General features: G+C 44.4%; 2 protein-coding genes and 2 non-coding genes across 4 annotated transcripts in view; 2 read left to right on the top strand and 2 right to left on the bottom strand.

The window, feature by feature from the left end:
• Positions 1-22,964, top strand: part of LOC126108823 (5'-AMP-activated protein kinase subunit gamma-2) — a 1,182,277-nt gene extending 1,159,313 nt beyond the window's left edge. The window contains exons 15-18 of the mRNA XM_049914186.1: positions 1,785-1,931; positions 5,358-5,451; positions 11,965-12,087; positions 19,756-22,964. Of these exons, the coding sequence (XP_049770143.1) occupies positions 1,785-1,931; positions 5,358-5,451; positions 11,965-12,087; positions 19,756-19,922 (531 nt within the window). The 3' untranslated portion in view covers positions 19,923-22,964. The remainder of the gene's footprint in view (positions 1-1,784; positions 1,932-5,357; positions 5,452-11,964; positions 12,088-19,755) is intronic.
• On the top strand, positions 13,500-13,573 carry Trnal-caa (transfer RNA leucine (anticodon CAA)). Its single transcript has one exon. It is a non-coding gene; the product is annotated as a tRNA-Leu (tRNA).
• A 44,954-nt stretch (positions 22,965-67,918) lies between the features above and the next one.
• On the bottom strand, positions 67,919-243,319 carry LOC126108825 (uncharacterized). Its single transcript, XM_049914189.1, has 19 exons — positions 243,177-243,319; positions 234,516-234,644; positions 220,778-221,012; positions 215,965-216,041; positions 214,021-214,143; positions 204,529-204,669; positions 182,987-183,189; positions 174,835-174,867; positions 171,126-171,274; positions 166,150-166,303; positions 161,564-161,660; positions 161,389-161,488; positions 147,332-147,553; positions 134,852-134,965; positions 84,233-84,544; positions 80,459-80,655; positions 76,920-76,968; positions 76,624-76,805; positions 67,919-67,943 (listed from the first exon to the last, which is right to left on the bottom strand). Exons 1-19 carry the CDS (start codon positions 243,317-243,319, stop codon positions 67,919-67,921), a joined length of 2,685 nt encoding a protein of 894 aa, XP_049770146.1.
• On the bottom strand, positions 187,322-187,396 carry Trnat-ugu (transfer RNA threonine (anticodon UGU)). Its single transcript has one exon. It is a non-coding gene; the product is annotated as a tRNA-Thr (tRNA).
• Positions 243,320-283,086: the final 39,767 nt, after the last annotated feature.

Below are 283,086 nucleotides of genomic sequence, written 5' to 3' on the forward strand. Positions count from 1 at the left end.
TGAACAAAATAATTATTGCTCGAACAGTCCACGGGTGTACTGCCGGTCCACAGTGTCAAACGGGCACAATATTTCGGCGATCAGACGTGTCGCCATCGTCAGGTGCGCTGACGAACTGAGCTCCTGAGGGCGGGCGGCCGATTTAAATCCCCCCTCCCCGCGGGGCGCTCTCTTTGCCATCTGCGCCCCGCCTGTGTGCTGGCGGTCGCGAGGATGTGGGCGTCGGGATCTGTCATAGCGTCGATGTACTCGCTGCGTCCGCCCTGGTCGCCAGTTCGTACTTCTTGCCGAGAGTCTTCTTAATTACATTCAGTGGCGGGTCCCGAGCCTTGCTGAGATTGTAGCCGCAATCTCGGTTGATAAGATCTTCCCTGGTGCGAATTTCGATAGCCTCGCTTATAACGCTATCCCAATATTTAGAGGTCTGAGCCAGGATCTTGGGATGCTCGTAATCCATCTCGTGTTTCTCGGACAAACAGTGCTCTGCTACTGCCGACGTATTTGGATATTTCGGTCGAGTGTGCCTTTGATGTTCTCGGCAACAATCTTCAGTGGTGCTCAGTTCGTCAGCTCAGTTTGTCAGTGCACCTGATGAAGGTGACATGTCTGATGGCCGAAATATTGTGCCCGTTGGACACTATGAACCGGCAGTATACCCGTGGACTGTTCGACCAACAAATATGCCGGGAGAAACTGAAGAATCACAAAATAATTGTTCATCTTTCATTCACTTGTTTATTTGCGTATGTGTGTTTCGAAGCATAAACTCCGTCTTCTGCATTCACAAGTTTCATTCAGAGGTTTTGATTACGGACCGGTGCAATCGTCACACCTGAGTGATATAAAAATGCACCTGATTGTTAGTCGCTGGTGAAATTTCTCTAAATGTTGCAGCAACCGTATATGTATTATCAAGTTCAAACAACACGGAGGATTTCCCCATTTACAAACAGTGTTGCCGAATTTTGCAACATTCTTGTTTGTCCTGTTCTCCAGACTGTAGGAAACTTCTAAATACTGGATATGTAACGTCCTCTTAAACTACATGCAAGCAAATAAAAACACAAAATACAGGAAGTTAACATACTTTTTAGCCATAAACTAGGTGTATTTCACAACCTGTAGTTATCATGTGAAAAGTGCTTCTTTTCCATTATAGGTGCATTCTGACTGTTGCCTGCAGTCTGAAGACTGGTTTCACGTCTCTCTCCACACTAGTCTAGCCTCTGAAATTCCCTTTTTTTTCTCTGCGTAGCTACTGGAATCTACATCTATTTCAATCTGCAATCTGCTTACTTTATTTGTCCTTGGCGCCCCCCCCCCCCCCACACACACACACATACATACATACATACATGCAAAACTTTTCTCCCCAATTCAGTTGAGTACCTCCTCATCAATTACTCATCTACCCATGTATCCCTACTCTTTTCTTCACCGAACTGTTTATGCTATACTAAATTCACCAACACACATACCTTAAATTTATGTCAGACATTAAGAAGTTCTTCTTAGAATAGCTTTTCTTGCAGTAGCTAGCCTGCATTGTACATCCTCTGTACTTCAGTTGCCACCAGTCATTTTACTTCACAAATAACATACAAGATCTGCTATTTTTGGGGCCTCATTTTGTAATCTACTTCTCTGAGAATTGTCTGATTTATTTGAATACAGAGTGGATTGGCTCGTGATTTGTTCAAAACTACCCTGATGTATTGCACAAGTCACTCGTGAAATGTGCATGTGTGATTAACTAACTGACAAATGTATTTCTGTCCTCCCAGAACCTGGCAGCAGAAAAGACGTACAACAACCTGGACGTGTCGCTGCGCGAGGCGAACGAGCACCGCAACGAGTGGTTCGAGGGCGTCCACAAGTGCCGACTGGACGAGGCGCTGGCCACCGTCATGGAGAGGATAGTTCGTGCTGAGGTGAGTCGGTGAGGGAGAGGAGGAGAAGATCGAGTTGTGCCGATCGAGTAACGTTTTATGGCCCGTTCGGATGTTGTCGTTCGTCCACGTGGCACGTATTACACACGTTAAACGTCAAGTGGTTTATCTGAGAAAAATTAAAAGATGACTTTTTCGTCGGTCTCAGTTGCACATTTATTTTTACGACAATTAGTTTCAGCCAGTAGTACGATTCTGGTTGTGATGGTTATGTTATTTTATGTGGGACATTGTAATGTCTAGTAGTGTATAGATACAACTGGTTGTGTGTACGACTTTGTATAGCTGGAGGTTATCAAATATCGATTGAAATTAGACATCGTAAAAATAAGTGTGGAACTGAGATGGTGAATTATAGGAAAAATGAAAACATAATTCATGTTTAGGATTAAGTGCACACTTTTGAGCAGCACTAGAAATAATTAGTAATTGACACAATAGATTACTGCTACCTTGTATTGGCCTATTGAAGAGTGAAGTCATTGTAATTATTCTTCGCTAAACCACATTTTTACACATTACAAGTTGGCACTACAGCTCAATTTACATTTTCTGTTCCACTCTAATCTGCGGTCCTCTCGCGACACGATGCTGTCGACAGATACTGTTCGGTTTACGTTGTTAACAAAACTAGGAATTGTAGGCATTAACTGCAGTGGTAAAGTAACTTTTAAGAATAAATGCACAGATATTGTTTGCTTTATTAATAGTTTTTCTCATCAGGCAAAGAACATTCGTGGCTCTAATACTGACATATATATGGCATAAAAATTTAAAACATCTTGCCTTTACGGCGGTGCTAAATGTAGCACCTTGGGATTACTGTCAGTGCAGTGAACATCTGATGGTGCTTGCATCTGATGAAAGGAAACAAGTAATAAATAAAGTAGTAGTAAAGTAAAGGTTTGTCTGCACGTTGTCCGTTAACAAAGCTCCCCTATGTCCGTTAACAAAGCTCCCCTATAAATCATTTGGCTATCGACCTTCACACGAAACGGCATAGGCTCCTAAGCAAAACACTAAGTCAGAATTTGTTTGAATAGAGGTTAGTTAAAACCTGATTTACTTAGTGCTGTGTATGCAACACTGTTTCGCATTCATTTAACTGATTTTTACGTTTAGCCATTGTTTGTCTATAGAAGATTTGTGTATGACGATTCTGAGTTTCCATTCGTGCTTTAATCTTTTACAAATTCAAATTTGCTGGTGTGCTTATTCTCTTCCACCAAATGTCCCACTGTTAAGATTTCCATCTTCGACCGCGAAGCAGAACTTAAATGGTTAAAAACAAACTTTCTAAAGCCGAGTTCATCCGTATCCCTTTCTATCTCCTCTGTTATTGTTTTCACGAGTTACTCTGTTATTTGATGTATCGCTCTCCCGTGGTCCTTGCTAAGGATGTGCCCAAAGAACATGTCCCTTCTTTCCCTGATTCTGTCATTCAGTCTATCTATAATCCATTCATCATAAGAATAAACCTGACATGTAAACATTGCGCAATGTATTGTTCCGCATTTGCCGGAACCCCGTCGGATTTCCGTTTCACGTGGGACTACAGCCGAGCTGTCTCGAGTACTGTCCAGTACGATAATGGAGGATCGTTTTGTGCTGTGCATTTCGCGCACTTCGACTTGGGGATAATATGGGACAACAGCTTTACCGGTGCATTTGACTCGGAGAGCACTGGCCAGTCAGCTGGTACAGCTAGCCTACAGTGACGTTGCCAGCTGCAGTTCACAAGTAAAAAGACACGAGCTTCGAATGTTATTTAATTTTTAATCAGAATCAAATAATACACTGCAGATCTCCCACAATACGCTCCTTAGACAGCTAGATGAAAACTGCAACATGTTATCGTTTTTATATAGTGTACTGTTGTAATTAAAAACGAGAATGATGGAAAATTCCTGAGTTAACCACAGGGTAATTTTTCTTTGTAAGCTGTGTGTAATGTGACAGAGTACTGAAGGATTTCACCGTATAGTTAAATATTGAAGCCACCGAAGGTATTGCTTCCGGTCAGTCATCTGGTAATCGCTCAGCTCCCTCCTTATCCGAATCCAATAAATACATTTCAGTTCTGGAAGTGTCACCTGCTACGGTGATAACGAGCCTGTCAACAACAGAATCCACGAAGCCGACCGGGCGCAGCATTTGCTCTCCTTCTTTTATGACGAGTCGTTCCGTATTCTGCCAGCGTTCGGCAGTGACGTGTGAAAAAGCTGCATACCTTTAGTTCCAGTATGTGTGACAGCTTAACAGTCTTGTTACGTTTTGGCCCAAATCCTGCAGCTCGGGCTCCACATCAGTTCTGTCGGGTTCAGATTGTCACGGTACAGTAGCAAATTTAAAAATGCGGCATTTGTTTGATGTGCTCTGTGGTGTGGTATAAAACGATGGACGTAGACCAAAAAGTGACTTAGAAGTAAGAAAGTGCTATGTTTCTTTACCTTCAACATTAAATCGTTCCTAAAAGCTAGAAAACCTTACAGATATATTATCTAAACAGGAAATCATTCATACAGTATTAAAAAAGCTGAGATGCACAGGCCGAGCAGGTATTTAAATTTGTATTTTTTATGAAATTGAAATACTGACCGTCGTGCAGGTGCCACAGTGTATAAAGTTCGCCAAACACGAATAACGTTGACTTGTACCATTCTATACACAATTACCTTGATAACATAAGGACAGCTATTCTTTACATGTGTGTGAAGTGCGCTGCACACCATAAAAAATGCCACACCTGCTCGAGACTTAATTCTCGAATACTGGCATCATTATTTTTTTTAGAGATAGAAATAACATTTTTTATTTAAAAATACTCTTCCAGTCTGACTTAGCAGCTAATATTTTGACAGTATGTTAAATTAGGTATATTCTGCCAATGAAAAAAAAAGAAAGAAAGAAAAATTAATGGCAGGTTCGCCATGTGGAAGTAGTCCACTCCCATGTTAGTGCTGCCATGTAGCACACTGTCCAGGATCTGAAATCTCTTCCTCTCTCCCTCCCTCGCCTACTTTCCTTTCGCAGGCTCTCCTGAGCCCCTCCTCATTTTTTAATATGGATCTTATCTCATTCCTTTTCTTCTCTATATTATACTCAGTAATTGTCTCTACTCTCACACTCTTCTCAGCATCTCCTCATTTCTTAGTCTCTGCATCCATGAGCCACATCTTCCACATCTCAAAAGCCTCCAACTTTGCTCTGCCTTTCACCCTCACTGTCCACGTTTCAGCCCTGTACTTGAATTATTGGACTCAGCATCGATGACCTGGAAAGTAGCACATGTTCCAGAGACAGATCTCGTACATCTCACTGTGCGGCCACGTAGCACTGTTTCTTATTTAGCTGCTCGTGTGAGTCTGTGAGCTGCAGCGGAGTGACGTGTTTTGCGTGTTGCGGCAGGTGCACCGGCTGGTGGTGGTGGACGAGGAGGACAAGGTCATCGGCATCATCTCGCTGTCCGACCTGCTGCTCTTCCTGGTGCTGCGGCCCTGCGGTGAGTGCTGCGAGCTCACAGCAGGCGACCCAATTGCTCTGACTGGCCAATAATTAGGGACAGGCAGAAAATCGACTCATTTTGTGGACAAAATTGGGTTTTTTTTTTTTTTTTTTTTTTTTTTTTTTTTTTTTTTTTTTTTGCCAGATTAGTTATTTTTTCCAAATTAGTTAATACTTTTGCCAAATTCGTTATTATTTATTTGCCAAATCTGATTTATTTTTTGCCACATTTGGTATCATTTTGTGCCGAATGCAGTGTAATTTTTTTGCCAAATTCAGTGTTATTTTTGGCTAAATTTGGTGTTATTTTTTGCCAAATTCGATGTTATTTTTGGCTAAATTTAGTGTTACTTTTTATGAACTTAGTGCTACTTTTTTCCCAAATTTTATTGTTTATTTCTCAAATTTGGTGTTTTTCGTCAAGTTTGATGTTGTTTGTCAAGTTTGATGGTGTTTGTCAAATTTAGTGTTTTTTGTCAAATTCAGTTTTGTTCTAAATTCATTTCTTTGAGGAATTGGATAACATTTTTCCAAAATTCGTTTGTTTCTCAAATGGGATAATTTTTTTCCAAATTCGATGTTTTTTGAACACATTTCTTCTTGTTTTGGTTGATTTTGGGGCAATTTTTGTCATCACATCGAAGTTTGTAATGTAGAAAATGAAGTGTCAGTTTAAGATTATACATTAACCTCAAAAATGACGGGATTAGATATTAAAATAAAGTTTTAATATTTAACAATTATCAGTTATGAATATTAGTGAACTGCCATCCTCAAATTTATAATTACCAAATTTGTTGTATCTCACAAAAACTGCCAGTTTTGGATTGTTTTGCAAAAATGCACTAATTTTGATTATTTTTCATGTAATCACTTTTGGGAAGTTTTCTGGTCCCTACCAATAATCAAGAGAATGCACTGACACAAGTCCTTCTCCGGTTGAAACCTGAGAAGTGCATTTTTATCTGTGCCATTCCACTAGAAACTAGTTCCTGCAGTCCCACTTCCGAACTGGCACCAACTTGACCCAGAGCAGATTGTCAGTCAGTTCATGTGGGTCTGATGTCAAGTGACTAGGACAGTTATAGTCATCCTGTATGGTGGTTTACACATGTGCAATCATTCGCTTTGCTGTACTTGACATCCATCGTATACACTATTGGCCTGGGCAACCAAATTTTTGTGTGATCTCTGATACGCCGTCGCCTAAGCTGAGGTTATGCACCTCTGTCAGTGAGATTAAATAATTGCCTATTGTTCACTGATTACTTTGATTGAAATCGACAATTGCTGTGCGGGGGAAGGACCGTGCACCTGTCAAAGGGATGGAGGTGTGGGTGGAAAAGAGCGTAGCCTGTGACGCATGAATTCGCAGACTTCATTGCTCCAGTATTTGTAAATGAGAGCACTTAATGATGTGCAACAAACTTTACACCCAATTTCAAACCCTTATGAAAACTTTTTCTCACTGACAGCCCCAACAAATGATGAAAGGAAAATCAGTTACTACTTCCCCGTTATTTGTGTAGTAAAAGTACCATATGAGATACAACGTTGTAAGTTATTACTAATTCACTACCAACTGTTTTTGTGACAAATTTTAGTCAGTTTGTATAAATATTACTAATTGTAAGTGCAAAATTAAATCATTTTACGGCTCACAGTTTAGGGGATAGTATGTCATAAACGGCATCCACGTAGGCCGCTGAATGTACTTGCAGAATTATATCATTGTACAGTAAACAGTTCAGGAGTAATCATTGAATGAAAATGGTTATGTTTGGCTACTTGGAGAACATTTGTAGCTATTCGTGGACTTCATGTTCCCAAACGACAGTGGAACCTTTGTGGATGACAGTACACCAAGTCACGAGTCCACAGTTGTTTGTGATAGGTTTGAAGAACGTTCCGGACAATTTGACGGACCGATTCGACCGTCCGGAACACTCGACGTGAATACTGTCGAACATTTGTGAGGCACAATTGAGACCTCAGTTTGTGCACAACATTCTGCACGGGCAACACTTTCCGGAATAACGGATAATTAGAGAGGCAGCAGGGGTCGATATTTCTGACGACTTGCTGAGTACGTGCCGTGTCGACTGGCTGCACTGTGACGGTGAAAAGGTGGTCTGACACGTCGGGCAGTGTCCCGTGACCTCTGTGACCCCATTGTGTTATGATCTATAGATGGCAGATAGCGAAAGAAATGACAATAAAAAAGTGCAAATGGATTCATTAGTAATGCCAGTTGCGTACTATTAACCATTACTTGTCACTCTGAATTGGTTAGTTCATTATTTGCGCTTTGAGTTTCTAGATTAAATTCTGGATTCTGTTATACCACAGTGGCACAATACTTGTACGAGAGTCACTCCAAAAGAAATGCACACTATTTTTATAAAAATACAGTTTTCATTCTGCATATGTGAAAGTTTTACTGTGTGTAGATACATCCTTCCCACTTGTTTTAAAACTTAGTTCAACCTGTTCCCGTGAGTGGCACCGATACAGCATGTGTTCGAGATGGCTGCTACACTTGACGTTCGTCAGAAGCGGCGTGCTGTTATAGAATTCCTGTCCCGTGAAAACGAGAAAGTGGGAAACATCCACAAGAGGTTGAAAAAGGTGTACGGAGATGCTGCTGTCGATCGCAGTACAGTTAGTCGATGGGCGAGCAGGTTACGTGGCGAAAGCGGGCACGGCAATGTTGAGGATTGTCCTCGCAGCGGCAGGCCTCGTACTGCACACACTGCGGACAGTGTGCAGGGAGTTGACGAACTGGTGACTGCCTGACAGACGCATCACAGTAAACGAAACGTCACGCTGTGCTGGGATAGGGGAAGGAAGTGTTTGCAGAGTACTGAAAGCGTTGGCGTTAAAAAAGGTGTGTGCCAGGTGGGTTCCCAGGATGTAGACAGTGGCTCACAAAGAAATAAGAAAAACGGTACGCAGCGAACTTTTGGAACAGTACGAGATGGTGGAGATGAATTTCTTGGAAGAATTGTGACAGGTGATGAAACACGGCTCCGTCATTTTTCACCACAGACGAAGAGAGAATCAATGGAGTGGCATCGTGCAAATTCACCCAAGGAAAAAAAAATTCAAAACCACACCTTCTGCTGGGAAAGTTAGGGCTACGGTGTTTTTCGGTTCCGAAGGACTCTCGCTTGTCGACAATGTGCCAAGTGGAACCACCATTAATCCTGATACGTATGTCACGACACTGAAGAAACTGCCAGGTCGACTGAGTCGTGTTCGACCACATCGGCAAAAGCGGGATGTTTTGCTGTTGCACTACAATGCACGGGGGCATGTCAGTCAAAAAACCGTGGAAGCGATCACAAAACTCGGATGGACAACACTGAAACAGCCACCTTACAGTCCTGGCTTGACTCCCCGTATGACTGTCATCTCTTTGGGAAACTGAAAGACTCTCTTCGTGGAACAAGGTTTGAAGATGATGACTCCCATGTGAATGCTGCCAAACAGTGGCTCCAACAGGCTGGTCCAGAATTTTACCGTGCGGGAATACAGGTGCCAGTTCCAACATGGCGTAAGGAAGTTGGGAGGGATGGAAATTATGTGGAGAAATTAAAATATTGTTCCTAAAGGATGTATCTACACACAGTAAAACTTTCAAACATGTAGACTAAAAGATGGATTTAAAAAAAATAGTGTGCATTTCTTTTGGAGTGATCTTAGTATTTCTTTAAGAGAAAATATAAATGTCTGGTATTTATATATATTTTGATTCTCTAACCTGCCTCCTGTATTACCGTATTTACTTGAATCTAAGCCGCACTCGAATCTGAAAATTGAGACTTGAAATCAAGGAAAAAAAAAAATTCCCGAATCTAAGCCGCACCTTAAATTTGAGACTCGAAATTTAAGGGGGGAGAAAAGTTTTTGGTGGTCCATTGTAATATGAGAAACAATTTAGGTTGAATGGATGAAGATACAGCTACAGTAGTTTGGTTCGAGTCTTAAGCTTAGCAGCCACTGCTATGCGTCACGCGCTCCGTCCATATTTGTAAGGGTACCCTTCCATTTTCACGTGCTTCGTCTGGTTTGAATTGATTGCTTATTTTTCTTTGATCTGATAAGTGCCATTCTCTTTGTTATAGATGTTTACGTCACTCTAAGCTGAAAATGCGTTATTGTACTGTGTCGTGCATTGTTTGTCGCATTCTGATAATGTGTGTTTACGGCCTGTCGCCGCTCGCAGCATGGCTTGCTTTTGTGCACACTACCGACGCTTACAGTAAAAAAAAAGGAATCTTCTCATTAATGAAACGATGGCAAGAGACTGCTATTTGTTGTTACTTACACTACTGCTTTCTTTGATAGTGATCAACAAGAACCCAATAATAGACTGTGTTTGATAGAAGGTGTTCTGAACGAGAGTTTATCGAAAATGTTTCTCCGTTTGAAAATCTTTGTAGTCTCCTCTTTAGTACATTACATTCTGCACAGAAATTAGAGTCATCTTAGATTTAAAAATCTAGTCAATTGCTGTGCTTCATTTCTGAGTGTATCACTGTTAGGCATAAGAATAATACGAATATAAACGTGACATGATATGTATATTCTTCCGCGTTTGCTGTTGTCTCACTCTAGTTTCGTAGTTTATTAGGCAGTCAGGATTTAAATGAGATAGCAGCAAACACGAAAGAATACATGGCAAAATGTTTATATTCATACGGTATTATTCTTATGGTGAAGAGAATACCAGATGTGATTCACAATTCATAAATGTTCCTATTAGCAACCATTTCTTCTCACAGGTAGGAAAAAAATCAGAACGTAGAGTTGGCCATATTGACAAACATCCCAAACAGTCTTGCCAGTCGGATTTTCGTAGTACACTGAAATGCTGCTACATTCGAAGATGAACAATACGGAATTTGTATTTACTTCGTTGGATAATGTATGAAAATGCAGTGGTCGAAACTCGGGGCGGAGAAAAAAAGCTCGTCTTCAACCCTTTTTTAATTCAGAGTTTTTGGCGCCAGTATTTATCTTTGTGCCTGCAAAGCATGCCTGTGTAGTGCTACATATATTCGACAGCAGAAGTTGGTTCTGGCGGCACCTACCAACGTTTTTCAGAACTTCCGCTTACTTTGCACTCGATTCTAATCCGCAAGCAGTTTTTTGGGTCACAAAAACGGGAAAAAAAGTGCGGCTTAGATTCGAGTAAATACGGTACTTTTCTGTAATGACTGTTTAGAAATGCCATTTTATTTTTAAAACCTTACTAGGAAAAGTTGGATCATTCACAGATCTAAATCGTAGTTACAATAAATGAGATGTGTTGTTACATATCTAGTGTTGGTTGTCCATTAGTATTCATTGTCGTTGTTGGCACATTTTCTGTAGCAGGGAGATGCTACTTACCAAAAATATGCCAGAGTTCCCGTTAGAACCTATACATTATTAAATGGAATGTTGCAGGCTGTCAAATTAACCCTTCCATGTGTTTGTTTGGTGTCTCCGCATTACATTTGTCTTTAGTCACATCCAAATGACATCAGGTCAGACTTAGAAGACACTCCTCATACAACCTGGTCGTACTAAAATTCCTGACGAAACTTTGCATCAAAGAGTTTATGATAAAAACTGTTCAAAATATTTTAAAAACAGACATTTTTATTGTAAACAAATTAATTTACTTTACATATTTGTTGTGATTGTGTGTTACAAATGTTTGCAAAATAATAATAATAATAGTAATAATAAAAGTAGATCACATCACAAGTGGATGTACAATACTAGCAAATACAGAGTACACCAGAAGACATAACAGCGTAGCAAAAACAATACATCAACAACTTGCGATACAACATAAACTTATAAAACAACACGTACCCACATACAAGTGTGCACCACAAAATGTACTGGAGAATGATGAATACAAATTATACTGGAACAGAACCATTATAACAGATAAAACAACACCACATAACAAACCTGACATCACACTCACCAATAAAAAGAAGAAATTAACACAATTAATCGAAATATTCATACCCAATACGACAAATATACAGAAGAAAACGGGAGAAAAAATTGAAAAATACATCCGACTGGCTGAGGAAGTCAAGCACATGTGGCATCAGTTGACATTATACCAATTATACTATCAACCACGGGAGTCATACCACACAATATCCACCAGTACATGAACGCAATACAGCTACATCCAAACATATATACACAACTACAGAAATCTGTAATTGTTGATACGTGTTCAATTACCCGAAAGTTCCTAAGTGCAGTGTAACATATACCGTACAGTTAAAAGGAAGTCACGCTTGATCAAGGTCCACTTCACATTCCATTTTTAACCAGACATAACGTCTGAGAAAGTAGAGAAATAATAATAATAACAATTATTATTATTATTATAAGTGTAAAAGATTTTGAACGTGAAATATAATTGCATCGTGTTTCTTATTAGATTAGTGTACTGTTAATTAAACACTGACCAATTTAATTACAACTCATGCAGGAGAGGAGATCGCGGCGGGCATGAGCGGCACGTCGCTGCGCCAGCACCAGCACCAACTGCAGCAGTCGTCGTCGGCCGCGTCAACATCGGAGGCCTCCATACCGGAGGAAGACGACTGCAGCGGTACGTCTGCTGCCCGGTCACTGAAGAGGGGTCTGTGGCAGATGGCCATACATGTTGGGGGGGGGGGGGCATTAGTAGTGATTTCAGTTGTTTACACACTCTCCGGGGTGTTTTGCAAGTGTTATATGTACCCTCCGCTGTTTGGGCAGTTCTGGGGGTGGTTAAACCTGTGTGCCAGAACTCGTGACTCGATTTCCACACGGAGCACTCTATCGCCTGTGCCGTTCTGTTTGTAAAGTAGTCGAGAACTACTGCAGGAGATAGATCGCGAGTAGTGTCTGTAAAGCTCGGCAGGTGAGAGCGTTACCCACAAAAAGCGAGGTCGTGGGTTTCACTGTTGGCCTGACACAGATGCGGTCTGAAATATGCATTGTTTGTATTTTCATTTTGTATTTAATTTTAAAATCTGTGTAGTTGTAGAAGACCTTCTGTAGTTTTGAGTATGTCAGTAGGTTTCTGTGTAGGACACCTGAGCCAATGATGAATGTTTACATCTCTACCTACATCCGCACTCTGCAAAGCGCTGTCAGTCGTACAGCAGTGAGTACGTCCCGTCACTCCACTTATTACGGCTTCTTCCTTTAATAATTATTTTGTGTGGGTTAACGGCCGGTTGCAAATCTTTCAGTCAGACACCACTTTGGCAACTTGCGTGTCCCGAACACGTACCTCAGTTAAACCGGTGAAACGAACACCGAGCAAGGTGGCACGGTGGTTATACCCTGGACTCGCATTCGGGAGGACGACGGTTCAATCCCGCATCCGACCGTCCCGATTTAGGTTTTCTGTGATTTCCCTAAATCGTTCCAGGCAAATGCCGGGATGGTTCTTCTCAAAGGGCACGGCCACCTTCCTTCCCTAATCCGATGACCTCGCTCTCTGATCTCCTTCCCCAAAACAACCAACCAACCAGTGAAACGAGACCTACAGTCTGACACGGAATTTGAGCTGTGTGTCATTTCTGGCGAATCTCCACATCGTTGAGAGGTGAATGCTAAGTTGAAAGGCAAATTGATAAATCCGTGGTCTGTTCAGAATCTGATCCTGTGACATTCTTTCCAAGCTTGTACTTTTTTGCTAGACAGCTGTGTCCAACGGCTTTTTCCTATTGCATTTGCTTAGGAAATCCAGGAAGAACGATTGGTTCGGTTTCTCTGTACAGGAAGTAACAAAGTGAATCTTGAAACTTCCTGGCAGATTAAAACTGTGTGCCGGACCGAGACTTGAACTCGGGAACTTTGCCTTTCATTCTGGAAACATCCCCCAGGCTGTGGCTAAGCCATCTCTCCGCAATATCCTTTCTTTCAGGAGTGCTAGTTCTGCAAGGTTTGCAGGAGAGTTTCTGTAAAGTTTGGAAGGTAGGAGTCTGAAGTACTGGAAGAAGTAAAGCTGTGAGGGCGGGGCGTGAGGCGTGCTCGGGTAGCTCAGTGGTAGAGCACTTGCCCGCAAAAGGCAAAGGTCCCGAGTTCGAGTCTCGGTCCGGCACACCGTTTTAATCTGCCGGGAAGTTTCAAATCGGCGCACACTCTGCTGCAGGGTGAGAATCTCGTTCTGAAAGTGAATCTTGTCTTCTCAGTCTGTCTGGGACCGAAATGTTGTGGGTTCTGTTATATTCCTACATTCAATTTCAAGAGGTGGTCAGTACCTATTTTCGATTGTTTGTCGAGAGTCTTCAGCATCTCTGTGATGCTTTCGTTGGATCCGAATAAACCTGTGACCATTTGTGTTGCCTTCTTTCTGTACTTTAAATGTCTGTCTGTACTCATATTTGGAATGGGTCCCACACACTTGAGCAGTATGCTAAAACGGGCCACAGAAGTGAGTTGTAAGCTGTCTCCTCGGCAAACTGCCTGTATTTCCCCAGTGCCCTCGCTGCGAATTGAAGTTGCCACTTGCCTTACATACGACCGAGCCCCTGTGTGATTGTTCCATCTACCCTACTAATTGGTTCGTCCCACTATTTATGCAAGTCGACTGTTTACAGATTATGTGAGAGCAGTTTCACACTTCTCAATATTTGCAGCAAGCTGCCACTATTTCCACCACAGATCACTGGCTCAGATTCGTGTGCTGCAAGACGTGTTTAAGGCTGGTTATCACATTACTTCATGCTTTATGAAATTTGGTAAGGAAAGAACAAAATCGTAGTTGAGCCAAATACTTCACTTCCATTTCCATCTTGACAGTACTAGAGTTTCCCACTGGAAACATGATGAGCATTGTGGTATGTCTATTTGTTGCCATATCTAACATTATAGTCTGTAAAAAAAATTGGTGTTTGTCTGACAGCCTCTTTCTACTCTTTCTACGGACTCACAAATCTGCTTGGGGCAGCTGTCATTTTCAGTATCTTCATTTTTTATCAAATTGCATTCACACTCAAATTTATTTGATACACTGTTCATCTCGAATCATCACCCAACTTGCAGCAATGGGTATCGTAATGAAGTAATTAAACAGTTGTTATCATTAATACATTTCATATGTCTATCTGTGAAAAGGAAAGTTGCCCACTCACCATATAGCAAATAGGCACAAGAGAAAGATTGTCACAAATATAGCTTTCGGCCAGTAAGACCTCGATCAAAATTATACGACAATCACGCATTCACGCAAACACAACTCACACAAATGACTCCGGCAACTGAGTGGATTTTTCCATTGTTTAATTCGCGTGTCTATCTTTATGAGCGCCTGTACTCTCAGCTCATCGGAGTCTTCCTTGAAAAACTTCCGAACACTCCGGTTTGTATTCAGTGTCAACAAATTTCTCTTCATCAGAAATGATTTCTTGCTATTGCTACTTTGCGTTCTCTCTGCTGTAGCTATAGTTAGTGATATTGTTGCCCAAGTAGCAGAACTCACCATTTCCTAATTCCTTAGACACCACCTGATTCGATTCTCCTGCATTCCACTACTCTTTGTGGCTTTCGTTGAACAGCTATTGTGAGATAAACAACATTGTTTATCTTGCAACCTATTTTTCAGTGTGCTATTAGCTCCGTTCAGCTGCTCTTCGAAGTCCTTTGCCATCTTTGACAGAATTACAGTGCCTGGAAGTCCTCTGTTCACACTGAACTTCAATTGGTTTCCCTTACTCTATGCTCATTGTGCAGATTGATAAAATTTGGGATAGGCTACAACCCTATCTCACTCCCTTCACAACTACTGGTTTCCTTTCATGTCCTCAGACTCTAACTGCAGCCTAATTTATGTACAAACTGTTGATAACCTTTCTCTAGTGGTGGTTCCACACTCTAACTTTCTTATTTTAATCCAAAATAACATAACTACTGAAGAAAATACAGTTCAGGTAGAGTCTGGAGCTCTTAAAGAAGAAAATTAAGTTCTAAAGTCTCGTGTCAGTTCATATTTGCGTCGAGTACAAATGTCGTCCTCTTGCTGAGTTACAGTGGATGTGACCGGATTGGCAATGTGATTTTCACTCCCTCAGTTCTTTTCAGAGGTTCCGTTGTTATCCTCGTCACATTCCCTGTCAGACGGAGTACTTGTCATCCTTCAGTAACTGCAGCAACCAGTCTGGTGTGCCCAGCAATGTGTAACACTTAATCTTCCACCATTCCCTTTACCATTTCAGCTGTACGACTCCAGCATAAATGACTGTTTTGCTACGTCCCATCGAAAAGCACTCTGCATCCAATAGGACAGTAAAGTCTTATCCAGTTATTTTCTTCTCTAGGCTTGATCGATTCTGTGTTGCACCATGCCTCTGTATCAGTATTCCCCATCTTACTCTAACTATTAACGTTACTTAGATCAATGTACATTAGACTGACATTACTGTATTACCACTTATTAGCTATCAGTCATTACTTTTTTCCTTATTTTCTTTTGTTGTGGCCTCCTCATTTGATTTTCCTTTTTCCTCCTCTCATCTTTTACACAATGTATCTTTCAATCCTTTCTTTAGATTACATCAAACACATTTTCATACTGTTCTGCTATGGAATCCTTGTGATTTTAACACATCTCATGTAAAATCATTTCCTTCTCCTGCTATTGCTTCTTCATTTATGAACTGAGTTTAAAAATCTTTTTTAACTTCATGGGTCCGGCCTGATTTGAAGGGCATGTGCAAACATCCATTTTTTTTCCAGAATGAGATTTTCACTCTGCACCGGAGTGTGCGCTGATATGAAACTTCCTGGCAGATTAAAATTGTGTTGCAGACTGAGACTCGAACTCGGGACCTTTGCCTTTCGCAGGCAAGTGCTCTACCATCTGTGCTACCCAAACTGTGTCCGGCACACAGTTTTAATTTGCCAGGAAGTTTCGTATCAGCGCACACTCCACTGCAGAGTGAAAATCTCATTCTGGAAACATCCCCCAGGCTGCGGTTAAGCCATGTCTCCGCAATATCCTTTCTTCCGGGACTGCTAGTTCTGCAAGTTTTGCAGGAGAGCTTCTGTGAAGTTTGGAAGGTAGGAGACGAGGTACTGGCGGAAGTAAAGCTGTGAGGATGGGGCGTGAGCCGTGCTTGGGTAGCTCAGTTGTAAACCACTTGCCCGCAAAAGGCAAAGGTCCCGAGTTCGAGTCTCGGTCCGGTACACAGTTTTAATATGCCAGGAAGTTTCATCTGGTTTTTTTAGCATAATCATTCTGCACAAATGTTGAAAAGACAACAATCTTCTTTTTCTCAGTTTCTGCTATTTTTTCTTTGTTTTGATATGTTTCATACTTGATTTTTAATCTCCGGGCTTCTGTGCTGCATATTCAGCCTCAAATTTAACTCATTATTCTTCTATCTGATACGTCTTGTTTGTCGAATTTATAATTCTGTGCTATGCATTTGCTCGTGGAGTTCCACTACTGTGTCCTAGACACTTGAACTTCCTAACCTTTTCTGTTTTACCAGTGTCAGTTACTAACATTTTGTGTGCATTTTTTAAGTTGGGGAAAAAATTAACTTTTCTCTGTGGAGTGTCTCATAATCACTCAAGTTAAGTATCCACTCCAACTGTAACTCCCTATTGTTATTATATGTATCTCTTGTACTGTGCACAATGCAGTGTTAACTCTCTGAGGAAGTCTGTTCGGATGTCTCAAAAACTGTGAAGATCCGCACTGTGCGACATCAAATAAATGCGATGTCAGGATTGTTCTGCCTACCTGCAGTTTCGGTACTGAACTTGCCGACCCATTTCTGCCTCGTGCTTTTTTCTTTAGATCTGCTTAGAACTCACTTTCCCCTTGACACTGTCTGTTACCTGATACCTTCCACATCCTTTTTCTGTGCCCCTTCAGCTCCTTGCTGGAGTAGACACTGTCTTTTCAATATATGGCGTTGCCAAGTTTCCTGTCTCTTTCCTATCTCGAAAAGATTCCTGTACTCTCCAACTCTTTTCAACTCCACCTCATTCCTCAGCATGTTTTCGCAAATCTCATCTTACACTTTTCTCAGTTCACACATTTTCAGTGAGTTCTTCTGTAATAATCTTTTGGTAATATCTCTGCCACACGTAAAGCTGTCCTCCATATACGAGGTGAGTGCAAACTCGACCTGCAAAATGTTTGGGATTTGAGAGAGATTTTTTGAGTGTCGTCGTATAAAGGATTGTGTTTTGTTTGGTTTCTTGTCCTTGTGTATCATTGTTTCTTTTATTGCAGTGAAAATAAATGCACAACAGTGCAAATGTTGGTGGCACGAAATGTGTGCCTCATTTGGAAACAAACTTGTTCGACTTATGACCACAGCAGTTGAGTCCCATAGTGCTCAGAGCCATTTGAACAAACTTGTTCCAGATAAATCTGCATACGTACTCTGCAAGCCACCGTACAGTGCACGGCAAATGGTTCTTCGTACCTAGTCTATCCTGTTTCACTCACAAATAGGCTTAGGGAATGAAGACTGTCTACATACAGGGTGGAGCAAATAAAGGTGGCCCGGAGAACAGGTCCACTCAGGGTATTCGTCACCACGATTGACGTGATATGCCGGTATCTTGCGACAGGCGTCAGGTCTATTTGGTAGGACTCTGAAACATTTTCTGGTGAAATGCAGCCACATTTTTGGTGTGTGGCACATTTCGGTACGTTTTTTGACTCGTTCAAACTGATCCCGGCTGACGCCATTTTCAAACTGAGTGTTGCACGGCACTCTTCGCTGGCACTTTGACACTATTAAACTTCTCAGCAAACAGATGACCACACTGAATCCACAACTCTGTTGTGTAACTTCCCACAGTGAACACTGGGAGTACCCTTGTCCCCTTTGTACCGCTCCAATCACACTGAAGCCCACACTCCACTCTGAACCTGTGAGGATCGTGTGTCGGGCGTAATGTGGTGCGAACATCACGGGGAGTGGTTATATGCGTACATTCACATCCAGTCGTATACACTCGCCTGGGCCACTTCTATTTGCCCCGCCGTGTATTTCCGTATGAGCCCTAATTTCTTGTGTCTTTTTCCTCACGGTCCTTATGTGTAGCAGTAGGATCGTTTTGCAATCCCTAAAATTTCTCAATATTGTTTCACGAAAAGAACGTTGTTGACATTCCGAGGATTCCGATGAGTTTGTGAAGTGTCTCGGCAATATATGTGTGTGATGGTCAAACCTGTCAGTAACAAATCTTGCGGCCCACCTCTGAAATGCTTCAATATCTTCCTTTAATCCGATTTGGCAGGAAACCCAAACACTCCACCATTACTCAAGAATGGGTGGCACGAGTGTTCTAAAAATTATCCCAAAATTTCCCCAATATGCCAAAATCGACTATTCCCTTTCGCTACCGCTGTCCTTAAATGCTCGTTCCATTTCCTACCACTTTGCAAGGTTACATCGAGATGTTTAATCAATCTGAATGTGGTGAACAGTGCAGCACGACACTGTATTCAGACATCACAGGATGTGTTTTCCTACTGATATGCATTAAATTGCATTTTTCTACATCACAAGCTAGCTCCCATTCATCACACTATTTTCTGTAAACTGATAAAGCATCGATACAAGCATTGTAAAACTGACGTCTGGTCCAACAAGATACAGTATATCCAGAGTAGATGATATAAAATCTTTTTTGCAAGCTCTTATAAATGACAACATTCAGAATATTATGGTGGAAATGTTTATATTGAGATGACAGCTGGGAAGAATTAGATCAGATTACGCATTTTTTAATTTTTTATATTTTTTTTTGACACTGGGTGGGGTGTATAGATGATATGGGGAATCAACAAGCAATCTGTGTGATGCAGAAACAGGCAAGCCGTATTTCCTGCCGTAGAGTCACAGAAGGAATTTTGTTGCGTTTCATGCGTTTTGTTTAGAATCACAGAACGTAACAGTCTGCAGAAGACTTTTAATCTTCAGAGATGGTCTCTCTCTCTCTCTCTCTCTCTCTCTCTCTCTCTCTCCCTCTCCCCCTCCCCCTTTCCCTCTCCCTCCCCCCCTCCCTCCCCCCTCCTCCTCTCTCTGCCCCTCTCCCCCTCCCACTCCCTCTCCCCCCCTCTCCCCCCCTCTCCCCATCCTTTTCTCCCTCTCCCCCTCCTTCTCTCCCTCTCCCTCATTGTTTTACTGTATCACATTTTTACTTGTTCCGCTTCTGTCTGGCTCAGTCTGCCTACATAATCCGTTATTTATATTCACTTACTTTCTTTCCATGTATCAATGAACAATTAAATAAACTGAAATTGTACTCCTTGCAGGTGGCCTCGGTTCGGACGACGCTACTCCGGCAACCACGTCTGGTGCAGAAGAGGAGGGTGGCGGTGGGGGCAGCGAGGTCTCCGACACCCCTCCTCCCGCACCCACGCCTGCGGCAGTGACGGCCTCTGCCGGCTGGAGGGAGGTCACCGTCTCCGGCGGGGAGTGAAGGGGACCTCCGTAGCCCACCTGCCGCACGTCTCGCCGGTCGGTCCGTGGCGAGTCATTCGCGTGCCGGGCACTCCGCCGGTGGCTGACACCTCGTTCAGATTCTCCGCATCCGAATCGGGATGCAGTGCCGGGCCGACTCGCAGCCCTGGAAAATTTCTCGTCGAACCGAGTGTGTTTCGTCGGAACTGGGTCTACACTGACGGACAGCGGGCGTGGAGACTCGGGTTCTCAGCCACGGGTGACAGGCGAGAACTGTGGCACAGACTGAACACCTCCGAAGATTTGTACGTTACTCCTGCGCATTAAGTTTCCGATTCTTAGCGGGCAGCTGACTGTGCATTCACTCGTAGCGAGTACCAGGGACGCCCCTACTACAGTGGAGACCAGTGCCGCCTTTTTGTGTACGCGAGGTGTCTCCCTGGGGTGTGGTCGGAGCTGAGGAGGTGCTACAGTCGGAGTAGAGGTCGAACCCCAAAAATTGCCACACGGACTCGGTGACACTTAAACCGCCACGTGATACCGGGTGAGGGGGCGGACGTGTACAACTGGAATTTCACCGGTACCTCAGGATCTCTTGTACAAACACTAGCTTAATTCTGTACCTTAGCTCTGCACGTCTTTTTTGCCCACTGTACCGAATTGGCAAGAGACGTGTAATACGTCACTTTTCTCCACGAGGCTTCGCATCTGTGGCCGGCACGTGTCGGACGTACGCTGCGCCCGTGGTAGTCGCCGACCCCGGCCGAGCGATTCTGACACGAGACTGATCCTTGTCCTTGTGCAGGGAGCTGCTCTCTCCCCACAATAAAAACGTCTGCCCGAGCGTCGGACAGATCTGTCGTCCTCTCTGGAAAATGACGCTTACTTACCTGGTCTGACACGTCTGACATTCACGACATTGCAATTTTTCGAAATAGCTTTGCCGGTAGCAACTACGAAGTTCACCACGGTGTAAGACAAACTGCATATTGGCATCACTGTCACGTTCTGCTCAGGTTTGTCTTTTGCAGTCATCGACAATTATTTGGTCCGTTCGTATTGCCGTGAGGTGAAAAATATTGTTGCAATGCGCTGTACTTTATAATTCTCCCTTTAATCGCAAGCAATTCTCTTTATTACTATAGTCTTACTCCGTGCTAGACTTTATTGTGTGGGGAGCAGTTCCCTTAAAAATGTGATTAAAAATAAATTAAAAGTGGAAAATTGATTTTCCTGGTAGTTTTTTTAGGCTGGCCTCACATGTTGCATTATTATGGTAGTTTAATTTTTCTGTCAAAAAAAAAGAGTTTATTTTTCAAGCAGTTGTTTCCGTAAGAGCAAGCGTAATGTGTTTTTGATGTAGTCCGTGCTCTGGTTTGCAGAATATAAGTACCTGTGTGTGTGTGTGTGTGTGTGTGTGTGTGTGTGTGTGTGTGTGTGTGCGTGCGCTAATATTGAAGTCTGTATAGAAAAAATTAAATTTTGTAGTTTGTAGCTCCAGGCAGTGTTTATCAACATACCTGGCGGCAATACACTTGTGTACGCTAAAAAACAAATCTGTATATAGTCTCACTCGATTGTTAGAAGTAGTTAGTGTGTAAGGTTAGGCAGGGAGCCCAAGGTTCTCACAAAGCAGAACTTCGCGCTTACCGCTTGCTGCTGTCTGTCGGGGCGTGGCAGGTCTTTCGCTGTCCGTATTATTTTGGAAAGTTTTTCAGTGTTCCAGCTGCACTTGATACCTGGCCCGTGCTCAGGGAAGTTTAATGAGGAATGCGTGTGTGTAACACGGAAGGTAGTTAGTCTCTCATTTTTCCGTAATCCACCGTATACTGTGGTGGCGCCTTTGCCGTCTAGGCAGAGATTTTAGTATTGTATGTTAATTTTAAGGCAAAACTGTCACCTCGAGTCTTATTGTGTTCACACCTTTTCAGTGTGTTTCTTAATGATTTCTTTTAAAAGTGCTGCTCTATGTATCACTGCTCGATACCAGCAATGGCAGTTACGTGCGTATGTTACAAAAGGCGATCTTGTAAGTTTATTGTATGTGGAATCCTGTGTTATTGTACAATTCTCATATATTGCTTTGAGCAGGGAATAACAAAAAATCTAAATTCCTGTTACATTTGTGACTGCCACAATAGTGAGGGGGAAAATGTGATGCGGAAGGGAAAAAAGTGCTTAATTCGGTTTACATTAGTGAATAGATTGTGGGGGAAAAGCATGTGATGGGGCACAAGAGTCCTTTTGCAATGTATGTCGCTGTTGATTCGAAAGGAAGTCATTTGTCATTAACAGCGCAGTTGGTGCAGAGAGACAGAATATGTAATGTATTGTGCATATATAGAGTGTGTTTGTGTGTGTGTGTGTGTGTGTGTGTGTGTGTGTGTGTGTGTGTGTGTGTGTGTTTTGTGACATCGGCATGATCGTTGATAATTATTTATTTTATTATGAAATATCGAGCAGTGAGGCTGTTTTCCCATGTTGATGGTAGTGAAGATGAGTCTTGACAAAATGTAAGCTGGCATTAATAAGATTATTGTAGCTGTAGTGAACCACGCATGTGATAGTTGACTAATTATTTTTTAGGACACCGATTGCAATAAGGTACTGTACATTAACACGTGGACACATTCGAGGCAGTGCGTGCTGTCGTAAGCTCGTGTGTGTCAAACTGAACTCCGAAGCTGCCACTTTTTGCACCGCTTCAGTTCTTGCGCTGTTTGCATTGCCACAGTGGTAGTTTGTGACGTGGAGCGGGGGGAGGAGGACGGAGAGCAGCCCACGCCGAGCCACGTGCGCGTCCGGATCTCCGTACGCCACGGACGAGTCTGCGAGCAGCCCGGGAGCACTTTACGGAAATGCAGTGTGTCGCCTCTCAGGGCCTTTTCTTAATTTTATTTTTAGTGTTTGCCTCCTACGTTTGCGCAGAGTCGGGCACTGCTGAGCCACTAGTAACTAAAGTTGCCACAGCCCACTGCTGTTGTTTTCTGTATTGCTGAGGCCGAGGTGTATACTGCCCGGTCAGAGAGATGTGTAATAATAAACACTGCAGAATTTTGAACTTGTCGTTGTCAGTTCACTTTCTCCTGTCACCACCTCCCGCGTCTTTCATTCCCGTGAAGAATACGGCACGTAAACAGGTGAGACAATATTGATGATGATAATAATAATAATAATAATAATAATAATGGTTTATATGTCCATAATAACTTTTACAGTCATGGACATAATACTTTAGTAGTGGAAATAAAGTACATACAACATTAAAAATCCTTGATGGAGTACAAACATTTAGCAATTAAGAACTGCTTTAATTTTATTTTAAATATGTTTCCCTTTAACATTTTTATGGTATTTGGCAGTCTGTTGTAAAAAAAATCTTCCACCAGAAAATGGATTATGATCGGTTGCTTTTTTATTTCTGAATTTTATGTGGTAATCCTCTTTCTTCCTTGTATTATAACTGTGGATATCACTATTTATTATACTGTGCTGCATATTTTCTTTTACAAACAGTATAGTCCGTAGAACATATAATGAATACACTGTTAGTATATTATACTAAATGAAGTATTCTCTACAGGATTGATGTTTACTAATATTTCCTATTATCCTAATTGCTCTCTTCTGGGCTCTAAAAGCCCTATCCACTTATACTGTTGGTGCCCCGTCCCAAATCTCAATACCGTATTGTAGGTGGGAGTGTATAATACCAAAATAGATTTGTCTTAAGACTGGTGCACTATTATGCCAGAAAGGCATTCCAGCAGGTAGGTATTACATGAGATTTTTTTACACATGTAGCTGATGTGTTCCTTCCGTGTAAGATGTTCATCAGCTATAATATCCAGGAATTTATGTTTATCAGTTGTTTCAATTGTAACTCTGGCTCAGTGTCCACTTGTCTTGATTTGTAATTTAGCATAAACTCCATTAGAATTGTCTTTTCCTTATTTAATGCCAAGTATCCTCTGTTATACAAAATATGGGTAACTCCTAGCATAAAGAAACGCAGCTGTATACAAATGTTGTGTGTAGCTGACGGGGGAGGTAGATAATTTAGATAATTGTCTTGAGGTCGAAGCTGTCTGTGTTGCTTTAGCAATACATATGTTTTGGGGTGGGTGCGCCTTCAGCAAAACACGATTTTGTTTTCTATCCAGAACGTGTTTCGCTGCAGTTGCAGCATCGTCAGTATTTTTTATTTGAAGGCTGTCAGGCATAAAGAATGTTCTTTACTGATTATATACACGTAAGTATTAGTTTTCAAATAGTAATTACAGATTTTTAAGAGCACATAATTTTATGTATTTGTACCTTTTTACCATATGGTATGAATACGTAACTTTATGCGCTCTTCAAAATCTGTAATTACGATTTAAAAACTAATATTTACATGTACATGAACAGTAAAGAACATTCTTTATGTGTAACAGTCATAAAAAAAGACCACTGATGATGGTGCAACTGCAGTGAAACATGTCTGGGATAGAAAACAAAATCGTGTTTTGCTAAAGGCGGACCCACCCGAAAACATAATTTATGTATGTTGAAATATGAACAGGCATCGTAAACAAGGTTGAAAACTTCTCTCTCACACCAAACCCTGTTAGAGCTAGAACACACACACACACACACACACACACACACACACACACACACACACACACACACACACACCCCTACCTGTATACCTACATTACCAGCGACCATCTCAATACCTTTACTCGTAAATTATTCACATTCAACCAAGACTTCGCATTACCGTGTATACAGTGTGTTCACAATGTATTGATAATTTCAAATACAAATAATGCATGCTAAGATATACACTCCTGGAAATTGAAATAAGAACACCGTGAATTCATTGTCCCAGGAAGGGGAAACTTTATTGACAAATTCCTGGGGTCAGATACATCACATGATCACACTGACAGAACCACAGGCGCATAGACACAGGCAACAGAGCATGCACAATGTCGGCACTAGTACAGTGTATATCCACCTTTTGCAGCAATGCAGGCTGCTATTCTCCCATGGAGACGATCGTAGAGATGCTGGATGTAGTCCTGTGGAACGGCTTGCCATACCATTTCCACCTGGCGCCTCAGTTGGACCAGCGTTCGTGCTGGACGCGCAGACCGCGTGAGACGACGCTTCATCCAGTCCCAAACATGCTCAATGGGGGACAGATCCGGAGATCTTGCTGGCCAGGGTAGTTGACTTACACCTTCTAGAGCACGTTGGGTGGCACGGGATACATGCGGACGTGCATTGTCCTGTTGGAACAGCAAGTTCCCTTGCCGGTCTAGGAATGGTAGAACGATGGGTTCGATGACGGTTTGGATGTACCGTGCACTATTCAGTGTCCCCTCGACGATCACCAGTGGTGTACGGCCAGTGTAGGAGATCGCTCCCCACACCATGATGCCGGGTGTTGGCCCTGTGTGCCTCGGTCGTATGCAGTCCTGATTGTGGCGCTCACCTGCACGGCGCCAAACACGCATACGACCATCATTGGCACTAAGGCAGAAGCGACTCTCATCGCTGAAGACGACACGTCTCCATTCGTCCCTCCATTCACGCCTGTCGCGACAACACTGGAGGCGGGCTGCACGATGTTGGGGCGTGAGCAGAAGACGGCCTAACGGTGTGCGGGACCGTAGCCCAGCTTCACGGAGACGGTTGCGAATGGTCCTCGCCGATACCCCAGGAGCAACAGTGTCCCTAATTTGCTGGGAAGTGGCGGTGCGGTCCCCTACGGCACTGCGTAGGATCCTACGGTCTCGGCGTGCATCCGTGCGTTGCTGCGGTCCGGTCCCAGGTCGACGGGCACGTGCACCTTCCGCCGACCACTGGCGACAACATCGATGTACTGTGGAGACCTCACGCCCCACGTGTTGAGCAATTCGGCGGTACGTCCACCCGGCCTCCCGCATGCCCACTATACGCCCTCGCTCAAAGTCCGTCAACTGCACATACGGTTCACGTCCATGCTGTCGCGGCATGCTACCAGTGTTAAAGACTGCGATGGAGCTCCGTATGCCACGGCAAACTGGCTGACACTGACGGCGGCGGTGCACAAATGCTGCGCAGCTAGCGCCATTCGATGGCCAACACCGCGGTTCCTGGTGTGTCCGCTGTGCCCTGCGTGTGATCATTGCTTGTACAGCCCTCTCGCAGTGTCCGGAGCAAGTATGGTGGGTCTGACACACCGGTGTCAATGTGTTCTTTTTTCCATTTCCAGGAGTGTAGTTTGTCTGTAAACTCAAGAGCGAGCAGTGCTTTTGGTGGGGGAAGTGGCTTTTCAGGGAAGAACGCTGCCACCGGCCTACAGGGGCACCCAGAATCTGTTGCCCGTTACCTGTCTAGCGGTGTAGATCGGTGTGCACTGATATACATCGTTTCTGTTCGTGGGATCCTAGTTGTCAGTGCCAGTGAGTTAACTTTGTGTACTTACTGATATACTTCGATATCCGAAAGTGATAGATAATAGTATAGCATTGCAAGTAAATGTGCAGAATACTAAGATAAGGACGTATTTGCGGAGTAACGAGCGTTCGATTGTCTCTAATGTTATTACATCGTGTATTAAAAAGGCGACCCAAAAAGAACTGTTGGCTAATATTACCAGTCCCACTAAAAGGGCTGCAATTTATGCAAACGTCAGCCTCTCCCAATAGGACGCATAATGAAGGAACACAAAAATAAGCCACACGGTTTACTGGAACCGCCACGAAGGAAAGCTAATAAGTTTGGGAGGAAACCCATCATTACAGACAGTTTCAAAATCACGTAAAACCTTTGATGCTTATGGAACACTAAATCTCCATCTTGGTCACTATTCATCTGATTCTAAGACATAGTGCTTAAAACATGTGCGCAGTAGCTACTCTTAGACACTGGTGAAATTTCCTTCGAAACGTACACCGATTCTGGACTTCTAAGAAAAAAGCTTGACATACGAGTTACGTTCGCATATCAATTTTTATTTTTTCGTAAGAACTTTATTTGTTAATCTACAGCAATGTTACCTTCAAAATATTCCTCATTACATACTATACACTTATGCCAGTCCTTTTTACAATTTCCAAAACACTTTTAGGAACTGTTTCTTCAGGATAGTTTATAGCCTCTTAACTGTGCATTTTTAATCTCATTCATGCTTGTAAAACCGCTGTCCTAAAAGGCCTGCTTTGAAATGTTTGTAGGCCCTACCACTTGTCTTCCCTCGGTTTACCGTAACAGGCTCACCAAAAGGAATATTTAACATTTCTAAAAATTCCATACACTTTATTCGATTCTTATAACAAAATTTAATACAGTTTCTCTAATTTATTTTTATACAAAACAAATACTTGTTGATACTGCCAAAACACATGTAACCTTTCTGACAGCTCACAACAGTGTAAATACCCAATATGGATAACGTTGTACACACATTTTTGAGGCATGTTTATGAAGATAGTGACAAAAAAGTAGTGCAAATCACACTAATACAACACACAAAATTATAAATTTCTGCTTACCTTTTAAACACTCTTGATGTTGGAAGAATTATTAAGTTTCAATGCAGTCCTTCAAAGAAAACTACTATATTTTAGTAGGGACACAAAGTAAGAACAAGCCTTAAATTCTACAGACTGATTACATTATATGGGGTTCGTTTTACCAATAGCAATAGAGCAACATACATTCACATGAGCAGGCATTCGGTTCTATGTTTGTAGTAGAATCCTGACTTCCATTCTTATGTTAATATTATTTATTCTATAATGTTGTGTTTTGGAAGAAGCTATAGTTTTTTTTGTATTCCTTATCGTCTTAATGCATTTGCATAAAAATAAATGCAGCCGAGGTGTATCTATCTGTACAAGGCGTCGCCCCAGATTTGAAGCGCGTGCCGCGGCGGGTCCGGTACTACGTTGTGAAACAGCCTGTAGAAACGGCTCGTGACGTAGCTGGGTAGGCAGAGCTCTGTCTTCAGTTTACCGACTGACTATACAGCAGCTGCAGAGTGTCAAGTTCCCTCACATATAGAGGTCAGTAATGATGTGGTGGTATTGGTCAAAGCAACATCGTGCTGTGGGGGTGGAGTGTTGTATTCACTAAGGCAAACCTGTTTTTGTGTGTGTGTGTGTGTGTGTGTGTGTGTGTGTGTGTGTGTGTGTGTGTGTGTGCAATGTGCCTTTTGTAAGCATTTCAAGATTCAGCCACGGTATCCAGTTCCTGCTCATGGAACAATATTGAATTGAGTAAGAAACTTCTGGTCAGCTTTCGTTGCAGCGAATTGGAAGTCTACTAGCACTCGGAAAACTCTCTGAACCCTGAGATCGTCAGATGTTTGTGTAGCAATTTACAGGGGAGCCTGCATCATTCGTTACAGAAACATTCCGACAATACGACATGACGTGCCACACATCCGACGAGGCCTCACGAGTTCTCCGTGAAGAATTTGGTAACCGCATAATTTCCGAGCGTGCTTGTGTCGGATGGCTGTCCCGCTCAGCTGATCTAACTGTGCTAGATGCTTGCCTGTGCGGATATTAGAAGGTGATAGTGTACTCCGGCCGGCGATGAAATTTCCAGAACTCTTCTGGCAGTTACTAAAGATGTGTTCAAAAACAAGGTGAAACTCCTCGACTGTTTTGTAGCTACAGATGGTCATCATTTGTCCGAAGTAACATTTAGTAAGTAAACGTAAATAAATGTTGCATCTATGTAAAAATATTCAAATTTGTTTTGCAGTTTGTGTGTTATCCAGTTTCGAAATTGTCAAAGCATTGCAAAGCACCGTGTACAATGAAGGCTTTCACAGCCAATGCTTATTTCTCTTAAAAGATTGCTCATATAGCTCAATGCCCTTTGCCCTACCTTGCGAGGCAGAGAGCTGAGCCTGTGGCCCGGGTTGAATCTATCCCGTGGATTAATGACAGTTGGTACAGTACACGGGCCAGCCCGAGAGAGTGTTTTTTAGGGGTTTTCCTCACCTTTTTAGACAAACGATGCACTGGTCCCCAATCTCTGGCTCGATACATAAACAGTTGGAGTACAGTCTTTATATCGTGTGTGCTCTCACAAGCCCTGAGATACACACGACAAAATCTGATGTTGCCAGATGACTGGGTGGCTATAAGTAAGGGTTTTACTTAGCCTTTTTCAGCATCATCATCTGCAGTTTGATTTGTGTTTTTCTCACAGGTTCAACAGTTCTGAAAAGTGTTCTTCCGGTAATTTTTTCTGTTTTCATTTAATTCAGTGACAAAATTGTGAAAAGGAAAGTTGCTACCACACACACACACACACACACACACACACACACACAAACAAATGCATGTGTATGTGTGTTTGTCGTCTAATTTTGACAAAGGTCTTTCCGGCCAGCTGATTGTTCGCAGTATTAATTACTGATATAAGTGTTACCTACAAATCAATACAGCTCTAAAAGTTAGTATATATATTGATGTGTTGTGCACATAAATCAGTTGTTACAGTGCTTAAATATGGAGTACGATTTTGCAAGTACTTTTTGTAAGTAGTTCATGTACAAGGGTATTTCAGAAAGTAAAGATACACCGTACACCAGAGGAACAGAAGAGTTTTGGCGAGCAAGTTGGCAACACTGGTGTTAACCTCGAACCGTTAGCTTTCTCCTCGCGGTCGTTCAGCAGTTGAACGTTGCTTCTGGTTGGAGTAGGTCGTGTCTAAAATGGCTGCGCCGATTCAGAATCCCACCAAATGCGAAGTGCGCTCCATCATACGTTTTCTACATGCAAAAGGTCAGCGACCAGCGGATATTCACAAAGAACTGTTTCTGTTTATCGGAAAATTATGAATCGACAAAATGTAACGAAATGGTGTCATTTCTCTGAAGGTACAAAGAACAGGTTGGTGATCTGTGATCTCTGATGCCCTTCTTCGGAGAATGGAGGAAGCAGTTTGTGCGAATAGACTTCTCACATTGAAAGAATTGCATCAGATCATACCGGACGTGTCAATGAGAACTCTTTATGATGTTGTGACTGTCAAGTTAGTGTACAGGAAACTGTGCGTGCGTTGGGTTCCAAAACTGTTAACGGAAGAACACAAAAAGAAAAGGATGGGCTTTGCACTCGACTTCCTCACACGCTGTGCTGAAGCAGGTGACGAGTTCCTTGATCACACTGTGACAGGTGACGAGATGTGGGTTCATCACCGTACACCTGAATCCGAGCAACAGTCAATGAAATGGCGCCATTCGGATTCACCAAATGCCGAGAAATGCATAACGTAGATTTCAGCGAAGAAAATCGTGGCTTCTGTTTTTTGGGACAGACAAGTCATTCTTCTGTCGGAATTTATGCCTCCTTGAACGACAATTAATGCTGCTGCATATTGCCAGACTTTGAAACATCTTCGAAGGGAAATTCAAAACAAACTCGGGGGGGAATGCTGAACTGGAGTCCGCTTGCTTCGTGACAACACTCGGCCCCACACAGCGCTCGTAACGAAAGCACTACTCAGACAATTCAAATGGGACGTATTGGACCATCCGCCATACAGCCCGGACCTTGCTCCCACCAATTTCCGTGTCTTCTGTTACCTGAAGTCACATCTTGGTGGAAAATCATTCCACGACAATGAAGAGATCGAAGATGAAGTTGAAATGTGGTTCCGACAACAGGCGGCAACCTTCTATGACTGCGGGATACAAAAGCCTGTGCACCGACTTAACAAATGTTTGGATAACGCGGGAGATAATGTCGAAAAATAACAAATAATCCAGTTAATAAGATGTAACTGACATTTTCTAAATAAATGTTATATTTAAGGACTGCAAGCCATCGTATCTTTTCGAAATGCCTTTGTAATTTGACTTGGGCATTGCACTTAAAGTGATCTTCTCAGCATAATAACTTTACTGTCTGTTTTTGAAAACCTATGGTGTTTCTTGTGTAATTTAATTAATTTGACAGTGTAAAATTATACACAGGTTTTGAACACGACAACGAAATTAATCGGTTGCATTTCGTTTACATCATTTATGATGCAGTTAAATTCTTACGTGTGTTGAATAATCCCCAATGTAGTGAGTTTGATGAAAAGCTGAAGTTCTACCAGATTCACCGTCACTATTGTTTTCTAGTGAGAGATAAACTTCTGGAAAGGTAAGTAACTTTTGGTAAATGTTGTGTTACTTCAAAGTTGCTTCCATGTTTTGGTGACTTGGGTGATTGTTTACTATTTGGGGTTTATCACAGACTGTTTTGAGTATCATTAAGCTATGCTGTCCATTGGTATTTGTTTTGTTACAGTGTTTTAATTATGGTAGGAATTTCAGCTTGTCATTAAATGCCAGTAAACGGAAAAGAGTAATTTGTTTATCATGACAGTAACTACATTTGATCATCCCATACAGTACTGAGAACATTCTTATTCCAGTTTAGAGTGTTAACCTTCACTCCATAGTGGAAATTTGTCAATCAAACTGAATGATACTACATGCGACAGGATTTGTTGTTCAGCCTGATTGTAAAGTACAGAGATCGGAAACATGCAAAAAGTGTTAAACACTGCATGCTACACCACCTGATCCCGTATCCACCACCCTTCTGACTGGTCTGATGCGATACCGTGTAAGTTCCACTATTGTGCCAACTTCATCTCAAAGTATCACTTGCACCTAACATCCCCTCAGTTACTTGTTGAATGCATTCCAGTCCCTGCCTTCCCCTACAGTTTTTACCATCCATCTGCAGGTTCGTCTAGTAATTCAGTAGTTATTACCCGATGTCTCGACACACGTCCTATTGTCCTATCCGCGCACACGTGCATTTGTGTACGTGTGTGTGTGTGTGTGTGTGTGTGTGTGTGTGTGTGTGTGTGTGCATGTGGTTTCAGAGTTAATGCTATGTTGATCATTATTAGGTAACAAGGATGTAGAATGGATGGCCAGAAAGTGTAATTCCAGCTCTGCTGATAGAGGCATTTAAAAGTAGGAAAGATCCTACTCCTTCACACCATTGCAAGCAATACACATCAGACAAGTTGTATGTCTTAGAAGTTCTGGCCACAAACCCGTTGAACACAGCTAATGTTTAAATATTTTAAGTTCCAAGTATGGTATATGTAGTTTAATTTTGGTGTTAGGGTAAAAACAGTCGAACATCAAATCTAGGATGCGATAATGACAATACTATGAGGAGGAGAGAGAGCTACTCGCCACATAGCGGAGATGCTGAGTCACAGATAGGCACAATGAAAAGACTGTCAAATGAGTAGCCTTTTTGACCAAAAAGGCTTGCATCGGAAGTAGACAAAACACAGACACACACACACACACACCCACCAGACTGACTGAGTGTGTGTGTGTGTGTGTGTGTGTGTGTGTGTGTGTGTGTGTTTTGTCTGATTTCTGAAGAAGGCCTATTCGGTCAAAAGCCTACTTTGGCACTCATTTTTTGTGCCTATCTGCGAGGCAGCATTTCTGCTATATGGCGAGTAGCTCTCTCTCCTCTTCATAATATTGAGATGAATAAGAATTGCACATTCAGTACATTAAGTGCTATCTTTTGTTTGAAGTGTTCATTCTTTTGGCTTGCAAAAGGTGGCAACCGTAATTATGGTATGGCCTTCTGTGGCACTGCCACCGAGGTGAAAAAATTGTTCGTCATATAGAAATGAACAACGACAATACTGTGCGAAGTTTTCTACCGGTCATCTTGTGTGACCCTCTGTAATTCCCTAGGGATTATTCTATACAGGGTGAGTCACCTAATGTTACCGCTGGATATGTTTCGTAAACCACATCAAATACTGACGAATCGATTCCACAGACCGAACGTGAGGAGAGGGGCTTGTGTAATTGTTTAAAACAAACCATAAAAAAATGGACGGAAGTATGTTTGTTAACACAAACCTACGTTTTTTTAAACGGAATCGCGTTAGTTTTGTTAGCACATCTGAACATATAAACAAATACGCCATCAGTGCCGTTTGTTGCATTGTAAAATGTTAATTACATCCGGAGATATTGTAACCTAAAGTTGACGCTTGAGTACCACTCCTCCGCTGTTCGATCGTGTGTATCGGAGAGCACCGAATTACGTAGGGATCCAAAGGGAACGGTGATGGACCTTAGGTACAGAAGAGACTGGAACAGCACATTACGTCCACATGCTAACACCTTTTTATTGGTCTTTTTCACTGACGCACATGTACATTACCATGAGGGGTGAGGTACACGTACACACGTGGTTTCCGTTTTTGATTACGGAGTGGAATACAGTGTGTGCCGACATGTCAGGCCAATAGATGTTCAATGTGGTGGCCATCATCTGCTGCACACAATTGCAATCTCTGGCGTAATGAATGTCGTACACGCCGCAGTACATCTGGTGTAATGTCGCCACAGGCTGCCACAATATGTTGTTTCATATCCTCTGGGGTTGTAGGCACATCACGGTACACTTTCTCCTTGAACGTACCCCACAGAAAGAAGTCCAGAGATGTAAGATCAGGAGAACGGGCTGGCCAATTTATGCGTCCTCCACGTCCTATGTGCGTCCTCCACGTCCTATGAAACGCCCGTCGAACGTGTACCTCACCCCTCATGGTTTATGAAATATATCCAGTGGTAACTTTAGGTGACTCACCCGGTATACATATGAAAACATATCCTCCCAAGTGGTAGTTTTGGTTGATAACAAAAGTGACAAGAATGACAGTGTAAAATGGTGCAAAATTCTCAGGAAAACATGAGAATCCACAAGGGGCAATGAAATGAAAATGAGACAGATGGGGAGAGACGTAAGAAAATTGCTTATTATTCTGAAAATAATCGCCTTAACTGTCCATACACTATCCCACTGTGAGAGAAGATGGTCAGTGTCTTCATAGAAAAATGTCTGAATTTGTCTATGGAACCATAACTGTTCCCAGGTGCTCACATCTTTGTCCAAAGCAAATTCACAGCCGTGAATGACTCCCTTCAGGACTCCAAAAATATGGAAATCGCACGAGGTGGTGGGGGGGGGGGGGTGATTGGTGATTGGGAAGATATGTTACGGCTTCCAATGAAACTTGTTCATTGTAGTTGAAACAATCTTGGCAGCATGTAGGTGAACATTACTCTGCTACAGAATGATGCAATCCATCAACAAAGGTATCACGAAGTGGGGGGTGCACCTAAGGTTTTGCAGTGTGTCTCAAGTACTGCTGTGCTTTAATCAAAGCACGCCATCAAGTCCAAATGCCCGGGAACGTCAATGGATGGCATAATTCTATTTCGTGATAATGCCTGCCTACATGTCGTCAACGTTGTTTAGAGTATGGTGCTTAGATTTTTCTGGGAAGCCCGTACACATACTCCATAGCCATGTGATTTCCATATTTTTGGACCCCTGAAGAAATACATTTGTGACTGTCGATTTGCTTCAGATGGCGATGTGCACGCATGTGTATGACTGTGGTTCTGAGGGCAACCGCAAACATTTTTCTGTGAAGGCACTGCCAGATTTGTCTTACACTGGAATATAGTTACAGTGAATACTGCCATTTGTTTGGCCCTTGTACTAGACTGAACAAACAGCTGACTCGAACACATTTTGCGTGCCAGATCTAAAATGGAACTCCTGTCCACGCACAACGAAGTGTCCGTGCAGAACCCATTTGTGCTCACAGACTTCAGTAACTTTGCTTAAACCTCCAACTCCGACTTCCGGGTTTGCGCACATCACATCTGTGAAGATGAAGATGTCCGGTCCGTACCCTACTGTCTGTCTGCCCAGATGCGATGTGTGCAGACAAATTGCTGTGTGTGTGGGTCAGTTAACAATGCAACAATGATAAATAACAGTCCTCATCTCAAGTCAGAAATCCCCGCTGAGAACTGATATGAAATTATTTGAATCTACGAGTGTGTTCAACGAAATGCAATGACACATTTCAACCACAATTGCAACCAATTAGGTTATCGAGGTCTCTGGGCAGTCGAAACTGTCAACTAACTATTCTTAAAGTAGGTGAAATTTACCTAGCATTTATTTTCAGTTTAGTGTGAAAATTACCTTTTTAAGCAGTGTAATAATTTTAATAATTGATAATGGAAAATTCAAGAAGAATATAATCATTCCAATCCCAAAGAAAGCAGGTGTTGACAGATGTGAAAATTACCGAACAATCAGCTTAATAAGCCACAGCTGCAAAATACTAACACGAATTCTTTACAGACGAATGGAAAAACTAGTAGAAGCTGACCTCGGGGAAGATCAGTTTGGATTCCGTAGAAATACTGGAACACGTGAGGCAATACTGACCTTACGACTTATCTTAGAAGAAAGATTAAGGAAAGGCAAACCTACGTTTATAGCATTTGTAGACTTAGAGAAAGCTTTTGACAATGTTGACTGGAATACTCTGTTTCAAATTCTAAAGGTGGCAGGGGTAAAATACAGGGAGCGAAAGGCTATTTACAATTTGTACAGAAACCAGATGGCAGTTATAAGAGTCGAGGGGCATGAGAGGGAAGCAGCGGTTGGGAAGGGAGTGAGACAGGGTTGTAGCCTCTCCCCAATGTTATTCAATCTGTATATTGAGCAAGCAGTCAAGGAAACAAAAGAAAAATTTGGAGTAGGTATTAAAATCCATGGAGAAGAAATAAAAACTTTGAGGTTCGCCGATGACATTGTAATTCTGTCAGAGACAGCAAAGGACTTGGAAGAGCAGTTGAACGGAATGGATGGTGTCTTGAAGGGAGGATATAAGATGAACATCAACAAAAGCAAAACGAGGATAATGGAATGTAGTCGAATTAAGTCTGGTGATGCTGAGGGTATTAGATTAGGAAATGAGACACTTAAAGTAGTAAAAGAGTTTTGCTATTTGGGGAGCAAAATAACTGATGATGGTCGAAGTAGAGAGGATATAAAATGTAGACTGGCAATGGCAAGGAAAGCGTTTCTGAAGAAGAGAAATTTGTTAACATCGAGCATAGATTTAAGTGTCAGGAAGTCGTTTCTGAAAGTATTTGTATGGTGTGTAGCCATGTATGGAAGTGAAACGTGGACGATAAATAGTTTGGACAAGAAGAGAATAGAAGCTTTCGAAATGTGGTGCTACAGAAGAATGCTGAAGATTAGATGGGTAGATCACATAACTAATGAGGAAGTATTGAATAGGATTGGGGAGAAGAGAAGTTTGTGGCACAACTTGACCAGAAGAAGGGATCGGTTGGTAGGACATGTTCTGAGGCATCAAGGGATCACCAATTTAGTATTGGAAGGCAGCGTGGAGGGTAAAAATCGTAGGGGGAGACCAAGAGATGAATACACTAAGCAGATTCAGAAGGATGTAGATTGCAGTAGGTACTGGGAGATGAAGCAGCTTGCACAGGATAGAGTAGCATGGAGAGCTGCATCAAACCAGTCTCAGGACTGAAGACAACAACAACAACAATGGAAAATTATGAAAAATGTTCTCAAACATAGTTTTGAACTTCAGTGGTGAAGTATTTTCTTCTTCTCGAGGTGCTCCATTGCGTCCTATCCAGAGCTTCTTCGTTCTCCTCCTGTTTGTATGTCCATCCTTTTTAATGTTATCCATCATTCCTGGTGTCTTCTTTCTTCCTCCTCTCATTCCTTCAACTTTCCCCTCTGTAATTCTTTGTTGCAGAAAATTCCTTCAGATTATACACCCCAGCCTAGATTTTTCCTTTTTCTGATCACTTCCAATAATTTTCCTTCTTCCCTTATTTTCCTTTTTAACTCTTATTTCTATCAGTCCACTGCAACCTAAGCATTCCTCTCCATAGGCAAATTTCAGAACACTCTATGAGTATTTCTTCTTTCTTATTAACAGGCAGTGATTCACTGCTGTATAACACTATACTCCACACATAAGATTTAGCAAATCCTTCCCTCAGCTCTGTAGGAACATTTGTACATGTTCGTAAGTAAATGCTTCACCTTTTAAAATGCTTGCTTTCCCATAGATATCCTCCTCCTTACCTTATCTGTGCAGCTTCCAGAGAGGATTTCGCTTTTTCTATCATTTTTCCATTTACCAATATGTTTACACCAGGAGTACCTTGTGGGTCATTTTTGACCCAGAAGGATTTGTCGAAGGTCCCTTCCCACCTCCACAATCATTGCAGGACCAAACGCTTATGTTACTTTTGATCATTAATGGGGCAGTACAAGTCAGAAAAAATTTCATTCAACTAGCCCACCTAGAAGTATAAAAAAACTCACCTCTTACACCTGAAGTACCACGTGGGTCATTTTTGACCCATGACCCACGCAATTTGATACCAATAACACCACTTTTCAGTCTCAAAATAGTTTGTTTGTGGCTCGATGTTATTCATGAGATGTTGGAGTATATTACAACAGTTCAAGAGAAATATAGCTTTAAATATGAAGAATTCGGTTGCAGGAGACACCTGGGCCGACAGGACACGGCAAATCATGGTTAGTGAATGACGTGCCTCTTTTTGCATTGCGGGTATTTGTCAGCAATCCAATCCTGAAACTGATAAAAATGTACACTGAAGAAAAGGCTCACAGCACCCTTGATGATGATGATGATGATGATGATGATGATGATGATGATGATGATGAGTGGTCCCTAGCCTGGAAGAAAAAGATGCTTTCACTGGATCACTTTATGCTCATGGAGCGGATCATTTTATGCTCATGGAGCATATGGTACTTAGGTTATTTCATATGAAGACTTATGGAGCAATACACAGGGACATCCTTTCTTTCAAAGAACCATGTCAAGGAACAAATTTTCAGAAATAGACATTTGTCTTAGGTTTGATTCTATGTTATCAAGGAGACAACATAAGGAAACTGATAAATTTTACTTTGCTGCAGAAACATGAAATGTATTTACTGCCTTGCATGTGCAGGTGCCCATTCGTACAGTAGACACTGAGTAAACCTAAGAAGTTGGGGATAAAATACTGGCTTTTGCGTGATGCTGACAAGCCCTATTTCCAGGACGGTTTCTTTTACCAAGGCAGACATGAAACTCGTGATCCGAGCTATTGTCTCGGTCACCATCTCGGTACTGAAATTGACGCAGCTAACTCCTTCAGTGGATAAACTAAAACAAAGGTAACAGTCCATAGGGCAGTCTTCGGAGATCACTAAAAGATGTCCCTCTTGCTGTGTAGAGTGGAGACGATGTGTCTTATTCTGAGTGACACGCATGCTGGATGTCAGGTCGATGAGAATACTGAGAAGAAATTGTTGTCAAGTTTTATAATGAAACTAACGGCAGAGTCAACATAGACTAGATTCTATAGTGTTAGAGGTGGCATACGCCAATGGCCTGTGCGTGCCTTTTAGAATTTTCTTGACCTTGCCGTGATCAATTCTTACATAATTTTTAAGTTGATTATCTCCAAGATGATTTCATGGCGAGACTTTGTCCTCAGAGTAACAGACCGGCTTGCTACCCTCTACAAACTGCAGAGGGAAGTCGATCGCCCCTTGCGGGCAATTGGTAACGGTGCTGGTCAACCTAGAAGTAGAAAGCATCGTAAAATTCAGGTTTCTGCAAAGAACAGAAGGAGAATAAATGATCCCACATATGTTTCGAGTGCAGAAAGTATGTGTGCAAAAGCTGCCATGCCGAAACTCTTGTCCAATGTCTGGACTGTAGGCCTATCCCAGATCAGACGATTCTGTCCACTCCTTTGTTCCTAAATATTTCCAAATATTGGAATTGTTGAGTGAAATTGTGTGTTCTCATGGTTTTGTTCATTGATTGCAATAAGCAAAAAAACATGCAGATTATTTTAGTCACATGCTGCATTTTAGAATGTTTTACAAATGCTCGGTACTCATGTTGTTTACCGTAAAAGTAAAAATACTATCAGTGCTCGCATAAACTGTATTTTCTGTCTCTGTTTCAAACTTTTGGGAAGAGAAACTGTGTAACATTGTTTTACTTACTTTTTATTATAATGTTTGATGAGACTGAGGAATTTCTTCTCTAAAATCTAACAAACTATATATTCCTGCAAAATTATTTTTGGCAGTGTACTGTTCATTTTAGAAAAGTTATTATCATTTGCTTACGCTTTGGAGTCCTCCTGAAAGTATTATTAACATGGGGACCCCGAAAATACCACCCACATGCCAATAAAACAGTGGTTTCCTACTGTGGTTAAAAAAAGGCCCACATGGTACTTCAAGGGGTATGGCAGAGCTTGGTACTTCTGGTGTTAACTGAAGCTTCCTTCTTGATTTTGCGCAAAATTATTGTCTTCCCTATATTTATCTTCATTCCACTGTCGTTGCCTCTTCTTGCTATACTCTTTGACATCTGCTGTAGCTTCTGTTATGATGCTGCCAGCACTGCTAAGTCATCCACGTGTTCTGTAGTCTTTACCCCATCTCCTCCAGTTACAATGGCTCTTGCATCCTCTATACCGTTATCTATCAATCCTCCTCCATATGCAGGGTGTTACAAAAAGGTACGGCCAGACTTTCAGGAAACATTCCTCAGACACAAAGAAAGAAAATGTTATGTGGACATGTGTCCGGAAACGGTTACTTTCCATGTTAGAGCTGATTTTATTACTTCTCTTCAAATCACATTAATCATGGAATGGAAACACACAGCAACAGAACGTACCAGCGTGACTTTAAACAGCTTGTTACAGGAAGTTGCATCCACCCTCCGTCGCATGGAATCCCTGATCCGCTGATGCAGCCCTGGAGAATGGCGTATTGTATCACAGCCGTCCGCAATACGAGCACGAAGAGTCTCTACATTTGGTACCGGGGTTGCGTAGTCAAGAGCTTTCAAATGCCCCCATAAATGAAAGTCAAGAGGGTTGAGGTCAGGAGAGCGTGGAGGCCACGGAATTGGTCCGCCTCTACCAATCCGTCGGTCACCGAATCTGTTGTTGAGAAGCGTACGAACACTTCGCCTGAAATGTGCAGGAGCTCCATCGTGCACGAACCACGTATTGTGTCGTACTTGTAAAGGCACTTGTTCTAGCAGCACAGGTAGAGTATCACGTACGAAATCATGATGACGTGCTCCACTGAGCGTAGGTGGAAGAACGTTGAGGCCAATCGAGACATCACCGACAATGCCTGCCCAAACGTTCACAGAAAATCAGTGTCGATGACGCGATTGCACAATTGCGTGCGGATTCTCGTCAGCCCACACATGTCGATTGTGAAAATTTACAATTTGATCACGTCGGAATGAAGCCTCATCCGTAAAGAGAACATTTGCACTGAAGTGAGGATTGACACTGTCAGATGAACCATTCGCAGAAGTGTACCCGTGGAGGCCAATCAGCTGCTGATAGTGCCTGCACACGCTGTACACGGTACGGAAACAACTGGTTCTCCCGTAGCACTCTCCGTACCGTGACGTGGTCAACGTTACCTTGCACAGCAGCAACTTCTCTGACGCTGACATTACGGTTATAGTCAACTGTACGAAGAATTGCCTCGTCCATTGGAGGTGTCCTCGTCGTTCTAGGTCTTCCCCAGTCGCGAGTCGTAGGCTGGAATGTTCCGTGCTCCCTAAGACGCCGATCGATTGCTTCGAACGTCTTCCTGTCGGGACACCTTCGTTCTGGAAATCTGTCTCGATACAAACGTACCGCGCCACGGCTATTGCCCCGTGCTAATCCGTACATCAAATGGGCATCTGCCAACTCCGCATTTGTAAACATTGCACTGACTGCAAAACCACGTTCGTGACGAACACTAACCTGTTGGTGCTACGTACTGGTGTGCTCGATGCCTAGTACTGTAGAGCAATGAGTCGCATGTCAACACAAGCACCGAAGTCAACATTACCTTCCTTCAATTCGGCCAACTGTCGGTGAATCGTGGAAGTACAGTACATACTGACGAAACTGAAATGAGCTCTAACGTGGAAATTAAGCGTTTCCGGACACATGTCCACGTAACATACACGGAAAAAAGAACACATTGACACCGGTGTGTCAGACCCACCATACTTGCTCCGGACACTGCGAGAGGGCTGTACAAGCAATGATCACACGCACGGCACAGCGGACACACCAGGAACCGCGGTGTTGGCCGTCGAATGGCGCTAGCTGCGCAGCATTTGTGCACCGCCGCCGTCAGTGTCAGCCAGTTAGCCGCGGCATACGGAGCTCCATCGCAGTCTTTAACACTGGTAGCATGCCGCGACAGCGTGGACGTGAACCGTATGTGCAGTTGACGGACTTTGAGCGAGGGCGTATAGTGGGCATGCGGGAGGCCGGGTGGACGTACCGCCGAATTGCTCAACACGTGGGGCGTGAGGTCTCCACAGTACATCGATGTTGTCGCCAGTGGTCGGCGGAAGGTGCACGTGCCCGTCGACCTGGGACCGGACCGCAGCGACGCACGGATGCACGCCGAGACCGTAGGATCCTACGCAGTGCCGTAGGGGACCGCACCGCCACTTCCCAGCAAATTAGGGACACTGTTGCTCCTGGGGTATCGGCGAGGACCATTCGCAACCGTCCCCATGAAGCTGGGCTACGGTCCTGCACACCGTTAGGCCGTCTTCCGCTCACGCCCCAACATCGTGCAGCCCGCCTCCAGTGGTGTCGCGACAGGCGTGAATGGAGGGACGAATGGAGACGTGTCGTCTTCAGCGATTAGAGTCGCTTCTGCCTTGGTGCCAATGATGGTCGTATGCGTGTTTGGCGCCGTGCAGGTGAGCGCCACAATCAGGACTGCATACGACCGAGGCACACAGGGCCAACACCCGGCATCATGGTGTGGGGAGCGATCTCCTACACTGGCCGTACACCACTGGTGATCGTCGAGGGGACACTGAATAGTGCACGGTACATCCAAACCGTCATCGAACCCGTCGTTCTACCATTCCTAGACCGGCAAGGGAACTTGCTGTTCCAACAGGACGATGCACGTCCGCATGTATCCCGTGCCACCCAACGTGCTCTAGAAGGTGTAAGTCGACTACCCTGGCCAGCAAGATCTCCGGATCTGTCCCCCATTGAGCATGTTTGGGACTGGATGAAGCGTCGTCTCACGCGGTCTGCACGTCCAGCACGAACGCTGGTCCAACTGAGGCGCCAGGTGGAAATGGCATGGCAAGACGTTCCACAGGACTACATCCAGCATCTCTACGATCGTCTCCATGGGAGAATAGCAGCCTGCATTGCTGCGAAAGGTGGATATACACTGTACTAGTGCCGACATTGTGCATGCTCTGTTGCCTGTGTCTATGTGCCTGTGGTTCTGTCAGTGTGATCATGTGATGTATCTGACCCCAGGAATGTGTCAATAAAGTTTCCCCTTCCTGGGACAATGAATTCACGGTGTTCTTATTTCAATTTCCAGGAGTGTATTTTCGTTCTTTGTGTGTGAGGAATGTTTCCTGAAAGTTTGGCCGTACCTTTTTGTAACACCCTGTATACGGAGTAGCTTCGGCGACAGTAAGTGTCTTCGCCATACACTCCTTCCAGTGTTCTTCTATTCTGTCGCCTCATTCCCTACTCTGTCAATTATTGCTCTGATAAATCTACTTCAGTAACCAGACTATACCCGCATCTCAGCATTGTACTGCAGTTGACCCCATCAACAGCCTTCTCCTAGACTACATGTACGTATATAGCTCCGTGCAAACTAGCCTCGGAAGGACCGGTGGTGCTGACCGACTGCCGTGTCACCCTCAGCCCGAAGGCATCGCGAGATGTTGATATGAGGTCACACACCGCTCTCCCGCCCACTGACAGTTTTCGTGCCCTGGAGATGCCACTTCTGAATTGAGTAGCTCCTCAAATCACGCAACAAGTGCTGAATGCACCCCACCCTCTCCACACCTGGGCCATCACCCATCTCAATGCTAGCCGTGCCCGACAGTGCTTAACTTCGGTGATCTGACGGGGACAAATAGGGTAAGTCGTGGGAGAGTTGGACCACTTTTTTTCTTTAGGATATAATTTGTGTGTGTTTCAACTTTTTTTGTGAATTGTGGCAACACATTTGTGGCTAGTGTCCTATAAACATGTCACCCATAGGTGCATGGGTGAGATGGATCAGTGTGGGAGAGATGGACCATATAAAGTACACGAAAAAAGGAGTCAGTTGGAATTGCAGATTTTTATTTGGAATGTGTTGTAATGAATACAGAATTGTACTAATAAATATTTTAGTCCAAAACAATATTTTAGTCCAAAACAATATTATCAATTTATTATAAATCTTGATAAAACATTAGAAAAGCCAATGAGTTACTGGTTTTGATCAAGCATTAGCCTGTATTTCTGTCACCACAGCAGTTACACTTTTTACCAAGTACTCAGAACGTTTGCGTGTCCATTGTGAATGGGAAACACGGTGAATCCGATTGTCACTTTTGTCAGTTTCGTAATAGATTTCAAAACACCCGACACAGTCATATTCACATGATTCATCAAAGCTACTGTCGTAATCTTTTACAGTGTCTGCATCTGATGAACTCGATGAGCTATTTGGGGTATTTTTTTTTTTTTTACCTTCTCCAGTCCATTTTTCTCTTCACTAATATTTGCCTTTGTTTATTTTTTGTGCCTTTTTTTCTGTTTCTTTTCTTGTCGCCCTTTTCTTTACAGTTTCAGTAGTTTGAGCAGATATTAGCCTTCTGGAGACAGTTGCTGCCTTCCTCTTAAAATTCATGGTTTTATCAATCAGGTGACATTTCTTCCAAAGTTTTGTCTATGTTGTCTTTTAGGAGTAGTCAGTGGTTATCTTGGAAATTTTAGTTGTAGTAGAAGTCCAAAGTTGTATCAGTGAAGGAATTTGATTTGTACAGGTAACTCTGTTCTTCAATAGATCTGTTGACAAGCTTTGAAGTGGTCGGTAAGCCTGCTCTTCCATTTATTACCAAAGACGTATCGTCCGACAAATAAGCATGGTCTTGGAATGCAGCCATCTTAAGTGGGATTAATTCACATGCCTCTAAGCTAAATTTAATTGCGCTCCATGTTTCCCACATTAAAACAAATAGTCCATCTTTATCAAAACTAGACATGGTTGTCTCACTGGGAATTCCGCGAGCGTTCATTAAATAAAATATGGCGTTTCAGTCTTCGATCGCTATTCTTTATTTTCAATTACCGGTTTCGGGCTAGCTGCCCATCTTCAGATCATGTGTTGTAGTTACAGAGTAACTTGTCCGTACAGAACACACAGTTCACTGTCACAAGTCATATGACGCCATATTTTATTTAAATAGACCATCTCTCCAAAAACAACTCCTGTCCATCTCTACCGATTGTCTAGGATAGACGGACCACCACGACTTCTATGTGAAGGTAGCGAACTCTGTGCCCATTTAGGTTTGTTTCGTGTCTTTGTCAAGCTTGCAGCTATAAAAGTGCATCAATGTTCAAAATAAGCCCTAATACTAAAATTACGTAACTACATAATACAGCATTTCGGTTTACCAAGGCAGAGAATTTGCTTTTTCTCCATAAGTTACATGAAAATAATAGCATGACGACAATGGCACGAAACTGAGTATCGAAAAGTTTGGTTAGAGTACGTACTTCTGTTCAAATTTCACTGACCACGTTCTTCTACGAATGCATGATAGCGAAAGGATACTGACAGTGTTCTGGAAACTGTCATAAATGTCACATTATGTCATTTTATTCTCATTGACATCGACGTTTTGTTTTGGATTTTACGTTTCGAAATATGAGTTTGGAATGGAGTGTAGTACCGCATTGTACAAATACATCTGTAGAAACATCCGACAAATCTTTTCTGTTTTCCGTCATTCCTTAGTTGCTTCAAAATTATTACTACGTCTATGCAACTAATTGGAGGCAGTTTCTTTATTGCCATACGCGTTTCGCGTGCATAGAATGTGGTTGTAACTAGCTCCTAGAGATCCGAACGATGAAACAGCCTACTTCCCTATACGATACAGCAACGATTGGTTCATAAAAACAAAATTTAAAAAACGCCTTTTCGAGAGCGTGTGGTGAGTGCAGCTGCTGAATTTCGTTGTAGTTTATAACATGCATCTGATGAATCAAAATATGTTATGGCACCACCTATACAAATGCCATTGCATAATCGAAAATTGTATTATTGATTGGTATTTTTAGATGTGCAAGCCTTTTTCTAATTATTTCTACTGCCTTTGTTGTAGTTTCCAAAATTTTAATTCTTAGTTGCTGCATTTGTTTTCAAGCTTCTACAGAGATCATTGAAAATATTTTTATTTTTTGGGAGTTACTGTGTGGTTGTCTACAGTTAATAATGGTCGCAACATTGTGTTTCTGTCAATTTTTATTGCGAATAGATTTGTTTTTCTCCAGGGAGTGTATGGTAAATATTAAGTACCTACCTCCCACAAATCATGCGCCTTGATAGGGGTGGTTGTTCGTAACAGCTGTGTGATAGATGCAACCACAACGGATGGGTATCTGTCGAGGGGCCAGACAAACGTATGGTTCGTGACGAGGTTTCAGCAGTTGGAGTGTCAACAGGCTGGATAATTGACTAATCTGGCCTTTCTAACATCATTTAACATGGCATGTTGTGCTGGTACTGCAAACAGCTGAAAGCAAGGGGAAACTACAGCTGGGGATACTTTTATGCATACGTTTTGTGAATACTGTAAATTAGTCATGTACTTTACATATTTAAATCTTGAAAGAAATACTTAATTTTTTTTAATGAATTATTACCAGATTCTGTAACTGTTTCAAAATTTTTTCAGTTTAATCTTACGAAAAATTCAAGTCTAACTATAAGGTGGTCATGAAGTCTTCCCTCCTCCCCCCCCCCCCCCCCCCAATAAGAGATATTTCAAGTTCAGTATCACTTACATATCAGTATCTATTTAAACAGGATTTGCTGTCTGCAATGCAATATTTTTTTTTTCAGTGATGTCTGAAAGTTGTTCGACAATTTGCTGTGAAAGATGTTAAAATACGTTTTTTAATCATTTGATGGTCACAAAAATTAAAATTTGACAGCTAGTTGTTTACTTCAAGAAAAGTATCTTTGAGTAAACAACTAGCTGTCAAACTTTAATTTTTATGACTGTCAAATAATTAAAAAAATTTGTTATACGTTTCATAGCAAGTAATCAAACGACTTTAAAACATTGCTGGAAATGATACTACAACCAACAACTAGAGACAGAATAATGGTTTACTCAGTGTTGACATGTGTCCATCTACAATGTCAGGACATGTACTGATGAAGGCAAAAAAGCGGAAAAATCTTATACACTAAAATAAAGTATCAAGCAGCATACCGTCTACCAATTTTCTGTATAATGCCGTATAGTTATGTAGTGCTGCAGGTCCAACAATAAACAATCAGAAAAATTTGTGTTTCTTTTGTGGTGGTCATAAAGTGCTAAGTGCCACCTCCCCCCAAGGTATATATTAATAGTAATACCAAAGTTTTTTAAATAATATATAATGATGATCATCATCATTCACCATTTATTGTCCATAAACAGGACATTGCAGCCTATGACAGATGACAAAAATTCACAAATACATAAAGACAAAAATAATGAAGTCCACAAATCATGAGTGAATAGAACTATAGCTCCACAAGAACTGGTTCTGCAAGTTTAGCCCCCTTTCCTTCTGTCTCAGGCATCCTCAATGCTGGTTCTTGGATCTGTTCTTCCAGGGGCACGAACGTTCTGGCTTTTCACCTCGTTTGTGGATGACTTGTTGGACTCTACCTTCTGGATGATGTACTAACATGTGGCCAGAGAGAGAGTAATGTATATTTCCCAAAGGAGAGGTGGAACATCACTCCCTGTACACTTGATGACTGGTGGTCTGAATGAGAAAGAATGGACATTCTGAAAACTATCACTGGTAACGGAAGATAGGGAAAATCATCAGACTTGAAAAAGACACATGACACAACAGTTAATTGGACTATAAACAAAAGAATGAAGATGGTAAAATAATGAATACACAGATTAGGAACATACTCATTTTAAAGCTTTACATTACTATGGACCTTGCATAATAGCTGCACTTCGAAGTTTTATCACTGAGCCTGGCGCTCGTGGGTGAAAGAACTTCTTTGCACTTTTCACTAGCAATGGCGGGTATCCCTGCAATTTAATTTTGAAAATAATTACTTCAGTGAAATATGCTGCATGAGAAGCTTCACTTCAGTTGAACTTCTGGAGAGGTATGAAGCACCCTCATCCAACGCTCCAGGGTATGCTGCTGAAGAAACAGTTTTGGAAAAATAGAGCTCCTTCATCGCTTCCTTCAGAGGTTTTTTTTCATTTTTTCAGAGACAAAGTTTCGCCATTCTTCGTCCTGCAGGTCGTAAGTAGTTCTTGCTTTAACAAAGAAACAGCTTCCTCATCCTTGTGTTCTTCCAACACAGAAAATTTTAGTGCTTTAATCAAACCTGCTGCTATGGTTAGCTTATCATCTGGCATGATGGGGTCGAACCGTGTGAAGCTTTTGACAGAAGGGTTGTAAAACAATAAGGAAGCTTTTGTGTGTGTGTGTGTGTGTGTGTGTGTGTGTGTGTGTGTGTGTGTGTATGTTTTCATGAAGTTGTGTTGCGAGATTGCCGGCCGGAGTGGCCGAGCGGTTAAAGGCGCTACGGTCTGGAACCGCACGACCACTACGCTCGCAGGTTCGAATCCTGCCTCGGGCATGGATGTGTATGATGTCCTTCGGTTAGTTAGGTTTAAGTAGTTCTAAGTTCTAGGGGACTTATGACCACAGCAGTTGAGTCCCATAGTGCTCAGAGCCATTTGAAACATTTTTTGTGTTGCGAGATTGTTGCAGCAAACATTGATAGTAGAAAACAAGCACCTTGTGTACGTATGCTTTTCAGCTTGCAAAATATTCAGTGGCACCGCAATTGGTTTCATGACCTGATACAAAATTTATTACTTTAAAATTCATTAAATCCGTAAAACACTAATGCGTAAATTGTGTATGTTTTATATTACAATATGGGGGAGAAACCCTCTCCCTCCCCCCCCCCCCCAAAAAAAAAGAAGACTAAGAGGGTGCTCCCATTCGTAGACGTAGAACAGAGTTCTCCTGCTAGATGTGGTTAGTAGAGACCTTCATGAAACTTCTGTGCAGTCGGCGCCAGTGTGTAAGTGAATGCGAAAGTGTAGTGTTGTGTTTGCGAAATCGTTATGGTATCTTTAGAAGAACAATGTGTGAGTGTAGAATTTTGTTTTCTGCTTTTGAAAAAAATCTGCACCGGAGACTCACCAAATGCTTCTACAGGATTTTACAGTAGGATGCTACGGGCTGCACACAAATTTTCTACTGAATTGGGTGCTTTCACTGTGGTGGAACGAATGTTGAAGACCAACTTTCTGCAGCATCGCGAAACGAGGAAAACGTGGAAAAAAAACGCCAGAAAATCAACGAGGATCATCGTATCACGATCGACCAATTATCAACAGATAGAGGCGTGAGTTGGAGCTCGTGCCAACGGATTTTGAGTGAGGATCTGCACACGACATGTGTTGCCACTAAATTTGTTCCGCACCTTCTCACACAGGAGCGAAAAAGCTGTGTGCATGAACATGTGCCAAGACTTGAAAACAGACTGATAGTGAGCCAAGCTTTTTGAGCAAAGTCGCTGCAGGCGATGAGAATTGCGGGTACGACCCAGAAACCAAATAAGCGCCAACCCAGTGGACTACTCCCATCTCTCCCAGACCAAAATATGCAAGACAGCCGAGGCCGAGTGTGGAGACGATGATCATTGTTTTTTTTTATGTTCGTGGGGAATTGTGCATCGAGAAATATTACCCGTTTGGCCAGACAGTTAATCAGCAGTTTTATATGGAAATAGTAAGACGCCTGCGAGAGGATGTGTGGAGGAAACGCCCAGAACTGTGGTTATCTGGTGACTTGTTCATTCATCACAAGGCCCCCGCACACACAGCCTTACAAGTGACCCACTGGTGGGCATCCCAGGGATAGTCTTTCGTTCCCCACTGGCCGTAGTCGCCAGATCTAACCCCGTGGAACTTCTTCCTATTCCCGCGAATACAGAAAACTCTCAAGGGAAGTGTTATGATGATATAGAGGCAGCAAAAACAGCTTCACAGAGAGCACTCGACAATATGAAAGTTGATAAGTTGCAGATGTGCTTCAGATACTAGGAAAAAGGCTCAAAAAGTGGATCGCATCTAATAGAGACTACTTTAAAGGCGACTGAAGAAGTTTTGTAGAAATGTTCATGAATAAATTTTTTATAATCAAAACCGGCTTTTTCCGTCTCCCCTCGTAAATTTAAAAGTTGCTGCAATATATATCCATTCAGAAATGCCACATCAACCAGTCAGAAACGTACTAGCTGTCCAAAAGGCTGCACTTTACTTCTGCGAACAACAGACATTAAGAACTGCCATATGTATTGTTCCAGTCTTGTTGCAACAGTATTCGGAATTAAGATATGAATCGTAACATGAATGGAATTAGCAACCATAGTACTTCTTTATTCCACTAGGTTTGTCAACATGCAACTGTCGCTCTTGCTATCTTTTTAAAATGAGAATCGTCTTCTGCTTTTTCACTATTCTGCAGTGAAAGCAGATGCAAGCATGTAACATGCAGATAGTCTGTTATAAAGAAGAGAAATCCTGTTTATCTGCATAGCTGTCAGATGAAGTGTGTGCTGTGTATAGTCAGAAAACAATTGATAAGGCGGCAAGTTACGCTGGAATTCATTCACACCCTCACCAAAATAGGTGCTACTAAAAGAATTCCAGATCTTCTAGTTCATCAGATGACTCAGCTTCAGGTTTCAAGACAAATAGTCACACATTTATAAATATTCTGGCGTAAGATGCATATTTTTTTGAAAATTCTCAGATTTAAAAACAATATTTTAGTTGTCATTTACCCAATTTAAAAATTCAACTAAATCTGCAAACAAAATTTTCATTTAAAGAAAAATATAAATTTATTCGATTAAAATTCAATATTACAAAACTAAATTCTGAAATTTATGCAAATTCAATAACATGAATCAAACGACGTTTCTTTTGTTATTTACGTCAATAAATAAAATGTAATCCATTAATTTTCTCTAATTTATCACTGTTTACTGAAAAGATTTTGGTGTAGCTATCTGGAAGAGGGCTCTTACATTTATCATCTAAAGATAAAAAACTTTTTGACCATATTTAGTCACCAAAATTGCATCTTTTGAAATATTGTAACATTTATTACATTTCAGCCCAGTAACTTAGTCAACAGTTCTGAATAACCATTACTAATTATAAATAAAGTCGTTCATGCTCATTTTGTTTTGCTGTTATTTATACAGAAGGTAATAAGATTTCCAAATTTTTAAAATAAAAAATTTTGAAATAAAAAATTTTGAAATTAAAAATTTTAATTAAAAAAATATCTATCATACTTTCGAATTTTGAAAATCGAAAATTTTTCAGTTATACCGTCTCTATTTTCCTAAAAAAATTTCAAAATGAAATGCAAAAATGGAGTTCACACTTTTATAACTTTTAAATTTATGTAATCAAAAATTTTTCAGTTAATTATGTGTTGTGAATCAGGAATTAAATTCTTGATTCCATACATAACTATACACACAATTTTTATCATTAGGTGTATTTTCATTAAAAATGCGCATAATTTTATACTTGTTTATTGAACAGGTAAAACATTCATTCTTCTAGTAGTATTTATGAGATAGATAACATAATTTTAAAATATAATTGAATGAATGTATATTTGGATCATTATTAGTGTTAGTCTTTTAAATTCTCTAAAACTTTTGTATGATTTTAAAAATTATTCAAGGATCAAGATTCTGTAACTCGTGAGGAAAAACTACATTCTTCCATTTTTTATATGAATATTTTGTAATTTAACATGATCGAATAACAAATAATAATTTAACTGATTATTTTTTTCGATTACATTGGAAATAAATGAAAATAATGTAAGGCATATTAAATTCCACAGAAATATAATTAGTAATATTTGGTTCAAAATTGTTTTTTCATTTATCCCGCAAATTTAGTTGTTTGTAGTTCAAAGAGAAAAATTGAAATTTTTGGATTTTTCAATCTTTCTTGTTCTAGTTCAAGTGAATATTCTGATTCATGTTTAACAACTGGAACACGAATTACCACACATTTTACAACAATTTTACCTCATTTCAGAAGTTTACTATTAACATATAGGTAAGAAAATCATTTCACTTTTATTTTCAACTACCCAGTTTCAACTACTTAAATTCTAACTACTTTCACACAGATCTAATGTTTTTTTTCCTCTGTAAATGGAGGTTGAAAATAAAATGTCTGTTACTCATAAACACAAATATTCTGTAACAGAACTATTTGGAAATTAAGTAAAAGCAACAAACGAAAATTTTGGCTTGTGATTAATTACAGAAAATACAAATAATACTAATCTTATCACAAAAATTGGGGAAATAATTTACACAAATAGAGATCAAAAATTACAAGATTGAAACCGGTTACAGAATCATTTTGTGATAATATTATGGTTGTTAAAATAACAGATTTGCTAAATTGCGAAGTAGAAACGAAAAATGGAAAAATTCTTGTGAAAAAGGAGGAATGTGTTAGTTTTAATTGTATTTTGAGATCTAGATTTTCTAATTTTAATTTGGCAAGACTTGGAGTTACAGCAAAAATTCCATATTTATTAAATTCTAATGTACAAACAATTAAAGGTACTAAACAATTTACTAATAAAGAAATAAAAATCATTAAACAAAAATACAAAAACCCGGCAGTGTTCCTTATAAAATAGAACTTACAGATATTAAATTTGATACACTTTTAAGAAAATCAGTAGAAGTTTTGGCCTCAATTAAAAGCGAACTTTATTATATACTGGATTTAGACGTAACACAAGATTTTGTAGGAATTTTTAGTAAAGAAGAAATGATCGAATACTTTAGAAATAATTTTAATTTTCGAAAACAAGGAGAATATAAAGGAAATTGTAATGTTGCAGTAAACAACAATAATTCTGTTGGAAAAGATTGTTTAAGTTTGGTGAATTCTAATTCTAGACTAAAAATATACAATATATTTAGTTTTCAAATAACAAATCCATGGCTAAATAAAAATATATTATAGTTTATATTTGTCCACATAAAAGATTAAAGGAAACATTTGGTTCTAATTTAGCTAAAGAAAATGGAATTAAAAGGTTAGAAGCAACAATTCATAATTGTATTAATCCAGGTATTCAAAAAGAACAAGAATTTCATCCGTTAGCATATTGTTTACAAATAGTAACTTATAACAGCAAATATTGCGAAAAAGCTCCTTTTTATTCTGTTCCCCTTGCTAAAATGTGGCAAAAATTAACACACTCCACAAAAGTAGTTTTTTCCTTGTTTACAACAGTCTTGCAATACGTCTCTTGGGGTAATAAAAATTCTGAAAAAATTAGCTGAAATACAAATAAAAATGGAAACATACAATAAAGAAGAAACAGAAATATTAAATTAGTTTTATCTGCTTTTAGTTTTTACTCATTACCTATTAACCAAATAGAAACCTTTGAAGAGACAGAGAATATAATTTCTGTAAATCGAACATGTTTTATAATATCTGGAGGAACATATTTTTCTAAATACAAGACAGTGGATTCTACAAAACCGAAATAAATAAATATTGAAGAGTTGGCACTAATAAACACAGAATTTTCTTCCATTTGTGTGTAGAAAAAGAATAAACTTTCTCCTTGCATTATTCGAGAAATAAAACGAAATAATAAAAATAGAATCTACTAAAAAGAGAGGGCAAGAAGTAGAAAATTTAAATATACCAGAAAGAAAACTAGAATATTTGAATAATACACGTCTTTGAAGGAAGGACACAAAAATAAAATGGAGAAGGATCAAAAATTAAAGCAGAAGAAGAAATAAATTCTTTTAAACAAAAATGGATAAATTTTTATACAAGTGATGTTTACAAAATTTATGCATTTGTGGTAAATGATAAAAACAAGTGTACAAATGCTGGTGTATTGTGTGAAGAAAATGTTAAAAAAATCTATATATATTGTTAAAGGCCCCAATAAAAGTAAATTTTTAGAAATGAAAAATAATAGCGATGTCCCTAAAAAGGATTTATTTGCATTCCATACAGTAGTCTTTGACAAGAATTAGAAATTTTTTACTATCTGATTTATGAACCATATTTGGGAATAAAAACAGATGGATTTTGTTCTTACACACATTAAGAAAATTTCTGCATCACCCCAGTTCCCCAAATCCTTGAAGAAGTTGACTGTGGGTATTGTGTCACAGCCACAATCCCTTTGACTGTTCAGAGATACCACTAAACCTGTCCATAGATGAAAACAACCATGCATGAGCAGCGCCTATTAGACGGAAGGGGTCAGACAACGGATCAGTTCCTGTCATTCCATCAGGAAGGTGTTATGTGGCTCGTATTGTCTGTAGTTCAACTGTCAATACTGTTGTTCGATCACCTCCGCTTTGTTACTTTGGTACTTTGTGCCACGAAGGGTTCTCAACAAGAGAATTGTCGTGACGTCTCAGGGTGAACCAAAGCAGTGTTGTTAGGGCCATGGAGAAGATACAGAGAGACAGTAGTTGTCGATGACATGCCTCACTCAGGCCTCCTAAGAGCTACTACTGCAGTGGAAGACTACTTGCTCCCTATGGATTATGGCTCGGAGGAATCCTGACAGCAATGCCACCATGCCCAATAATGCTTCTCATGCAGCCACAGGAAGTTGTGCTACGGCTCAAACTGTGCGGAATAGGCTGCATGATGCGCAACTTCACTCCTGATGTCTGTGGCGAGGTCCATCTTTGCGACCATGACACCGTGCAGTGCGTTGCAGATGGGGCCCAACAACATGCTGAATGGATCACTCAGGACTGGCATCACATTTTCTTCACCGATGAGTGTCGCATATAGCTTCAACCAGACAATCGTTGGAGACATGTCTGGAGGCAAACTGGTCAGGCTGAACTCCTTAGACACACTGTCCAGCGAGTGCAGCAAGAGGGAGGTTCCCTAATGTTTTCAGGTGTTTTTATGTGGGACTGACATACACCGCAAGTGGTCACAGAAGGTGCTGTGATGGTTGTATGATACGTGAATGCCGTCCCCTGACTGGTAGTACAACCAATCGGCAGCATATTGGTGAGGAATTCGTCTTCATTTACGACAATTTGCGTCCCCATGTGCACATCTTGTGTATAACTTCCTTCAGGATAACAACATCGCTCGACTTATTGCACATGTGTTGGATAGATTGAAAAGGGATGTTTATGAATGACGTCACTCATCAACCACTGTGAGGGATCTACGCCGAATCGCTGTTGAGGAGTAGGACAACTGGGACAAACAGTGCATTGATGATCTTGTGGATAGTATGCAATGATGAGAACAAGCATGCATCAATGCAAGAGGACATGCTACTGGCTGTTAGATGTATTGGTGTGCACAGCAGCCTGGACCACCACCTCTAAAGGTCTCGCTGTATGGTGGTACGTCACGAAATGTGTGGTTTTCATGATCAATAAGAAGGGCAGAAATGATGTTTATGTTGATCTCTATTCCAATTTTCTGTACAGGTTCCGGAACTCTCGGAATCAAGGCGATGCAAAACTTGTTTTCATGTGTGTGTGTAATGTTAATTCTTTCTCAGGATACTTTACTTAAAAATACATCCACTTTTCGGAAACAAAAATATGTTGTATAAAGAAAAAGATAAAGAAAGAACACAAAATATAAAAATTCGTCAACGATTAGGAATAATAAAATGTAAATAAAGAGAAGATCTATAAGAATGTTTAGAATCAATTATTTCCAATATTACAATCAAAAATTTTCATGGAAATTTTCAAATTTGAATATATAGTAGTGTTATTGTTCTAATTCTTGGCTTGAGAAATTTGGAATAACAAGATAGATATGAATTACAAGATTAAAGTTAAATTAGATGAAACCAACATCAAATATGAATAAAGCAAGATTAGTCTTTGTTATTTAATTTTTTATCTGCATGTGTTTGCATTTGATTCTTTTTTAACTGTCTCGAATTTCTCTGGAATAACTATATTATTATGTTTGAAAAATCTAACATCATGGCGGATATTCTAAATTATGTCCAACTAAACTTACTATATATTTAGTAATATAATAATCTCCAAAAATATAAGGACAAATTGAATTTCTATCTTCTGCAGAATAAATACGGTGAACATTATATCCTAAATTACTCAATAGTAACAGAAACCATTCTTTTCCTATAATTTCCATACTCATTAAACAAACAGATCCTTTTTCTAATTGTATTATGTTTAGTAATAATAGGTTTTTCCATGGTTAAATTAAATTATGTACACTAAAAAATTGTAGAAATCAATGGAGGAAGACAGAAACGCTATCATGTTAGAGATATTATACAATAATAAAATACATTACCAAGGTATGAGAGAGAAATTAAAGTTTTGTAAACAAATTACAGTTCATGATAAAGAAAAAGATACTTTTGTAGAATTAAGAGATTTAAATAACTAGTGAAAACAAACATATAAAAAGGATTCTTAAAGCAATTAACAAATGTTATTTGGAAGAAAACGATTCGGATTATAGCACAGAAGGCGAAACACATACCGATAAATGACATAAACTTGAATTTGCTATTTAATTTTTTTTGGGTAAAATATAAATTTAAAATTTTTTATCGAGTTCAGGAAAAAGAGACAGCTAAAAGTAAACTCTAAATGGAGATAAAGTGATTAACCATAAGTTCCTCTTATTGGAATAGAGACATAATTAGTGAACCGTAAAAATGGAGGTAAGTTTACTAAATACCAAACAAAGATAAAATTAAAAATTTTGTTCTGTTGAACGAAGATCGATTAAATTCGAAATGATGATAGAACAATAAACCAAGCAAATATATATCAAACGAATGTTAGAGGTTAAACAACCGAATTTTATATGTTAAAGTTTATGTTAATTATTTCGTAGTTATTTTTATGGTTAGGTCAACGCATAAGGTTCGTTTGTTTAACCACTAACGTTCATGTAATGTTTGGTTGCTTGTTTTATTGTTCTATCGACATTTCGGATTTTATCGCTGCTCATTCAATAGAAATTTTTTAAAATTTTATCTTACATTCGATTTTAATTAAATTATCTTCGATTCAAGTTCCAGTAATTTACCTCCATTTTTAAAGTTTATTAATTTTGTCTGTAATCTAGTAAAAGAAATTTATGATTAACCACTTTACCTCCCTTCCGAGTCTATTTTTTACAACTTTATTCCCAACCACTACAAAAAGTTTGTAGAATTGTGTGTAAGCAATAAACAACAATTAAACTGCAAAATCATGTTTATAATATTTATTCCCTAGAATCTGAATCGTCCTCTTCCACACAACATTTGTTAATTGTTTTAAGGATCTTTTTTATATGTTTATTTTTACTATAATTATTTAAATCTCTTAATTCTACAAAACATATTTTTCTTTATCATTAACTGTAATTTTTATACAAACATATTTAAGTGCAATTGAATCCAAACATTCTACTTGTTTTTCTTTGTGTAACAATCTGCTTAATTTTTCTCTCATATCTTGGTTATAATTTTATTCTTGTCAAATAGATCTAAAAATTTAGCATTTGTCTTCCCCCATTGATTACTACAAATTTTTAATATAAATAACTTTAATTAAAAAATTGAAAAACATATTATTCCTAAACATAATGCACCTTGGAAAATGAGTTTATTTGTTTATATATGTATGGAAATTATAGAAAAGCAACTGTTTGTGAAAATTTCCAATTTTTGTCAGAGAAATACAAATAAATCCTTCTTTTTTAAGAATACTGTCATTGCTCCTCATTTCTATAAATTAATTATTATTGGGTCCTTTAAACACACACACACACACACACACACACACACACACACACACACACACACACACACACACACACACACGTGTGTGTGTGTGTGTGTGTGTGTGTGTGTGTGTGTGTGTGTGTGTGTGTGTGTCTGTGTGTGTGTGTACATATACAGGGTGTTACAAAAAGTTACTGCCAAACTTTCAGGAAACATTCCTCACACACAAATAAAGAAAAGATGTTATGTGGACATGTGTCCGGAAACGCTTAAATTCCAATTTAGAGCTCATTTTAGTTTCGTCAGTATGTACTTCCACCTACGCTCAATGGAGCACGTTGTCATAATTTCATATGGGATACTCTACTTGTGCTGCTAGAACATGTGCCTTTATAAGTACGACACAACATGTGGTTCATGAACGATGGAGCTCCTGCACATTTCAGTCGAAGTCTTCGTACACTTCTCAACAACAGATTCGGTGACCGATGGATTGGTAGAGGTGGATCAATTCCGTGGCCTCCACGCTCTCCTGACCTCAACCCTCTTCACTTTCATTTATGGGGGCATTTGAATGCTCTTGTCTATGCAACCCAGGTACCAAATGTAGAGACTCTTCGTGCTCGTATTGTGGACGGCTGTGATATAATACGCCATTCTCCAGGACTGCATCAGCACATCAGGGATTCCATGTGACAGAGGGTGGATGCACGTATCCTCGCTAACGGAGGACATTTTGAACATTTCCTTTAACAAAGTGTTTGAAGTCACGCTGGTATGTTCTGTTGCTGTGTGTTTCCATTCCACGATTAATGTGATTTGAAGAGAAGTAATAAAATGAGCTCTAACATGGAAAGTAAGCATTTCCGGACACATGTCCACATAACATATTTTCTTTCTTTCTTTGTGTGTGAGGAACGTTTCCTGAAAGTTTGGCCGTACCTTTTTGTAACACCCTGTATATATACACACATGATTTTTTATCATTACGTTCACCCAATACAGAGACAAATGGAAACTTCTTTTTTTTTCATTTTCCACAAAACATAAATCTTATAAACTCCACTTGCAGGAAATTTTTTTCTGTTTCTTTTCAAAAATATTTTTGTGTTCTTACCCAAATATTCTAGTTTTTCTGGTGTATTTAAATTTTGTAGTGCGTGCTCTCTCTTTTTAGTAGATTGTAAATAAAGTTTATTATTTGCTATTATTTCTCAAATAGTAGATGGAGAAAGATTATTGGTTGTATTTATTATATTTCTACACACAAATGGTGCAATAATATTTCCTTTATTAGTGTCAATTCCTCGATATTTCTTTATTTCGGTATTGTAAAAAAGACACTCTTGGATTTACGAAAATGTTTCTCTAGAATGTGAATAGCATGTTTGTCTTACAGAAATTATACTCGCTGTCTCTTCAGAGATTTCTGTATGGTTAATAGGTAATAAGTTAAAACTAAAAGCAGATAAAACAAATGTAACTAATTTGTCTCTTTCTTCTAATTTGTATTTCAAGTAATTTTTCAGATTTTTTATTGCCCCAATAGATAGACTGCAAGAGAATGTTGTAAACAAGGAAACAACTATTTTTGAGAGTATCTGTTAATTTTTGCCACATTTAAGAAGTGGAAGAGAATAAAAAGGAGCTTTTTCGAAATATTTGCTGTTATTAGTTATTAATTCTAAACAATATGCTAATGCAATTCTTCTCGAATAGCCCATGGGTGTACTGCCAGTCCACAATGTCCAATGGGCACAATATTTCGGCGATCAGACGTGTCGCCATCGTCAGGTGCGCTGACAAACTGAGCTCTTGCGTCTTCCGCCCTAGTCGCCTGTTCGTTTCCTTTGCTGAGTGTCTTTTTAATTAGACTCAATGCCGGTTCCGATGCCCTGCTGAGGTTGTAGCCGCAGTCTCGGTTGATGAGTCCGTCCCTGGTACGAATTTCGATTGAGTCTCTAACGTCACTGTCCCAGTATTTAGATGTATTCCGGAAAAAACGGGTACTCGAAATGGCAGATCAGACGCGTTCTCTGCCCCACCTCTCCAGTAGAGCGTGTGGAGACGGAAGAAGTTACAGAGAAAGATATAGCCACTGTCCATATGCCATATACTGGCGCACTATCGGGGAAAATAGGACGAACACCGAGTAGGAACTCTCTTTTGCCCACCAAATACGACGACAGCATTATTGGGGAGTGTCGTAGATGATCTCAGTTTGCGGGAGGCAGGTATATACGAGATTCCGTGTCAATGTGGGAAGACTCATATTGGACAGACAGTGCGCAACATCAAAGGTAGTTGCCAAGAACAGTTGGACATTATGGACCAGCAGTACACCCGTGGACTGATCGGAAATATGCTAATGGACGAAATTCTTGTCCTTTTTCAAAATCTGGATTGTTATAAATTATTGCTTCTAAGCTTTTGAACTCCATTTTCTTTAGCTAAATTAGAACCAAATGTTTCTTTTACTCTTAAAAATCTATAATATATTTTTATCTACCCATGGACTTGTTATTTGAGAACTGAATATATTGTATATTTTTACTCTAGAAATAGAATCCATCGAACTTAAACAATCTTTTCCAACAGAATTATTGTTGTTTGCTATTACATTACAATTTCGCTATATTTTTCTTACTAAAACTTCCTCCAAAATCTTATGTCTAAATCCAATAAATAAGGAAGTTCCTTTTTGCATTCATCCACAACTTCTGATGATACTCTTAAAAGTGTATCTAATTTAACATCTACAAATTCTATTTTATAAGGAACAACAGGATTTTTATATTTTTGTTTTATGATTTTTATATCTTTATGAATAACTTGTTTACTGCCTTTAATTGTTTGTACATTAGATTTCAATAAATATGAAATTTTTACTTTAACTCCAAGTCTCGCTAAATTAAAGTTAGAAAATCTAGATCTTAAAATACGATTAAAAGAACCACGTTCCTCCTTTTTTACAAGAATTTTTGCATTTTTCATTTCTCCTTCACAATTTAGAAAAACTTTTATTTTAACAACCGTAATATTATCGCAAATTGAATCTGTAACTGGTTTAAATTCTTGTAATTTTTGATCTTGATTTATGTGAAGAACTTCCCCAATTCTTGTGATAATATTAGTATTGTTTGTATTTTGTGTAAGTAATAATAAGTCAAAATTTTCATTTGTTGGTTTTACTTTATTTCCAAAAAGTTCTCTTACAGAATACTTGTATTTATGAGTAACGGACAGTTTATTTTCAACCTGAATTTGCAAATGAAAGAAACATTAGATTTGTGTGAAAGTGGTTTGAATTTAAAATTTAAAAAGTAGTTGAAACTGGGTAGTTGAAAATAAAGTGAAGTGATTTTCTTACCTATATGATAAAAGTAGACTTCCGAAAGAAGGGAAATTTGTTGTAAAATGTGTGGAAATTCGTATTCCTGTTGCTAAACATGAGCCAGATTATTCGCCTGACCTAGAACAAGAAAGACTGAAAAATCCGAACATTCAAATTTTATTTCTTTGAACTACAAACAACTGAATTTGCAGGGTTAAATGAAAAAAGGAATTTGGAACTAAATATTAGTAATTATAATTCTGTGGCAATAAATATAACTTACATTATTTCAATTTATTTCCAACCTAATCGAAAGAAAGAATCAGTTATATGATTTTTTTATTGGATCATGTCAAATTAAAAAATATTTATGTAAAAAATGGGAGATATGTATTTTTTCGTCATGAGTTACGGAGTCTTGATCCTTGAATAATTTTTAAAAGCTTGCAAAAGTTTTAGGGATTTTAAAAGAATAACACAATTAAATAACGATCTAAATGTACATCCATTCAATTTCATTTTAGAATTATGTTATCTATGTCATAAGTACAACTAGAAGAATGAATATTGTAACTGTTCAAAATCAACTATAAAATTATGTACATTTTTAATGAAAATATACCTAATGATACAATTGTGTGTATAATTATGTATGGAAAAGAGTTTAACTTATGATTCAGATCACAGAATAGCAACTAAAAATATTTAATTGTATAAATGAATAAAAAATTTAAGAAGTTATAAAAGTGTGATCTCAAAAATAATTCTAGAAATTTTTACCAAATCTTTAAACGCAAACTTAAAGGATATCAGGCACTGAGTATTTGTTTCAAAGATGAAAATGGCAAAATAGGATTAAATAGTAATGAAAATTGTGAAATTTTAGCAAATTTTTTTGAAAAGTTGTTAAACTGTCCCGTTCCAACAGATAAATTAGAATTTACAGTGACACCCCAAAATCTAGAGGAAGATTTCCCGCCAACAGAGCTAGAAATTCATGAAGCCATCAAAACACTCAAAAACAATAAAGCAAGTGGTGAAGACTCCATTACAACAGAATTATTGAAGTTGTCAGAACCAAAAATCATAAAGGATCTACAGTTGCTTTTTGAGAACATTTGGAAAACTGATAAGATTCCAGCTGAATGGAAAACAGCATTAATCCACCTGCTACATAAAAATGGAGACAAACAAAATGTCAGTAATTACAGAGGAGTGTCACTTCTGCCACTGGCATACAAAATATTATCAAAAACTCTCCTCAACAGAGTGGTGGATACTTTAGACAAACAACTAGAAGAATATCAGGGTGGTTTTCAAACGGGAAGATCCTGTGCAGAACAAATTTTTAACTTATAGTCAATAATTCGCCACAGAATGTTAACCAGCAAACCAATACTAGTGTCGTTTATAGATTTCAAGAAAGCATTTGATTGTATAGACAGAGAAACAATAGATAAGGTTATTAGAGAATTTGGTGTTATATGAAAACTAGCAAACATAATTCGTGAAACACCAACAGGTACAGTACCTAAAGTCAAATTTATGGGAGAAGTATCTCAGCCTTTTGAAATAAAAACTGGTGTTAGACAAGGTGACGGTTTATCACCTTTACTGTTTGTTTTCTAGAAAAAATTGTAAGGATCTGGATTTCAGAGTTAAAAATTCACAAAATTGATCTAATAACTCTGGGAAGGAAGACAAATGGAATTAAGGTAAACTGCTTTGGCTTTTGCGGATGATTTTGTAATACTTTCAGAAAACCTGACAGAAGGAGTTACTCAAATAAACATTCTGGAAAAATTAGCAAACAGAACTGGTCTCAAAATTTCAACTGAAAAAACAAAATTCATGACAAATATAAAAAATGCACCAAAATACATAGAAACACAAATAGGTAAAATAGAGTGAGTAAATAAATTTAAATATCTTGGAGAAACTATACAACAGAGTGGCCTAGACAAACCTGCAATATATGTAAGAAATTACAAAATGGAAAGAGCAAATGGTTTGACCAAAAATATTTACAACAAGGAATGTATATCTAGAAAAACAAAACTCAAACACTACACCACAGTGGTACGACCAGAATGTTTATATGGATCTGAATGCCTAACGATGAGCTATAAGATGGACAAACAAAAGGTACTGGAAAGAAGGATTATTAGAAAAATAATAATAGGTGCAATGAAAACTGCAGATAATTGGAAAATAAGAAGTAATGAGAAGATCTACAAAAATATACAGAAAATATCTGAAATAACGGCCAAACGAAGATTAACCTGTTTTGGACATCTCTACCAAATGAATGGAAATAGACTAACAAAAGAAATACTCCTATATTTGTGGAAGCTGAAATCGACAATAGCGTGGATTACAGAAGTAAGAAAAGATCTTGAAAGAAATCGACAATAGTGTGGATTACAGAAGTAAGAAATGATCTTGAAAGAAACAACATCAAAGAATCAGAAATAGCAGAAGGAAACCGTTTAAAAAAGGCTTTCAAAGCAGAAGAAATAAAAAAGCGGGAACAAAATGGACAGTAGAAAGGAAGAGACTTCATGGGGAGAAAATGAGGGAATACTGGGAAAATAGGAAACAACAACAAAGGAAGAAGAGGAACAGATGTTGTTAATGTGATCTTAGTTGGTCAATAAGATTCCAAAAAAAAAGTGTGATCTTCATTTTTATATTTCCTTTTCAGGTATTTTGAGGAAGGCAGATAACATAAAAATCGAAAAAATTTCGATTTTCAAAAATAAAAATGTTTGCTAAAATTTTCCGTTTAATTTTCCAGTTTCAAAATCTTGAAATTTTTAATTAAAAATATTATAAAAATTTAAATGTTTCTATATACAATTAAAAGCAAAACAAGATGAAAATGAAGGACTTTGTTAAAAATCTGGTAAATCACCATAACAGTTAGGCTATGCAGAAGTGTTCACTAAATTATCAGAGCTGAGAGAAATAAATCTTACAAAAATTTCAGCTTTTGTAATATTGTAACTACATATGGCCAAAAAGTTTTATTGCTTTTAGATGATAAATATGATATCCCTCTTCCAGATCGTTACACTAAAATCTTTTCAGGAGACTATGATAAATTGGAGAAAATCTGTGGTTTAAATTTTATTTATGATGATAAATAACAGAATAAAGGTCATTCGATTCGTGTTATTGAATTTGCATAAATTTTAGAACTTTTAATTGAGTTTGTTGAATATAAAATATTGTAATGGAATAATTTTTTTAATTAAATGAAAATTTGTTCACAAACATAAATTTTTTAATGGCGGGAAACGACAAAACCAGAATCTTGTTTATAAACCTGAGAATTCTGATAAAAATATACTGTTCGTGCCCCAATTGTCGTTAATATACTACTCCAGGTATCCTTAAAAAGAGGAATTGGTAAACCATTAGTTGTAAAAGTGTAACAGACTTCTTATGTTTGAAAAATCAGTCAGAAGGAGTAGTAAATTAACTTACATTAAAACTATGACAAAATTGTTGCCATTGTCTGCTTCACAATGCTCAGAGGTGTTTGGTGTCCCTAAAGCCTCTCGATGGTAAACATAACAGATTTTCTTTCTACCTAGTGTTCCATGGTTGACACAGTGCACTGTGACCACAAGGAAAGTACTACTAAAACGTCTCTGGCGTTCTGCAGTTGTATCTGCATAACTCTTGACACCTTTTCTATGAATTTAATATGTGTGTTTTATACTGTACCTTTCCTTCACTCGTGCCGCAACAGTCCTGAACATCACTGTCCAGTTTGGTGTACACCCTTTATTAAATTTATGAACCACTTTTCTGTGACTACTAAAAAGGGCTGTACATAATGGCAAAGAAAATCTAAACTGTCTTGTTGGCAGCGTTTTGATTGGTAGTGTAGAGCTATTTGTGAAGGAAAGTGTAGATTTTGTTGTATTTGCACCTGGACTTTGTTTGAAGAACAGACTTCCTCTGTTTTTCACTAATTACATGGTATGTTCTATTTCAGATAGCCTTGATGGATGAAATCATTGCAGTGAAAACAGAGACTGTGCAACGTAAAAGGCAGTGATGTGGCTGGCTAACTTTTCACCACTCAGCCCCCAATTGCGTAGGACAGTCTTGATATTTGGAGAAGATGTGAATCTTATACTGCAGACTTCGTTTAACAAGGGAGATTTCGAAATTCCAACCTTAAGAGGTTCAAATATGACATGGTTTTTTCCAAAATGTGGCTGTGAAGGCAATTTTGAAGCCAGGCATACGAAAATTTGTATTTGGTTTCTCAGACAGTAATGAAGAAATTCATGTTTCAGCATATTTGGAATTTAACCCTATGGGAGTGAAATAGCGGGTGAAAGCTTCTTCTGAAAAATACATCACTATTAAATAACTACTGAAGTATTTTTAAAGTTGCATCTATAAACAGTCACATTTGACTTCTCAGTTATAAATTAAAAAAAAATGTATTTTGTTGTTTATGGAAATTCATCACCTGTGGGAGTGAAATAGGTGATGACAATCTGTAAGAAAATACTTTGTTACATTGAAAAAATTTTAAAGCTAAATTTATGAAAACTGGTATTTCACTTCTTGGTTACATATAAAGAAATATTTGTTAGTGGATGGATGTTGCTATGGAAATATTTCCACAAGGACACAAAAAGCACGATTATCAAAAACTTTACCAGAATCACTTTTTGGTCAAAATTTCATTTAGAAAAGACCATGCTTCTGTCTCCTTAATTAGTTTGAAAAGGTTATAAGGTGTTGCAGTTTGTGAACGTCTTCAAAATTGGATTACATACAAACAAAATCTCTGCTGGCCACGGAATCTATATGGCGAAGCTAGTTATTCATAAAATTGTTAAATTTTTCCATTTGTTATAGCTGTACTGTGATAAATTGATAACTCAACTGTAAATCAACAAACAAGCCTTGAGAAGCCAGACTAGAAATCAATGTATTAATAATCATTCAATAACATTTGCAGTTATTTATTTCCTTGGATGGCAACAGATTTATTGGAAGATGGTGGGACTCTTAGCAACCGAGTGTACATGTGCTTTAATTTATAAGTTCGTTAAATTATACATTTTGGAATTGTAAGTGACTACATGAATATGTTCCCTCAAATCAGACTTTCAAAAATTATTTCTGAGATGGAGCTTATATTCAATGGTAATTTTTCCTTTACTTTGTGCACCATTTAACTTAAAATAATTTTTCAAGTAAGAAAATATAAATACTCTGTAATATCAGTTTTGTAACTATGCTGTACATCAAAGAAACAAACAACCTTAGAGTTCACTCAAAGTGCTCATCTTTGACAAAAAATTAATGAAGATTGCGCAGACGAATATGTAGGTAACACGTCTGTCATTGCTTGTGTTATTTGTTCAAGAGAGTTTGGCTTTTAACTATTACAAAGTAACGATTCTAATGTTTTGATGGTCATTATTTTATTCCAATAATTGAATTAAAAGTGCAAATTACATTTTTTAAATCTTAATATTTGATGCCAGGAATGGAATCACAGTTATGATTATGGCTATTAAAGATCCTCAAACCCATTTAAGTGGAGTATTACAGGTGAGGATGTAATTAGTAACTTGTTTCATAGCAGACAGAATGGTAAAACCCATTACTCCACAATTTCACACATGTACCAAATGCAACTCTGTTCGTCTGATTTCCACTGTGACATGGCAAATGTGGTATACATGTGACTCTAGAGCACACATTTGTGTACTTTTTTTGTTAAATCGAAAATGCACCATCTTATTACAGCCATAAGCTGTGAGAATACTTGTATAATGACTTCTTCGTAAACTTAATTTCTGTTTGGCACTATTAAGTATTTTGTCCAATATCTGTTACTGATTATTGTGGAGCCTACAAATATTTCCTTTTGATCTTTTTAATGCATTAATTTGAATATTTTAAATTACTGTTGATAAGCAATATGAATTAAATTTGTTTTGGCTAACTATTTGAGGTCCATGAATAAGAAATGTTACTTTATTCCCTTTTGCACGTAATGTTATACACCACATTGCACTAGTGTGGATTTAATGATAACTTTGGTCACCTTTCATGTATAAATGAGGTAAAAAACGTCTCTTAATAATCTATTTTGCAGTTGCAATGTTAAGTGTTCTTGTACGAATGGTTTAAAACTGAATGACCTTATTTGTAGTAACTCATTTGTTGTGCCTGTTGCTTGTTCACACATGTAATTTTATTTAAGAGTAATTTTTCAGTAAGAGGTGCATGATTTGCAACTTACAGTGTGTGTATTAGCATACAAATCCTGTGTATTAGACAAGTCTGATGTCTAAATTTCTTTAGCACTGTAAAAGTTCATTGGAGAGCATGATTCATCAATAGTAGTCCTTTTATTTTCATCGCAATTCAGACATGTATAACTAAAACTTCTAAATGCTTTGAGAGTTTCTATATCTATGAAATTTCATATGTTTAAACTGCATTTTTTAATTGGAACTATTCGTGATAATCCCTTTCTTGATACATGTTGTTACTTGTGAAACACACTGTACAGCTATTAAGATAATATTTGTAATCATTGTGCAGATGTTACATTTGAGAGGACAATGTTCATCATGAATATGAGGCACTGAATATCTAACCAGCAGAACTCAGCCATTCTATTGAGTCATTGAGAAAGAGTGGTTATGAAATGGATCATGTGTTTGGTAACATTATCCTTAGGTTAACACATTTGAACATCCCCATTCAGTTATTGTATAATGTGAAATATTTTTTTGGGAAGCATATGACTTGGCAACATAAAATTGAGAGCTTATCTCTTCTCTTAACATAAACTCTTTAAAAATTTGCTATATAAATGAAATTACAGAATTATATGGTCCAGAAAATAAAGTAATAATGAACAAATATTCTTGAGAAATAAATACGTTTCATTATCATAATTGAAACATGGTTAAGTATCGTGAAGCCAAATAAAATCAAACCAGAATACTGCTTTGTCCCTTAAAAAAGAAGTAATGTAGTTTTGTGTACTGCTCATTTTGTATTGATTAAATTTATATAATAAGCAGTGATCTGGAGTTGCAGAATTACATTAATAATAATAAATATTCTCATGTACTTTTCCTTTAGATATGACAGGGGCCTTAGGAAAGGTATACCTGTTCTACAAAACTCTTCCATTTCCTTCTATCGAATGTGTTGCTTGTCCATTTGGTGTTGATTTTCATTGTATGTATGTCCTCCTCCATCTTACCGTGCCACCCAGTTCTGGGTCTTCTTCTTCTTCTCCTCCTCTAGTTACATCTGTTGTCCTGTAGAATACTGTTCTAGGTAGTCTGTTCCCAATCATTCTCACTATATGGCCTGCCTATTTCTACTTTCCCTCCTTTAACACTTTGATGATATTATGGTGTACGTACAGCTCTCATAACTATTTTTAATAGCCTTTGTTCTACATTATATTCATCATATATAGATCCAAAAATTTTCTATATTACTTTTCTTTCAAATATTGACACTTTTTCTTCATCTTTGTCCCCACATGTTAGTGCTTCACATACATATTATATTGCAGTGTAATAGCTGATTGGTACAAGTGGATTTTGAAGTTAGAACTAAGCGATCTTTTCTTTGGAATTTTGACGAATCTGCTGCTAGGCTGGCATCTATTTATGTAACAGTTTCTGCTATTTTCATATTTTGCAACCAAAATAAGTAACATTGTAAACATTCGATGATTAAATTTTTAAGATGAAGTTAGGAGGGAGAGGGAAATATTTAATGCAGCATGTGTGTTTCATTGTCAGACAGTAACAGAATCACTTATTCTTAAAAAGAAAAGACATGACACATTATGATTATATGAAAATATGGAACAATACATTTGTGTAACATATAACACAACTTTATTATCATTGTCATTTGTCATGAGGACATATGTTGCAAACATAATGGTTCAATTTTTTATATACATTTTCCATATAATAAAGAACCTTTCCATCCTAAGTATAGTAATACTTGCAAGCTACTATCCTGATACAATTTTACTTATCTTACTAAATACACTAGCTCATAATAATTTGTCTTCTGACAGTAGTGTTATGTAACTACAATGTGCAGTACTTAAAACCAGGCAAACAAACTGTCTACAGCAACATTTGTCAAGAAAATTGTTGAGAAACTATTACAATAACCTCCAAAAAACCGGGTCAATTCTGTTTACAACTAGGCACAATTTTGTTCACAGTAAACATGTTAATGCAGCCTTTCATCCAATTCTGATCTTACAAAAAGAAAAAACAAATGGCAATCAACACCTACATTTAAGACACTTTTCCTAACCATTATAAAAAGTCTGCGTGTTATACTGTTAATGGCAAAAGGGCTTCAAATAAATATCTGTCCCTAGTTGTAATAGAAGAGGAAAGTTTGTGAACAAAAATTTATGTTGTTGGGGAAACATGATATTCTCGTAAGGAGTAATGAATATTGGTATGGAGAGGCATGAGGTAATATGTAATAGAATGCAAGATTAAAGCATTGCTTATATGAACTACTGAAGAACATATAAATCTACATACACATTTGAGTGCATTTAGTGACAATTTAAATAATTTTGGAGATTAATAAGGTTAACTAAAATTGAATTTTTATGTCAGCTGTCTGTGACATGTTTTCACTCGTAACAAATATAAAGTGATTTACAGAAGTATTACAGGAAATTTATAGCTGTTAGTGACACTTAAATAGCTCTTTCAGATATAAACGTTTGTCTTGTATCCTTGAAGTTATCCTTGTAACACTACAAGTCAGACTGGATATTGTTGTTATGAAATACTTTTTTGTGCACTTTTGTGTTGTTTTATAGGTGGTAGGTCTAAATATCCTATACAGAAATCATTTAGAATGCAGTGCCCATCAAGGAGCACAAAATTTAAGAAAATTGTTTATTCGGTGTTCCATTGATACACTTCATTAACATTTTCCACTAACTCCAGTTTAGTATGTTCACAGTCAATCACATTTGTTTTATTATTTTAAACAAATGAATGTAGTTGAGTAAATGAAATTTCTGTACCTTGTATATTCTCAGAACTAATTTCCATTGTAGCATCAACTGATCATTATCAATAATATCCCCAGTTCTGTTCTGCATATTACAGTTAAATATCAGCAACATGTAAAAATTATTTCTGTGACTATTCAGCTAAATTGCCAGTAAATTAATACAGCACATTTAAGCTATAACTACTTTGTAATTTTTGGAACAACAAGAAAAACAATTTACGTACATACTATGTTCAGAGGAACAACTCACGAAGACAACAATCCTATTGAAACGTCCTGAACCTGTGGTAACTTTTTTAGCACTTGACTTTATTTAGGCCTATCTGCTTACCACCAAGTAACAGAATGTTTCTTCATTTTGAAAATTTTTGAACTATATTCATTTGTTCTACTATGGTGGAATTCTGTACTTATATATAGTTGTCAATCAAAGACAAGTTTTTACTAAGCCTCCATAAGCAGTTCATTACCTTTGAAGTATTTCACTCAAAAAATTCAAATAAAAAAATTATCCCGTTAATGTGGATCGTTAAAAATTCAGGCATCAAATATCCCCCCCCACCAAATCTATTTTTTTTACCTCATTCAACTATAGCTGTTTCTTGTACTCATACCTAACTGCAGATTTGATTTGTACTTGCAGACAAATTGTGTCTCAAATGTGAACTATTACATTTGAAACACAAAAAAAGGAACAAAATTTGGAAATGTGGTAATCAGATCGTTTTGGCATACATTTGATTCAGTTTGAACTATTTGTTTTTAAACAAATTAATGTGGGGAGGGTGGTGAATTAATCAAAAAAGAGGGGAAAAATGTTGCATGGAGACAGTTATTTGCATCTGGAAACTTCTTGGTTTTTAATGGGCAAAGGAGGAAACTGTTGCTTTGGTTATAGTCTTATACACATAAATATATTATATCTTATGTTTTACATATATATATAATCAGCACTGTACATCATATATTTGGCACTGTTAATAACATTTACATCAGAAAACATTCAACATTGTCTAAAATACTGAGATTTAGTTTGGAAAAAAAGCCTTTTTCGACACTACTTCCAATTTTAAAACTAGTTTCTTTTGAGTTTCCATTTTTAAAAATATGAAAATAAGTTCATTTCAGAAAAAAACGAGTCTAGTAACAGTTTACTGAAGGACTGAGTATCTTATTTTTCATCAAATTCAATTTTAAACCACATTCTACAATGAGGCCTATTTCTACTACAAAGACCAGGGACACTGTTTTATGAAAGTTTGTTCCCCTCCAGTATTGTATAATATCAATATAAAAATGGGGGAACACTAACATTAGTTAAAATTTGTGCAGTTTGTTAATAAGGTAATATTTTATATTCCTTGTGTAAGTCATTCTCAAGTTGAAAAAACTGGTATTACCAAACACAAAATGTAGAAAACAACATTTTAATTAAATTCAAAATGTGGCTCTACCATTTCATGTATTATTGAAGTGACAAATGTTTTGGAGTGATACTGTAACCAAGCTCAGATATGCTCACTATCAGAAGCGACCAACAAGTGTTTCAGATCTCATTGTGTGTTTAACTGTGGCACCTTGTGAGCTCAGTAACAAATCATGTGTAGCTCACATTGTTTCATCATACCCTGTTTCAAAAAACTAAGTATAGTAAGATTGAGAGGACACTATACACATATAGCAGGCTGCATAGCTTACAAGATTTTTTCGTTGACTGGTGATACTTTTTTTCTGACAATTTTTGAAATTAGTAACAAAAACCAAGCTGTTATTGAAGCTGAAATCTTTTTTTCTTGTTGGAAAGAATCAGTTAATTCTATTAAGTTACTGGACATCAAACGTTCTGATGACATAAATACTGTGTGATATAACTTTTAAAAAATGTATTAGCTTCTGTCCAGTAACTGCAAACAACTCATCAAAATTATAATTTAAAAGCTGAATTACCAATACTTTGTATGTTGTGGGTACTTACTGACTTTTCTTAAAACACACAATGACATATTGACATGTGTAGCATGGTGTGGCTATTGGTAATTGTGACGACAATGAGAAAACAAGGGTAGACGGTTTCCCTCTCAAAATAGTGAGCATATATGATTGTCGGCAGAGCCACAATGAATCAAAAAATCTTCCTGAGTTTCCCCTCATGTGCTGCGACACCAGCACACAGACCATTCAAAAGTATGTATGTCTGCTTGCAAGAAATGCAGTTTCACAAGTAACAGCAACATGTATTAAGTACAGTTTATTATATATATATAAATATACTTAAAGCTAACTTCTTTCTCTATAAGTCAAGGTTACCTTTGCAAGGAATGTATCTGCATATTCCTCCAAATTCTTAGAAAATTCTCAGATTTAACTGTTATTACACATGTAAATATACATATACATAGGCAATTGCAGTGCAACATATACATTATTTTATCTATATACATATATATTAAAACAATCTGTCAGAGATGTGTATAATTTAACTTTGGTAACATCACATAAAAGAGGCAAAGCACATAATTAAGAAATCATGGAAAACTATAAAATGCACAACTACCTTCTTGGACCTATAGTACAGTTCAAAAACATGAAGAGTTGGCAAGAGATGACTGTCAGAGAGAGATTATGACAACAGAATTTCATCAAATGTGAAATCCAGAAGTCACTTACATCTGGAATTCTGTGGGGAAAATAAATTGGTAAAATAACTAAACAATGGTAATTACTGATGTAATGCACAAAATTCCTGGCCCTAAAACAAGTAGCTTCATTCACCAGTATTTTGGAATCTGAATGGGAATATTTATTTTCTGAATCAACTTCTTTCCTGACAAACACAGAACATTTCAGTTATGATGGTGGACTACATTTTTACAGCAAGCATTCTTGACCAGGTTTTACAGTTGTTAAATAAAAGAAAGGACAAAATAAAAGGTAATACAATTATGTTTCACAGTCTTAGAAAAGTAAGATTAACCTTGGTTGACATGTTATAGTTCTTTACAAACGTTCATGTTTTAGGAAAGCACTTAATTTTTAATTTATACTCTAAATCTCAAAGTACTTCATAACCTGAGCATTACATTTCAGTTCATACAATAGCTTCCTGCATAAAATGAAACATTAAATTGTATGTATATACTGGAGCTTCATACTATGTTATTCAGTTTGGTTTTCTGTTATCTCAAATATTTTAACTATCAAGACATTTCCCAAGAATTTATATGTTGAAATCAGAAAAATTTTCTGAACAGTGTGAACACTTTCAAAATAATTTGATAGGTTAATCGTGCTCCAAACAGAGAAGGGTATATTACTTATTTTATGTATGTTTCACAAAAAACTTAACTAAAAGCACCGGGTGAATTTTTGTCCACATCATCACATAAACCAGTTTAACATTTTTCGTCTTTGCATAATGCTTTGACAGCGAAAACCAACAAAGCTGTCTGACACCTAAATTGTATTCTAATTTGGGAGATGCCACGTGAAGTACATACATTCCTCAGAGAAGTAAGCTCTGCTGTAAAGTCTCTGCACAAAAACAACCTGTTGGAGCAACAGGTGGTTTCAAATCCTTTTTGATAGCACAATTACAAAACAGAAGGTGAAACACAAAACAATATCACTGCAATATCTTTGGCAGATACATACAAATCACATAAATAAAAAAAGGCACCTTTATAACTTCCATGATTAGCAACAACTGCCCATCCTTCACATTATCCAACAACCATTCATCACCAACAACAAATATGGTACCATTCAACATTCATTATTATGTGCTATATATAAAAATATTTCAGTTGTAGTAATAATAATACTTGGAAAGACAATTTTCGCACAAATCTCCAATTGCTTGGAGCCTGTCTATTTAAAAAAGTTCATGCCTTATGTAGAAATCCATCACAGTTCCATTTTTTTTAAGAAAAAACCAGATTCAACTTCAAAGACAACACAGTCGTACAACTGCAATCTGATGATGCAGTTACAAACACTTGTGCAAAGAGCATGGAGACCATAGTCTATCTAAATAATACTTTACAGACATAAACTGGATGTAATCAGTAAGGGGTTCTACTGCATTAAATTATCTTTTCGCTTCATAACAACCTTGGTACAAATCTTTGGGCTGGTTACAATTTGTCCACTTCTAACACATAAATAATAATACAATAAATTACAGATATGTCTCCAACATATGGAGGCAAACTGATCAAACACAGGAAAGGCTATTTGTCTATCACTAACACAACACCTAATCCAACTGCATCATTTTGATAACCTAGTAGTTTTTTTAAGTACATTGAGAGCATCACGTTAGGCTTTCACTGAGTATATAAACCTCTGTGGCTACCATATTCCTGTTAAAACATACAAGAAGTTAAATAACCATAAACTAGACAAGGAAGCTACACATTTTCGTTGTGTACATTGTTTTTTGTAATGCTAATATGGAAATATCTTCCCCCCTCATCTTTTTTTTTGCACACTTGCCTTTGATCACGCAATACTGTCGTATAACAAACTACTAATCACAGCACTATGCTTCACACTTAAATTCTTCTGAAAGTCAGAATGATTGAAAGGCAAATAATACCTACTATATTATTTGTTGTTACTTTTACTAATCACAACATTAATTCTAAAACAGCATTTATTTAGTACATATATTATACATATGGAAGCATTGCTTCCTTAAATTTGTTTTCAAATCCTCCTGTTTTTATTTAACTGGGTCACCTAGAACTTCCACTTAAATATCTCATCAACAGGAACCACACAAAGCAAACTACTACATTGTAACAACAAATAATAATACATTCTAGGGTTTTTACATTTGTTTGCTTACACTAAGCCTTATTTACTTATATATCAAAGACATTCACTTAATTTCTAAAGTACGACAGTGAATTAACATAGCTACACAGCTGTTCTGCAGAGTTTGTAGATACCACTTTTCTTTCTTTGATTTCTGTCCATGACAAAGCACTGGTAATATGTACAGTTTTCATTTTATTTCATTTTCATATCTGTGAAGGTAGGATCGACATGGATCTTTCACCTGCTCATCGGTTAACTTCTGTATGAATGAAGAAATTAACCTGTTGTCCTTTTTTTCTAATTAACTACTATTCAACAAACTCAGAAACTATTTACTTAACAGTTATGCAATAATTTGCTAACTTTTGATACATTTTTGTGTCAGGAGATCGGAATTTAAAATGTTACGCAATCTCTGATGATATCGATTTATCTGAGTTCATCCCCTCCATTTCTGCATACATTTCAGGAGTGTACCACTATTTGTTATTCGCAAAAGAAAGCCCTGAGCCACAAAGTGGCTTTTGGAACGAGCTCTTTCTCTGTTTGAAATAAACATTTCTGCTCCTAATAACCACTCTATATTAGCTGGAGCCAAAATAACGGCAGTTTGTGTGTCAGACGTACATGTAGAACAATTGCCATTTATAAAGGGAAATTAGGAGAATATCAGTGCCCTATGTCACAGGACTTTCAACGTGATACCTGTCATTCTTCCCTGTGCATGTTGTAGAATAGACAATAGTGTACTCAGAGACGAAAAGATATTACACCCTGATTAAAACAAGACATAACAGAAAAGGTGCGCCTCGAAGGATAGCGTTTCAAGTGCAGTATCTGTTTTCAGGGGAAGACACAGGGGAATCTCTGGGGATGTAAAATGTTAGATTCGACATTTTCATTTATTTCACTAATTCCTTCCGGTGTGCAGTGTTGATCTCGCTATCAGACCAACACTCCATTCTGTCCAGCTGTACATGGTTTTCACTTCTGGTCCACGTTGTTTCCTCTTCTGAAACAGCATGAGTGGTAGTGAGTTACGAACTATCCTGTATTTCAAGGCCGTCTGGGACTTGCCCAAGGGTGAGCATTTGATTCTTGGTCCTACAATAGGCCAGTGCACTACAGTATGAAGCAAATTTAATAGTCTCTAGCAGGGCTGGTGATATCAGGACACGTATATTCGTCACTGGAGTTGACAAGTCAGGTGAGCCATTGGTTATGTTCTCCTGCTCAGTTTCACAAAGTGATGCAGAGCAGTGGCATAGCTCAGTGTGGGATGAAGTTTGTGCGGTTTTCATGTGAGTCCAGATTTACAATAATGGATGTTGCGAGCCAGGCTACTAAAGAAACTGATTCAGAGAAATCACTAGTTTCCTCACACTCCCCCTTTCAGTGGTAACTGGGTACAAGGACTCGCACTGCTCGAGTTGCCGACTGAGTTTCGATTGGTCGAATGAGGTCATCAGTTGGCTACTCCCTTAAATAAACAAAGCCGGCAGCGTATTTTATCTTTTGTTGTTTCATCTGAGGTCTGAGCTCCATTACAGAGGTAAGAGGAAGGTCAAATGCGAAGCAGCCACAGAATAGTAATAAAATGCAGAGGGGTAGGGTGGGCGAGGTGTAAAAGTGACGTCTGAAAGCAGTGGGGACTGTATTTCAAGAAGCACTCAGGACCTTCACTCAGCTTGTCATATGTGGGCATAATGGTAGAAACAAGGACGCAACAAGCACTTTCGAGAGTGGAATGCTTGAAATAGGAAGTTTGCACAGGCCACGGGTCAGGCCGACCCACTGTTCAGACAGACAGTTCAGCGTTTAGCAAATCCATCTGAGGCACACCTCCAGGTTGGATGCAGAGTCTGAGGAGCTCAGAAACTGTATGGTGCTCAGGAGAGAGCAGTTTCTTTGAGACTTCTAATGAAGGTTTTACGGAAACACACACAATTCTTTTGGTAGGAAATGAAGTGGGTACCAGCAGTACGGGCCGGCTTTACACGGAATGAACTTGTGGTGTCATATGTGCAGTTTGACATTTGGAGGAGAAGGGCACACAAATCCAGACCATTCTATAACTGAATGCGGAATTGTCGCTAGCCTCAGTGCACACCTCCATATGTTATGAGGAGTGAGAGATACAATATTGGTGCAGTGGTCGACCGAATCCCGGAGACCCACCAAACCTCTGAGGTGAAAAGATTTCTCTGCGATTGGATTCAGTTTGTTAATGTGTCTCTGAATGTTACTACATTTGCTGGTCATTGTCCTCTGTTAGAACTGTGATATACTAATTGCTCGATAATGGTTGTTTCCTACAGTTTTATAACAGATGGGAATATTTTGGTACGTTTGTTTTAAGTCTTGTTTTTCTCTGCTGTGCATGTCACATTTTCTACAGTTTTGCCGTACATTAAATAAAGCGAGGGGAGTAAGTGGTGACAAGCGGATAGGCGGTCAACGAGTCTGCAAGATAGCGAGGAACAGCCACCAGTTCTCGGCAGATCTGTCCCTCAGACATTCATCGCGTAGTACACTGCCGTCTGCGGTGCGGCCGTGATAGGCTGTGGCTGCAGAGGCTGCTGCTGCTGCTGTTGTTCCGGTTGTTGCTGTTGTTGTTGCTGCTGCTGCTGCTGTGGCGGCAGGGCGTCCTGCGGGAGCTGGGCAGCGCATCCCTCGGGAACCCCCCTCTCCTGCTTGGCCGGCGGCCGCGTGGGTGACGACGCACACGACGAAGACGAGGAGCCCGCGACACAGGCGCGAACTGCCGCCGGTTGTTGCGGCTGCGGCTGCTGCTGCTGCTGCTGCGCGGCTGGTGGTGGCGGTTGTTGCTGCTGCTGCTGCTGCTGCTGCTGCTGCTGTTGATGTTGCTGTTGTTGTTGTTGCTGTTGCTGCTGAGGCATCGGCGGCTTCTGCACATTCGGCACTGAAGCCGGTGTGGTGTGCACCGGTGGAGGGGGCGTGAACCTGCAGACAAGGCAGTAGAGTGACACACTGCAGCAAGTGTGGTAATGAAAGACAGTAGACGCTTTTCACTGTTCACAATGACAGATAAAACAGTCCCTTTTCATTCATTGGCTTTCGGGATATGCCCAAACAACCGTCTCAACAGTGTAAGGACAGTTACATTGATACAAATGTGAAGACAACAGAATACCCAGTCCCCAAATGAATAAAATCTCCGATACTAAAATGTAGACTTTCACGGCCGGAAATATCATGTCCATTATAATTATCCGGGCTGTTATGCCGTGGTCGGTTGATGAATTCTGTGGTGATTCCCAACGTCTCGTCTCCGACTGCGGGAGACATCTTCAAGGGGGTCCGTAGCTTGATGGAAGGTCCAACACACACACTGGCTCGCTACTGGCTCAGTGTATGTGTTGGACCTTCCATCAAGCTACGGACCCACTTGAAGATGTCTCCCGCAGTCGAGACGTTGGGAATCACCACAGAATTCATCAACCGACCACGGCATAACAGCCCGGATAATTATAATGGACATAAAATCTCTGACCCAGTCAGGAATCGAACCCAGGCCCCTTCGCTTAGTTGTCCGCTGTGGTAACTATGCAGATATGAAGGCAGATGAATAAAACAATCAGAAAATTAGGAAAGGGGGAAGAATGAGGAGGAGAAGTGATAAAAAAACACTTAAGTATCCAATGATGGCAAAGTCAACAGAGAGCTACAGGTTTTCAGTCAGGAAAGCAAAATTAAAAACCAAAAATATTACATCAACTGGTATCACCATTTAGAAATAATACAGACAATTTGTCTAAAATTGCAAAAAAAGTGCAAGCTTACTAGACAGGGAAGCATAGGACGTCAAAGGACAAGACAGTTTCTGCTGTGCGGCCTACTCTGTGAAGTGATGAAGATTATCATTTTAAGTTTATCTCTAGATTTAACAAACACACAAACCAAAAACATGGGCAATGCTCCTTTGCATCAGCGAATCTAAAAATTGATGATAAAGTTCTGGAGAGCAAACACTACTGCACCCAGGTTATATACAGGGTGTTACAAAAAGGTACGGCCAAACTTTCAGGAAACATTCCTCACACACAAAGAAAGAAAATATGTTATGTGGACATGTGTCCGGAAACGCTTACTTTCCATGTCAGAGCTCATTTTTATTACTTCTCTTCAAATCACATTACTCACGGAATGGAAACACACAGCAACAGAACGTGCCAGCGTGACTTCAAACACTTTGTTACAGGAAATGTTCAAAATGTCCTCCGTTAGCGAGGATACGTGCATCCACCCTCCGTCGCACGGAATCCTTGATGCGCTGATGCAGCCCTGGAGAATGGCGTATTGTATCACAGCCGTCCACAATACGAGCACGAAGAGTCTCAACATTTGGTACCTGGGTTGCATAGACGAGAGCTTTCAAATGCCCCCATAAATGAAAGTCGAGAGGGTTGAGGTCAGGAGAGCGTGGAGGCCACGGAATTGGTCCGCCTCTACCAATCCGTCGGTCACCGAATCTGTTTTTGAGAAGCGTACGAACACTTGGACTGAAATGTGCAGGAGCTCCATCGTGCACGAACCACATGTTGTGTCGTACTTGTAAAGGCACATGTTGTAGCAGCACAGGTAGAGTATGCCGTATGAAATCATAACTGCTCCATTGAGCGTAAGTGGAAGAACGTGGGGCCCAATCGAGTCATCACCAACAATGCCTGCCCAAACGTTCACAGAAAATCTGTGTCGATGACGTGATTGCACAATCGAACATTACCTTCCTTCAATTGGGCCAAGAGGCGGCGAATCGAGGAAGTAAAGTACATACTGACGAAACTAAAATGAGCTCTAACATGGAAATTAAGCGTTTCCGGAGACATGTCCACATAACATCTTTTCTTTATTTGTGTGTGAGGAATGTTTCCTGAAAGTTTGGCCGTACCTTTATATATATATTTTACATTTTGCTTTAATCTGGCTATTATATATATATATCAACCCTATCTGGTACAGGTCCCACACTGCTGCAGTATTCAAGCAGTGGGCGAACAAGCGTACTGTAACCTACTTCCTTTGTTTTCGGATTGCATTTCCTTAGGATTCTTCCAATGAATCTCAGTCTGGCATCTGCTTTACCGACGATCAACTTTATATGGTCATTCCATTTTAAATCACTCCTAATGTGTACTCCCAGATAATTTATGGAATTAACTGCTTCCAGTTGCTGACCTGCTATATTGTAGCTAAATGATAAGGGGTCTTTCTTTCTACGTATTCGCAGCACATTACACTTGTCTACATTGAGATTCAATTGCCATTCCTTGCACCATGCGTCAATTCGTTGCAGATCCTTCTGCATTTCAGTACAATTTTCCATCGTTCCAACCTCTCGATATACCACAGCATCATCCGCAAAAAGCCTCAGTGAACTTCCGATGTCATCCAGAAGGTCATTTATGTATATTGTGAATAGCAACAGCCCTACAACAGTCCCCTGCGGCACACCTGAAATCACTCTTACTTCGGAAGACTTCTCTCCATTGACAATGACATGCTGCGTTCTGTTATCTAGGAACTCTTCAATCCAATCACACAATTGATCTGAAGTCCAGAAACACGGCATCTACCTGTGAACCCGTGTCTATGGCCCTCTGAGTCTCGTGGACGAATAGCGCAAGCTGGGTTTCACACGATCGTCTTTTTCGAAACCCATGCTCGTTCCTGCAGAGTAGGTTTCTAGTCTCCAGAAAAGTCATTATACTCGAACACAATACGTGTTCCAAAATTCTACAACTCATCGACATTGGAGATATAGGTCTATAGTTCTGCACATCTGTTCGACGTCCCTTCTTGAAAAGGGGGATGACCTGTGCCCTTTTCCAATCCTTTGGAACGCTACGCTCTTCTAGAGACCTACGGTACACCGCTGCAAGGAGGGGGGCAAGTTCCTTCGCGTACTGTGTGTAAAATCGAACTGGTATCCCGTCAGGTCCAGCGGCCTTTCCCCTTTTGAGCTATTTTAATTGTTTCTCTATCCCTCTATCGTCTATTTAGATATCTACCATTTTGTCATCTGTGCGACAATCTAGAGAAGGAACTACAGTGCAGTCTTCCTCTGTGAAACAGCTTTGGAAGAATACATTTAGTATTTCGGCCTTTAGTCTGTCATCCTCTGTTTCAGTACCATTTTGGTCACAGAGTGTCTGGATATTTTGTTTTGATCCACCTACCCCTTTGACATAAGACCAAAATTTCTTAGGATTTTAGGATCTCATTTAGGCCTACATAACTGTTACTTCCACTTCTGTTGCATATTAATGTGATGCTCCCACTGAGATCTATGCACACACCTATTTCTCTTTTCCAGACATCTATGCTATTTATCATACAGGTAAAAAACCGTTTATTCCGACACAAAGAAAATTTTGTAGCGATTAAATACTGAGAGAGAGAGAGAGAGAGAGAGAGAGAGAGAGAGACGGACCTGGGAGGCGGCAGCGTCTGCGTGCCCCGCGTGGCCACCATGTAGGGCGGCGGCGCGACGCCCACCCCCAGCCCGACGCCGACGCCGAGCTGCGCGCCGGTGGGGCTGCCCCTCTGCACGTGCAGCTGCGGGGAGTCGCTGCGGCCCGCCCCCGCTGCCCCCGCCCCCGCGCCGGCCCGGCCCGCCGTCAGGTGCACCTGCAACACCAGCGGCTGCGCGCCCTGCAACCCACTGTCGGCAGCACTCTGCATCTCTAACGGGGGCAGCGTGCGCGATAGTGGTGTTGGAAAGAGAGTTACAGAGCCGAGACAAAAGGAAAGTAGAGGAGGAGGAGGAGGGGAGAAAGACAATGCAAGGAGAGGAAGAAGACGTTGAGACACTCGAAATGGAAAGTGGAGACAATGGAAGGCGAATGTAGAGACTAGGAAGAGAAGGTGGGGAGTGACAGAAGAGAATTTGGCAGAAGAGTACGTGGACAGTGAAAAAAAGAGTACGTGGACAGTGAAAAAAAAGAGTACGTGGACAGTGAAAAAAAAGAGTACGTGGACAGTGAAAAAAAGAGTACGTGGACAGTGAAAAAAAGAGTACGTGGACAGTGAAAAAAAAGAGTACGTGGACAGTGAAAAAAAAGAGTACGTGGACAGTGAAAAAAAGAGTACGTGGACAGTGAAAAAAAGAGTACGTGGACAGTGAAAAAAAGAGTACGTGGACAGTGAAAAAAAAGAGTACGTGGACAGTGAAAAAAAGAGTACGTGGACAGTGAAAAAAAGAGTACGTGGACAGTGAAAAAAAGAGTACGTGGACAGTGAAAAAAAAGAGTACGTGGACAGTGAAAAAAGGAGTAAGTGGACAGTGAAAAAAGGAGTAAGTGGACAGCGAAAAAAGAAGTGGACAGTCAAAAAAGGAGTAAGTGGACAGTGAAAAAAAGAGTAAGTGGACAGTGAAAAAAAGAGTAAGTGGACAGTGAAAGAAAGAGTAAGTGGACAGTGAAAAAAAGAGTAAGTGGACAGTGAAAAAAAGCATAAGTGAACAGTGAAAAAAAGCATAAGTGGACAGTGAAAAAAGAAGCATAAGTGGACAGTGAAAAAAGAAGCATAAGTGGACAGTGAAAAAAAAAGCATAAGTGGACAGTGAAAAAAGAAGCATAAGTGGACAGTGAAAAAAGAAGCATAAGTGGACAGTGAAAAAAGAAGCATAAGTGGACAGTGAAAAAAGAAGCATAAGTGGACAGTGAAAAAAAAAGCATAAGTGGACAGTGAAAAAAAAAGCATAAGTGGACAGTGAAAAAAAAAGCATAAGTGGACAGTGAAAAAAAAGCATAAGTGGACAGTGAAAAAAAAGCATAATTGGACAGTGAAAAAAGAAGCATAAGTGGACAGTGAAAAAAGAAGCATAAGTGGACAGTGAAAAAAGGAGTAAGTGGACAGTGAAAAAAGGAGTAAGTGGACAGTGAAAAAAGAAGTAAGTGGACAGTGAAAAAAGGAGTAACTGGACAGTGAAAAAGGAGTAAGTGGACAGTGAAAAAAGGAGTAAGTGGACAGTGAAAAAAGGAGTAAGTGGACAGTGAAAAAAGGAGTAAGTGGACAGTGAAAAAAGAAGTGGACAGTCAAAAAAGGAGTAAGTGGACAGTGAAAAAAAGAGTAAGTGGACAGTGAAAAAAAGAGTAAGTGAACAGTGAAAAAAGGAGTAACTGGACAGTGAAAAAGGAGTAAGTGGACAGTGAAAAAAGGAGTAAGTGGACAGTGAAAAAAGGAGTAAGTGGACAGTGAAAAAAGGAGTAAGTGGACAGTGAAAAAAGAAGTGGACAGTCAAAAAAGGAGTAAGTGGACAGTGAAAAAAAGAGTAAGTGGACAGTGAAAAAAAGAGTAAGTGAACAGTGAAAAAAAGAGTAAGTGGACAGTGGGAAAAGAAAATGTGTTTTAAAATGGTAAGGGAATGTGCACAGTGTAAGACGACGACTTGAAGAATGTGATGAAGAAGCCCGAGACAGAGAGGATTAAGTTGGGAGCTATAAAAAAAAGAGTGTTGAGAAAAACACTCAAAGATTACGTTTTAAATTTGTGTCCATAATTACGTCATTAAAGGTGGATCACGAACTCAAAATGATGAAGGAAATACTCTGTCACATTTAAAAGGAACACCGTGGAATTTAACTTACGTAATTTAGGAAAATCGCGGAAAACGTAAATGTAGATTGTAGGATATGTATTTGAACCACTACCGTGCCAAATAAGATGGAGAGTTACAGAAGAAAACAAGAAGAGGAAGGAGGAGGTCGCGAATTGAAAAGTTGGAGAGAGGAAAGGTGGAGGAAAAGAAAAGGGGATTGTGTTTCAACGTCCTGTTGATGGTGAGGTTTCAGATTTGTTTTACAAACTTTGTTTATGTGAACAATGGGGAATGGCAAAGGAAATGGCTGTGCTCATAACCATAACAATACCAAGGCATGTTCCATAGCACACATTACCAAGGAGGGGGGGGGGACGCTTTATGTCCAGCCTAAAAAGTTAAAAACAAACTTTGTTAATTGTTATTGAATTATTTTAACAATTTACTTTTCCAAAAGGTACTGATGTTTAAGGGTCCAGAAACTTAAAATACCATATAGCACAGTCTCAGCAGTATCAATGTACTTTCAATAACACGTACCACCCTCATGACAACCACTAACAAAAATTTAAAAAATGCAAATTTAGTTCATTGTTGTTGACGTTTAACTGCCAACATACTTTTCAAAGAGATACGTGTATATAAGGTCTTGAAGTTGGAAATACTGAATAAAATATTCACTGGGGAAAATGACATCCGCTAGTAAGACGTACCTTTTTGGTGTAAGTTTAAGTGAAAAACTGAAAATGTATATGGAATCTGGTAGAAGAATTTGTTAAGAACAATAAATGATTTTTCTGAATTTTAAAACTCAAGGTAACTGACAAGATAACGATATTTTCAAGACGTGGAAATTAACTACACCCCTCTCGGCATTGTGACTGTTAAGCAATTTCAAAAAGTCGCAGAAAACCTAAATATAAATATCTGGTCATGTATTAGATCTGCTGCATTCCTGATGAGGCTGGAATGTGAGAGAACAGAATGCGGACAGAGGGAGAAGAGAAAGTGGTTACTAGGAGAGGAGGAAGTGGGATGAGAGGTGTAAGAAGAGAAAGTGGACAGCAAGGGAAGCGGAAAGTGTGCCACATGACAAGTGCTTCAGAGGGGCTTTAGTGACAGATGACAAAATGGACAGTGGAATTAGGAAGTGTGAGAAGAGAGGAAGAGGAAGTGTGAGAAGAGAGGAAGAGGAAGTGTGAGAAGAGAGGAAGAGGAAGTGTGAGAAGAGAGGAAGAGGAAGTGTGAGAAGAGAGGAAGAGGAAGTGTGAGAAGAGAGGAAGTGTGAGAAGAGAGGAAGAGGAAGAATGAAAGAAATAGTCATTTAGTTGGAGAAGCGATAGTGGTTAGTAGGAAAGGAGAGTGCGGATTACAGAAGATAATGTTGTGAGAGAAGTGAAAGTGGGGAGTGAGGGAAGTGAAGGTGGGGAGTGAGGGAAGTGAAAGTGGGGAGTGAGGGAAGTGAAAGTGGGGAGTGTAAGAAGAGAAAGTGGGGAGAGAAAGGAGAAAAACTGAAGACCAAAAGAAGAGAAAGTAGAAAGAAGGCGGTCAAGAGATGCAGAGGGTAAATGAAGAGGAAGAGAAAATAAATATAGAAAGTGTTGAGAGTAGAAGACAAAGTGCAGGAGGAATGAAGAGAACGTGGTGAGGTGGAGTTGGGCCTACCTGCAGCTGCGGCGAGTAGGGCAGCCGGACCGTCCTGACGAGCCGCTGCTGCTGCTGCCCGGGGGCGGCGTAGTAGTCCGGGGGCGGCGGCTGGTCGTAGGCCGGGGGCAGCAGCGGCTGCTGCGGGGGCGGCGTGCCGGCGCCGGACCCCGGCGACAGCAGGCGCATCTGCACCAGCGGCGGGGGCGGCGGCGCCGGAGGCGGGCCGCCGGCGGGCGCGCGGTGGGGGCGGTAGACGGCGCCCGGCTGCTGCACCAGCACGTGGTGCGGGTGCGGGGGTGGCACCGCGTGCGGGTGGTGGTGGTGGTGCGGCTGGTGGTGGTGGTGGTGGTGCGGGTGGTGGTAGGCGGCGTAGGCGTGGTGCGGGTCCGCCACCATCCGGCCGTGGGGGTGGGGGTGGGCGTGGCCGTGGGGCGCCACGGTCAGCGGCGGCGAACCGCTCGGCGGCGTGAACACCTGCCGCGCAGAAATGGGGTGTAAAACCTCCTGCTAACAAAAGAATTTGGCCATGTGCGAGTAGCACTAGCGCATTCAGGGTTCCAAACAAACTTATCAAAGTTAAAATCTTGTGGGTGGTTAGGGCGCATCATATTTCCTTCCGAAGTAATCGACGTTTCGACCTCTCCACTGGGATCTTCTTCAGGATGGTACGGTGTCCACTATTGCTAGAACGCTGTAAGAGGCCAGTGTCGCGTTCTGTTATAAAGGGGAGTTTTCCCGCGTTTGTGCTAGAGAAGTGGTAATATGGGTTAAAATTCTCGTGGCTACTATTGGTGGGCCATCATCACAGGCTAATATTCCCGCGCTGATGCGGATGAAGGTGACTTAATGGCTGAACTCTTATGAATACTATCCGTGGCCCATCGTAATTGGATAGAAAGGCACTGTTCCACACTTACACTGGAGAAGATTTTTGGTCGAAATTCCTCCTACTGCTCTTGGTTGGCCATTTTCACTGTCTAGATGCGAGGAGGACAGAGCAAGACGGGCAATATTTACCCAAACGAATATTGTCCGCAGAGGTGACTTTCAGCGCGTTGTTTGTATTACCCGCACAACGTGATCGCATAATTAAAGAGACAAATTCGTCTGGAGAAAAAAGTGTTTATTTTTCAAAACGATACTTTTTGTACTTTTCAACATAATCCCCTAGAGCATTTATGCACTTGTTCCAACGTGCAAGAAGCTTTCTTTTATTCCGGCTGCAAAGAAATCTTCATCTTGATGTTTAAACCAATTTCCCACAAATTTTTCCATGTCCTCGTTGTCCTGGAACCTCTTCGCACGTAATGCCTCCTTCAGTGCACCAAACAAATGGAAATCACGAGGTGCTGAATCAGGACTGTAACGGGGATGAGACAGTACTTTCCAGCCCATTTCGTCGACGGTTTCACGGGTTATTTGAGCAAAATTGTCTTGCTGGAGAATCACACCTCTGCTCTGAGACCCACGATGCCTCTGTCTCGTGGCTGGCTTCACCTTGTTTAAAAGCAAATCCGACTGGCTGTTCACTGTACACTGCTCTTCCACATCACCACAAAAACTGGACCTTCAGCATCCCAAAACAACGTCAACATGTCTTTTTTTCCTGCTGTTTGAGTTTTGAATTTTTTCTTGACAGGTGAGTTGGTGTGCTTCCATTGCATGGATTGCCTTTTTGATTCCGGCTCGTAATAGTGAACTCAAATTTCATGACAAGTTAAAAATTTTGTTGAGGAAGTGCTCACCTTCTCTCTCGTAACGATCCTTTAGCTGTGTGCACACTCTCAAACTTGTTTCCTTGTGTTGCCGCATCAACTCCTTTAGGACCCATTTTGCACATATTTCGCGGTACTTCAGCTTGTTACAGATAATGTTACGAACTGTACCAGTACTAACTTGAACCTTATCAACTATCAATTCCACAGTCACACGGCGGTCGGCACGAATGATGTCATCAATTCGACTTTCAAGTGAGGGAGTTGAAACTGGTCGGCCAGAAGAGTGTTCGTCAGTCACTGAGTCGCGAGCACTCTTGAACGTCTCTACCCACTTGTAAAAATTTGCACGATTCGTACAATCTTCACGATAAATTTTAGACATTCTACACTATACACGGTGATTCAAAAAGAATACCACAACTTTAAAAATGTGTATTTAATGAAAGAAACATAATATAACCTTCTGTTATACATCATTAAAGAGTATTTAAAAAGGTTTTTTTCACTCAAAAACAAGTTCAGAGATGTTCAATATGGCCCCCTCCAGACACTCGAGCAATATCAACCCGATATCCAACTCGTTCCACACTCTCTGTAGCATATCAGGCGTAACAGTTTGGATAGCTGCTGTTATTTCTCGTTTCAAATCATCAATGGTGGCTGGGAGAGGTGGCCGAAACACCGTATCCTTAACATATCCCCATAAGAAAAAATCGCAGGGGGTAAGATCAGGGCTTGTTGGAGGTCAGTGATGAAGTGCTCTGTCACGGGCTGCCTGGCGGCCGATCCATCGCCTCGGGTAGTTGACGTTCAGGTAGTTACGGACAGATAAGCGCCAATGTGGTGGCGCTCCATCCTACTGAAATATGAATTGTTGTGCTTCTTGTTCGAGCTGAGGGAACAGCCAATTCTCTAACATCTCCAGATACTGTAGTCCAGTTACAGTAGCACCTTCGAAGAAAAAGGGACCAAAAACTTTATTGGCTGAAATGGCACAGAAAACGTTCACATAGGCGAGTCACGTTCATACTGAGTTGTTTCCCGCGGATTCTCAGTGCCCCATATACAGACGTTGTGACGGTTGACTTTCCCGTTAGTGTGGAAAGTTGCTTCATCACTAAACACAATCTTTGAAACGAAAGATTCATCTGTTTCCATTTGAGCAAGGATAAAATCACAGAAATCGATTCTTTTAATCTTATCAGCTGCAGACAGTGCTTGAACCAATTTCAGACGATAAGGTTTCATAACTGACCTTTTTCGTAGGACTCTCCATACAGTTGATTGTGGAATTTGCAGCTCTCTGCTAGCTCTGCGAGTCGATTTTCCTGGGCTGCGAACAAATGCTTGCTGGATGCGTGCTACATTTTCATCACTCGTTCTCGGCCGTCCAGAACTTTTCCCTTTGCACAAACACCCATTCTCTGTAAACTGTTTATACCAACGTTTAATACAACACCTATCAGGAGGTTTAACACCATACTTCGTTCGAAATGCACGCTGAACAACTGTCGTCGATTCACTTCTGCCGTACTCAATAACACAAAAAGCTTTCTGTTGAGCAGTCGCCATCTTAGCATCAACTGACGCTGACGCCTAGTCAACAGCGCCTTAAGCGAACAAATGTACAACTAAATGAAACTTTATAGCTCCCTTAATACGCCGACAGATAGTGCTTAGCTCTGCCTTTTGTCGATGCAGAGTTTTAAATTCCTAAAGTTGTGGTATTCTTTTTGAATCACCCTGTATGTTCACTAGTTTCTCGCCTTCGGCAAGTAAAAAACGTTGTTCAACTAATGTGGACGTTTCAAACGGACTCGCGACCTTGAAATGTTTTTTGAGGTTATAAACAAAACAATGTTGATACATCAGCTCATCAGGGCTCATCCCAGTGATGCCAACTTACAGCCATAAAAGTACCAAACTTGTCCTATTAACAGTTTTTTCCCCCAGACCAATTTGTGTCTTTAATTATTCAATGACCCTCGCACAGTAGTTCTGCATTCAGGCTGAGTGGGTCGCAATGGTAAAAGTCAGACATCAGGCAAAGAACGACTTTATAGTTAATATGACGCGCTTCGAATTTATCAGACACCAGATTTCCAGGAGCGATTGCTGCACGTAGAAATGGCTCTGAATTTTACGATATAGGGAACTATAGTGCGTTTGAAATTAGTTGTGACCTTTGGCTCTCCAGAGGGGAGGTGACGCCGTTGCTGAAGTAACACCAATGGCGAACCGGCTTTTCCTACCACACTGGCAGCAGTTCGATTGGTGAAACGCCGCTGTTGCCACGCCTTGCATAAACAGTACAACGTGGCGTCGATGCACCTACATTCATTAGCTCTCGTTGTGAAGTGGTACACTCCTGGAAATTGAAATAAGAACACCGTGAATTCATTGTCCCAGGAAGGGGAAACTTTATTGACACATTCCTGGGGTCAGATACATCACATGATCACACTGACAGAACCACAGGCACATAGACACAGGCAACAGAGCATGCACAATGTCGGCACTAGTACAGTGTATATCCACCTTTCGCAGCAATGCAGGCTGCTATTCTCCCATGGAGACGATCGTAGAGATGTTGGATGTAGCCCTGTGAAACGGCTTGCCATGCCATTTCCACCTGGCGCCTCAGTTGGACCAGCGTTCGTGCTGGACGTGCAGACCGCGTGAGACGACGCTTCATCCAGTCCCAAACATGCTCAATGGGGGACAGATCCGGAGATCTTGCTGGCCAGGGTAGTTGACTTACACCTTCTAGAGCACGTTGGGTGGCACGGGATACATGTGGACGTGCATTGTCCTGTTGGAACAGCAAGTTCCCTTGCCGGTCTAGGAATGGTAGAACGATGGGTTCGATGACGGTTTGGATGTACCGTGCACTATTCAGTATCCCCTCGACGATCACCAGTGGTGTACGGCCAGTCTAGGAGATCGCTCCCCACACCATGATGCCGGGTGTTGGCCCTGTGTGCCTCGGTCGTATGCAGTCCTGATTGTGGCGCTCACCTGCACGGCGCCAAACACGCATACGACCATCATTGGCACCGAGGCAGAAGCGACTCTCATCGCTGAAGACGACACGTCTCCATTCGTCCCTCCATTCACGCCTGTTGCGACACCACTGGAGGCGGGCTGCACGATGTTGGGGCGTGAGCGGAAGACGGCCTAACGGTGTGCGGGACCGTAGCCCAGCTTCATGGAGACGGTTGCGAATGGTCCTCGCCGATACCCCAGGAGCAACAGTGTCCCTAATTTGCTGGGAAGTGGCGGTGCGGTCCCCTACGGCACTGCGTAGGATCCTACGGTCTTGGCGTGCATCCGTGCGTCACTGCGGTCCGGTCCCAGGTCGACGGGCACGTGCACCTTCCGCCGACCACTGGCGACAACATCGATGTACTGTGGAGACCTCACGCCCCACGTGTTGAGCAATTCGGCGGTACGTCCACCCGGCCTCCCGCATGCCCACTATACGCCCTCGCTCAAAGTCCGTCAACTGCACATACGGTTCACGTCCACGCTGTCGCGGCATGCTACCAGTGTTAAAGACTGCGATGGAGCTCCGTATGCCACGGCAAACTGGCTGACACTGACGGCGGCGGTGTACAAATGCTGCGCAGCTAGCGCCATTCGACGGCCAACACCGCGGTTCCTGGTGTGTCCGCTGTGCCGTGCGTGTGATCATTGCTTGTACAGCCCTCTCGCAGTGTCCGGAGCAAGTATGGTGGGTCTGACACACCGGTGTCAATGTGTTCTTTTTTCCATTTCCAGGAGTGTATAAAGCAGCTATTACATTTAATCTTGCTCGACATTTTCTCATGAAGCGCCCAAAAAAGTCTTTATCTGCCAAGTGAAACATTATTTGTTGTATTAATGGAATGAAAACTAGGGCTACCAACGAAATGCAGTCCAATTTTATGTACCTTTTAAAATTTAATCCAAAATACAATGAGTTTGTTTACCACCGCCACAAAGTCTATATACCTACATTAAGTAATTATTCAGAAGTTTTCCTATAATTTTACTTTTGTTGAGAATAATAACCCTCTTGCTTCAAAACGTAAACTGTCACCTGTAGTCATTGGTACGATTTCAGGTAAAATCCCTCTTTCAGTGTTATTTACAAACCTTTTATTTTCATGTTGGCTGTGCGTGCTCACACAGCCAGCCTCTTCGTTTGTATCTTTAATATTTATTTGTCTGCAAGCGCTGCCAACGGTAGATGCGAAGTTTAACTGCACAAATAGTCACGGGTAATGATGTCAGCACTGCAGGAAGCAACTGACGCTGCTTTCGCCTCGCCCCTAACTTCCCCAACCCCTCGTAAACCTATCGTTCGCCACAACACCGCGCGATTCGTCGACAGGCAGTAGAGGTATTTTTTTTTACGGACCTTGAGTAGAGGGAGGACTGAAGTGAAGGGAGGATGAGTGACGTAGCGCCGATGTAGTGGGAGAGGGAGAGGGGAAGAGAGTGAGTGAACTAGAAAAAAGTGTGGAGCGTGCTATCTGTGAAGAGTTTGAAGTACCAGTTCACTGAAATTGAGTGGTTAGTTCACACTTCACTGGAGTGAAGCGTTCATTTGAACGACTCATTCACGAGCTCCCCATAACTAAGTGAAACGACATTTTCCAGTTTATCATGAATTCTCAGGTGTGCTATAGTATTAATAAAAGCGGATTATCTGACACATTCATAGAGTTTTCAGTTAACGTTATTACCATCAGTTTTCCAAACTTAAATTCTCTACAACTTCTGTTAAACTTCGTGTAGTTGTCTGGAATTAAAAAAAAAAAAAAAACAAATTGGACCAAGTAGTTAATAAATTAAAAATTTTACGAAATTACTACTTTGCTTCTCCGCGTGTTCTGGAAAACTGTTGCAGATACACGTCTGGGACATATTTTAATAGATTCACCGTATCAATTGCAACAAAAGAAATGGAAATCGTTCTTTACTTTAACCTCCTACAGTTTCGTGATGGCTTCATATTAGCGTAGTTGCTAAATTTCGCCAGCCGCTGTGGCCGAGCGGCTCTAGGCGCTTCAGTCCGGACCACGCGACTGCTACGGTCGCAGGTTCGAATTCTGCCTCGGGCATGGATGTGTGTGATGTCCTTAGGTTAGTTAGGTTTAAGTAGTTCTAAGTTCTAGGGGACTGATGACCTCAGATGTTAAGTCCCATAGTGCTCAGAGCCATTTGAACCATTTTTTGCTAAATTTCAGCCAAAATCTTTTGTTGTCCGTAACTCTGAAGGTGGCAGGGGTAAAATACAGGGAGCGAAAGGCTATTTACAGTTTGTACAGAAACCAGATGGCAGTTATAAGAGTCGAGGGGCATGAAAGGGAAGCAGTGGTTGGGAAAGGAGTAAGACAGGGTTGTAGCCTCTCCCCGATGTTATTGAATCTGTATATTGAGCAAGCAGTAAAGGAAACAAAAGAAAAATTCGGAGTAGGTATTAAAATTCATGGAGAAGAAGTAAAAACTTTGAGGTTCGCCGATGACATTGTAATTCTGTCAGAGACAGCAAAGGACTTGGAAGAGCAGTTGAACGTAATGGACAGTGTCTTGAAAGGAGGATATAAGATGAACATCAACAAAAGCAAAACGAGGATAATGGAATGTAGTCAAATTAAGTCGGGTGATGCTGAGGGAATTAGATTAGGAAATGAGACACTTAAAGTAGTAAAGGAGATTTGCTATTTAGGGAGTAAAATAACTAATGATGGTCGAAGTAGAGAGGATATAAAATGTAGACTGGCAATGGCAAGGAAAGCGTTTCTCAAGAAGAGGAATTTGTTAACATCGAGTATAGATTTGTCAGGAAGTCGTTTCTGAAAGTATTTGTATGGAGTGTAGCCATGTATGGAAGTGAAACATGGACGATAACTAGCTTGGACAAGAAGAGAATAGAAGCTTTCGAAATGTGGTGCTACAGAAGAATGCTGAAGATAAGGTGGGTAGATCATGTATCTAATGAGGAGGTATTGAATAGGATTGGGGAGAAGAGAAGTTTGTGGCACAACTTGACTAGAAGAAGGGATCGGTTGGTAGGACATGTTTTGAGGCATCAAGGGACCACAAATTTAGCATTGGAGGGCAGTGTGGGGGGTAAAAATCGTAGAGGGAGACCAAGAGATGAATACACTAAGCAGATTCGGAAGGATGTAGGTTGCAGTAGATACTGGGAGATGAAGAAGCTTGCACAGGATAGAGTAGCATGGAGAGCTGCATCAAACCAGTCTCAGGACTGAAGACCACAACAACAACAACAACTAAATATTTGCGGACCTTTGTTTATATGAACTTTTTTTCTTTAGTTTTATTTGTAGAATAACATATTAAAATATTAGCATATCTTCGTGAATCACCCTGTATTGTCTAGCATCCAGACACAATATTGCCTGATAACGGCAACAGGGGGCGGGATCGGAGATATCCAATGTTTACGTGGTAGAGTAATTATGGTGTACGCGTACGTGGAGAAAGTGTTTGCACAGCGATCGCCGACACAGTGTAACTGAGGCGGAATAAGGGGAACCGGTCCACTTTCGCCGAGGCAGATGGAAAACCGCCTAAAAGGCCCATCCACAGGCTGGCCGGCTCACCGGACATGGACACTAACCCGCCGGGCGGATTCGTGCTGGGGACCGGCACGCCTCCCCCCCCCCCCCCCCCCCAACCGTTATATGCAGTGCGTTAGACCGCTTGGCTAAATGGGCGGCCTCCTTTAGAGTTAACTATTTCTCCTGTAAAAAGTGAGACGTTGCAATTCCTGTCATCTGGACGCACTGGGCAAATTCACCCTCTGGGTATTCGTTTTTCCGATTCCCCCCCCCCCCCCTTACTTGTGCTCTGAAACCTTGATTCTTGTCAAATTTGGTGGCTAGTCCAAGGTGAAATACCCTATAGCTTTTGATGAGTGAATTTGTATCACAATATGTCAAACGATGCTATCTTTTGACTGCACTGACTTACAAGCGTGAATTTGTTACATCGCCGAGGGGCCACTGAAGTTGGTCGCACCGACAAAGTGGTCCTATAAGGCTTCCGTGCTCGTCAGATTGCGGTACGGAAGCATAAAAACATCCACAACTGGTTTCGCTCTAAATGATCACCTTCAGGTTTGAAGCATTTTGTAATATAGCTGGCGATTCCGCAGCCATATCGATAGTCACCTCTCTAGAGAGCGCATGGTTTATTGGGAGTTAATAGGTTCAGGAAAGGCAAACATGTTACTAGCATTTGTCGATTTAGAGAATGGTTCCAATGGGTCTGAGCACTATGGGACTCAACTGCTGTGGTCATAAGTCCCCTAGAACTTAGAACTACTTAAACCGAACTAACCTAAGGGCATCACACAACACCCAGCCATCACGAGGCAGAGAAAATCCCTGACCCCGCCGGGAATCGAACCCGGGAGTGGGAAGCGAGAACGCTACCGCACGATTTAGAGAATGCTTTTGACATTGTTGATAGGAATAGTCTTTCAAATTCTGAAGGTGGCAGGGGTAAAATACAGGGAGCGAAAGACCACTTACATTTTGTAAAGAAATCAGACAGCAGGTGTAAAGGTCAAGGGGTACGAAAGGGAAGCAGTAGTTGGGAACGGAGTGAGACAGGGTTGTAACCGATCCCCGATGTTATTCAATCTGTATATTGAGCAAGCAGTAAAGGAAACAAAAGAAAAATTCGGAGTAGGAATTAAAATCCAGGGAGAAGAAATAAAAACGAAGTTTGCCAACGACATTGTAATTCTGTCAGAGACAGCAAAGGACTTGGAAGAGCAGTTGAAAGGAGGATATAAGATGAACATCAACAAAAGCTAAACGAGGATGGAATGTAGCCGAATTAAATCAGAAGATGCTGAGAGAATTAGATTAGGATACGAGACAAAGCAGTAGATGAATTTTGCTATTTGGGAAGCAAAATAACTGATGATCGTCGAAGTCGAGAGGGCATACAATGTAGACTAGCTATACCAAAGAAAACGTTTCTGAAGCAGAGAAATTTGTTGACGTGGTGTACAGATTTAAGTGTCCGGTAGTCCTTCCTGAGTGTATTTGTGTGGAGTGTATGGCATGTATGGATGTGAAACATGGACGATAAATAGTTTAGACAAGAAGAGAACAGAAGCTTTCGAAATGTGGTGCTACAAAAGAATGCTGAAGATTGATGGGTAGATAACGTAACTTAGGTGGAGGTAGTGAATGGAATTTGGGAGGAGTCTGTGACAACTTGACTAGAAGAAGGGATCGGTCGATGGGGCACGTTCTGACGCATCAAAGGATCACAAATTTAGATTGGAGGAAAGCATTGAGGGTAAAAATCGTAGAGGGAGACCAAGAGATGAGTACACTAAGCAGATTCAGAAGGATGTAGGTTGCAGTAAGTTCTGGGAGATGAAGCAGCTTGCACAGGATAGAACAGCATGGAGAGCCGCATCAACACATCAACATCGTACTCACCACCGAAGTTGTGCGCTTTACATCTGTGTTGACGGCTCGGCGTTAGAGGGCCGTTTCAGCGGCTGAAATTCCTAACCCGTGTGTCGTGGCTAACGGTGACAAATCCAATATTCCAAATTCCACAAAAATCTAGAAGAAAATCCCCAAATTCGCGGAGAATTCCGCAAAGTCCCCACATAATAGGACACTTGTGTTTTTTTCTGGTTCAAATGGCTCTTAGCACTATGGGACGTAACACCTGTGGTCATCAGTCCCCTATAACTTAGAACAGCTTAAACCTAACTAACCTAAGGACATCACACACATTCATTCCCGAGGCAGGACTCGAACCTGCGACCGTAGCAGTTACGCGGTTCCAGACTGAAGCGCCCAGAACCGCACTTTCCTCTGGTACTCGTCTTGAATAAATTTTTGATTACATTATTTAATGCTCATAATACACTTTTATTCTTCATAAATTTAAGTATTTACAAGAAAAAAACAGACGTTCAAGTAATTCGAAAAGCCACTAAAACTTTGTCTATGTGGCATGGTCGTACCCAGCGAGGGGCAGGGGGGTGGGGTGGGGCAGCTTGCCCCCCCCCCCCCCCAGAAGATATTTGAACTCGTTCGCGCAGATCCGGGAGTAATTTTTTCGTCTTCGGCACGTTACTGTCGGCAAATCCTAGAAGATTATTACTGAATTAAAAACTTGTACTTTTAAACAAGTGCATTCTTATATTTAAAATGTTTATTTAAAGCAGTTTTTCACTAGTTTACTGTTTTATTTAATAAGAAGTGCTGTATGTTGTCTCGAGTCCTTGTTTCCTGAGACTAGTATGACCCGCCTCCCTCCCCTAGTTCAGATCCTGGGTACGCCCTTGCTATGTGGTATGACGATTTGCTCTACGTAAGCACTCGACAGCTTTGTCTCGCATGCACTCAGCCACTTACGTAATACCAGTATATAAGAGTATTTAGATAATATATTTATATGATATTGCTTGAAATCTTCTGTACGAAAGTCATTCTAAGCTTGAGGTCTTGAAAATCATTAGAATCATCACCAGAAAAAAAAAATCATCAACTACACTCCTGGAAATTGAAATAAGAACACCGTGAATTCATTGTCCCAGGAAGGGGAAACTTTATTGACACATTCCTGGGGTCAGATACATCACATGATCACACTGACAGAACCACAGGCACATAGACACAGGCAACAGAGCATGCACAATGTCGGCACTAGTACAGTGTATATCCACCTTTCGCAGCAATGCAGGCTGCTATTCTCCCATGGAGACGATCGTAGAGATGCTGGATGTAGTCCTGTGGAACGGCTTGCCATGCCATTTCCACCTGGCGCCTCAGTTGGACCAGCGTTCGTGCTGGACGTGCAGACCGCGTGAGACGACGCTTCATCCAGTCCCAAACATGCTCGATGGGGGACAGATCCGGAGATCTTGCTGGCCAGGGTAGTTGACTTACACCTTCTAGAGCACGTTGGGTGGCACGGGATACATGCGGACGTGCATTGTCCTGTTGGAACAGCAAGTTCCCTTGCCGGTCTAGGAATGGTAGAACGATGGGTTCGATGACGGTTTGGATGTACCGTGCACTATTAAGTGTCCCCTCGACGATCACCAGTGGTGTACGGCCAGTGTAGGAGATCGCTCCCCACACCATGATGCCGGGTGTTGGCCCTGTGTGCCTCGGTCGTATGCAGTCCTGATTGTGGCGCTCACCTGCACGGCGCCAAACACGCATACGACCATCATTGGCACCAAGGCAGAAGCGACTCTCATCGCTGAAGACGACACGTCTCCATTCGTCCCTCCATTCACGCCTGTCGCTACACCACTGGAGGCGGGCTGCGCGATGTTGGGGCGTGAGCGGAAGACGGCCTAACGGTGTGCGGGACCGTAGCCCAGCTTCATGGAGACGGTTGCGAATGGTCCTCGCCGATACCCCAGGAGCAACAGTGTCCCTAATTTGCTGGGAAGTGGCGGTGCGGTCCCCTACGGCACTGCGTAGGATCCTACGGTCTTGGCGTGCATCCGTGCGTCGCTGCGGTCCGGTCCCAGGTCGACGGGCACGTGCACCTTCCGCCGACCACTGGCGACAACATCGATGTACTGTGGAGACCTCACGCCCCACGTGTTGAGCAATTCGGCGGTACGTCCACCCGGCCTCCCGCATGCCCACTATATGCCCTCGCTCAAAGTCCGTCAACTGCACATACGGTTCACGTCCACGCTGTCGCGGCATGCTACCAGTGTTAAAGACTGCGATGGAGCTCCGTATGCCACGGCAAACTGGCTGACACTGACGGCGGCGGTGCACAAATGCTGCGCAGCTAGCGCCATTCGACGGCCAACACCGCGGTTCCTGGTGTGTCCGCTGTGCCGTGCGTGTGATCATTGCTTGTACAGCCCTCTCGCAGTGTCCGGAGCAAGTATGGTGGGTCTGACACACCGGTGTCAATGTGTTCTTTTTTCCATTTCCAGGAGTGTATGAAATTATCAATGTAACAGCTACGATATATTAATAAAGACTAAAACACTAAAACCCTCGCATATTCCGCACATAATGCCAGTGCTAAAAAAAATCCCCAATCGAGATTTCCCACAGTTTGATGAATTCCCCACGAATTGCCACGCTGGTCAACAATCACCAGCGCCAAGACGGCTACGATACAAACAATCGCCTTCGAGCGATGTTTCTAAGTGAAAGAGGGGCAAAAAATCGGTCCGGCTAACATACAGACCGCGACCAATCTGATTTTTATAACCTATATAAATAAAAAGCAGTTGCCGCATGCATGAAACATCGTCACTTGAGAACGACTCGACTGTGTTGGCTTACACTTTTTGTTGCTTCGTAATTGTCAGGATGAGGCCTGTAAAAAAGAAAATTTTTGGAAACTGCACTAGAAAAGTCGAAAATTTGGACGATAATTTGTATGGAAATCTCAAGAAAGAAATGTGGCGTTCAGTTTGACAGTCCAGCTGTTTCAGGTTTTTATACTATGCGGACACTACATCGTGGAAGTTTTGGGTGAGGAGTGTTTTGAAGTATAGTTGCGTAAGTTACTGGTAGAGGTCAGCCTGAACTACCAATGATGCTAACCGCAGCAAACAGTTGCGCTGTTGCCACTACCAAATGTTTTGCGTGCTCCAATTTGCTTTCTGTTGAGGATTGCCGTTTTCCCTTATTTTGAAATTAGAGAAGAGACTAATCCTGGTGCAGAAAGGGATTCGAACGCGACTCCACCCCAACAAATCGAATCGACCATCCCCTATGACCGTTACGCCAGTTCTGCTGTCGCGGAAGCACAGAACGCGGACGCAAAATGGCGGCCCTTCGAGAGGGAGGCGAAGCTTACTCCTCCACACCGTTCCTTTCCCCACGGACAGTCCAAGTTCTCGTTTGTTTATGGTCGCGACCGACTGCCAAGATATAGTGTCGGCATAATAATAACAACAATAACAAATTCCGCACTGAATACTGATATTTTCCGAAAAAAAAGTACAACTGTAAAGTGTGTTATCGGTGGTGATCATATCTTTGGTGTGTTGCATAGAGTAAATATCTCTGGAGTGAGCATTCACATACGCAGAACGGATTTTGTGTTGTCAACATACATTGCCGGCCTGGTCACGTGTTCTCGGGACGTCGTGTGTTTGTCCGTATAGCGCCCTGTATATTTAGGGAAATACGGAAGCGTCCGATCTAACCCGTCGGCTTTGACCCATGACGTCACAAATATAGCGGAAACGACAATTCCAATATGGCGGATATAGAAACGTTGCATACGTATCACAAAGACGAAAACACATAGAAAAAGAACACACACAAAGGTTTCACAAGAACAATCTGCTAACATTGATAGCAAACAAAGATAATAATAAACAAGTGGTACTCAAGGCCAGGCAGGGGAGGGGCTGCGCCCCCCCCCCCTGACCCCCCCCCCCGCCAAAAAAAACTCCCAACCTAACCTCGTATTCAGGGCTACGCTACAGATCAATGTGTAGGTCAATCAAAAGATAAAAAAAGAAACAAATAAAAAAAGAAAAGAAAAAAACAATATTGATTCATTAGACATAACGAGTAGCGACAAAACATATAGACCATAAAGATTGAAATGACGTCACACACCACAACACCCTTACGTCACGGGTCAAAGCCGACGCGTGAGATCGGATGTTTCTGTTGACCCATATTTAGAATGTCACTGCATCCCTAGTACAGACGGATTCTTTTCGTACGTGTCGTGGATTATTTATGTATGTTGCGCAGACATTGTAACAGTATTCATTTGATACCGGGAATAAACCAGTTACGTAACTTTTAAGGTCAAGTGATATTGCATTCTGCGTCTTTGCGATAGGTGTCGCAGTTCAGATGCACTCGATTTTTGGTAGTTTTCGGTATGATACAGGACTTTCTAGTTATTACAGAGCCTGACGAACATTTTTGCAGTGATAGTCTCGCAAAACGACTCGACAGTACGCTAGTACTTTTGCAAGTGTCCGAAAAACACCGACTTTGCCACACATTAGCGATTATATCCCTGCCAATTCGACCTTTTTTCTGCTGTTTCTGCGTATCTATTTTCTCGTTTTTGCGACCTAATGCACAATTTTTCTTTAACGCATTTTACGTACTTGCTCCCAGTTTATTAAATAAATAGTAGACTGAGTAAGAAGGGGGGGGAAAGGCGATCGGAGAATAAATGTACTGTAAAGCAAATACAGTTTGTCATATAACAGTCAACCCATATAACACCATTAACGGAAGTGGAAAATGACACAAATGAAAGAGTTTGGGGACATGTTTACTAATACTTTACGCTTCTTAATCAAATGGCGAAGAAAATAAAGGTAAAATACACTAAAGAAGATGAATGTGCACTTTGATTAGCTACCTTCAGCCACATACGTCCAAATTTTTCTCTGTCTAAACATTCCTCTTAAAGTGTTTTGAACATACTTTGGAATATTTTGTGGGGACAAAATTACTACTCCTCATTTTCTGGAGCCACATCTTTACTCGTTGTTCATCCTTTGGGAAACTAAAATATAAATCACACAATCATTCTCCGTGTCCTAGACACTCTTAACATGGTCTCCTACTGTAACTTTATAGTAAACAAAAACGTCTGAGCACACACATTATACGAAGACAATTACAGACTCCCATACTATTGAATTTATCTGTCTCCCGTCTTTCAAATCTATATACATAATCGATAAGTCATTGATAAATGCATGGAGGATAGTATTTGCTGAAACAACTAACCACTCCCTTTCCTGTTCCACTAGAAAATTTACGAGAGGAAGCGATTGTTTGTAAGCTTTTGTACGAGCCGTAATATCTACACTCCTGGAAATGGAAAAAAGAACACATTGACACCGGTGTGCCAGACCCACCATACTTGCTCCGGACACTGCGAGAGGGCTGTACAAGCAATGATCACACGCACGGCACAGCGGACACACCAGGAACCGCGGTGTTGGCCGTCGAATGGCGCTAGCTGCGCAGCATTTGTGCACCGCCGCCGTCAGTGTCAGCCAGTTTGCCGTGGCATACGGAGCTCCATCGCAGTCTTTAACACTGGTAGCATGCCGCGACAGCGTGGACGTGAACCGTATGTGCAGTTGACGGACTTTGAGCGAGGGCGTATAGTGGGCATGAGGGAGGCCGGGTGGACGTATCGCCGAATTGCTCAACACGTGGGGCGTGAGGTCTCCACAGTACATCGATGTTGTCGCCAGTGGTCGGCGGAAGGTGCACGTGCCCGTCGACCTGGGACCGGACCGCAGCGACGCACGGATGCACGCCGAGACCGTAGGATCCTACGCAGTGCCGTAGGGGACCGCACCGCCACTTCCCAGCAAATTAGGGACACTGTTGCTCCTGGGGTATCGGCGAGGACCATTCGCAACCGTCTCCATGAAGCTGGGCTACGGTCCCGCACACCGTTAGGCCGTCTTCCGCTCACGCCCCAACATCGTGCAGCCCACCTCCAGTGGTGTCGCGACAGGCGTGAATGGAGGGACGAATGGAGACGTGTCGTCTTCAGCGATGAGAGTCGCTTCTGCCTCGGTGCCAATGATGGTCGTATGCGTGTTTGGCGCCGTGCAGGTGAGCGCCACAATCAGGACTGCATACGACCGAGGCACACAGGGCCAACACCCGGCATCATGGTGTGGGGAGCGATCTCCTACACTGGCCGTACACCACTGGTGATCGTCGAGGGGACACTGAATAGTGCACGGTGCATCCAAACCGTCATCGAACCCATCGTTCTACCATTCCTAGACCGGCAAGGGAACTTGCTGTTCCAACAGGACAATGCACGTCCGCATGTATCCCGTGCCACCCAACGTGCTCTAGAAGGTGTAAGTCAACTACCCTGGCCAGCAAGATCTCCGGATCTGTCCCCCATTGAGCATGTTTGGGACTGGATGAAGCGTCGTCTCACGCGGTCTGCACGTCCAGCACGAACGCTGGTCCAACTGAGGCGCCAGGTGGAAATGGCATGGCAAGCCGTTCCACAGGACTACATCCAGCATCTCTACGATCGTCTTCATGGGTGAATAGCAGCCTGCATTGCTGCGAAAGGTGGATATACACTGTACTAGTGCCGACATTGTGCATGCTCTGTTGCCTGTGTCTATGTGCCTGTGGTTCTGTCAGTGTGATCATGTGATGTATCTGACCCCAGGAATGTGTCAATAAAGTTTCCCCTTCCTGGGACAATGAATTCACGGTGTTCTTATTTCAATTTCCAGGAGTGTATTATATAGCCATAAAATCGGAGAAAAAGAGGTCTACAGAATCAAGCCTTAATTATAATGCGAAATTTTTAAACATATACAGTGCATCTTACTAATATGATAACTATAATGAGAGCCACATGGTATGTACCCATCAAAAGTTACTATCCCTCCTTTCACATATTTTTCTTTGCATCCGTAGCAACAACAGCAATTCACCATCGCTATTACACTATCAAAAACGGTGACAACACAACAAAACTCTTGATATTGTAAACTTCAAACCCTGCAGAAAGCACACACGCACAGCAAAGTCCCGAAAACACGTGGCAATCCTGGTTTAATGTTGACAACATGCGCACAACGCAATGTTCACTCCAGAGATATTTTGTCTATGGTGTGTTGCAAAGATTATATTGCTGAGAGTTCGTGGCAATTTTCTGTAATGCGAACATTCAGTTGATACCAGATCGTGGTTTACCCCTTTGGAAACAATGCCACCAATGAGGCGTCGAAATATCGGTCGGCGTACGCGAAACACGCGCCAACTGCACGGCTATCTACTCAGTTATATGTGAGCATCGTGGCGAAGTGCCCATCATCTCGCTAATGGTCATACTTATTGTGGTGTACACATTTTATAAGTCGCTACGCAAATTTCGAAAAGTTTGCAATGAAAAATAGGGGACGCTATGATTTAATACTAACACGAATTCTTTACAGACGAATGGAAAAACTGGTAGAAGCCGACCTCGGGGAAGATCAGTTTGGATTCCGTAGAAATGTTGGAACACGTGAGGCAATACTGACCTTACGACTTATCTTAGAAGAAAGATTAAGGAAAGGCAAACCTACGTTTCTAGCATTTGTAGACTTAGAGAAAGCTTTTGACAATGTTGACTGGAATACTCTCTTTCAAATTTTAAAGGTGGCAGGGGTAAAATACAGGGAGCGAAAGGCTATTTACAATTTGTACAGAAACCAGATGGCAGTTATAAGAGTCGAGGGGCATGAAAGGGAAGCAGTGGTTAAGAAGAGAGTAAGACAGGGTTGTAGCCTCTCCCCGATGTTATTCAATCTGTATATTGAGCAAGCAGTAAAGGAAACAAAAGAAAAATTTGGAGTAGGTATTAAAATCCATGGAGAAGAAATAAAAACGTTGAGGTTCGGCGATGACATTGTAATTCTGTCAGAGACAGCAAAGGACTTGGAAGAGCAGTTGAATGGAATGGATGGTGTGTTGAAGGGAGGATATAAGATGAACATCAACAAAAGCAAAACGAGGATAATGGAATGTAGTCGAATTCAGTCTGGTGATGCTAAGGGAATTAGATTAGGAAATGAGACACTTAAAGTAGTAAAGGAGTTTTGCTATTTGGGGAGCAAAATAACTGATGATGGTCGAAGTAGAGAGGATATAAAATGTAGACTGGCAATGGCAAGGAAAGCGTTTCTGAAGAAGAGAAATTTGTTAACATCGAGTATAGATTTAAGTGTCAGGAAGTCATTTCTGAAAGTATTTGTATGGAGTGTAGCCATGTATGGAAGTGAAACATGGACGATAAATAGTTTGGACAAGAAGAGAATAGAAGCTTTCGAAATGTGGTGCTACAGAAGAATGCTTAAGATTAGATGGGTAGATCACATAACCAATGAGGAAGTATTGAATAGGATTGGGGAGAAGAGAAGTTTGTGGCACAACTTGACCAGAAGAAGGGATCGGTTGGTAGGACATGTTTTGAGGCATCAAGGGATCACCAATTTAGTATTGGATGGCAGCGTGGAGGGTAAAAATCGTAGGGGGAGACCAAGAGATGAATACACTAAGCAGATTCAGAAGGATGTAGGTTGCAGTAGGTACTGGGAGATGAAGAAGCTTGCACAGGATAGAGTAGCATGGAGAGCTGCATCAAACCAGTCTCAGGACTGAAGACCATAACAACATGATTTTACGTTCGGTGCGTATGAAATTTAGCCAAAATATTGAACTTTTGTTTAGACTTGGGAGGAGGTCGCTATCTGTCTCCGATCTCGAGAAATTGGATCTTATGTAGCGCGTACACTCCCAATCTCACGCCCCGCGGGAATGAAATATTTGCAACATACCTCATCTCTCTTAAACCGCTCGAGACCTCGAAACGAGATTTTGGCGAATAATGGCACACAGGGACTCCTTTGCCAGTCCGTACGTAAACACACTGAACTTTTAGATCTATGGCGATATATCAGAATTTGTACTTCCTATTTTATTTTTTAAATTCCAGTGACTGTAATTCTTTAAGAGTTACTGAAAGGTAGTGAAACAAAAGCTTTGAAATTTGTGGTAAGGTCTTATGGGACGAAACTACTAAGGTCATCGGTCCCTAAGGCTACACACCACTCAATCTAACTTACGCTATGGACAACACACACACACACACACACACACACACACACACACACACACACACACACGACGAAGGACTCGAACTTCCGACAGGAAGAGCCCCACGGAGCACTCGCCGGCCGCTGTGGAACCGCGCGATCGCTACGGCCGCTGGTTCGAATCCTGCCTCGGGCATGGATGTGTGTAATGTCCTTAGGTTAGTTAGGTTTAAGTAGTTCTAAGTTCTAGGGGACGGATGACCTCAGATGTTAAGTCCCATAGTGCTCAGAGCCATTTGAACTCACGGACCGCTACAAGCCGACAAATAAGAGTTTCCTAGTAAGAAAATAAACATGAAATTTCTTCTTTTACTATCGAAAACTGACACAATGAGGCTTTTCTTCAGCTATTGGGCTGTCTGGTCGTGAATTACTTGTTTAATGAGACACACTGTTTCGGAATTCTGTCACAATAGCTGCTGCAAAAGTGAGTTTGTGCAAATTATACCGTGTTTTGGCACATGAAGTACAATTAAACCTGTCAACAAGAGGGATGTGGCCGTTACTCACAAATGGTGATGCTTCTTCGAATGAGAAAAGGTTAACAATTCACACAAAAATAATTCGCCAATTCTGTTGGAATTTTGGTTGAATCCCATAACCCATCGTATTTTTAACACTCAGCGACTGGAATGGAAACTTGCCAAAGGATTTTACTACTTTTCTCCATCTGGGCAGTATTAAAATAACTGAACTTCAGGCAGAATGATAGGCACATACCAGATGCTGGTTACTCACCTACGGCTTGCCAAACTGATAATGTGTGAACGCGAATAAAATAGTTGAAACTTCCTGGCAGATTAAAACTGTGCGCCGGACCGAGACTCAAACTCAGGACCTCAGGCAAGTGCTCTACCATTTCCTTTTTTTCTTAATTTTGTTCGTTGCGGTTCGTTGTATTCTGCCGTATCGGACGTCACATGACATCCGTCGAAGCTCGTTGTTGATCCTTTCACTCAGTTTCTTTATTACAGAGACCAGTCAGCTCTGACCGAACACGCCGAGATACCGTGCCGGCATCACTGCGCTACCCGAGCACGAATCACACCACGTCCTCACAGCTTTACTTCTGACAGTACCTCGTCTCCTGCCCTCCAAACTTTACAGAAGCTCTCCTGCGAACCTTGCAGAACTAACACTCCTTAAAGAAAGGATATTGCGGAGACGTGGTTCAGCCACAGCATGGGGGATGTTCCCAGAATGAAATTTTCACTCTGCTGCGGAGTGTGCGCTGATATGAAACTTCCTGGCGGATTAAAACTGTGTGCCGGACCGAGACTCGAACTCGGGGCCTTTGCAACGTATTTTGAATAAAATAGTTGTTATTGAGAAAAGTAAACAATTGTCACGTGGCACAACACAATGACCACTGTATCGTCAGTAGGTGAGAACAACGCGCGTGACAGGTTAGATCTAACTTTGGCTCCGAGGGGGGTAAAGTATGCTGCCACAAAATAGCCATATAGCATTTAAAAGGAAATTAAAAGAATTTCTTAATGGCAACTCCTTCTACTAAAAAAAAAAAAAAAAATGTGTGTCATGTAATATTTTGTGTAATGTAATATCTTGTACAGACACCTTTTATTAACCTGACACGTTCCACATCATTACGAAGTGTCGTATTCATGATCTATGGAACAAGTACTAATCTAATCTAATGCGGACACTAGCCAAGTGTGCCTTGTGAGAAGAATGATTCACATCGTTCGAAAAACTTTCTCATGTAATTACATCTGCGTCAGCAATACATTTCAACAAATTAAATATATCAGATCACCACACTCTTTCAGGACACTCACACTTTCGGAATAATACCTATCACTACTTCATTTATGTAGCCTGTTGTATAATTAGTTTATTAATGTTGATGGTGTGCATGCGATCACTGAAATGCTTTCTCTAGTCATCACGGGCGTTTAAAACATTGAGGGCTTCTCGACTGTTTGTAGCTTGCAGTGGAAATGTGTCGTCCACACGTACGTAGTATAACATCTGTTATTACATCCATATCCAAATAACGATAGTGAAACTTGTGTACTTCATATCTTGGACACTTTTTACCAGGACCACAAAGGGGTCATACCTGTGGAAATAACGCCTTTTCGATTTTTTGCAACAGATCGTAGAGATACGTCAGCATAACAGGCAGTAAGTACATAATCTCGTTTTACTTTACTGCCTAGTTTCTACATCACGTGATTTTATAATATTTCTTACTTCCTTATTCAATAGCCTCACAGTGAATCATCTGTCCCTTCTTACGATCTGAAAACATCGTGGAGGCAGAAGACATAATCGCACTGGCTAATGGCTCACCCGTTACTGAACTCTGCATTCTTCTTGACAAAAGAGTAAAAAAACGAAAAAGTGTACAGAATACGTAATTAGAAAATATTATGTACTAACGAAAAGAGCGAACTATCAGTTTAATAAGTCACAGCTGCAAAATACTAACGCGAATTCTTTACAGACGAATGGAAAAACTGGTAGAAGCCGACCTCGGGGAAGATCAGTTTGGATTCCGTAGAAATGTTGGAACATTTGAGGTAATACTGACTCTACGACTTGTCTTAGAAAATAGATTATGGAAAGGCAAATCTATGTTTGTAGCATTTGTAGACTTAGCGACAGTTTTTGACAATGTTGACTGGAATACTCTCTTTCAAATTCTGAAGGTGGCAGGGTAAAATACAGGGAGCGAAAGGCTATTTACAATTTGTACAGAAACCAGATGGCAGTTATAAGAGTCGAGGGGCATGAAAGGGAAGCAGCGGTTGGGAAGGGAGTGAGGCAGGGTTGTAGCCTCTCCCCGATGTTGTTCAATCTGTATATTGAGCAAGCAGTAAATGAAACAAAAGAAAAATTCGGAGTAGGTATTAATATCCATGGAGAAGAAATAAAAACGTTGAGGTTCGCCGATGACATTGTAATTCTGTCAGAGACAGCAAAGGACATGGAAGAGCAGCTGAACGGAAAGGACAGTGTCTTGAAAGGAGGATATAAGATGAACATCAACAAAAGCAAAACGAGGATAATGGAATGTAGTGGAATTAAGTTGGGTGATGCTGAGGGAAGTAGATTAGGAAATGAGACACTTAAAGTAGTAAAGGAGTTTTGCTATTTAGGGAGTAAAATAACCGATGATGGTCGAAGTAGAGAGGATATAAAATGTAGAATGGCAATGGCAAGGAAAGCGTTTCTGAAGAAGAGAAATTTGTTAACATCGAGTATAGATTTAAGTGTCAGGAAGCCGTTTCTGAAAGTGTTTGTATGGAGTGTAGCCATGTATGGAAGTGAAACATGGGCGATAAATAGTTTGGACGAGAAGAGAATGGAAGCTTCCGAAATTTGGTGCTACAGAAGAATGCATCGAAATTTATACGACGATCATTCAATAATTAGAGAGACAAATTGGTCTGGGGAAAAAAAAAACTGTTAGTAGGGCAAGTTTGTTACTTTTATCGCTCTAAGTTGGCATCCCTGTGATGAGTCCTGTTCAGCTGAAAGTATCAACATTGTTTTGTTTATAACCTCAAAAATACGTTTCAAGATGGCGACTCCGCTTGAAACGTCCACATTAGTTGAACGACGTTCTGTTATTCGGTTTTTATTTGCTGAAGACGAGAAACAAGCGAATATATACTGTAGAAAGTCGAAAGTTTATGGTGAAGGTTTTACGAATCGTGCTAATTTTTAAAACTGTGTAGAGCATTCCAAAAATGGTCGCGACACCGTTCTGGCCGACCAGTTGCAGTTTCAACTCCTTCACTTGAAGGTCCAATTGATGACATTATTCCTGCCGATCGCCGTGTGACTGTGCAAATGACAGTTGATAAGGTTCAAGTTAGTACTGGTACAGTTCATTACATTACCTGTGGTACAGTTCATTACATTACCTGTGACAACCCGAAGTACCGCAAAATACGTGCAAGATGGGTCCCAAAGTAGTTGACGCGGCTACACAAGGAAATAAGGTTGAGAGTGTGCACACAGCTAAAGGAACGTTATGAGACAGAAGGTGAGCACTTCCCCAACAAAATTTTAACTTGTGATGAATCTTGGGTTCACTATTATCAGCCGGAATCAAAAAGACAAAGCATGGAGTGGAAGTGCACCAGCTCACTTGTCAAGAAAAAAATTCAAAGCCCAAGCATCAGCAGGAAAAGTTATATTGCCAGTGTTTTGGGACGCTGAAGGTCCAATGCTTTGCGATTATACCGAAGAGGAGCGTACAATGAAAAGCCAGTAGTACTCGGATTTGATTATAAACAAGGCGAAGCCAGCCATGAGAGAGAGACGTCGTGTATCTCAGAGGAGAGGTGTGATTCTCCAGCAAGACAACGCACAACTAACCAGTGGAACCAAATGGGCTGGGAAGTACTGCCTCATCCCCCTTACCGTTCTGATTTAGCACCTCTTGATTTCCATTTGTTTGGCGCACCGAAGCAGGCATTACGTGGGAAGAGGTTCAAATGGCTCTGAGCACTATGGGACTGGTCATCAGTCCCCTAGAACTTAGAACTACTTAAACCTAACTAACCTAAGGACATCACACACATCCATGCCCGAGGCAGGATTCGAACCTGCGACCGTAGCAGTCGCGCGGTTCCGGACTGAGCGCCTAGAACGGCGAGACCACCGCGGCCGGCGTGGGAAGAGGTTCCAGGACTACAACAAATGTGAAAAAGTTTGTGGGAAATTGGTTCAAACATCAAGATAAAGAGTTCTTTGCAGCTGGAATAGAAATCTTGTAGCCCGATGGAACAAGTGCATAGACGTTCAACAGGGTTATGTTGAAAAGTAGAAAAAGTATTGTTTTGTACAAATGAACGCTTTTTTTGTTCAGGTCAATTCGTCCAATTACTGAATGACCCTCCTATAAATAATTGCCGGCATTGTAAGATGTTAGGGTAGGTGAGTACAAAAACAGAGGTTTTACGAATGAATCTTATGACTTGTTCCTCAGAAAATAGGGGAAATCTCACCGAGGACGATCTTTTAATGGGAAATTAGGAATAAAAGTGAGTCATAAAGGACTTTAAAATTTTGAATGATACAGAAATTTATTGAGATAACTTGCAGAATTGGTAGACGTGTCATTTTGTAGCGCACAGCCTCAGGTTTGATTTACGTAGTGCATCAGTACCCTATTCCGCCACCAGGAGCGCCAGTGTAGTCCACAGTTAAAAATGGCTACTTTCATTGGCGGATTGCCCGTGAAGGGCCAACAGCATGGCCACCTCGCTCCCCAGACTTGTCAACACTGAATTTCTTTCTTCGGGGTTTCATTGAAGAGCCTACGTACGTTCCTCCGCCACCAAACAACTTCGCCGTTCTGAGAAGTCGAACCTACGCTGCCGATGCACAAGTTAACGCCAGATGTGTTGCAACGAGTGCGGGAAGAAATTGCATACCGGTGGGGTGTTTGCCGCATCACACTGAACCAAAATCACACTTGACACTTATGTGAAACTCGAGGTGGTTTGCTACAAAATGTCATCTGCCGAGTGTGAGAGTTATCTTAGCAAGTTTCTATTCGATTTCAAAGTAGCAAAATGCAAAATCCATTTGTGTGTGTGTGTGTGTGTGTGTGTGTGTGTGAGAGAGAGAGAGAGAGAGAGAGAGAGAGAGAGAACATTACCTACGCGAATAAAATTATTTAGTGCCTGTATTATCTCATAACACGGCACGTTTCCATTAGTGTGTCTCATATACTTTAAGGTGAACAACTGCCAGTGGCAAGGTATTGTACATAACAGATAAACGATGATTTGGTGGGATTACATCTCTCGTTTTAGTGTTTTGTTTTTTGATCGTGTGCATATGGACATTCGCAGAAAATTACCCTGGCGAGGAGTCGTTTGGGGGGGGGGGGGGAGAGAGAAGGGAGAGAGTGCAAGACTCTTTACCACTGTCATTTTTGATGTAACTGATTTGGTCAGTTTTAAGATGTATCATGCCACTAAATTTTATAGGTGACACAAAAAACGTTATATCCCACAGAATTGGTGGTTATCCGCGCACTTTACTTCGATACTTAAAACAACGAACAATTATACAGCAGTTGCTGAAGGCATTAGTATTGTCTCACTGCGACCATCCACGTGGTGTTACACACGGGGGTGAAAGCTATACGGGAGAAGAGGCCACAAGCCAGGTAGTTCCTTCCAGACCACTAGGGGCGCTACAGGTCAAACGCAGCTGGAATTGACCAATGAGAGCAGTCAAATGGCGGTTGTTGATATTATATCATCTTGCTCTGTACTGAAGCCAACGGTATCAATCGTCTTTGCATATGTTTCCTATTTAAATAGTACTGATCTTCATTATAAACAGGTTTTTTTCTTTAAATTTCATAAAGTTCACCGTAGAATTGAAGACATTTCCTGCTGAAAAAAATGTCCGCAAAATTAATCCTAAGGTAAGACATTTAATTTTCAGTAAATAATCTCGTAGCCTATAAATGAAATGTATTTTCTTCTATCGTGAATGAAGCTGTGTGATTTGTTTTCTTACTTAAATAACTTTGGTATGTCAGTAGTAGTTTTATTTAACGAAGAATTTTTTTTTTTTTTTTTTCAGAATATTCAACATAACAAATTGACGTTGAAATACTCCTGTAAATTCCCCGGCTGTTCATCTGGATATTACGTCGGTTCAACGGAGAAAGTTAGCAACAAGCATTTCTACAGGTTTCCAAAATAACTTCAAGAGTTGCTTCTGAAATGGACAAGTGTGAACTGTCACCTGATGTGAATTGTGCTACTTATTTTGTCTGTGAAGATCATTTTTTCGAGGAAGATTCTATGAATAAAACTAGGCATAGGCTAAACAGGGATGTGTTTCCGAAACATGTGGCAGGTGTTCCATGTGAAATTTCTAATATCACTAGTGAATCAGGTGAAACTGTTGTTCATAGTGAAATTTTTATTGTCTGCTTGAAAATTAAACTTTTGTTTTCTTTCACTGTTTTTATCCACCTTTCCTATTTTTGCTACTTAATATTTATGTCTTCTTTTTTGTGTTGAAACATTTACAATCTTAAGATGTAGGAACATTTTTTAAGAAATTAATGGTCATTAGTGCAAGTTTCCTGGGCAATTATTCAGAAATTACAGTCCTGAAATACAGTTGTAACGATTTTAGAATTCTTCATTAATTAATACTGTGATAAAGATTTCTTAATTGAAGCTCTTTAACTGCCAATTATTCTCTTAATTATACTTTTTTTTTCTCCATTCACCCCATAGTTTATAAGATGTCAAAGTATGAAATTATTCAGGAATTAGCTGCAACAATTTTATTTAGCTTCAGCTATTTAAGCTACAAGCTGGTTTCGACTTACTGTCAGTTTCAAGTGTTGCATCTAGTTTTTATGACGCACAAAACATCCTGGAGCTCTTATATGTCGATAGAAATCAATACAGGGTTATTACAAATGATTGAAGCGATTTCACAGCTCTACAAACCTTCATTATTTGAGATATTTTCACAATGCTTTGCACACACATACAAAAACTCAAAAAGTTTTTTAGGCATTCACAAATGTTCGATATGTGCTCCTTTAGTGATTCGGCAGACATCAAGCCGATAATCAAGTTCCTCCCACACTCGGCGCAGCATGTCCCCATCAATGAGTTCGAAAGCATCGTTGATGCGAGCTCGCAGTTCTGGCACGTTTCTTGGTGGAGGAGGTTTAAACACTGAATCTTTCACATAACCCCACAGAAAGAAATCGCATGGGGTTAAGTCGGGAGAGCGTGGAGGCCATGACTTGAATTGCTGATCATGATCTCCACCACGACCGATCCATCGGTTTTCCAATCTCCTGTTTAAGAAATGCCGAACATCGTGATGGAAGTGCGGTGGAGCACCATCCTGTTGAAAGATGAAGTCGGCGCTGTCGGTCTCCAGTTGTGGCATGAGCAAATTTTCCGTGGACTACGCGTGAAACTTGCCCGCACGCGTTCAACCGTTTCTTCGCTCACTGCAGGCCGACCCGTCGATTTCCCCTTACAGAGGCATCCAGAAGCTTTAAACTGCGCATACCGTCGCCGAATGGAGTTAGCAGTTGGTGGATCTTTGTTGAACTTCGTCCTGAAGTGTCGTTGCACTGTTATGACTGACTGATGTGAGTGCATTTCCAGCACGACATACGCTTTCTCGGCTCCTGTCGCCATTTTGTCTCACTGCGCTCTCGAGCGCTCTGGCGGCAGAAACCTGAAGTGCAGCTTCAGCCGAACAAAACTTTATGAGTTTTTCTACGTATCTGTAGTGCGTCGTGACCATATGTCAATGAATGGAGCTACAGTGAATTTATGAAATCGCTTCAATCATTTGTAATAGCCCTGTATAAGTGCGTCAGTTTACAAGTCTGTTTTTGACGTTTGCGCCTGACAGTTGATGCTCAAGAAAACATCATTGGAGCAGCGACAGTCAGACGCAAACGTCAAAAATAGACTTGTAAACTGACGCACTTATACTGATTTCTATCAACATACAAAAGCTCCAGGGTGTTTTGTGCGTCGTAAAAACTAGATGCAATACTTGAAACTGACAGTAAGTCGAAACAAGCTTGTAGCTTAAATAGCTGAAGCTAAATAAAATTGTTGCAGCTAAATTGGACTACAATTATTTCTGAATAATAGGTTTGTCACTGTTGTACTGCAATGTACTATACCCGTTTCAGTTATTTTATTACGATGCTAGCCAAAATAATTACGTAGCACGCCCAGAAGAAGAGAAAAAAAAACAGCGTACATAAGCTAGGAGGGATGCAACCTGCAATGTTTATCCTTTTTTTAGTTCATCTCCATTCCACTAGAGGCGCTGCTATCGGCCTGTGTTTTTGCGTTTACCTTGCCTTGTTGTTTTGTGGTGTTACATTTGGCTAAACGGGAGGGTTAGCGGAATCGTGGGAAATCACTTCTGGAAGCGTGTAAGGATCTACGGAGTATCGTCTCAGATGTGTGACTGGATTCGCGATTTCTTATCAGAGAAGTCACAATTCGTAATAACTGACGGAAAGTCATCGAGTGAAACAGAAGTTACATCTGGCGTTGCCCGAGGAAGTGTTATAGGCCATCTTTTGTAGTGATCTACGTAAACGATTAAGGAGGCAATCTGAGCAGTGCTCTTGGGCTGGTTGCAGACGATGCTGTCATTTGCCGTCTCGAAAAGTCACCAGATGATCGAAATGACCTGCACGATGATTTAGATAAGATACGGTGTAAGAAGCGGCAATTGAAATCGCGAAAAGCGTGTACAGCATCCCCAGTGCTATATTACGAAAAGACTTAAAAAACGGTATTTATAAATAAGAGAGACATTTAAAAAATTGAATAATATATATTTTATAATGTCCCAGTAAAATAATAATTTCTCTGTGCAAAGAAATATAACAAAATGATCTAAAGAGACGACAAGATGCGTTCTTTTGTTAATTTTTTAGTCGTCTTCACTTCTTCTCTTGTCTTGATTGCGTGTAGACGGACATCTCGCGTGTGCTCGCAAATGTACGCATATTTGTACTAATTAAGCAGATAATATATTCATTTAATATTATTGTGATCCCGATTTCATGTCCGCCTTCCTTGGAATTAACCTGCATTCGAGTAATTTACAGTTCAACAATCGTAGCGGCCGATGCAGCCTACGACGCCATTACGTGGCGATATTAACTTATAAAATTTAGCGGAAGCGAAAAACTCGCCCGCTATTAACGTAATATACATTTTTCTCCACAGCCGCCCGACGCTGCAGAAAAATACGTAGCTTAAGATTCTTATTTTCAGTACAACAGCCCAGAGCCAGGACTCTGACTACGAGGCAATGTCCAATGGTTAACGGAGCTAAGAAAAAATAATCTCGCGCGTGTGTGGGCCGCAATTGTAATTAATAACTAAGGGTTTTTTGTTTTAAAGCGAGCTGACTAGCCGAGGAAATTAATATGAAAAGTTTATTTCATGGTTCAACTTATATGCTCATGTCTTAAGATTCAGCGAGTCAAACATACATTAACGTAACAAATAATTTAAGATTAATATTGTTAAAAAGGAGAACTTCACAAAAGCATTTAATCGTAAATCAAAAATAAATGAAATATTTTTATTAAGGCCCACCACGTAGGTCGGCAACAATCAAAATAATAACAACAATAATAATATATTAACGCGAGACGTGGTTATCCACATTAGCGCTAGAACGAACCCGCTAAATTTCTGTTACACAAATCTAAAGGCTGCAAATTCAAATAAATAGTTAGGGGTGAGAAATACGAATAGTTTAAATTGGAACCATCACATTGATACTGTCGTGGGGAAAGCAGCGAACAGGAGAGTACGTTTTGTTGGCAGAACACTTAGAAGAAGCTACAGTTGTACTGAAGAGATTGCCCACATACAGTTGTTCGACCTCTTCTGGTGTGTGTGTGGGGAGGGGGGGGGGAGGAGAGACTGCATCAGATAGGATTCACAGAGGACATTGAAAACATCAAAGCCGGGCAGCTCTGCCTATATTATCGCGAAATGGAGGAGAGAGTGTTACGGATATGATACCCGAATTGGAGTGGCAATCATGGAAACAAGTGCGTTTTTCTATGTGGCGGAAACTTCTAGAGAGATTTCAATCGCCAACTTTCTCCTCAGAGTGTGAAAATATTTCGTTGGCGCCCACCTACATAGGGAGAAATGATCGGCATAACAAAATAAAGAGTACCCGAAAGCGGAATCGTTGCCAAATTGCTCGAAGGTGGTTCGAAGGACCCTCTGCCAGGCACTTAACTGTTATTGCAGAGTAACCGTGTAGATTTACGCGAAGAATTCTGTAACGAATAAAAACGTTGTACTCAACTTTTTTTTTGTTCAACTTCAGTTCTCTCTCAAGAAGTTTTCGAGAGTGATCCTCGAGACTGTTTGACCCAGTTTTTGATCCACCAACATTGTTGTTGTTGTTGTTGTTGTGGTCTTCAGTCCAGTGACCGGTTTGATGCAGCACTCCATGCTACTCTATCCTGTGCAAGCCTCTTCATCTCCCAGTACCTACTGCAACCTACATCCTTCTGAATCTGCTTAGTGTATCCATCTCTTGGTCTCCCTCTACGATTTTTACCCCACACGCTGCCCTCCAATACTAACTTGGCAATCCCTTGATGCCTCAGAACGTGTCCTACCAACCAATCTCTTCTTCTAGTCAAGTTGTGCCACAAATTTCTCTTCTCCCCAATTCTATTCAGTACCTCCTCATTAGTTATGTGATCTACCCATCTAATCTTCAGCATTCTTCTGTAGCACCACATTTCGAAAGCTTCAATTCTCTTCTTGTCTACACTGTTTATCATCCATGTTTCACTTCCATACATGGCTACACTCCATACAAATACTTCCAGAAACGACTTCCTGACAAATCTATACTCGATGTTAACAAATTTCTCTTCTTCAGAAACGCCTTCCTTGCAATAGCCAGTCTACATATTATATCCTCTCTATTTCGACTATCAGTTATTTTGCTTCCAAAATAGCAAAACTTATTTACTGCTTTAAGTGTCTTATTTCATAACCCAATTCTCTCAGCATCACCTGATTTAATTCGAGTACATTCCATTATCCGTTTTCTGCATTTGCTGATGTTCATCTCATATCGTCCTTTGAAGACACTGTTCATTTCACTTAACTGTTCTTCCGAGTCCTTTGCTGTCTCTGACAGAATTACAATATCATCGGCAAATGTGAAGGTTTTTATTTCTTCTCCCTGGACTTCAACTCGTACTCCCAATTTTTTTTTGTGTTTCCTTTACTGCCTGCTCAATATATAAACTGAATAACATCGGGGATACGCTACAACCTTCTCTCACTCCTTCTCAACCACTGCTTCCCATTCGTGCTCCTCGACTCTTAGGTTACTGTAGAAATCGTAAACAGGCTTTTACTCCCTGTATTTTACCCCAGCCACCTTCAGAATTTTGAAAGACAGTATTCCAGTCAACATTGTCAAAAGCTATTTCTAGGTCTACAAACGCTAGAAACGTAGGTTTGCCTTTCCTTAACCCATCTTCTAAGACAAGTCGTACGGTCAGTACTGCTTCGCGTGTTGCAACATTTCTACGGAATCCAAACTGATCTTCCCCGAGGTCGGCTTCTATCAGTTTTTCCATTCGCCTGTAGAGAATTCGCGTTAGTATTTTGCAGCTGTGACTTATTAAACTGATAGTTAGGTAATTTTCACATCTGTCAACACCTGCTTTCTTTGGGATTGGAATTATTCTATTCTTCATGAAGTCTGAGGGTATTTCGCCTGTCTCATACATCTTGCTCACCAGATAGTAGAGTTTTGTCAGGACTTGCTCTCCCAAGGCTGCCAGTAGTTCTAATGGCTCCAACCAATTATTCCACTTGTTTCTAAATAATCCACCAATATTATTGTGCATTACTACTGACCACCGCTTAACCCTGAAACCTCATGAAATACGCGAGTAGTGACGGAAAATTCAGTTAAAGTTAGAAACTGAAGACCGTCGCAGGTTTTAGATTTTATCCACGCCCCCTTAACCCTCACCCCCTCCACCCCACGACCTGACCGACGCCTACTGCGCAATCTCCCCCTACACCTCCCCCCCCCCCCCAAACAGCTCACGTCACACCCCTAATGACACGGGCCCTGCATCTCGCCAATTAGGGTCGGTAATCACTTTAACGTGGACGCCTCGCGCCCGCTAATTCCGACACGGGCGCTGCGAGAGCTGCATTTCCCCCACCACCTCCCCCAACGTAAACCACCCCCACCCCCCCCCCCCCGCCAATTAAACAATTCCGCCACCGGCAACCTGATGCTGCTTCGCTACCCTAGCATTAGCACTCTCGTATTCATTATCGGGGTTGCCACTTTGTATTTTTAGAACGGCAGCTCTCCGAAATTACCTTCCCGCTGGCTAATTCCGCTAATAAACACCGCATCCAGACGGGCACGAATAGTTTCCGCTCTGCGCTTATCTTCAAGCGGAAGCGATACCTAAAGGCGGTAAGCCACACCCAACGGCTCGTCTTCTCTCGTGAAACTCTGCAACCCAACTCCGACAACCAAGTGTAGCGGGACTTTGAATTTCGCCGCACTACACTCGTTCCCTCAGATATAAATTATACCGTCGCAGTGGTATGAGCGCTCGACGGCAGAAAATGAAGGTACAAAAAAAAAAAAAAAAAAAAAAAAAAATTAACTCCTTTTTTTTTCTATCCGTTTTTTGTCTCTCGAGAGCGGAAGCTTAATGCAGACGTAAAAAAACCTATTAGCTAGTCTTGATCTGATTTAAGACGAAAAAACGTATTAATGTGTGTGACATATTGTGGAAGTTGTTATGAAATTCGGAGCATGGAAGGAGCAACGGAAAAAAAAATTGCATTCAGTGTCAAGATGATTTTGATTTGTATAAATTAGTGATTCCTGGACGGTTGCAAGATTTTGGAGCAGCTACTACTTTTCATGCAGAACGGAAGTAGAAGATTTTTTGAAGACCTGGACGCCGCACGAAAGACATGTTAACATGGTAAAGGATGAATTATCTACGCCATTTCCCCCTGTTAATCACATTTTCTTATTCTCTGTTCTCCTTCAAATATTTTTTGTAGTGGAAATTGGTTTGACTTTTGCTCAGAAACGCCACAAGGACAATCCCCAACAATAGCTTTTCCGAATCACGAAGTCCGGTAACTTTTCTGTAATACGAAGTCCGATTTGCATTTCATTCTTTCCCTTTTTTCACGGTCATTAACGATTTTAAAACCCCCATTTTATTCACCATTTCTTCCCACATTTTCAACCTTTTCTTTTCTTCTCATTTTATTTTTTACTAACCACTACACAAGATTCGGATGTATGTACGAGGTCTCTTCAAAAAGTAATGTCTTTATACTTTTATGAAAAAAATATATATTAGAATGAGATTTTCACTCTGCAGCGGAGTGTGCGCTGATATGAAACTTCCTGGCAGATTAAAACTGTGTGCGGGACCGAGACTCGAACTCGGGACCTTTGCCTTTCGCGGGCAAGTGCTCTACCAACTGAGCTACCCAAGCATGACTCACGCCCCATCCTCACAGCTTTACTTCTGCCAGTACCTCGCCTCCTACCTTGCAAACTTTACAGAAGCTCTCCTGCGAACCATGCAGAACTAGCACTCCTGAAAGAAAGGATACTGCGGAGACATGGCTTAGGCCAGTATTACATTGTCCAATGTCTACATCTACATCTACATCTATACTCCGCGAGCCACCTTACGGTGTGTGGCGGAGGGTACTTATTGCACCACTATCTGATCCCCCCTTCCCTGTTCCATTCACGAATTGTGCGTGGGAAGAACGACTGCTTGTAAGTCTCCGTATTTGCTCTAATTTCTCGGATTTTTTCGTTGTGATCATTACGCGAGATATATGTGGGCGGTAGTAATATGTTGCCCATCTCTTCCCGGAATGTGCTCTCTCGTAATTTCGATAATAAACCTCTCCGTATTGCGTAACGCCTTTCTTGAAGTGTCCGCCACTGGAGCTTGTTCAGCATCTCCGTAACGCTCTCGCGCTGACTAAATGTCCCCATGACGAATCGCGCTGCTTTTCGCTGGATCATGTCTATCTCTTCTATTAATCCAACCTGGTAAGGGTCCCATACTGATGAGCAATACTCAAGAATCGGACGAACAAGCGTTTTGTAAGCTACTTCTTTCGTCGATGAGTCACATTTTCTTAGAATTCTTCCTATGAATCTCAACCTGGCGCCTGCTTTTCCCACTATTTGTTTTATGTGATCATTCCACTTCAGATCGCTCCGTATAGTAACTCCTAAGTATTTTACGGTCGTTACCGCTTCCAATGATTTACCACCTATGTCATAATCGTACTGGAATGGATTTCTGCCCCTATGTATGCGCATTATATTACATTTATCTACGTTTAGGGAAAGCTGCCAGCTGTCGCACCATGCATTAATCCTCTGCAGGTCTTCCTGGAGTACGTACGAGTCTTCTGATGTTGCTACTTTCTTGTAGACAACCGTGTCATCTGCAAATAGCCTCACGGAGCTACCGATGTTGTCAACTAAGTCATTTATGTATATTGTAAACAATAAAGGTCCTATCACGCTTCCTTGCGGTACTCCCGAAATTACCTCTACATCTGCAGATTTTGAACCGTTAAGAATGACATGTTGTGTTCTTTCTTCTAGGAAATCCTGAATCCAATCACAAACCTGGTCCGATATTCCGTAAGCTCGTATTTTTTTCATTAAACGTAAGTGCGGAACCGTATCAAATGCCTTCCTGAAGTCCAGGAATACGGCATCAATCTGTTCGCCAGTGTCTACGGCACTGTGAATTTCTTGGGCAAATAGGGCGAGCTGAGTTTCACATGATCTCTGTTTGCGGAATCCATGTTGGTTATGATGAAGGAGATTTGTATTATCTAAGAACGTCATAATACGAGAACACAAAACATGTTCCATTATTCTACAACAGATTGACGTAAGCGAAATAGGCCTATAATTATTCGCATCTGATTTATGACCCTTCTTGAAAATGGGAACGACCTGCGCTTTCTTCCAGTCGCTAGGTACTTTACGTTCTTCCAGCGATCTACGATAAATTGCTGATAGAAAGGGGGCAAGTTCTTTAGCATAATCACTGTAGAATCTTAAGGGTATCTCGTCTGGTCCGGATGCTTTTCCGCTACTAAGTGATAGCAGTTGTTTTTCAATTCCGATATCGTTTATTTCAATATTTTCCATTTTGGCGTCCGTGCGACGGCTGAAGTCAGGGACCGTGTTACGATTTTCCGCAGTGAAACAGTTTCGGAACACTGAATTCAGTATTTCTGCCTTTCTTCGGTCGTCCTCTGTTTCGGTGCCATCGTAGTCAACGAGTGACTGAATAGGGGATTTAGATCCGCTTACCGATTTTACATATGACCAAAACTTTTTAGGGTTCTTGTTTAGATTGTTTGCCAATGTTTTATGTTCGAATTCGTTGAATGCTTCTCTCATTGCTCTCTTTACGCTCTTTTTCGCTTCGTTCAGCTTTTCCTTATAGCTATGATTCGACTACTCTTAAACCTATGATGAAGCTTTCTTTGTTTCCGTAGTACCTTTCGTACATGATTGTTATACCACGGTGGATCTTTCCCCTCGCTTTGGACCTTAGTCGGTACGAACTTATCTAAGGCGTACTGGACGATGTTTCTGAATTTTTTCCATTTTTGTTCCACATCCTCTTCCTCAGAAATGAACGTTTGATGGTGGTCACTCAGATATTCTGCGATTTGTGCCCTATCACTCTTGTTAAGCAAATATATTTTCCTTCCTTTCTTGGCATTTCTTATTACACTTGTAGTGATTGATGCAACCACTGACTTATGATCACTGATACCCTCTTCTACATTCACGGAGTCGAAAAGTTCCGGTCTATTTGTTGCTATGAGGTCTAAAACGTTAGCTTCACGAGTTGGTTCTCTAACTATCTGCTCGAAGTAATTCTCGGACAAGGCAGTCAGGATAATGTCACAAGAGTCTCTGTCCCTGGCTCCAGTTCTGATTGTGTGACTATCCCATTCTATACCTGGTAGATTGAAGTCTCCCCCTATTACAATAGTATGATCACGAAACTTCTTCACGACGTTCTGCAGGTTCTCTCTGAGGCGCTCAACTACTACGGTTGCTGATGCAGGTGGTCTATAGAAGCATCCGACTATCATATCTGACCCACCTTTGATACTTAGCTTAACCCAGATTATTTCACATTCGCATTCGCTAATAACTTCACTGCATATTATTGAATTCTTTACTGCTATAAATACTCCTCCACCATTGGCGTTTATCCTATCCTTGCGGTATATATTCCATTCTGTGTCTAGGATTTCGTTACTGTTCACTTCCGGTTTTAACCAACTTTCCGTTCCTAATACTATATGCGCACTATTTCCTTCAATAAGAGATACTAATTCAGGAACCTTACCCTGGATACTCCTGCAGTTTACCAATATTACGTTAACTTTTCCTGTTTTTGGTCTCTGAGGACGGACGTTCTTTATCAACGATGATAATGTCCTCTCTGGTAAGCCGTCAGGTATTTTATCGTTTCGCCCAAGGGGGGGTCCCCCTAACCTAAAAAACCCCAATGTCTTTGTCCAATGTCTTTGATGGTGTAATAGGGAACTTTGTCAAATGTTGTCCAATATTTGATCAAATCTAGGGCCTCGCTGTAGATTTGATCAAAGAAGTCGATTGTCTTCTGTTCACAGCAATGTGACATGTTACCACATGGAGCGCTAGCATCGCTGCATTCTGCCGTCTGTAGTGTTTTTATAAACATTGCCAGTAAATACAATTGGTGTGTGCCAACAACTACAGAATTAATAGAGATGTGTGAAGCTGATGAGGCGCTTTACAACGTGAGGCACGCTGAATACAAAAATAGATTACGAAGATTGGAGACCTGACCTGACCTAACCTAACCTAACCTAACCTAACCTAACCTAACCTAACCCTCTCCTGTAGCAAGGAATCCGAGTGTTACAGTGAGCCTGTCTTCTGAAGATGTGCAGTTCTTAAGTGAATATTGTGCTTTGTTATATGAGGATACACTTCACTTCATTGAGCACATACAGAAATGTATGCTCATCCATTCTTCAGTAATTGATGTACGACTTGATGTCCTCCACTATAACTATAAGCTCACATAAGTTTTGTTGAATGCTTTTATCTTGTCGTCGTAAAACCCACAGCTTTACCCAGGTTTGTTTCCTTCCCCCCTCTCCCCCCCCCCCCCGCTTCTGTTCTGCATATGCACACAGTGCAATTCTAGTACATGCAGCTGCTGCAGTTAATAACAAGTTGTTGTTGTCAGCCATCTTGAACTTTGACGAAAAATATGACAACAGTATAATACCCCTTCTATCGCTACGTCAAGGATCTTTGTCAAATATATTTGATGGAATATTTGATCTGATCTTTGATTAAATCTTTGACAAAGAGATTTGATAGTGTAATACCGGCATTATCCACAGCCTAGGTGATGTTTCCAGAATGTGTGCTGTGAGGACGGGGCGTGAGTCGTGCTTGGGTAGCTCAGCTGGTAGAGCACTTGCCCACGACAGGCAAGAGTCTCGAGTTCGAGTCTCAGTCTGGTACACAGTTTTAATCTGCCAGGAAGTTTGAAAATATTTATTACTTCATCAATATTCATGTTATCCCATTCAAAGTAATCCCCCTCAGATACAATACACTTGTGCCAACGCTTCTTCCAATCCTCGACACACTTCTCACAGGCTCTTTTTAGTGCAGCCTTGAGTACGTCCAGCCATGCAGTTTTTAGTTCCTCAATCGTTGAAAATCTTCGTCCTATCATAGGTTTCTTCAATTTTGGGAACGGGGAAAAAGTCGCACGGGAGCCATATCTGGTGAATACGGTGGCTGAGGCATGATTGTCGTGTTGGTTTTGGCCAAAAAAATCTCTCACAAGCAACGATGAATGACAAGGTGCATTGTCGTGGTGGAAAAGCCACAATTCCGGACGGATTTTGCGTATTGCTTCTCGCAAATGGCGCATAACGTCAAGGTAATACCCCTTACTGACCGTACGACCTTGAGGCAAAAAAGTCACGATGCACTATGCCACAGTAAATGAAAAAAAGTGAGCAAAACTGTAACATTTGATAGAACTTGGCGTGCTTTTTTCGGTCTTGGTTCTCCGGGATTCTTCCGTTGGGGCGATTGGGCTTTTGTTTCGGCGTCATAACCGTAGAACCATGTTTCGTCACCAGTTATGGGCGCTTTTGAGCAAATCAAGATCATCGTTGACGTCATTCAACAGCTCCTGAGCGATGCTCGTGCGACGGTTCCTTTCATCAAAATTGAGAAGTTTTGCGACAAACTTCGCCCACACACGTCTCGTGCCCAAAACATGCGAAAAAATTGAATGACAGGAGCCGACCGATATGCCAACATCCTCAGCAACGTCTCTTGCGGTAATTCGACGATTATCAAAACAATTTTCTTCACAGCTTCGACATTATCATCTGTTGACGTGCTGGGGCGTCCAGTGCCAGGTTCTTCACTGGCATCTTCTCGGCCATCCTGGAAGAGCTTGTACCACTTGTAAACATTTATTTATTTATTTATTTTTACTTAGAGCAGACTCACCGTATGCCACTGTCAACGTTTCAAGTGTTTTCTACATCTACATGATTACTCTGCATTTAAGTGCTTGGCAGAGGGTTCATCGAACCACAATCATACTATCTCTCTACCATTCCACTCCCGAACAGTGCGCGGGAAAAACGAACACCTAAACCTTTCTGTTCGAGCTCTGATTTCTCTTGTTTTATTTTGATGATCATTCCTACCTATGTAGTAGGTTGGGCTCAACAAAATATTTTCGCATTCGGAAGAGAAAGTCGGTGACTGAAATTTCGTAAATAGATCTCGCCGCGACGAAAAACGTCTTTGCTTTAATGACTTCCATCCCGACTCGCGTATCATATCTGCCACACTCTCTCCCCTATTACTTGATAATACAAAACGAGCTGCCCTTTTTTTGCACCCTTTCGATGTCCTCCGTCAAACCCACCCGGTAAGGATCCCACACCGCGCAGCAATACTCTCACATAGGACGAACGAGTGTAGTGTAAGCTGTCTCTTTAGTGGACTTGTTGCATCTTCTAAGTGTCCTGCCAATGAAACGCAACCTTTGGCTCGCCTTGCCCACAATATTACCTATTTTTCACACAAAATTTGATGCAAATTCTGTGCTCCATTTTTATAATACTCGAAAATCGCCGAGCACATTAAAACACGTGTAGTATTTCTGTCTGTCAAAAACAAACGAAGCATGCTGTACACTTGAAACTGGGAACGTACGTTTGGTTCATGTGTACCAACATAACAAAAAAAAAGTTTCATGAACGAATGAACGTTCCCCGTGCAACATGGATAGTCCCCATCCGCGGGTGGTACGCGTAAACAACCGCTGACCACGCTATGCAACCTTTCAATGAACCTGAAGGCGACACGCCTATGAAATGTTGTCGCTGGCTGTCGTGAGATAACAATGTATGACCCAATACTAACGAGACGAGAGTGTCATCCAGTTGCAGAAATGACTGTGTTTTTGTACATTACGACCACGTCACCGCTCGCTGCTTCGCTCGCTTAGACTGTATTATCAGCCTAGGTTTTGTTTTCCTTTAATCGAATTTTAGTGTTATGCACAAATTGCGGCCGTATATCACCTTATCACGCTAATTAAGCCATGTACTCTTCCGAATGTACTTCTGACCGAAACGGGCTTCTAGCAGCCGGAGTCCAAAGTTTCTGTTAATCATACCTTTTGCGTTCTCGTGATGATATTTCCGTACGAACTTTCATCGCCTCACACGTATTTTTTTTAAATATTTAACCGAGAATCACTTCTCGGTGATACCAGTTTTCATAGATTCATCTCTAAAAATTAGATAATACAGCGAAATATTTTCTTAAAAAGTTTCACCCCCTATTTGCCCACCTGCGGGATTGAATTTCCAAAAACAGCCAAGAACCTACTTTTTAAATTTCTACCAGAGAAGCCAAAATAAAATTGTAAGTAGGCTGTTTAGGTTTTAATGTTGGTAACGCCACGTAGCGCTCTGTATGAAAATCACTGACTGTGCTGTGTGCAGTCTGTGGCTGGGTGGCATTGTTGGAATATTCGCTATTGTAGTGTTGGGCAGCTGGATGTGAATAGCGCGTAGCGTTGCGCAGTTGGAGGTGAGCCGCCAGCAGTGGTGGATGTGGGGAGAGAGATGGCGGAGTTTTGAGAGCGGACGATCTGGACGTGTGTCCATCAGAGAGAGTAAATTTGTAAGACTGGATGTCATGATCTGCTATGTATATTATGACTTTTCAACACTATTAAGGTAAATACATTGTTTGTTCTCTATTGAAATCTTTCATTTGATGACTATGCCTAACAGTAGTTAGTGCCTTCAGTAGTTAGAATCTTTTATTTAGCTGGCAGTATTGGCGCTCGCTGTATTGCAGTAGTTCGAGTAACGAAGATTTTTGTGAGGTAAGTGATTAATGAAGGGTATAGGTTATTGTTAGTCACGGCCATTCTTTTGTTGGGATTTTTGAAAGTCAGATTGTGTTGCGCTAAAAATATTGTATGTCAGTTTAGTGTTGATCAGAATAAGTAAAGAGAGAAATGTCTGAGTACGTTCAGTTTTGTTCACCTGTTTCAAAATCAAATAACGTTGGGGTTTATCAGCACAGTAATTCATTAATTTTTAAAAGCGATGTTTCAAAATTTTCACAGACTTGGCTTAAAAACTGCTTTTATAATGAAATAGTTTCATAAAACTTTGCATTCCTTATTTCACTCCTTTAGGAGGCTGAATTCCCAAAAAACGCTGAAACACGAGCTTTCTTATTTCTAACCGAAAAGTAAAATACCAATTTTCATACATGTAGACTTAAGAATACATTTTTTTTAATGCTGATTTATTTCCACCTACTATTTTACCCTCTTAATGACTGAATTTCCAAAAAATGCTGAAACATGTACATTTTTTATTTCAAACCAAAAAAGAAATACCAATTTTCGCAAATTATCTTCAAGATTGCCTTAATAGCTACATATTTTCAAAAAGCCTTTAATCCCGCGTTTTATCCCCTCAGCAGTGGAATTTCGAACAATCACCTGATCGAACGTATGCTTGCGAGAGTGGAAGCTGTCATCAAGGCTAAGGGTGGGCCAACACCATACCAAATTCCATCATTGCCGATGGAGGGCGCCACGAACGTGTAAGTCATTTCCAGCCAGGTGTCCGGATACTTTTGATCACATAGCCTATTTCAGTCGGCCAGCGGCACAGACTGCGGTCAGGCGCTAGGTGGATCTGAGCACGGGGGATGACTGTTTCCACAGCCCACACACCACCCATTCCGGGAAGAAATGAAATGGTTGAAATGCCTCTGAGCACTATGGGACTTCTAAGGTCATCAGTCCCGTAGAACTTAGAACTACTTAAACCTAACTAACCTAAGGACATCACACATATCCATGCCCCAGGCAGGTTTCGAACCTGCGACCGTAGCGGTCGCGCGGTTCCAGATTATAGCGCCTAGAACCGCTCGGCCACCTCGGCCGGCATTCCAGGAAGGGGAAAGGCGCCTAACATGAGACACACTTTTGTAAACCTATTTGAAAGGCCTAAAAGTAAGTGTAATTGTATTTTTAATGATGGTAATAATATCTTGCATTATTTAATTTTATCACACAATTATCGTATTTGCAATAATAAACAATATTTCAGACTAGATATTAAATCGTCACAAACAAGGCATTTCGTAGAAATAAGATCAAGGTTTCCCAATATGAGACAGTAGTAATATTTTGGTTTAATTATTTTATTACAGAAAAATGACATATGAATATACACTCCTGGAAATGGAAAAAAGAACACATTGACACCGGTGTGTCAGACCCACCATACTTGCTCCGGACACTGCGAGAGGGCTGTACAAGCAATGATCACACGCACGGCACAGCGGACACACCAGGAACCGCGGTGTTGGCCGTCGAATGGCGCTAGCTGCGCAGCATTTGTGCACCGCCGCCGTCAGTGTCAGCCAGTTTGCCGTGGCATACGGAGCTCCATCGCAGTCTTTAACACTGGTAGCATGTCGCGACAGCGTGGACGTGAACCGTATGTGCAATTGACGGACTGAGCGAGGGCGTATAGTGGGCATGCGGGAGGCCGGGTGAACGTACCGCCGAATTGCTCAATACGTGAGGCGTGAGGTCTCCACAGTACATCGATGTTGTCGCCAGTGGTCGGCGGAAGGTGCACGTGCCCGTCGACCTGGGACCGGACCGCAGCGACGCACGGATGCACGCCAAGACCGTAGGATCCTACGCAGTGCCGTAGGGGACCGCACCGCCACTTCCCAGCAAATTAGGGACACTGTTGCTCCTGGGGTATCGGCGAGGACCATTCGCAACGGTCTCCACGAAGCTGGGCTACGGTCCCGCACACCGTTAGGCCGTCTTCCGCTCACGCCCCCACATCGTGCAGCCCGCCTCCAGTGGTGTCGCGACAGGCGTGAATGGAGGGACGAATGGAGACGTGTCGTCTTCAGCGATGAGAGTCGCTTCTGCCTCGGTGCTAATGATGGTCGTATGCGTGTTTGGCGCCGTGCAGGTGAGCGCCACAATCAGGACTGCATACGACCGAGGCACACAGGGCCAACACCCCGCATCATGGTGTGGGGAGTGATCTCCTACACTGGCCGTACACCACTGGTGACCGTCGAGGGGACACTGAATAGTGCACGGTACATCCAAACCGTCATCGAACCCATCGTTCTACCATTGCTACACCGGCAAGGGAACTTGCTGTTCCATCAGGACAATGCACGTCCGCATGTATCCCGTGCCACCCAACGTGCTCTAGAAGGTGTAAGTCAACTACCCTGGCCAGCAAGATCTCCGGATCTGTCCCCCATTGAGCATGTTTGGGACTGGATGAAGCGTCGTCTCACGCGGTCTGCACGTCCAGCACGAACGCTGGTCCAACTGAGGCGCCAGGTGGAAATGGCATGGCAAGCCGTTCCACAGGACTACATCCAGCATCTCTACGATCGTCTTCATGGGAGAATAGCAGCCTGCATTGCTGCGAAAGGTGGATATACACTGTACTAGTGCCGACATTGTGCATGCTCTGTTGCCTGTGTCTATGTGCCTGTGGTTCTGTCAGTGTGATCATGTGATGTATCTGACCCCAGGAATGTGTCAATAAAGTTTCCCCTTCCTGGGACAACGAATTCACGGTGTTCTTATTTCAATTTTGCTGGAGTGTACAATTTTTACATGTTCATTCAGTTCTGTTGTCCTTCACTCATTTCACACTACTTAGGTTTATATTTACGACATCCGGGGCAAACAAAATAATTGCCTACTGTGTCACCGCAATGTTCACGAGCCCAGCGATAACATTTCGTGCACTGTGCCCATTTCTCCCTGTGTTCGTCTTCAGAAAAGCGCCCAGTACAGAACAGACACTCTGCGCCATCGTCATCATCACTGCTGTCTGAATCCCCACTGTCATCAAGATGTGGACATCGGGTGCCGAGTCACTAGACGATTCTTCCGCTTTTGGTCTACGATTGGAAGATTTTCCACTCTTCTCCCCAAATAACTTTCTGGCTGCTTTCTTAGCGTCAGCCTCTGATTTCTTCTGCCTAGATTCTTGCAGTTGCTTCACATAAGGAGAACACGAACGCGATGTTTGACCTATTTGACTATCTCCAGGTGGTTCTGGGGTAGTATCGCAATATGCGACACTGTCGCGTATTTGGATCCCCATACTATCGCATATTAAGAATTTCGCCATCTTACACAAAGAATCACGCACTTGCTAACAACGTTCGTTGGAAAATGAACCTAATTGTCAATGATTATATGTAATACCGTCAGAAATAACAACAATAAAAGAGTGCAGTAATATCCACCCACCTTCAAGTGAAATATTGTTGAACACCGATGTCGCAAAAACTCCAAACACAGGAAAATTTGTATCAACCTCTACGTACTGTGTCCGGCTCAACTATGGCGTCCTACTAAAGTGCGCGTCATTTACGACGGCGGCCGAGTTTAGGTTCGTTCTGCGCATCTGACGTCACGAAACACAGTCGGCCAATGAACGGAGGACGACGTTGCCAGTGCTCGACTGCAGTGCAGACCACGGACGAGTGTCTCCAGTTTCAGAAACGTTCAGTCATAAATAAAGCAACTGCACAAAAGCAGTGTCTTGATAGACTTTCTTTTACAGACAGTTTGGAAAAAGCATTCTTTACACCAATTGCTTCATATTATATTAATTAATTAAACCAAACAAGCAGTAAGCCTCATAATTCAGGCGATAGCAAGGAAAGGTGATTGTATCATTCTCACGAACCACTTTTTCGCAGTAATTATTTGTTTCCTACTGTACTTCGACGAAATGTGAGTAATTCATAGTCATACCAACAGTATTTGTCGGTATTTTGCGTGGTAGTTTAGAGTCCTTCTAGACATCCATTAAATGGCGAGCTGCATTAGCGTAATGGTTAACGTGTTTCGGTGCTATCCCAAAGGCTCTGCATTCAAAACTTCTGCAGCGTTTAATATTTTCTTTATTTAAAAACAATTTCGAAGTGTCTTACTTCATGAATTTTATTCGTTTGAATGTAATTTTTTGTAATTTCTAGTGCTTTGTCTCTTCATTATAACCATAATAAGTTTTCGGTTTTTCTAATTTTGTCCTCCAATATTTCTTTTCACAGCAATTAAAAACAATGAAAAGGCACACATCCAATATTCATGTTATCTGTTTTGTTTGTATATCTTCTCTTCCGCAGTCGCTGTTTTACTATTCATATTGAGATATATTCTTTTGCGATAGTATTAAAAGTATTATTTAGAGCAGAATTTTAGCTCGTACGTTACCGAGCTACTTGATTGACGCAATTCTTTGCTTCGCTGCTTTGGCAACATCATATTCGATGTTTTCGTCGACTGATACTTTTCACAAGTATTTGCTGTCCGTTGTGACAAACACAAATTGTTTGTGCACTGCGTCTCGCTGACAGCATATTTTAGTTCCTATGCTTTATTAGGTCCACAATTCAGTTTCGTGTACTTCGCCAACTTTGTTTTAATCAGAACGTTTTAGAAAAAAGCGAAATGACTCCGGTATAAATAAAAGTTTTATTACAGTCGCGAAAGACGGAATATTTCTCAATATTACATACGACACCTATCTGGGTACTTGAAATAAATGAGATAATGTTATGTAGTAAATTTTATATGAAATGAAGGTATTTGTCCACATTTCATTCTCAACATTGTGTCAACTAAAATCGACCATACGGAAAGTATACACAATAGACTTCTACCTCTGCAAACGCTTCAAAATTTCGTGCAATGGTTTGCTACATTTAATGCTGCACAATAATTGCGTTGAACATCGAAACAAAATTAAGTCACTTATGGGGGGGGGGGAGATATCAGTCAAGAGAATGGGTTGTTGTTGTTGTGGTCTTCAGTCCTGAGACTGGTTTGATGCAGCTCTCCATGCTACTCTATCCTGTGCAAGCTTCTTCATCTCCCAGTACCTACTGCAACCTACATCCTTCTGAATCTGCTTAGTGTATTCATCTCTTGGTCTCCCCCTACGATTTTTACCCTCCACGCTGCCCTCCAATACTAAATTGGTGATCCCTTGATGCCTCAGAACATGTCCTACCAAGCGATCCCTTCTTCTGGTCAAGTTGTGCCACAAACTTCTCTTCTCCCCAATCCTATTCAATACTTCCTCATTAGTTATGTGATCTACCCACCTAATCTTCAGCATTCTTCTGTAGCACCACATTTCGAAAGCTTCAATTCTCTTCTTGTCCAAACTATTTATCGTCCATGTTTCACTTCCATACATGGCTACACTCCATACAAATACTTTCAGAAATGACTTCCTGACACTTAAATCTATACTCGATGTTAACAAACTTCTCCTCTTCAGAAACGCCTTCCTTGCCATTGCCAGTCTACATTTTATATCCTCTCTACTTCGACCATCATCAGTTATTTTGCTCCCCAAATAGCAAAACTCCTTTACTACTTTAAGTGTCTCATTTACTAATCTAATTCCCTCAGCATCACCCGACTTAATTCGACTACATTCCATTATCCTCGTTTTGCTTTTGTTGATGTTCATCTTATATCCTCCTTTCAAGACACTGTCCATTCCGTTCAACTGCTCTTCCAGGTCCTTTGCTGTCTCTGACAGAATTACAATGTCACCAGCAAACCTCAAGGTTCTTATTTCTTCTCCATGGATTTTAATACCTACTCCGAATTTTTCTTTTGTTTCCTTTACTGCTTGCTCAATATACAGATTGAATAGCATCGGGGAGAGGCTACAACCCTGTCTTACTCCCTTCCCAACCACTGCTTCCCTTTCATGTCCCTCGACTCTTATAACTGCCAACTGGTTTCTGTACAAATTGTAAATAGCCTTTCGCTCCCTGTATTTTACCCCTGCCACCTTTAGAATTTGAAAGAGAGTATTCCAGTCAACATTGTCAAAAGCTTTCTCTAAGTCTACAAATGCTAGAAACGTAGGTTTGCCTTTCCTTAATCTTTCTTCTAAGATAAGTCGTAAGGTCAGTATTGCCTCACGTGTTCCAGTATTTCTACGGAATCCAAACTGATCTTCCCCGAGGTCGGCTTCTACTAGTTTTTCCATTCGTCTGTAAAGAATTCGTGTTAGTATTTTGCAGCTGTGGCTTATTAAACTGATTGTTCGATAATTTTCACATCTGTCAACACCTGCTTTCTTTGGGATTGGAATTATTATATTCTTCTTGAAGTCTGATGGTATTTCGCCTGTTTCATACATCTTGCTCACCAGATGGTAGAGTTTTGTCAGGACTGGCTCTCCCAAGGCTGTCAGTAGTTCCAATGGAATGTTGTCTACTCCGGGGGCCTTGTTTCGACTCAGGTCTTTCAGTGCTCTGTCAAACTCTTCACGCAGTATCGTCTCTCCCATTTCATCTACATCTACGTCCTCTTCCATTTCCATAATATTGTCCTCAAGTACATCGCCCTTGTATAGACCCTCTATATACTCCTTCCACCTTTCTGCTTTCCCTTCCTTGCTTAGAACTGGGTTTCCATCTGAGCTCTTGATGTTCATACAAGTGGTTCTCTTATCTCCAAAGGTCTCTTTAATTTTCCTGTAGGCAGTATCTATCTTACCCCTAGTGAGATAAGCCTCTACATCCTTACATTTGTCCTCTAACCATCCCTGCTTAGCCATTTTGCACTTCCTGTCGATCTCATTTTTGAGACGTTTGTATTCCTCTTTGCCTGCTTCATTTACTGCATTTTTATATTTTCTCTTTCATCAATTAAATTCAATATTTCTTCTGTTACCCAAGGATTTCTAAGAGCCCTGGTCTTTTTACCTACTTGATCCTCTGCTGCCTTCACTATTTCATCCCTCAAAGCTACCCATTCTTCTTCTACTGTATTTCTTTCCCCCCTTCCTGTCAATTGTTCCCTTATGCTCTCCCTAAAACTCTGTACAACCTCTGGTTCTTTCAGTTTATCCAGGTCCCATCTCCTTAAATTCCCACCTTTTTGCAGTTTCTTCAGTTTTAATCTACAGGTCATAACCAATAGATTGTGTTCAGAGTCCACATCTGCCCCTGGAAATGTCTTACAATTTAAAACCTGGTTCCTAAATCTCTGTCTTACCATTATATAATCTATCTGATACCTTTTAGTATATCCAGGGTTCTTCCATGTATACAACCTTCTATCATGATTCTTAAACCAAGTGTTAGCTATAATTAAGTTGTGCTCTGTGCAAAATTCTACCAGGCGGCTTCCTCTTTCATTTCTTAGCCCCAATCCATATTCACCTACTACGTCTCCTTCTCTCCCTTTTCCTACACTCGAATTCCAGTCACCCATAACTATTAAATTTTCGTCTCCCTTCACTATCTGAATAATTTCTTTTATATCATCATACATTTCTTCAATTTCTTCGTCATCTGCAGAGCTAGTTGGCATATAAACTTGAACTACTGTAGTAGGCGTGGGTTTCGTGTCTATCTTGGCCACAATAATGCGTTCACTATGCTGTTTGTAGTAGCTTACCCGCATTCCTATTTTCCTATTCATTATTAAACCTACTCCTGCATTACCCCTATTTGACTTTGTGTTTATAACCCTGTAGTCACCTGACCAGAAGTCTTGTTCCTCCTGCCACCGAACTTCACTAATTCCCACTATATCTAACTTTAACCTATCCATTTCCCTTTTTAAATTTTCTAACCTACCTGCCCGATTAAGGGATCTGACGTTCCACGCTCCGATCCGTAGGACGCCAGTTTTCTTTCTCCTGATAACGACATCCTCTTGAGTAGTCCCCGCCCGGAGATCCGAATGGGGGACAATTTTACCTCCGGAATATTTTACCCAAGAGGACGCCATCATCATTTAATCATACAGTAAAGCTGCATGCCCTCGGGAAAAATTACGGCCGTAGTTTCCCCTTGCTTTCAGCCGTTCGCAGTACCAGCACAGCAATGCCGTTTTGGTTATTGTTACAAGGCCAGATCAGTCAATCATCCAGACTGTTGCCCTTGCAACTACTGAAAAGGCTGCTGCCCCTCTTCAGGAACCACACGTTTGTCTGGCCTCTCAACAGATACCCCTCTGTTGTGGTTGTACCTACGGTACGGCCATCTGTATCGCTGAGGCACGCAAGCCTCCCCACCAACGGCAAGGTCCATGGTTCATGGGGGGGAAGAGAATGGGTAAAAAATCAAATTTTTGGACCAAATAGTTTTTCTGAAATCGAATGATAAGTGTGTCAAAGCAGTCGGAACACCGTGTGTCTGCACAGGCAAGCAGTGCGCACAGCGCGGAATGCAGGGAGCACGTCTCTGTAGCAGTGAAAGGGTTAATGGGGCCGTGGTGGCTTTACTTCATAAAGTGCGCGCTCCCCCCTAAACGTAAGTTTGTGAACTATACTATGCTATGGCGCTGCTTCTCTTGGCGCGTACAACTGGCAACGCAGCAATCTCCCGCGTCTGGGCGGGCATGCGCGAGCCGCCAAGATAAAAGCTGTGTCGTCGTGTGGCACGCAACAGACGTGTTTAAGAAGCTCTCCACCAGAGTGCAGCCCCTAACATGACCACATTTGGGGTGTCTCATATTACGGAACTATCGCATAATAGGCACCTTCCCTCTACTGCAACGGTCTCCAAACTTCTTAGTTCGCGGGCCACATTGACTCCTCCACGATGTCGTAAGGGCCGAGATCTGCCTAGTGGGATTAAGCACCCTAGCTCTCCATGATCACCGTTAATGTTAGGATAAAGGAAAGATCGCAAAAATCTAAGGTTGTGGGAATAGCTAGCACTGAAACGAACCACGATTTTTATTTAATTACATAAGTTTGATTGGTGGACGTACCTGACCGAATTTATGGTGTATTTTATTCTGGCGAATTTCACCGACAAAAAGTATGTCACTGCACAATCTTCACGAAAGCGTCCTGCAAAGTTAACGAAATCTCAAAATCATTGTTAGCAACACTATTACTGCAAGACGTATCAGAGGTAGAGTATGCCAACGCATTGTTATTTTAAACGGCGCAACAATAAGTTATGTAGTCTTGTAGTGAGTAGCAGAGCCAGAGCATATGTTTGATAGTTCTGTTGCGTGATCGGGTCTATGTTGCGAGTGTCTCACGAGTTTTTTTTAGTGTTTTATACACTGTACTAGTAGGTGAGACGACGAAGTGTGGGACAATTCTAAGTTTAAATTCGAAGAGATAAGGAAAATCGAAATACGTATAGCACGACTTGAGTAGTTTTTCACTGTATTTTTTTTAGTGGAACTGCAGTGTAATTGTATTTAATTTAGTAATTAAAGTACATTAAAAATAAATTCATTGCATTTTGCTTAGGCAGACTACTCCCTAGTTTTATTAGTATTAAATAGCACAATTTTACTTTCAGGTTACAATCTTTTGTGAAGTTCTGTACAAATATGGAAAAGAAACGAAAGGTTGACAATGAATGTAGAATTTTTAAAGAGCAGTGCGGATGTCAATATTTCGTGGTGGAGTCAAGCAACAAACCAGGTGTATTATTTGCAATGAAGCAATAGTCTTCAAAAAATACAATATTAAACGTCATTATGAGCCAGATAATGCGGGCCGGTTTGCCGGCCCTCGGGCTGTAGTTTGGAGACCCCTGGTCTACTGTATTGTTCTCAGTTGCCTAGTATAGAGAGTAAAAGACAAATTATTGGTAAGAGAGAGAGAATTACGAAGTATGAGGAAGGTGGAGAGAAAAATGAGAGAAGACAGAGAGATGAAACTGAGTGAAAATGAGATGGTCAGTGGAATGATGAACAATCTACAGATGAGTTGAAGAGGAGAAGGAAATAGGAAGGACAGAATTATGAGGTGGACAGTGAAAGCAGAAGGAAGCGATAAGAGAGGAGGTGGGCAAAACTTTACGAGTCGATTTCCGAAAGTATCTGGTGGTGATCCTGACCTGGTGGTGGACGACGGGTGTCCGGTAGATGTCGTGGGGCGGCGCGCCGGGGGCGGCAGCGGCGCTGGGGGCCACCCTCACCACGGCGGCGGGGGCGGCGCTGGAGACGGCGGGGGCGGCGCCGGAGGCGGCCGGGGGCGGCAGCGCCTGGTAGAGGTCGCCCGTGCTGGCGTACAGCAGCTGCGAGCCCCCGCGGGGGCGGTAGCAGCAGGCCAGCTCCTCCTCTCGCAGCACCGGCATCGCGGGCTGCCCACACACACTTCGTTTCAATACCCTGCTGGGAACTAAAATTGCATCACCAGACATGACAGCGAATACAATTGCTCACTGCACTCATTGAACTGTGTCAGGGTATTTTAAGTATACGGAGGTGCCATCTCCATCAAAGAGCGTCGTGCTTCTGTAGCATCCTGCACCGGCGACGACACTATACACCTGTCCTCTCGGGCGCTAGTCGCGTGGGGAGGCTCAGATCGTGCATATACGAGGGTCGTTCAGTAAGTAATGCCCCACATTTTTTTTTAAAGGCCATTAATATATACAGATCTTGTTGGTGCTTCACATTTGATGTCTGTTCTGTGCGCCGGTGGTATCTACATTTGTACTCCGCAAGCCACCCAACGGTGTGTGGCGGAGGGCACTTTACATGCCACTGTCATTACCTCCCTTTCCTGTTCCAGTCGCGTACGGGTCGCGGGAAGAACCGACTGCCGGAAAGCCTCCGTGATCTCCTCGGGAGGTATAAGTAGGGGGAAGCAATATATTCGATACCTCATCCAGAAACGCACCCTCTCGAAACCTGGACAGCAAGCAACACCGCGATGCAGAGCGCCTCTCTTGCAGAGTCTGACACTCGAGTTTGCTAAACATCTCCGTAGCGCTGTCACACTTACCAAATAACCCTGTGACGAAACGCGCCGCTCTTCTTTGGATCTTCTCTATCTCCTCCGTCAACCAGACCTGGTACTGATCCCACACTCATGAGCAATACTCGAGTATAGGTCGAACGAGTGTTTTGTAAGCCACCTCCTTTGTTGATGGACTACATTTTCTAAGGACTCTCCCAATGAATCTCAACCTGGTACCCGCCTTACCAACAATTAATTTCGTACGATCATTCCACTTCAAATCGTTCCGTAGGCATACTCCCAGATATTTTACAGAAGTAACTGCTACCAGTGTTTGTTCCGCTATCATATAATCATACAATAAAGGATCCTTCTTTCTACGTATTCACAATACATTACATTTGTCTACGTTAAGGGTCAGTTGCCACTCCCTGCACCAAGTGCCTATCCGCTGCAGATCTTCCTGCATTTCGCTGCAACTTCTCTGTATACAACAGCATCATCCGCGAAAAGCCGCATGGAACTCCGACACTATCTACTAGGTCATTTATACATATTGTGAAAAGTACCAGTCCCATAACACTCCCCTGTGGCACGCCAGAGGTTACTTTAACGTCTGTAGATGTCTCTCCATTGAGAACAACATGCTGTGTTCTGTTTGCTAAAAACTCTTCAATTCAGCCCCACAGCTGGTCTAACATTCCGTAGGCTCTTACTTTGTTTATCAGGCGACAGTGCGGAACTGTATCGAACGCCTTCCGGAAGTCAAGGAAAATGGCATCTACCTGGGAGACTGTATCTAATATTTTCTAGGTCTCGTGAACAAATAAAGCGAGTTGGGTCTCACACGATCGCTGTTTCCGGAATCCATGTTGATTGAAACCGTTCCGGCAGATGGCAGCCCACGTTACGAGCTGCATCCTGTTACTGACTTCTTATCTGCAGAAAAATAAACCGTGGTGAACATCCATAAACGTCTGTGTGCAGTGTATGGCGGTGCCGCAGCGGAGAGGCGTGCAGTTGGGTGATGTGTAAAGAAAGTTACAGCCTCGGCTAATGATTAGATTAGATTAGATTAATACTACACTCCTGGAAATTGAAATAAGAACACCGTGAATTCATTGTCCCAGGAAGGGGAAACTTTATTGACACATTCCTGGGGTCAGATACATCACATGATCACACTGACAGAACCACAGGCACATAGACACAGGCAACAGAGCATGCACAATGTCGGCACTAGTACAGTGTATATCCACCTTTCGCAGCAATGCAGGCTGCTATTCTCCCATGGAGACGATCGTAGAGATGCTGGATGTAGTCCTGTGGAACGGCTTGCCATGCCATTTCCACCTGGCGCCTCAGTTGGACCAGCGTTCGTGCTGGACGTGCAGACCGCGTGAGACGACGCTTCATCCAGTCCCAAACATGCTCAATGGGGGACAGATCCGGAGATCTTGCTGGCCAGGGTAGTTGACTTACACCTTCTAGAGCACGTTGGGTGGCACGGGATACATGCGGACGTGCATTGTCCTGTTGGAACAGCAAGTTCCCTTGCCGGTCTAGGAATGGTAGAACGATGGGTTCGATGACGGTTTGGATGTACCGTGCACTATTCAGTGTCCCCTCGACGATTACCAGTGGTGTACGGCCAGTGTAGGAGATCGCTCCCCACACCATGATGCCGGGTGTTGGCCCTGTGTGCCTCGGTCGTATGCAGTCCTGATTGTGGCGCTCACCTGCACGGCGCCAAACACGCATACGACCATCATTGGCACCGAGGCAGAAGCGACTCTCATCGCTGAAGACGACACGTCTCCATTCGTCCCTCCATTCACGCCTGTCGCGACACCACTGGAGGCGGGCTGCACGATGTTGGGGCGTGAGCGGAAGACGGCCTAACGGTGTGCGGGACCGTAGCCCAGCTTCGTGGAGACCGTTGCGAATGGTCCTCGCCGATACCCCAGGAGCAACAGTGTCCCTAATTTGCTGGGAAGTGGCGGTGCGGTCCCCTACGGCACTGCGTATGATCCTACGGTCTTGGCGTGCATCCGTGCGTCGCTGCGGTCCGGTCCCAGGTCGACGGGCACGTGCACCTTCCGCCGACCACTGGCGACAACATCGATGTACTGTGGAGACCTCATGCCCCACGTGTTGAGCAATTCGGCGGTACGTACACCCGGCCTCCCGCATGCCCACTATACGCCCTCGCTCAAAGTCCGTCAACTGCACATACGGTTCACGTCCACGCTGTCGCGGCATGCTACCAGTGTTAAAGACTGCGATGGAGCTCCGTATGCCACGGCAAACTGGCTGACACTGACGGCGGCGGTGCACAAATGCTGCGCAGCTAGCGCCATTCGACGGCCAACACCGCGGTTCCTGGTGTGTCCGCTGTGCCGTGCGTGTGATCGTTGCTTGTACAGCCCTCTCGCAGTGTCCGGAGCAAGTATGGTGGGTCTGACACACCGGTGTCAATGTGTTCTTTTTTCCATTTCCAGGAGTGTATTTGGTAAGTGACCAGACTTTAGTGCCAGTATAATTCACCCCTTTCTGTGCCAAAGTTAGATTTAATCTTGAATAGTGAAGATCATCCTTTCTCCTAGTATTGTAGTTATGCACACTGCTATTACTTTTGAATTGAGTTTGGTTGTTAATAACAAATTTCATAAGAGAGTATATATACTGAGAAGCTACTGTGAATATCCCTAGATCCTTAAATAAATGTCTGCAGGATGATCTTGGGTGGACTCCAGCTATTATTCTGATTACACGCTTTTGTGCAATAAATACTTTATTCCTCAGTGATGAATTACCCCAAAATATGATGCCATATGAAAGCAACGAGTGAAAATAGGCGTAGTAAGCTAATTTACTAAGATGTTTATCACCAAAATTCGCAATGCAGGAACAGAGCTTCACGATCAACCACGCTCGGAACGACCTGTCACAGCCACTGCTCCAGATATGCCAAATCGCCATTATTCGTGCCGACCGGCGCATCACAACTCGACAATTGCCTCTACAGTCGTCGGTGAGCATTGGAAGTGCGTCTGCAATGATAATGATCGAGACTCTCTGATACTCAAAGCGGTGCTCACAGTGGGTTCCACGAATGCTCACTGCGGACCACCAGATTCTAAGGAAGGCGGTTTCATCTGAATTGTCGGAGGGTTTTGAGACCGACGGACAGCTCTTTCTCTCACGGATCATTACAGGGATACGTAAGCTGGTTGCACTACTTTGTGCCGGAAACAAGCAGGCAGTCCATGGCGTGGCAGCATCCTCGCTTACCACAAAAGAAGAAATTAAAGGCAGTCCCCCCTCTGCCAGAACAGTCATGGTGCCAGTCTGCTGGGATTATGATGGTCAGACCTGAGTCGAAACAAGGCCCCGGGAGTAGACGACATTCCATTTGAACTACTGATGGCCTCGGGAGAGCCAGTCATGACAAAACTCTACCATCTGGTGAGCACGATGTATGAGACAGGCGAAATACCCTCAGACTTCAAGAAGAATATAATAATTCCAATCCCAAAGAAAGCAGGTGTTGACAGATGTGAAAATTACCGAACTATCAGTTTAGTAAGTCACAGCTGCTAAATACTAACGCGAATTCTTTACAGACGAATGGAAAAACTGGTAGAAGCCGACCTCGGGGAAGATCAGTTTGGATTCCGTAGAAATGTTGGAACACGTGAGGCAATACTGACCTTACGATTTATCTTGGAAGAAAGATTAAGAAAAGGCAAACCTACGTTTCTAGCATTTGTAGACTTAGAGAAAGCTTTTGACAATGTTAACTGGAATACTCTCTTTCAAATTCTGAAGGTGGCAGGGGTAAAATACAGGGAGCGAAAGGCTATTTACAGTTTGCACAGAAACCAGATGGCAGTTATAAGAGTCGAGGGGCATGAAAGGGAAGCAGTGGTTGGGAAAGGAGTAAGACAGGGTTGTAGCCTCTCCCCGATGTTGTTCAATCTGTATATTGAGCAAGCAGTAAAGGAAACAAAAGAAAAATGCGGAGTAGGTATTAAAATTCACGGAGAAGAAGTAAAAACTTTGAGGTTCGCCGATGACATTGTAATTCTGTCAGAGACAGCAAATGACTTGGAAGAGCAGTTGAACGGAATGGACAGTGTCTTGAAAGGAGGATATAAGTTGAACATCAACAAAAGCAAAACGAGGGTAATGGAATGTAGTCAAATTAAGTCGGGTGATGCTGAGGGAATTAGATTAGGAAATGAGATACTTAAAGTAGTAAAGGAGTTTTGCTATTTAGGGAGTAAAATAACCGATGATGGTCGAAGTAGAGAGGATATAAAATGTAGACTGGCAATGGCAAGGAAAGCTTTTGTCAAGAAGAGGACTTTGTTGACATCGAGTATAGATTTAAGTGTCAGGAAGTCGTTTCTGAAAGTATTTGTATGGAGTGTAGCCATGTATGGAAGTGAAACATGGACGATAACTAGTTTGGACAAGAAGAGAATAGAAGCTTTCGAAATGTGGTGCTACAGAAGAATGCTGAAGATAAGGTGGGTAGATCACGTAACTAATGAGGAGGTATTGAATAGGATTGGGGAGAAGAGAAGTTTGTGGCACAACTTGACTAGAAGAAGGGATCGGTTGGTAGGACATGTTTTGAGGCATCAAGGGATCACAAATTTAGCATTGGAGGGCAGTGTGGAGGTTAAAAATCGTAGAGGGAGACCAAGAGATGAATACACTAAGCAGATTCAGAAGGATGTAGGTTGCAGTAGGTACTGGGAGATGAAGAAGCTTGCACAGGATAGAGTAGCATGGAGAGCTGCATCAAACCAGTCTCAAAACTGAAGACCACAACAACAACATGATGATATTTGGCTTGTGGGGCTCTCAACTTCACGGTAATCAGTACCCATACAAAGTCCCAATTTTCACACAGTCCAATCTTTTTCCACAGTCCAATCGAGCCGCTGTCACGAATGATGATGATGATGATGATCAATTCATCAGGAGAGCACAAACACTCACTTTGTGGGCAGAGAAAATCCCCAACCCAGCTGGTAATCGAACCCGGGACCCCGTGATCCCGAGGCAGCAACACTAGCCGCTAGACCACGAGCTGGAGCTGCGATGGAGTTATTCTCGTGGATGTGATACCAAGGGTCAACCATCAATTCAGAGGCGTACGTGAAGACTCAGAATAAGAACTGTTTCCGACCTGTTCGATTGGACAGGAATCCAGCAGAAATCTTGCTCCAACACAATAATGCACGCTCACACTCAAGTCTGAGAACCTGGGAACACATTGCCAAATTGGGTAGGACATCATTGCCTCAGCCCCTCTACAGTCGAGACTTGGCACCCTCGGACTCCCATCTGTTTGGGCCGCTTAAGCATTCTCTATGGGGAACACACTTTGAAGGTGACGAGAGTGTCAGTTGCGAAGTGAAAACACGGCCACGCCTACAGGACGAGAGCTTTTACCAGCAGGGAATACACGCTCTTTCACAATGTTGGCGTACGGCTATAGAACGTGATGGAGACTATGTTGTTTTCTACATGGACATGACATGTTGATGTACATCGCCAGCAAATTCTGACTCCAACAATAAATATGTTGTGAGACAGAAAATTGTGAGGCATTACTTACTCAACGATATATATATAAGGTGTTTCAAAAATGACCGGTATATTTGAAACGGTAATAAAAACTAAACGAGCAGCGATAGAAATACACCGTTTGTTGCAATATGCTTGGGACAACAGTACATTTTCAGGCAGCAAACTTTCGAAATTACAGTAGTTACAATTTTCAACAACAGATGGCGCTGCGGTCTGGGAAACTCTATAGTACGATATTTTCCACATATCCACCATGCGTAGCAATAATATGGCGTAGTCTCTGAATGAAATTACCCGAAACCTTTGACAACGTGTCTGGCGGAATGGCTTCACATGCAGATGAGATGTACTGCTTCAGCTGTTCAATTGTTTCTGGATTCTGGCGGTACACCTGGTCTTTCAAGTGTCCCCACAGAAAGAAGTCACAGGGGTTCATGTCTGGCGAATAGGGAGGCCAATCCACGCCGCCTCCTGTATGTTTCGGATAGCCCAAAGCAATCACACGATCATCGAAATATTCATTCAGGAAATTAAAGACGTCGGCCGTGCGATGTGGCCGGGCACCATCTTGCATAAACCACGAGGTGTTCGCAGTGTCGTCTAAGGCAGTTTGTACCGCCACAAATTCACGAAGAATGTCCAGACAGCGTGATGCAGTAATCGTTTCAGATCTGAAAAATGGGCCAATGATTCCTTTGGAAGACATGGCGGCCCAGACCAGTACTTTTTGAGGATGCAGGGACGATGGGACTGCAACATGGGGCTTTTCGGTTCCCCATATGTGCCAGTTCTGTTTATTAACGAAGCCGTCCAGGTAAAAATAAGCTTCGTCAGTAAACCAAATGCTGCCCACATGCATATCGCCGTCATCAATCCTGTGCACTATATCGTTAGCGAATGTCTCTCGTGCAGCAATGGTAGCGGCGCTGAGGGGTTGCCGCGTTTCAATTTTGTATGGATAGAGGTGTAAACTCCGGCGCACGAGACGATACGTGGACGTTGGCGTCATTTGGACCGCAGCTGCAACACGGCAAATGGAAACCTGAGGCCGCTGTCGGATCACCTGCTGCACTAGCTGCGCGTTGCCCTCTGTGGTTGCCGTACGCGGTCGCCCTACCTTTCCGGCACGTTCGTCCGTCACGTTCCCAGTCCGTTGAAATTTTTCAAACAGATCCTTTATTGTATCGCTTTTCGGTCCTTTGGTTACATTAAACCTCCGTTGAAAACTTCGTCTTGTTGCAACAACACTGTGTTCTAGGCGGTGGAATTCCAATACCAGAAAAATCCTCTGTTCTAAGGAATAAACCATGTTGTCCACAGCACACTTGCACGTTGTGAACAGCACACGCTTACAGCAGAAAGACGACGTACAGAATGGCGCACCCACAGACTGTGTTGTCTTCTATATCTTTCACATCACTTGCAGCGCCATCTGTTGTTGAAAATTGTAACTACTGTAATTTCGAAAGTTTGTCCGCCTGAAAATGTACTGTTGTCCCAAGCATATTGCAACAAACGGTGTATTTCTATCGCTGCTCGTTTAGTTTTTATTGCCGTTTCAAATATACCGGTCATTTTTGAAACACCCTGTATATATATATATATATATATATATATATATATATATATATATATATATATATATATATATATATATACACCTAAAAACAAAGATGATGTGACTTACCAAATGAAAGTGCTGGCAGGTCGACAGACACACAAACGAACACAAACATACACACAAAATTCAAGCTTTCGCAACAAACTGTTGCCTCGTCAGGAAAGAGGGAAGGAGAGGGAAAGACGAAAGGATGTGGGTTTTAAGGGAGAGGGTAAGGAGTCATTCCAGTCCCGGGAGCGGAAAGACTTACCTTAGGGGGAAAAAAGGACGGGTATACACTCGCACACACACACACACATATCCATCCACACATGTACAGATACAAGCAGACATATTTCAAGACAAAGAGTTTGGGCAGAGATGTCAGTCGAGGCAGAAGTGCAGAGGCAAAGATGTTGTTGAATGACAGGTGAGGTATGAGTGGCGGCAACTTGAAATTAGCGGAGATTGAGGCCTGGTGGATAACGGGAAGAGAGGATATATTGAAGAGCAAGTTCCCATCTCCGGAGTTCGGATAGGTTGGTGTTAGTAGGAAGTATCCAGATAACCCGGACGGTGTAACACTGCGCCAAGATGTGCTGGCCATGCACCAAGGCATGTTTAGCCACAGGGTGATCCTCATTACCAACAAACACTGTCTGCCTGTGTCCATTCATGCGAATGGACAGTTTGTTGCTGGTCATTCCCACATAGAATGCATCACAGTGTAGGCAGGTCAGTTGGTAGATCACGTGGGTGCTTTCACACGTGGCTCTGCCTTTGATTGTGTACACCTTCCGGGTTACAGGACTGGAGTAGGTGGTGGTGGGAGGGTGCATGGGACAGGTTTTACACTGGGGGCGGTTACAAGGGTAGGAGCCAGAGGGTAGGGAAGGTGGTTTGGGGATTTCATAGGGATGAACTAAGAGGTTACGAAGGTTAGGTGGACGGCAGAAAGACACTCTTGGTGGAGTGGGGAGGATTTCATGAAGGACGGATCTCGTTTCAGGGCAGGATTTGAGGAAGTCGTATCCCTGCTGGAGAGCCACATTCAGAATCTGATCCAGTCCCGGAAAGTATCCTGTCACAAGTGGGGCACTCTTGTGGTTCTTCTGTGGGAGGTTCTGGGTTTGAGAGGATGAGGAAGTGGCTTTGGTTATTTGCTTCTGTACCAGGTCGGGAGGGTAGTTGCGGGATGCGAAAGCTGTTGTCAGGTTGTTGGTGTAATGCTTCAGGGATTCCGGACTGGAGCAGATTCGTTTGCCACGAAGACCTAGGCTGTAGGGAAGGGACCGTTTGATGTGGAATGGGTGGCAGCTGTCGTAATGGAGGTACTGTTGCTTGTTGGTGGGTTTGATGTGGACGGACGTGTGAAGCTGGCCATTGGACAGGTGAAGGTCAACATCAAGGAAAGTGGCATGGGATTTGGAGTAGGACCAGGTGAATCTGATGGAACCAAAGGAGTTGAGGTTGGAGAGGAAATTCTGGAGTTCTTCTTCACTGTGAGTCCAGATCATGAAGATATCATCAATAAATCTGTACCAAACTTTGGGTTGGCAGGCCTGGGTAACCAAGAAGGCTTCCTCTAAGCGACCCATGAATAGGTTGGCGTACGAGGGGGCCATCCTGGTACCCATGGCTGTTCCCTTTAATTGTTGGTATGTCTGGTTTTCAAAAGTGAAGAAGTTGTGGGTCAGGATGAAGCTGGCTAAGGTAATGAGGAAAGAGGTTTTAGGTAGGGTGGCAGGTGATCGGCGTGAAAGGAAGTGCTCCATCGCAGCGAGGCCCTGGACGTGCGGGATATTTGTGTATAAGGAAGTGGCATCAATGATTGCAAGGATGGTTTCTGGGGGTAACGGATTGGGTAAGGATTCCAGGCGTTCGAGAAAGTGGTTGGTGTCTTTGATGAAGGATGGGAGACTGCATGTAATGGGTTGAAGGTGTTGATCTACGTAGGCAGAGATACGTTCTGTGGGGGCTTGGTAACCAGCTACAATGGGGCGGCCTGTATGATTGGGTTTGTGAATTTTAGGAAGAAGGTAGAAGGTAGGGGTGCGGGGTGTCGGTGGGGTCAGGAGGTTGATGGAGTCAGGTGAAAGGTTTTGTAGGGGGTCTAAGGTTCTGAGGATTCCTTGAAGCTCTGCCTGGACATCAGGAATGATATTACCTTGGCAAACTTTGTATGTGGTGTTGTCTGAAAGCTGACGCAGTCCCTCAGCCACATACTCCTGACGATCAAGTACCACGGTCGTGGAACCCTTGTCCGCCGGAAGAATGACGATGGACCGGTCAGCCTTCAGATCACGGATAGCCTGGGCTTCAGCAGTGGTGATGTTGGGAGTAGGATTAAGGTTTCTTAAGAAGGATTGAGAGGCAAGGCTGGAAGTCAGAAATTCCTGGAAGGTTTGGAGAGGGTGATTTTGAGGAAGAGGAGGTGGGTCCTGCTGTGACGGAGGACGGAACTGTTCCAGGCAGGGTTCAATTTGGATAGTGTCTTGGGGAGTTGGATCATTAGGGGTAGGATTAGGATCATTTTTCTTCGTGGCAAAGTGATACTTCCAGCAGAGAGTACGAGTGTAGGACAGTAAGCCGGCCGCAGTGGTCTAGCGGTTCTGGCACTGCAGTCCGTAACCGCGGGACTGCTACGGTCGCAGCTTCGAATCCTGCCTTGGGCATGGGTGTGTGTGATGTCCTTAGGTTAGTTAGGTTTAAGTAGTTCTAAGTTCTAGGGGACTTATGACCTAAGATGTTGAGTCCCATAGTGCTCAGAGCCATTTGACTCATTTTGTAGGACAGTAAATCTTTGACGAGGGCTGTTTGGTTGAATCTGGGAGTGAGGCTGAAGGTGAGGCCTTTGGATAGGACAGAGGTTTCGGGTTGGGAGAGAGGTTTGGAGGAAAGGTTAACTACTGAATTAGGGTGTTGTGGTACCAGATTGTGTTGATCGGAATTATGAGGTTTTGGAGGGAGTGGAGCTGGAAGTGGGAGATTGAGTAGATGGGAGAGACTGGGTTTGTGTGCAATGAGAGGTGGTTGAGGTTTGCTGGAAAGGTTGTGAAGGGTGAGTGAGTTGCCTTTCCGGAGGTGGGAAACCAGGAGATTGGCTGGTTTTTTGAGGTGAAGGGTGGCATGCTGTTCTAATTGGCGGTTGGCCTGTAGGAGGATGCTCTGAATAGCCGGTGTGGATGTGGGAGAGGAAAAATTGAGGACTTTTATTAAGGATAGGAGTTGACGGGTGTGTTCATTGGCTGAGTTGATGTGTAGGTGAAGGATTAGGTGGGTGAGGGCAATGGATTGTCCAGTTTGGAACTGGTATAGGGACTGATGGAAAGAAGGGTTGCAGCCAGAGATGGGAACTTTAAGTGTGAAGCCTTTGGGGGTTATGCCAAATGTCAGACAAGCCTGAGAAAATAAAATATGTGAGCGTAATCTGGCTAGGGTGAAGGCATGTTTGCGGAGGGAATGTAAATAAAACTTAATGGGGTCGTTGTGGGGGTGTTGTGAGGGTGACATGGTATTACATCAGGTTTCTCATGATGAGCAGAGCATAGCAGGTATTTCTTCAGCAGGATGACTAGGTGATTCTCGTCGTCGAAGTTTTTCTGAACAGAGAAAATGCAGACTTGTACATCGTCCACCATTGCGCAAAATGTGTTGCGCATATAGAGAAGAGTCAGCCGTGCAGGGGAGCTGGGTTCAATTCCCAATACAGCCAGAAACTGGTATGGCGTACTGGTATAGTGACATGGTGACATCAGGGTGACATGGCGGTCGGTAGCTCCCTACAGGGTGACATGGCGGTCGGTCGCTCACTACTGTTCTGCCTGTGACGACGACGGTGTTTATATCTAGAGAATACTGACACAGTGACAACGTTTCAAGGTCGCAGCTATATTTTTCCAAAGTGATCAGGGTGACATGGCGGTCGGTCGCTCCCTTCCGGGGGACATGGCGGTCGGTCGCTCCCTACTGTTCTGCCTGTGACAACGGTGTTTATATCTAGAGAATACTGACACAGCGACAACGTTTCACGGTCGCAGCTATATTTCTTCGAAGTGATCAGTGTGACATGGCGGTCGGTCGTTCCCTTCCGGGGGACATGGCGGTCGGTCGCTCCCTACTGTTCCGCCTGTGACGACGACGGTGTTTATATCTAGAGAATACTGACATAGCGACAACGTTTCACGGTCGCAGCTATATTTCTTCGAAGTGATCAGTGTGACATGGCGGTCGGTCGCTCCCTTCCGGGGGACATAGCGGTCGGTCGCTCCCTACTGTTCCGCCTGTGACGACGACGGTGTTTATATCTAGAGAATACTGACATAGCTACAACGTTTGACGGTCGCAGCTATATTTCTTCGAAGTGATCAGTGTGACATGGCGGTCGGTCGCTCCCTACAGGGTGACATGGCGGTCGGTCGCTCCCTACTGTTCCGCCTGTGACGACGACGGTGCTTATATCTAGAGAATACTGCCACAGCGACAACGTTTCAGGGTCGCAGCTCTATTTTTCCGAAGTGGTCACTATAGCTTCGCACATGCCCTCGGCCGACTCACCTGGTAGGCGTGGGCGGGATGCTGCAGCGGCCTGCTCGTGCCCGTCAGAAGCACCCCCGCCCTCCTGCCGGGCTGCGGCAGCGGCGCGGGGGCGGCCCCGGGGGCGGCGTCGTGCGGGGAGGCGGCGCCGCTGGGGGCGGCCGTGGAGGCGGCGGGAGCGGCCGCGGGCAGCCAGCCGGCGCGCGACATCTGCGGGGGCGGCGCGCCGGGGCCGGGGCACACCTGCTGGCGAGAGGGGCGCACCCCAATCACCCCGACGTCGACAGGACGAGAAACCTACCGGCCCTGTCACTTCCACGACAATACGGACACGAGCTGGACATTATAACAGGGATGGCGGTTATCGCTGAAACAACCAGTTTTCGGTTATATCCGTTTTTCCAACTCCAGTTTATCCCGAGTGTTACAACCGCTCAAAATGACCGTGGTCTGAAAAAAAAAAAACGATTTTTCCGTTTTTTATTCCTATCATTTTCTGTAATAAAAGTAGAAATCGAACAAACAACGCAAAATATTGACTCTCTCAATTTTAGCGTATACAGGTTGGTCCATTGATAGTGACCGGCCCACGTATCTCACGAAATAAGCATCAAACGAAAAAACTACAAAGAACGAAACTTGTCTAGCTTGAAGGGGCAAACCAGATGGCGCTATGGTTGGCCCGCTAGATGGCGCTGCCATAGGTCAAACGGATATCAACTGCGTTTTTTTTTTTAGATAGGAACCAGCATTATGTATTATATATTCGTGTAGTACGTAAAGAAATATGAATGTTTTAGTTGGACCACTTTTTTCGCTTTGTGGTAGATGACTCTGTAATAGTTACGAACACGTGGCTCACAATTTTAGACGAACAGTTAGTAACAGGTAGGTTTTTTAAATTAAAATACAGAACGTAGGTACCTTTGAACATTTTATTTCGGTTGTTCCAATGTGATACATGTACCCTTGTGAACTTATCATTTCTGAGAACGCATGCTGTAACAGCGTGATTACCTGTAAATACCACATTAATGCAATAAATGCTCAAAATTTAAAAGAGCTTTGGAGGACTTACGGTCAAATAAGGCAGAAAGGATGGATAACATTCCATAAGAATTTCTAAAATCATTGGGCGAAGAGGCAACAAAACAACTATTCACGTTGGTGTGTAGAATGTATGAGTGTAGCGACTTACCAGCTGACTTTCGGAAAAGCATCATCCACACAATTCCGAAGACGGCAAGAGCTGGCAAGTGCGAAAATTACCGCACAATCAGCTTAACAGCTCGTGCATTCAAGTTGCTTACAAGAATAATATACAGAAGAATGGAAAAGAATATAGAGGGTGCGCTGTATGACGATCAGTTTGGCTTTAGGAAAAGTAAAGGGACGACAGAGGCAATTATGAAGTTGCGGTTAATAGTGGAAGCAAGACTACAGAAAAATTAAGAAACGGTCATAGGATTTGTCGACCTGGAAAAAGCGTTCGACAATATAAAATGGTGCAAGCTGTTCGAGATTCTGAAAAAGGTAGGGGTAAGCTATAGGGAGAGACGGGTCATATACAATATGTACAACAACCAAGAGGGAATAATAAGAGTGGACGATGAAGAACGAAGTGCTCGTATTAAGAAGGGTGTAAGACAAGGCTGTAGCCTTTCGCCCCTACTCTTCAATCTGTACATCGAAGAAGCAATGATGGAAATAAAAGAAAGGTTTAGGAGTGGAATTAAAATACAAGGTGAAAGGATATCAATGATACGATTCGTTGATGACATTGCTATCCTGAGTGAAAGTGAAGAAGAATTAAATGATCTGCTGAACGGAATGAACTGTCTAATGAGTACACAGTATGGTTTGAGAGTAAATCGGAGAAAGACGAAGGTAATGAGAAGTAGTAGAAATGAGAACAGCGAGAAACTTAACATCAGGATTGATGGTCACGAAGTCAGTGAAGTTAAGGAATTCTGCTACCTAGGCAGTAAAATAACCAATGACGGACGGAGCAAGGAGGACATCAAAAGCAGACTCGCTATGGCAAAAAAGGCATTTCTGGCCAAGAGAAGTCTACTAGTATCAAATACCGGCCTTAATTTAAGGAAGAAATTTCTGAGGATGTACGTCTGGAGTACAGCATTGTATGGTAGTGAAACATGGACTGTGGGAAAACCGGAACAGAAGAGAATCGAAGCATTTGAGATGTGGTGCTATAGACGAATGTTGAAAATTAGGTGGACTGATACGGTAAGGAATGAGGAGGTTCTACGCAGAATCTGAGAGGAAAGGAATATGTGGAAGACACTGATAAGAAGAAGGGACAGGATGATAGGACATCTGCTAAGACATGAGGGAATGACTACCATGGTACTAGAGGGAGCTGTAGAGGGCAAAAACTGTAGAGGAAGACAGAGATTGGAATACGTCAGGCAAATAATTGAGGACGTAGGTTGCAAGTGCTACCCTGAGATGAAGAGGTTAGCACAGGAAAGGAATTTGTGGCGGGCCGCATCAAACCAGTCAGGTATATATATATATCCCTCTTCTTCAGTGGTTTGTAAACCGATTCACATGTTTTTGGAATTATTTTGGCTGATGTGCAAAGTGCTATTCGAGTGCTGTGTTGTAAACTAGTGAATCTCTCTCCTGCATCAAGAAATCCCAGTGTCACAGTTTGCCCGTCTTCCGTACGTATGCCATTTCTCAAGAGAGTATTCTGTTTTGTAATATGAGAAGACGTTTTACTGAGCAAATACTGAAATACACTCTCATCCACTCGTACGTAATTTATACGTAAGACTTGACGTCATCCACTAGGAGCTGTCGTAACAAATTTTGCTGAATGCTTTTACCATCTCGACGTAAAACCTATGGCTTCATCCATGTACTTTTCGATTTTTTCTCTCGCTCTTCTTCCAAACACACACACACACACACAATGCAATTTTGGTACTATCAACTGCAGTGCACAGTAAAAAGCTGTTATACGCCATCTTGAAATTTGACGAAAAATATGACGACAGTGTGATGCCCCATTTGAGCGCCACATCAGAGATCTTTGTCAGAGAAATTTGACGAATATCTGACCATATTTCTTGGTCAAAACACGCGGTAGTGTAAAACGAGCCTATTCTCCTACTGATTTAAAACTCTGCTCAAAAATCGTGTTGTAATCGGGCACCACACCAGAATTTGGGCATTACGAAGACTCAGTCCTAAAGGCTGAAAACTGAGACTGAAGGACACTATTTTTCGTGTCGATTTGTTCATTTCTACGGGCTACAAACAGATAAAGGGGATATTGTGCAGACACAGGTAGAAAATCAGCTACTTTCTATTTTTTTTTTTTTGTATAGTGTGAATGAACTGTTAAGTTTTATGTTTTCTCCTCATAAAACGTCGCAGGTTTGTTGCGGCTGCACCTGTTCGTAATGGTCTAAAGCAGATGGAGTACTGGACTTGATCGATACTGCACTTTGTGAAGTACTTGGGGACCAGGAATGGTGCTGTTCTATAATACGACCGACATCCGGCCACAACAGCAAGTAACTGCCGTATAGATCAGGTGGGAAAAGCGCACCATCCACATGCTAACAGGCGCATAATTCTCGCAACAGTGCTGTACCAATTCTCGAGAAATTACTTCGTTGCTCGTTTCTGTCGGTATTGATATTAGAACAGTACTAATCGTTTTTCCCCTTTTCTATAATAACGCCGTATTTCAAAGTAATAGAAACTTTACAAATTAAAATTAATCGTGTTTTTTTAAAAAAAATGTTTCTATAAAAACCAAAAACTTCAGCACTGCTTCTATGGCTACCGTACCTGATATTTCGGCTTTTTTACCTGGTTAGAGGTAAAAAGCAAGAAAAATACCTGTTGCAACCGAGACCGAACAAATACCGAAAAATACCAGTTATTCAGAACCAAAATACCGATATGGTCTTCAACCAGTCTGTTTCTTTCATCACTACATTATAGTGTTTCTTAGTTCTTTTTCTTACTCAGGAGTTTGCTACTTTCTCTTTCTTTAAATATATTTCTTTAGCACTTACAGGTGAAGCTTTCCAAGCTAAAAGTCAGTATAAATTTGAAAACTTAATAAACAACGGAATAATGTAGATAGACAGGTAAAAATTGACACACATGCTTGGAATGACATGGGAAAAAAAAGTATTGCTAGACGCGTGAAAGATCTCTTGCGGGCATCGTTTGGTGATGATGATCGTGTGCTCAGCCGCCACTTTCGTCACGCTCGGCCTCCCAGGTCCCCAGACCTCAGTCCGTGCGATTATTGGCTTTGGGGTTACCTGAAGTCGCAAGTGTATCGTGATCGACCAACATCTCTAGGGATGCTGAAAGACAACATCCGACGCCAATGCCTCACCGTAACTCCGGACGTGCTTTACAGTGCTGTTCACAACATTATTCCTCGACTACAGCTATTGTTGAGGAATGATGGTGGACATATTGAGCATTTCCTATAAAGAATATCATCTTTGCTTTGTCTTACTTTGTTATGCTAATTATTGCTATTCTGATCAGATGAAGCGCCATCTGTTGGACATTTCTTGAACTTTTGTATTTTTTTGGTTCTAATAAAACCCCATGTCATTCCAAGCATGTGTGACAATTTGTACCTCTCTATCTACATTATTCCGTGATTTATTCAGTTTTCAAATTTATACTGACTTTTTGATCACCCGGTACTTCAGTTATGGTCGGTTTTAATATCGTTTAGTGTAGAGCGAAATAGGACACAATTGTATTAGTGCTACACAGCTGTTAAGGGGGTGAAACATCCCCTACAAAAATACTGAGTTTCATACTTCTGAATGAGCAGCTGAAATGGTAATAGATACAAAATACACTTCAAATGAAACTTCAAATGTTTTTAATGTACGTTACAACAGTGCACCCAAATTTGTCGGAAAAGTAATTTTCTTCGGAAAACTGCTGTGCTTATTTATCTTTTCTTGACCCAAACAATTCTGTACTTCCTCATTATTGTACAGATTTGTAATAACGTTACAATAATAATGTAGAAACAAATTCAAATATGAAGTAATTAAATCTATAAATTTTACAACTGGAAAACAAAGCAATATGGCAAGTGCAAAAAGAAAAGACAAATACAACACAAGATTAAAAAAATAAATAAAATTAAAAGATGATATATACACAACAATATATGAAGGATATACGTTTAGAATACATTTACCTGGGGAATAATAAACAACCCAACATCATAACTAGCAGTGGAGCGGAAACATATCGAGCGCATCTTCAGCTGTATAGCCATATTTCCAGCTAATTTCTGACAAATGCGTTTTCACCGTGTATCACTGAATTTAGTATTAACAATCCTATACGTCTGGCTATTCATCAAATGTTGAAATCAAAAGCAAAATACTGACGGGAGGGGGGTTACGAAAAAAATGGCTTTTTCGACAAAGACAGGTGCACTACTGTAACGTAAATTAAAAACGATAGAACTTTTACTTGAATTTTTTTTTTAATCGGTTACCGTTTCAACGGTATTCATTCATAAATATTAAATTGAATTTTTTTAATAGGATGTTTCACCCTCTTGACGAACGTCTGGGCAAGTATAAAAAGAAAGAAAACAAACAAGATATCTCTCACTTTGATCTACACTAGAAGCCTATCAAAACCTATGTGTATCCTTTGGAGAAGTTTACTTGTTAGTCGTATTCATAATTATAAAACCAGCGGAAAAATACTCCTGTCGCAGCGCAGACTAGGCGAATATGTTCCTCTTTGTAAGACTCAGAAGTGGGGAACAGGTTGCCCGAATTCTCATTATTCCTTCCTCGCCAAAAGTTATTCGTTCAGCTTTCACACGGAACATTCTTTCACCCAGTCTCTCTTTGTAGTTAAGCATCTCCCTCTCGCTGCCCTTGTCTGCATATGTACACTCCTGGAAATGGAAAAAAGAACACATTGACACCGGTGTGTCAGACCCACCATACTTGCTCCGGACACTGCGAGAGGGCTGTACAAGCAATGATCACACGCACGGCACAGCGGACACACCAGGAACCGCGGTGTTGGCCGTCGAATGGCGCTAGCTGCGCAGCATTTGTGCACCGCCGCCGTCAGTGTCAGCCAATTTGCCGTGGCATACGGAGCTCCATCGCAGTCTTTAACACTGGTAGCATGCCGCGACAGCGTGGACGTGAACCGTATGTGCAGTTGACGGACTTTGAGCGAGGGCGTATAGTGGGCATGCGGGAGGCCGGGTGGGCGTACCGCCGAATTGCTCAACACGTGGGGCGTGAGGTCTCCACAGTACATCGATGTTGTCGCCAGTGGTCGGCGGAAAGGTGCACGTGCCCGTCGACCTGGGACCGGACCGCAGCGACGCACGGATGCACGCCAAGACTGTAGGATCCTACGCAGTGCCGTAGGGCACCGCACCGCCACTTCCCAGCAAATTAGGGACACTGTTGCTCCTGGGGTATCGGCGAGGACCATTCGCAACCGTCTCCATGAAGCTGGGCTACGGTCCCGCACACCGTTAGGCCGTCTTCCGCTCACGCCCCAACATCGTGCAGCCCGCCTGCAGTGGTGTCGCGACAGGCGTGAATGGAGGGACGAATGGAGACGTGTCGTCTTCAGCAATGAGAGTCGCTTCTGCCTCGGTGCCAATGATGGTCGTATGCGTGTTTGGCGCCGTGCAGGTGAGCGCCACAATCAGGACTGCATACGACCGAGGCACACAGGGCCAACACCCTGCATCATGGTGTGGGGAGCGATCTCCTACACTGGCCGTACACCACTGGTGATCGTCGAGGGGACACTGAATAGTGCACGGTACATCCAAACCGTCATCGAACCCATCGTTCTACCATTCCTAGACCGGCAAGGGAACTTGCTGTTCCAACAGGACAATGCACGTCCGCATGTATCCCGTGCCACCCAACGTGCTCTAGAAGGTGTAAGTCAACTACCCTGGCCAGCAAGAGCTCCGGATCTGTCCCCCATTGAGCATGTTTGGGACTGGATGAAGCGTCGTCTCACGCGGTCTGCACGTCCAGCACGAACGCTGGTCCAACTGAGGCGCCAGGTGGAAATGGCATGGCAAGCCGTTCCACAGGACTACATCCAGCATCTCTACGATCGTCTCCATGGGAGAATAGCAGCCTGCATTGCTGCGAAAGGTGGATATACACTGTACTAGTGCCGACATTGTGCATGCTCTGTTGCCTGTGTCTATGTGCCTGTGGTTCTGTCAGTGTGATCATGTGATGTATCTGACCCCAGGAATGTGTCAATAAAGTTTCCCCTTCCTGGGACAATGAATTCACGGTGTTCTTACTTCAATTTCCAGGAGTGTATATGGAAAACGCTAACAAGAGGGTGGGACAGAATGATAGGACAGGTGTTGACACATCACGAAATAACTTGTATGGAACTAGAGGGAGCTTTAAAGGGTAAAAACTGTAGAGGAAGACAGAGATTGGAGTACGGTCACTGAGCAATATAGGACGTAGGATGCAAGTGCTACTCTGAGATGAAGAGGTTGGCACATGAGATTAACTTGTGGCACATAGCAACAAACAAGCCAGGGGAGTGATGGCTAAGGAAAAAAGTTAATCTAGCAAATCATGTGGTATAAAATGATCAATTATCCTTACATAAACAGCCTTTTCAATAACTTTAGCAAACACTGATGCCACAGAAATAAGTCTAAAATTATCTATATTATCCCTTTCTCCCTTTTTATAAAGTGGCTTTACTACTGAGTAATTTCATCGTTCAGGAAACTGTCCATTCTAAAGGAAAAATTAGAAATATGGCTAAATACAGTGCTAACATGCGGAGCACAGTACTTTAATATTCTGCTAGGCACTCCATCATAACCATGAGAGTCCCTAGTCTTCAGTTATTTAATTATTGACTCAATATCCCCCATCTGAATCACAGAGGAGTATTGCAGACATCAGTCTCAAAAAGGCATTTGCCAACAACATTATATGATTCCCTGCAGAAACTAAATTTTTATTTAATTCACCAGCAATACTCAGAAAATTATTGTTAAATACTGTACATGTATCTGATTGATCAGTAACAGAAGAATTTTTACGATGAACTGACTTTGTATCGTCGATCAGACACTTCCTTCACAATTTTAATTTTAACTGTGAATTAGGTATTCTATTTGCATACCACATACTCTTTGCCTTCTTAATAACATTTTTAAGTACCTCACAGTACTGTATTTTGATACAATTCCCACTTTGTTCAACAAAATATCTTATTCCACTAAACCATCTGGTCACTATAAACATCCTGCCACTCTTGTTTCTTGACAAGGTTTAAAAAACTCTCTAGTGCTGTTGGATTAACTTTCCTACATAGTTTATAATTGTATGTGACATTTGTTTGAGGACAGAAGCCTTTTAGTGTTAAAATTTGTGCATCATGGTCTGAAAGGCCATTCACCCTTTTACTAACAGAATGCCCATCTAGTAATGACAAATGAATAAAAATATTGTCTATGGCGCTGCTACTGTTCCCCTGCACCCTAGTTGGAAGAAACATAGTCCGTATCTGATCATATGAATTTAGGATATCAACCAATATCCTTTTTCTTGCTCCAACACATACAACATTTATATTGAAGTCGCCACGTATAACTAATTTTTGGTACTTCCTACAAAGTGAAACAAGAACCCTCTCTAGCTTGAACAGAAATGCTCTGAAGTCAGAGTTAGGGAACCTATAAACAACAACAATTAGAAGTTTAGTTTCACTAAATTCAGGTGCTCCTGAAGGACATTCAAGTATCAGTTCAGCGCACTGCCCTGATACGTCAATGTACTCAAATGGAATAATGTTTATTTACGTACATAGCCACTCTCCCACCCTGCAAGGAACTCTTTGAAAAACAGCCAGCTAATCTGTATCCTGTTAAAGGAGGCCTCTGAATTGCCAAATTATTTAAGTGGTGCTCCGACTTACCAATAATTTCAAAGTCAACATCTATAAGCAGTTCACTAACTATCTTTAACTCCTCTTATACTGATGAAATATGCTAATTCCTTCTCTACTTGGAAACATGATGTACTCTGAAGGTGATCCCTTAGTTAGAGAGACTTCCTTTAAACAGGTATACCTATCAGCTGACTTCAGTCTAAAAAAGGTACAGCTCTAAAACCAACTACTACAGGAATTTTTCCATGAGTGATACCACCACCACCACCACCACCACCACCACCACCACCACCTACACTGTCACCTAAAGGCTTTGTCGGCTACCTATTGAGGTGCAGGCCATGCCTAGTGAAACCTGATCTACTGATAGACCCAATTGGCACCACTGAAATGTGACCCATGCCCTCTGCCATCAGTGCCCTCCCCATCTCCACGTTAACACCCCTAACAGCTGCAACAAGGTGAGGCCGATCATGAAACAGCTGCACGAAATGCACATTAGTGCCACCAGTTTGAGTAGCTGTCTTTACCATGTCACCACCTAAATCATATTCCCCGTCCCTATCGAGACTGTTCCCCGCTCCACCCACTATCACTACCTGATCCTCCTCCATAAAATTCCAACATAACTTCCCTATGCTGTCAGTCACCTGAGCCAACCCTGCACTAGGCTTCACAACGCTGGCGAACGCTCTGAACCACAAGTTACTTCTGTATAAATTAGAGATTTTAGGTTTTCAAAACAGTGAGTTGGGTATTCTTAGGTCTTTTTTTTGGAGCACTGTAAACAGATTGTTTGTATTAATGAAGATAGATCCAATGTAGCCAATGTCCTGTGTGGTGTGCCTCAGGGCTCGGTGCTTGGCTCACTGCTTTTTCTGGTTATGATTAATGATTTACCGTCTATAATAAGTTCCCATTCAATCTTATATGCCAATGATGCAACCTTTATCAACAGTGACCCAGACATTGAATTGTTGAAAAATATAACAGAAAATACCACCAGTGAAGCATCAAAATTGTTCAGAGCAAACGGTTTTTTATTAAAGGAAAATAAAACACAGTTCATGTTTTTCAGCTTAAGAGATACCTTATTTCTGAATGTTTCAAATAATGTTAAATTTCTTGGTATATATTTAGATAGTAAACTTAAATGGAATTAACATATTAACTATGTAACTGCTAGGCTTCCTATAGTAATCTATTTGTTGAGAAGGTTAAAAGGTTGTGTATCAGATCAGTATATTAAATCAGCATATTTTACCTTCTTTCAGAGCATTATTTCTTATGGTTCATTATTATGCGGAAACTGTAGCCATGTATATGATATTCTTCTACTGCAAGAAAAATCTGTAAGAATTATCACTGATTCTGGTAGACTAGATTCCTGCAAGCCATTGTTTGTGAAACTTATTATCTAACTGTATGAGTGGCTGACTGAGGATCCTTTTTATTCATTTGATGTATTTCTTGATTGCAGTCGAAAACAAATAATATTATAAACTTTGGCTGCTCCTGATATAGTATATTAATTATTTCATTAGCTGGTAATACGCATTAATATGTTTTTCTCTGCACAGTTGCAAAGGGCAGTTGTTATAATCTGATGTAATATTTCTTTGTATATTGTAGGTTTTCCTGTCTTGGTATTCTGACCTTTTCCTACATTTTGTACTGGTATATTCTGATTTATTTGGTTGTACTACCTCACTTTATATATTGTATCTCCTGTCTATCGACTATTTATAAAACTATTGTAATATTGTACTTATAACTCCTGTATATAATTTTGTTTATATTTTCTAATTTGACGTTGACTATTTCTTCTGTAAGCTTAACGACAATAAAATATTATTATTATTATTCTTTCTTTCTTTTCTCAGACGTTATGTCTGGTCAAAAATGGAAAGTGACACGGACCTTGATCAAGCGTGACTTTCTTTTAAGTGTACGGTATATGTTATATTGCATTTAGGAACTTTCGGGCGATTGAACACGTATCAATAATTACAGATTTCTGTAGTTGTATATATATAAGTTTGGATGTAGCTGTATTGCACTGATGTACTGGTGGATATTGTGTGGTATGACTCCTGTAGTTGATAGTATAATTGGTATAATGTCAACTTTATCCTGATGCGACAGGTCCTTGACTTCATTATTATTATTATTACTACTACTACTACTACTACTACTACTACTACTACTAACTCCACACCACTTAGAGACCTAGGCCTCCTAACTGCTGCACATCCCCTAAATTTACAGCTACATGAGGCTCCTCTCCACTCAAATCTGACAGTTGGTCAAATCTATTGCATACACGCAAAGTATAAACTGTCTGAATACCTCCTCCTCCTAGCTTCCTTCTTTCCAACTGCCATTTCTCATTCCTCACCACCCTTCACTCTCCTCAACCTACCTAGTTCCTCCTTTGCACATCGTAACTGCACTTCAAGGGCACAGATCTAGAAGCTCCTTGATCAACTTATTTCTACTACAGATTCTGCATTCGCATGAGAGGATCTTGCTAGAATGCCCACTGGCTTTCCCACTGCATTCCCCCCCCCCCCCCAATGTAAATACTTTGAACAAATCCCATACATTAACCCATTAGAACAAACCTATGACAAGAGCCCACACTTCTCATTCATACTAAAATTTTATAGTTACTGAAAAAACTACATCTACATTACCTAAGTTCAGTTACACCAGTAGAACTAACAGTAGTGGTCTCGAAATTCTCTGTCTACTAAGAAAACAACTACTTGTATTAATACTACTACACCACAGCTAATACCAATACTAACAAAACTTCACAAAATTATTAGCTAAAACCAAAAATTCAAGTGCCCACTGTAACACTCGATGAAGTTAAAACACAATGAAAATTTTACTGAAATATTTCACTAGAAACAATAAAAAACGTCAATGGAAACTAAACCATAAAATTTATTAAACGACTTCAACGCACAAAAACCACCCACAGCGAGCGAACGTTTCCAAAAGTTTATTGAATCGTTATTTCGCCATAAACAGCACTAAAAACGGCTGAAAACTATTAAATTTAATAACTGTATAACAGTGCACAAATAACTTTGTCAGTACTTAGCTTTATCACCGCCACAGCTGCAACTGCACGCCGCGAAATGTAAACAAACTACTGAGGCGCGAGGCTTGGACAAACGATGTAAGCACATTTTCGAACGACAGACCACTCGAGTCAACAATACAGGAAGAAAGCCTGATATTAATGAAAATCCACTAATAAGTTACTTTTACAGCAAATATTAACACGAATAAACTTTAAAATAAGTAACTGAAGAATAAAACTTCATAAAATATTGACGAGCAATTTTAACAGCATTCCAGCACACGTGACGTCACACCAAAGATCATCTGAGAACAGGTATGGATGCATGGATGCCAGTGTCATTCACATTACAGTAGCTGTCTCGTACTCGCGTCTAGACTGATGTGACGTCCATATTGCGTCGTTAGTGGTCTGTTTTGTACTGTCACCGCTTTAATAAGATCGTAATTTGTGTCAAGATGTTGAAATTAAATGTTAATTACGACGTGACAGCAGTTTGACAGTTCGACTCTTATGACGCTACATGTTTACAAAGTGTGTGCGGACGAACAGCGATATTATTTTATTAATTAAAATTTGGTTGTTGCGTATGTTACTTCTGTTTTACCCATTTTCGTGTTCTAATTGAGAAAGACAATACCATTAACTATCTAGATCTCACAATTGGCAAACATAATAATCGCTACACATTTGATGTCTACAGATAAAATACGGCTTCTGACAATACTATAAATGCCAATTCCTGTCACCCAATGGCTCATAAACTAGCATTTTTCCATTCAATGATTAATACATTAAATAACGTCGCATTAGAAAAGCAGCCATTCAAAACGAACTTAATATACTTCGTTATATAGCCTATACAACTGATTTTGACCGCAACACAATCACAAAATTATATTAACAAATGTAAAACACGAAAGCAGAAGACAATACATAGCGAGATATGCATAACTCCAGAAACATCACCGAGATAGAAAATAAGATTCATACCAGCACTCTAGCTTGGAAGAATCTCCAACAGAATTAACACACATTTTTAAACTCATAAATATCCAACTAGCCTTCCGAAACCAATAACAACTTTCAATAAAATTGCGTTCCGCCACCACTAGTACGTCGAAATACGATAACCCACGCGTATATAAAATCACATGTGGCAGTTGTAATAGTTTTTAAATTGGCCAAACAGGAAGAAATTTTAACGTGAGATATAAGGAACACACGAGAGAGAGAGAGACAGAGAGAGAGAGAGAGAGAGAGAGAGAGAGAGAGAGAGAGAGAGAGAGCGAATATAATCGGTCGAGCTGCTTTCTACACCTGAAAAATCAAAATCACGCAGCTGATGCCATCGAAAATGCACTACAGATTCCACACAGAATACCAAAAAGTTTTACAACGAACATTCTTGAGGAATTAGAAATTTGCACGTGCACGAGAAAACACCCACAAAAATATTAAACGAACACACAGAATTTAGACACAAGTACTATCTTAAAAACTTTCTTGAATTTTTAGAACACGACAATGGATAAATCGGAAGCAACATATGCAACAACCAAAGATAATCGTAACAAATTTTAGTTAATAAAATAATATCGCTGTTGATCTGCACAACTTTGTAAGCGTCTAGCTTGGTAAGAGTGGAGCTGTCTAACTGCTGGTTGTAATTAACATTTAATTTCAACATCTTGACACCATTTAAGATCTTGTTAAAGCAGTGGCAGTTACAAAACGGTCCACTAAAGACGCAATATGGACGTCGCATCAATCTAGTAGTGAGTACAAGACAGCTACTTTAATATGAATGACACTGGCATTGCAGGTACGCATTTAAAGGTAATTGTAGGTACTTGAAAATGGGCATTAAGCCGAAACAGTCTGTCATAAATAAAGATTACTTATTATAAGTGTGTATTTGGTGTATTTACTCTGACAATCATGTCGTTATCAGACATGTATTACGCTGCTGGGCCTCAAGAAGAAAAAGTGTAAGAAAACACCATGGGGCGGTGCGACGTACCTGGCTCACGATTTCCGAAGTGGAACCGAAGCGCGGCTTGATGCCTCGGACGGACGGCCGCCGCTGGAAGCCGTAGTCGTCATCGCGGTCCTCGTCGCCCACGCCCCCGGTGCCGCCACCGGGACTGGGCGTCGCGGGGGCGGACCCTCCGCCCCCGCCGCCCCCAGGGCCGCCTCCGCCGTAGCGCCGCCGCAGCCGCTCTATGCGGCCGGCGTCCTGCTGCACGAACAGCGCCAACTCGTCCACTGCCCCTGGGGGTGGCATGCCGCCCCCTGTCGACAGCAGAGATGGAGGCGGTCAAGCAGCTGATGGTGAAGATGATCATGATGATCGGTTTGTGAGGTACTCAACTGTGCGGTCATCAGCACCCGTACTAAATCGCAATATTTACGCAGCCCGGTTCTTACGCAGCCCGACTCTTACGCAGCCCGACTCTTACGCAGCCCGACTCTTACGCAGCCCGACTCTTACGCAGCCCGACTCTTACGCAGCCCGACTCTTACGCAGCCCGACTCTTACGCAGCCCGACTCTTACGCAGCCCGACTCTTACGCAGCCCGACTCTTACGCAGCCCGACTCTTACGCAGCCCGACTCTTACGCAGCCCGACTCTTACGCAGCCCGACTCTTACGCAGCCCGACTCTTACGCAGCCCGACTCTTACGCAGCCCAAGCTAGTCACTGTCACTAATGATGATGCTGACGATGAAATGATGAGGGCAACACAAATACCCTGTCCCTGGACAAAGAAAATGTCCACCCTGGCCGGGAATCGAACCTGGGACCCTACGATCCAGAGGCAGCAATGCTACCCACTAGACCACGAGCTGTGGACCAAGTCGTTGACGCATGCTGCTTTCTCAGACGGATGCCTGCATCCACAGACTGTCCATCGAGTGTCCTTACCAACTACAACTGTCTTCCATGTCACCCGTACTCACAGTGTTTGAAGCTCGATGCCTGGACATCAGTCACCTAATGCATTAGGACAAATTTCTCAAAACCCAAAAAATCGCGTTTGAAGGAAATCCACTACTGTACAGCCACACTGTTTATGACAAACAGCTCGAGACAGCGTCTGCTGTAAAATATCTAGGCGTAACTATCCAGAGTGAACTTATGTGGAATGACCACATAGTGGGAAAGGCAGATGCCAGACACTGATTCATGGGAACAACCTTCAGGAAATGTAACTCATCCACGAAAGACGTGGCTTATAAGGCGCTTGTTCGCCCGATTCTTGAGTAGTGCTTTACCTGGGATCCCTATCACGTAGGACAAATGGAGGAGATAGAAAAGATCCAACGAAGAGCAGCGTGTTTCCTCATGGGATCGTTTAGCTGGGGAGAGAGCGTTACGGAGATGCTAAAGAAACTCCACTGGCAGGCATTACAAGAGAAGCGTTGTGCATCACGGAGAGATTTACTGCTGAAATTTCGGGACAGCACTGTTCAGGAGGAGTTGGACAACGTATTACTTCCCGCCCACATACATATCGCATATTGACCATGAGGAGAAAATTCGAGAAATTAGAACCAACGCAGAGAGTTACTGGCAATCATTCTTCCCATGCACTATTCGCGAGTGGAACAGGGTTGGAGGCATGAGATAGTGACACCGAAAGTACCCTCCGCCACACGCCATTAGGTGGCTTGTGGAGTAAACGTGGAGATGCGATGTAGATGAAAATTTGAAGATTTCCGAACACTGTTCAAAATGAAGAACATCGACAGTATTGTCATAGTCGCCAGTAGTTAAGTGCAAATTGTATGGGCACCAAATATCGCCTGCCATAATTACACAGATATTTGGTGCCCATACAATTTGCACTCAACTACTGGTCGACTATGACAATACTGTCGATGTTCTTCATTTTGAACTGTGTTCGGAAATCTTCTAATTTTCATCTACATCGCATCTCCATGTTTACTCCACAAGCCACCTAATGGCGTGTGGCGGAGGGTACTTTCGGTGTGGACTCCGGGATGGACAGAGAAACTGTGACAGTGCAAAGAAATTAGTGACACACAAATACAGGGTGTTTGAAAAAGAACTCCCTGGGTTTAATGTGTCCTAGGATCTGTACAAAGTGACATACACTAATCTAGTTTGTGGTGTTTGATTCATCAGCTCTCCAAGTTTGGTTCCCCTGCAGTTGTCAGGTCTGCTTGACATTGAGACAGCACCAGTGCTGCTTTTTTCCCTCTGTTCCCTCAGTTCAAGTCCGGGCATGCTTGCAATCCACGGCAGAGCAACTCCGCAACAAATGGGGATGTCAACATGTTGACAGAGTACGACAGTCCCCAAATGGATGATATTGAGCCGGAAAAACAGTCTTGTGCTTTTCCAACAAGATGGCGCCCCACCTCATTACAACAACCATGTGCATGTGGCTCTTGACACTTGCCTTCCAGGAAGGTGGATAGGCAGGGCTGGCCCAATACCTTAGACACCACGAAGCCCAGACTTAACTGCACTGGACTTTTTCTTTTGGGGCCACATAAAAATGTTCTGTACAGTGAGAAGATCAGAGCCATGAGTCATTTATGGGCGGTTGGGACAGTTACACCTGAAATGCTGGTGAGTACGTGGCGAGAAATGGAATAGTGTGCAGGGCAACAAATGGATCTCACATTGAAGTCTACTAACATTAAACAAAACTTAAAGGAATTCTCTTTGATGATATGTACTAATTAACGTAATTTTTCATTAATTTCCTCATTAAATTTATACTTAAAATTAGGGAGTTCCTTTTCAAACACCACATATACAGAGTGTTACAAAAAGGTACGGCCAAACTTTCAGGAAACATTCCTCACACACAAATAAAGAAAAGATGTTATGTGGACATGTGTCCGGAAACGCTTAATTTCCATGTTAGAGCTCATTTTAGTTTGTTCTTCCACCTAAGCTCAATGGAGCACGTTACCATGATTTCATACGGGATACTCTACCTGTGCTGCTAGAACATGTGCCTTTACAAGTAAGACACAACATGTGGTTCATGCACGATGGAGCTCCTGCACATTTCAGTAGAAGTGTTCGTACGCTTCTCGACAACAACAGATTCGGTGACCGACGGCCTCCGCGCTCTCCTGACCTCAACCCTCTCGACTTTCATTTATGGGGGCATTTGAAAGCTCTCGTCTACGCAACCCCGGTACCAAATGTAGAGACCCTTCGTGCTCGTATTGTGGACGGCTGTGATACAACACGCCATTCTCCAGGGCTGCATCAGCGCATCAGGGATTCCGTGTGAGTGGAGGGTGGATGCATGTATCCTCGCTAACGGACGACATTTTGAACATTTCCTGTAACAAAGTGTTTGAAGTCACGCTGGTACGTTCTGTTGCTGTGTGTTCCCATTCCACGATTAATGTGATTTGAAGAGAAGTAGTAAAATGAGCTCTAACATGGAAAGTAAGCGTTTCTGGACACATGTCCACATAACATATTTTCTTTCTTTGTGTGTGAGGAATGTTTCCTGAAAGTTTGGCCGTACCTTTTTATAACACCCTGTATACTTTATTGTGCGGTGATAGTTAAGTTGTACAGCAACTTGTCAGATCTGCTTGAAGACAGATGCAACTAAGCAATGGCCTATCAAGGTGTGCATAACTGAATACAATGTCAACAACACTGTGTCTGTCCCAGATGCCACTCTGTCAATCACTGTAGTAAACGTGTGTCGCTAAGAGAAGGCTACCACTTGTAGACTAAGTCTCACTGGCTGATCTCCACTAATTAGTGTAGCTACGAACAGCAACTTTGGAACTCTGTACTACAACTGTCATACGCCAATGTCGAACATGAACCATCTGTTGTTGCTTGTGGCTGCTGCTTACCACAACGTGGAAGTCCACCTGACTGGTGGCAGTGCGGAGGTTGCTGACTGGACCACACTTGGCGGGGAACTCCAAAGCGCCGGCTGTGCCGCCAGTTAGAAACTGTTTCAGCATGCCACCTCTGGTTGTGCCCGTTTGTGGGGATACAACGCCACTTTGTGCTTGCCAAAATCTACCTCGGCCAGCAAGGTCGCTGGACCACTCCCCAAGTGAGAATGTTTGGAGCATTATGGGCAGTGACCACCAACGAGCTCTGGATTTTGAGGTTGGTTGGTTTGGGGAAGGAGACCAGACAGCGTGGTCATCGGTCTCATCGGATTAGGGAAGGACGGGGAAGGAAGTCGGCCGTGCCCTTTCAGAGGAACCATCCCAGCATTTGCCTGGAGTGATTTAGGGAAATCACGGAAAACCTAAATCAGGATGGCCGGACGCGGGATTGAACCGTCGTCCTCCCGAATGCGAGTCCAGTGTCTAACCACTACGCCACACCGCTCGGTCTGGATTTTGAGGGTCTAGCACGCCAACTGGGCAGAATTTGGCATGATATCCCTCAAGCGGAGATCCAACCACTCTTTCAGTCAATAGCATGCCCAAGAACTACTTTCATAAGGGCCAAAAGTGGACCAACGCATTGCTGCCTTGCCCTATTTGTGAAGCTCTTTCTCGCGAGTAAACAATTGATTTTTCTGAAAGCGCAGTGATTCGTTTGCCTGTACTTGTACATCATATTTACCGATTTCCACCCCCTTCAGATAATTGCTTTGTGGTGCATCCTTTTTTTGTCTTAAGAGTGTGTAGTCTGAAGACAATGTGTTCTTCATTCGTATAGCACAGCACAAAATTTCCTCCATTGAAAAAAGCTTTCACTCAAGGCAGTTTACAACAGAAAAGACTGCAGCTGGGCCTCTGGTGCTCACCCTCTGTAGTGGTGGTGGCAGTTGTGGTGGTGCCGGCGACCAGGTCTGGCTGTGGTTGGGTGCCGTCGAGTGCCTCGTCGATGTCGCCCAGGCTGTAGGCGGTGGCGCAGCTGCTCGCCACAGAGCTGCGGTCCCCGGGCTGACCTCTGTACACCTGTTGGCCAGAAAATGCAACAAATAGATTCTCAGTGTACAACTGTATGGACGTACAACACATACCCATTGTACAGCTGCCAGGAAAATACAACACGTATCTACTGTACACCTACCAGAAAATGCAACACATACCCATTCTACACCTGCAAGAAAAAGCAAAACATACTAATTGTACATTTAACATAAAAAAAGACATATACCCACTGTATGCCTACCATAAAATACCACACATACCCACTGTATGCCTACCAGAAAATACCACACATACCCACTGTATGCCTACCAGAAAATACCACACATACCCACTGTATGCCTACCAGAAAATACAACACATACCCACTGTACACTTGCCAGTGAATGCAATAAACACATCGGTTAATTGTCTCTAGTCAAACAGCTTGTAAAGTGGCAGCACTGTCTCTAAATTTGGCTCCACTGCATTTTATCGGAAAGGTTGAGTGCAGCTGTATGTTTGTGTATCATTTTTTGTGAGAATCTCACATTGTTGAGTTGTTATACAAATGGTGCACTTTGCATTAGACCAGCGAATTGATAGTGTGGAATGTTAAATAAAGACATGCTCCATCAGGGAACGTAAAGAAATGTTTGAAGCAAAGTATCACCGAGCAAGGTGGCGCAGTGGCTAGCACACTGGACTCGCATTTGGGAGGACGACGGTTCAATCCCGGGTCCAGCCATCCTCATTTAGGTTTTCCGTGATTTGCCTAAATCACTCCAGGCAAATGCCGGGACGGTTCCTTTGAAAGGGCACGGCCGACTTCCTTCCCCGTCCTTCGCTAATCCGATGAGACCGATGACCTCGCTCTCTGGTCTCCTTCCCCAAACAAACCAACTAAGCAGAGTATCCTAGTAGGAGACTCCCTACGAGCACCACTATTCAAGATCAGTACAGGAAATGGGAGCTGCAGGATCCATCCAGAATGTGCAGAGAAATGTGTGGCAGACAGTTAGGACTCGTGTAGCAAATCCAACAAATTATTTAACCATTAGGGAACATTTTTCAATAATTATTTTTACTGTAGTGAGGGTCAATAAATTAAAACGTTTTCGTGCATGGCTTAACATTATCATTAGCGCCGTTTAGGTAACAGAACTGTTTTCAGCACTCTAGTCAGTCATAAGAAATTCTGAAATTCTTTTTTATCGTTCCATAAAATTTCAGATGAACTGCCAGGTGTCTGCAACTTTCTGCCACGATATTTTGGCACCATGTCTTCTGGCCACATTTGGCTGAATGCCAACGAAAATGCACTGAGCTCACATATTTAGGACACTGCCAGGACAACATGCACAGCGTATCCAGTTGTCGATTGAGCATCTGCTGCCAGAGCACATGCTCTCCCAGAGCGCATGTGCAAGTCTGCGTGCTGTGCCACTCGTCCTTTGTGGTGAAAGCTCGCCTCACCGATACCAAACTGATTGTCTGTGTACGGTAAAATCGCAGAACGACGCCGGCTATGTACAAAGTTTTTCTAAGGCAGGATTGCCGTCTGGGGCACAATCGTTTTTTCACTGTAGCTCATCAAATAACCAGTGGAAATACACTCCTGGAAATTGACATAAGAACACCGTGAATTCATTGTCCGAGGAAGGGGAAACTTTATTGACACATTCCTGGGGTCAGATACATCACATGATCACACTGACAGAACCACAGGCACATAGACACAGGCACAATGTCGGCACTAGTACAGTGTATATCCACCTTTCGCAGCAATGCAGGCTGCTATTCTCCTATGGAGACGATCGTAGAGATGCTGGATGTAGTCCTGTGGAACGGCTTGCCATGCCATTTCCACCTGGCGCCTCAGTTGGACCAGCGTTCGTGCTGGACGTGCAGACCGCGTGAGACGACGCTTCATCCAGTCCCAAACATGCTCAATGGGGGACAGATCCGGAGATCTTGCTGGCCAGGGTAGTTGACTTACACCTTCTAGAGCACGTTGGGTGGCACGGGATACATGCGGACGTGCACTGTCGTGTTGGAACAGCAAGTTCCCTTGCCGGTCTAGGAATGGTAGAACGATGGGTTCGATGACAGTTTGGATGTACCGTGCACTATTCAGTGTCCCCTCGACGATCACCAGTGGTGTACGGCCAGTGTAGGAGATCGCTCCCCACACCATGATGCCGGGTGTTGGCCCTGTGTGCCTCGGTCGTATGCAGTCCTGATTGTGGCGCTCACCTGCACGGCGCCAAACACGCATACGACCATCATTGGCACCGAGGCAGAAGCGACTCTCATCGCTGAAGACGACACGTCTCCATTCGTCCCTCCATTCACGCCTGTCGCGACACCACTGGAGGCGGGCTGCACGATGTTGGGGCGTGAGCGGAAGACGGCCTAACGGTGTGCGGGACCGTAGCCCAGCTTCGTGGAGACGGTTGCGAATGGTTCTCGCCGATACCTCAGGAGCAACAGTGTCCCTAATTTGCTGGGAAGTGGCGGTGCGGTCCCCGACGGCACTGCGTAGGATCCTACGGTCTCGGTGTGCATCCGTGCGTCGCTGCGGTCCGGTCCCAGGTCGACGGGCACGTGCACCTTCCGCCGACCACTGGCGACAACATCGATGTACTGTGGAGACCTCACGCCCCACGTGTTGAGCAATTCGGCGGTACGTCCACCCGGCCTCCCGCATACCCACTATACACCCTCGCTCAAAGTCCGTCAACTGCACATACGGTTCACGTCCACGCTGTCGCGGCATGCTACCAGTGTTAAAGACTGCGATGGAGCTCCGTATGCCACGGCAAACTGGCTGACACTGACGGCGGCGGTGCACAAATGCTGTGCAGCTAGCGCCATTCGACGGCCAACACCGCGGTTCCTGGTGTGTCCGCTGTGCCGTGCGTGTGATCATTGCTTGTACAGCCCTCTCGCAGTGTCCGGAGCAAGTATGGTGGGTCTGACACACCGGTGTCAATGTGTTCTTTTTTCCATTTCCAGGAGTGCAGCTTGTTCAGCGATAGCTTACATATTGGCATTGGCGGGGCGGGGGGGTGGGGGTGGGAGGAGGGGCGAGTATGCCGCTGATGATGTATTAGGTTGGTGTATAAGTTTGTAACATTTTTGTTTTGCATTTTGGTATTCTGATCGCTATGGGATTATTTGTAGTTCACTGTTGTTGTTCGAGTTTAGTTATTGTCATTTTGTCATTTGGAGATAGCGAGTCGGGCTGTGGTCGCTGGAAAATGGAGTGCCAGATGGCGAAAACGGAACATTTCCGCCATACTCTCCTCTTTGAGTCCAACAGAGGCGTGACAGCAGCAGAAGCAACGGGAAACATATGCGCCATGTGTGGGGATAACGCGGTTGGACAGAGCACCGGAAGAAAACGGTTTTCTCAACCCCCCACGTCCAGGGAGACCTTCGGGGTTTGAGGAATATCGTTTAAACGCGTAAACCCACTGAGATCAACCTCAGTGTATTCGAGGACGCATTAATGTGATGAACTCTGATAATTCCACCATCGGGCAACATTTGCATGCAATCCAGAATGTTCAAAATCTGGGTGTAAGGGGACTGCATGTCGTTAGCCGAAATCACAAAAATCAGAGCGTGGCCAGCCAAATACACCCATTCACAGTCAATGATCAATTCACCTGGACCTAAGGACCCAGTCCATTCGATGCATGCACAACCCACATCATTATGAAGTTACTACCAGAATGAGATTTTCATTCTGCAGCGAAGTATGCGCTGATATGAAACTTCCCGGCAGATTAAAACTGTGTGCCGGGCTGAGACTCGAACTCGGGACCTTTGCCTTTCACGGGCAAGTGCTCTACCGACTGAGCTATCCAAGCATGACTCACACCCTGTCCAAGGTAGGAGACGAGGTAGTGGCAGAAGTAAAGCTGTGAGGACGGGGCAGGAGTCGCGCTCGGGTAGCTCAGTTGGTAGAGCACTTGCCCGCGAAAGGCAAAGGTCCCGAGTTCGAGTCTCGGTCTGGCACACAGTTTTAATCTGCCAGGAAGTTTCAAGTTACTAACAGATTGTACAGTGCCTTGTCGACAATTTAGGTCCATGGCTTCATGGGGTCTGCACCACACTCGACCTGTATCATCAGATCTTACCAACTGAAATTGTTGGGATTCATCTGACTAGGCCACAGTTTTTCATCTGCTGCCGTAGCCCATTAGCACCACATTTCGCCTCACTGTACTAATGGATACATTCGTCGTGTGTCGCACACTGATTCCTCAGTGTTGCTTGTCTGTTAGCACTGACAAGACTGTGCAAACGCCGCTGCTCTCGGTCGTTAAGTGAAGGATGTCAGCCATTGTGTTGTCTGTGGTGAGAGGTAATGCCTGAAATTTGATATTCTTGGCCCACTCTTCACACTGTGGATCTAGCAGTATTGATGTCACTGACAATACCCCAAATGGAACGTCCCATGTATCTAGCTCCAATTACCACACCATGTTTAATGTCTTAATCCCCACCAAGCAACCATAATTAGGTCGGAAATATTTTGACATGAATCAACTAAGCACAAATGACAGCTTCAACAATGCACTGCCCTTTTTATACGGTCTGTATGCGATACTACTGCCTACTGTATATTGTATACGTGCATATTGCTATTGCATAACTTGTCACCTCAGTGCATGCATATGGTATTTTTCCTTTTGGATATGTCCAAAGAACAGACACGACACGACACGACACATATTATATAACTTACTGTAATCACTATGCCTGCCGTGAATCAAAGGGAAGCTTGCTGACAGAGACAGCAGCAGCGACCTATCTTTGCAACAGGGAACAGTGGAGGCGGCTGTGGAGGAGCACTCACCCCATGCAGAGAGTGCAGGTCCGGCTGCTGGTGCGTGGCGGAGGGTGCGTAGAGCTCGGCGTCAGCAGCTCCGGCGGACACGCACGCCGCCAGCGGCGCTAGTGTCGACAGGAACTGCTTGCGGCCTTCAGAGGTCGACGACGACGCGGCTGTCGACGCCGCGCTCGCCCGCACTGCCACTCCGGCCGGCGCCGCCGCCATAGCGCGCCCGTTGCCCAGGTCCGGGTACTGCTGGCCGTGCCATTCTGCAACGGATGCAACTGAATTCACGCGACCGCCTGTCTAGTGCTAGTCACACCAGAGGTAATTGCAGACTTTCAACCTTGTCGCTGCTGTGGGTGTGTACACATGTCCTGCAACACGGTTCTCCAGCTGCTGTGGGCATGTGTACACATCATACTATGCCATTCCCTAGGTGCTGTGGATGTGTATACACGTAATGCTACTACATTCCCCCAGTGCTGCGGATGTGTATACATGTCATACTATGCCGTTCCCCAAGTGCTGTGGATGTGTATACACGACCTGCTACCCTGTTCCCCATGTGTGTGGATGTGTATACACGTCCTGCTATGCAGTTCCCAAGGTGCTGTGGGTGTGTATACACATCATGCTATGCCATTCCCTAGGTGCTGTGGATGTGTATACATGTCATACTATGCCGTTCCCCAAGTGCTGTGGATGTGTATACACGTCCTGGTGCCCTGTTCACCATGTGTGTGGATGTGTATACACATCCTGCTATGCAGTTCCCAAGGTGCTGTGGGTGTGTATACACATCATGTTATGCCATTACCTAGGTGCTGTGGATGTGTATACATGTCCAGGCATGCGACTCCCCAGGTGCTGTGGGCATTTATACATGTCATGCTCTGCCATTCCGCAGCAGGTGCTGTGGGCATGTATATACGTCATGCTACCCCATTCCCCAGGTGCTGTGGGTGTGTATACACGTCATATTATGCCGTTCCCCAAGTGCTGTGGATGTGTATATACGTCCTGGTACCCTGTTCCCCATGTAAGTGGATGTGTATACATGTCCTGCTATGCCGCTCTCCAGGTGCTGTGGGTGTGTATACATGTCCAGCCATGCCACTCGCCAGGTGCTGTGGGCGTTTATACACGTCATGCTCTGCCATTCCCCAGGTGCTGTGGGCATGTGTACATGTCACGCTACCCCATTCCCCAGGCGCTGTGGATGTGTACACACATTATACTACGCCCTCCCCAGGTGCTGTGGGCGTTTATACATGTCATACTATGCCGTTCCCCAAGTGCTGTGGATGTGTATACACGTCCTGCTACCCTGTTCCCCATGTAAGTGGATGTGTACACATGTCCTGCTATGCCATTCCCCAGGTGCTGTGGGTGTGTATACACGTCCAGCCATGCCACTCGCGAGGTGCTGTGGGCGTTTATACACATCATGCTCTGCCATTCCCCAGGTGCTGTCAGCATGTGTACATGTCATGTTACCCCATTCCCCAGGTGCTGTTGATGTGTACACACATTATACTATGCCATCCCCAGGTGCTGTGGGTGTGTATACATGCCATATGCCGTTCTCCAAGTGCTGTGGATATGTATACACGTCCTGGTACCCTGTTCCCCATGTGTGTGGATGTGTATACACGTTCTGCTACACTGTTCCTATGTGTGTGGATGTGTGTACACCTCCTGCTACCCTGTTCCCATGTGTGTGGGTGTGTGTACACATCCTGCTACCCTGTTCCCCATGTGTTGTGGGCATATATGCACGTCGTGCTACACAGTTCCCCAGGTGCTGTGAGCGTGTATACACACACCGCTTGGATCTTCTTACAGTGCTATGGACATTTGAATGCGTCCTGCGCTGCCGACGTCTCACTGCAGTGATCGAGTTACGTCGATATTTCGGCGAATAACACAGTTTCGAGTATTTATCGTACAACATGCATGCCCCACTGTGTGCTATCATTTGCAGAAAACCTCGTTTCGATAACTTCAACCGTTTATGAGATTTGGCGATTGTTATGACCACATGATTCGGAATGTGCAAGGCTGTTAATTGGTGTATTGTGCGTGACTCTCCTTCGAATATAAAACCGAATAACTCTGGAACGAAACGAATTATCATTCTGCTCTCAATTATAAATAAAATTTCGATATATTATCTACATTTCATTTCTTGCAACGTAGGAGCTAAAATCTATCATACACGAAGTTAACGCTATATATTTTCACCTCTGCAAAGCCTTTAAAATTTCGTGTAATGTATTACTTAATTTTAATCATGTGAAGATATCAGACTGTAAGACATGTAAAAATAAAATTTTTTCAGATTTTTTTCACCTAATAGTTTACGAAAAATTAGACCTAAGTACATCAGCTGGAACGCCATCTGTCAGTACAGGCAATAATATTCGGTGAGCAGCACAGCCATAACAAAAGCAATCTCAGTACACACGTAGCAGCAGGTGGTTTGTGTAAGGAGTCAGCGACATACTTTGCATGACATAGCAACACTTTACAGATCAATTTGACTTGTGTTGTAGAAGGATTTTAGGGAATCACATTTCCTGCAACGTATATTCTGAAAAAAAAAATTATTTATAAAATTAATTTGTTGGTTATATTTGTACTGTATTTGTATTTGCTCCCCAAATAGCAAAACTCATTTACTACTTTAAGTGTTTCCTAATCTAATTCCCTCAGCATGACCGGATTTAATTCGACTACATTCCATTATCGTCGTTTTGCTTTTGCTCATGTTCATCTTATATCCTCCTTTCAGGACACTGTCCATTCCTTTCAACTGCTCTTCCAGGTCCTTTGCACATATAAATATCTGTTAATGGAAATGTTAAACACACGACCTGATGATTATATCAACTTTCTGCAAATGGACAGTGAAATGTTTGATAAGTTGTTTAGAGTTACTTCGCGCGCACTCTGAAAAAAAAAAGACGCAAGTATGCGAAAATTTATTCTCTTCTTCTTGGTCCTCTAACGACGGTTCAGTATAATATCACAGCGTGGGGATATACGGCCCACATCGTCTGTAGAAGAAGCAGAGATCTTAGATTTTTTTTTCCATTTCATTTCACTTACGCTTGTATGTCATGCGTATTATGTAGATTTTGTTCATAACCTGTTCCTGCGTAAAGTTGTGGCTACGAAACATGTGGTACGTATACCATTTTGGTAACTGTCTGCGGTGTTTTGTTTTTATGCTTAATCGTAGTTTCCGTAATTGTGGAAACTCGCCATATATTGAGAAGTACTGTAATGGAAGAATTTTTCACCAAACACATACGGCGAATCATCGACACAAACAACGTCTGCTATTTTGTCAACTTTTTCGTCAGTCAAAATTTCTCGCAAACACGTCAAATACCCTCTATGCTTGACAAGCACGTCGAGCAGCGCCGCGCGCGTCAAATGTTTGACAAGCACTGTTAAGTTTGACAAAAAGGTGTGATTGTTTACGGGGGCCTTTAACGTTACTGACCTGCTGCGGCGGCAGGCAGGTGTTCGGCGGAGGGTGACTTCGACGCTGTGGCAGACGCGATGCCGGAACCAGTGTCATGTTGCTGTTGGTGTTGCTGTTGTTGTTGTTGTTGTTGTTGTTGTTGCTGCTGCTGCTGCTGCTGCTGTTGCGATCGACGGGCAAACAAGTCCGTCAGCTTGCGGTACGTAGAAGTCGACGATGACGAAGACGTCGACCCACTTGAGGGCGATGAGGCAGCTTTGGTGACGACAGCTGCACAGGAAACAAAGGCGTTGTTCGACCTCCAACAGGGTTCACGACCGCTCGCAGTATTTCATTAACTAAGAGACCGGGAGAGGAATAACGTGTGACGGAGTATGCACTACGCTCATTTTCCGCGTAATGAAAGCTGCTCTAGAACGATTTACTTCGAGAAATCGAAGCTAAAAGTTTTGCGAGCCTGTTGCATTGGATACGAATAATAATAATAATAATAATAATAATAATACTGTATGATTAAATGATGATGGCGTCCTCTTGGGTAAAATATTCCGGAGGTAAAATAGTCCCCCATTCGGATCTCCGGGCGGGGACTACTCAAGAGGACGTCGTTATCAGGAGAAAGAAAACTGGCGTTCTACGGATCGGAGCGTGGAATGTCAGATCCCTTAACTGGGCAGGTAGATTAGAAAATTTAAAAAGGGAAATGGGTAGGTTAAAGTTAGATATAGTGGGAATTAGTGTAGTTCGGTGGCAGGAGGAACAAGACTTCGGGTCAGATGAATATAGGGTTATAAATACAAAATCAAATAGGGGTAATGCAGGAGTAGGTTTAATACTGAATAAAAAAATAGGAGTGCGGTTAGGCTACTACAAACAGCATAGCGAACGCATTATTGTGGCCAAGATAGATACGAAGCCCACACCTACTACAGTAGTACAAGTTTATATGCCAACTAGCTCTGCAGATGATGAAGAAATAGATGAAATGTATGATGAGATAAAAGAAATTATTCAGGTAGTGAAGGGAGACGAAAATTTGATAGTCATGGGTGACTGGAATTCGAGTGTAGGAAAAGGGAGAGAAGGAAACGTAGTAAGGTGAATATGGATTGGGGCTAAGAAATGAAAGAGGAAGCCGCCTGGTAGAATTTTGCACAGAGCAAAACTTAATCATAGCTAACACTTGGTTTAAGAATCATGATAGAAGGTTGTATACATGGAAGAAGCCTGGAGATACTAAAAGGTATCAGATAGATTATATAATGCTAAGACAGAGATTTAGGAACCAGGTTATAAATTGCAAGACATTTCCAGGGGCAGATGTGGACTCTGACCACAATCTATTGGTTATGAGCTGTAGATTAAAACTGAAGAAACTACAAAAAGGTGCTAATTTAAGGAGATGGGACCTGGATAAACCGACTAAACCAGAGGTTGTACAGAGTTTCAGGGAGAGCATAGGGGAACAATTGACAAGAATGGGGGACAGAAATACAGTAGAAGAAGAATGGGTAGCTCTGAGCGATGAAGTAGTGAAGGCAGCAGACGATCAAGTACCCACTGCACCCCTGAAAAGGCGGACATACTGGTGCAAAATGACGTCCCGATTCACATGACCTGTTACAGTTCCTCTGCCAAACACATGCAGGGGTGTACGTTCACCAATCATAACCCCACCTCACACCATCAAACCACGACCTCCATACTGGTCCCTTTCAAGGACATTAAGAGGTTGGTATCTGGTTCCTGGTTCACGCCAGATGAAAACCCGACGAGAATGACTGTTTAGACTATACCTGGATTGGTCGGTGAACCTGGGACCACTGTTCCAGTGACCATGTACGGTGTTCTTGACACCAGGCTTTACGGGCTCTCCTGTGACCAGGGGCCAGTGGAATGCAACTTGCAGGTCTCCAGGGGAATAAACCGTGTCAGTACAGTCGTCTGTAGACTGTGTGTCTGGAGACAAGTGTTCCAGTGGCTGCGGTACTCTGCGGGCACTGATGGTGAGATATCGGTCTTCTTGTGGTCTTGTACACTGTGGACGTCCCGTACTGTAGCGCCTGGACACGTTTCCTGTCTGCTGGAACCGTTGCCACAATCTTGAGATCACACTTTGTGGCACACGGAGGGCCCGTGATACGACCTGCTGTGTTTGACCAGCCTCCAGTCTCCCTAGTACTCTACCCCTCATAACGTCATGAATACGCGTTCTTTGAGCCATTTTCAACACACAGTCACCATCAGCACGTCTGTAAACGTCTGCACACTTACTCGCCGCACCGTACTCTGACATGCACCGACACACCTCTGCGTGTGTGGACTGCTGCCAGCGCCACCGTGCGACGACCGCAGGTCAAACGCACCGCACGGTCATAGCCCGAGGTGATTTGAACCCGCCCAGCAGAGCGTTGTTTCACCAGGTATCAGCATTATCCTCAATTTATGAGCACGGGTGTATATACAGGAAGCAGACTAAGGAATCGTGATGAAATGATCCATCCAGAAAGCAGAGAAACTGTCAGACATAAAAGTAAGTTTATGGGCGCACCGTAAGGGAATGTTTTAGGATCATTACGCTTCACAATAGACTACATCATCACAAAAGGCATGGGATAGAAACATCGATGGCGGTAGTGCTGCGTACGCACGGAATAAAAGGGCAGAGCACTGGCAGAGCTACCGTTTGTTCTCAAGTGATTCATGTAGAGAGGTTTCCGACGTGATTCTGGTCGCACGACGGGAATTAACTGACTACGAAGATGGAGCAGTTGTTTGAGCTACACGCATGAGACATTCCAGTTTGGAAATTTATTTATTTATTTACACGTCAAGTTCCGTTGGAGCAAATTGAGGAGCAAATCTCCAAGGTCATGGAACATGTCAGTATACTATCGTCAGGGAATCCAAAATTACGAGATCCAAAAGTGTCAAGAGTGTGCCGAGAATACGAGATTTCAGGCAGTACCTCCCACCACGGACAACACAGTGACCGACCGGCCTCCACTTAACGACCGACAACAGCGGCGTTTGCGCACAGTTGTAAGTGCTGACAGACAAGCAACGCCGCGTGAAATAACCGCAGAAATCAGTGTGGGGCGTACGACGAACGTATTCAGTAGGACAGTGCTGCGTAATTTGGCGTTAACGGTCTGTGGCAGCATCGCCTGCCGCCGCTCTCCTGGGGTCGTGACCGTATCGCTTGGACCCTGGACGACTGGAAAACCGTGGCACGGTCAGACGAGTCCCGACCTCAGCTAGTAGGAGCTGCCGATAGGGTTAGAGTGTACCGCAGACCCTACGAAGCCCAATTTGTCAACAAGGTACTGTGCAAGCTGATGGAGTTTGCACAATGGTGAGATGGTGATTGGTTGGTGGGGCACCCAAGTGCGCGGTCATCAGCCCCCATACGAAGTACCAATTTTCACACAGTCCATTTTTTTACAATCCAATCTTAAGCACTGTCATGAGTGCTGATGATGACCATGATGATGATGGCCATGACGACCATGATCATGGCGACGACGGCCAAAATGACGACGACGACGACGGCCATGACGGTGACGACGACGACGGCCATGACGACGACGACGGCCATGACGACGACGACAACGGCCATGATGACGACGACGACGACGACGGCCATGATGACGACGACGACGACGACGACGACGGCGGCAGCCATAATGACGACGACGACGACGGCCATGACGACGACGACGGCGGCCATGACGACGACGACGGCGGCCATAATGACGACGACGACGATGGCCATGACGACGACAACGAAGACGACGGCCATGACGACGACGACGACGACGACGGCCATGACGACGACGACGACGACGGCCATGACGACGACGACGGCGGCCATGACGACGACGACGACGGCCATGACGACGACGACGACGACGACGACGACGACGACGGCCATGACGACGACGACGGCCATGACGACGACGGCCATGACGACGACGACAACGGCCATGATGACGACGACAACGGGCATGATGAAGACGACGACGACGACGGCCATGACGACGACGACGACGGCTATGACGACAACGACGACGACGGCGGCCATAATGACGACGACGACGACGACGGCCATGACGACGACGACGGCGGCCATAATGACGACGACGACGACGACCATGACGACGACGACGACGACCATGACGACGACGACGACGGCCATGACGACGACGACGACGACGGCCTTGACGACGACGACGACGACGGCCATGACGACGACGACGGCCATGACGACGACGACGGCCATGACGACGACGACGACGACGGCCATGACGACGACGACGACGGCCATGACGATGACGACGACGGCCATGATGATGACGACGACGGCCATGATGACGACGACGGCCATGATGACGACGACGACGGCCATGATGACGACGACGACGGCCATGATGACGACGACGACGGCCATGATGACGACGACGACGGCCATGATGACGACGACGACGGCCATGATGACGACGACGACGGCCATGATGACGACGACGGCGGCCATAATGACGACGACGACGACGGCCATGATGATGACAACCACCATGGTGATGACGACGACCACCACGTTAAGCGTCTGGAAGACCCTCGCCTGGTCAGACAAGTCCCAATTGCAGTTTGTAAGACTGTTAATGAAGTTTAGGAATTCTGCTACCTAGGCAGTAAAATAACCCAATGACGGACGGAGCAAGGAGGACATCAAAAGCAGACTCACTATGGCAAAAAAGGCATTTCTGGCCAAGAGAAGTCTACTAGTATCAAATACCGGCCTTAATTTCAGGAAGAAATTCGTGAGGATGTACGTCTGGAGTACAGCATTGTATGGTAGTGAAACATGGACTGTGGGAAAACCGGAACAGAAGAGAATCGAAGCATTTGAGATGTGGTGCTATAGACGAATGTTGAAAATTAGGTGGACCGATAAGGTAAGGAATGAGGTGGTTCTACGCAGAATCGGAGAGGAAAGGAATATGTGGAAAACACTGATAAGGAGAAGGGACAGAATGATAGGACATCTGCTAAGACATGGTACTAGAGGGAGCTGTAGAGGGCAAAAACTGTAGAGCTAATAATTGAGGACGTAGGTTGCAAGTGCTACTCTGAGACAAAGAGGATAGCACAGGAAAGGAATTCGTGGTGGGCCGCATCAAACCGGTCAGTAGACTGATGACAAAAAAAAAAGAAAAAAAAAGAAAAAAGAGACTGATGGTAGGGTCAGAGTGTGGCGCAGAGCCCACGAAGACATGGATCCAGGTTGTCTACGAGGCACTCCGACTGAACGGGTCAGTTACTGGAGATGGTTATGTTCGGCTACTTGGTGACCGTTTACAGCCGTTCATGGGCTTTATCTTAGTGAGCAAAGGTGGAATTTTAATGGATGACAATGCGGCATGGCACCAGGCCACAGCTGATCGCGACTGGAAGAAGAACATTCCGGAGAATTATATCGAATAATCTGGCCACCCAGATCGGCCGTCACAAATCCCATCGAACATTTATTGGGAAATAATCGACAGGTTTGTTCGTGCCCATTACCGCCATCACTTTTGCAATTTATGGACGGCCATAGAGGCAGCACGGCTCAGTATCCAGAGGACTTCCAACAACTTGCTGACTCTGTACCACATCGAGTCGCTGGACTACGGTGGCAGAGGAAGGTCCGACACAGTATTAGGACTAGAGATGGGCAAAACTGTTCTTTTCAGAGATTGGATCAGAACTGTTCACTCCCTGAAATGAATTAGCTCTTTTTCATGACTCACCACTCATTTACAATAGAAAATAAATGGAAGGCACATTGCCCTTTAAACTTGGTTTATTCCAGTACTATACCTGTATTTTGATCTTATTTGATCCTATTTTGAAGTAACACAGATAATGAGTAAGAATTTTGTATTGTTTATTGAAATTTCCACGATATGACAAAGTTTTTGATTATTGATTTATTTTGCACTATCGTGGTTTTTTGGGTGATCGGAAAATGTTGTAACTTGAGATTTACATTAACAATATATTTGGCTATAATGTATTAAAATTTCATTAACCTCATACAAATACATCGCAAGCCATATATTTTTAAAGTGAACGTTTCCTCCCGAAGACGCCTAAAATCGCAAAATCCGTACCAGAATAAGAAAATAAAATATAAATTTGACTGTAAAACGAAAGTGCTGCATATAGCCTTACACAGAATAAAACAAGGAAAATATTGGTGTATCACATTTTGTGATACGTTTATCGGTTCGCTCGTAATTAAAGCGTAAATTCGAGTGTCCCTAATAAAAATCCTATAGTAAGAGGAGTCATCAGGAACCTAATCTGATCAGTTTAAACAAATATAAATAAAATAAAAACAAATGATGTATACATAACATAATAATGTAATATACATAGCGGTATTACTACGAAGAACAATATCCAGTAGGGACGAACTCCGATGCAGAGGCGCTGAGTCGAGCAGGTCGAGCCACGAGCTGTATTACTGCGTGACCTGAGACCGCAGAGACCAGAGTGACACCTGAGTCGCTTTGCTCGACGCTCTGGCTAGAGTCGAGACGGTGGGGTGAGCATCGAGCAGGCGAGTTCCGAGGGTGGGGGGAACGGTGAACTCACCCGCTCCGAGACAAATCGTCTGTTCCCTTGCGAGCTTTTGTTGCAAGTAGTTCCTATGTTATCCGCTAGGTGGCTCTATGTCCTGTTGCTCGCATCAACTGCCCAGAGGGCAGGACGTGCGACTGAAACGATCGCCGACAGAGTGCGATGCGAAGTTAAGCTGCGCCAGACACTGCACAGTGCACACGGCAGACGACGCACAGAGACGGCAAGGCATATGTGGAACACAAAATCCAGTGGGGCACTGCACAATGCAGGCAGCCAAGGTAGAAGCAGGGCAGAGGCCAGCGCTGGCTGTGTTGTGTGGTGCGCACTGTGCTCTGACCAGCAGAGGCGCTGCTGATATGCTCCGTCTCTCTCTCTCTCTCTCTCTCTCTCTCTCTCTCTCTCTCTCTCTGCATGCCGTGGGAAACGTTTGGAGCTACTGTTCTTTTTTTCTGAATCACTGATTGTTCACCCATTTGAAAGATTCAACTCTATGAATTAGTTCACGAGCGGATCCCCCATCTCTAATTAGGACGTATCTCGTGACTCCCGCCACCTCAGTAAGTACTGAGAGTTTCAAAATGAATATCGGGGTCTTAAGGCTTTTCAGCATTTATTAGACTAAAATGACAATTGTAAATAATGCATCGAATAAAAGAGCAACTCAGCTTTGTTTGCACGCTGTGTCATCAAAAGTATCTGGACCCCTGGCTGGAAATGACTTCCAAGTTCGTGGTGCCCTCCATCGCTAATGCTGGAATTCAATATGGTGTTGCCTCACCCCTAGCCTCGATGACAGCTCCCACTCCCGCAGGCATACGTTCAGTCAGGTGCTGGAAGGTTTCTCGGGGAATGGCAGCCCATTCTGCACGGAGTGCTGCACTGAGGAGAGGTGTCGATGTCGGTCGGTGAGGTCTGGCACGAAGTCGGCGTTCCAAAACATCCCCAACTTGTTCTATAGGATTCAGGTCAGGACTCTGTGCAGGTCAGTCCATTACAGCAATGTTATTGTCGGGTAACCACTCCGCCACAGGCCGTGCGTTATGAACAGGTACTTCCTTGTGTTGAAAGATGCAGCCGCCATCCCCGAACTGGTCTTCGACAGTGGGAACCGAGAAAGTGCTTAAAACATAAATGTAGGCCTGTGCTGTGAGAGTGCTACGCAAAACAACAAGGGATGCAAGCACACCGTAACACCACCGCCTCATAATTTTACTGCTGGCACTACACAGGCTGGCAGGTGACGTTCACCGGACATTCCCCATACCCACACCCTGCCATCGGGTCGCCACATTGTGTACCGTGATCCGTCACTCCACACAACGTTCTTCGACTGTTCAGTCGTCCAATGTTTACTGTCCTTACACTGAGCGAAGCGTCGTTTGCCTTTATGCCGAACAAATCCTCCTTGGCATTGTGATTTCCTTTCTGTCAATGCACAAATCGCAAAGAGACTGTCAAGATAAAATTAGAGAGATTTTAGTCCACTTGCAGGCTTACCAGCATTCCGTCTTCCCGCACACCATTTGCGACTGGAACAGGGAGGATGGTGGGGAGAGGAAGGCGGGAAATGGCAGTGGCACAGAAAGTACCCTCCGCCACACAGCATGAAGTAGCTGGCCGAGTACGGTGGTAGTTGCAGTTGGGGGTTTGTGTGGAGGAGACAGGATTTGGGTGCACGGTTGGCACTTGTGCCGATTCCAGTCCACGGGGGCCAGCGGTGGCGGTAACTTGGACAGGCAGTACAAAGGGCAGTACTCACCATTGGTGATGGGGTGAGGCGGTACTGCTTTGGTGCTGGGGGCGGCTGGGGCGGCGGGGACTGCGGGGGCGTCCGGTGGGGGCGGCGTGTGGCGGGCCTCCGCCCCCGGGGGGCTCGCCCTTGGCGGCATCACCCTCCCTGCAGACACCTCCTCCAGCTCGTCCAGTTCGTCCATCTCCGCCGTGTCCGTCGCCGCGTCCTTGCTGTGGGATGGGAACAGTGTTACCTGGTTTGGATACTTCATTACATGATATCAACACCTAGTGGATCATAGAAGCTATTAAAGAGTGACCACGACCAAGCTCCTGCATCTAGTCCATATCGATCCTGTTCTTTGGCATAGCCTTCATAGGGGTGATGATGATGATGATGTTTGATTTCTGTGGCGCTCAATTGCGCGGTCATTAGCGCCTGTACACAGTCCGACATCTGCACAGTCCGACATCTGCACAGTCCGACATCTGCACAGTGAGACATCTGCACAGTCCGACAGTTGGACAGTCCGACATCTGCACAGTCCGACATCTGCACAGTCCGACAACTGCACAGTCCGACATCTGCACAGTCCGACAGTTGCACAGTCCGACATCTGCACAGTCCGACAGTTGCACAGTCCGACAGTTGCACAGTCCGACAGTTGCACAGTCCGACAGTTGCACAGTCCGACAGTTGCACAGTCCGACAGTTGCACAGTCCGACAGTTGCACAGTCCGACAGTTGCACAGTGCAATCCAGCCAGTCACGAATGATGATGAAATGGTGAGGACAACACAAACACCCAGTCCCCAGGCATAGAAAATCCCTAACCCAGCTGGGAATCGAACTTGCTCCAGAGGCAGAAATGCTAGCCACTAGACCATGATACTTGTTAGGGATCGTGTGCTTCACTAAAGAATGCAGAGGCAGTGGATCGCATCGGGCACTAAAAAGTGCCTATCTTCCGACAACAGGTACCTCACACTACCTGTCCGTCTGTGCTGTATCCATCGACGTATCCTTACTGTGATGTGTAATATCAAATTTTCAAAAAATTAATTTTTTATTGGCTTAAGGGGAATAGGGAAATACAGGGAGCGAAAGGCTATTTACAATTTGTACAGAAACCAGATGGCAGTTATACGAGTCGAGGGACATGAAAGCGAAGCAGTGGTTGGGAAGGGAGTAAGACAGGGTTGTAGCCTCTCCCCGATGTTATTCAATCTGTATATTGAGCAAGCAGTAAAGGAAACAAAAGAAAAATTCGGGGTAGGTATTAAAATCCATGGAGAAGAATAAAAACTTTGAGGTTCGCCGATGACATTGTAATTCTGTCAGAGACAGCAAAGGACTTGGAAGAGCAGTTGAACGGAATGGATGGTGTCTTGAAGGGAGGATATAAGATGAACATCAACAAAAACAAAACGAGAATAATGGAATGTAGTCGAATTAAGTCGGGTGATGTTGAGGGTATTAGATTAGGAAATGAGACACTTAAAGTAGTAAAGGAGTTTTGCTATTTGGGGAGCAAAATAACCGATGATGGTCGAAGTAGAGAGGATATAAAATGTAGACTGGCAATGGCAAGGAAAGCGTTTCTGAAGAAGAGAAATTTGTTAACATCGAGTATAGATTTAAGGGTCAGGAAGTCATTTCTGAAAGTATTTGTATGGAGTGTAGACATGTATGGAAGTGAAACATGGATGGTAAATAATTTGGACAAGAAGAGAATAGAAGCTTTCGAAATGTGGTGCTACAGAAGAATGCTGAAGATTAGATGGGTAGATCACATAACTAATGAGGAAGTATTGAATAGGATTGGGGAGAAGAGAAGTTTGTGGCACAACTTGACCAGAAGAAGGGATCGGTTGGTAGGACATGTTCTGAGGCATCAAGGGATCACCAATTTAGTATTGGAGGGCAGCGTGGAGCGTAAAAATCGTAGGGGGAGACCCAGAGATGAATACACTAAGCAGATTCAGAAGGATGTAGGTTGCAGTAGGTACTGGGAGATGAAGAAGCTTGCACAGGATAGAGTAGCATGGAGAGCTGCATCAAACCAGCCTCAGGACTGAAGACCACAACAACAACAACAAGGGGAATAGGACATCAAACGGGCCGACTTGGAGCAGGAGAGTCACCACAGGACATTTTAATTTCCACTGTCTATACTTTTACAAATAATTTCATAAAACTTTGTCAGCGTGACCAGGAAGGATTCAGAATTCACACACATAGCAGTGGAAGTTCGAAAACACAACGAAATGATGTTTTTTACATATGAAATTTCACTCTTTTTTCACTTACTAATGTCAGTATTTGTTGCTATAGGTACACTTTTCTTCATAAGTAAGAGAGATTCTTCGATGAATTGTGCAGAGCATACAAAACATACTTGAAGGTATATGGAACTCTAGAATTCTCGAATTCCATTAAAAACTGTGGCAAAAATTGAGGTAATTAACTATACATGTTTGGGTTTTCCCTAAACATGAAGTTTAAAATATAACAGTTCATTCGTTTTTTCATAAATTAAATAAATTCTAGAGTTTCATACACCTGTGAATATGGTATGTATGATGTGCTCGAAGAATCTCTCTAACTTATGAAGAAAAGTGTACCTATAGCAACAAATGCAGCCATTAGTAAGTGAAAAAAATGATGAAATTTCGCACTTAAAAAAATTATTTTGATACGTTTTCGAACTTCTACTGCAATGACTGTGAATCCTGAATCGTTCCTGGTGATGCTGGCAAAGTTTTATGAATTTATTTGTAAAAGTATAGACAGTAGAAAATAAAATGTCCTGTGATGCCTCTCCGGCAAGTCGGCCCGTTTGAGGTCCTACCCCCCTGAAGAGTTTTCGAACCTTCCACAACACGTGACAAAAAAATCTAGAACTTTTTCCACTTCATAACAGGGTTGCCACAGCAACCAGTATGTACTATATTAAGAAACAAGCAGTGTTAGTTGCAGTGATAAGAATTTTTATTAGCTACCAGTGATGCGTTTCGCCATTATTTACGCACCTTTGAATTGGTCTACAGAGAAATACAAAATGTCATAATAGTAGCATTTAGTGAGATTGGATTGTTTTTTTTTTTTTTGTTGTGGGCTTCAGTCCAAGGACTGGTTTGACGCAGCTCTCCATGCTACCCTCTTCTCTGCAAGCCTCTTCATCTCCAAATAACTACTGCACCCTACATCCCTATGAATCTACTTACTGTATTCATCCCTTGGCCTCCCTCTACGATTTTTACCTGCCCTTCCCCCCCCCCCCCCCCCGCCCCCCAACTTCCCACCAATACTAAATTGGTGACGCCGTAATGAGCCAGTCTTGATCTACTTCGACCATCATCAGTTATTTTGCTCTCCAAACAGCAAAACTCACCTAATACTTTAAGTGTCTCATTTCCAAATCTAATTCCCTCAGTATAACCTGATTTAATTCGACTACATTCCATCATCCTCGTTTTGCTTTTGTTGATGTTCATCTTACATCTCCCTTTCAAGACACTGTCCACTCCGTTCCGTGTCCTTTGCTGTCTCTGACAGAATTAAAATGTCACTGGCAAAGTCCGTGGTTTTTATTTCTTCTCCCTGAAGTTTAATTCCTTCTCCACATTTTTTTCTTTAATTTTCTTTAGTGCTTGTTCAGTGTACAGACTGAGTAACATCGGGGATAGGCTACAACCCTGTCTCACTCCCTTCCCAACCACTGCTTCCCTTTCATGTCCCTCGACTCTTATAACTGCCATCTGCTTTCTGTACAAATTATAAATAGCCTTTCGCTCCCTGTATTTTACCGCTGTCACTTTCACAATTTCGAAGACTGTAGTCCATTGTCAAAAGCTTTCTCCAAGTCTACAAATGCTATAACGTACAACCTATCTTCTAAGATAAGTCATAGGGTCAGTAACGCCTCGCGCGTTCCTACGGAATCCAAACTGATCTTCCCCGACGTCGGCTTCTACCAGTTTTTCCATTTGTCTGTAAATAATTCCATTTAGCGTTTTGCAACCATGACTTATTAAAATGATAATCTTTACACCTACTGGAGAGTAATTACTCAGTTATCAATGGCGTCCCGCGACACTACAAGGGCTTCGCCGTCATCTCTGCTCAAGAGTTGTCGAGATGGTCTGAAGATAAGTTTCGATCGAAAAGAAAACAGTTGGCATCTGACGTGTACTTCTAAGTTTCCAATAAGTCCTTGCGATAAAGACTGACTAGTATATCAATTATCCACCAGATCGCCATCGATTTCCGACAATATTGTCAATAAATGATAATTAATCCAAACCCTCAGCTGCCGACAGGTGTTGTCGATATACCTCGATGGGGACAGCTGAAAACGTGTGCCCCGACCGGGACTCGAACCCGGGACCTCCTGCTTACACGGCAGACGCTCTATCCATCTGAGGCACCGAGGGCACAGATGGATAGCGCGACTGCAGGGACTTATCCCTTGCACTCCTACCGTGACACCCACATTCCCAACTGTCCACAATCTACATACGTAATGGGCCTAATTGCTGTCCGCAGCTGAGGGTTTGGATTAATTATCATTTATTGTAGATAAGCTGCACGGTCATCAATGGTATCTGTTCTTTCGGGAACAGTTACTATCTTCATATATAATATTTTCAATAGTTATTAATAATACGTTAGCTTGGCGTTAGCAAAAGTAGGAAAACGACAAGGTACGATGCTTGATTTTTGTGTGCAGTATTGACAGGAAACATAGTAGGTGAATATGGATTGGGGGGAAGGAATGAAAGAGGAAGCCGCCTTGTAGAATTTTGCACCGAGCATAACTTAATCATAGCCAACACTTGGTTCAAGAATCATAAAAGAAGGTTGTATACCTGGAAGAATCCTGGAGATACTAAAAGGTATCAGATAGATTATATAATGGTAAGACAGAGATTTAGGAACCAGGTTTTAAATTGTAAGACATTTCCAGGGGCAGATGTGGACTCTGACCACAATCTATTGGTTATGACCTGTAGATTAAAACTGAAGAAACTGCAAAAAGGTGGGAATTTAAGGAGATGGGACCTGGATAAACTGAAAGAACCAGAGGTTGTACAGAGTTTCACGGAGAGCATAAGGGAACAATTGACAGGAATGGGGGAAAGAAATACAGTAGAAGAAGAATGGGTAGCTTTGAGGGATGAAGTAGTGAAGGCAGCAGAGGATCAAGTAGGTAAAAAGACGAGGGCTAATAGAAATCCTTGGGTAACAGAAGAAATATTGAATTTAATTGATGAAAGGAGAAAATATAAAAATGCAGTAAATGAAGCAGGCAAAAAGGAATACAAACGTCTCAAAAATGATATCGACAGGAAGTGCAAAATGGCTAAGCAGGGATGGCTAGAGGACAAATGTAAGGATGTGGAGGCTTGTCTCACTAGGGGTAAGATAGATACTGCCTTGAGGAAAATTAAAGAGACCTTTGGAGAGAAGAGAACCACTTGTATGAATATCAAGAGCTCAGATGTCAACCCAGTTCTAAGCAAAGAAGGGAAGGCAGAAAGGTGGAAGGAGTATATAGAGGGTTTATACAAGGGCGATGTACTTGAGGACAATATTATGGAAATGGAAGAGGATGTAGATGAAGACGAAATGGGAGATAAGATACTGCGTGAAGAGTTTGACAGAGCACTGAAAGACCTGAGTCGAAACAAGGCCCCGGGAGTAGACAACATTCCATTTGAACTACTGATGTCCTCGGGAAAGCCAGTCATGACAAAACTCTACCATCTGGTGAGCACGATGTATGAGACAGGCGAAATACCCTCAGACTTCAAGAAGAATATAATAATTCCAATCCCAAAGAAAGCAGGTGTTGACAGATGTGAAAATTACCGAACTATCAGTTTAATAAGTCACAGCTGCAAAATACTAACGCGAATTCTTTACAGACGAATGGAAAAACTGGTAGAAGCCGACCTCGGGGAAGATCAGTTTGGATTCCGTAGAAATGTTGGAACACGTGAGGCAATACTGACCTTACGACTTATCTTAGAAGAAAGATTAAGAAAAGGCAAACCTACGTTTCTAGCATTTGTAGACTTAGAGAAAGCTTTTGACAATGTTAACTGGAATACTCTCTTTCAAATTCTGAAGGTGGCAGGGGTAAAATACAGGGAGCGAAAGGCTATTTACAGTTTGTACAGAAACCAGATGGCAATTATAAGAGTCGAGGGGCATGAAAGGGAAGCAGTGGTTGGGAAAGGAGTAAGACAGGGTTGTAGCCTCTCCCCGATGTTATTCAATCTGTATATTGAGCAAGCAGTAAAGGAAACAAAAGAAAAATTCGGAGTAGGTATTAAAATTCATGGAGAAGAAGTAAAAACTTTGAGGTTCGCCGATGACATTGTAATTCTGTCAGAGACAGCAACGGACTTGGAAGAGCAGTTGAGCGGAATGGACAGTGTCTTGAAGGGAGGATATAAGATGAACATCAACAAAAGCAAAACGAGGATAATGGAATGTAGTCAAATTAAGTCGGGTGATGCTGAGGGAATTAGATTAGGAAATGAGACACTTAAAGTAGTAAAGGAGTTTTGCTATTTGGGGAGTAAAATAACCGATGATGCTCGAAGTAGAGAGGATATAAAATGTAGACTGGCAATGGCAAGGAAAGCGTTGCTGAAGAAGAGGAATTTGTTAACATCGAGTATAGATTTAAGTGTCAGGAAGTCGTTTCTGAAAGTATTTGTATGGAGTGTAGCCATGTATGGAAGTGAAACATGGACGATAACTAGTTTGGACAAGAAGAGAATAGAAGCTTTCGAAATGTGGTGCTACAGAAGAATGCTGAAGATAAGGTGGGTAGATCACGTAACTAATGAGGAGGTATTGAATAGGATTGGGGAGAAGAGAAGTTTGTGGCACAACTTGACTAGAAGAAGGGATCGGTTGGTAGGACATGTTTTGAGGCATCAAGGGATCACAAATTTAGCATTGGAGGGCAGTGTGGAGGGTAAAAATCGTAGAGGGAGACCAAGAGATGAATACACTAAGCAGATTCAGAAGGATGTAGGTTGCAGTAGATACTGGGAGATGAAGAAGCTTGCACAGGATAGAGTAGCATGGAGAGCTGCATCAAACCAGTCTCAGGACTGAAGACCACAACAACAACATTGACTTTCGATAGCTTATCTTACAGTATATACACTCCTGGAAATGGAAAAAAGAACACATTGACACCGGTGTGTCAGACCCACCATACTTGCTCCGGACACTGCGAGAGGGCTGTACAAGCAATGATCACACGCACGGCACAGCGGACACACCAGGAACCGCGGTGTTGGCCGTCGAATGGCGCTAGCTGCGCAGCATTTGTGCACCGCCGCCGTCAGTGTCAGCCAGTTTGCCGTGGCATACGGAGCTCCATCGCAGTCTTTAACACTGGTAGCATGCCGCGACAGCGTGGACGTGAACCGTATGTGCAGTTGACGGACTTTGAGCGAGGGCGTATAGTGGGCATGCGGGAGGCCGGATGGACGTACCGCCGAATTGCTCAACACGTGGGGGCGTGAGGTCTCCACAGTACATCGATGTTGTCGCCAGTGGTCGGCGGAAGGTGCACGTGCCCGTCGACCTGGGACCGGACCGCAGCGACGCACGGATGCACGCCGAGACCGTAGGATCCTACGCAGTGCCGTAGGGGACCGCACCGCCACTTCCCAGCAAATTAGGGACACTGTTGCTCCTGGGGTATCGGCGAGGACCATTCGCAACCGTCTCCACGAAGCTGGGCTACGGTCCCGCACACCGTTAGGCCGTCTTCCGCTCACGCCCCAACATCGTGCAGCCCGCCTCCAGTGGTGTCGCGACAGGCGTGAATGGAGGGACGAATGGAGACGTGTCGTCTTCAGCGATGAGAGTCGCTTCTGCCTCGGTGCCAATGATGGTCGTATGCGTGTTTGGCGCCGTGCAGGTGAGCGCCACAATCAGGACTGCATACGACCGAGGCACACAGGGCCAACACCCGGCATCATGGTGTGGGGAGCGATCTCCTACACTGGCCGTACACCACTGGTGATCGTCGAGGGGACACTGAATAGTGCACGGTACATCCAAACCGTCATCGAACCCATCGTTCTACCATTCCTAGACCGGCAAGGGAACTTGCTGTTCCAACAGGACAATGCACGTCCGCATGTATCCCGTACCACCCGACGTGCTCTAGAAGGTGTAAGTCAACTACCCTGGCCAGCAAGATCTCCGGATCTGTCCCCCATTGAGCATGTTTGGGACTGGATGAAGCGTCGTCTCACGCGGTCTGCACGTCCAGCACGAACGCTGGTCCAACTGAGGCGCCAGGTGGAAATGGCATGGCAAGCCGTTCCACAGGACTACATCCAGCATCTCTACGATCGTCTCCATGGGAGAATAGCAGCCTGCATTGCTGCGAAAGGTGGATACACACTGTACTAGTGCCGACATTGTGCATGCTCTGTTGCCTGTGTCTATGTGCCTGTGGTTCTGTCAGTGTGATCATGTGATGTATCTGACCCCAGGAATGTGTCAATAAAGTTTCCCCTTCCTGGGACAATGAATTCACGGTGTTCTTATTTCAATTTCCAGGAGTGTAGTTAAGAGTGAGTGGTAAGAAAGTGTACTCGGGCAGAAACATTACGAAAACGTAGAATCGAACGCAGCTACGAAACACTGGGTCATCAAAGGGTCCAAGGAAGATATATGAGGCGGAGAGCAGTTCGGAAGGACTCGCTGATTCTGCTAAGAACTTTAAAAGACAGTGGCCAGGATTCTGATGTGAATTACGGATTCAGCTAGAGGATTATAAAATTTTCTTCGCGTTTTCTCTATTAGTTCTCAACACGTGACTCGTAAAACGTGCAGGGCACACGTTTCGTTGCTGGTACAAAGTCCTCGAGGCTTGCGCTTCGCAATAATTATTGCTTCTCCAAACAGCCCAGGAGATGTTCCACCAAGTAGTAAGTTTATACGGAACGCATATGAAATCAGTTGTCAAATCGTTCTAGCAATGCGCCTGTTTGTAGTAACACTAAAACCGAATTGTGAAGTTTAGTGCGTTCGTGGAATTGCAACGACTGCTACACTACTGGCCATTAACATTGCTACACCACGAAGATGACGTGCTACAGACGCGAAATTTAATCGACAGGAAGGAGATCCTATGATACGCAAATGATCAGCTTCTCAGAGCATTCACACAAGGTAGATGCCGGTGGCGACACCTACAACGTGCTGACATGAGGAAAGTTTCCAACCGATTTCTCATACACAAACAACAGTTGACCGGCGTTGCCTGGTGAAACGTTGTTGTGATGCCTCGTGAAAGGAGAAGAAATGCGTACCATCACGCTTCCGACTTTGATAAAGGTCGGATTGCAGGCTATCGCGATTGCGGTTTATCGTATCGCGACATTGCTGCTCGCGTCGGTCGAGATCCAATGACTGTTAGCAGAATATGGAATCAGTGGGTTCAGGAGGGTAATACGGAACGCCGTGCTGGATCCCAACGGCCTCGTATCACTAGCAGTCGAGATGACAGACATCCGCACGGCTGTAACGGATCGTGCAGCCACGTCTCGATCGCCGAGTCAACAGATGTGGACGTTTGCAAGACAACAACCGTCTGCACGAACAGTTCGACGACGTTTGCAGCAGCACGGACTATCAGCTCGGAGACCGTGGCTGCGGTTACCCTTGACGCTGCATCACAGACAGGAGCGCCTGCGATGGTGTACTCGACGACGAACCTGGGTGCACGAATGGCGAAACGTCATTGTTTCGGACGAATCCAGGTTCTGCTTACAGCATGACGATGGTCGCATCCGCGTTTGGCGACATCGCGGTGAACGCACATTGGAAGCGTGTATTCGTCATCGCCATACTGGCGTATCACCCAGCGTGATGGTATGGGGTGCCATCGGTTACACGTCTCGGTCACCTCTTGTTCGCATTGACGGCACTTTGAACAGTGGACGTTACATTTGAGATGTGTTACGACCCGTGGCTCTACCCTCCATTCGATCCCTGCGAAACCCTACATTTCAGCAGGATAATGCACGGCCGCATGTTCCAGGTCCTGTACGGGCCTTTCTGGATACAGAAAATGTTCGACTGCCGCCCTGGCCAGCACATTCTCCCGATCTCTCACCAACTGAAAACGTCTGGCCAATGGTGGCCGAGCAACTGGCTCGTCACAATACGCCAGTCACTACTCTTGATGAACTGTGGTATCGTGTTGAAGCTGCACAGGCAGCTGTACCTGTACACGCCATCCGAGCTCTGTTTGACTCAATGTCCAGGCGTATCGAGGCCGTTATTACGGCCAGAGGTGGTTGTTCTGGCTACTGATTTCTCAGGATCTATGCACCCATATTGTGTGAAAATGTAATCACACCTCAGGTGTAGTATAATATATTTGTCCAACGAAAATGGCTCTGAGCACTATGGGACTTAACATCTATAGTCATCAGTCCCCTAGAACTTAGAACTACTTAAACCTAAGTAACCTAAGGGCATCACACAACACCCAGTCATCACGTGGCAGAGAAAATCCCTGACCCCGCCGGGAATCGAACCCGGGAACCCGGGCGCGGGAAGCGAGAACGCTACCTCACGACCACGAGCTGCGGACTATTTGTCCAACGAATACCCGTTTACCATCTGCATTTCTTCTTGGTGTAGCAGTTTTAATGACCAGTAGTGTATTTCAATCGTCCTACGAGAAAATAGTGGATACGATATCAGTCGCAACGGTACTGTACGACAGGTCAGTCCTGCGATAGCAGATTAATGCGAGAGTTTGCAAAGAGTAGAATTCCTTCTTTTGTTCATGTCCGGAACTTGAAACGCGTTGTCCTCGAAATACGATTTCTCAAATCGGCATGCAGTGAAACTCCGACCATTTTCAGTCTTTTTATTTGAAAATGTAACCACAACTTTGAAATAACACCACGAAGGGGATTTTAGATTACTTAAACAATATTTACTAACAAATGCTCTCGTTTCTTTTCGCGAGAATTGAACGACTTTATTCAAACGCCAATTACACAAAAATCCATTGCTTTAAAAATTCGCTGTGAGGTTCGCTATCTACACTCATGTAGATTACACAGACTTCTCCTCCCCCCCCCCCCCCCCCCACTTTTTCCAGATTCAGACTGGAGCCATTTATAGTGCGTGTCACAGATCGACTCAAATTCAACATTTCTCGGGAGAACTTATGCATTGTCGCCATTTTCTTATACTATCCGACAAAACTTTTTTGTAACACACTTAAATATAAGCTCAATAACTACCCGACGTATTGCGTCTCTACCACCTTTCCTTCTGCCCAAAAAATTATCGAAAAAAAGCTTGTTTTAAAGGACGTCACAGTGACGATACCCCAAATGGATCAGGAAGTTTCCTAATGGATGTGGAGAACCAGTGGATCGTGTCAGTAGTAAATAGACGTTCTGATGAGGTTCATCTACATCTACATTTATACTCCGCAAGCCACCCAACGGTGTGTGGCGGAGGGCACTTTACGTGTCACTGTCATTGCCTCCCTTTCCTGTTCCAGTCGCGTACGGTTCGCGGGAAGAACGACTGCCGGAAAGCCTCCGTGCGCGCTCGAATATCTCTAATTTTACATTCGTGATCTTCTCGGGAGGTATAAGTACGGGGAAGCAATATATTCGATACCTCATCCAGAAACGCACCCTCTCGAAACCTGGCGAGCAAGCTACACCGCGATGCAGAGCGTCTCTCTTGCAGAGTCTGCCACTCGAGTTTGCTAAACATCTCCGTAACGCTGTCACGCTTACCAAATAACCCCGTGACGAAACGCGCCGCTCTTCTTTGGATCCTCTCCATCTCCTCCGTTAACCCGACCTGGTACGGATCCCACACTGATGAGCAATACTCGAGTATAGGTCGAACGTTGTAAGCCACCTGCTTTGTTGATGGACTACATTTTCTAAGGACTCTCCCAATGAATCTCAACCTGGCACCCGCCTTACCAACAATTAATTTTATATGATCATTCCACTTCAAATCGTTCCGCACGCATACTCCCAGATATTTTACACTGCTACCAGTGTTTGTTCCGCTATCATATAATCATACAATAAAAGATCCTTGTTTCTACGTATTCGCAATACATTGCATTTGTCTATGTTCAAGTTCGTACATATCCACCGTCCCCATCGCAGAGTCCTTGCTTTGGGATGCAATACAATGCGATCGAAAAAAGTCGTACACATGCAAAAAGCTGTCTCTGTGAACAGGAGTTGCATTACAGCCGTCCGCAGCTCGTGGTCGTGCGGTAGCGTTCTCGCTTCCCACGCCCGGGTTCCCGGGTTCGATTCCCGGCGGGGTCAGGGATTTTCTCTGCCTCGTGATGACTGGGTGTTGTGTGTTGTCCTTAGGTTAGATAGGTTTAAGTAGTTCTAAGTTCTATGGGACTGATGACCATAGATGTTAAGTCCCATAGTGCTCAGAACCATTTGAACCATTTTTTTGCATTACAGCCGTTCTGTCAACCACCTCAGAATAGCATTGTTGTTGCTATCGACAACAAATGGAGAACTTGCTGTAACGGTCAGAGCTCAGATGACGTCGACACCATTGCGCAGTTCAGTGCTTGGTACGAATGACGTTTTCCTAAGAGCAAAAACTTTTCATCGTTGTACAGTATTTTGACAGTTGCTGGCGTGCACGCGCCCGTTGACGCCTCCAGTTCGCTGCCATCCACTCGACGCCATCCGATTTTCAACAGCGTGCGAAACTTGAAAGAACAGCTTCGAGGGCTTCACTTCGCTAATGATGAATCGGCGCAAGCAGATGCGAGGCGACGGCTGCGTCAACAAACATTCTACCGTGACAGGCACGAAGAGTCTGGTCTCTCTCCCTGCGAGGCATGTGTCCGCCTTCAGGATTACTAGGTTAACAAACAAACACGTAAACATAAACAATAAAGTTGTGTAACGTTAACAAAGTTCGAAGCACGTGTGGACTAAAAAATCTTACCTCAAAACGGCAAATATTTTGTACTGATTATAGAGGTTCCGCCTCATTGCCGAGCCATCCTCAGATCTAAAATGGTAGAAAACTGCGTGTAAAATATGAACAGTAAAAATATATATTCTATACTGGAATTTCTATTACGCAACGCATACCAATAGGAAAGTAGTTTACTGCGTTACATTGGTATGTATTCCATAACGGAAATTGGGGTACTGAAAATGATTTTTATTGAACTTGCTGGCAGATTAAAACTGTATGCCGCACCGAGACTCGAACTCGGGACCTTTGTCTTTCCGAGTCTCGGTCCGGCACAAAGTTTTAATCTGCCAGGAAGTTTCATGTCAGCGCACACTCCGCTGCAGGGTGAAAATCTCATTCTGGAATAATTTTTGTTGTATATTTATATGCAATTTTTTTGTATTTTTAGATCTGAAGATCGCTCGGTTATGAGCCGAAAGCGGTAACCAGTGAAGGGAACTTAGGATTTTGACGGAAAATTTTTATCCACAGTCAAATCAACAAACCACATATCTCCCCTCACTTACAACATCAAAGAATGACATTAATAAAGATTGTCTTGTTTAAAAAGCTTTACCATTTTCACGTAAAAATTTCGGAGGCGTTACCTTTAGCACGGTCTAGTACTAAGATACAAGGTCTTTAGGCGGCGTGAAAAATTTAAGCTTCTAAGTCAATGAAATGAAAAGATGCGATCATTTACACGTGGACCACATATTTCGACACTCACAAACTCATTCATCAAAATCAGTAGGGTATTTCCCAATAAGTTCTAGAATCATAAAATTTGACAAGAAGCAAGGTATCACAGACAAGTGAAGGAAAAGCTCCGTAAAATACTAATTTGCAATTCTATCACACTAAAAAAAAAAAAATACTTTTTTGTCCATTTGTTGCCCGCGTGTCTGTCTGTCAAGACTCCTTTTTCTCAGGAACGGGTACAAATATCAAGTTGCAATTAATGTAAAAATACTAAGGTCTTCGGTCCCTCGGCGGTGTAAATAATTTAAGCTTCTAAGTCAGTGCAATCAAAAGATGCTAATCAAAGCCTATTGAGGAACTATTTACGAGGGGGCATTCAATAAGTAATGCAACATTTTCATTCTCGACCAACGTCGGTGGAGGGGGGGTGAAAGCAGAATTAGTTGTGGCGCATCGAGGAATATTCCCTGTTCAGCCCCTATAGTTTCAAGAAGTTCCAGCAGATGGCGATTCTATACGTAACACTCAAAATGGCGTCTGTGACGGCGGTGCGTTCAAAGCAGAGAGCCGTCACGGGGTTTCTTTCGGCGGAAAACCTGAGCATCGCAGATGTCCATGGGCGCTTGCAGAATGTCTACGGAGAAGTGCGAGTGAACAAAAGCACGGTGAGTCGTTGGGCGAGGCAAGCCCGGACAAAATCTGTCCGATCTGCCGCTATGACTCCTGTAATGGTCGAACGTGCGCAGACTTCTCATTTGAGGTGATAACTCGGATCACAATTTAACTTCGCCGGGAGCGGTATGTGGATGATTGAGAGGTTATTGATACAGCAAGTCGCTGGCTCCTAGGTCCACCAGTAGAGTTGTGGCGTGGGGCCATCACCTTCAACTCTGAAACTATGCACTGCACTGTAGTTCCCTCTCTAGGTTGTCGCACAGATGACAAAATGGTAGATATCGAAATAGACGACAGAGGGATAGAGAAACAAAATCGCTCAAAAGAGGAAAGGCCGCTGGACCTGATGGGATACCAGTTCGGTTTCACACAGAGTACGCGAAGGAACTTGCCCCCCTTCTTGCAGCGGTGTACCGTAGGTCTCTAGAAGAGCGTAGCGTTCCAAAGGATTGGAAAAGGGCACAGGTCATCCCCGTTTTCAAGAAGGGACGTCGAACAGATGTGCAGAACTATAGACCTATATCTCTAACGTCGATCAGTTGTAGAATTTTGGAACACGTATTATGTCCGAGTATTATGACTTTTCTGGAGACTAGAAATCTACCCTGTAGGAATCAGCACGGGTTTCGAAAAAGACGGTCGTGTGAAACCCAGCTCGCGCTATTCGTCCACGAGACTCAGAGGGCCATAGACACAGGTTCACAGGTAGATGCCGTGTTTCTTCACTTCCGCAAGGCGTTCGGTACAGTTCGCCACAGTCGTTTAATGAACAAAGTAAGAGCATATGGACTATCAGACCAATTGCGTGTCTTCCGAAGTAAAAGTGATTTCAGGTGTGCCGAAGGGGAGTGTCGTAAGACCGTTGCTATTCACAATATACATAAATGACCTTGTCGATGACATCGGAAGTTCACTGAGGCTTTTTGCGGATGATGCTGTAGTATACCGAGAGGTTGTAACAATGGAAAATTGTACTGAAATGCAGGAGGATCTGCAGCGAATTGACGCACGGTGCAGGGAATGGCAATTGAATCACAATGTAGACAAGTGTAATGTGCTGCGAATACACAGAAAGAAAGATCCTTTATCATTTAGCTACAATATAGCAGGTCAGTAACTGGAAGCAGTTAATTCCATAAATTATCTGGGAGTAGGCATTAGGAGTGATTTAAAATGGAATGATCATATAAAGTTGATCGTCGGTAAAGCAGATGCCAGACTGAGATTCATTCGAAGAATCCTAAGGAAATGCAATCCGAAAACAAAGGAAGTAGGTTACAGTACACTTGTCCGCCCACTGCTCGAATACTGCTCAGCAGTGTGGGATCCGGTACCAGATAGGGTCGATAGAAGAGATAGAGAAGATCCAACGGAGAGCAGCGCGCTTCGTTACAGGATCATATAGTAATCGCGAAAGCGTTACGGAGATGATAGATAAACTCCAGTGGAAGACTCTGCAAGAGAGACGCTCAGTAGCTCGGTACGGGCTTTTGTTAAAGTTTCGAGAACATACCTTCACCGAGGAGTCGAGCAGTATATTACTCCCTCCTACGTATACCTCGCGAAGAGACCGTGAGGATAAAATCAGAGAGATTAGAGCCCACACAGAGGCATATCGACAATCCTTCTTTCCACGAACAATACGAGACTGGAATAGAAGGGAGAACCGATAGAGGTACTCAAAGTACCCTCCTCCACACACCGTCAGGTGGCTTGCCGAGTATGGAAGTAGAAGTAGATACACTCCTGGAAATTGAAATAAGAACACCGTGAATTCATTGTCCCAGGAAGGGGAAACTTTATTGACACATTCCTGGGGTCAGATACATCACATGATCACACTGACAGAACCACAGGCACATAGACACAGGCAACAGAGCATGCACAATGTCGGCACTAGTACAGTGTATATCCACCTTTCGCAGCAATGCAGGCTGCTATTCTCCCATGGAGACGATCGTAGAGATGCTGGATGTAGTCCTGTGGAACGGCTTGCCATGCCATTTCCACCTGGCGCCTCAGTTGGACCAGCGTTCGTGCTGGACGTGCAGACCGCGTGAGACGACGCTTCATACAGTCCCAAACATGCTCAATGGGGGACAGATCCGGAGATCTTGTTGGCCAGGGTAGTTGACTTACACCTTCTAGAGCACGTTGGGTGGCACGGGATACATGCGGACGTGCATTGTCCTGTTGGAACAGCAAGTTCCCTTGCCGGTCTAGGAATGGTAGAACGATGGGTTCGATGACGGTTTGGATGTACCGTGCACTGTTCAGTGTCCCCTCGACGATCACCAGTGGTGTACGGCCAGTGTAGGAGATCGCTCCCCACACCATGATGCCGGGTGTTGGCCCTGTGTGCCTCGGTCGTATGCAGTCCTGATTGTGGCGCTCACCTGCACGGCGCCAAACACGCATACGACCATCATTGGCACCAAGGCAGAAGCGACTCTCATCGCTGAAGACGACACGTCTCCATTCGTCCCTCCATTCACGCCTGTCGCGACACCACTGGTGGCGGGCTGCACGATGTTGGGGCGTGAGCGGAAGACGGCCTAACGGTGTGCGGGACCGTAGCCCAGCTTCATGGAGACGGTTGCGAATGGTCCTCGCCGATACCCCAGGAGCAACAGTGTCCCTAATTTGCTGGGAAGTGGCGGTGCGGTCCCCTACGGCACTGCGTAGGATCCTACGGTCTCGGCGTGCATCCGTGCGTCGCTGCGGTCCGGTCCCAGGTCGACGGGCACGTGCACCTTCCGCCGACCACTGGCGACAACATCGATGTACTGTGGAGACCTCACGCCCCACGTGTTGAGCAATTCGGCGGTACGTCTACCCGGCCTCCCGCATGCCCACTATACGCCCTCGCTCAAAGTCCGTCAACTGCACATACGGTTCACGTCCACGCTGTCGCGGCATGCTACCAGTGTTAAAGACTGCGATGGAGCTCCGTATGCCACGGCAAACTGGCTGACACTGACGGCGGCGGTGCACAAATGCTGCGCAGCTAGCGCCATTCGACGGCCAACACCGCGGTTCCTGGTGTGTCCGCTGTGCCGTGCGTGTGATCATTGCTTGTACAGCCCTCTCGCAGTGTCCGGAGCAAGTATGGTGGGTCTGACACACCGGTGTCCATGTGTTCTTTTTTCCATTTCCAGGAGTGTATGTTGGAAAATAAGGTTTTGTAGCCAAAACAGTGGGGAATGATATGGTGTACTGGAATACTGAATAAAATCAATTTGCTTTCGTAAAAAAACGTATTGTGTTACTTACTGAACGTCCCTTTTACATACCTGTTCGTCTAGCAGTAGAGCAAATGTGCCTGAAAAGGCAGAGGTCACGGAATCGACTCCACTTTGGAACACAGGTTTACCAGTCTTCGTTTTAACCTCGTCTTCACCTCTCAACATGTGAGAAGGCGCCAGAAATGACACGTATTTTGGATTCCAAATTCAACTGCAGCTCCTTTTCTTCTGGCCGGGTAACTGAGGAAGTTTAGGGACATGCAAGTCGCCAAAGTGACGTCAAAACAAAGACTTGCATCCAATCCGCTGGCCCTGACGACATTATCATTATTACTACCTAAAACTAAAACCCCTCCCCAACAGTCCATGAAGGCCGAACGGCACCGACCGACCGCCATGTCATCCTAAGACCATAGGCGTCAGATATGGAGGGTCACGTGGTCAGCACACCGCACTCCCGGCCGTATGTCAGTTTACGAGGCCGGAGCCGCTACTCCTCAGTCGAGCAGCTCCTCAGTCTGCCTCGCAAGGGCTGAGTGCAGCCCGCTTGCCAACAGCGCTCGGCAGACGGGACGGTCACCCATCCGAGTACTAGCCCAGCCCGACAGCGCTTAACTACGGTGGTCTGACGGAAGCCGGTGTTACCACTGCGGCAAGGCCGTTGGCATTATTACTACCTACATATACAATCAAGTCTAAAGATTTTTTTACACATGGCTGGGATTAAAAACCGGACCATATTTAGCTGTGTACAAATTTAAAAATCAAGAAAATGGCAAAAAGTAATAAGTTACCATTCTGGTAAAAGCATAATTATGTGAACTGTCAGATAGCGGAAATAGAAAACAATAGCAAAAAGACTGGGGGGGGGGGGGAGGATAGAAGGGAGAAAGGGGGATTCGATCTTTCAAATGACTACTGGATAAGTCATTTTCCGCGTCTGTACATACTAACGGTACATGCGTTTCTTCTGCATTGTGATGACGTTTTGGTGTTCACAGTATATGTTATATTTGTTGGTTATTTACATTTTTTATCATCTCTACCTCCCTTCTTTCTCCACTCACTCTACTCCCACATTATCCCAGTCCCTCCTTCTCCACCTCGCCCCCTTGTCTTTCCCAGTCTTTTTACTGTAGTTTTCTATTTATACTCTCTCACAATTTACGTAATTTGTTGTTGCCAGAATGACCTTTCTACACACCAATTTAATTCCTGTTGTCGTTTTCTTAATTTTAACTATGTACACAGCTCAATATGATCCGGTTTTTAACGCCATAGTTCTAACTTTAACGTTTTAAACAGGTTAATCAACATGAAATTTCATAAACCATTGGACACCCTCTTTCCGCAAACCACCACTGAACTGTCTTGCAGCCGGCCGCGGTGGCCGTGCGGTTCTAGGCACTTCAGTCCGGAACCGGCTGACTGCTACGGTCGCAGGTTCGATTCCTGCCTCGGGCATGGATGTGTGTGATGTCCTTAGGTTAGCTAGGTTTAAGTAGTTCTAAGTTTTATGGGGCTGATGGCCTCAGATGTTGAGTCCCATAGTGCTCAGAGCCATTTGAACCATTTTCGAACTCTCTTGCCAAAATCTTCCCTTAGCTTACGTGACGCTAGTGCAGTAGCCGTATATTGGTGAGGAAACACTAAATAGCAACCACCATCCTCTGGATGGTTTAATTTTTATGGAGGTGAAATTTTATATTTCACTGACACCTTTGGGCTATAATTTTACGTACCTCCGCCACACAACATGTAACACTACAAGTATGAATAATTTTTTGTGTTCGTAACTAGATATTACTCACTGTTAACCTGTGAAGGTTACCACTATTTCCTTCCGAAGACGGTGTTTTTATAACCGCTGATATCATGGTCAATAAACTCTCTGTTTTGCAACTGACTGGTTGTTTATTATTTCTCCAAGAAGACTTTGTCTCTAAACCTGGCAGAAAATCCAAGGAGTTTCTGGTCGTATGTGAAGTATGTTAGCGGCAAGAAACAATCAATGCCTTCTCTGCGGGATAACAATGGAGATGCTATCGACGATAGTGCTGCCACACCAGAGTTACAAAACAGAGCCTTCCGAAACGCCCTCACGAAAAAATACGAAGTAAATATTCCAGAATTCGAATCGAGAACAGCTGCCAACATGAGTAACGTAGAAGTAGCAACTTAAATGATTTTAAAAAAAAGCATGTCTTCTGGTCCAGACTGTATACCAATTAGGTTCCTTTCAGAGTATGCTCATGCATTAGCTCCATACTTAACAATCGTACATAACCGTTCGCTCGACATACACAAAGACCGGAAAGTTGCACAGATCACATTGATATTCAAGAAAGTTAGCAGGAGTAATCCACTAAATTACAGGTCCGTATCATTAACGTCAATATGCAGCAGGATTGTGGATCATACCTTGCGTTCGATCATCATGAATTACCTCGAAGAAAACGGCCTATTGACACACAGTCACACGGATTTAGAAAAAAATCGTCCTTGTGACACACTACTAGCTCTTTACTCGCATGAAGTGTTGAGTGCTATTGACATGGCATCTCAAACTGATTCCATATTTTTGGTTTTCCAGAAGGCTTTTGACACTGTACCACACAAGCGGCTTGTAGCGAAAGTGCTTGCTTACGGAATATCGTCTCAGTTGTGTGACTGGATTTGTCATTTCCAGTCAGAGAGGTTCGTAGTAACTGGCGGAAAGTAATCGAGTACAACAGAAGTGATTTCTGGCGTTCCCCAAGGTAGTGTTATAGGCCCTTTGCTGTTCCTTATCTATATAAACTATTTGTGAGACAATCTGAGCAGCCGTCTTCGGTTGTTTGTAGATGACGCTGTTGCTTGTCGACTAGTAAAGTCGTCAGAAGATCAAAAACAAATTGCAAAACGATTTACAAAAGATATCTCTATGGTGCGAAAATTGGCAGTTGACCCTAAATAACAAAGTGTGAGGTCATCCACATGATTATTAAAAGGAATCCGTTAAACATCAGTTACACGATAAATCAGTCAAATCTAAAGGCCGTAAATTTAACAATATTTAGGAATTACAATTGCGAATAACATAAATTGGAAGGAACACACAGAAAATGTTGTGGGGAAGGCTAACCAAAGACTGCGTTTCATTGGCAGGACACTTGGAAAATGTAACAGACCTACTAAGGAGACTGCCTACACTAAGCTTGTCCGTCCTCTTTTAGAATACTGCTGCGCGGTGTGGGATCCTTACCAGGTAGGACTGACGGAGTACATCGAGTAAGTTCAAAGAAGGGCGGCACGTATTGTATTATCGCGAAATAAGGGAGAGAGAGTAACTGAAATGATAGAAGATTTGGGTTTAAAACAAAGGCGTTTTCCGTTGCGGAGGAATCTTGTCACGAAATTCCAGTCATCAACTTTCTCCTCGGAATGCGGAATGTTGACGCCGACCTACATAGGGAGAAACCATCACCATGATAGAATAAGGCAAATCAGAGCGCATACGGAAAGGTATAGGTTTTCGTTCTGTCCGCGCGCCATAGGAGACTGGAATATCACAGAATTGTGAAGCTGGTTCGACGAACCCTCTGCACGGTACTTAAATGTAATTTGCGGAGTATCGATGTAGATGTAGATATCAATTACGTTCGTACAGAAACTCTTGGAGGGCGAGTCAGGTATTTTAGTGTAGATTCCTACTGGTAACTTACGTAATGAACAATTACGGATGACCGTGTATTTCGGTAAGATTCGGGTTACACACCCCATCGGTGACGAGGTCATTAGAGATGGAGGAAGACTGGGCGGCACTTCTGTGTTTCACCACGTTTGCCGCTATCTTCCTTTTTTTTTTTTTTTTTTTTAACAAACTGCAGTTTCGGCTGCTCGAAACTCATCATCAGGGGTACGAACCTGGCAGGCGGCGCGGACTCCTCGCCGTCCAGGTCGCAGGTGAGGCGGCGAATGCGCTCCACCAGAGACTCCTCGGAGGCGCCGTGGCTCGAACCGTGGGCCCGCCGGCTGGGGTGCACGCCGCGCGACCCGGGCTCGTACCTGAAGGTGAACCGCAACACACGTTAGAAACGTCACAGGCAACTTTCCAATTTTGTACGGGACATCTATTCGCCATTACCAATACGAATCAGCATCGAGTATGTGTTAGAATGACGACAATGAAAACTGCGACGGACCGGGGCTCGAACCCGGACATCCCGCTTTACACGAGCGGTGGCGGTCACCTCAACCGCTTCGGCTATCCGTGCACGAATCACGGCCGGACCCAAACTCCCGTAAGTCGTGGTCTGTGTGCCACACCCTGCACTCCGACGTTACATATATTCGCGTACAGGAAGGCCACATTTATTGAGAGTCTAAAGTCTGGCATTGGCGAATAAATACGAAATAACTGCAAAAAGGTGGGAATTTAAGGAGATGGGACCTGGATAAACTGACTAAACCAGAGGTTGTACAGAGTTTCAGGGAGAGCATAAGGGAACAATTGACAGGAATGGGGGAAATAAATACAGTAGAAGAAGAATGGGTAGCTTTGAGGAATGAAATAGTGAAGGCAGCAGAGGATCAAGTAGGTAAAAAGACGAGGGCTAGTAGAAATCCTTGGGTAACAGAAGAAAAATTGAATTTCACTGATGAAGGAGAAAATATGAAAACGGGGTAAATAAAGCAGGCGAAAAGGAATAAAACGTCCAAAAAAGTGATTGCCAGGAAGGGCAAAATGGCTTAGTAAGGATGGCCAGAGGACAGATGGAAGGATGTAGAGGCATATGTCACTAGGGGTAAGACAGATACTGCCTGCAGGAAAGTTAATGAGACCTTTGGAGAAAAGAGAACCACCTGTATGAATATCAGGAGCTCAGATGGAAAACCAGTCCTAAGCGCAGAACGGAAAGTGGAAAGGTGGAAGGAGTATATAGAGGGTCTATACAAGGGCGATTTACTTGAAGGCAAAATTATGAAAATGGAAGAGGGCGCATATGAAGATGAAATGGATACTGCGTGAAGAATATGACAGAGCACGGAAAGACCAAAGTCGAAACAAGGGCCCAGGAGTAGACAACATTCCATTATAAAAACTCGTAGCCTTGGAAGAGCCAGTCATGACGAAACTCTACCATCTGGTGAGCAAGATGTATGAGACAGGCGGAGTATCCTCAGACTTCAAGAAGAATATAATAATTCCAATCCCAAAGAAAGCAGGTGTTGACAGATGTGAAAATTACCGGACTATCAGTTTAATAAATCACGGCTGCAAAATACTAACGCGAATTCTTTGCAGATGAATGGAAAAACTCGTACAAGCCGACCTCGGGGAAGATCATTTTGGATTCTGTAGAAATGTTGGAATACACGAAGCAGTACTGACCCTACGATTAATCTAAGAAGATAAGTCAGTGAAGGCAAACTTACGTTTATAGCATTTGTAGACTTGGAGAAAGTTTTTCACTATGTCGACTAGAATACTCTCTCTGAAATTCTGAAGGTGGCAGGGGTAAAATAAAGTGTCGAGGGGCACGGAAAGGAAGCAGTGGTTGGGAAGGGAGTAAGACAGGGTTGCAGCCTCTCCCCGATGTTATTCAATCTGTATATTGAGCAAGCAGCGAACGAAAGAAAAGAAAAATTCGGTGTGGGAATTAAAATCCATGGAGAAGAAATAAAAACTTTGACGTTCGCCGATGACATTGCAATTCTATCAGAGAGAGCAAAGCACCTGGAAGAGAAGTTGAACGGAATGGGCAGTGTCTTGAAAGGAGGATATAAGATGAACATCAACAAAAGCAGAACGAGGGTAGTGGAATGTAGTCGAATTAAGTTGGGTGATGCTGAGGGAATTAGATTAGGAAATGAGACAATTAAAGTAGGAGATGAGCTTCGCTGTTTATGATGGTCGAAGTAGAGAGGATATAAAATGTAGACTGGCAATGGCAAGGAAAACGTTTCTGAAGAAGAGAAATTTGTTAACATCGAGTATAGATTTAAGTGTTAGAGAGTCTTTTCTGAAAGTGTTTATATGGAGTGTAGCCATGTATGGAAGTGAGACATGGACGATAAATACACTCCTGGAAATGGAAAAAAGAACACATTGACACCGGTGTGTCAGACCCACCATACTTGCTCCGGACACTGCGAGAGGGCTGTACAAGCAATGATCACACGCACGGCACAGCGGACACACCAGGAACTGCGGTGTTGGCCGTCGAATGGCGCTAGCTGCACAGCATTTGTGCACCGCCGCTGTCAGTGTCAGCCAGTTTGCCGTGGCATACGGAGCTCCATCGCAGTCTTTAACACTGGTAGCATGCCGCGACAGCGTGGACGTGAACCGTATGTGCAGTTGACGGACTTTGAGCGAGGGCATATAGTGGGCATGCGGGAGGCTGGGTGGATGTACCGCCGAATTGCTCAACACATGGGGCGTGAGGTCTCCACAGTACATCGATGTTGTCGCCAGTGGTCGGCGGAAGGTGCACGTGCCCGTCGACCTGGGACCGGACCGCAGCGACACACGGATGCACGCCAAGACCGTAGGATCCTACGCAGTGCCGTAGGGGACCGCACCGCCACTTCCCAGCAAATTAGGGACACTGTTGCTCCTGGGGTATCGGCGAGGACCATTCGCAACCGTCTCCATGAAGCTGGGCTACGGTCCCGCACACCGTTAGGCCGTCTTCCGCTCACGCCCCAACATCGTGCAGCCCGCCTCCAGTGGTGTCGCGACAGGCGTGAATGGAGGGACGAATGGAGACGTGTCGTCTTCAGCGATGAGAGTCGCTTCTGCCTTGGTGCCAATGATGGTCGTATGCGTGTTTGGCGCCGTGCAGGTGAGCGCCACAATCAGGACTGCATACGACCGAGGCACACAGGGCCAACACCTGGCATCATGGTGTGGGGAGCGGTCTCCTACACTGGCCGTACACCACTGGTGATCGTCGAGGGGACACTGAATAGTGCACGGTACATCCAAACCGTCATCGAACCCATCGTTCTACCATTCCTAGACCGGCAAGGGAACTTGCTGTTCCAACAGGACAATGCACGTCCGCATGTATCCCGTGCCACCCAACGTGCTCTAGAAGGTGTAAGTCAACTACCCTGGCCAGCAAGATCTCCGGATCTGTCCCCCATTGAGCATGTTTGGGACTGGATGAAGCGTCGTCTCACGCGGTCTGCACGTCCAGCACGAACGCTGGTCCAACTGAGGCACCAGGTGGAAATGGCATGGCAAGCCGTTCCACAGGACTACATCCAGCATCTCTACGATCGTCTCCATGGGAGAATAGCAGCCTGCATTGCTGGGAAAGGTGGATATACACTGTACTAGTGCCGACATTGTGCATGCTCTGTTGCCTGTGTCTATGTGCCTGTGGTTCTGTCAGTGTGATCATGTGATGTATCTGTCCCCAGGAATGTGTCAATAAAGTTTCCCCTTCCTGGGACAATGAATTCACGGTGTTCTTATTTCAGTTTCCAGGAGTGTAGTTTGGACAAGATGAGAATAGAAGCCTTCGAAATATGGTGCTACAGAAGAATGCTGAAGATTAGATCGGTAGATCACGTAACTAATGAGGAGGTATTGAATAGGATTGGGGAGAAGAGAAGTTTGTGGCACAGTTTGACTAGAAGAAGGGATCTGTTGGTAGGATACGTTCTGAGGTATCAAGTGATCACCAATTTAGTATTGGAGGGCAGCGTTGAGGGTAAAAATCGTAGAGGGAGACCAAGAGATGAATACACTAAGCAGATTCAGAAGGATGTAGGCTGCAGTAGGTACTGGGAGATGAAGAAGATTGCACAGGATAGAGTAGCATGGAGAGCTGCATCAAACCAGTCTCAGGACTGAAGACCACATCAACAACAACAACAAATTTACACCCAGTGATCCAGAAAATCGTAATGGTCTCATGAACATGACGACATCTAAAAGTCGACATAGCATATGAAGGTTTTTCGTCCCAAATTTATTGTAAGGTCAGAGTGCCTAATATCACCCTTGCTACTAATTTTGTACCTTTAGGAATTTTTGGGTTCCACAGTTGGTAACTGCTCTGAGGTGACGAAAGTTTGTTCAAATGGCTCTGAGCACTATGCTATTTAACTTCTGAGGTCATCAGTCCCCTAGAACGTAGAACTACTTAAACCTAACTAACCTAAGGACATCACACACATCCATGCCCGAGACAGGATTCGAACCTGCGACCGTAGCGGTCGCGCGGTTCCAGGCTGTAGCGCCTAGAACCGCTTGGCCACTCCGGCCGGCGTGACGAAAGTCATTGGATAGCGATACTGACATATACAGATGGCGTAGTATCGCATACACGAAGTATAAATGGACAGTGGTGTGTGGCTGAACTGTTGCTTGTACTCATGTGATTCACGTATGAAGGTTTCCAACGTGGCCGCATGACAACTGAACCACTAATTGGGGGATGGAAATCAATTGGAATTAAGGCAAACTTTCCGCCTTTTGTGCCTTACTTTGCAACACTTCCATAAAATATGGCAGAAGCAGTTACTCAAATAAATCTTCTGGGAAAAATAGAATTGGAGACACAATGGCAGCTAAAAGGACAGAATTCGAAAGAAAAAAAATGCAACAAAATACATAGAAGCAAATAAGTAAATAGAGCAGCTTCGTTAATTTAAAAATCTTGGAGAAAATACGCAGAAGGAGTGACTAGAAAAATTTGCACACAAGAGAGAGCAGCTGGTTTGAGTAAACAGTATCTACAACATGAAACGTTATCTAGAATCTCTAAACTAAAACAGTTTAGCACAGTGGCAAGATCAGGGTGTTTAGATGTATGTGAACAGTAAGCTGAACAAATAGATTGTAAAAAGACGCATTACTACAAAAAACGAAGGAGTAATACGCATTACAGACAACTGGGAAAAGAGATGTTAAGAGAAGAGCTAGCGAAATATACAGGAAATACCTGAAGCAATGACAAATTGAAGATTAATAATCCTCTTTCGGTGGTGCCGCTAAATTTAGGAATTATTACTCTTTTTATCACTTTAGATAAAAAGCCTCTAAGGATATCTGCGAACAGATTCGCACTAAATGATGAAATATTTGTGGTGATCGCCAAAATAAATTCACTATCATCTCACGATGAGTTCCAGGAGGACCCATCATCAATTTTATTAAAATGAGGATCAAAATTGCTACACCACGAAGATGACGTGCTATAGACGCGAAATTTAACCGACAGGAAGAAGATGCTGTGATATGCAAATGATTAGTTTTTCAGAGCATTCACACAAGGTTGACGCCGGTGGCGACACCTACAACGTGCTGACGTGAGGAAAGTTTCCAAACGATTTCTCATACACAAACAGCAGTTGACCGGCGTTGCCTGGTGAAACATTGTTGTGATGCCTCGTGTAAGGAGGAGAGATGCGTACCATCACGTTTCCGACTTTGATAAAGGTCGGATTGTAGCCTATCGCGATTGCGGTTTACCGTGTCGCGACATTGCTGCTCGCGTCGGTCGAGATCCAATGACTGTTAGCAGAATACGGAATCGGTGGATTCAGGAGGGTAATACGGAACGCCTTGCCGCATCCCAACGGCCTCGTATCACTAGCAGTCGAGATGACAGGCATCTTATCCACACGGCTGTAACGGATCGTGCAGCCAAGTCTCGATCCCTGAGTCAACAGATGGGGACGTTTGCAAGACGACAACCGTCTGCACGAACAGTTCGACGACGTTTGCAGCAGCACGGAGTATCAGCTCGGAGACCGTGGCTGCGGTTACCCTTGACGCTGCATCACAGACAGGAGCGCCTGCGATGGTGTACTCTACGACGAACCTTGGTGCGCGAATAGCAAAACGTCATTTATTCGGATGAATCCAGGTTGTGTTCACAGCAACACGATGGTCGCATCCGTGTTTGGCGACATCGCGGTGAACGCACATTGGAAGCGTGTATTCGTCATTTGCCATACTGGCGTATCACCCGGCGTGATGGTATGGGGTGCCATTGGTTACACGTCTCGGTCACCTCTTGTTCGCATTGACGGCACTTTGAACAGTGGACGTTACATTTCAGATGTGTTACGACCCGTGGCTCTGCCCTTCATTCGATCCCTGCGAAACCCTACATTTCAGCAGGATAATGCACGACCGCATGTTGCAGGTCTTGTACGGGCCTTTCTGGATACAGAAAATGTTCGACTGCTGCCCTGGCCAGCACATTCTCCAGATCTCTCACCAACTGAAAACGTCTGGTCAATGGTGGCCGAGCAACTGGTTCGTCATAATATGCCAGTCACTACTCTTGATGAACTGCGGTATCGTGTTGAAGCTGCATGGGCAGCTGTACCTGTACACGCCATCCGAGCTCTGTTTGACTCAATGCCCAGGCGTATCGAGGCCGTTATTACGGCCGGAGGTGGTTGTTCTGCATAGTGATTTCTCAGGATCTAAGCACCCAAATTGCACGAAAATGTAATCACATGTCAGTTCTAGTATAATATATTGGTCCAATGAATACCCGTTTATCATCTACATTTCTTGTTGGTGTAGCAATTTTAATGGCCAGTACTGTATTTATTGATATACATTTGATTGTGCCATGTAACGTTGCTTTTAAACACTTTGGCTGAAATTTTTATACTCAGCTATCTCGCTGTGTCTCTCTTTCTATGTTCAAATTCCCGCAGCTATGGAATTTTGGAGCTAGGGTCCTTATAGTATAGCATGATTTGTTTGGTAAGAAGTTCCTTGATTTATAAGTATGGCGATCACAAGAATCAGTACGCCAATCAGGCGAAATGGCCGCGAGTATTGAGGCTATGTCACCACCGACACCCGGTTTGAGGATACCCATTTGGTGATACTCCGTGTCCTGTTGCGTGAAAATGTCCAAAACTGCCTGCAGCACATCGATCAGGAATCGTCGACATCCAAGGCCCATCTTTAAGGGACTGAAGGCGTGATAATCGCCTGGGAAGAGGTCAGGACTACGGACTGGGTGCTCGAATGTATACCAGTTGAGTTGTCAGCAATGGACGGAGCTGGCCTGCTTCCCAGATGAAGCGGTGCCTCAGGTCGAATTGCAAACGGGGCGGAACTTGGCGCACCATTCCACAACGGTGCTTTTTGACAGACTTCCTATCCCATACACTTTCTTCAGTATTCGGTGGATGTCTACATGTATCTGTTCTTCGGCAGCTGAGACAGCAATAACAGTAGGCTGGGCCTGCTTAGACGCATTCGGTAATTAAGTTGCTATAGCTCATGTTTCTGCGTTTACTGCAAGCACACTGGAAAGACAAGAATGCCACACTGAGCCATTCCTACATGTCGGTGCTTATATACCCGCACTGGAGTAGCGCTACGTTGCATTACGCTGCAGCAACAACCTGAATTGGAAACTTTTTGAGCGTCTCTTATAAATAACACGAGTGGCGCTCAGTAAGTGATGTAACACTTTGTTTTCCCTGGGCAATTTCGGCTGAAAAAAGATGCGAAATTTGTTGTGAGACATCTCGGAATATTTCCACTTCAGCGCCTACAGTTTCATGAAGTTCCAGTAGCTGCCGGTGCTATACGCAGCCTCCGAAATGGCATCTGTAACAGGGGGGCACACAAGTAGAGGCCTGGCAATGAGTCTGTTTTGGCAGAAAAGCAGAGCATCGCAGATACTCTTAGGCGCTCGAGGAATGTCCACAGGGAACTGGCAGTGAACAAAAGCACGGTGAGTCGTTGGGCGAAGTGTCCGTCTTCATCACAACAAGGTCGCGTAAACCTGCCCCACCTCCCCCAGCCGGCCAGCCGTACAGTGGTGACTCCCGGAACGTGTGGACACTCTCGTCCGATGTTATCGATGGATCACAATGAAACACCTCGATGCATGACTCGACCTCTCTGTTGGAAGTGCTGACACGCTTCTGCCTTCTGGCTTCCATCTGTTCAGCCCAACGAAGGATACACTCTGTGAGAAGCGGTACGTTGATGATGGGGAGGTTACTGATGGAGCAGGACGTTGACTCTGACGTCATCCAGTAGAGTAGTGCCGTATGGTTATACAGGCTCTCCCAGTAAGGTGGTGTAAGGCCATCGCAATGAACGGAGGTTACGTTGAAAAATAGGGTTTTGTAGCTGAAAGAATTGGCAATGCTGTATTGGAATCCTGAATGAAACCAACTTGCTCCCCGAAAAAAAATTATGCTGAAATACTTATTGAACCCCCTCTCATAGAAATGTGTTTCCCACTTAACAATAATTACGCCCAATGTTATTGGCGCTACTATCACTAACACCACTTACTGGCATAATTGTTTACCTCGTACAGTGTCAACTTGTGTATGTCAGTTGGGCACTGATAGTGTTACAGAGTGGAGCAGAAAGACACCCCGTACTTATTTTGAGAGACCTGATGATGGGATTTTTCCCGAAACGCATCATGAGATGATAAGTAACATCATTTTGGAGATCAAGATAAGTGTGCACCATTTACATATTCCTGTAATTCTGGAAAAAGAAGTGGAGCACAGAATGGATTACAGAAATAAGGAAAGAGCTAGAAAGAAACAACATCTACGAATACGAAGTAACAGAGAAAAACTTTTTTACGAATCAGATACTCAATTTACAAGACTTTAGGGACAGGTGAACTGAGAAGTCGGGAACAACATGGATAGAAGGAAGGAAAAAACAGAATGGTGAGAAGTTAAAGGGATACTGGAAAAACATGAAGAAAAAAACAACATGTGGTATACCTGAGCAGACAACATGGACAGAAGGAAGGGAAAAACAGGATGATGAGAATATGAAGGAATACTGGAAAAACATGAAGATTAAAAAAAATAGTGGGTGAGGTATACCTGTGCACACAACATGGAGAGAAGGAAGGAAGAAAACTGAGTGGTGAGAAGGTGAAGAAGTACTTCAGAAACACTGAGATTAAACTAACTGTATTTCTGGAAAAAGAAATGGAGCACAGAATGGATTACAGAAATAAGGAAAGGACTAGAAAGAAACAACATCTATGAATACGAAGTAACAGAGAAAAACTTTTTTACGAATCAAATACTCAATTTACAAGACTTTAGGGACAGGTGAACTGAGAAGTCGAGAACAACATGGACAGAAGGAAGGGAAAAACAGAATGGTGAGAAGTTGAAGGAATACTGGAAAAACATGAAGAAAAAAACAATGGGTGAGGTATACCTGAGCAGACAACATGGACAGAAGGAAGGGAAAAACAGGATGATGAGATTATGAAGGAATACTGGAAAAACATGAAGATTAAAAAAAAATAGTGGGTGAGGTATACCTGAGCACACAACATGGAGAGAAGGAAGGAAGAAAACTGAATGGTGAGAAGGTGAAGAAGTACTGCAGAAACACTGAGATTAAACTAAACTGTCGATGCGTACCTGAGCAGACTCCTCCTCAGCGCATTCCTCTCGATGGTCCTGCGAATACTGGCCGTGCTGCTGATGCTTGCCTCGTCATCATCATCTGTCTCGCTCTGGACACAGCACAGTTCGCCCTCCGACCTGGAAGAGGAAAACAACGTCCAATTGTTGATGATGAGGTTTGGTTTGTGAGGCACTGAATTGCGCGGTCGTCAGTGCCCGTACAAAGTCTCAGTCTCCATACAGTCCAATTTAGCCACTTTCACGAATCATGACGACGAAATGATGAGGACAACACAAACACCTAGTCCCCGGGCACAGAAAATACCCAACCTAGCCGGAAGACGAACCCGAGTCCCTGTGATCCAGAGGCAGCAACTCTACCCCTCCAGAATGACATTTTCACTCTGCAGCGGAGTGTGCGCCGATTTTGAAACTTCCTGGCAGATTAAAACGGTGTGCCGGACTGAGACTCGAACTCGGGACCTTTGCCTTTCGCGGGCAAGTGCTCTATCGACTGAGCTACCCAACCACGACTCACGACCTGTCCTCACAATTTTACTTCCGCCAGTACCTCGTCTCAGTTGGTAGAGCACTTGCCCGCGAACGGCAAAGGTCCCGAGTTCGAGTCTCGGCCCGGCACACAGTTTCAATATGCCAGGAAGTTTCAGCTCTACACCTGTTGAGCTGACTTTATGGGCAGCACCAAAAGCCAATAAAGAACCTTCAACATCGCAGCGAGAATCCGATACTAGGTCCTCAATTTTTTTGGGTCTCACTTTAACTGTGGTTGACAACAGCATTGAATTTAATATTTTTCGGAAAAACACGTTTTCTGACAGTATTATACCTGCAGACTCGGCCCATCCGTACGCCCATAAGATGGCCTTTTTTCATTCTAATATTCATCGAGTTACAGCTATCCCTCTTGCACCAGATGCGGTAGAAACTGAACTGCTCACACTTGAGAATATTGCTACTTATAATGGCTATAGGCCACAGTTGGTAAGACAGATGTATAACAAGAAAATAAATAATAATAATATTACGTCTTCCACCCTAGGGGATGCGTTAGATGACAAGTGGCAACGATATCTATCCCTTACATACGCAATATAAGTTACAAATTGGCGTGTTTACTCAAAGCTCATAATTTCAGAGTCGCCTATTCTACTAATAATAGTTTACACAGGAATTTAATTCACTCCTTGTAGAGTAAGAGCGATAAACTTTCCGAATCAGGAGTATAAAAAATTACATTATTACTGGAGTTGTGCCATTTACTGTACGGAACTGTATATACTGTGTTTTATCAAAATTTAAAGAGGGTCCCTTAACTGAGAACCACTTAATAATTTTGTGAAAAACATCATTTACATCACTTAGTTCTCGGTTTTTGGATGTTATTACTATACTTGTATCATCAGCAAACAGAACTAACTTTGCATCTTCATCAATGTGGAATGGTAAGTCATTATGTATATCAAGAACAGTGAAGGACCTAAGACCAAACCCTGTGGGACCCCATACTTGATAGCCCCCCCAGTTTGAGGAATCAGCTGTTGTTTTAACATTACGTGAACCACTTATTTCAACTTTCTGCAATCTTCCAGTTAAGTATGAATTAAACCATTTGTGAACTGCCCCCCTCAAACCACAATGATTAGGTTATCTAAAAGAAGTGGTTTTGACTTTGTACATACGTACTGTTTGTGTTTTCCTTTTCTTTTTCGTTTACAAATGTACAGCTGTGGTGTTCTTTTAATCATTGACAAGGTCTTCTTAGACACTTGTGGGTTTTATTGTTGTTCTGAAGAAGGTGTAGTTATCTGCGCCGAAACCTGGGTTAACACCACTAGGTGCTTTTCCGCAATCGAGGCGGGTTTCTAATTTTTTAATATAAAAACCCAATAAATTGCAAAAAAAAGGAAAGCAGGAGGTCGGCCAGTGAGGCGGGAGTACCTGGCGGCCGAGATGAGCCTGTTGTCCCGGCGGAGCGCCGTCGACGCCGCGTCATCGTCGTCGTCCGAGTGCCTGCCGTCGCCGGCGCTGTGGTGGTTGTGGTTGTGGTTGTGGAAGCGCTGCTGTTGCTGCTGCAGCTCGCTGTAGTACTGCGACAGCTTGGCGCGCTTCGCCTCCTCGAACTGGCGCAGCACCGTCGTTGCCGGCAGTTCGCCATTCCTGAAGATGGCGCGAGCACCGGTCAGCCGAAACGCATCACGCACCTCCGTACTTACAAAACTACGTCTGTATCCTACGACTACGATATCGACGGACGTGACTGGCTCACATGCGCGAGTACCACATTTCAAATTAAAAATTCCTTTCAAAAAAATTTTTGTCGCACCATGATTGGAGGATTTCTTAATTTTTCTTAATTTTCCTCTTCATCTTAAACCTCTTGACTTTCTATATTTCCCAGTCATTTTACGCTACATCTTTTTTTGTATTTTTAGTTCCGATGAAAACTCATGAGGGACGAAATTGTAAAACTACTGAGGGTGCACTGCAAGATTATTATTGTTCTCCCTCTCTTCCACTCTCTCTCTCTCTCTCTCTCTCTCTCTCTCTCTCTCTCTCACACACACACACACACACACACACACACACACACAAGTGCACGGGCGCCATATTTTGTTCCACTGTTTCAAATGGTTCAAATGGCTCTGAGCACTGTGCGACTGAACTGCTACGGTCATCAGTCCCCTAGAACTTAGAACTACTTAAACCTAACTAACCTAAGGACAGCACACAACACCCAGCCATCACGAGGCAGAGAAAATCCCTGACCCCGCCGGGAATCGAACCCGGGAACCCGGGCGTGGGAAGCGAGAACGCTACGGCACGACCACGAGATGCGGGCTCCACTGTTTCATCTGAATCCCACGCAAACTACACTACTGGCCATTAAAATTACTGCATCACGAAGATGACGTGCTACAGACGCGAAATTTAACCGGCAGGAAGAAGATGCTGTGATATCCAAATCATCAGCTTTTCAGATCATTCACACAAAGTTGGCGCCTGTGGCGACACCTACAACTTGCTGACATGAGGAAAGTTTCCAACCGATTTCTCATACACAGACAGCAGTTGACCGGCATTACATGGTGAACCGTTGTTGTGATGCCTCGCGTAAGGAGGAGAAATGCGTACCGTCACGTTTCCGACATTGATAAAGGTCGGATTGCAGCCTCTCGCGATTGCGGTTTATCGCATCACGACATTGCTGCTCGCGTCGGTCGAGATCCGATGACTGTTAGCAGCAGCAAGGACTATCAGCTCTGAGACCGTGGCTGCGGTTACCCTTGACGCTGCATCACAGACAGGAGCGCCTGCGATGGTGTACTCGACGACAAACCTGGGTGCACGAATGGGAAAACGTCATTTTTTTCGGATGAATGCACGTTCTGTTTACAGCATCACGATGGTCGCATCCGTGTTTGGCGACATCGCGGTGAACGCACATTGGAAGCGCGTATTCGTCATCGCCATACTGGCGCATCACCCGGCGTGATGGTATGGGGTGCCATTGGTTACACGTCTCTGTCACCTCTTGTTCGCGTTGACGGCACTTTGAACAGTGGACGTCACATTTCAGATGTGTTACGACCCGTGGCTCTACCCTTAATTCGATCCCTGCGAAACCTTACGTTTCATCAGGCTAATGCACGACCGCATGTTGCAGGTCCTGTACGGGCCTTTCTGGATACAGAAAATGTTCGACTGCTGCCCTGGCCAGCACATTCTCCAGATCTCTCACCAATTGAAAACGTCTGGTCAATGGTGGTCGAACAATTGGCTCGTCACAATACGCCAGTCACTACTCTTGATGGACTGTGGTATCGTGTTGAAGCTGCACGGGCAGCTGTACCTGTACACGCCATCCGAGCTCTGTTTGACTCGATGCCCAGGCGTATCGAGGCCGTTATTACGGCCAGAGGTGGTTGTTCTGGGTACTGATTTCTCAGGATCTATGCACGTAAATTGCGTGAAATTGTAATCACATGTCAGTTCTAGTATAACATATTTGTCGAATGAATAACCGTTTATCATCTGCATTTCTTCTTGGTGTAGCAATTTTAATTGCCAGTAGTGTAGTAATCATACCTGGAAAAGAGTGACGTGAAAGGTCGTGTATAACGATTCAACTTAATTGCTTGACAAAATGGATCTAACACTTTTTGTATTTGTAATATGGTAAGTATGCCACCTCATTCCTTCACATTCACGCACATTCCTCGTTTCTTTCACAGTTTGGTTTGTCTCACGAATCTCTCATCTCTTCTCATCTAAGAACCCCCGGTCCGGTAATACGTAGGCGTAGCTATTTTTATAGTTAGACCAGGTACCCCAATTCCGCAATACTAGAGGTCATAGATTTTTTTCCATCAGTCTTTTGACTGGTTTTATGTGGCCCGTCACGAATTTCTCTCCTGTGCCAACCTCTTGACCTCAAAGTAGCACTAGCAACCCACAACCTCAGTTATTTGCTGGATGTATTCTAATCTCTACAGCTCCCTCTACTAGCAAGAAAGTTATTCCCTGGTGTCTTAACAGATGTCCTACCTCCTTCTTTCCAGTTGTCTCCTTATATTCCTTTCCTAGCCGATTGTGCGCAGAATCTCCGTATTCCTTACCTCATCTTCAACATTCTTTATAGCATCGCGTCTCAAATGCTTTAGTTCCGGTTTTCCCACAGTCCATGTATACTACCATACAACGCTGTACTCCAAACGTACATTCTCAGAAAATTCTTCCTCAAATTATTGCCTATGTCTGACACTAATAGCCTTCTGATGGCGAGAAATGCCCTTTTTGTCAGTGCTAGTCTCCTTTCGATGTCCTCGTTGCTCTGTCTGTCATTGGTTATTTTGCTGCCCCTGTAGTAGAATTCCTCAACTTCATTCACTTCATCATCCCATCCATAAGTTTCTCGCTGACCACGTTTCTGCTACTTCTCATTACTTTCGTCTTTCTTCGATTTACTCTCAGTCCTGTACTCAATTAGACTGAACATTCGATGCATCAGATCCTGTAATTCTTCTTTACTTGCACTGAAGACAGCAAATCTTACTACTGACAGGCTTTCATGTTAAATTTTAATCCCACTCTTGAACTTTTCTTTTCTTTTCTTCGATGTACAGATTGAGCAACAGGCTACATCCCTGTCTTACACACTTTTTAAAACGACCATTTCGTTCTTGGTGTTCCAGTCCTCAGATCTTCTACATATTGTATATTTCCCATTTTTCCCTACTGCTCACCCCAACTTTCCTCAGGATATCAAACATTTTGCAATATTTTATGAATGCTTTCTCCGGGCCCACAAATCGTATGAGTGTCTCTTAATTTTTCTTCCGTCTTACTGCTACATGGTGAGTTAAATGTGGCGGTACACTCTGTTATCTCAAAAACCCACCAGGAATGGGGAAATCTGAATATTCCAGTAAAGTACAGGTGAGGTGGTCTATCTATTACGACATTTACTGAACATAGGCCATCTTGAATTTAAGTCAATTTTTTTAAACGGAAAGTGGGTGTTGTGATATATCAGATAACATCAGCAGAGGAAATAGGAAACAGACAGCACCTCGAGCGATGCACTAAAGGAGCGTGTGACAGCATTTCTGCTGGATCCTCCTACGCGTGCACGATGACTGGATTCAGCACCTTCACATTTGCGTTAACCAGGGACGATCAGAATCGCCGTGTTGAACACACTAAATGACTGTCCTTTATGGAGAACAGTCCAGCCTGTAATTCCATTCAAAATGTGTTGTAGCGTTTGAACCGTAACTGCTATTTCGCATCTGATTACAGTAATGAACCTGTACAAGTGCTGATGTTATCTGATGATATCACTCGATCCCCTTTCCACTTAGATTCAAGATGGCCGATTTCTTCAAGGTGGCCGATTTCTTCAAGATGGCCGATTTCTTCAAGATGGCCGATTTCTTCAAGATGGCCGATTTCTTCAAGATGGCCGATTTCTTCAAGATGGCCGATTTCTTCAAGATGACCGATTTCTTTCTAGTTGGCCGATTTCTTTCTAGTTGGCCGATTTCTTTCTAGTTGGCCGATCTCTTGGCCGATTTCTCCAGGATGGCCGATTTCTCCAGGGTGGCCGATTTCTTTCTAGTTGGCCGATCTCTTGGCCGATTTCTCCAGGATGGCCGATTTCTCCAAGGTGGCCGATTTCTCCAAGGTGGCCGATTTCTCCCAGGTGGCCGATTTCTCCCAGGTGGCCGATTTCTCCAAGATGGCCGATTTCTCCAAGGTGGCCGATTTCTACAAAGGTGACCGATTTCTACAAGGTGGCCGATTTCTCCAAGGTGACCGATTTCTACAAGGTGGCCGATTTCTCCCAGGTGGCCGATTTCTCCAAGATGGCCGATTTCAAGATGGTGCCCATGTTCAGTACATATCATACCTCACACATACTGTACAGGAATATTCCACATTCCTACAGGGTTTTTGATATAGTATAGTGTACTGCTACTTTTTGAATTACCCTGCATTTTCAACTGCAGCGAAAAACTGCCTCTCTATTGCCTTTATCTTTTCTGAAGCAAAACTGATCGTCATCTAACAGATCCTCAATTTTCTTTTCCATTCTTCTGTGTACTGTACCCGTCTCGGATACGCACCTGTAGTTATCCCCGAAGAGCTGCCTGGCCGCAGACGGTTTCGCCCCCAGCCTGCCCGCATCGGGGGCGGCGAAAGCGTGCTCGTCCGCCTCCGCCTCCAGCTGCGCGTCACGCGCCGCCTCCACCGCCTCCACGGCCAGCTCCTCCTCTGGGGGCGGCGGGATGGTCGCTGGGACTGGGGGAGGCGACGACGGGAAGAACTTAGTGACGCCGCCCCCGGCGCCGCCGCCGTCGTCGCTGGTGGCCGAGTCTGGCGTCGGGATGGGGGGCGGCGTGATCATCTCCGGGGGCGGAGGCAGCAGCGGCGAGTCCGGGGGCAGCACTGTGCTCTCGGAGAAGCGCACCGTGCGGCGCACCTCGCTGCAACACGCAGGCCGTAGTGCCCTGATGATGCGCTCCGACAAGTGGCCGAAACGTCACACACACCGCAAATGAGGTGTGTTCAGGAAGTGACGGCTATTTCGTAGTTTCCCGTTATGCATCAGTGACCTTACGGTGTTACAGTGGGACGGAAACAGCACAGAACGAAAATTACCTATGACGGGGTACCCAAACGAAACCGAACTAATTTTTTGTTTCGCAGAGCGCTTGTAGTACCACGTTTGGCCGCTAGGAGCGCACAGAACGAACATTCCTCAGTCACGCCTAGTGATGTCGTTGAATACCAGGAGTGGTTTCGGCAGAGTTTAAAATGACAACTGTTTTTTTCGTTTTTGCAATGGCAGATTTTCGCGAACAGTGTGCTGCCGTGAATTCTACTTTCTTGCTCGGAAAAAGTGGAACAGAAAGTCTTGAAATGTTGCGAACGGCGTAAAAGGACGGTGGTATGGGGAAAGCTGAAGTGTTTCAGTGGTTTTTTTCCGTTTCAAAAATTGCGAAACGTCAGCTGACGACAAACCTCGTTCTGGTCGTCGTTCCACGATCCGAACACACATGAAAATCCTGAAAACTTTCGTGTAATCAACGACCACTGAAGAAACTGCGGAGCTGTCTGGAGACACTTGGAGTACAGCGCAGCGAATTGTAGAAGCAGTTTTGGGAATGGAAAGGGTGGATGAGCAGTTCGTGAGACGACCGCCGACCGCTGAACAAAAACAAGGTTCTGTGGAGGTGTGCTGTGGCCTGAAAGAAGAGTCCAAAATGATTCAAATTTTTTTTTTTTTCAAAAATCATCAGAGGCGACAAAACGCAGTCATCTGGGCTGCATGGACATCCGAAACCTGGTCTACGGGTGTGGGAATGTTCACGAGACCACTAATACCAGAATTATATGTAAATTGAAGGTAGGATCAGTGCTGTCAGCTGCACGGAATCACTGGCAATGACTGAAAATGTGTACTAGACCGGGATTCGAACCCAGGATCTCCTCCTTAGCAAGCAGGTGTGGCAATCCTTGTGCCACCTGGCAGGGTAGTCAGCTTTCTTCACACGTCTTCACCTCACTGAACCTTTGGTGTGAGGATTCCCTATTGCCGGCCGGTCTGGCCGACCGGTTCTAGGCGCTACAGTCTGGAACCGCATGACCGCTACGGTCGCAGGGTCGAATCCTGCCTCGGGCATGGAGATGTGTGATGTCATTAGGTTAGTTAGGTTCAAGTAGTTCCAAGTTCTAGAGGACTGATGACCTCAGCAGTGAAGTCCGATTGTGCTCAGAGTCATTTGAACCATTTTTGAGTCCCTATTAAATGGTAGAGACATATGGCCCTCTGGTAGCTATGCAATTACGCTACCCGTTGGTGGACGACAATGAAACCATCATCGACATATCTGCTATCTGCCAGATGGCACATGCCATCATCAGATCAACATCGACGTCATGTTTTCAGGTGTACTAATTTTTTTTCAAGCAGTGTAATATTGAATAGTGAGCCAATGCGGGGTTCAGGATCTACTGGCCGAGCATTTTCTCTACCTAATTATCTATTTTCTACTCATTTCCATCTCTTTCCACATTTTTAACTTGTGTTCTTATTGGTTTGAAGTGGCTCACCACAACATTCTCTCCTGTGCCAACCTCATCTCAGAGAAGTACTTGAAACCTATGTCCCAAATTACTTGCTGGACATATTCCAATCTCTGCCTTGCGCTGCAGATTTCACCATCAACAGCTACTCCTAGAATCATTAATGTTACTTCCAGGTATCTTACCACATATCCTGTTGTCGTAACTCTTCTTTTAACTGGATCCTCTCTTATGCTGGTGGTGGAGATCCTCAAAATATCTTATCGATCCAATTGTTTTGCACAGTGGATTGTGTGTGCTATTTTGAAACTTTCTAACAAAATTAAAACTGTGTACCATGTTGGGTCTTGAACCCAAGTCCTCTGACATTCATGCTCTTACCAGCTGAGCTATCCCGGTACCACTCACAACCCAATCTCGCAACTTAACTTGTGGCTTTATCTCAGAAACTGCACGGTGAGAGCATTTATACAAGAAGCTTTTCTCGCTGTATTATCTCTCTCCTACCTTCCAACACAGTTTAAATGAGAGAACAGTTTCAATAAGCATCATGTCTCTCACAGAGGGCATTGTGGTATACTTCATAACACTGTCATCCTGGCTGAAGGAGTCGAGAGAGACATGCCAACTAAAAAATAAAAAAAATACTGCCTCAGTCATCACTTGACTGTATCTCGGTGGTATTTTGAAAATCACTGGTTGATCAAAAGGTCATTATAAATTTGAAAACTTAATAAACCACAGAATAAAGTAGATGGAGAGGTAAAAATTGACACACATGCTTGGAATGACATGGGGTTTTATTAGAAAAAAGAGAGAAAAAAAAACGAAGTTCACAAGATGTCCGACAGATGGCGCTGGACAGCAAAATGTCAGTGACTGCACATGACAATCGTGTATAAAAGGAGGTGTAATGAGAGAGAGAGAGAGAATCAGATGCGCCAGCAGTCGCAGCATGTTGACGTTACCAGAAAAGGCGCTTTTAGTGAAGCTGTATTATCAGAATGGGGAACGTGCTAGTTCAGCGTTACGATCCTATCGCCATAGGAAGGGGGTTCATATGGGTAAAGGTCCGTTGACAGTTGCAGCTGTGGCGAGAATGATTTTGAAGTTCGAAGCCACGGGTTGTTTAGACGATAGTCCCCGTAGTGGCCGACCGAGCACAAGGCGTAATGCTGCTGAGACAGTTCAGGAAGAAATAGAGACTGTAGCAGGTTCGTCTGTGCACGGGGAAGTCAGCGCTCGTGCAGTCGCACGTCGCACCGGCATTCCGTACACCACTGTTTAATTGGCACTTGGGCGTACCCTCCGATGCTATCCGAACAAAATCCATGAATATCTTGAACTGTTACCTGGCGATTTAGTGAAGCGGAGGGCATTTGCGGTGTGGGCGTTTCAAAAGATGGCGGAAGATGACGATTGGCCGAGTAACGTGTAGTGGACCGACGAAGCTCATTACACGCTCCGAGGGTCTGTCAACGCCCACAACTGCAGAATTTGGGCTACCGAAAATCCTAAAACTGTCGTGGAAACTCCGTTGCACGACGAGAAAGTAACGGTGTGGGTTGGATTTACCACATCTACCGTTATCGGCCCTTTTTTCTTCGAGGAAATGCGTGATTCTGGTTTTGTAACTGCTACCGTGACGGCTGAGAGGTACGGCGATATGTTACAGAATCGCATCATCCCCAGCCTGGCTGATAAACACCTGTTGGAACGTACGGTGTTTATGCAGGATGGCGCTCCACCCAGTATTGTTGGACGCGTGAAAGATCTCTTGCGCGCGTCGCTTGGTGGTGATCGTGTGCTCAGCCGCCACTTTCGTCACGCTCGGCCTCCCAGGTCCCCAGGCCTCAGTCCGTGCGATTGTTGGCTTTGGGGTTACCTGAAGTCGCAAGTGTATCGTGATCGACCGACATCTCTAGGGATGCCGAAAGACAACATACGACGCCAATGCCTCACCATAACTCCGGACATGCTCTACTGTGCTGTTCACAACATTATTCCTCGACTACAGCTATTGTTGAGGAATGATGGTGGACATATTGAGCATTTCCTGTAAAGAACATCATCTTTGCTTTGTCTTTCTTTGTTATGCTAATTATTGCTATTCTGATCAGATGAAGCGCCATCTGTCGGACATTTTATGAACTTTTGTATTTTTTTGGTTCTAATAAAACTCCATGTCATTCCAAGCATGTGTCTCAATTTGTACCTCTCTATCTACATTATTCCGTGATTTATTCAGTTTTCAAATTTATACTGACTTTTTGATCACCCAGTGGCATCTGACATGAACACTACTGTATTGTCTAGTACCTAGATACGCACAGGAAATGCGCCCTCTTTATGCAGGCACTATTCCCAAATGCTCAGCAAGATAATGTCTTCAGTGTGATAATTATGGATCTTAACTACGCAGGTAAGCAACAGGCAGCATTCGCACATAAGCCTCTAGCTAGATTGGCACTATACAGGGAACACACTACAGGTCAGTGTGGTTTCGATAGGACTGGAATGTCAGTCTTCCGTATACGCACATATGGGCACATATGGGCACATATGGGCACTTACCAGAGAGATTTCCACAGGATTCCAATGTCAGCCATCATTGAGAGTGGACCCAGGGCTGGATGTGAGTTTACAGATATGAGCAACTACTGGGCACTGAACTTCCTACGGCTGTGGCCAATCTACAAGTCTTTTCCCACAGGTAACAGTGGTAAAGTAACTCATCAGCCGGGTTTTTGGCGCGATTACAAAGTCAGATGCTATCAAAGTGGACCAGGGTATACCGATGCGACTGCCTATTGGGCACCACACTCTCCGCAGATGGAAGTGTACTGCCTACAGATCTACCCAGACACACATCTGGGTACAGATAATATGCAGCAACGGTAAAGTAACTCAAAGTGGCATTTACGGCATTCCGAAGTCGGCACTCCTCGGTCTATAGGCCTCAGACCGGGTGGGGAACTACGGACATCGGTTGTTACTGGGCACTGCTCCCTCTGTGGACCTGGCCTGTGTTCAGATCCAAGTAATCTGGGGAAACCTAGCAGGTAGGAATGGTTAATTAATTATTAGGGGAGGTTACCACGTGACACCGACGTTAGCCCTCGTTAGATAGGGCCTGGGACAAGAAAAAGAGTATGGGGCTGGGTAGACAGACATCTCCACACATACACTCCTGGAAATTGAAATAAGAACACCGTGAATTCATTGTCCCAGGAAGGGGAAACTTTATTGACACATTCCTGGGGTCAGATACATCACATGATCACACTGACAGAACCACAGGCACATAGACACAGGCAACAGAGCATGCACAATGTCGGCACTAGTACAGTGTATATCCACCTTTCGCAGCAATGCAGGCTGCTATTCTCCCATGGAGACGATCGTAGAGATGCTGGATGTAGTCCTGTGGAATGGCTTGCCATGCCATTTCCACCTGGCGCCTCAGTTGGACCAGCATTCGTGCTGGACGTGCAGACCGCGTGAGACGACGCTTCATCCAGTCCCAAACATGCTCAATGGGGGGACAGATCCGGAGATCTTGCTGGCCAGGGTAGTTGACTTACACCTTCTAGAGCACGTTGGGTGGCACGGGATACATGCGGACGTGCATTGTCCTGTTGGAACAGCAAGTTCCCTTGCCGGTCTAGGAATGGTAGAACGATGGGTTCGATGACGGTTTGGATGTACCGTGCACTATTCAGTGTCCCCTCGACGATCACCAGTGGTGTACGGCCAGTGTAGGAGATCGCTCCCCACACCATGATGCCGGGTGTTGGCCCTGTGTGCCTCGGTCGTATGCAGTCCTGATTGTGGCGCTCACCTGCACGGCGCCAAACACGCATACGACCATCATTGGCACCGAGGCAGAAGCGACTCTCATCGCTGAAGACGACACGTCTCCATTCGTCCCTCCATTCACGCCTGTCGCGACACCACTGGAGGCGGGCTGCACGATGTTGGGGCGTGAGCGGAAGACGGCCTAACGGTGTGCGGGACCGTAGCCCAGCGTCATGGAGACGGTTGCGAATGGTCCTCGCCGATACCCCAGGAACAACAGTGTCCCTACTTTGCTTGGAAGTGGCGGTGCGGTCCCCTACGGCACTGCGTAGGATCCTACGGTCTTGGCGTGCATCCGTGCGTCGCTGCGGTCCGGTCCCAGGTCGACGGGCACGTGCACCTTCCGCCGACCACTGGCGACAACATCGATGTACTGTGGAGAACTCATGCCCCACGTGTTGAGCAATTCGGCGGTACGTCCACCCGGCCTCCCGCATGCCCACTATACGCCCTCGCTCAAAGTCCGTCAACTGCACATACGGTTCACGTCCACGCTGTCGCGGCATGCTACCAGTGTTAAAGACTGCGATGGAGCTCCGTATGCCACGGCAAACTGGCTGACACTGACGGCGGCGGTGCACAAATGCTGCGCAGCTAGCGCCATTCGACGGCCAACACCGCGGTTCCTGGTGTGTCCGCTGTGCCATGCGTGTGATCATTGCTTGTACAGGCCTCTCGCAGTGTCCGGAGCAAGTATGGTGGGTCTGACACACCGGTGTCAATGTGTTCTTTTTTCCATTTCCAGGAGTGTATAATAGGCAGCAATGCTGCAGTGCCTCATCAAGGGGATTTCCACATATCATGAGACTGGGCCAGACATCAGATGAGAGTCTACAAACTTGACCAGCTGCTGGGCATGGCACTGTCTACAAATAACGCTTTGCCAACCTGGGTACGAGTGAGGATCCAGCAGGATTCAGGTGTCGACTGCATCGGAGCTTGCCTGGGTCCAAATGATAGTCTACAGTCATCGGTGGCTAGTAGGCATTACACTGTGGAAGCTGTCTACTCATGGGATTGGAGCAGACACACATCTGGCCATACCTAAACTGTAGCAGGGTGTAGTGATTGATCAGTGAGGTATCCATGGGAATTCCAGTGTCAGCCTCATGCTAGCAGGTCCAGGACCTGATATGAATCTACAACTTACACACTCCACATAAGTAGCCTACCTATTGGTCTTTGCGCACACAGACATCTGGGCACAAGTGACAAGCAGCAGTGGTGTGATGAACTTGGAGGTTGGTTTGAGCACCAACATTCTTTACTAAGCACAGTCCCACTTGAGGTGGTTGCTTTAAGTTGACTTTACGTGGGGAACTGTGTTTGTACATGGGCTCTGAACCATTTTCACACTAGCCAACATGGCTGGAGGTGAAGGAAGTGATAAATGATACCTAGATCCAACCTAAGAACTTGACCTGCAGTCTGACACTTATCCACCGCACCGTGAAGTAACTCGTCACTGGAGTTCCCATGGGATTCTAGGGTCAGCTCTCATCCGTGGGCTAGAAGAAAGTGTATATATGTTAACAAGAACCTGCCCTCCCATCCTTTAGAAGAAATGCCCGCCTTTTGGTTTGTGCATGAACATATCGGTCCACTTAACAGGTGAGTATCCTATCAGTGAGTTCTCCATGAGATTCTAACATCAGCTCTCATCAGAGTACGATGCAGCAGTGACTGTGTTATTTCAATTTACAGTGCATTAAATACATGGAATGCATTCACAGTTGTAAATATGGACAACCATCAGTTGTACACACGTCCAAAGGAATATTGCATTGTAATTGGAGTAACAAAGGCACTCCATTATTATATTTACATGCCAAACGACTTTCAAGCAAAATGTCTCTCCTATACAATAATATACACAGTGGATGTATGAGTCCAGATTGTAGACGCACGGTCGACGACATACAGGAATTTGGGTTTGGCCATCAGTCGTGTCTGGATAGCCAAAGGTGACTGTTTCGAAGAAGCAAGAAGCCCGGGTTCGGGTCCCAGTCGGGCACAATTCTCCATTGTCGCTATTCCATTCTACAGCTGATGGTTTCCGTATTCACAATTGTGAATGCATTCGTGTACACTCAAGAGTAGGCGAGCGACCAGATGCAAATCTATTTAACTGTTCAGCGATGGGGCATCGAGGTCTCCACAAAAACGGCCAGCCTAGAGGTCTGCGCACACACACACGTCTGCGATCAGCTGACACATAGCAATGGGAATTGCAACACCAGTGAGGTTTCCACAGCCTTCCGATATCGGGCCCCGTAAGAACAGGGCCCAGAGCAGACGGGAGTCTACAGCTTTGAGCAGCTGGCTAGGCTATCACAGTCTCTACAGAGGTTTCCACAGGCTTCCAATATTAGGCCTCATCAGAGTAGGGCCCGGGACCAGACGGGAGTCTACAGCGGTGAGCAGCTGGCTACTGGCTGTCGCAGCCTCTACAGAGGTTTCCACAGGCTTCCAAATATCAGGCCTCATCAGAGTAGGGCCCGGGACCAGACGGGAGTCTACAGCGATGAGCAGCTGGCTACTGGCTGTCGCAGCCTCTACAGAGGTTTCCACAGGCTTCCAATATCAGGCCTCATCAGAGTAGGGCCCGGGACCAGACGGGAGTCTACAGCTTTGAGCAGCTGGCTACTGGCAACACAGTCTCTACAGAGGTTTCCACAGGCTTCCAATATCAGGCCTCATCAGAGTAGGGCCCGGGACCAGATGGGAGTCTACAGCGGTGAGCAGCTGGCTACTGGCTGTCGCAGCCTCTACAGAGGTTTCCACAGACTTCCGATATTAGGCCTCATCAGAGTAGGGCCCGGGACCAGATGGGAGTCTACAGCTTTCAGCAGCTGGCTACTGGCTATCACAGTCTCTACAGAGGTTTCCACAGGCTTCCGATATTAGGCCTCATCAGAGTAGGGCCCGGGACCAGATGGGAGTCTACAGCGGTGAGCAGCTGGCTACTGGCTGTCGCAGCCTCTACAGAGGTTTCCACAGGCTTCCGATATTAGGCCTCATCAGAGTAGGGCCCGGGACCAGACGGGAGTCTACAGCGGTGAGCAGCTGGCTACTGGCTGTTGCAGCCTCTACAAAGGTTTCCACAGGCTTCCAATATCAGGCCTCATCAGAGTAGGGCCCGGGACCAGATGGGAGTCTACAGCGGTGAGCAGCTGGCTACTGGCTGTCGCAGCCTCTACAGAGGTTTCCACAGGCTTCCGATATTAGGCCTCATCAGAGTAGGGCCCGGGACCAGATGGGAGTCTACAGCGGTGAGCAGCTGGCTACTGGCTGTCGCAGCCTCTACAGAGGTTTCCACTGGCTTCCGATATTAGGCCTCATCAGAGTAGGGCCCGGGACCAGATGGGAGTCTACAGCGGTGAGCAGCTGGCTACTGGCTGTCGCAGCCTCTACAGAGGTTTCCACAGGCTTCCGATATTAGGCCTCATCAGAGTAGGGCCCGGGACCAGATGGGAGTCTACAGCTTTGAGCAGCTGGCTACTGGCTATCACAGTCTCTACAGAGGTTTCCACAGGCTTCCGATATTAGGCCTCATCAGAGTAGGGCCCGGGACCAGATGGGAGTCTACAGCGGTGAGCAGCTGGCTACTGGCTGTCGCAGCCTCTACAGAGGTTTCCACAGGCTTCCGATATTAGGCCTCATCAGAGTAGGGCCCGGGACCAGATGGGAGTCTACAGCTTTGAGCAGCTGGCTACTGGCTATCACAGTCTCTACAGAGGTTTCCACAGGCTTCCGATATTAGGCCTCATCAGAGTAGGGCCCGGGACCAGATGGGAGTCTACAGCGGTGAGCAGCTGGCTACTGGCTGTCGCAGCCTCTACAGAGGTTTCCACTGGCTTCCGATATTAGGCCTCATCAGAGTAGGGCCCGGGACCAGATGGGAGTCTACAGCGGTGAGCAGCTGGCTACTGGCTGTCGCAGCCTCTACAGAGGTTTCCACAGGCTTCCGATATTAGGCCTCATCAGAGTAGGGCCCGGGACCAGATGGGAGTCTACAGCGGTGAGCAGCTGGCTACTGGCTGTTGCAGCCTCTACAGAGGTTTCCACAGGCTTCCGATATTAGGCCTCATCAGAGTAGGGCCCGGGACCAGATGGGAGTCTACAGCGGTGAGCAGCTGGCTACTGGCTGTCGCAGCCTCTACAGAGGTTTCCACAGGCTTCCGATATTAGGCCTCATCAGAGTAGGGCCCGGGACCAGATGGGAGTCTACAGCTTTGAGCAGCTGGCTACTGGCTATCACAGTCTCTACAGAGGTTTCCACAGGCTTCCGATATTAGGCCTCATCAGAGTAGGGCCCGGGACCAGATGGGAGTCTACAGCTTTGAGCAGCTGGCTACTGGCTATCACAGTCTCTACAGAGGTTTCCACAGGCTTCCAATATCAGGCCTCATCAGAGTAGGGCCCGGGACCAGATGGGAGTCTACAGCGGTGAGCAGCTGGCTACTGGCTGTCGCAGCCTCTACAGAGGTTTCCACAGGCTTCCGATATTAGGCCTCATCAGAGTAGGGCCCGGGACCAGATGGGAGTCTACAGCTTTGAGCAGCTGGCTACTGGCTATCACAGTCTCTACAGAGGTTTCCACAGGCTTCCGATATTAGGCCTCATCAGAGTAGGGCCCGGGACCAGATGGGAGTCTACACGGTGAGCAGCTGGCTACTGGCTGTCGCAGCCTCTACAGAGGTTTCCACAGGCTTCCGATATTAGGCCTCATCAGAGTAGGGCCCGGGACCAGATGGGAGTCTACAGCTTTGAGCAGCTGGCTACTGGCTATCACAGTCTCTACAGAGGTTTCCACAGGCTTCCGATATTAGGCCTCATCAGAGTAGGGCCCGGGACCAGATGGGAGTCTACAGCTTTGAGCAGCTGGCTACTGGCTATCACAGTCTCTACAGAGGTTTCCACAGGCTTCCAATATCAGGCCTCATCAGAGTAGGGCCCGGGACCAGATGGGAGTCTACAGCGGTGAGCAGCTGGCTACTGGCTGTCGCAGCCTCTACAGAGGTTTCCACTGGCTTCCGATATTAGGCCTCATCAGAGTAGGGCCTGGGACCAGACGGGAGTCTACAGCGGTGAGCAGCTGGCTACTGGCTGTTGCAGCCTCTACAAAGGTTTCCACAGGCTTCCAATATCAGGCCTCATCAGAGTAGGGCCCGGGACCAGATGGGAGTCTACAGCGGTGAGCAGCTGGCTACTGGCTGTCGCAGCCTCTACAGAGGTTTCCACAGGCTTCCGATATTAGGCCTCATCAGAGTAGGGCCCGGGACCAGATGGGAGTCTACAGCGGTGAGCAGCTGGCTACTGGCTATCACAGTCTCTACAGAGGTTTCCACAGGCTTCCGATATTAGGCCTCATCAGAGTAGGGCCCGGGACCAGATGGGAGTCTACAGCGGTGAGCAGCTGGCTACCGGCTGTCGCAGCCTCTACAGAGGTTTCCACAGGCTTCCGATATTAGGCCTCATCAGAGTAGGGCCCGGGACCAGATGGGAGTCTACAGCTTTGAGCAGCTGGCTACTGGCTATCACAGTCTCTACAGAGGTTTCCACAGGCTTCCAATATCAGGCCTCATCAGAGTAGGGCCCGGGACCAGATGGGAGTCTACAGCGGTGAGCAGCTGGCTACTGGCTGTCGCAGCCTCTACAGTGGTTTCCACAGGCTTCCGATATTAGGCCTCGTCAGAGTAGGGCCCGGGACCAGATGGGAGTCTACAGCGGTGAGCAGCTGGCTACTGGCTGTCGCAGCCTCTACAGAGGTTTCCACAGGCTTCCAATATCAGGCCTCATCAGAGTAGGGCCCGGGACCAGATGGGAGTCTACAGCGGTGAGCAGCTGGCTACTGGCTGTCGCAGCCTCTACAGAGGTTTCCACAGGCTTCCGATATTAGGCCTCGTCAGAGTAGGGCCCGGGAGCAGATGGGAGTCTACAGCTTTGAGCAGCTGGCTACTGGCTATCACAGTTTCTACAGAGGTTTCCACAGGCTTCCGATATTAGGCCTCATCAGAGTAGGGCCCGGGACCAGATGGGAGTCTACAGCGGTGAGCAGCTGGCTACTGGCTGTCGCAGCCTCTACAGAGGTTTCCACAGGCTTCCGATATTAGGCCTCATCAGAGTAGGGCCCGGGACCAGATGGGAGTCTACAGCTTTGAGCAGCTGGCTACTGGCTATCACAGTCTCTACAGAGGTTTCCACAGGCTTCCGATATTAGGCCTCATCAGAGTAGGGCCCGGGACCAGATGGGAGTCTACAGCTTTGAGCAGCTGGCTACTGGCTATCACAGTCTCTACAGAGGTTTCCACAGGCTTCCAATATCAGGCCTCATCAGAGTAGGGCCCGGGACCAGATGGGAGTCTACAGCGGTGAGCAGCTGGCTACTGGCTGTCGCAGCCTCTACAGAGGTTTCCACAGGCTTCCGATATTAGGCCTCATCAGAGTAGGGCCCGGGACCAGATGGGAATCTACAGCGGTGAGCAGCTGGCTACTGGCTGTTGCAGCCTCTACAAAGGTTTCCACAGGCTTCCAATATCAGGCCTCATCAGAGTAGGGCCCGGGACCAGATGGGAGTCTACAGCGGTGAGCAGCTGGCTACTGGCTGTCGCAGCCTCTACAGAGGTTTCCACAGGCTTCCGATATTAGGCCTCATCAGAGTAGGGCCCGGGACCAGATGGGAGTCTACAGCGGTGAGCAGCTGGCTACTGGCTGTTGCAGCCTCTACAGGGGTTTCCACAGGCTTCTGATATTAGGCCTTATCAGAGTAGGGCCCGGGACCAGATGGGAGTCTACAGCGGTGAGCAGCTGGCTACTGGCTGTCGCAGCCTCTACAGAGGTTTCCACAGGCTTCCGATATTAGGCCTCATCAGAGTAGGGCCCGGGACCAGATGGGAGTCTACAGCTTTGAGCAGCTGGCTACTGGCTATCACAGTCTCTACAGAGGTTTCCACAGGCTTCCGATATTACGCCTCATCAGAGTAGGGCCCGGGACCAGATGGGAGTCTACAGCTTTGAGCAGCTGGCTACTGGCTATCACAGTCTCTACAGAGGTTTCCACAGGCTTCCAATATCAGGCCTCATCAGAGTAGGGCCCGGGACCAGATGGGAGTCTACAGCTTTGAGCAGCTGGCTACTGGCTATCACAGTCTCTACAGAGGTTTCCACAGGCTTCCAATATCAGGCCTCATCAGAGTAGGGCCCGGGACCAGATGGGAGTCTACAGCGGTGAGCAGCTGGCTACTGGCTGTCGCAGCCTCTACAGAGGTTTCCACAGGCTTCCGATATTAGGCCTCATCAGAGTAGGGCCCGAGACCAGACGGGAGTCTACAGCGGTGAGCAGCTGACTACTGGCTGTTGCAGCCTCTACAAAGGTTTCCACAGGCTTCCAATATCAGGCCTCATCAGAGTAGGGCCCGGGACCAGATGGGAGTCTACAGCGGTGAGCAGCTGGCTACTGGCTGTCGCAGCCTCTACAGAGGTTTCCACAGGCTTCCGATATTAGGCCTCATCAGAGTAGGGCCCGGGACCAGATGGGAGTCTACAGCGGTGAGCAGCTGGCTACTGGCTGTTGCAGCCTCTACAGAGGTTTCCACAGGCTTCCGATATTAGGCCTCATCAGAGTAGGGCCCGGGACCAGATGGGATTCTACAGCGGTGAGCAGCTGGCTACTGGCTGTCGCAGCCTCTACAGAGGTTTCCACAGGCTTCCGATATTAGGCCTCATCAGAGTAGGGCCCGGGACCAGATGGGAGTCTTCAGCTTTGAGCAGCTGGCTACTGGCTATCACAGTCTCTACAGAGGTTTCCACAGGCTTCCAATATCAGGCCTCATCAGAGTAGGGCCCGGGACCAGATGGGAGTCTACAGCGGTGAGCAGCTGGCTACTGGCTGTCGCAGCCTCTACAGAGGTTTCCACAGGCTTCCGATATTAGGCCTCATCAGAGTAGGGCCCGGGACCAGACGGGAGTCTACAGCGGTGAGCAGCTGGCTACTGGCTGTCGCAGCCTCTACGGAAGCGGCCGGCCTACCGGGCACACACCTGGGCCTGGTGGAGGGCCTCAGGCGGCGGGGCACCAGGGCCACGCCCTCCGAGGGCAGCCGGCTGCCGCACAGCTCCCTCACCCACGCACCGAACACGTCCGACAGGCGAGCCCCTCTCCGAGACGCCCTGAAAACCACAAGCACACGCCTGCCGAGGACTGCGCCAGCGCTGTAGGCCGGAGCGTCGTGCCGGCACCGTTCGCGAGTTCTCCACCGCTGTAGTGCAGGAAGGTACCAGGTTATGGCATGGGGTGAACTCAGTCAGTAGGGATCGTGAGGAGTAGCTTTCCCCAAGGGCAGAGTCCAATGATTTATGGTCAATGGCCTTAAGATGATACAAGCTACACCTGATGGTTCATCATGTGGAACATGTGGAACCACGTTATGATATGGGGCGAACTCAGTCAGTAGGGATCATAAGGAGTAGCTTTCCCCAAGGGCAGAATCCAATGATTTATGGTCAGTGCCCTTAAGATGATACAAGCTATATGTGATGGTTCATCATGTGGAACAATAAATGGATGCTCCTCCACCACCAAGCTGGAGGCTGCCTTGTTATGATAAGCTGTCAAATCGGTCAATAGGGGACACCAATTAAGCTTGCATCCATTATACAATGAGCTGTGATCAACATTCTGAAGATGATGCTAGCACTGGGATCTGAAACGGTAATAGTGGCATCATTCACAGGCCCTGCTCCACCATTTTGACATGAGACTTGGTTTACAATTCAACTGCAAACATCAACACTAATTTTTATTTGATGGAGAGAAGGGTGAATGGTGATCGACATCCGAGAGATGCTACCACAACAAAGGGGTGAAACACCACACCAGCATCATCACTGAGCTATCAGTCACCATCGTGGTTAAAGACTCATGTTCATGATACTGGGGCAAATATTCAGTGGGAGATATCAATATTAACTTTCCTCACGTTTAGAATATGATAAACTGTGACTGACATCCTGAAGATGACGGCAACACTATAGTGCCAAAAAGTGATACCAGTATCATTAACTGGCTCTCTTCCACCGCCACACAGAAAAGTGCCATGTTGTCATGAGCTGCCAAATTGCTCAGTAGGGGATATATAGACGAGCAGAATTCCACGACCTGTGATCGACTGACTGAAGTCAGCATAAGAGGCTAACAATATACACTCCTGGAAATGGAAAAAAAACACATTGACACCGGTGTGTCAGACCCACCATACTTGCTCCGGACACTGCGAGAGGGCTGTACAAGCAATGATCACACGCACAGCACAGCGGACACACCAGGAACCGTGGTGTTGGCCGTCGAATGGCGCTAGCTGCGCAGCATTTGTGCACCGCCGCCGTCAGTGTCAGCAAGTTTGCCGTGGCATACGGAGCTCCATCGCAGTCTTTAACACTGGTAGCATGCTGCGACAGCGTGGACGTGAACCGTATGTGCAGTTGACGGACTTTGAGCGAGGGCGTATAGTGGGCATGCGGGAGGCCGGGTGGACGTACCGCCTAATTGCTCAACACGTGGGGCGTGAGGTCTCCACAGTACATCGATGTTGTCGCCAGTGGTCGGCGGATGGTGCACGTGCCCGTCGACCTGGGACCGGACCGCAGCGACGCACGGATGCACGCCAAGACCGTAGGATCCTACGCAGTGCCGTAGGGGACCGCTCCGCCACTTCCCAGCAAATTAGGGACACTGTTGCTCCTGGGGTATCGGCGAGGACCATTCGCAACCGTCTCCATGAAGCTGGGCTACGGTCCCGCACACCGTTAGGCCGTCTTCCGCTCACGCCCCGACATCGTGCAGCCCGCCTCCAGTGGTGTCGCGACAGGCGTGAATGGAGGGACGAATGGAGACGTGTCGTCTTCAGCGATGAGAGTCGCTTCTGCCTCGGTGCCAATGATTCGTATGCGTGTTTGGCGCCGTGCAGGTGAGCGCCACAATCAGGACTGCATACGACCGAGGCACACAGGGCCAACAACCGGCATCATGGTGTGGGGAGCGATCTCCTACACTGGCCGTACACCACTGGTGATCGTCGAGGAGACACTGAATAGTGCACGGTACATCCAAACCGTCATCGAACCCATCGTTCTACCATTCCTAGACCGGCAAGGGAACTTGCTGTTTCAACAGGACAATGCACGTCCGCATGTATCCCGTGCCACCCGACGTGCTCTAGAAGGTGTAAGTCAACTACCCTGGCCAGCAAGATCTCCGGATCTGTCCCCCATTGAGCATGTTTGGGACTGGATGAAGCGTCGTCTCACGCGGTCTGCACGTCCAGCACGAACGCTGGTCCAACTGAGGCGCCAGGTGGAAATGGCATGGCAAGCCGTTCCACAGGACTACATCCAGCATCTCTACGATCGTCTCCATGGGAGAATAGCAGCCTGCATTGCTGCGAAAGGTGGATATACACTGTACTAGTGCCGACATTGTGCATGCTCTGTTGCCTGTGTCTATGTGCCTGTGGTTCTGTCAGTGTGATCATGTGATGTATCTGACCCCAGGAATGTGTCAATAAAGTTTCCCCTTCCTGGGACAATGAATTCACGGTGTTCTTATTTCAATTTCCAGGAGTGTACATTGCTACCATTCCCTGAATCTCCTCCAACATCACAAAGAAAGATGACGTGTCACGAATGGGGTCAAATCAGTCAGTAGGCAACAACAACACTAACGTTCCTCGCATGTAGATTCTGTAGATTTTAATGAGCTATGTTCGACATGCAGAAGATACCACCAGTAGGTGCATGACTGGCGGAGAGGGGGGGAGGGGGGGGAGGCAAGAGGAACGTGTGGGGGAGGGATGCTGGGAGGCGGCGGAATAGAACGTCACTCAGGGATCCCCACCAACAATATGGAGGAATACGTCACACTAAGGTACAGAGCGTAACGGGCCGCTAGTCACATAAATGGGCTCTTCTTTGGCATCATCCGTTGAGACAACAAGCTACGGTATATCAGTCGACTGGGAACACCAAAACGTTCTTCTTTCTATGGTGCAGCGCACAAAAAGCCGTGAATTGCGTGTTGAGGATGATGCCAGAGATGTGAAGACATCTCTGACCCTGTAGTGAAGAATTGCTTACGGCGTGAGGTCAAAATTACGAAGTCACCAAGCATATACACACATCAGAAAAGTCTTCCATCACCCTGGTTCCCAGAACTCCAGAAGATTGACGTTGACTGTGGATATTGTATCACAGACACAGTCCCTTTGAATCTTCAGAGATGTAACTAAACCTGTCCGAAGATGTAAACAACCACGCACGAGCAGCGCCTATTAGACGGAGGGGGTCCGACAGCCGATCAGTTCCAGTCGTTCCACCAGGAAGGAGGTACACGGCTCGTGTTGTCTGGAGTTCAACCGTGCCTAGACGGTCAGTACCGAGGTTACTTTGTGCCAGGAAGGGCTCTGAACAAGGAAAGTGTCCAGGCGTCTCGGAGTGAACCAAAGCGATGTTGTTCGGACGTGGAGGAGATGCAGAGAGACAGGAACTGTCGATGACATGCCTCGCTCAGGCCGCCCGGGGGCTGCTACTGCAGTGGATGACCGCTACCTGCGGATTATGGCTCGGAGGAACCCTGACAGCAACGCCACCATGTTGAATGATGCTTTTCGTGCAGCCACAGGACGTCGCGTTACGACTCAAAGTGTGCCCAAAAGGCTGCACCATCCGCAACTTCACTCCCGACGTCCACGACGAGGTCCATCTTTGCAAACACAATTGATCCCCAACGACTGCAGGGAAACTATTGGTTAAAAACACTTGAACATTTCAGACTGTAAGTCTTGCATCACCGCCTGATGGTAAGGTAGTCATATTTTCGTTATTGTCATACTCTAATACTTGACTAACTCACTGGCCATTGTTCGAAGAATTTGCAGTGAATTAAGAGTGCCAATTGTGACGGCTAGTCTGAGGGAAGCAGAAACTGTCTGTCTGAAATTGTCGTCATTTATCGAAATGTATCTGCACATCCACACTTTCTTTTCTTTCTTTACACTTGCCGCATCCTCAAGAAACTGCTACCTCCTCGAGTAATGGCGACTGTTCGGTAATTGACAATGGCATTGTTTCACAGCATAACTTTAATAAATCATAGTTCAGACGATTTGCACGAAATACCTACAAATTGCACTACTGGTCATTAAAACTGCTACACCAAGAAGAAATGCTGATGATAAACGGGTATTCATTGGCCAAATATATTATACTAGAAGTGACATGTGATTACATTTTCACACAATTTGGGTGCATAGATCCTGAGAAATCAGTACCCAGAACAACCACCTCCGGCCGTAATAACGGCCTCGATACGCCTGGGCATTGAGTCAAACAGAGCTCGGATGGCGTGTACAGGTACAACTGCCCGTGCAGCTTCAACACGATACCACAGTTCATCGAGAGTAGTGACTGGCGTATTGTGACGAGCCAGTTGCTCGGCCACCATTGACAGAATGTGCTGGCCAGGGCAACAGTCGAACATTTTCTGTATCGAGAAAGGCCCGTACAGGACCTGCAACATGCGGTCGTGCATTATCTTGCTGAAATGTAGGGTTTCGCACGGATCGAATGAAGGGTACCGCTACGGGTCGTAACACATCTGAAATGTAACGTCCACTCCTCAAAGTGCCGTCAATGGAACAAGAGGTGACCGAGACGAGTAACCAATGGCACCCCATACCATCACGCCGGTTGACACGCCAGTATGGCGAAACATGGATTCGACCATCGTGATGCTGTAAACAGAACCTGGATTCATCCGAAAAAATGACGTTTTGCCATTCGTGCAGCCAGGTTCGTCGTCGAGTACACCATCGCAGGCGCTCCTGTCTGTGATGCAGCGTCAAGGGTAACCGCAGCCACGGTCTCCGAGCTGATAGTCCGTGCTGCTGCAAACGTCATCGAACTGTTCGTGCAGATGGTTGTTGTCCTGGAAACGTCCCCATGTGCTGACTCGGTGATCGAGACGTGGCTGCACGATCCGTTACAGCCGTGCGGATAAGATGCCTGTCATCTCGACTGCTAGTGATACGAGGCCGTTGGGATCCAGCACGGCGTTCCGTATTACCCTCCTGAACCCACCGATTCCATATTCTGCTAACAGTCATTGGATCTCGACAAACGCGAGCAGCAATGTCGCGATACGATAAACCGCAATGTGTGATAGGCTACAACCCGACCTTTATCAAAGTCGGAAACGTGACGGTGGGCATTTCTGCTTCTTACACGAGGCATCACAACAACGTTTCACCGGGCAACGCCGGTCAACTGCTGTTTGTGTACGAGAAATCGGTTGGATACTTTCCTCATGTCAGCACGTTGTAGGTGTCGCCACCGGCGCCAACCTTGTGTGAATGCTCTGAAAAGCTGATCATTTGCTGATCATTTGCATATCACAGCATCTTCTTCCTGTCGGTTAAATTTCGCGTCTGTAGCAAGTTATCTTCTTGGTGGAGCAATTTTAATGGCCAGTAGCGAATACTGAAATCATCAAATGTTCTACTACGCTTCCTTGGAGCACACTGGATATTAATATCGTTTCTGTGGAATACTGGCCGTTCAATGTAACCTACCGGATACTATTAGTCCAATGTTCCATGAGCCGATCACGTATCTCCGGAGATTCTCCGTCTGATTGTTTCTTGATCTGTAACCGACGAAGTTATTCAGTGTCGACGACCTTTCGCAAATCTAGGAAGATTGAGTCTACATGTTCTCTTACATCAGATCGTCGTTAAATTTTGGCAATGGACGTTATTAGTTTCTCATCTGAAAGTATGTACTCCATCAAAGGGTTCTCTTCCGACTATATGATTTTGACCCAACAGGCCTCTGTCGTGAGCTGTAGACAGGGCACAAAGTTAACTGCACAAGACTCGTGTGCACTGTACCCGACATAGGTAAATACGCCAATGTCAGAGAATCGCTAGTTAATTCAGTCATAGAAGGCAAAGACCACAAGCAGATAGCCAATGATGAGTGCGAAGCCACGAAGAGAATAGATGTGAAATGAGCAAATGGAAGTAGCTGATAAGAGGGGAGTACACACGAACGGAGAAGTCAACAGAGAGAGGAAGATCCAAGCAGGTAGCGTACACTCAGAGACACAAAGAGAGAGAAGAGAGAGAGAGAGAGAGAGAGAGAGAGAGAGAGAGAAATACTGGATACAACAAAAGTAGACAAAGGTAGACAAAATACACCAAAAGAGCAAGAAAAAAACACACCAAAAGAGCAAGAAAAAGACATTACAAAAGAGGTAGTAGACAAAGTTAAAAGCTAGTTCTACATTCGCTATGAATTTGTTAAAGGTTCAAAACCATAAACAGTTGCACTGCACATGTAAAGTTACGTCCGAAATAAAAATTTACGTACGCATCAGGACTGGCCAATTCCTGTCACTTTCGAGTGGTACTTGAACACTCAAGAATATGTCTGCGTCAGAAGGAGTTCTCTACATCTTTAATTTCTCCAGATAGTTTGATTTATGTGCACATTGATGCACCATAACTGTACGCAACCTGGCGTGCATGTTACACCTAGTTGAGGGGGGGGGGATATAAGTTTAGTATTTCCAACATTTCGCGGCCCTGTCAGCAACTGTATAAATATTAATTTTAAATTAACAACAGCCTCAGTTGCAATGTTTACCTAGGCTTCAGTTGGGATAACCCAACCTTCTGCAGAATAAAATGAACTACGATTTGTCCATAATCGACAACGTCAAAAATTAAAAAATATAATGTAGTAATACATCATCGTAACTTATCTGGGAAACAGCCTTGGCCGAGGTTTTTAGTTTTTGACGTTGTCCACTATGGACAAATCGTAGTTCCTTTTATTCTGAAGAAGGTTGGGTTGTTGTTGTAGTTGTTGCGGTCTTCAGTCCTGAGACTGGTTTGATGCAGCTCTCCATGCTACTCTATCCTGTGCAAGCTTCTTCATCTCACAGTACCTACTGCAACCTACATCCTTCTGAATCTGCTTAGTGTATTCATCTCTTGGTCTCCCCCTACGATTTTTACCCTCCACGCTGCCCTCCAATACTAAATTGGTGATCCCTTGATGCCTTAGAACATGTCCTACCAACCGATCCCTTCTTCTGGTCAAGTTGTGCCACAAACTTCTCTTCTCCCCAATCCTGTTCAATACTTCCTCATTAGTTATGTGATCTACCCATCTAATATTCAGCATTCTTCTGTAGCACCACATTTCGAAAGCTTCTATTCTCTTCTTGTCCAAACTATTTACCGTCCATGTTTCACTTCCATACATGGCTACACTCCATACAAATACTTTCAGAAATGACTTCCTGACACTTAAATCTATACTCGCTGTTAACAAATTTCTCTTCTTCAGAAACGCTTTCCTTGCCATTGCCAGTCTACATTTTATATCCTCTCTACTTCGGCCATCATCAGTTATTTTGCTCCCCAAATAGCAAAACTCCTTTACTGCTTTAAGTGTCTCATTTCCTAATCTAATTCCCTCAGCATCACCCGACTTAATTCGACTACATTCCATTATCCTTGTTTTGCTTTTGTTGATGTTCATCTTATATCCTCCTTTCAAGACACTGTCCATTCCGTTCAACTGCTCTTCCAGGTCCTTTGCTGTCTCTGACAGAATTACAATGTCATCGGCGAACCTCAAGGTTCTTATTTCTTCTCCATGGATTTTAATACCTACTCCGAATTTTTCTTTTGTTTCCTTTACTGCTTGCTCAATATACAGATTGAATAGCATCGGGGAGAGGCTACAACTCTGTCTTAGTCCCTTCCCAACCACTGCTTCCCTTTCATGTCCCTCGACTCTTATAACTGCCATCTGGTTTCTGTACAAATTGTAAATAGCCTTTCGCTCCCTGTATTTTACCCCTGCCACCTTTAGAATTTGAAAGGTTGGGTTATCCCAACTGAAACCTAGGTAAATCTAGGTAAACACTGCAATTGAGGCTGTTGTTAAATTAAAATTAACGTATCTTAATATCATAATTAAAATTAACATATCTTTAGCCCTATTCTACAAAAATTATTGTGCATCAACTGCTGACGAAAGCCTCTGTGTAACCATAGTTTGAACCTTTATCTAAGAGACTGATAGCGTAGAGGAGAAATAAGTAGAAGGGTGGAGAGGTAGGGAGCGAGGGGAGAGAGAGAGAGAGAGAGAGAGAGAGAGAGAGAGAGAGGGAGAGAGAGAGAGAGAGAGAGAGAGAGGGGGGGGTAGTGTAGGAAGAGGCGGAGTGGATAAGAAGAAGAAGAAGAGAGAGGATGGATGTAGAGTCAGAGAGAAGGTAAAACAGAGTGAGAGATAGAAAGAATTGGAGAAACAAATACGAGAGAGAGAGAGAGATGGGGGGGGGGGGGGGAAGGTGTTGGGTCGGGGGAGGCGAAGTGGATTAGAATAATAAGAAGAGAGAGGATGGATGTCAGAGACAGAAAGAAGGGAAAACAGAGCGAGCGAGCGAGCGAGCGATAGAAGGAATTGGAGTAACAAATACGAAATAGGAAAGTTGGTGTGACAGGGATCCGAATTTAAAGGATAGAAAGTAAGAAAGAAAGACAGTTGAAGGAGAGAGGAAGCAAGAAACAGGGAAGACAAAATCCCTCAGCTGAGGAGACATTTTTGATCCAGAACCGATAATCTGTCACTCACCTGCTGTCGCCATTTTCTCCTGTGGGTCCTTCCAGCATCGAACCCTGGGCCCCTGCTGCCATGGCCGCGTCGCAGCCTTCGCACCTGGAAACAATGCAATGCTTGAGGCCGACAGATAGGAACAAGTATATCAGCTGGAGCATCCGGGGAAGCCTTATACGGTGGCAAACCACAGTAATTGGCACTGCTATTTTATATCAGCTGCAGCTGTTACACTGAAATGTCATATAATTAAAGTACACACCAGACATACGGTGTGTATCCAGAATCAGATTTTCACTCTGCAACGGAGTGTGCGCTGATATGAAACTTCCTGGCAGATTAAAACTGTGTGCCGGCCTGAGACTCGAGCTCGGGACCTTTGCCTTTCGCGGGCAAGTGCTCTACAACTGAGCTACCCAAGCACGACTCACGCCCCGTCCTCACAGCTTTACTTCTGCCAATACCTCGTCTCCTACCTTCCAAACTTTACAGAAGCTCTCCTGCAGCAAGGTAGGAGACGAGGTACTGGCAGAAGTAAAGCTGTGAGGACGGGGCGTGAGTCGTGCTTGGGTAGCTCAGTGGGTAGAGGACTTGCCCGCGAAAGGCAAAGTTCCCCGAGTTCGAGTCTCGGCCCGGCACACAGTTTTTTATCTGCAAGGAAGTTTCATATGGTGTGTACTTTGCAGGTGAAGTTTGCTGACCGGTCCTGCTAACTGGGATCTGGAGAAGCAGAAAATGTATAATGGTTCAACATGGTCAAAATTTTAAGAGAAATACACTCCTGGAAATGGAAAAAAGAACACATTGACACCGGTGTGTCAGACCGACCATACTTGCTCCGGACACTGCGAGAGGGCTGTACATGCAATGATCACACGCACGGCACAGCGGCCACACCAGGAACCGCGGTGTTGGCCGTCGAATGGCGCTAGCTGCGCAGCATTTGTGCACCGCCGCCGTCAGTGTCAGCCAGTTTGCCGTGGCATACGGAGCTCCATCGCAGTCTTTAACACTGGTAGCATGCCGCGACAGCGTGGACGTGAACCGTATGTGCAGTTGACGGACTTTGAGCGAGGGCGCATAGTGGGCATGCGGGAGGCCGGGTGGACGTACCGCCGAATTGCTCAACACGTGGGGCGTGAGGTCTCCACAGTACATCGATGTTGTCGCCAGTAGTCGGCGGAAGGTGCACGTGCCCGTCGACCTGGGACCGGACCGCAGCGACGCACGGATGCACGCCGAGACCGTAGGATCCTACGCAGTGCCGTAGGGGACCGCAGCGCCACTTCCCAGCAAATTAGGGACACTGTTGCTCCTGGGGTATCGGCGAGGACCATTCGCAACCGTCTCCACGAAGCTGGGCTACGGTCCCGCACACCGTTAGGCCGTCTTCCGCTCACGCCCCAACATCGTGCAGCCCGCCTCCAGTGGTGTCGCGACAGGCGTGAATGGAGGGACGAATGGAGACGTGTCGTCTTCAGCGATGAGAGTCGCTTCTGCCTCGGTGCCAATGATGGTCGTATGCGTGTTTGGCGCCGTGCAGGTGAGCGCCACAATCAGGACTGCATACGACCGAGGCACACAGGGCCAACACCCGGCATCATGGTGTGGGGAGCGATCTCCTACACTGGCCGTACACCACTGGTGATCGTCGAGGGGACACTGAATAGTGCACGGTACATCCAAACCGTCATCGAACCCATCGTTCTACCATTCCTAGACCGGCAAGGGAACTTGCTGTTCCAACAGGACAATGCACGTCCGCATGTATCCCGTGCCACCCAACGTGCTCTAGAAGGTGTAAGCCAACTACCCTGGCCAGCAAGATCTCCGGATCTGTCCCCCATTGAGCATGTTTGGGACTGGATGAAGCGTCGTCTCACGCGGTCTGCACGTCCAGCACGAACGCTGGTCCAACTGAGGCGCCAGGTGGAAATGGCATGGCAAGCCGTTCCACAGGACTACATCCAGCATCTCTACGATCGTCTCCATGGGAGAATAGCAGGCTGCATTGCTGCGAAAGGTGGATATACACTGTACAAGTGCCGACATTGTGCATGCTCTGTTGCCTGTGTCTATGTGCCTGTGGTTCTGTCAGTGTGATCATGTGATGTATCTGACCCCAGGAATGTGTCAATAAAGTTTCCCCTTCCTGGGACAATGAATTCACGGTGTTCTTATTTCAATTTCCAGGAGTGTAGTTAGGTGCTAGTGGTGAAAGCTGAGTGGTTTACAATACGGACAAGAACCGAGAGGAAGAAATAAGAATGAGATACGATGAGGGAAAGACCGCGGATTAAGTAGAGTTTAAGGGAGGGACGCAGTCTTGTTCCCCTTCTGATGAAGTTGCGCTTCGAAGAGGTGATGATGGAAAGAAAAGATACGTTAAGAAGTGTTGAAAGAATATGAGTGACATGTTTCGCAGATGACATTGCAGTCCTCAGTGAAAGGTAGGAAAAATTGCAAGATATGTTGAATGGAACCAGCAATCAGCACATGCACATGCAGCAATGAGCACATACTGAGGATTGAGAGCAAAGTGAAGAAACATGAAAGTAATGGGCAACAAGATAAATGAAATTAGCGATGGCCTTCATACCAAATTTGAGAACCGCGAAGCAGGCAAAGTGAAGGACTACTGCCATCTTTGAACTAAAGTCAGTCACGACAGACATAAGAATCAGTCTTGGACAGGCGAAAAGAGCATTCCTGATGAAGGGATCTCTAATAGTAACAAATTTCGCCTTAATGTGAGTATGAAAGTTCTGTGAATGTTCGTAAGGAGTACAGCATTATACACTCCTGGAAATTGAAATAAGCACACCGTGAATTCATTGTCCCAGGAAGGGGAAACTTTATTGACACATTCCTGGGGTCAGATACATCACATGATCACACTGACAGAACCACAGGCACATAGACACAGGCAACAGAGCATGCACAATGTCGGCACTAGTACAGTGTATATCCACCTTTCGCAGCAATGCAGGCTGCTATTCTCCCATGGAGACGATCGTAGAGATGCTGGATGTAGTCCTGTGGAACGGCTTGCCATGCCATTTCCACCTGGCGCCTCAGTTGGACCAGCATTCGTGCTGGACGTGCAGACCGTGTGAGACGACGCTTCATCCAGTCCCAAACATGCTCAATGGGGGACAGATCCGGAGATCTTGCTGGCCAGGGTAGTTGACTTACACCTTCTAGAGCACGTTGGGTGGCACGGGATACATGCGGACGTGCATTGTCCTGTTGGAACAGCAAGTTCCCTTGCCGGTCTACGAATGGTAGAACGATGGGTTCGATGACGGTTTGGATGTACCGTGCACTATTCAGTGTCCCCTCGACGATCACCAGTGGTGTACGGCCAGTGTAGGAGATCGCTCCCCACACCATGATGCCGGGTGTTGGCCCTGTGTGCCTCGGTCGTATGCAGTCCTGATTGTGGCGCTCACCTGCACGGCGCCAAACACGCATACGACCATCATTGGCACCGAGGCAGAAGCGACTCTCATCGCTGAAGACGACACGTCTCCATTCGTCCCTCCATTCACGCCTGTCGCGACACCACTGGAGGCGGGCTGCACGATGTTGGGGCGTGAGCGGAAGACGGCCTAACGGTGTGCGGGACCGTAGCCCAGCTTCATGGAGATGGTTGCGAATGGTCCTCGCCGATACCCCAGGAGCACCAGTGTCCCTAATTTGCTGGGAAGTGGCGGTGCGGTCCCCTACGGCACTGCGTAGGATCCTACGGTCTTGGCGTGCATCCGTGCGTCGCTGCGGTCCGGTCCCAGGTCGACGGGCACGTGCACCTTCCGCCGACCACTGGCGACAACATCGATGTACTGTGGAGACCTCACGCCCCACGTGTTGAGCAATTCGGCGGTACGTCCACCCGGCGTCCCGCATGCCCACTATACGCCCTCGCTCAAAGTCCGTCAACTGCACATACGGTTCACGTCCACGCTGTCGTGGCATGCTACCAGTGTTAAAGACTGCGATGGAGCTCCGTATGCCACGGCAAACTGGCTGACACTGACGGCGGCGGTGCACAAATGCTGCGCAGCTAGCGCCATTCGACGGCCAACACCGCGGTTCCTGGTGTGTCCGCTGTGCCGTGTGATCATTGCTTGTACAGCCCTCTCGCAGTGTCCGGAGCAAGTATGGTGGGTCTGACACACCGGTGTCAATGTGTTCTTTTTTCCATTTCCAGGAGTGTATGATAATGACGGGCTGTGGACGTCAGCAGCTCATTGTCCCGTGGCTAGTGTTGCTGCCTCTGAATCACGGCCGGCCGGTGTGGCCGAGCGGTTCTGGCGCTGCAGTCCAGAACCGCGGGACTGCTACGGTCGCAGGTTCGAATCCTGCCTCGGGCATAGGTGTGTGTGATGTCCTTAGGTTAGTTAGGTTTAAGTAGTTCTAAGTTCTAGGGGACTTATGACCTAAGATGTTGAGTCCCATAGTGCTCAGAGCCATTTTTCTGAATTACGGGGTCCCGGGTTCGATTCCTAGCCGTGTAGGGGACTTTCTCTGGGTGTTTGTGTTGTCCTCATCATGCATCACGATCATCATCATTCGTGACAGTAGCCAGGCTGGACTGTGATGACCGTGCAGTTGAGTGCCCCACAAACAAAACACCATCCTCATGGGCTGTCGATAAACAAGAAAAGACGGCGAGATTCGAAGCGTTTGAGAAAGATGTTGAAAAGCTGGTGGACTGATAAGGAAGGAAGGACAAGTTTCTCCACAGGTTCTGCGACGAAGGAAACTTGTGGAAAGCATTGACGGCAGCAAGTGATAAGATGATAGGACTTGTTTACGCAATCAGGAAATAACCTCCATGGTAGGTTAAAAATTGCTTTATAAAATACACAGCTGTACCACTATCCTTTATTTTTTTTATTGAAGACAGTCTATTCCAATCCAACATCAGGCCTTCTTTGGGTCTACAAAACAAATACGAACTGCATGCTACGTGAGTGAGTGGTGGTGGTAAAAAGTGTTGGGGAAGTACCATCGTTTGATCACCGCATGAACTCCCGCATGGAGGGCATAAAAAAAAAGATATCTGTGGCTTACAGAAGCAACTGAAAGAGTTGAGAATAGTGAGTCGCCAGCACAGGACGTAATGCCAATTAGGTTTTACACACAGCACTCTGCGGCATTGGTCCTTTATTTAGCTTGCATTTATCGCGAATCTCTCGCCAAGTGCAAGGGCCCAAGGGATTGGAAAACACTGCAGGTGACTCAAGTCAACAATGAAATGACAAAAGTCACGGGACACTTCGTGATATAGTGTCGGACCAACTTTTTCCCAGGGTAGTGTAGCAGCTCGGCGTGGGATGGACTCAAGTCGTTGGAAGACCCCTACAATAATACTGACACATGTTGCCTCTACAGCCGTCCATGATTGAGAAACTTGTGCCGTTGCAAGACTCTGTGCGCCAACTGGTCTCCCGATTATCACCCACAGACGTCCAATGCGTGGCCGAATCATTCACTCGATTTGTCCAAATATCCATCAAGCCAAATCGCGAACAATTTTGGACCGGTCATGTGGCGATTTGTCGTCTGTAGAAATACCGTAGTTGTTTGGGAAGACGAAGTCCTCGAACAGCTGTGGATGGTCTCCCCCAGTATCTGAACATCATCATTTCCAGTCGATGATCGGTTCTGTTGGACCAGAGGACACCGTCCATTCCACGCAGACACAGCCCACACCGTTACGGAGCCACCAGACTAAATGGGGTCTCTGCCACACTCGAACACTGCCGTCAGCTCTTGTCAAGTTGCAAGATTCCGTGCAGAACTGATCTCCCACTTATGTCCCACAGATGTCCAATGCGTGGCCAAATCATTCACTCGAATTGTCCAAATATCCATGAAACCAAATTGCGAACAATTTTGGACTGGTCACATGGTGCTTTGTCGTCTGTAGAAATAACGGAGTTGTTTGGGAAGACGAAGTCCTTGAACGGCTGTGGATGGTCTCCCCCAGTATCTGAACATCATTTCCAGTCGATGATCTGTTCTGTTGGACCAGAGGGCACCGTCCATTCCACGTAAACACAGCCCATACCGTTGCGGAGCCGCCAGGCTAAATGGGGTCTCTGCCACACTCGAACACTGCCGTCAGCTCTTGTCAAGTTGCAAGATTCCGTGCAGAACTGATCTCCCACTTATGTCCCACAGATGTCCAATGCATGTCCGAATCATTCACTCGAATTGTCCAAATATCCATGAAACCAAATTGCGAACAATTTTGGACCGGTCACGTGGCGCTCTGTCGTCTGTAGAAATACCGCAGTTGTTTGGGAAGACGAAGTCCTCGAACGGCTGTGGATGGTCTCCCCCAGTATCTGAACATCATCATTTCCAGTCGATGATCGGTTCTGTCGGACCAGAGGACACCGTCCATTCCACGCAGACGCAGCCCACACCGTTACGGAGCCACCAGGCTAAACGGGGTCTCTGCCACAGTCCAACACTGCCATCAGTTCTTATTAACTGAAATTAGGACTCATCTGACCAGGCCGCGGTTTCCCAGTCGTCTATGGTCCAACCAGTATGGTCACAAGCTGCAGCCGATGTCGTGTGCCGTTAGCAAGTGGACTTGTGTTGGTCGTCTGCTGCCACAGACCATTAACGACAAATTTCGCCGCCCTGTACTAACAGATACGTTCGCCGTACGTCGCACATTGATTTCTGCAGTTACGTCACACATTGTTGCTTGTCTGTAAGCACTGACGACTCCACACAAACGCCACTGCTCTCGGTCGGTAAGTGAAGGCCTCCAGCCACTGGGCTGTCCGTGGTGAGAGGGTACGTCTGACATGTGATATTTTCAGCACGCTCTTGACACTGTGGATGTTGGAATATTTAAATCCCTAACGATTTTGGGAATGGAATGTCCGAGGCATCTAGCTCCGACTACCACTCCGCGTTCAGTTAATTCCCGTCTTCCGGTCATAACTGCATTGGACACCTTTTCCAATTAATGGCTTGAGTATAAATGACATCTACGCCAGTGCACTGCCCTTTTATACCTTGTGCATGCGGCACTGCCTCCATCTGTATATGTGCAAATCGCTATCCCATGAATTCTGTCAGCTCAGCAAGTAAGAAGGGTACAAGAATGGCAGTACTCTTGAACACACTGCCAAGTTTCAAATTCGAACAGAAAGCTTCCGTCCACAAATCAGCACACCTTTAGGAAGCATCGCATGTGCGAAACTCAGCTTGCCCTACTCTTGCACGATACACTGTGAACTGTGGACGCAGGGCAAAGGGCAGATTCCATATTCCCCGATCTCCAGAAAACGTTTGGACACTGTGCCCCATTGCAGACTGTTAACGAAGGTACGAGCATATGGAGTGAGTTCACAGATCTGTGAGTGGCTCGAAGAACCAGGTATAATAGAACCAGGTATAATAGAACCAGGTATAATAGAACCAGGTATGTTGGCCCCGACGGCGAGTATTCGTCAGAGACATGGGTATCGTCAGACGTGCCCCAGGGTAGAGTGATAGAACCACCATCATTCTCTATCTATACAAATAGTATAATTGTATTGTATTGTATTGTTGTTGTTGCGGTCTTCAGTCCTGAGACTGGTTTGATGCAGCTATCCATGCTACTCCATCCTGTGCAAGCTGCTTCATCTCCCAGTACCTACTGCAGCCTACATCCTTCTGAATCTGCTTAGTGTATTCATCTCTTGGCCTCCCTCTACGATTTTTACCCTCCACACTGTCCTCCAATACCGAACTGGTGATCCCTCGATGCCTCAGAATATGTCCTACCAACCGATCCCTTCTTCTAGTCAAGTTGTGCCACAAATTTCTCTTCTACCCAATTCTGTCCAATACCTCCTCATTAGTTATGTGATCTACCCATCTAATCTTCAGCATTCTTCTGTAGCACCACATTTCGAAAGCTTCTATTCTCTTCTTGTCTAAACTATTTATCGTCCTTGTTTCACTTCCATACATAGCTACACTCCATACAAATACTTTCAGAAATGACTTCATGACACTTAAATCCACACCTCTCTACTTCGACCATCATCAGTTATTTTGCTCCCCAAATAGCAAAACTCCTTTACTACTTTAAGTGCCTCATTTCCTAATCTAATCCCCTCAGCATCACCCGACTTAATTCGACTACATTCCATTATCCTCGTTTTGCTTTTCTTGATGTTTATCTTATACCCTCCTTTCAAGACACAGTCCGTTCCGTTCAACTGCTCCTCCAAGTCCTTTGTTGTCTGACAGAATTACAATGTCATCGGCGAACCTGTAAGTTTTTATTTCTTCTTTAATACCTACTCCGAACTTTTCTTTTGTTTCCTTTATTGCTTGCCGTTCTGATTCTGGCGCGTAATGATGGACCCAGATTTCATCCACAGTAACAAAGCGGCGTAAAAGTATTGCGGATTGCCATTAAACACCGCCAGACATAGTGTTGAAATGTGGGGCCGGATTCGCTTTTGGTCGACTGAGCAATCGCGGCATCCACCTCGCACATACCTCCCCCATAGCCAGCTCCCCATGCACGGTATTGTCTAGTCGCTCACTCGAGATGCTAACAGTCTCGCGAATTTGTATACGGCTGTCTTCCATTACCGCACCGTGAACTTTGTCTATGGTTTCCTTTGTGGTGACCTCATTTGGATGGACGGAACGCGCTTACATTCATTAATCCAAAAAAATAAATGATAATTGGTGATAGTGTACAGTCCGCCTGAACATCCAAATCACGATTTTTGCGGCAGTCCAACCCTTCAAACGAAAATGCTTAACAACAGCACGAAACTCTGTTTTCTCCATTTCCAATCGCAGTCTGCTCTCTGACCAATCCCGACGGCTCTGTCAACAGTGAACTGAACAACTGTACGTTGTTGAAATTCTTTACATGATCCTTGGAATAGTCAATCTTACCAACTAAGATGGTGCACCATTCTTTCACGGAAATTTACCAGACTTATCAAACCATTCTCCTAAATTTCATAAATCATTTCAACGACTTTCTCAAGAACAAATACGTACGTGACGCCACTGTCGCTGTCGTTAATTCTCAGTTCACAAGAATGACATTTTCACTCTGCAGCGGAGTGTGCGCTGATACGAAAGATCCTGGGCGGATTAAAACTGTGTGCCGGACCGAGACTCGAACTCGGGACCTTTGCCTTTCGCGGGCAAGTGCTCTACCAACTGGGCTACCCAAGCACGACTCAAGCCCCGTCCTCACAGATTCACTTCTACATCTCCATCTACATCCATACTCCGCAAGCCACCTGACGGTGTGTGGCGGAGGGTACCTTGAGTACCTCTATCAGTTCTCCCTTCTATTCCAGTCTCGTATTGTTCGTGGAACGAAGGATTGTCGGTACGCCTCTGTGTGTGCTCTAATCTCTCTGATTTTATCCTCATGGTCTCTTCGCGAGATATACGTAGGAGGGAGCAATATACTGCTCGACTCCTCGGTGAAGGTATGTTCTCGAAACTTTGACAAAAGCCCGTACCGAGCTACTGAGCGTCTCTCCTGCAGAGTCTTCCACTGGAGTTTATCTATCCTCTCCGTAACGCTTTCGCGATTACTAAACGATCCTGTAACGAAGCGCGCTGCTCTCCGTTGGATCTTCTCTATCTCTTCTATGAACCCTATCTGGTACAGATCCCACACTGCTGAGCAGTATCCGAGCAGTGGGCGAACAAGCGTACCGTAACCTACTTCCTTTGTTTTCGGATTGCATTTCTTTATGATTCGTCCAATGAATCTCAGTCTGACATCTGCTTTACCGACGATCAACTTTATATGATTATTCCATTTTAAATCACTCCTAATGCCTACTCCCAGATAATTTATGGAATTGGTTCCAGTTGCTAACCTGCTATATTGTAGCTAAATGATATGGGATCTTTCTTCCTATGTATTCGCAGCGCATTACACTTGTCTACATTGAGATTCAATTGCCATTCCCTGCACCATACGTCAATTCGCTGCAGATCCTCCTGCATTTCATTACAATTTTCCATTGTTACAACCTCTCGATATACCACAGCATCATCCGCAAATAGCCTCAGTGAACTTCCGATGTTATCCACAAGGTCATTTATATATATTCTGAATAGCAACGGTCCTACGACACTCCCCTGCGGCACACCTGAAATCACTCTTACTCCGGAAGACTTCTCTCCATTGAGAATGACATGCTGCGTTCTCTTATCCAGGAACTCTTCAATCCAATCACACAATTGGTCTGATAGTCCATATGCTCTTACTTTGTTCATTAAACGACTGTGGGGAACTGTATGGAACGCCTTGCGAAAGTCGAGAAACACGGCATCTACCTGGGAACCCGTGTCTATGGCCCTGTGAGTCTCGTAGACGAATAGCGTCTCCTACCTTCCGAACTCCACAGAAGCTCTCCCGCGAAGGGCAAAGGTCGCCAGTTCGAGTGTCCGTCCGGCACACAGTCTGCCAGGACGATTCAGTGCGCAAGTTTGCAAATATCTGAAATTCGGTTCCTGATGAACCTGGATAACTGAGAACCACACGTGTAAGGTAATAGCTCACCTGATCTTGCTGCCTTTCAGGATGCCCGGAGGTTGTGCCGGGGCGGCGTCGGAGGCGGCGGCGGCGGGGGCGGAGCCGGAGGCGGTGGCCTCCCGCACGATGCGGCGCTCCGTCACTGTCGTCATCGTTATGGTCTCCACAATGTACCGGGGGTGCGGCTGCGGCTGTTGTGACGTCACGGCTCCATCTGCCGGCAAGAGAAGAAACTGCTCGAGGGACAGAGTCTGCCACAAGGGATCTATCTAACGCCTACGTCTTGCATACGGGGGCTGTTTGTACGCTGAAGCGCCAAAGAAACTGGTATAGGCAAGCGTATTCTAGTACAAAGAGGTGTAAACAGGCAGAATACCGCGCTGCGGTCGGCAAAGCCTGTATAAGACAACAAGTGTCTGGGAGTAGCTGTCAGATGGGTAACTGCTGCTACAATGGCAGGTTATCAAGATTTTAAGTGAGTTTGGACGTGATGTTACAGTCGGCGCACGAGTGGTGGGGCACAGCATCTCCGAGGTAGCGATGGAGTGCGGACTTTCCCCTACGGGAGCGTTTCACTAAAGTGCGCGTCATTTACGACGGCGGCCGAGTTGAGGTGCGTTCTGCACATCTGACGTCACAAAGCACGGTCAGCCAATGAGCAGAGAACGACGTTGATAGAATGAAGGCTTTCACGACCGGGTGACATGGCTGTTGATACACTTTCCGGGATGTGAGGTCGTGGTCCAAGAACTTTTCTGCTCCTTGCGTTTCGTCCACAACTGCGCTGGACTTCCTCAGAGGCGCTGCTCCGTTGAGTCTTGCCGACTGACTGGTCGGGTGTCTGAGAGCGACTTATACACTCCTGGAAATTGAAATAAGAACACCGTGAATTCATTGTCCCAGGAAGGGGAAACTTTATTGACACATTCCTGGGGTCAGATACATCACATGATCACACTGACAGAACCACAGGCACATAGACACAGGCAACTGAGCATGCACAATGTCGGCACTAGTACAGTGTATATCCACCTTTCGCAGCAATGCAGGCTGCTATTCTCCCATGGAGACGATCGTAGAGATGCTGGAGGTAGTCCTGTGGAACGGCTTGCCATGCCATTCCCACCTGGCGCCTCAGTTGGACCAGCGTTCGTGCTGGACGTGCAGACCGCGTGAGATGACGCTTCATCCAGTCCCAAACATGCTCAATGGGGGACAGATCCGGAGATCTTGCTGGCCAGGGTAGTTGTCTTACACCTTCTAGAGCACGTTGGGTGGCACGGGATACATGCGGACGTGCATTGTCCTGTTGGAACAGCAAGTTCCCTTGCCGGTCTAGGAATGGTAGAACGATGGGTTCGATGACGGTTTGGATGTACCGTGCACTATTCAGTGTCCCCTCGACGATCACCAGTGGTGTACGGCCAGTGTAGGAGATCGCTCCCCACACCATGATGCCGGGTGTTGGCCCTGTGTGCCTCGGTCGTATGCAGTCCTGATTGTGGCGCTCACCTGCACGACGCCAAACACGCATACGACCATCATTGGCACCGAGGCAGAAGCGACTCTCATCGCTGAAGACGACACGTCTCCTCCATTCGTCCCTCCATTCACGCCTGTCGCGACACCACTGGAGGCGGGCTGCACGATGTTGGGGCGTGAGCGGAAGACGGCCTAACGGTGTGCGGGACCGTAGCCCAGCTTCACGGAGACGGCTGCGAATGGTCCTCGCCGATACCCCAGGGCAACAGTGTCCCTAATTTGCTGGGAAGTGGCGGTGCGGTCCCCTACGGCACTGCGTAGGATCCTACGGTCTTGGCGTGCATCCGTGCGTCGCTGCGGTCCGGTCCCAGGTCGACGGGCACGTGCACCTTCCGCCGACCAATGGCGACAACATCGATGTACTGTGGAGACCTCACGCCCCACGTGTTGAGCGATTCGGCGGTACGTCCACCCGGCCTCCCGCATGCCCACTATACGCCCTCGCTCAAAGTCCGTCAACTGCACATACGGTTCACGTCCACGCTGTCGCGGCATGCTACCAGTGTTAAAGACTGCGATGGAGCTCCGTATGCCACGGCAAACTGGCGGACACTGACGGCGGCGGTGCACAAATGCTGCGCAGCTAGCGCCATTCGACGGCCAACACCGCGGTTCCTGGTGTGTCCGCTGTGCCGTGCGTGTGATCATTGCTTGTACAGCCCTCTCGCAGTGTCCGGAGCAAGTATGGTGGGTCTGACACACCGGTGTCAATGTGTTCTTTTTTCCATTTCCAGGAGTGTATATTGTGAGAAAGGGGGGCGTGGTTCAGGTGACACGTGATGAGCAGTGATAATCCATAGCAAAGATAAGGTTGACTATCGATTACCACCTTGTCAAAGATAAAAATTGTTAGCAATTTTGTAGAGCCACTGTCCATATATCGCTAAGTTTCATAGCCTCCTCTTTCCTATTAAAATTATCGTGATGTTTATAAATTTCGATAGCTTCTCTATATAGCCGTGGATAGTAATTTAACGTTGTAGATGAAACTTCGGTATCCGAACCACCAAGTGAAGTTTTCGGACCAGAGAGCAGTGTTCACTGCAGTAGGAACTGTGTAGCTGTAGCAGTAAGTTGTTGCTAGTCTGCTGTCTGCTCTGGTCTGGTCTGGTGTATCGTGTTGACTGGGCCGGTCGCGGTGCAGCGATGCCGGAGCCAGAGTATTATTGTACAAGGTAAAAAGCAGCCTCGCGCATATCTAGTAATGTCATCTCAAGTCCCATGTAAATGTTTTTAAAATCTAGTAATAATAATCTTTCTCATAAAGAGTAACTTTTAACAACCATTCATTTCAATTTAAAGAATTTACTAATTTCTCCCATCCATGATCATCCCGATTGTTGCAAAAGAAAAATCAGTTGCTTCCTTTCATAGATGACAAATCTATCGGGCAGCGTTGCACAGGGCTGTGCCAGAAAACATTGTAAGAGCAGATATACAGGGTTATTACAAATGATTGAAGCGATTTCACAGCTCTACAATAACTTTATTATTTGAGATATTTTCACAACGCTTTGCACACACATACAAAAACTCAAATCGTTTTTTTAGGCACTCACAAATGTTCGATATGTGCCCCTTTAGTGATTCGGCAGACATCAGGCCGATAATCAAGTTCCTCCCACACTCGGCGCAGCATGTCCCCATCAATGAGTTCGAAAGCATCGTTGATGCGAGCTCGCAGTTCTGGCACGTTTCTCGGTAGGGGAGGTTTAAACACTGAATCTTCCACATAACCCCACAGAAAGAAATCGCACGGGGTTAAGTCGGGAGAGCGTGGAGGCCATGACACGAATTGCTGATCGTGATGTCCACCACGACCGATCCATCGGTTTTCCAGTCTCCTGTTTAAGAAATGCCGAAAATCACGATGGAAGTGCGGTGGAGCACCATCCTGTTGAAAGATGAAGTCGGCGCTGTCGGTCTCCAGTTGTGGCATGAGCCAATTTTCCAGCATGTCCAGATACACCTGTCCTGTAACGTTTTTTTCGCAGAAGAAAAAGGGGCCGTAAACTTTAAACCGTGAGATTGCACAAAACACGTTAACTTTTGGTGAATTGCGAATTTGCTGCACGAATGCGTGAGGATTCTCTACCGCCCAGATTCGCACATTGTGTCTGTTCACTTCACCATTAAGAAAAAATGTTGCTTCATCACTGAAAACAAGTTTCGCACTGAACGCATCCTCTTCCACGAGCTGTTGCAACCGCGCCGAAAATTCAAAGCGTTTGACTTTGTCATTGGGTGTCAGGGCTTGTAGCAATTGTAAACGGTAAGGCTTCTGCTTTAGCCTTTTCCGTAAGATTTTCCAAACCGTCGGCTGTGGTACGTTTAGCTCCCTGCTCGCTTTATTCGTCGACTTCCGCGGGCTACGCGTGAAACTTGCCCGCACGCGTTCAACCGTTTCCTCGCTCACTGCAGGCCGACCCGTTGATTTCCCCTTACAGAGGCATCCAGAAGCTTTAAACTGCGCATACCACCGCCGAATGGAGTTAGCAGTTGGTGGATCTTTGTTGAACTTCGTCCTGAAGTGTCGTTGCACTGTTATGACCGACTGATGTGAGCGCATTTCGAGCACGACATACGCTTTCTCGGCTCCTGTCGCCATTTTGTCTCACTGCGCTCTCGAGCGCTCTGGCGGCAGAAACCTGAAGTGCGGCTTCAGCTGAACAAAACTTTATGAGTTTTTCTACGTATCTGTAGTGTGTCGTGACCGTATGTCAATGAATGGAGCTACAGTGAATTTATGAAATCGCTTCAATCATTTGTAATAGCCCCGTATATGCGTTATCCGGCGACTTCATTGAGGTGACAATTTTTCTCTTTTTTATTCAGAATGATCTTTCAGGGCCATGGCGCAGCACTGCTGACGTCCAAAATTTACCAGCTTAAATTCACAGTCAATTATTGAAAAGTTATAAGTGAGCGACAATTTAATTGAGAGGTTAGTTACATTGTATTATTACCAGATTACTGAATTTATTTTTTTGTTGGGACGTTACACATGAATGTGAACGACATAATTATAATTTTTACTGTTGAGAGGTGTAGGAATTTTCCTGTTTTGAGGTTACGCTAAATGTGAATGAATTTTGTGCGGAGGTTGAATGGCAAAGAAATTTTGTTCTGAGGTTACACTAAATTAAAATCATATTCATATTATTTACGTAAATTTTGTGGGGAGGTTACAACGTCCAGTCATAAATAAAGTAATTGAACAAAAGCAATGTCTCGATAGCAGACTTTCTTTGATAGCAAGTTTGGAAAAAGCATTCTTTATACCAATTGCTTCATATTCTATTAATTAATTAAACCAAACAAGCAATAAGCCTCCTAATTCAGGCGGTAGCAAGGAAAGGTGTTTGTATGATTCCCACGAACCGCTTTTTTGCAATAAAGAACAGCGGTAATTGTTTATTTCCTATTGTACTTCGACGAAACGTGAGTAATTTATACACTCCTGGAAATGGAAAAAAGAACACATTGACACCGGTGTGTCAGACCCACCATACTTGCTCCGGACACTGCGAGAGGGCTGTACAAGCAATGATCACACGCACGGCACAGCGGACACACCAGGAACCGCGGTGTTGGCCGTCGAATGGCGCTCGCTGCGCAGCATTTGTGCACCGCCGCCGTCAGTGTCAGCCAGTTTGCCGTGGCATACGGAGCTCCATCGCAGTCTTTAACACTGGTAGCATGCCGCGACAGCGTGGACGTGAACCGTATGTGCAGTTGACGGACTTTGAGCGAGGGCGTATAGTGGGCATGCGGGAGGCCGGGTGGACGTACCGCCGAATTGCTCAACACGTGGGGCGTGAGGTCTCCACAGTACATCGATGTTGTCGCCAGTGGTCGGCGGAAGGTGCACGTGCCCGTCGACCTGGGACCGGACCGCAGCGACGCACGGATGCACGCCAAGACCGTAGGATCCTACGCAGTGCCGTAGGGGACCGCACCGCCACTTCCCAGCAAATTAGGGACACTGTTGCTCCTGGGGTATCGGCGAGGACCATTCGCAACCGTCTCCATGAAGCTGGGCTACGGTCCCGCACACCGTTAGGCCGTGTTCCGCTCACGCCCCAACATCGTGCAGCCCGCCTCCAGTGGTGTCGTGACAGGCGTGAATGCAGGGACGAATGGAGACGTGTCGTCTTCAGCGATGAGAGTCGCTTCTGCCTCGGTGCCAATGATGGTCGTATGCGTGTTTGGCGCCGTGCAGGTGAGCGCCACAATCAGGACTGCATACGACCGAGGCACACAGGGCCAACACCCGGCATCATGGTGTGGGGAGCGATCTCCTACACTGGCCGTACACTGGTGATCGTCGAGGGGACACTGAATAGTGCACGGTACATCCAAACCGTCATCGAACCCATCGTTCTACCATTCCTAGACCGGCAAGGGAACTTGCTGTTCCAACAGAACAATGCACGTCCGCATGTATCCCGTGCCACCCAACGTGCTCTAGAAGGTGTAAGTCAACTACCCTGGCCAGCAAGATCTCCGGATCTGTCCCCCATTGAGCATGTTTGGGACTGGATGAAGCGTCGTCTCACGCGGTCTGCACGTCCAGCACGAACGCTGGTCCAACTGAGGCGCCAGGTGGAAATGGCATGGCAAGCCGTTCCACAGGACTACATCCAGCATCTCTACGATCGTCTCCATGGGAGAATAGCAGCCTGCATTGCTGCGAAAGGTGGATATACACTGTACTAGTGCCGACATTGTGCATGCTCTGTTGCCTGTGTCTATGTGCCTGTGGTTCTGTCAGTGTGATCATGTGATGTATCTGATCCCAGGAATGTGTCAATAAAGTTTCCCCTTCCTGGGACAATGAATTCACGGTGTTCTTATTTCAGTTTCCAGGAGTGTAGTTATACCAACAGCGTATGTCGGTATTTTGGGTGATAGTTTGAAGTCCTCCGGGAGATACATTGAATGACGAGTTGCGTTAGCTTAATGGTTAAAGTGTATGGCTGCTAAGCGAAAGGTTCTGAGTTCAAACCTTTTTCGGTGCGTAATATTTTCTTTATTTAAAAACAATATCGAAGTGTCTTACTCCATGAATTGTATTCGTTTGAATGTAACTTTTTGAAATTTCTAGTGGCAACTAAAATCGACCATATGGAAAGTATACGCTATGGACTTTTACCTCTGCAAACTCTTCAAAATTTCGTGCAATGGTTTAATACATCTAATGCTGCACAACAACAGCATTGAACATCGAAACAAAATTAAGTCATTTATGGGGGGGGGGGGGGGGGGGGGGGGAGGTATCAGTCAAGAAGATGTGTAAAAATCAAATGGGCCAAATAGTTTTTGTGGAATCGAATGATAAAGTGTGTCAAAGCAGTCGGAACACCATGTGTCTGCACAGGCGAGCAGAGCAGTGATGACAAAATGCGGGGAGCACGTCTGTATAGCAGCGAAAGGGTTAATGCGGCCGTGGTGGCTTTACTTCATAAACTGCGCGCTCCCCCCCCCCCCATAAACGTAAGTTTGCGAACTATGCTATACTATGGCGCTGCTTCTCTTGGCGCGTACAACTGGCAACGCAGCAGTCTCCTGCGTCTGGGCGGGCATGCGCGAACCGCCAAGATAAAAGAATTGAACTATAGTGTACCGTGAATATCAGGAATCCGAGCAAAAGTATCAAATCTCCGACATCGCTGCGGCCGGAAAAAGATCCTTCAAGAACGGGACCAACGACGACTGAAGAGATTCGTTCAACGTGACGCAAGTCCAACCATACCACGAATTGCTCCAGATTTCAATCCTAGGCCATCAACAAGTGTCGGCGCGGCAACCATTCAACGAAACATCAGCGATGTGGGCTTTCGGAGCCGAAGGCCAACTCGTGTACCCTCGATGACTGCACGACACAAAGCTTTACGCCTCGCCTGGGCCCCGTCTACACAGACACTGGACTGTTGATGACTCGAAAAATGTTGCCTAGTCGGACGAGCCTCGTTTCAACTTGTATCGAGCGGATGGACGTGTACGGGTATGGAGACAACATCATGAACTCACGGACCCTTCATGTCAGCAGGGGACTGCTCAAGCTGGTGAAGGCTATGTAATGGTGTGGGGGCGTGTGCAGTTGGGAGTGATGAGGGACCCCTGATACGTCTAGATACGACTGTGACAGGTGACACGTACGTAAGCATCCTGTCTGATCACCTGCGTCCATTCGTGTCCAGTGCGCACTCTGACGGACTTGGGCAAATTCCAACAGGACAATGCGACATCCCACACGTCCACAATTGCTAGAGAGTGGCTCCGGGAAGACTCTTCTGAGTTTGAACCCTTCCCGCTGGCCACGAATCTCCCCAGACGTGAACATCATTGAGCGTTATGTGGGATGCCTTGCAGTGTGCTGTTCAGAAGATGTCTGCACCTCCTCGTACTCTTAGGCATTTACGGAGTACCCTTGGGCAAATTCCAACAGGACAATGCGACATCCCACACGTCCACAATTGCTAGAGAGTGGCTCCAGGAAGACTCTTCTGAGTTTGAACCCTTCCCGCTGGCCACGAATCTCCCCAGACGTGAACATCATTGAGCGTTATCTGGGATGCCTTGCAGTGTGCTGTTCAGAAGATGTCTGCACCTCCTCGTACTTTTAGGCATTTACGGAGTACCCTTGGGCAAATTCCAACAGGACAATGCGACATCCCACACGTCCACAATTGCTAGAGAGTGGCTCTGGGAAGATTCTTCCGAGTTTGAACCCTTCCCGCTGGCCACGAATCTCCCCAGACGTGAACATCATTGAGCGTTATCTGAGATGCCTTGCAGTGTGCTGTTCAGAAGATGTCTGCACCTCCTCGTACTCTTAGGCATTTACGGAGTACCCTTGGGCAAATTCCAACAGGACAATGCGACATCCCACACGTCCACAATTGCTAGAGAGTGGCTCCGGGAAGACTCTTCCGAGTTTGAACCCTTCCCGCTGGCCACGAATCTCCCCAGACGTGAACATCATTGAGCGTTATCTGGGATGCCTTGCAGTGTGCTGTTCAGAAGATGTCTGCACCTCCTCGTACTCTTAGGCATTTACGGAGTACCCTTGGACAAATTCCAACAGGACAATGCGACATCCCACACGTCCACAATTGCTAGAGAGTGGCTCCGGGAAGACTCTTCCGAGTTTGAACCCTTCCCGCTGGCCACGAATCTCCCCAGACGTGAACATCATTGAGCGTTATCTGGGATGCCTTGCAGTGTGCTGTTCAGAAGATGTCTGCACCTCCTCGTACTCTTAGGCATTTACGGAGTACCCTTGGGCAAATTCCAATAGGACAATGCGACATCCCACACGTCCACAATTGCTAGAGAGTGGCTCCGGGAAGACTCGTCCGAGTTTGAACCCTTCCCGCTGGCCGCGAATCTCCCCAGACGTGAACATCATTGAGCGTTATCTGGGATGCCTTGCAGTGTGCTGTTCAGAAGATGTCTGCACCTCCTCGTACTCTTAGGCATTTACGGAGTACCCTTGGGCAAATTCCAACAGGACAATGCGACATCCCACACGTCCACAATTGCTAGAGAGTGGCTCCGGGAAGACTCTTCCGAGTTTGAACCCTTCCCGCTGGCCACGAATCTCCCCAGACGTGAACATCATTGAGCGTTATCTGGGATGCCTTGCAGTGTGCTGTTCAGAAGATGTCTGCACCTCCTCGTACTCTTAAGCATTTACGGAGTACCCTTGGGCAAATTCCAACAGGACAATGCGACATCCCACACGTCCACAATTGCTAGAGAGTGGCTCCGGGAAGACTCTTCCGAGTTTGAACCCTTCCCGCTGGCCACGAATCTCCCCAGACGTGAACATCATTGAGCGTTATCTGGGATGCCTTGCAGTTTGCTGTTCAGAAGATGTCTGCACCTCCTCGTACTCTTAGGCATTTACGGAGTACCCTTGGGCAAATTCCAACAGGACAATGCGACATCCCACACGTCAACAATTGCTAGAGAGTGGCTCCGGGAAGACTCTTCTGAGTTTGAACCCTTCCCGCTGGCCACGAATCTCCCCAGACGTGAACATCATTGAGCGTTATCTGGGATGCCTTGCAGTGTGCTGTTCAGAAGATGTCTGCACCTCCTCGTACTCTTAGGCATTTACGGAGTACCCTTGGGCAAATTCCAACAGGACAATGCGACATCCCACACGTCCACAATTGCTACAGAGTGGCTCTGGGAAGATTCTTCCGAGTTTGAACCCTTCCCGCTGGCCACGAATCTCCCCAGACGTGAACATCATTGAGCGTTATCTGAGATGCCTTGCAGTGTGCTGTTCAGAAGATGTCTGCACCTCCTCGTACTCTTAGGCATTTACGGAGTACCCTTGGGCAAATTCCAACAGGACAATGCGACATCCCACACGTCCACAATTGCTACAGAGTGGGTCTGGGAAGACTCTTCGGAGTTTGAACCCATCCCGCTGGCCACGAATCTCCCTAGACGTGAACATCATTGAGCGTTATCTGGGATGCCTTGCAGTGTGCTGTTCAGAAGATGTCTGCACCTCCTCGTACTCTTAGGCATTTACGGAGTACCCTTGGGCAAATTCCAACAGGACAATGCGACATCCCACACGTCCACAATTGCTACAGAGTGGGTCTGGGAAGATTCTTCCGAGTTTGAACCCTTCCCGCTGGCCACGAATCTCCCCAGACGTGAACATCATTGAGCGTTATCTGAGATGCCTTGCAGTGTGCTGTTCAGAAGATGTCTGCACCTCCTCGTACTCTTAGGCATTTACGGAGTACCCTTGGGCAAATTCCAACAGGACAATGCGACATCCCACACGTCTACAATTGCTACAGAGTGGGTCTGGGAAGATTCTTCTGAGTTTGAACCCTTCCCGCTGGCCACGAATCTCCCCAGACGTGTACATCATTGAGCGTTATCTGGGATGCCTTGCAGTGTGCTGTTCAGAAGATGTCTGCACCTCCTCGTACTCTTAGGCATTTACGGAGTACCCTTGGGCAAATTCCAACAGGACAATGCGACATCCCACACGTCCACAATTGCTACAGAGTGGGTCTGGGAAGACTCTTCTGAGTTTGAACCCTTCCCGCTGGCCACGAATCTCCCCAGATGTGAACATCATTGAGCGTTATCTGGGATGCCTTGCAGTGTGCTGTTCAGAAGATGTCTGCACCTCCTCGTACTCTTAGGCATTTACGGAGTACCCTTGGGCAAATTCCAACAGGACAATGCGACATCCCACACGTCCACAATTGCTACAGAGTGGGTCTGGGAAGACTCTTCTGAGTTTGAACCCTTCCCGCTGGCCACGAATCTCCCTAGACGTGAACATCATTGAGCGTTATCTGGGATGCCTTGCAGTGTGCTGTTCAGAAGATGTCTGCACCTCCTCGTACTCTTAGGCATTTACGGAGTACCCTTGGGCAAATTCCAACAGGACAATGCGACATCCCACACGTCCACAATTGCTACAGAGTGGCTCTGGGAAGATTCTTCCGAGTTTGAACCCTTCCCGCTGGCCACGAATCTCCCCAGACGTGAACATCATTGAGCGTTATCTGAGATGCCTTGCAGTGTGCTGTTCAGAAGATGTCTGCACCTCCTCGTACTCTTAGGCATTTACGGAGTACCCTTGGACAAATTCCAACAGGACAATGCGACATCCCACACGTCCACAATTGCTACAGAGTGGGTCTGGGAAGACTCTTCTGAGTTTGAACCCTTCCCGCTGGCCACGAATCTCCCTAGACGTGAACATCATTGAGCGTTATCTGGGATGCCTTGCAGTGTGCTGTTCAGAAGATGTCTGCACCTCCTCGTACTCTTAGGCATTTACGGAGTACCCTTGGGCAAATTCCAACAGGACAATGCGACATCCCACACGTCCACAATTGCTACAGAGTGGCTCTGGGAAGATTCTTCCGAGTTTGAACCCTTCCCGCTGGCCACGAATCTCCCCAGACGTGAACATCATTGAGCGTTATCTGGGATGCCTTGCAGTGTGCTGTTCAGAAGATGTCTGCACCTCCTCGTACTCTTAGGCATTTACGGAGTACCCTTGGGCAAATTCCAACAGGACAATGCGACATCCCACACGTCCACAATTGCTACAGAGTGGCTCCCGGAAGACTCTTCCGAGTTTGAACCCTTCCCGCTGGCCACGAATCTCCCCAGACGTGAACATCATTGAGCGTTATCTGGGATGCCTTGCAGTGTGCTGTTCAGAAGATGTCTGCACCTCCTCGTACTCTTAGGCATTTACGGAGTACCCTTGGGCAAATTCCAACAGGACAATGCGACATCCCACACGTCCACAATTGCTACAGAGTGGCTCTGGGAAGATTCTTCCGAGTTTGAACCCTTCCCGCTGGCCACGAATCCCCCCAGACGTGAACATCATTGAGCGTTATCTGGGATGCCTTGCAGTGTGCTGTTCAGAAGATGTCTGCACCTCCTCGTACTCTTAGGCATTTACGGAGTACCCTTGGGCAAATTCCAACAGGACACTGCGACATCCCACACGTCCACAATTGCTACAGAGTGGCTCCGGGAAGACTCTTCTGAGTTTGAACCCTTCCCGCTGGCAACGAATCTCCCTAGACGTGAACATCATTGAGCGTTATCTGGGATGCCTTGCAGTGTGCTGTTCAGAAGATGTCTGCACCTCCTCGTACTCTTAGGCATTTACGGAGTACCCTTGGGCAAATTCCAACAGGACAATGCGACATCCCACACGTCCACAATTGCTACAGAGTGGCTCCGGGAAGACTCTTCTGGGTTTGAACCCTTCCCACTGGCCACGAATCTCCCCAGACGTGAACATCATTGAGTGTTATCTGGGATGCCTTGCAGTGTGCTGTTCAGAAGATGTCTGCACCTCCTCGTACTCTTAGGCATTTACGGAGTACCCTTGGGCAAATTCCAACAGGACAATGCGACATCCCACACGTCCACAATTGCTACAGAGTGGCTCCCGGAAGACTCTTCCGAGTTTGAACCCTTCCCGCTGGCCACGAATCTCCCCAGACGTGAACATCATTGAGCGTTATCTGGGATGCCTTGCAGTGTGCTGTTCAGAAGATGTCTGCACCTCCTCGTACTCTTAGGCATTTACGGAGTACCCTTGGGCAAATTCCAACAGGACAATGCGACATCCCACACGTCCACAATTGCTACAGAGTGGCTCTGGGAAGATTCTTCCGAGTTTGAACCCTTCCCGCTGGCCACGAATCTCCCCAGACGTGAACATCATTGAGCGTTATCTGAGATGCCTTGCAGTGTGCTGTTCAGAAGATGTCTGCACCTCCTCGTACTCTTAGGCATTTACGGAGTACCCTTGGGCAAATTCCAACAGGACAATGCGACATCCCACACGTCCACAATTGCTAGAGAGTGGCTCCGGGAAGACTCTTCCGAGTTTGAACCCTTCCCGCTGGCCACGAATCTCCCCAGACGTGAACATCATTGAGCGTTATCTGGGATGCCTTGCAGTGTGCTGTTCAGAAGATGTCTGCACCTCCTCGTACTCTTAGGCATTTACGGAGTACCCTTGGACAAATTCCAACAGGACAATGCGACATCCCACACGTCCACAATTGCTAGAGAGTGGCTCCGGGAAGACTCTTCCGAGTTTGAACCCTTCCCGCTGGCCACGAATCTCCCCAGACGTGAACATCATTGAGCGTTATCTGGGATGCCTTGCAGTGTGCTGTTCAGAAGATGTCTGCACCTCCTCGTACTCTTAGGCATTTACGGAGTACCCTTGGGCAAATTCCAATAGGACAATGCGACATCCCACACGTCCACAATTGCTAGAGAGTGGCTCCGGGAAGACTCTTCCGAGTTTGAACCCTTCCCGCTGGCCGCGAATCTCCCCAGACGTGAACATCATTGAGCGTTATCTGGGATGCCTTGCAGTGTGCTGTTCAGAAGATGTCTGCACCTCCTCGTACTCTTAGGCATTTACGGAGTACCCTTGGGCAAATTCCAACAGGACAATGCGACATCCCACACGTCCACAATTGCTAGAGAGTGGCTCCGGGAAGACTCTTCCGAGTTTGAACCCTTCCCGCTGGCCACGAATCTCCCCAGACGTGAACATCATTGAGCGTTATCTGGGATGCCTTGCAGTGTGCTGTTCAGAAGATGTCTGCACCTCCTCGTACTCTTAAGCATTTACGGAGTACCCTTGGGCAAATTCCAACAGGACAATGCGACATCCCACACGTCCACAATTGCTACAGAGTGGGTCTGGGAAGATTCTTCCGAGTTTGAACCCTTCCCGCTGGCCACGAATCTCCCCAGACGTGAACATCATTGAGCGTTATCTGAGATGCCTTGCAGTGTGCTGTTCAGAAGATGTCTGCACCTCCTCGTACTCTTAGGCATTTACGGAGTACCCTTGGGCAAATTCCAACAGGACAATGCGACATCCCACACGTCTACAATTGCTACAGAGTGGGTCTGGGAAGATTCTTCTGAGTTTGAACCCTTCCCGCTGGCCACGAATCTCCCCAGACGTGTACATCATTGAGCGTTATCTGGGATGCCTTGCAGTGTGCTGTTCAGAAGATGTCTGCACCTCCTCGTACTCTTAGGCATTTACGGAGTACCCTTGGGCAAATTCCAACAGGACAATGCGACATCCCACACGTCCACAATTGCTACAGAGTGGGTCTGGGAAGACTCTTCTGAGTTTGAACCCTTCCCGCTGGCCACGAATCTCCCCAGATGTGAACATCATTGAGCGTTATCTGGGATGCCTTGCAGTGTGCTGTTCAGAAGATGTCTGCACCTCCTCGTACTCTTAGGCATTTACGGAGTACCCTTGGGCAAATTCCAACAGGACAATGCGACATCCCACACGTCCACAATTGCTACAGAGTGGGTCTGGGAAGACTCTTCTGAGTTTGAACCCTTCCCGCTGGCCACGAATCTCCCTAGACGTGAACATCATTGAGCGTTATCTGGGATGCCTTGCAGTGTGCTGTTCAGAAGATGTCTGCACCTCCTCGTACTCTTAGGCATTTACGGAGTACCCTTGGGCAAATTCCAACAGGACACTGCGACATCCCACACGTCCACAATTGCTACAGAGTGGCTCTGGGAAGATTCTTCCGAGTTTGAACCCTTCCCGCTGGCCACGAATCTCCCCAGACGTGAACATCATTGAGCGTTATCTGAGATGCCTTGCAGTGTGCTGTTCAGAAGATGTCTGCACCTCCTCGTACTCTTAGGCATTTACGGAGTACCCTTGGACAAATTCCAACAGGACAATGCGACATCCCACACGTCCACAATTGCTACAGAGTGGGTCTGGGAAGACTCTTCTGAGTTTGAACCCTTCCCGCTGGCCACGAATCTCCCTAGACGTGAACATCATTGAGCGTTATCTGGGATGCCTTGCAGTGTGCTGTTCAGAAGATGTCTGCACCTCCTCGTACTCTTAGGCATTTACGGAGTACCCTTGGGCAAATTCCAACAGGACAATGCGACATCCCACACGTCCACAATTGCTACAGAGTGGCTCTGGGAAGATTCTTCCGAGTTTGAACCCTTCCCGCTGGCCACGAATCTCCCCAGACGTGAACATCATTGAGCGTTATCTGGGATGCCTTGCAGTGTGCTGTTCAGAAGATGTCTGCACCTCCTCGTACTCTTAGGCATTTACGGAGTACCCTTGGGCAAATTCCAACAGGACAATGCGACATCCCACACGTCCACAATTGCTACAGAGTGGCTCCCGGAAGACTCTTCCGAGTTTGAACCCTTCCCGCTGGCCACGAATCTCCCCAGACGTGAACATCATTGAGCGTTATCTGGGATGCCTTGCAGTGTGCTGTTCAGAAGATGTCTGCACCTCCTCGTACTCTTAGGCATTTACGGAGTACCCTTGGGCAAATTCCAACAGGACAATGCGACATCCCACACGTCCACAATTGCTACAGAGTGGCTCTGGGAAGATTCTTCCGAGTTTGAACCCTTCCCGCTGGCCACGAATCCCCCCAGACGTGAACATCATTGAGCGTTATCTGGGATGCCTTGCAGTGTGCTGTTCAGAAGATGTCTGCACCTCCTCGTACTCTTAGGCATTTACGGAGTACCCTTGGGCAAATTCCAACAGGACACTGCGACATCCCACACGTCCACAATTGCTACAGAGTGGCTCCGGGAAGACTCTTCTGAGTTTGAACCCTTCCCGCTGGCAACGAATCTCCCTAGACGTGAACATCATTGAGCGTTATCTGGGATGCCTTGCAGTGTGCTGTTCAGAAGATGTCTGCACCTCCTCGTACTCTTAGGCATTTACGGAGTACCCTTGGGCAAATTCCAACAGGACAATGCGACATCCCACACGTCCACAATTGCTACAGAGTGGCTCCGGGAAGACTCTTCTGGGTTTGAACCCTTCCCACTGGCCACGAATCTCCCCAGACGTGAACATCATTGAGTGTTATCTGGGATGCCTTGCAGTGTGCTGTTCAGAAGATGTCTGCACCTCCTCGTACTCTTAGGCATTTACGGAGTACCCTTGGGCAAATTCCAACAGGACAATGCGACATCCCACACGTCCACAATTGCTACAGAGTGGCTCCCGGAAGACTCTTCCGAGTTTGAACCCTTCCCGCTGGCCACGAATCTCCCCAGACGTGAACATCATTGAGCGTTATCTGGGATGCCTTGCAGTGTGCTGTTCAGAAGATGTCTGCACCTCCTCGTACTCTTAGGCATTTACGGAGTACCCTTGGGCAAATTCCAACAGGACAATGCGACATCCCACACGTCCACAATTGCTACAGAGTGGCTCTGGGAAGATTCTTCCGAGTTTGAACCCTTCCCGCTGGCCACGAATCTCCCCAGACGTGAACATCATTGAGCGTTATCTGGGATGCCTTGCAGTGTGCTGTTCAGAAGATGTCTGCACCTCCTCGTACTCTTAGGCATTTACGGAGTACCCTTGGGCAAATTCCAACAGGACACTGCGACATCCCACACGTCCACAATTGCTACAGAGTGGCTCCGGGAAGACTCTTCTGAGTTTGAACCCTTCCCGCTGGCAACGAATCTCCCTAGACGTGAACATCATTGAGCGTTATCTGGGATGCCTTGCAGTGTGCTGTTCAGAAGATGTCTGCACCTCCTCGTACTCTTAGGCATTTACGGAGTACCCTTGGGCAAATTCCAACAGGACACTGCGACATCCCACACGTCCACAATTGCTACAGAGTGGCTCTGGGAAGATTCTTCCGAGTTTGAACCCTTCCCGCTGGCCACGAATCTCCCCAGACGTGAACATCATTGAGCGTTATCTGGGATGCCTTGCAGTGTGCTGTTCAGAAGATGTCTGCACCTCCTCGTACTCTTAGGCATTTACGGAGTACCCTGCAGGATTTATTGTGTCACTTGCCGTCAGCACTGCTTCAGACATTAGTCGAGTCCACGCCACGTCGTGTTGCAGCACTTATGGCTGCTCGCGGGGGCCCTACAGAATATTAGGCAGGTGTGGCAGTTTCTTTGGCTCTTCACTGTACATCGAGATATGTGCTTCCTGTAACAGCGTTCTCGGCAAAGGAAAACGGACCGCACAACTTTTTCCGCGAAACTGCGCAATACAAAAGTGTAAGTAGGCTGTTTATGTTTCCTTATTGGCAACGTTACGTAGCGCTCTGTATGAAAATCACTGGCTGTGCTGTGTGCAGCCTGTGGCTAGTTTGCATTGTTGTCTGCCATTGTAGTGTTGGGCAGCGGCGGCTGGATGTGAACAGCGCGTAGCGTTGCGCAGTTGGAGGTGAGCCGCCAGCAGTGGTGGTTGTGGGGAGAGAGATGGCGGAGTTTTGAAATTTGTAATACTGGATATTATGAACTGCTATGTATATTATGATTTTTCAACACTATTAAGGTAAATACATTGTTTGTTCTCTATCAAAATCTTTCATTTGCTAACTATGCCTATCAGTAGTTAGTGCCTTCCGTAGTTTGAATCTTTTATTTAGCTGGCAGTAGTGGCGCTCGCTATATTGCAGTGGTTCGAGTAACCAAGACTTTTGTGAGGTAAGCGATTTGTGAAACGCATAGGTTTATGTTAGTCAGGGCCATTGTTTTGTAGGGATTTCTGAAAGTCAGATTGCGTTGCGCTAAAAATATTGTGTGTCAGTTTAAGCACAGTCGTGTATAATTGTTCTAAGGGGACGTTTCATATGGCGACCGTGGCAGGACCCTTCAAAAGCTTTGGAGAACGCCTCTCATGTTGTTGTACAACATCTGGCGGTTGTTCTGTATCCCATGTTGTTACATTATGACGGTCCACCTTTGCATTTAAATGGAAGGTTGTCTCGTCAGTAAACACGTAGCGTGGAAGAAAACTGCCATCCTCCATCTTGCCAAGAACGAAATTACAGAACCCCACACTCTATCGTCTGCCACCTTCATAAAGAAAATGTGGTAGATGACTTTGGAAGATGCAATCGCCATCCCCGAATTGCTCTTCAACAGGGTGAAGCGAGAAGGTGATTAAAACATCAATGTAGGCCCGTGCTGTGATAGTGCCACGCTACACAACGAAGGGGTGCAAGCCCCCTCCATGAAAAACACGACCACACCATAACACCACCGCTAAAAAAAAAAAAAAATGGCTCTGAGCAATATGGGACTTAACATCTATGGTCATCAGTCCCCTAGAACTTAGAACTACTTAAACCTAACTAAGCTAAGGACGGCACACAACACCCAGCCATCACGAGGCAGAGAAAATCCCTGACCCCGCCGGGAATCGAACCCGGGAACCCGGGCGTGGCAAGCGAGAACGCTACCGCACGACCACGAGATGCGGGCAACACCACCGCCTCCGAATTTGACTGTTGGCACTACACACGCTGGTAGATGACGTTCACCGGGCATTCTCCATATCCACACCCTGCCGTCGGATCGCCACATTTGTGTACCGTGATTCGTCACTGTACACAACGTTTTTCCACTGTTCAATCGTCGAATGTTTATGCTCCTTACACCGAGCGAGGCGTCGTTTGGCATTTACCGGCGGTGAAGTGTAGCTTATGAGCAGCCGCTCGACCGTGAAATCCAAGTTTTCTCACCTCCCGCCTAACTGTCACAGTACTTGCAGTGGATCCTGTGTGACGGTCTGGATAGATGTCTGCCTATTACACATTAACACGCTCTTCAACTGTCGGCGCTCTCTGCCAGTCAACAGACGAGGTCGGCCTGTACGCTTTTGCGCTGTACGTGTCCCTTCACGTTTCCACTTCACTATCGCATCGGAAACAGTGGACATAGGGATGTTTAGAAGTGTGGAAATCTCGCGTACAGATGTATGAGACAAGTGACACCCAATCACCTGACCACGTTCGAAGTCTGAGTTCCACAGAACACCCCATTGGTTCAAATGGCTCTGAGCACTATGGGACTTAACTTCTGAGGTCATCAGTCCCCTAGAACTTAGAACTACTTAAACCTAACTTAAACTAAGGACATCACACACATCCATGCCCGAGGCAGGATTCGAACCTGCGACCGTATCGGTCACGCGGTTCCCGACTGAAGCGCCTAGAGCCGCACGGCCACAAACGCCCCATTCTGCTCTCTCACGATGTCTGATGACTACTGAAGTGGCCGATATGGAGTACCTGGCAGTAGGTGGCAGCACAATGCATCCAATATGAGAAACGTATGTTTTTTTTTGGGGGGGGGGGGGTGTCCGAATACTTCTGATCGCATAGTGTACGTATAGGCCAGACACCTATCAGAACTTCAGGAAACTGTAGGGGGCTGTGCAAAGTCGCACAAGAAATGCCACAATTTTTTCATCCGTACTGGCCGAGAAAAATACCTGTTGCATTACTTATGGAACGCCTGTAGTAGATTCAGATAATCTGAGACCACGTAATCGGGTAAAAGCTCGTTGGGTAGTGGCCCATTTTTCAGATCCGAAACGATTACTGCATCACGCTATCTGGACATTCTTCGTGAATTTGTGGCGGTACAAACTGCCTTAGACGACACTGCGAACACCTCGTGGTTTATGCAAGATGGTGCCCGGCCACATCGCACGGCCGACGTCTTTAATTTCCTGAATGAATATGTCGATGATCGTGTGATTGCTTTGGGCTATCCGAAACATACAGGAGGCGGCGTGGATTGGCCTCCCTATTCGCCAGACATGAACCCCTGTGACTTCTTTCTGTGGGGACACTTGAAAGACCAGGTGTACCGCCAGAATCCAGAAACAATTGAACAGCTGACGCAGTACATCTCATCTGCACGTGAAGCCATTCCGCCAGACACGTTGTCAAAGGTTTCGGGTAATTTCATTCAGCGACTACGCCATATTATTGCTACGCATGGTGGATATGTGGAAAAATATCGTACTATAGAGTTTCCCAGACCGCAGCGCCATCTGTTGTTGAAAATTGTAACTACTGTAATTTCGAAAGTTTGTCCGCCTGAAAATGTACTGTTGTCCCAAGCATATTGCAACAAACGGTGTATTTCTATAGCTGCTCGTTTAGTTTTTATTGCCGTTTCAAATATACCGGTCATTTTTGAAACACCCTGTATGAGCTCCAAACGGGGAAATGACACTGCCAAAAGTGACTCTGCGGCTGCGAAATACAAACGCGAATTCTTTACAGACGAATGGAAGAACGTAGAGGTCCGACCTCGGGGACGCTGGAACACGCCAGGCAATACTGAATCATAGAAGGGCAGGATAGGGAAACCTTCTTTCCTAGCAACTGCAGAGTTAGAGAAAGCTTTCGACAGCGGTGACTGGAATACTCCCTTTGAAATTCTGAAGGTGGCAGGGGTCAAATTCAGGGAGCGATAGGCTATTTACAATTTGTATAGAAACCAAAACATGCGTACAGGGACCAAATCGTAACTTGCACGGAAAGATTTAAGTCTGTTCGTTTTCGCCACGCGCTGTTACAGAGAGTGGAACTGTAGAGTGACAGCTTGAAGACGGTTTGATGAACGCTGTGCCAGGCACTTAATTGTGAATTGCAGAGTGATTATTTCGATGTACGAGGTGTGTTCAAAACGTAAGGTGACTTTTATGAAAAAATATTTCTCTCTTCATCAATACTCATGTTGTCCCCTTCAAACGGATCCCCCTCAGATACGATACACTTGTGCCAACGTTTGTTCCAGTCCTCTAAGCACAGCCTCGAGTACTTCCATCGATGCAGTTTTTATTTCCTCAATAGTTGAACATCTTCTTCGTCTCTCCAGTTTTGGGAACAGGAAAAAGTCGCAGTGGGGGGGGGGGGGGGGGGGGTGCAAATCCAGTGTGAACATGTTGCCTGAGGCATGACTGAAATGTTGTTTTTGCCAAGAAAGTCTCTAGCAAGCAACGATGAATGAGCAGGTGCATTGTCGTCATGGAAAAGCCATGAATTTTTTTTTCCACAATTCCGGACGGTTTTTTGCGTATTGCTCCTCGCAAACGGCGCATAACGTCAAGGTAGTAGCCCTTACTGACCGTACGACCTTGAGGCAAAAGTTCACGATAACTGGAAAAAAAAACAGTGAGCAAAACTTTGACATGTGATCAAACATGGCGTGCTTTTGAGGGTCTTGGTTTTCTGGGATGCTTCCAGTGGGATGATTGGCCTTTTGTTTCGACGTCATAACCGTAAACTCATGTTTCGTCAGCAGTTGTGACCCTTTTGAGGAAATCAGGTTCATCACTGACGCCATTCGAGAGCTCGTGAGCGATGCTCGTGCGACCGTTCTTCTGATCGAAACTGAGAAGTTTTGGAACAAACTTCGCTGACACGCATCTCGTGCCCGAAACATCCGAAAAAAAAAATTGCATTACGTAAGCCGACCGATACGTCAACATCCTCAGCAACTTCTCATACGGTAATTGGACGATTTTCCGAAGCAATTTTCTTCACAGCTTCGACGTTATCGTCTGTTGTTGATGTGCTGGAGCGTCCAGAGCGGGGTTCGCCATTGGCATCTCATCGGCCTTCTTGGAAGAGCTTGTACCACTTGTAAACTATTTTATATTTTTATTTATTTATTTTTCCGTAGAGCGGACTCTCCGTATGCCACTGTCAACATTTCAAGTGTTTTCGAGCACTTGAGTCCACTTTCCACACAAAATTTGACACAATTTCTTTGCTCCATTTGTTTTATAACAATCGAAAATCGTCGAGCACACCAAACCACGTCTAACATTTTTGCCTGTCAAAAAAAAAAAAAAAAAAAAGTAATCTGTACACTTGAAAGTGTGTACGTATGTTCGGGATACGTGTACCAACATAACAAAAAAAAAAAGATTGATAATCGAATGTACCTTGCACGCGCAATTTGAAAAGTCACCGCCTGCCGGAGTAGCCGTGCGGTTCTAGGGGCTACAGTCTGGAACCGAGCGACCGCTACGGCCGCAGGTTCGAATCCTGCCTCGGATGGATGTGTGTGATGTCCTTAGGTTAGTTAGGTTTAATTAGTTCCAAGTTCTAGGCGATGATGACCTCAGCAGTTAAGTCGCATAGTGCTCAGAGCCATTTTGAAAAGTCACCTTACATTCTGAACAGCCCTCGTATGTGGCGGAGGGTACTTACTCTACAAGCACTACCCTTTCACCCTCCTACGGAAAATTATTGGGAGGTTTTTCGTGAGCAGTCGGCCAGGGTCTTATGCAGAAAATTCCGCCTCCGGTCACCCACTTTCGGCGTGCCATGCAAGAGTGACGGGCTGTGGTGGGGGAAGGGGTGGTAGGGTGACGGAGGGGTGCAGGGGAAAGAATCTGCCGCTGGAGTGATTAAAAAATTCCTGCCCCGCTCTTTATACGAGGCTAGCGTGGGGAGAGCTGACCTCGGTTCGCGCTGCGGGTGTATAAAAGCGGCAGAGGGGGGGGGGGGGGAGGGGGGTGGTTATAAGGGTGGAATGAACGGGTGTGCTCGCTGTGGTGCTGGGAAAGATGGTGAAGGGAAGCCAGCCTGTGGATTGTTACCTCGTGAGAAACCACCAACACACCCGCAGCGACTGCTGGGCCATAAATACACCACATCATACTGCGTGCTACGTAAGGATAAACCTCCTGCAAAAGCATTACACCGGTGTATTCTCCCGTGCTCGCTGCAACGCCATTGGGTTTCGTTTCACGTGGAGCGGAAGTCGCAGTCAACTGCGATATTACGGACGCGTTCTAGGAACACCGACTCGAAGGAAGGCCTCGCCGCTTGTTGGTGACGTCACGTCAGCTAGGCACGGCGAACGCCAGGTCTGTTGCAGGCAGAAACGCTTGGGCGTGTTTATCACTATGAATCTCTTATTTTTGGACAAAATGTTTGGTATTGTTTTGGGTTCTGCAGTTTTATTTTAGATGAAAGATTTTTTTACTATCGTAAAGCTACAAATGAAGATCATAGTTCTGTATTACTGAATCCTGTCGAAACAAACGTAGATCAATATGAGACGATACTTTGTCCCGTTGCAAGCTTCGGAAATTTTACATTCAAGTAACTATATTTACTTGATCCATTTTGTTATCGAAACTTACCCCAACCCCCTTACAATTAACTCGTTTCTTTTATTTATTTATTTATTTATTTATTTCCGTTTGACATCGTCACTGGAAATGTGAACTAATTTACATGTGTAAATGTCCAACTGTTGCCAGTCATTAGATTACAGTCGTTTTCAACGAAATGAATTCTAAACAGGAAACGAAATAGCTTCATACATCGAAAATACTGCTGAGCTTAAACTTTTATAAACATGCACATTAGAAAAGATAAATATTCCCCTCTTGCAACCTAAAGGAGAAACTTTATAAGATAAAAAAAATTTATTTGATAAAACAAGTATCTCTCTTTTGCCTCTTCTTCTGTCCCCCACCCCCTCCCCCAACGCGTACAATCGCAAGATATTTCTTTAACATTCAGTGCTCCTCACCCCACAGTCAACCAAGATACCTAAAGAAGAGCACCAATATGTTCACAGTTTCTTGTGAAAGCAACCCAGTACGAACGTAACTTCCTCAGATTTACAAATAAGTTAAGGAAGCACGAATTCTGTTGCTGCTGGACCATGAAGTTGTTTTTGTATGTCAACCCTTAAAACAGGCGGAAATTTAATTTCAGGAGTACACTATTTGTTAAGAAGTGTAATGAATTGCGCAATTAATTGATTGCAGGAATCTCTCAGAACAATGTGTGTTGGTCAACTACCGCCAATAGTTTCACATTTTCCTGTGTGAGAGCGGGAGACACCACCATTGTGAGTATGCCTGCAACAGACCTGGCGTTCGCCGTGCACAGCTGACGTGACGGTCACCAACAAGCGCCGAGGCCTTCCTTTGAGTCGGTGTTGGTTCTAGGCAGCATCGGCACACGGGCCGTGCTGCTGAACGTTAACGTTCAGCGTGCCGAGTTCAACGTGCTGCTGAACGCTCAGGAACGATGCGACTCGTGCACACGGTACGTGGGCCCCAACGTGGTATACGCGATCGCAACGCACTCCAGCGGCAGTTGAGGGATGTTTCTAGTTCGTAAATCACACTGTTTACTCAACGGGCGCACGTAAAATTCACACGACAGCCCTATTAAAACGCACATTTTCCTGCGTCGTCCACGAAAAGGAAAGTACCGTGTCCGATCAATACGAACACAGGCTTATAAAAGTTCCATTACAGACAGTGCGATACAAATTTGCAATACTTCTCCACATACGGTAAACAATATTTCATCATTCCCACATTTTAGTAAAAACCCCAAGGTCAGTCTTACTTGACCACTGTTCCTACCCAGTAGCAGAATCTTTGCAACATTTGAATTACGAAGCGTAAAAGGAACAAAATAACTTTCTTCAAGTAGCGCAAGCTGTCCTGTAGATTAAGCCAATCGAACAATGTCACCCTTCAAAAAAAGTGAAATTATATTTACATAACATCAAATATTATAGCATATACTTATATTAAACTAATAATAAAGTATCAGAACCTAATAAAAACGTGAATGTTAGGGGAAAAAAAATTAGAAGTGTTGAGACGCGAACCACCGCCCCAACGAAAACTTAATACTGCGCAGAGACGCTACTCATTACGCTATACCAACAAGACGCGCCCAGTAGTTAATCACATTACTTTACCCCTTGATAAAAACGTTAATCGTAGATAATTATGTTACTAATTGAAATTATAACAAATTTTACCAAGAACAATGCGTTTCGGGTGGATCTTCAGTGTGTTGATGCCTTCAAATAGCCTACTCTCATAATACGCAAGTTACAATAATTCTTTTGCCACGAATGTGATGATTCTCATTATTTTATTGGAACGGATCACACAACTAACAACGGGTTTTCCAGTGGTTCTCAATTTGCTGGTGCTCAGAAACGGCACATTATATACGTATAGGCTTGAAATGAATGCCAATATGGCGCCTCACAACTGAAGGGTGACGGCGTGCGTGTGACGTCGGTGTAGGGTGACCATTTTTTTTTGGTCATCAGTCTACTGACTGGTTTGATGCGCCCCGCCACGAATTCCTTTCCTGTGCTAACCTCTTCATCTCAGAGTAGCACTTGCAACCTACGTCCTCAATTATTTGCTGGACGTATTCCAATCTCTGTCTTCTTCTACAGTTTTTGCCCTCTACAGCTCCCCCTAATAACATGGAAGTCATTCCCTGATGTCTTAGCAGATGTCCTATCATCCTGTCCCTTCTCCTTATCAGTGTTTTCCACATATTCCTTTCCTCTCCGATTCTGCGTAGAACCTCCTCATTCCTTACCTTATCAGTCCACCTAATTTTCAACATTCGTCTATAGCACCACATCTCAAACGCTTCGATTCTCTTCTGTTCCGGTTTTCCCACAGTCCACGCTTCACTACCATACAATGCTGTACTCCAGACGTACATCCTCAGAAATTTCTTCCTCAAATTAAGGCCGGTATTTGATATTAGTAGACTTCTCTTGGCCAGAAATGCCTTTTTTGCCATAGCGAGTCTGCTTTTGATGTCCTCCTTGCTCCGTCCGTCATTGGTTATTTTACTGCCTAGGTAGCAGAATTCCTTAACTTCATTGACTTCGTGACCATCAATCCTGATGTTAAGTTTCTCGCTGTTCTCGTTTCTACTACTTCTCATTACCTTCGTCTTTCTCCGATTTACTCTCAAACCATACTGTGTACTCATTAGACTGTTCATTCCGTTCAGCACATCATTTAATTCTTCTTCACTTTCACTCAGGATAGCAATGTCATCAGCGAATCGTATCATTGATATCCTTTCACCTTGTATTTTAATTCCACTCCTGAAACTTTCTTTTATTTCCATCATTGCTTCCTCGATGTACAGGTTGAAGAGTAGGGGCGAAAGGCTACAGCCTTGTCTTACACCCTTCTTAATACGAGCACTTCGTTCTTGATCGTCCACTCTTATTATTCCCTCTTGGTTGTTGTACATATTGTATATGACCCGTCTCTCCCTATAGCTTACCCCTACTTTTTTCAGAATCTCGAACAGCTTGCACCATTTTATATTGTCGAACGCTTTTTCCAGGTCGAGAAATCCTATGAAAGTGTCTTGATTTTTCTTTAGCCTTGCTTCTATTATTAGCCGTAACGTCAGAATTGCCTCTGTCGTCCCTTTACTTTTCCTAAAGCCAAACTGATCGTCACCTAGCGCATTCTCAATTTTCATTTCCATTCTTCTGTATATTATTCTTGTAAGCAGCTTCGATGCATGAGCTGTTAAGCTGATTGTGCGATAATTCTCGCACTTGTCAGCTCTTGTCGTCTTCGGAATTATGTGGATGATGCTTTTCCGAAAGTCAGATGGTATATCGCCAGACTCATATATTCTACACACCAACGTGAATAGTCGTTTTGTTGCCACTTCCCCCAATGATTTTAGAAATTCTGATGGAATGTTATCTATCCCTTCTGCCTTATTTGACCGTAAGTCCTCCAAAGCTCTTTTAAATTCCGATTCTAATACTGGATCCCCTATCTCTTCTAAATCGACTCCTGTTTCTTCTTCTATCACATCAGACAAATCTTCACCCCCATAGAGGCTTTCAATGTATTCTTTCCACCTGTCTGCTCTCTCCTCTGCATTTAACAGTGGAATTCCCGTTGCACTCTCAATGTTACCACCGTTGCTTTTAATGTCACCAAAGGTTGTTTTGACTTTCCTGTATGCTGAGTCTGTCCTTTCGACAATCATATCATTTTCGACGTCTTCACATTTTTCCTGCAGCCATTTCGTCTTAGCTTCCCTGCACTTCCTATTTATTTCATTCCTCAGCGACTTGTATTTCTGTATTCCTGATTTTCCCGGAACATGTTTGTACTTCCTCCTATCAATCAATCAACTCAAGTATTTCTTCTGTTACCCATGGTTTCTTCGCAGCTACCTTCTTTGTACCTATGTTTTCCTTCCCAACTTCTGTGATGGCCCTTTTTAGAGATGTCCATTCCTCTTCAACTGTACTGCCTACTGCGCTATTCCTTATTGCTGTATCTATAGCGTTAGAGAACTTCAAACGTATCTCGTCATTCCTTAGTACTCCCGTATCCCATACGTCCGGATGAGCACACGTCCGGATTAATCGGGATTGTCCCGTTTCTTGAGCCTCAAAAATTTGTCCCGACTTTTTTTTTAGAACAAGCAATTTGTCCCGATTTTCAAGGATGATTTTCAGACATTTACAAAGTGGTTAAAATGTTTTCTGAGACTCGATTTTATAAACTATCGATTGAAACTGACATTCCTTACGTTGGTACCCCCTGATAATGTACAGCTGAAGCACTACAATTGTTGCGTACTCTTATTTTCTTTGCTTTTGCTTGCCATTGTTGTCAGCACTCAGTGTAAGTTTCGTGAAGTGCTAGGACGCCGTGGCGACGCCGAAAGAGCTTCAGAGTAAATTTCAGCAAAATGTAACGTATTGTAACTGTGCTGTATCCGTGTCCTCATGGTGGCGCTGCAGATCTCAAGCATTATATGGAATCAAGAGAAACACGGGAAGAATCTTCGATCGGCAGGTTCCTCGCAAAAAATGACGATATATTTCGTTACTTCAAATACGCAGGAACAGAAAAACGTAGCTGCAGCAAAAGGAACCCTGTCATTCCATGTTGTTAAACACCACCAAAGCTATCGTTCTAATGACTGCAGTGTTCAACTAAACAAAACAAAAATTTCCTGATTCTAAGATTGCAGCAATCACACCAATCTTTAAACATGGAAACAGAAAAGATTGTAACAACTAAAGAGGTATCTCTTTAATCAGCGTTGTGGGTAAAATCTTCTCAGGTATTGTTGAAAGGAAAGTGCGAGTATTAGTTGAGGACCAATTGGATGAAAATCAGTGTGGATTTAGGCCTCTTAGAGGTTGTCAGGACCAGATCTTTAGCTTACGGCAAATAATGGAGAAGTGTTATGAGTGGAACAGGGAATTGTATCTATGCTTTATAGATCTAGAAAAGGCATATGACCGGGTTCCTAGGAGGAAGTTATTGTCTGTTCTACAAGATTATGGAATAGGAGGCAAACTTTTGCAAGCAATTAAAGGTCTTTACATGGATAGTCAGGCAGCAGTTAGAGTTGACGGTAAATTGAGTTCACGGTTCAGAGTAGTTTCAGGGGTAAGACAAGGCTGCAACCTGTCTCCACTGTTGTTCATATTATTTATGGATCATATGTTGAAAACAATATACTGGCTGGGTGAGATTAAGATATGTGAACACAAAATAAGCAGTCTCGCATATGCGGATGACTTAGTTGTGATGGCAGATTCGATTGAAAGTTTGCAAAGTAATATTTCAGAGCTAGATCAGAAATGTAAGGACTATGGTATGAAGATTAGCATCTCCAAAACGAAAGTAATGTCAGTGGGAAAGAAATATAAACGGATTGAGTGCCAAACAGGAGGAACAAAGTTAGAACAGGTGGACGGTTTCAAGTACTTAGGATGCATATTCTCACAGGGTGGCAACATAGTGAAAGAACTGGAAGCGAGGTGTAGCAAAGCTAATGCAGTGAGCGCTCAGCTACGATCTACTGTCTTCTGCAAGAAGGAAGTCAGTACCGAGACTAAGTTATCTGTGCACCGTTCAATCTTTCGACCAACTTTGTTGTATGGGAGCGAAAGCTGGGTGAATTCAGGTTACCTTATCAACAAGGTTGAGGTTACAGATATGAAAGTAGCTAGGATGATTGCAGGTACTAGTAGATGGGAACAATGGCAGGAGGGTGTCGACAATGAGGAAATCAAAGAAAAACTGGGAATGAACTCTATAGATGTAGCAGTCAGGGCGAACAGGCTTAGATGGTGGGGTCATGTTACACGCATGGGAGAAGCAAGGTTACCCAAGAGACTCATGGGTTCAGCAGTAGGGGGTAGGAGGAGTCGGGGCAGACCGAGGAGAAGGTACCTGGATTCGGTTAAGAATGATTTTGAAGTAATAGGTTTAACATCAGAAGAGGCACCAATGTTAGCACTGAATAGGGGATCATGGACGAACTGTATAAGGACTATGCTCCAGACTGAACGCTGAAAGGCATAATCAGTCTTAAATGATGATGATGATGGTCTAAGATTGCAGAAAATGTTTCGTGTGGAAGAACAAAGTGTGAAGCAACTATCAAGAATTTTATAGCTCCGCATTCCCAGAAACAGGTAATAGCTGCTGTAAACAGTGCAAAATACTTTTCAATATCTACTGATGCTAGCAACCATAGGCATCAGAAAATTTTTTCCTGTGACAGTTCAGTATTTTTCCGAAAGTGAGGGTGGACTGCAGACGAAGTTGCTTGATCTTGATGAATTGCAGAACGAAAAGTCCGAAATAATTTCCAATTATCTTTC

Source organism: Schistocerca cancellata, chromosome 11 (assembly GCF_023864275.1).
Source record: "Schistocerca cancellata isolate TAMUIC-IGC-003103 chromosome 11, iqSchCanc2.1, whole genome shotgun sequence".
Classification (NCBI taxonomy): domain Eukaryota; kingdom Metazoa; phylum Arthropoda; class Insecta; order Orthoptera; family Acrididae; genus Schistocerca; species Schistocerca cancellata.

Coding starts and splice junctions, on each gene's coding strand:
- LOC126108825 (XM_049914189.1), bottom strand. CDS start 243,319: ATGCTCCAGCTGATATACTTGTTCCTATCTGTCGGCCTCAAGCATTGC. Junction 204,670..214,020: donor CTGAGGAGGAGTCTGCTCAG/GTACGCATCGAC, acceptor GTTCACCTTCAG/GTACGAGCCCGGGTCGCGCG. Junction 84,545..134,851: donor ACCAGGCGCTGCCGCCCCCG/GCCGCCTCCGGC, acceptor CACCACCACCAG/CCGCACCACCACCACCACCC.